General features: G+C 44.7%; 6 protein-coding genes across 8 annotated transcripts; 3 read left to right on the top strand and 3 right to left on the bottom strand.

Moving 5' to 3' along the window:
- Window positions 1–38,450: 38,450 nt before the first annotated feature.
- On the top strand, window positions 38,451–79,851 carry PLEKHH1 (pleckstrin homology, MyTH4 and FERM domain containing H1; the record flags this gene model as incomplete). The annotated part of the gene is made up of 28 exons (XM_082840421.1): window positions 38,451–38,576; window positions 50,348–50,410; window positions 51,349–51,498; window positions 55,437–55,520; window positions 57,955–58,036; window positions 58,177–58,898; window positions 60,983–61,061; window positions 61,719–61,810; window positions 64,183–64,333; window positions 64,486–64,628; window positions 65,589–65,699; window positions 66,614–66,700; window positions 67,054–67,215; window positions 68,180–68,260; window positions 68,599–68,781; window positions 69,157–69,265; window positions 70,075–70,187; window positions 70,816–70,992; window positions 71,357–71,454; window positions 71,950–72,127; window positions 72,670–72,825; window positions 73,887–73,987; window positions 74,985–75,126; window positions 76,271–76,413; window positions 76,531–76,660; window positions 78,219–78,305; window positions 78,605–78,751; window positions 79,690–79,851. 28 exons carry the CDS (start codon window positions 38,451–38,453, stop codon window positions 79,849–79,851), a joined length of 4,059 nt encoding a protein of 1,352 aa, XP_082696547.1.
- A 2,412-nt stretch (window positions 79,852–82,263) lies between these two features.
- On the bottom strand, window positions 82,264–89,734 carry PIGH (phosphatidylinositol glycan anchor biosynthesis class H). Its single transcript, XM_082855284.1, has 4 exons — window positions 89,533–89,734; window positions 85,307–85,516; window positions 84,771–84,854; window positions 82,264–82,585 (listed from the first exon to the last, which is right to left on the bottom strand). The coding sequence occupies exons 1-4, from the start codon at window positions 89,710–89,712 to the stop codon at window positions 82,493–82,495; spliced, it is 567 nt and encodes a 188-aa protein (XP_082711410.1). The 5' UTR covers window positions 89,713–89,734; the 3' UTR covers window positions 82,264–82,492.
- A 15,887-nt stretch (window positions 89,735–105,621) lies between these two features.
- ARG2 (arginase 2) lies at window positions 105,622–132,650 on the top strand (the record flags this gene model as incomplete). Its single annotated transcript, XM_082838684.1, has 8 exons — window positions 105,622–105,792; window positions 106,711–106,783; window positions 125,001–125,178; window positions 127,615–127,774; window positions 128,640–128,734; window positions 128,910–129,014; window positions 129,984–130,120; window positions 132,445–132,650. Exons 1-8 carry the CDS (start codon window positions 105,682–105,684, stop codon window positions 132,648–132,650), a joined length of 1,065 nt encoding a protein of 354 aa, XP_082694810.1. The 5' UTR covers window positions 105,622–105,681.
- Window positions 132,651–133,073: 423 nt separating this feature from the next.
- Window positions 133,074–157,772, bottom strand: VTI1B (vesicle transport through interaction with t-SNAREs 1B). 2 transcript variants are annotated; one of them, XM_082838697.1, is made up of 6 exons: window positions 157,539–157,772; window positions 143,203–143,261; window positions 140,855–141,046; window positions 138,485–138,658; window positions 134,788–134,849; window positions 133,074–133,207 (listed from the first exon to the last, which is right to left on the bottom strand). In XM_082838697.1, exons 1-6 carry the CDS (start codon window positions 157,651–157,653, stop codon window positions 133,111–133,113), a joined length of 699 nt encoding a protein of 232 aa, XP_082694823.1. In that variant the 5' UTR covers window positions 157,654–157,772; the 3' UTR covers window positions 133,074–133,110. The 2 variants fall into 2 exon arrangements, with proteins under 2 accessions (XP_082694823.1, XP_082694824.1); XM_082838698.1 differs by lacking the exon at window positions 157,539–157,772 and adding an exon at window positions 144,384–144,400.
- A 2,527-nt stretch (window positions 157,773–160,299) lies between these two features.
- On the bottom strand, window positions 160,300–184,242 carry RDH11 (retinol dehydrogenase 11; the record flags this gene model as incomplete). Its single annotated transcript, XM_082834007.1, has 7 exons — window positions 160,300–161,307; window positions 174,443–174,632; window positions 177,973–178,182; window positions 178,761–178,865; window positions 180,036–180,191; window positions 181,475–181,593; window positions 184,175–184,242. 7 exons carry the CDS (start codon window positions 184,240–184,242, stop codon window positions 161,205–161,207), a joined length of 951 nt encoding a protein of 316 aa, XP_082690133.1. The 3' UTR covers window positions 160,300–161,204.
- A 14,089-nt stretch (window positions 184,243–198,331) lies between these two features.
- Window positions 198,332–207,518, top strand: RDH12 (retinol dehydrogenase 12; the record flags this gene model as incomplete). Of its 2 annotated transcripts, none has more annotated exons than XM_082855596.1 (7): window positions 198,332–198,399; window positions 199,819–199,937; window positions 200,416–200,571; window positions 201,632–201,700; window positions 202,534–202,743; window positions 204,410–204,599; window positions 207,350–207,518. In XM_082855596.1, 7 exons carry the CDS (start codon window positions 198,332–198,334, stop codon window positions 207,450–207,452), a joined length of 915 nt encoding a protein of 304 aa, XP_082711722.1. In that variant the 3' UTR covers window positions 207,453–207,518. The 2 variants fall into 2 exon arrangements, with proteins under 2 accessions (XP_082711722.1, XP_082711721.1); XM_082855595.1 differs by having other exon boundaries at window positions 201,596–201,700.
- Between the last annotated feature and the right edge of the window lie 12,065 nt (window positions 207,519–219,583).

The raw sequence follows: 219,583 nt of genomic DNA, 5'->3' as shown, positions 1-219,583 counted from the left end.
AGGTGTGACTGCAGAGGGAGGTGACTGAGACAGTGTGGACAGATGACTCTTTTGAGAAATTTACTTGTGAAGGAAAGGAGAGAGAAAATCTGCTGGAGATGTAGAGATGGGGGCAGGGGGAGGCATCCCTTCTCCCTTTCTCCTTCCTTCTTTCCCAGGTAAGAGAGACCTAAGGATGTTTCAAGGCCAAGAAAAAAATAAAAGACACACACAGCGACGGAGAGCTTGTGGCTGGGACATACATTGTGGGGCACACATGGCTGCTCTGGGCTGTCCTGAGGTCATGGGGAGAGCACAGCAAGCCACGATCCCAAAGGCCAAGGACACGTGTGTCATTATAATCCCTTTACAGGGGCTTCCCTGGTGGCGCAGTGGTTGGGAGTCCGCCTGCCGATGCAGGGGACGCGGGTTCGTGCCCCGGTCCAGGGAGATCCCACGTGCCACGGAGCGGCTGGGCCCGTGAGCCATGGCCGCTGAGCCTGCGCGTCCGGAGCCTGTGCTCCTCAACGGGAGAGGCCACAACAGTGAGAGGCCCGCGTACCGCAAATAAATAAATAAATAAATAAACAAAATAATAATAATAATCCCTTTACAGAGAGGAGACCCAGGTAGCCAGAGTTAAGGTCATACAAGTACTAAGGTGCTGTGGCCCAGACCCAGAACACAGATCTCCCAGTTCCTGGTCCTGGTCCTTCTTCCAGACCAGTTGTTCTCAATGGGGCCACCCCTGGGATGGCGGGGGTAAGGGCCTTCTGTCAGCACCATGGTGGGTGGGGAGTACCACAGGTACTTATCAGTGGGGACCTGGAATGCCAGACACCCTGCAGTTCCCACAACAACCCACAAAAGAACCCCCCCACACAGATAACTTTAGAACATTCCACTAGGCATTCACAGAGGTAAAAAGCCCATTCATAATTATCGGCATCTAGAACAAAACTCCCTTTCTGAAATAAACAGAGGATTTTTGCATGGTTTTAACATATACTGACTTGTCCAGGAATGCCACCAGAGTACAAGTCGAGGGGATACTGTACTGTGTGTTTGGAACTTTACCAAGAGTGGTCCACCAGCTGGGAAAAAGCCTCAGCGTCACCTCTCCTGGTATTTGAGTCACCCACACAACACACCTGTATCTTGTGGGCATTTGTAGCTGTTACATTCTCAGTGATTCTATGTACAGGTTCAAGCATCTGACTCCTTCCTTCTGTTTTCTGTTGTCGTGCCCAAACCATTACATACTGGAATATGTGATATTGTATTATAATTAACTTTTCCTTTATTTCTCTTAATACAGTTTAGGCATATGGATTTTTTTTAATTTACATATACAGGTATGTCATATTATCTATGAATTTTATTCAGGGTAATTAGGAGGCATTACAAATAATTGTTCTAATAAAAAGGGGCACCATCCCAGATTGTGGGATGCAAGGGAAACTGCATTGCTGAGGGCAATGGAGGGGTGAGTAGAATCAGGGTGGCTTCACGCGATCAATCCCACAGAGTAAATTCAATGGTCTTTCACAGATATTGACATGAAGTTCCTGAACGATGGGTACACGACGTGGTCAACCCATGGGGCTTAACACAACTATTCAGTTGGGGACCTTTGGGAAATTTCATCTCCACGATTAATTTAAATTATACTATACCTCAGCATTTTCCAGCACGTAATGACAATAGGTAGAAGACCACACGTCATCTGCAGGGCCCAGGGAAATGACAAATGCTTGAATATCTGGAGGCAGTGATGTGTTTAGAAGAAGTCAGAGAACTAGGTGCCAGGCTTGGTCTGGGGAATATCTTCTTAATGCATGAGAAGATGAGTAAACAGTATGTAATAGGTTAAAAAGGCAGGCCAGAAATACTTAGGGCTCCGGATCTGAGAGGGGCTGGTTATTTAATGGGAGGGGAAAGGTGGCCTAAATTCCCATAGGCATGCCCGTCACTGCCAAATAGGGATGAAAGGGTAAAAAAAACGTGTCCTTCAATCAAGATGGGATAGCTAACTGATTCATGTGTCCTCCCCATCTGAGGACACCTGGGGACTGGGAAAAAAGGAACAGCACAGCCTGCTGGCTTGGATGCTAATGGGAGACCTGGAAACAGGGCTTTCTGAGCCTGGCTCTTCCACTAACCCTCACAACTCTATTACCTCTCCTCTTGGTTTCCTCATCAAAAAAAAATGAAGAAAACACAATAGAACACTTTAGATTCCACCACTGTACATTCTTCTGTTGTTCTCATGTTCTTCCAGGAACACTTGTATGTGTGTGTGTGTGTGTATCTTTTTTTTTTTCTGTTTTTAATTTTAAAATGTCAGATTGAAGCAGCCGTAGGGATTAACAAGCAGATTGACTCTCAAATGAGTTACTGCATCCCTTCCCAGAAGGAAGTAGAGGAACCTGGCTCACTTGGGCTCTGAAGAAACACCCAGATGTAGGACATGCATCTAGGAACGAGTTTACAAGTCCCTCTGCAGAGCTGACTCAGCCAGGGGGCCAACAGGGCCCTTCCCCCCACCCCCAATCCCAGGATTAAAGTGACGTACATGCACCCAGCAGTCACTCCCACCCTGAGGACACGTCAGTTCATCCCTGAGATGCCACAGCAGCAACAGGGCAGCCTTCTTGGTTTAGGAGTCAAGCAGGGCTGGGACTAGGGTGAGGGAGAAGTCACACTTGCCTCAGCACAAAACTTAAGGAGGTGCCAAGAAAGACTTACTAATCAAGATAAATGATATCATAATGCAATATTTAAAAAAAAACAGATTGGAAAACCAAGGCGTGGGCTATCATACTGGAACCAGGGCCAAGATTAGAGCAAGGCCAAGGAGGCGAGGTCATGTGAGGGTCTGTGATGTTAGCACAGTCCCGCATCCCAAGGACCTATCCACCACTTACTGCCAATAGCATCTCTGAAGAAATACCGCACAGAACCACAATCTCTGGTCCCAAACCCTTGGCATTCAGAATTGTTTAGATTTTTTTTTAAAGGTAATGTAGAGCACATTCAGTAGATTACATAATCCCCACAGCAGGGTCTGGGGGCAGCACCCCCAAACACATGCACATTTCTGCAGCCAGATCTATGAATATTCACACTCTGCCTAGTAAAGAGACTGCCGGTGGCCTCACGTTCGTCCAGGTCAGGATTTGTCATCACACGAGTTAAAGAAAAGCCTTTTGGTTTTAGAATGTTTTGAATTTTGAAACTGCAGATAAAAAAGTGTGGGCCTGAATAGCATTACATTACGTCTCTTAAAAAAAAAAGGCGGCAGATTGGACCCAAAACTTTTGTTATAAACTTGTACAGAAAAGAGAGCTGCAACGGTCCTCAGCAGTGATCACCCAGAGGAAGGCGATTTCTAAAAGTCAGTCAAGCCCAGAGCAAACTTAAAGCATTTCCCACCAGCCAACCAACCAGCTGACATTGTTAAATACTGTGTGTGTGTAAAAGCCTGTACAGAGTCCTGGGCTGTACTGAGACATGCTAGACACGGGCCCAGCCCTCAAGAGCTGAAAGGTTAGAGGAGACTGGAAGGTGACCGTAAATCATTGAATATTGGAATCTGAAAAGGGCTAATCCACACCCACCCTTTAAAAATGATGAAACCGAAGTTCAGAGAGGGTGAAGGCCTTGCACAAGTTAGAAACAGGAAGTGAGTGGCACAGAGAGATCAGACTCAGGTGTGCTAAAACTGCTCTTCACTGCTCTCTGCATAAAAGCACATAATAATTGCCAATTTAGTGAGGAAATGAAAAGAGTTGAAAAAGATCCCAGAGGAAGTGGTTTTGGTCAAACACACCTTTGCAGCAAAGATGGGTTCCGACTTCTACAAGGACTGTAATTTGGGGAGGCAGCAAAGCAGGGGAGGGACCTCCTGGCAGGGAAATAATGAGGTATGGGGCGGGGCGGGCGGCTGCATGGCGGGTGAGTTGGGCATGTGGGTTAGGCTCTGGGGAAGGGCACAGAACGAGCAATTTAAATGAGCCCGCTCTGGGGTCAGATTCTTTCCATCTGAATCCGGGCTCTGATGCCAACTGTGTGACCTTGGACAAGCTGCTTAATCTCTCTTTGCCTCAGTGTACTCATTTGTAAAATAGAAATAATACAAGTACCTCCCTTGTAAGAGTTACATGAAAGAGTGTTTACTGTCCTGAAAACAGTACCTGGCATTCATTTTAAGTATTCAATAAATGTTAGTTGTTGTTAATTTAAGTTAAATTTGTAGTTATATAGGTACTGTAGCCTTATCCTAAGCTATAATATCCATGAAATCCTGGGCTTCTTGTGACAGCTGTGGTTTTCATGATACATAACAAGAGGGTCCATCAAAAGTGTTAACTAAGGCAGTGAATACAACAGGTAGGATGCTCCCAAGCTGGTAAGAGGGCCTCCAAAAGAACCACCCAGGAAATCTGATATCTGACCTTGCAACTGAAAGGACAGGGTGGACTGGCATCTGACTATACCTTGAGACACACAGGTGTGAGACAAAAGCTGGCCATCTGCTGTGGGTGGAGCCAAGGGAGCCGGCTGAGCTGGGGGATGGGCCTGCATTCCCAGGTTCACTACGCCAGAGGATGCGTGATTGGCTCCTTGGGCTAAAGTGGGCCACAAGCAAGTGAGGGCTGGCAAGAGATCAGAGCAGGTCTTGTCCAGGAGGGCCACTCGGACAACAGAAGGACCTTAGCCGGAAGAGGCTGGAGGCGAATCGCGGATTTTAGGGGCTGAGGAGAGAACAGTGATCTAGAATAGTGAATAATTTGCTCTTTTCAAGACAACCAGGAGTAAATGGTCCCAGCAAATGTGGGGGAAGAGTGTCTGAGAAACCCATGAACGTGGCCACAAGAAGAGACTCAGCATTAAGTACCTGCCAAGCCCAGGAAGCTGGGAGCTGGCAGACAACAGTGCTGGCCAAGTAAGCCCTTTCCTGTCCCTCTCAGGCCAGTGACAAAGGACTGGATGTATTAAGTACTGAATTGAGACCGTTTGTGACTTAAAGTGACCACAGGACCTCCTACCGCCTAAGAATGACCCAGAAAGTGATGGGGCCTGATTGAGTTTTCCTCCTACGGCAGGGAAACAATTAATCCCACTAAATCAACATAAAGGTCCAGCAGGAGACACAATTAAGTCGTGTTAGTGAGTTAAGTCATCCCAATGAGTCATGTTTCTTTACATTCATTAGAAACATAGCTATTAAAATGAAATGTTTGTCCCTTTACCAACTAAAATCATCTCTCAATATTCCCAGTGGTATGGTAACCACCATTAGAAATCACTGCTATAGGGCAATAAGGAACTCAGGAATAAAGCAAGGCAGGTAGGGACAGAAAAGATTGGTTTGGTGGGTTCAATGGGAACTCATTTGCTCCCCAACCTTGAATACGATGAAATTAAAACAGAAGACGTACCAATGGAGAACAGAATCCTTGGACAAATGGCTTGCGCAAAGGGAAATCAAGGCAGCCCAATTTCACGAGTTCCTAGGCTGAGCTCATAGTATGATCTTGCTCTTTTAAGTGGAGCTAGGGCAGCAGAGGGAGATACGTTCTCATTGACTCTGAGCCATTCGGAACGCTTCAGCCAAAGCCCTCCGGTCCCGGAGCCCTGGAGGATCCTGGACTGAACCAGGCCCTGGCATCAGCCACATGTAAGTGCAGACTCTAAGACATACGCCAAGGCACAACTTCCCTGCTGCCTTCACTTGGGGAAAGCGGAAGGACGGGGGCGGGGTGAAGTTTAAGTTTTAAGACAAGATACAAGGGGTGTACCTCATCGTTTAGGAGATGGCGTGTATAAGGGTGAACAGACGCCACCTCTCGGCTGCCCCATTTAAACAAACGAGGAATGATCCGACCTAGTCCCCCTTCCCAAGAAGGGACTTGCTCCAACTGTATCTTAGTCCCCTCACTTCCAATTTGGCTTCTTTCTCCTCCAACCCCACCTCTGCTCTCCCAGCTGTGACTTCCTCCAACTCCAGACCAGCTGAGATATCGTTTGAGAAAAAACCGAATTATCCAGATTCTACTAGATGACCCAAGCATGATGGCTGGAGGAGGTGTTAGAGAATATCTCTTCCAACATTCTCATTCTACAGACAAGGAAACGAACTCATGTCACATGAGCTGAGACAAGAACCAAACAAAGTCCCCAGACCCCAGCACAACGCTCCATTATACACCGTCACGGTAACTCTCAAAGGAGGTCAGCTCCCCTCCCGCAGGCCACCACCTCAATCTTCATTCCTCTTCCACAAACACCTCAAAGCGGTAGGAAAGCCCCAGAGTTGACTTGCCTAGAACAAACAAGGATAAAAGAGTTGAGGACCATCCCGATGAACTGGCCGGTCACCTTTGAATGGAGTAATCAGCGGCCACAAGTACTTCCTCAGAAGAACAGGATGGTCCAATGCTTACCGTACTTTGCAGAGTATACCTGGGACCAGGAGTCATAATCAGGGTCTCCACAGCTGGACCATAATGACGGGCAGGGGAAGGAAGGCCCAGAAACTAGGTTGGAGGACGAGGCCTGGAGTCAAGAATCTGCTAAGAGGAACTACTATGACTAGTGGAAGGAGGGTGACAGAAGGCAAAATGCTGCCCAGACAGCCTATCAAGCAAGAGAAAAATCTGGCATCCAGATGAAATGGGGTTTATGAGATGCATCCCTATGCCAAGCAGAAATCTGGTCCTCTTAGAGCAAATCCTAGGCCATCTGGTCTGCTTCCCCAGTGCAGGGTACCGACCCCTCTCTTCCCAAACATTCGTCAGGATATTGTTTTTCAAAGGAGAATCTCAATTTTCATCTCCTTTTAAGTAGCTGTGTTTAATCCACACCAGCTCTCCTTCCTATACTTTAACTAACACCACCTCCACTTTACTTCCTCCCCAGCGTTTGTTCCACCATGCTCTGCAAGGCTATTGAACACAGTAGCATCAGACAGATCTCAGTTTAAATCCCAATTTGGACTCTTGCTAGCTGTATGACATGGGCAGTGACTTTATCCTTTATCGAGTGCTTAGCCCAATGCCTGGCATATAGTAAGTATTCAATAAACAGTGGCTGTCGTCATTATTATTGCTATGTTCACTGAAGCCAGCTGAAGCTCCCTGTGTGGAATTAAATCCCAGAGGGCTGACATGGGCTGTCCAAGGTCACACGAGTGAGTCAGGGAGGGATCCCGGATTTCCTAATTCCGGAAGCCTTCGCCAACCATCAGCTCCTGCACAAACAACAGCATTGCCCAACAGCCTAGAAATCTGGGTCTCTGATCATATCCAAGTACCACAGCTGATGATGTAATAGGTACTCGCCATGTGCTGGAAACTGGGCAGGCTATATGAAAGCTTTACGGCATCTACAGATCAGCATAGGAAGGTCATCTCCTTGTTTGTGGCAGGCAAAAACACATTTACAAAATGAAAGTCTGGAGCCGCTGCTTCTGTTTCCCACTGGTGACAATATTTCTCGTCCATATTTGCTTTCAGAAGGTAGATGAAAGTAAGACCACTGACCTGGCTGCCTTATTCCTGGCTTTAGAAAGGCTGTTTTGATCGGGAATGAGGCGGGGTGTGGGTCCTAGGGACTGAAGACTAAATGGAGTCTGGCCAAGGACAGCTATGGAAAAGAAGATGGGGGCTGGCAGTGGTCCCCACCGTTGCTCCAAAGAACTCCAGAACTCCAGAAAAGAATCCTCTCTTTGTGGCCCTTCAATCTCCTTCTTGGCTGGCATCCCTAGCTCGGGGCTGGTGTCAAGGCCTTAGGAAAACTCAGGGTAAGTGACCTTTCTGATGAAAACGGACCATTCCAGAAACTCACGTGACAGGAGTGCCTCTTAAAAACTGAAAGGAGGGCTTCCCTGGTGGCGCAGTGGCTGAGAGTCCGCCTGCCGATGCAGGGGACACGGGTTCGTGCCCTGGTCTGGGAAGATCCCACATGTCGCGGAGCGGCTGGGCCCGTGAGCCATGGCCGCTGAGCCTGCGCGTCCGGAGCCTGTGCTCCGCAACGGGAGAGGCCACAACAGTGAGAGGCCCGCGTACCGCAAAAAAAAAAAAAAAAAAAAATTGAAAGGAAACAACAAATGAATGAACCAGCTAGAAGGCCTTCGTCATTCAAGTCCAACTACGAAAGCAGTCAGAAATGGCTAATCCAGTGTGTCCTGAATGCAGGGCTTCTGACGTGGAAAGGAATGGCAGAAAGAGCCCTCTCCAATTACGCCCCCGATTTATTAGATCTCCCTATGGTAAGTTAGGATTTAACAATGCAAGTCTTACTTTGTTTTAACTGCCATGCTTCCAGAGTGAGCAGCAAAAAGGAGCGATCTGAGGACCCAAGTCCTGCCCATGTAGACTGTCTGCCCTAATTCCAAGGATGCTGTCCCTCTATAATACCAGCCACACTGAGAGCCAAGAGCCCTCAAAGGGTATCAAACTCCCTGTTGGGGAGCAAGCAGAGTAAAGAACAATGGGGAGCTGGATGCTCAGAAACAGGAGTTGGCAATGACTTTGGTTACTCCTCGAGTTGCCAGACTTGATGGTGACCGACCCCAAAGGCAGAAGCACCAACATCTGGGGAGGGTGGAAAGTTACCTTTCAGAACCATCCTCTAAGGGACCAGGGGGCCAATGGCACTCACTCTGTGACCTCGACTCCACCAAATCTATACATAAAGGAACTGATGTTAAAATGAACATTGAGGACAGCCTTAGGGCGAAGCAGAGTGGGAGTTCACACCTGCAGGATGGATGTGAGCAAAGGGAAGGGAGCAGATTCTCTTTTTCATCTGGGAATGGGACAGAAAATGGGATAGATTCCTTATTCAGCCTCAGTTCTATCTATGGCTGTGAGTTGCAGGGGTGAAAACCCCTTCCTTTTCCTTGAATCACAGCAGCATGACACATCCCACAGCTCAAAGTCTGAGGCAAATGTACATTTGAAATCAAACACATAGGTACCTAAATTCTCTCAGTGCATCTTTATCTCATGATGGAAAAGTGTAACCAGTGGATCTCCTCCGGTACTTAACGGTAAACATTCTTAAATCCCACGAAAGGAAAACTTCCCCAACACAGACATTCACATACACCACAGCCAGTGTGCTAACTCTTAGTGTGACTCAGTTTCCCTCCATGGAAGCCATGGTCAAAAGTACCACCTCCCAGCCCTTCCCCAGAAATCAGCTTAGACTTTACTTTTCAAATACGAAGCCTCTGACTTCTGAGAGGTGGTGGTGGAGGAAGCAGAACACCTGGTCAGTAAGGCTGAGTTTCTTCTTGCTCAGAGCATCAGTATCCCTTCCGACATTCCCTCCTTAGCCAGGTGTTGCCACAAAGGGAGCTGAGAGTTTGACAAGTCAGAAATCATCCACACCTTAAAAGGAATGTTCCTGGAACAAAAAGTAAAAATAAAAAAATAACCCAAACCACCTTGTCTGTAAATTGGGGGTGGGGGAGGAGTGCGGAAGAAAGTAAAGAGATACAAATTTGAAAACAGTCAGGCTGTGCCAGGGTTAGATTTCCCTTCCCTCAAGGACAGCCAGATCTGATACGGCTGCTGATAAGGTCAAGCGGCTTCACTTTACTGCCCTTACCCAGGTCTCAATTTATAACATCAGCGTCCCCAACATCATCAGAGACCCTTCTGAGAGCTTGGAGGGTGACTGTCACCGACATCCAGGCTGGACACCATCTACCAGAAAAAACCCTACTAGGAAGTAACCTGAAGGTATCCAGAGAGCAGAGGCAGACAGAAAAGCACTTGCTGCCCGCAAGCGCCTTTCTGATTAAAAACTTACACTTTTAAAACCAACACTGAGCTTTCCCTACCACAAATGCTGTAATGTAGCCCTTTCCTGCAAAATGACACCTTTCCCTTTAGAAACAGTATGTGAATCTGATACAAGTGAAATTAAACACAGTATAAGGCTCCCTAACTCATTTAACATCTTTCATTCAAGAACCCAGGGCACTTAAGACACTTTATAAATGTAAAAACTCATGCCTCATCACTTTAAAAGGGGGAGTCGGAGGGAGTATCATTTTCCCATCTATGGTCAGTACATTTGAGTAACAGTCCATGGCAAAGCCCCTCTCTCACCACTGGAGGTGGGGAGGTCGGGCCTCTATACCATTATCCTCAGCTCAGAATAGCTTGGGGATTAACCCAAAGGGGAACTGAGCCATAATCAACCCTGCCCATTTAGAGGGCAAAGGGCCCTAGAAGTGGGGCGGGTGGTGCTCTCCGGTCTAGCACCTGCATCTGACTTCAGCCACAAGGTCCAGGGCCATATAGAGCTATAGCTCAGGGGACTTCATTTTTTCCTGCTATCCTTTACTGCTCCCTCCCTCCTGTACCTTTAAGTGACCAAAGTCAACACTAAATCAGCTTGTAATTTCCCTCCAAGGATGAGATAAATAAGTTGGCCCACTCTCTACTGTCTCCCCAGTTACTCAACTCTGTCCCCAGATATAAAGCCTAGGGGAGAAAGGCCAAGCCTCATCTCAGCCCACCCCTCCATTCCTCTAGGGTGTCCTGGGAGGCCCACCTCTGGCCCAACCACTCACAGCATTAGTTCAGTCACAGGAGCAGACAGGAGAGTCACCCAGCAGTTCAACCCACCCCCCCACCCCCCCCACCCCCCGCCACAATCCAGTGCCTTCTGTCTCCACAGGCAAGCAGATGTAGCACTGCCTTGCAACCAGGGGGAAAATCCGACTCTCAAAGGGCTGTCTTTTCTAAGAGGAAGAAAGGCAATGGGCAGTCCTGCCACAGGATAGAAGCCGGTGGTCACATGCAAGCCAGATCAGAGCTGGAGGCACCTTGTTCTTGGAGACACAAGGTCGGGGACTGGGGACCTGGAAACTGGCCCATTTGTTTTCTAGAGAGAAAGACACTGTATCCCCCATCCCTGCCCCGGGAAGGCTATTCAGCCCTCCCCTTGACCCCTCTTCCTGGTTACAGCAAAGAGAAAAACCCAGGCCCCCTGATGACCCAAGTCTGAAGGCCAGAATAACAGCTCCTTTGCTACTGGGTGCTGAGAACGCAGGAGAATTGGTGAGCTGAGCCCCCAAGGTTATGCTGGCACAGCTCCCCAGGGTCCTGCTCTTTTCCTCCTGGGAGGGCTCGAAGTGGCGTCAGAACAACCTGCCACCCTAAGCTCTGTACCTGAGGCAAACAAACAAACATACCCCCCAAGGAAACTGTGGAGAAAGAGGGAGACATAGTCCAGGGCAGGAAGGGAAGGGGATCAGTTTCTGACTGGGCACAGGAAGAGGGAAAGGAAGACACCTGGGAAAGAGGCCAATATCGCCTTCCCCTTGCTGTAATGGTCCCCATCTCAGCCCCGCATCTCCCACAGAGGACCGGAGATCAGGGTGGGCAGATGGAGACCTGGCAGCCAGGGGGCTGGGAAGGGGAGGACGCCTAGGTGTGCGGTCCACCATCACCTAGTTTTTCTATGCACCCTGGAGAGAGGGTTCATCTTGGCACGGTTCCCTCCCCTTCAGAAAAGTCCTCAGCCTCAAACTCAGGAGGGTCCGTGGTTCCCACTCCCAAGCCTCTCTAGCTTCCACCCAGCCTGACGCCCCCTCCGCTCCCCTGAGGCGGCCTAGGGGATGCTCTCCGCCCGGAGGAAGAGGGGATGTCAACCTTCCGCTGCCGGAGATCCCCGGCTGACCCCTTCCCCTCGCATCTCCCCAAGCCCCCTTTGTTTCAGGCGGTGAAAGTTGCCAGCGTGCACCCCCTTCCCCAACACGCCCCCCTGTGCGCCCATCCCCCTCAGGGAATCCAAGCCTGGGCGCACCATCTAATTTGCGGCTCGCTCTCGAGCCGGGGCACCGCTTCGAAACCGAAAGCAAAGAGGAAGCGGGATCCGGCAGCGTCCCCAGCCCGGTCGCCTGGTCTTCCCCATCACCGCACCATCGCCCGCGCCCCCCCGCACTCGGCGCTGCCCGCCCCGCGCGGCCACCTCTCCCGGCGGCGGAAAGGCCTCTCTGCGGGCATCGGGGGCACCTACCGGTGCGGGGCCGGGGCCGGGGCCGCGAGCAGGGGCAGGGCAGGGCCGGCCGCCTGCCGGGCGCAGGTGCGGCCGGGAGCGCTGTCTCCCCTGCTCGCTCCCGCTCCTCCTCCCGCGCCGGTGCTCGGGGCGCTCTCCTGCGCCGCCTGCTCCCCGCCCCCAAGCCCGGCGCTCGGGCTCCCCCCGCGCCGAGTTGCCGGCCCTGCCTCCCCCACGCCGCCGGTCCTCCCGCGCGGCGCCTAGTCCCGCATTGTGTGTCGGCCGCCGCCGCGGCGGTGCGGAGGTCGGGGGGCTGTTGTCGCCGCTGCCCGGGCAGAACGGAGCCGGCGGCGGCGGCGGCGGCACTCACCCATAGTACGGATGCGGTGCAAACTGCACATGCTCGCGTCTGACAAGCGCTCTGCCTCCGGCCCCGCTTAACTCCTTGCTCGCCCGCTCCCCCGCTCCCCCGCCGGGTCCGCTGCCCGGCCGACCGCACCGCCTCGCGCCGCCGTGAGTCGGCGACGCCCCGGGCGCCTGGAAGCGCGCCCTCGGTCCGGGCCGCGGCGCAGGTGGCTGCAGTGCAGAGCTCCTCGGCCCTCCCAGCCGCTGCCACCGCGCCTGCGTTTGAGGTGTCTGCAGGAGCCCCGAGGAGAGGACCAGCCGGGACCCCTCAGCTCCCAGCTTGTAGGAGTTGTGTGGACTGCGTGTACAGTGTCCACTGTGGGTATCCTGTAGGTCCCAGCTACCTGAGGGCCACGGTCAACGTGGTATTGCAGACCCACTATATGCCAGCATAATGTTCCGTGCCGTCCATTCATTGAAACGGGCCTGCAAGATGAGTTTTATTATCCCCATTTTCAAGATGGAAGAACTGAGCCCTGTGGAAGTTACGGAATCTACCTAAGGCAGACCCTGAACGCCCAAGGCCCACAGTTTGGTTTATACCACAAAGATTAAACATAAGATTTTCCTTCTGAAGTCAATCTCGATTCTTCTATTGGAAGGTGGAAAATAATGGATGTCATCTAGAAAGCCTGGAGATTTTGGTATGTGGAACTGTGGGAAATCAGTGGCAGAGGGCCCTGCCTTGAGACAGGCCCCTCAGGCGGGTCCTGGGTCCTGCAGAAAGGCTGCGCAGGGAGTAGGAAGGCAATGCAACCCCAATCCCTACACCAAGCCTGGGTTTGGCCCTGGGCTCTGCAGCCAAGAGGGAAGGACATTTTTACAATTTCTAATGCCCACTGAAGGTATCTTTTTGTAAATAATCCGTCCAGGGGGGTGCTCTTTTCTAATTCTCACACAGACCATATGTGTGCCAAGGCCTGATCTGTGAGGTCTGATGGCTGCTTCCCTCCTAGCCCTCACCCCCTTTTTGTCACATGCCACAGTGACAGAGAGCTCTCAGAGGTCCAAGGCAGCACAGAGTCTTCTAAGAAAAGGAACCTGAGGTTCATCCAGCTGGCCTTGCCCCACTCTGGATGAGAAGCTGAGCTGCTGTCCTCCAGTCCGAACCTAATCTGATCCTAAGTCTTGGGTTTCTCAAACCCACAGAGGAAGTGCACAGCCATGCGGTGCCAGTGACAAGAGCTCTTGGCTTCTCTGAGTTAGTTTCCTCCTCTAAGATGGAGATAATATCGCCTATTTCATAAGTATATTGTGATGCCCCAATAGCAATGTATGTAGAGTCCTCAGTACAGTAGGCCTTCAATAACAGGAAAGTGTTTTCTGCTGGGGGTAAACAGGGATGGGGAGAAGCGACCAGAGCTACAGTGAAGCATGTGGGCTGTCCTAGAACACTGTCAGAGAGGCAGGAGACAGCCCCCTCCCAGAAACACCTTGGCAAGAAGAGGCTTCAGTAAGTCTGGCAGCAAAGCCCACCTGCTGCAGAGGGACCTCCCTGGCGCCCCCTTGCCTCGGAGGTCCAGTTCTGCTCTGGTTCTCAATCTGTGGCTGGCCGCTGATCCTACTCCCTTCTGGCTGGGGGAGGCAGCATTGCTCAGAGGAAAGCAGAGCGGTCTGTTAAGGCAGAAGATCTGAATTTGGGATGACTTATCCATTAGGTACTTTGCAGTGCCTAGCACCCACAATATTTTGGGGGCCAGCAAAAATGTTTGAATTTCTTTTGAAATCAGAGGCAAAAAATAAACTTTGAGGTCAAAGAAAATGTTTTCCTATATAATTTTAGTATAGAAGCCATAGTATATAGAAGCCAAGGTGCCAGTTACAGAATCTGAAGAAGGAAGAGTTCGGAACTAAGGCACAAGAGTTGGCATCAGTCACTCTCTCCTGTAACCAGCTCTCCTATGGACTTAACTCCATCATCTGGGTCTTCCTCATTCCCAAATTAGGAATCATTTCTTCCTAATAAAAATTTATATAATGCCTTACAATGGACATATCTTCTCTCTTTGGGTAAGGCAGCTGTTTTTAATCCCCATTCTATAAACGAGGAAATCAAGGCTCAGAGAGATTATATATGGTCAAGGTTATATTGCTAGTAAAGGCAGAATGCAGTTCAAACTTAGGTCTTCTGGCACCCCATCCAAGGTCCTTTCCATCTGCACCTAGAAGATTTCAAATAAGATCAGGTGTGTACAGGACAGAGCTGTCTGTTGCAGAAGCAGACCTAAAAATAGCATCTGTAGCAGCAAGTGAGTCCCCTGGCTTTTCACCCAAAGAATGCTGAGACAAGCATGTGGTGTTCTGGGAATGGGTTTGGGCGGGGTGGCCCTGGGTGAAGGTAGGCACCATGATAGTGGTTCCAGTGATTCAAGTATAGATTCAAGGTGGAGGGCCATGGGGCAAAGCAAGCCCCACCGCACTAACACACGCCAAAGGATGCCAGCCCTTTGACTTCTTGTCTTATCAGAGCAACTTGGATCTGAGTTCAGACCCCACATCCCAGCCAGATGTCTTAAGGCAATTTATTTAAGCTTTCTGAGCCTATTTCCTCATCTGCAAAATGGAAATGGCGATAAAACTCAACCCCATGGCTGTTGCAAGCACAAACGAGATGATGCGTGTTAGGACCATAGCACAGTGCCAGGAACACATACATAGTTTGAATTCCCTGCCACCACAGGCAACTAATGGTCTTTCTCTTCACATTTCTCATCTACCACTAGGCAGGGAAAAAGACAGTCTTTCAAGCGTCTTTGTGTTTCTGAAGTGCCTTGAATATGTTAGGTTCTTAACCATATTTTCTGAAAGACAGGCAGAACTTTTCTGCCCTTCTACAAAGCAAACCATCCATAAAAGCCGTAGCTCTTGTCCACCATAAGTAGTTTTCTCAATGGCTTTCAAGGGGCACCAGAAAAACACTTCTGTATGCTCATTAGAGAGGACTGGTTCTTTGGGGGTTGCCCTCTGACTACAAGTCAGGAGAGATGTTGCTCCAGAGGGTGATTTCAGTGGAGGGACTGGGCCAGCAGCCAGAGCAGGAAGGACCAGGAAGGAGGGAGCTGGAGCATGGAAGTTGGAGGCCGAGAGAGAACTATGTATAGTCTGTCCCAGATGCTGTGATAAGAAAGAGAGGAGTGAGGTAGGGGCTGAGGAAGCATTGAAGTCAAAGGCAATCTTGAGCTTGGAATTATTTGGACTGGCTTAACAGGAAAATAAGTTGGGTGAGAAAGAACTGGGGGAACCCCCAGGGAACCAGTCCTCCAGAAGAGGCATACAGAAATATTTCTGTTCCCTTTGAAACAGAAAGAAAAGAAACTTTCCCTTGAAAGTCATCATGAAAATTACTTATGATGGACAAGTGCTTCTGCTTTATAGATGGTGTGCTTAGTGGAAGGGCAGAAAAGTTCTTGTCTTCCAGAAGATATGGGCATGGTCTTGGCAGTAAGAGAGGAGGTCAAGGTAATCTGCTGGAGTTTGAAAATGGGTGGGGGGGGGGGGGAAGGAATCTCTTTGTAAAAGCCTTTTCTTGAAATAGGAAGGAAAGAGGCATAAAGAGGCTGAGGAGTATGAACCTGCACCATTTAGGATTCTTTGGCTGCAAGCAACAGAAACTGACTTTAGCTGTCTTAAGTCTAAAAGGAATTTGTTGCCAGGCTATGATCAGGTGGCTCACAGATTTGGAGGGAATGCGGGCAGAACAGACTTGAAAAGGCTAGGACCAGGACAGCTTTGGGAGTCCAGGGAATGGGAAGTAACTGAGAGCCTCCTCAGGGCCTTGCTGCCGGAACAAAGGGGCTTCAATCCTTTTATCACTTCTGCTCAAGTGTAAGAATCAAATTTGCCTAAGTTCAGTCATGCATCCACATCTTGGCCAGGGAAGGGCCAGCAGGATACCCGGATGTAAGCTCTATCAGCACCCCACATCACAACTGAGAGGTAAGACAGAGAAATCAAAGTGCTGTTACCGTTACCCAAAGGAAAGGAGAGGTTGCTAGGCATCCCCGGAAAAGGGAATGTCCATGGTATGGGGGAAGCAAGGAGCACAGGAAATGTACACCTGACTCGGGGCCCCGTAAAGTTCTCAGCTATGAGAAAAGGTGAAGGGGGAAGCACGGAAGGCTTCAGAAAGTAACAGGAAGCTCTGAAAAGTACTGGGACAGGAAGGCCTAGACTGTTGATGAAAATCACTGCTCGTGCTGGGGTGAGTATAGAGCTAGAGACAGGCCAGCGTTTTAGGGACTTTGCACAGCTGCGAGCTGTGCTCAGGGGTGGATGAACAGTGATAGGGAAGCAGGTGCAATAGGTTATTAAGGATGTCCTTGAATGTTTATTAAATGCCTCTGAGGAGTGGAAAGTGGTACCAGTGGAGGGGGAAGAGGCATCAGGCCCCAGGGAAATGGTCAGGCTGACTGCAGTTTTATCAGAAGGTTTGCTACCCAACATGTCCATGTGGGAAAGGGGTGCGTACTTTCACAGAGCTCTCAAAATAATGTCTGTTCCTACTTTAGGGATATTTAAAGGTCATGTCCTCTCTCTTTTTTTCAGTCATCAAAAAGAAAATGCAGTGGATAAGAACTATGCAGTATTCATGAACGCCTCGAGCCTGAAAATGAGGAACTCACCATTCTGTGATAATATGAATTCACCCATAAAGCATTACGACATTAACGTGTGTGCAGTAAGGTAGCCTGGAAAATGAGTGCAGGTTCATGAGACTAGCAGTAAATTAAGGGGGAGGGAGAGGCCAATGCTAAAAGAAATCAAAGTGAAAATATGAACATACATTGGAACTACACTACTTCACAGCTGTAAGTGTGAGTTTAACTGTGAAGGTTGTAAATTTGGGGAGGGCTAGAGTTGATTATGAAACTTGGGAATCATGGGGAGAGCCAGCCCCATCCGCAGCTGCTCTCATTTCCCACTCAGCAGTCAGCCCAGGTGCTGGGCAAATTTGAAAGAATTTCTGCCCTGGAGATTAGAAACCAAACTCCAAGATAGTCACCTCCCCTCCGTGCCTCCCTTTGCCAGGATACAAGGAGCTTAGTCGTCTGAGGGGGGACAAAGGAGTATTGTTAAGGCGAGCCTGGTTATGAGAAGGCTTTGCAACTAAAAGCTTTTATGCTGCTATCTAAGCCCTTCTGCCTGGGGGACACTGGGTGCCTGTCCCAACTTCACTATATCAGTTCAAAGAGAAATTTCAGCCTGACGCAGTGATTGCAGAAGGATAACTTAGGACTCAGCAACATTAATAGGTTAAGAAATTCTATCACAACATCTCATCCAAGACCCAATTCCTGGCCCCACTAGGTCCTGAGATGGGTTAGAGTGGGAGAATCTTGCTTTTTGTAGATCTGAGACAAAAGAGTTGTCCCATAGGAGCTGGCTGAGAAGCAGCCCAGCTTGGGAGGGGGGAATGGGGGTAGGTGGGGCGGTGGTATTGGGATTATATCACCGAGGGTAGGATAAAATCTGTTTCAATTCTTTTTACCCCCGTTGTCCTAGCCCTTCTAGGAGAACTCTGCCACCTTCGGGAAAGGTTGTGTAAGCCTGAGGGGTTGATGACCTCAGGGACTCCATCTTGTCTGGGGAATTAGTTCAGGTGAGGTGTCTTATTAGTCTTAGATGCTAACTGATTAAGAAGTTATATATTTAATATCTTCTCTTCTCGAGTCCTGTGCTGTTGTGAGGACTGGAATCCTGACTTCAAGGAAACTGTTATTCAATTTAACAACCTTAATGTACCATGCACTGTGCTAAGGATTAGGGTCATAGTGGTGAAAAGATTGAGACCTAAGCATATGGATATGGGAACAATACACAACAGTCTCTAACCCAACATTACCCGATGCTCCTAGTGACTTCAATTTTGTACCTCCCGTGGAAGGGCATGTGATTATTTGTGTTCTCAGATGGAGCTGTTTCCATGCCAAGCTTTATCTCTACCACACTTGATTTGTAAAGTAAACTCTCAGGCACTGGCTCAAAATTGACTAGTATTTATACACTTCTTTCTGTCAAGAGACTCTTTACCCTTCTTTCTTGTCCACGGCTTAGGTCAAGGGTTTGCTTTCTCTTGTGCCCTTCAGCAAGTACAGACTTGGGAAGGGGTATTGCCATATCTGTGAGCAGTAATGTCAGGTATAGAGCTGTGATCTCCCCCGGGAATACAGCAGAGGGGTACAGGGACAGAGAAGGAACAATAGCGGGATTCCCAACGGAAAAAGGAAGACCACAGAGGGGATAAGTGCTTTGTTCTGGACCTGCCTGTCTGTTCAGAGTGCACAGGCTAAGAAGGGAGCTGGTTGCTCGAGGCCTCATCTTGACCTGGTAAGTGCCCTTGTGGGCAGTTGTATGATGGGAGATTAACACGACACCATATCCTGGAGCTTTTACTATTTAAGTCCAAATTCATGTTGTAGGAAAACATTGGACCCGGTGGGTCCCACCCCCGTCCTAACTGAATGGAGCTGGATGATGGCCTGAAACTCTAAGAATGTCAAAGGAAGGTTCACTAGGGTCTCTGGTGCTGCAGTCCAGGATAAACGTGGGTGAGTGTGGAGGAGTGAGAAGGGGTACAGGGAAGGAACAGGGGCTCCAGACTTTCTCCCTGAAATCATCCGCCATGCTTCTCCCGCCCAGAACCTCACAAAGTCAAGCCTCTGGACTACACCCAACTAGCTTCACATTCCTTCTTTCCTCAAGTGGAGACCACGGCTGAATACGACATTTCCCTTGCAAGATGTAAAAGGGGCTTGGATTAGAACTAGGCCTAACTTAACTCTGTCCCCAGACTTGTGTCTGTTCCTTCAAGACCTGGACAACTTCCAGACCACAAGAACATGGTGTATAATAGGAATCCAGTTGCTGTCGTGGTCATAGCTTAATTGCTCTGAAGAGGTAACAGGACCCAGGCAATATCAAAAGCATGTGAGTCCCCTCTGATCTCGGCATTGGTCCTCAGCTCGCCCCCTTGCCAAATCCCTGCCCAGGATCTTCACCAGCTGGAAACCGTGAGTTGGCATTAAACTTGAAAGATGGGAAGTTATGAGGGCAAATTCTGGTTCTCCGACTGGCAGATTGAGGCTTTATTGAGTTAGTTGTCAACTTCTCTGAATCTCAGTTTTCTACTTTACTGATGAGATCAATATTTTTAAAACATTTTAATAGCTTTATTAGAAAAATGATTCATATTCCTTATAAAACATTCACATAATATAAAAAGAACAAAGCAAAAACTAAAAACGTTACACCAAATTTCTACACCCAAAGATAATCATTGTTAATATTTGGCAGAAAAAGTCTTCTACCCATATTTACATACATATAGTTTTATACATATAGTTTTACATAAAGTCAATTATATTATACTTTTCTAGAAATTGTTTCACTTGACATTAAGTAATGAATATTTTTCCATGTCAATAAAAATAATTCTTCAACGTAAATTTTAATGGCTGCATAGTATTTTATTTTCTAGATGAATTTTAATAACTTATTTACTAGGTTCCAACTGATGGACATTTAGGTTATATCTTTTTGTCTTTACTTTGTTATTATTGCTGCTATAAATATTTGGGGCAACACGGTCTTTTCAAGCATCCTTCTCCTAACAAGAAAAATATTGAATGATGTAGCTCAAGGAACGACACAAGAATCATAAAACTCTGTCAGTGAGAACAGGAATTTGGAGTGGAGGAAAAGGTCCTAGAAAATTTTTAGTGATCTTTACCTCCATAAATGGTTTCCAATCTTATGTACATTACTACATATGTACATTACTATTCCACTGGCTTGAGTGGCAAGTATATTTAGGGAAATTTCTCATTCCGGATATTCCAATGGATTTATTTCTTTTTCTAAAATTTAATTAATTAATTTGGTTGCACCGGGTCTTAGTTGCGGCAGACGGGCTCCTTAGTTGGGGCACGCGAGCTCTTAGTTGCGGCATGCGCATGGGATCTAGTTCCCTGACCAGGGATTGAACCTGGGCCCCCTGCGCTGGGAGCACAGAGTCTCAACAACTGCACCACCAGGGAAGTCCCCACCAATGAATTTATTTCAACACTAAGATTTTGCTTCCCAAAAGAATCATGTTCTTCCCAAGAGTGTCTTTGTTCCAGAGATCCTGGGTCCACGTAGGCACAACCCCCTGTGCCCTGCAGGGAAATTCCTGCTTGCAGGTTCAGGCAATTCCAGATGCCATCTGAATGTTTATCCAGTGGCCAATGGGACAATGCATAGTGCTTGGAAGGAGCAGCAGTCACGTCTCACTCCCAGAGCAATGCCTGTTGGTTTCCCATCCTAGGAATCGGCATGTTCTGCTCCATCGCTTACCTCCCTTTTTTGTTTTGTTTTGTTTTGCGGTACGCGGGCCTCTCACTGTTGTGGCCTCTTCCGTTGCGGAGCACAGGCTCCGGATGCGCAGGCTCAGCGGCCATGCCTCACGGGCCCAGCCGCTCCGCGGCATGTGGGATCTTCCCGGACCGGGGCACGAACCCGTGTCCCCTGCATCGGCAGGCAGACGCTCAACCACTGCGCCACCAGGGAAGCCCACCTCCCTTCTTATGTACAAGACCTGTCTGTAGGCTCTACCTGATTCCTTTGGGTGGACCCAACTCTGTAAGAAGAAAAGGACTAGTGTTCCCTCTTCTGGACCTGAACCAGGAAATTGAGAACCTAGAAATGTGGATATTCCTTTTTGGAAAGGTGCACTGTCCACAGGACCTCTCTGAAAACTCCAAAGCTCACTTTTACATGAGGAAAGCTCCCAATAGGTGGATTCCCTCAGTGCTCTGAGTCAAGCAGTCTGGTTCCAGCTCCGTGTCCCATCACTTTGTTTGTGGCGGAGTAAAGATGATTTTAAACGCTCAGCTTGGACTTTGTGCAGAAGAGACTATTCCTGTGCCCTCCTCTTATGGCACAGTTGGGTGAGAGAGACCTGGAAAAAGTGCCAAGCTGATGATCTGTGCATGCTGGATCCAGGCAGCTGGGAAAAAGGAGAATGTTCTTTCTATCTATCCCTACTTCACCTTAGTCTTTTAATACCACTAAATTCTCCTATCCCCTTCCCTGAAACTATGTAAAATTGAACAAGGACAAAGGATACAGAGTTTAAAGTCTCCACTTTAGGCAGAGCTTAAAGCTTCGTTAATCACCACTTTTCAAAGTGACCAAAGCCTGCAGCGGTCCGAGGAGAAGGGAGCAGATCTAGCCCTAGGTGTGGCTGGGAGCAAGAATGCTGGGGCTCAGGGTCCTTTAGGAAAATAAGCCATGCCGACCACTAGATGGCGCTGAGCAATAGCCTCCGACGTCCTGGCGGGTCCTGGGTCACACCCAGGACTCTGAGACGGAAGACACGTTTGTCATCTGGACTAAACCCCCTTCACAAAAAGGAGTTGGCAACAACAGCTTCCAGTAGGATATGAGCCCTGACGCTTCTGGTAAAAACCCCGAGCCTGAGCACAACGATCAGAAGCACAGGAAGCAAAGGTCTGATTGATCAAAGGAGACCTACTGTTTTCATCCCAAACCACCCAGGTGTGGGGCAAGGGCTGCAACGGCTATGCCTTCTCATTCATTCAGGTATTTCACACCTTCCCTTCTCTGTGAATGCTGGGGTGTTTGCTGGCCCAGTATTACAGCCACCCTGGAAGGCGCCCTGCAGGGGAGCGCGGTATCCCTGAAGCAGAGGGAACTCCAAGCCCTGCCCCACCCGGTTCATAGGCCTCTTCCAGTCAGGAGAAGCAGCTGCTTAGAGGGGAAGCCAAGGGGCTCCCCAGGCTGCTATAGCACCTGCCACCTACTTGGAGCTGGTCTCTGCCCAGCCCGTCCTGCCCCCTGATGTGAGCTGCCATTGTTGTCATCTGTGATGAAAGCTAATGGAGAAATAAGACAGCTGGTTTCAAACCATGATGTTGCAAGTTCTAAAATGATCTAGGATCCCAGTTAGATGACTGGATTTACCAGGTTCTCATTCCCTGAGCTCCATCAGCTCCCAACTCAGCTTCCCTTTCTCCCTCCCTGCCATCTCCTTTCCCCCCTCTCGGCCCCTATCCTACCCAGCCCCCGTCCGCCTGGCTCTCTCTTGCTTGGGGAGCCCACAGCTGCACTGGACAGATCATTTTGCACTGATATATGTTGTCATTACGTCAGCTCTACCCTGTGTTCCCCTCTGGGGCTGTTGCTGCTCTCTGAGAAGATCACTGGAGTGTTGGAATATGATGTATGACAAACCAGTCAATACCAGGCACCCTACGGGTCCTAAGGAGCCGGGAAATACAGAGCCCTGAGCCTGAATGCATGTTTTTTTTTGTTTTGTTTTGTTTTGTTTTGCGGTACACGGGCCTCTCACTGCTGTGGCCTCTTCTGTTGTGGAGCACAGGCTCCAGACACGCAGGCTCAGCGGCCATGGCTCACGGGCCCAGCCACTTCACAGCATGTGGGATCTTCCTGGACCGGGGCATGAACCCGCGTCCCCTGCATCGGCAGGAGGACTCAACCGCTGCGCCACCAGGGAAGCCCTGAATGCATGTTTTTAATAAGTGTCCCCAGGATTTCGTGATGGGGAATCACTGCCTACCTTCTCACTGGAATCCTTCTCCTTCAGGCCCTCCTTCCACCTAATCCTCTTAGTAGTTAGTTTCCAGGTCCCTAGTCTTTGCACATCTTCCTAGTCTTTTACCCCTTTATACCTTCACATTCCCTCCTCATTTAACAACACTTACTAGGTGCCTATCATATGCCATGCACAGGGGCAGACCTTTATCTCCACCCCTCAGGGCAGATAAGAATCCTGCTCTCTGTTTTCCAAACGCAGAACCCCTCCACCCGCTTCCTCCGCCTGGCTCTCTTTGGCTCCAGAGCCCACAGCTGCACTGGACGGATCATTTGTGGGGATACAGGTGGTAATTGCATCGGTTCTTCCCTGTGTTCCCCACTGGGAAGAGCCTGGATTCAATGGCAGGTATGTCTGCTTCTGAAGCCTGTGCCCTGCGTTCATCCGTCACACTTGCCACAGTCTGTTTCCTCGCACAGTGCCTGGAAGATAGGAAGTGCTCCGTAAATACTTGTTAGTGAGTAGCTGGATGAATAAATGAAAGAGGGATCCACACTCAACGTTAGGATACACCCACCCAATACACACACACACACAGAATTCTGCCTCTGGGCCTTCTCGTTTCCTTCCTACCCTGCACCTCTCTGAAGTCCCATCACTGTCCTCCCAGCCTCACTTGGATGATAACTGAGCCTCTGTGACCCAGCCCATGGTTGCTCTGGCTGGCCCCAGAGATTCAGCAGTAGAAATAGCCTCCCGAAAGCTACCAAGCTCTGCCCCTGCTCCTGAGGCATAAGGCTGGACCCGGACTGGCTCTAGGGCTCCTGAGACTCTGAGGCCCCTCCCCCCTCTCCTCTTTGCTCTCCTTCTTTCCCTTTGCTCTCCTTCCAACAGCAACTGAGAACCAGGCCCTGAAGGCAGAAGAAGGGTTGCTTTGATTTGGGAGGGTTTCCATGAGGCAGGATGGATCTCTGGAGCCCAGAGCCCTGCTCAGAGAAAACAAGTGGGGTTAGGAAGTGAGGTCTCTAGAAGGCCCAGGACATGGGGAGGATGAACCGTCAAACATTTCACCAGCTCTCCTAGAGTTATTGCTGTCTCTCAAGCTATCTTGCTTAACTATTGCAATCCTGCAACAAGGAGAATTCTCTGGGAGCAGATACCACCTCTGGACCTAGTAGAGGAGATACCGAGAGAGGGACGTAGGAGAGTATCTGGTAAACATTAGACCTCCAGCAAATATCTGTTCAAAGAATGCATAAGAAAAGCTACCATTTATACAGCACTTGCTAAGTGTCAGACACGTACTATCTCACTGAACCCTCTCAACAAGGCTAAGATGAGAGAATTATTATCACCATTTTACAAACAAAAATTAACTCAGAAAGCTTAAGCAACCATCCCAAGGTTACATCAGCACATATGTGGGAAAGCTGGGACTTGAACTGCGGCCTGGCCGGTTCCAAGGTCCCCATTCCTTCCCACAGTGCTGTCCGGGGAACCAGGCACAGACTAGGATGCTGCGATATTGACTCTGGAGGAATTTCTTTTTTAACTATTTCAGTCTAAACGGTATGGTGTATGGATATAAATGGACTCTCCTCTCACTCCTAGAGTGGTTAGTTAGCTCCTGAAGTGCTCTAATCAGGAATCTGCACTCTAGAGGGTGGTTACATAAACACTTCAAACGCCATCAAAATGTACACTAGCGGGCTGGATGTGCTTGAAGGATGCTAGAAATAATCTTTCACTGGTGAAATGAGTGGCTTTCAAAATATGGAAGTAGCCAGAAAGATGATGATGAATGATGTGTGAGAACCAGACCAGGCCAACTCCCCAACTCCCTGGAAGCGGGTTGTGGGGCTTTTGGTGCCGGCTTGCTGATAAATGTTTGTACATTTGGCAGACTTTGGCCTTGGCCATGTTTAATGCCCCACCTGTAGGAGGTAATGGAAAGGGGACAAGAGGCCTCCACTCACCTCTCATTGCTAGTGGCTGGAAATATAAGAACCGACAATTGCCAAAGGGCCAAAGGAGTTCAGATCTGTTCACAACAGGTGCCTATCCAGGCCTGATGCTCTTCTCGGAAGAGTAAGAGGAGGCCTTCAGCTTCCGTGGCCCAACTGAGCCTTCGACTCCAGGCCCATGATGACTTTCTCCCCTTCTCGGTGCTGTCAGGCCACTTGTAATAATAAGCTAACATCAAATAGAAACGAGCTTCAGGTGTTGTGGGTACCATCTCTCCGTGAATCCTTAGAGGGGTCTGGAGGCTCAGAGCCTTTCTCTCAGCTCCCACCCAGCCCTGCCTGCTCCCCTCCCTCTCCCACGACAGCACCCATCCAACATGGCTTTTTTTTTCTTTACCTCAGTTTTGCAAAGTTCCCCCTTTGCTGTGGTGACTCCCTCATAATCCTGCCTTTTCCTCCAACTCTCAGATATTATGACCTGAAGGGTAGCTGTGCCAAGGAAATAATTTCCCCACTTTACAACAGGACAAACTGAGGCAGGAAGCAAGGAGATGGTTTATCCAAGCTTATAGTTGGGCAGCTAATAGAATCCCTGGAACAACTTGAAAGTCAGCTACCATGAATGAATGAATGAATGAATGAAATGGTGGGAGGGAGGGAAGAAGAGAGGGACATTGGTGTCAGCAGATACTATCATCTGATTCGGCAGCGGCCATGGTTTGACTCTGTCTCAGTCCATGGAGGGCTGCATAGAAAGTGCTTTAAGGACTTCCCTGGTGGCGCAGTGGTTAAGAATCTGCCTGCCAATGCAGGGGACACGGGTTCGAGCCCTGGTGCAGGAAGATCCCACATGCCGTGGAGTAACTAAGCCCGTGCGCCACAACAATTGAGCCTGCGCTCTAGAGCCCGCGAGCCACAGCTACTGAAGCCCATGTGCCTAGAGCCCGTGCTCCGCAACAAGAGAAGCCACCGCACTGCAACAAAGAGTAGCCCCCACTCGCCACAACTAGAGAAAGCCCGCGTGCAGCAACGAAGACCCAGCGCAGCCAAAAATAAAAATAAATAAAATTTTAAAAACAAAGAAAGTGCTTTAAGACAAAAAGATTGTGGGGAAAAGACAGTGTCTCAGACATTCCAACCCTTGATCCCAGAGTTAAGTTAGGGGTAGGTCACCCTGAAGTTCCAAAAGAATTCATCCTGGGGGAGGCGTGGCATGGGAGCTGTGGTTGAGGGCACTGCTGGGGAGCCAGGCCTCACTGGAGCCTGAACAGCTGCCCCTGATGATTGGGGACCAATGAGAGGGCAGGTGGAGGAGACAGCAGAAACCCAGCCAGAGCTCGGGGGAGGCAGGCAGGACCTTTCTGGGCTGCTAGCATTGGGTGGCTGGGGTCAGGTAGAGGAGGCAACTGTAGCAAAGAAGGCTGGTGGGACAATCCCTACCATTCGATGGGAAACTGCTCTGCCTGTGCGCATCCTTGCCAGCCTGCTTATTGATTACCTGCAGCCCCCAGAGAATGCCAGGGTCTAGGGCTGTGGGAGTCACTTTCTCCCTGGAGTGGAGGAGGGGGCAGGCCCATCCTCCTCCAGGCATCCATTCTCCCTGGGGAGTACTAGGTAGGGACTTATAACAGTAAATAGGAGAGCTATAAAACTGAGCTCTAAAGGGCATTATTGGGACAACTGGGGAAATTTAACTATCGCCTGTACAGTCAGTGATAGTATTGTGTTGATGATAAATTTTGTAAGTGTGATGATATTAGGAAAACATGCTTGTTCTTAGGAGGAACATGCTGAAGTATCCATGGGCAAAAGGTCATGATGTGTACAACCAAGTCACAAATGGAAAAAATATATATATATATTCACACACACACACACACACACACACACACATATATACATGGAGAGAAAAAAAGAATCAGGGAGAGAAAGTAAACGTAACAATGTGTTAACAATTGGTAAATCTAGGTGAAGAGTATATGGGTGTTTAATGCACAGTTTTTTGCAACTTCTATAGGTTTGAAAATTTCAAAATAAAAAGTTGGGGGGAGATTTGAGGGAAGAAGAATAGCTATCACTTATTGAACAATGATCAGGTCCCAATATTTATGTAACTCTATTATCTGATTTAATCCTCAAACCAGCTCCAGAGGGAGATATTGTGATTCTCCCATTAAAGATATGGAAACCGAGTCCCAGAGATGCTAACGAACTCGCCCAAGTTTACAGAGCAGGGATTGAAACAGAGCCCAAAGCAAGGGGAGGGTCATGCAGAGGAGTGTCGGCTAACACTTTATTGAGACTTTCTGTGTGCCGGCAGTATTTTAAAATCGTCCGTGTGTTTAACTCATTTCATCCTCCCTCTCTAAAAGCTTTGTGCTTTGTGATAAATCACTTCATCGTCGCCGCTGGGAGGGAACAAAGGGGCACTCAAACACATGGACAGAAGTGTAGGTTGGTGCAGTCTCCTTTGAGGGCAGTTGGGCAGCATCTAATGAAATTTAAAATTCACATTGTGTTTACACCCAACAATTCCACTTCTAAGTGTTAAACCATAAAGATAGTCATATATGTGGACCAAGAAGTATGTAAAGAGATACTCATTGCAGCAAGGTATACAATAGCCAAGGACTGGAAGCATCTTAAATATCCATCATTAGGAATGCTAGGTAACCATTTAAAAAAGTAAGGCAAATGAACAAACATAACAAAACAGAAACAGAGTTATAGGTACAGAGAACAAACAGGTGGTTGCCAGAGGGGAGGAGGGTGGGGGAAGGAAAGAAATAGGTGAGGGAGATTAAGAGGTACGAATTTCCAGTTGCAAGATAAATGACTCACGAGTATGAAATACACAGTGTGGGGAATATAGTCAATAACTATGGAATATCTTTTTATGGTGATTTATCATAACTAGACTTATTATAGCGATCATTTTGAAATATATAGAAATATCGAATCACTATGTTGTATAACAGGAACTCACACAGTGTTGGAGGTCAATTATACCTCAAACACAAAGTAATTCACAAACAAACTCCTAGAAAAAGAGGTCAGATTTGTGGTTATCAGAGGCAGGGTGGGGCGGGGGGGGGATTGGATGAAGTTGGTCAAAAGGTACAAACTCCCAGGTATAAGATAAATAAGTACTAGGGGTGTAATGGACAACATGATAAATACAATGAACACTGCTGTGTGTTACTCATGAAAGTTGTTAAGAGAGTAACCTCTAAGAGTTCTCATCACAAGGAAAAAAATTTTATTTCTATTTCTTTAATTTTGTATCTGTATGAGATGAGGGATGTTCACTAAACTATTTGAGATGAAGGATGTTCACTAAACTTATTTCATGATGTACGTAAGTCAAGTAATGCTGCACACCTTAAACTTATACAGTGCCATATATCAATTGTATCTCAATAAAACTGGGGGAAAAAAGTAAGGCATCTCTAAGTGTGCTGACGTGTCACACTTAGAGTCCAGGAATGGTAAAGACAAGAGAAAAAAGCCTTCCTCAGTATTGAAAGGGATATATAAAAATATATATATGAATACACATGCATTTATGAAGACATGAATACTTATGTATGTTTTATATCTTGAAGGAATACACACAAAAATTTACAACAGTAGCTGCTTTTGAGGGGGAGTGATCTAGGGGACAAGAGACAGGGCAGGAAGAAGGCTTACTATTCATTGTTAGCCCTTCTTTATTATTTGAAATTTATACTATGTGCATGATTACCTGTTCAAAATCAGTGAGTGCATGCATGCATGCATGCATGCATGAATGAATGAATGAACAAACGAGTCTCCCTTACAAACTCCACAGGACTTGCTTTTGGGCTTCCTTAGGCAACCACTTCCAGTGTTGAAGGGGACAGCAGAGGCTAGTGTCCCACAGTCTGGGGCTGTTCTATTCCAATCCTCAGGAGCTATGAATCCATTTGCAAGCTCAGCCCCTGAAGTCCCACTGACCCAGTCGAATTTTCACCCTTGGCCTCCTGAACTACTGGGGTCAGCATTCCATAGAGTCTGGGCTCTCAAAATTGTGCATGAGAATTACCTGGAGAGTTTATTAGCTGGGCAAATTCCCAGCCTCATCTCCAGAGGCTCAGATTCAAACCTGGGGTGCAGCCAGGGACTGCCTGTACCACTGCCAGGAGTGAGACTTCTAACGCCCCTTTGGAGAAACGGACCCTGGTGATGTCCGCCCCTGTTCAGGCTTATAATGAGAGCCCGCAGGATTGGGGAAGAAAGCTCTGTTTTGAAATGCGGATTCTTCCCTGCAATATTCTCCATATTCATCTTCTTTACCCCATATCCACCTAAACAAAAATTGAGTGTTCCACTCTCCTTTGGGTGTAGGATTATACCGGTGAGCTGAGGGACTGCAAGGGTGCACAGCGAGCTGCCCGCAGGCGGTGGCCTGTTGGCCTTTCTGGCTCCTAGGCCGGCTCCTTTAAAATAAATGAGTGCATGCATATATACAGTCGGACAGACGCAAGCAAATTACCCTTTAGGCTGTGGCGAGTTTTGTTTTGTTTCAAATTACAAATCAGAAATTTGGTCTGCCAGTGGGACAGACTTCTGCTCCAAATATCCGGGCGTGACGGTTCCTGCAAGTCGCCCGACAAATGCTGGAACCTCCTTTTGGGGGGAGGGTCTGGTCTTGTGCCGCGTCCCGCGAGGGTCCCAGTTTGGTTGGGAGCTGAGCAGATGCCGGGGCTACCCGGCCGCCCGGGGCGGCAGCAGATTCGACCTCCACAGAGAGCTCGGGGCCGCAGTCCGGGAGACACGCCCCTCCTCCCCGTGGCCCACGGGACCCCGCCGCCGTCCCCGCCGCTCCAGGGACGAGCCCAGCGGTGCAGAGAGGTGGGAGGCTGGAGCCTGCTGAGGTCATTTCCTGTGCCTCTCCGCGAGCCGCCCCGGGAGCCGAGCCCGGCGCTCTGCCTTTAAGGAGCGGGCGGGGAGCGGACGAGGAGGGGGCGCGGCGGAGCGTTGAATGGGGCGCTGCGAGGTCGCCTCGGCTTTGTGCGGCCAGCCGGCGGGCACCCCTCCCGGGCCAGCCCGGCCCGCCCCTCCCACCCCGACCCCTGCTGCCGGGGAGCGGAGACCCGGCGGCCGCTGCGGACTCGGACGAGATCGACGCAAGGTCAGCGGCGGACGCGCGCGGGGGAGGACCGGGTGCCTGGTGCGCGGCAGGGACGCCAGCGAGCGGGCTGGAGGTGAGCGGCCCCGCGGGCAGAGGTGGGGTTGGTGCAGGGGGGTGGGTGGAGGGTTGGTTCGCGGGCCCGGGAGGGTGTTTGGTTGGGCGGAGAGGATCGGCTCCCTCTGGCCGGAGGGCGATTCCGGAGCAGGTGCCTCCCTACCTGGAAACGAGCTCCCAGCAGCCAGGAGCGCTGGGAGCGGCGGGTTAGGCTCTGGGAGCCCGCACTGAGAGGCGAGGATTAGCCTTCCTGGAGAGGATCCGGAATTTGGGACCGGCTCGATCCAGTTGCTCCGGGAAGGGCCCTCGGAGCGAACTTGCAGGCTTTCCACAGCGTTGCCTGAGCTCTCGCTAGCTCTCACTCCTCCCGCTTTCCTTGAAGTCTCATCTCGGGTTGTCTCTTCTGTGATTTCTACGTGGTTCTCTTAGGGGTCCTAGGCTAGACTCCTAGAGGCAGGTCAGCCAAACAGAAAAGAAAACCAGTTGGGTGCCGAATGACACCAGGAGCTCTGCGTCCTAGGAGTTTTAGAGAGGAATCGATTACCGGGGCGCAGGGGGACCTTAATCGAGGTAGCAGACGCCATGAAGACCCTCATCTGGGAGTAGATCCGCTCTCTGTTGGATCTGGCCCTGCCAGGGGACGTCTTCTCCATAAGCTTTTACTATGAGTACACCTCATAAAACTCTTCCGGACAGAGCCTTAGTTCCAGCTGAAACTTCTGCTTGAAAGATCATTTTAATAGCAATTTCAATGGAAAAGACATTCGTTCCTTCATTAAACTTTTTGGACCGTCTTCTATGCCGCAGACACTGTGTATGGTAACATCACTTAACACTTTATAGAACATGGGGCTTCCCTGGTGGCGCAGTGGTTGAGAGTCCGCCTGCCGATGCAGGGGACACAGGTTCGTGCCCCAGTCCGGGAGGATCCCAGATGCCGCGGAGCGGCTAGGCCCGTGAGCCATGGCCGCTGAGCCTGCGCGTCCAGAGCCTGTGCTCTGCAACGGGAGAGGCCGCAACAGTGAGAGGCCCGCGTACCGCAAAAACAAAAAACAAAAAACACTTTATAGAACATAACTTCTAGTCTTTCTGCTTGTTATCCCCATTTGATAAAGGAGGAAACTAGGACTCAGAAAAATTATGGTTTGCCCAAGGTCATATAGCAGAAAAGTGGAAGAGGCAAGACTCAAACGGATGCCTCCTAAAGTCCAAATGTGGGGTTTGCTTCACTGTCCACCCCCCTCCCTCTCCCATAGGCCTCTGAGGGGGTCTGCTCAGAGCTGGGTTATGGTGGGGTACACCCGGTGGTCCCAAACTCATTGAAACTAACAAGTGAGCTGAGAAAATGTGACTCCCCTTCACCAGTTACAGGGAAGGGGTGTTGTTCTTCCCACTGTGCTCCTGGGGGAGTGCTCTTTACTGTTCCCTCCTTCTCTCTGGGAGGCTGTGTAACTGTGTGGATCTCTGTGCTCCCTATGGGTTGAAGAGTGCTTTCTACATGCTGACGCTGAGGTGTCAGGATTCCCTCACTCCCGGTCCAAGTGACTTCATGGCAGGCTGGCCGCTGAGCCACCATCCTGCATTCTCTGGCCAGCCCACCTGAACCGTCTCTCCCTTCTGTCAAAAACGAACTCAAAACTGATCAGCTCTGTGGGGAAACTGGCCCTTGTTGCTGGCTGGAGTATGAATTAGAATAACCTCAGGGGAGGGCAATTTGGACTATTTGGCCATTTAAAAATGTATATTACTTCATCCTACAATTCCATTTCTGGAACTTTATCCTTCAGATAAACTCTTATGTGTATGAAATGATGTCTATTCATTGAACATTCATTGCAGCATTGTTTATTTTAGCAAAAGGTTTCAAACAACCCAAATGCCTGTCAATTAGGGACTCAAATGAGATCATGTAATAGCCATACAGTAGAATACAATAAAGCTGTTAAAAAGCATGAAGGGAGGCTTCCCTGGTGGCGCAGTGGTTAAGAATTCACCTGCCAGTGCAGGGGACACGGGTTCGAGCCCTGGTCGGGGAAGATCCCACATGCCGCGGAGCAACTAAGGCTGTGCGCCACAACTACTGAGCCTGCTCTCCAGAGCCAGTGAGCCACAACTGCTGAGCCCGCGTGCCACAACTACTGAAGCCCACGCACCTAGAGCCCGTGCTCCACAACAAGAGAAGCCACAGCAATAAGCCCACGCACCGCAACAAAGTGTAGCCCCCGCTCGCTGCAACTAGAGAAAGTCCGTGCACAGCAATGAAGACCCAACGCAGCCAAAAATAAAATAAATAATTTAAAAAAAAGCATGAAGGGAGAATGGGATAGATAGATAGATAGATGTAGGAAACTCTTAGTTATATCCACCATTTGTGTGTGTATATGTGTGTGCATCGTATATAAGAACACTCGTATATGCACTGAACAGCTTGTATTTGCACTGAAAGACACAAATCCGCATAACAGTAGTTGCCTCTGGGGAGAACTATGGCTGGAGTACAGGGGTGGGAAGAAGGCTTACTTTGCACCATATACTCTTTTGCTTAATATTCAAAAATAAAGAGATAAAATAATTTTTAAAAATCCCCTGACCTCCTCTCTGATGTGGTGGTGAGCACATCTGTGGGCTGCATCTCCTATTGTGCCCAGGGCACTGTGGGTTGGCCTTTTGTTTGGTGATAGTAACTGTCATTTATTGAATGCTTCCTGCGTGCCAGGCTTTTGTAATACCTCCTTCAATTCTCAAAAAAATCCGACACAGTGTGGTCTATGAAATTGCCATTTTCGAAGGTCAAAAAATGGTTAAATGTTGACAGTTTCATATGATTCCACCTAATATTATGGCTCTCCTTTACAAATATTATTGCCCTCAATTTCAAATAGGCTCAGAGAAGTTAAGCAAATGGTCGAAGGTCACAGGATTAATTCGTGCTTGAGTCAGTATTCAAACCCAGGTCTTTTTGCTGCCAGAACTCGGGATCTTACGTACTACACTCTGCCGTTTCTCTTTACTGGTTTTGTCTTCGCGGTTCTCTTAGCCCCTTTTCGTATTCAGATCCCAGAAGGCTTGAACATGCTCACCTTTTCCTGTCTCTCCCAACATTGTGAAATGCGATGCTTAGTACCCAAAAGAGGTTAAATGCATGTTGTTGGCTTGATCACCTGACAGTGAGAGATGGAGGGAGTTGTGCCCCTGTGTCCACTCACCCTCCCCCCCGGCTCCAACCCCAGAAAGGGGGCGCAGAGCTCTTACTTGCCCACCGTTGGGCACGTGGTTAGCCTCATCTGCGGAGCCCTTTCCAAGTGGGAATGACAAAAGGTGCTCGCGCTCAGAGAGTGAGCCACAGTGAGGTGACAGAGGAGAGCCTAGTGGAAACTGTACCCAGAACAGAGTCCCTGTTACCTTCTGATGCCTCCTGCAGCGACCTCTGACCTCTTTCTTTTAGGCACTTGTGCTGATTGGCCCTCTTTGCAGGAAAGTCCCAGGATATTCAGACGGGAGACCTGAGCCCACAAGCCACAGGATCTTTGCTCATCTTTATGTGCCCAACCTCACACATAGGAACCACTTAACAAAAGGCGGTTAAATTAAATTAAATTTTAGCATTTTGTGGATTTCTGGTCAAATCCCTAAACTTGCCAGAGCTATCCCAGTTCGAGTTTGTGTTTTCTCTGAGACAGGCTAGAGTCTGAAGTTACCTAACAACGTCCTGTGCCCTCTCTTCCACAGTCCTACATGCAGCCCCTGCCTCTTGAGGCATATCTCTGCTGACTTCTGTGGTGTGTCAGTCCAGGGCGCTGGAGGGCTTAGGGAGTTCCGAAGTAGGTGCCAAGGCCATTGCAACCGTTTGACTCTTGCCTGCCAAGCAGTTTAGCACGCTGGGCACTAGTGGGGATCAAGAGAACTGGCTTTCACGAGAGTGGCTGTGAGCTGGCGATCATTAGCTGGCTGGAGGGCACAGGGGGATTTATTGTACTGTTCTCCCTACGTATGTATGTTTGAAGTTTTCCAGAATAAAACGTGAAACAAACCACTGAGCTGGGGTTTGTCCCCGGTTCACATCCCGTATATCATTTCCTCATCTAACACAACACATTAATGCTATATGTGCGTTAGGCTAGCCTGGTAGCATAAGACTGTACCACCACTACGGAAGCATCTTCATGGAAGGGGGACCGTTTTAGATGTTGGGAGTTCAGGATTCTTGGCCCAGCTCTGATACTACTTGGCTGTGTGTCTCTAAGCAAGCCACAGATGTGATGAGTTTTCTCATCTGTTTAGTGCGAATTATATCACTTGTCCTCCATCTCAGGGATATCCAGAGGTTAAGGAGAGAAATAACACCTGATAAAGCAATGCTTTGAAGAGTCAAGGACCATTCTGCAAGTTCTTCCTGCTTATCCTTGCGCATCTTTATGGGAGGTACAAGTACAAGGTGACTTAGCAGTTGAGGTTCATCTTACTGGTACCTTCCCTTAACATCCTGTGTTATGTAGCCGCAGCTCTGGCCACCTGCTTCTGTCGGAAAAGCCTCTGGGCCTTGGCTTGGCAGCAGGCACCTTGCTCCAGATCCATTTAGAAACCTTTTAGCTCCCTTCACATGCCGAGACAAGCCTAACAAGAGTGCCGTCTCCCTTGCCAGCATCCGCAAGGCAGGGAGAGGATTAAGCAGAGCACTTGATGGGTTCAAAACCTTGATGTCATGAGGATGCTGGATTGGGGAAAGTGCTCCCTACAGACTAGGTAGAATCTCAGGTGTCACACCGAGGCAGAGACCAATGACATATCTTATTTCCAAAGTCCCTGGAGATTTTGATAATTTGGGTTTCCGCTCTCCCAGTGGAATCTGAGCTGCAGTTTTAACAATCAATAAGAGGGAATTAACATTCACCAAACTTTTTTTTTAACAACACAAAAGGATTGAGTTTCCCCTGCCCTTCGGGTTTTACTTGGGTGCTTTTTCTGCTAATTCTTAGCCCAGGGCTAGTGCAAGACTCCAAGGTCCTACCTTCGGATCTGCCACTTTTTTTTTTTTTTAATTATGCAGGGAAAGTAAAATCCCCTTAAAGGACAAAGAAAACCAAACACGAAGCCTCCGGGCCTTCTGTGGAGGCCCCACAAGGTTCTGTTGTGATTTTCAGCTGTGATCTTAGCTCAGAGAAGGTCATGTTTTGTTTTCATCTTTTGTCTTCCTGCCCGTTCCAGTTGGTCCCAGTCTTTTGAGGTGGGGATTGCTGGGAGGTCACAATGTCGGATTGTTTGGGATGACAGTTCCGGGAGAGCAGGGCTGACTGAGGTCATATGTCCAGTGTTCTGAGCAGCCCAGAACCGAAAGACTCCATCACCTGACCCGTCAGTGGTTTAATTGTTGGGCCTTCTCTACGGGTCTACTGACCCTGTTTTCTAAACAAAAAGTCAGGACACATGATAAATGTCTGTGCTTATGGAGGTTAAAGCGTCAGAATATTTGAGACCAGGGTACCCTGGGAAATCTGGGGTGTAGGTTCGCCTTAGTGCCAGGGATCCTGAGAGACCCTATAAAATATTTCATTCTTAACAGTCCACCCGACTCATTGTGAAATCAACATTGTTTGCAGTTTCTGGGTGGGTAAGGAGCACAGTAGCTAAAAACAGGCATTTTGGAATGAGAATCCCAGCCCTACTACTTACCAGCTACAGAACTCTCTGTCCCTCTGTGTCCTCACCTGAGAGTATGGACTAGTGCCCACTCCTTGTCTTGTGGGTTCTCTTGAAAATTAAAGAGGCCACACGTGCCTGGCATGTAGTAAGGACTCAATAAATAATAGCTGTTTGTTGCGTATAATGGGAGAATGATATTGTAAAAGTCAGATGTGGGATGAGAAGCAATATTGGTGGTTAACCTATCAAGGACAGGCTCACTGATGCTCCAGGGTAATTTCAGTGACGTACAGGAGGTGGCTGGGTTTTCTGAAGCCATGTGGCTCCTGAAGAAGGGAAAGGAGATTTTTTTTAAATGACAATTGTTTTAACCTTTTTTTTTATTTAAGTATAGTTGATTTACAGTGTTGTGCTGATTTCTTCTGTACAGCAAAGTGATTTAGTTATACATACATATACATTCTTTTTTTTTTTACATTCTTTTCCATTATGGTTTATCCCAGGATATTGGATATAGTTCCCTGTGCTATACAGGAGGACCTTGTTGTTTATCCATTGTAAATGTAATAGTTTGCCTCTACTAACCCTAAACTCCCAGTCCATCCCTCCCTCCCTCCCTCCCCACTGGCAACCACAAGTATGTTCTCTAATGACAAATTTTTATTATGGGAAATTCTAGGCATATACTCAAGTAGAGAGACCAGTACACACGTCACTCAGCTTCAAAAATTATCAACATTTTCACAAATCTTACTGCATGTATCTCCCTCCACTCCAGCTCCTCGCCTCCTGTGGTGAAGTGTGTTAAAGCAAACCAGAGGCATTATATCATTTCACCTGTAAGCCATATGTATCTCTAACAGATGACATTAAAAAATACTATCAAGACTCTCTGCTTCCACTGCAGAGGGCACGGGTTTGATCCCTGGTCGGGAAACTAAGATCCCACATGCTGCATGGAGCAGCCAAAGAAATAAAAACTAAAAAAATTAAAAATAATAGGACTTCCCTGGTGGTGCAGTGGTTGAGAATCTGCCTGCCAATGCCGGGGACACGGGTTCGAGCCCCGGTCCGGGAAGATCCCACATGCTGCGGAGCAACTAGGCCCGTGCGTCACAACTACTGAGCCTGCGCATCTGGGGCCTGTGCTCCGCAACAAGAGAGGCCGCAACAGTGAAAGGCCCGCGCACCACGATGAAGAGTGGACCCTGCTCGCCGCAACTAGAGAAAGCCCTCGCACAGAAACGACGACCCAACACAGCCAAAAATAAATACATAAATTAATTTCTTAAAATACATAAATAAATACATAAATAAATAATAGGGACTTCCCTGGCAGTCCAGTGGTTAAGACTCTATGCTCCCAATGCAGGGAGGTTCCTTGGTCGGGGAACTAAGATTCTGTATGCCCCATGGCGTGGGCAAAAAAAATTTTTTAAATAAATTATAAATAAATAATATATTATCAATCTAGAAAATTAACAATTATTCTTTAAAATCACCTGATAGTAGGGAGACCATATGTCATGGTTTGGGACAGACCAAATTTATGCTTGTTGCCAAACATAATTATTAATAGCACCCTGGCAGGGGGATTTAAAAAGTCCTGGTGGTGGATGTGTCTTCCGGCCCTTCTCTGCTTTGTGCCCCCTCTGCACCTTTGTCTCTCTTCTCATACACACTCATACATCCTTCTTCATTTTCTCATCCCCGACCCAGGTTTTTTTCTCTAAAATATGTTCAGGAGACATCTGGGTAAATTCCCCTGCCTGGAAATATTATAGGTGTCTCCTTGGCTTGTTCTGAATTTGTCTAAAGTGTTTTCTAAAGACTTGTGGTTTTCTCCAGAGGCTACAGCAAAATATCTACCAATTTTCTGATTTGCATTTTATAACTTAAAGGAAAGAGTGAGAATCCGTTCCAAAACAGGATGATTTGATGACAATATATGAAATCCCAACTAAATAGAAAGTTGTCAAGGAAATTTGAAGCATTACATTTTCGTTCCATTTTTTCCCATCTAAAATCTGTATAGTTGTAAAGAATCAGTACTCACCTGGGAACCAGGGTTCCGCCTCCAGTTAGCCACGTGATCATGGATGAATCTGTTACCCACTTTAAGCCTTCCCTAAACACCCTCCCCCCAGCATAGTCTACTCCATATCTCTGCTTCCATTTATCTGCATATTGATTAGCAATTGCGACTACATTGTAATTTTGCAATTAGACTTTACTAAGAGTTCTTCAAAAAGACAAGGGGACCTCTCTCATTTCCCTTTGCATCTCCAGTGCCTAGAACAGTGTCTGGCACATAGATGTTTGTTGAATGAATAAATTTTTGTTAAATGGATAGTTGAATGAAAAACAAATGAGCCTTACTTTTCACTTCTGTAACAATGAGACTAGGTTCTCCTTGCGGTTTCTTGGGTTTTGTGATTTCCTGAGGTTGCGCAGCTACCTTCTGATGGAACGGGACATGCTGAGCTCAGAGAGCTGGCCATGGGACAGAGGGAGAGCCAGGCTCACTTACCTTCCCCCGCCCTGTTTCCTCTGTCCTCCTTTGGTCTCCTCCTCCTTTCCGCAGAGAACTCTTCCTCACACACTTACTTATCTTTTCCCCTTTCTGTGTGCTGGCCCTCAGGGCTCCCTGGAATCTCCAGAAGTTGCTTCCATCATGGCAGAACTCAAGGTGGAGACCAGGACCAGTGTGGACTGGCAGAAGCGCTGCCTGGCCCTGGAAAGCCAGCTATTCCGGTTCCGCCTGCAGGCCAGCAAGATAAGGGAGCTGTTGGCCGACAAGGTGAGTCCTGGAGAGCAGGCAGCCTCTAATGTCTCTGCAGAGGTCACTGTCAGAGAGGGAGAGTTGGGGAAAGCCGACTTTCTTTTTCTTCTGAGCGGTTTGATTGATTGGTTGATAGATTGAAATATATTTGACATATAACATTGTGTAATTCAAGGCGAACATGTTAATTTGACCCATTTATATATTTTAATATGATTGCCATTGTAGCAGTAATTAGAACGTCTATCGTATTCCATAATAATCATTTCTTTTTAGTGGTTGGAATAATTAAGTTCCAGTCTCTTAGCAAGTTTGATGATTGTAGTACAATATTGTTGTCTGTATTCACTCTACTGTGCATTAGATCTCCAGGGCTTATTTATTCTCTGTTGCAGGAAGGTGAACTTTTAATAAGGTGCTTTCCATTCTTGTAAAATGAAACCCAAGGTAGTTTGTTTTTTCAAAGACCAAATTCTAAGCAGTTGACTAATCTGTCATCTTGCATCCTTTCCTGCTCTGCTTCTCCATATGACACACCAAAGAAATGATACAGGTCTTCACAGTCGTGCATTGCATCATCTCTTGAGTCACGTGTGTCTACAGTGGAGGTTCTATTATTCCCCTAACATTTCTTTCTAAATGTGGGGAAGGACGATATTTTAGGAGAGAAGAATGGATATCCCCACCCTGCTGCTCACCCTCTATTAAGATTATGAGCTGTGGAAGGCAGGCTGGTTTCTGGTGACAATGATACAGACTTTGGAGCCAGACCTGCCTGGCTCTGCCACTTCCTAGCTACGTGACAGTGGGCAAGTCCCTTCACTTCTCAGGCAGGGACACACATGTCTGCCTTTCGGAATTATTTTGAGAATTGTATCAGATGACATATATAAAGGTTCTGGCATAGAATCGATTTTAAATGGGAACAGTTATTATCTTTACAGGTTTGGGTGGGCTGGGCTGGGAAACTGACCATTATTCATAATGTTTCCATGGGAAGATACATTCTAAACAGCTGTTTTCAGAGGCATTTTGGAGCATAACCCATCTAGAAAGTGGCAACCTACACTAAAATGTATATATCTTAATTGAATCAACCATTCTGTCTATAGTTTTGTTTACAGTAGCCATCTGCTAGTAAACCCTTCTTTCCTAGTACAAAAGTAAAATTCAGTCCACCTCTAAGTAATGCCAAAGTCTTGATGAATAAAGCCTGCATAAATGACCTGTTTTCTTGACAACCCCACAACCTGGAGTCCAAGAAGACCGGTCATTGACATCACCTCTGCCCTTCCACTGCTGAGGGGAGTGGCCCTAGACTAGCTTGGACTAGAATTCATGAACCTTGGGTGTGCTGGCATTGCTGTCTCCTAGTTCAGGCTTTGCAGACTGGAGACCGGCAGGGTTCCTTTGGGTGTGGTTCAGGTACTGCTAGTAGAATTCAGCCACCTCGGGGAAAGGGAAATAAACCTTAGACACTGGTGTGGTCCTGGGTCCCCCTATGCCAGAAAGCTAGAGTGCTGGTTAACCATGTATGTTCCTGGGCCCCACCCCAGTCCTCCTGATGCAAGTCTCGAGCTGCTAATTATCTGTATGTTTCAGAAGCACCCAGAAGTTGGTCTTGTACGCTATCAAATTTGAGAACTTTGTCTTGTGTATGGAATTGGAGGTGTGCGAGGGAAGGAAGGGATAAGAAGGGATTGATTCAGCCAGCTGGTCTAAAGCACATCTCAGAGCCAGGAGACTTCTGTTTCTAGTAATAACCTAAAAATGACCACCATGAGACACCTACTCATACTAGATTAAATATTTAAAATATCCTTCTAAGTGCAGAGCTGTGTACTAAAAAAATAAGAAGAATCCTCAGGGGGCAAAATGAAGAGGAAAAACCAGAGTGGAACTCAACACTGGCAGCTGAGTTGGGACGGGTGAGTGTGACCTCCCTTTAGTAACGCAACTGTCAAGGTTGAGTTTTAACATCTGTGGAGACAGAGATGAGGTCTGGCCAGTTGGAGGCTGGAGCTGAAACTGAAACTTCCCAGGTAAAGTCAGGACTATCAAAGGAGTTTACACGAAATAAAAAGGTGCACAAGGAGAAGAAAATCACCCACCAGCACAGGGAGACGACAGAACAGCTTCTCATACTTAGCCAAGGCTCTGGGCAGAAAAAAGAAAAATAAAGAAAATGAAAATTGTTCCCCGAGAGCCTGATGACGTTAGTGGTTTAACATGAGAATTTATACTATCTGTGTGGATTAGGAACATGAAGTTCTGGGCCAGTGATAACCCCAGAGACCTTGTAGAAGCAGACACAGAACCTCTTCTGGAGGAACAAGACCTCAGCCCTGATTACACAGGATCCCCACAGAGAAAAATAACGTCCTTAGTGAAGATGAATATATGATCCACGATGACTAAATACTTGGGAGAATAACCCACAGTGAGTGAGAGTCCACGTATGCAACAAACAACTGGACTCGATCACCACAAGAATTTCTAATAATAGAACCGTTGGCAACACACTAAATCAATGCGTTCAGAACTATTGAAAGGAATTCCCTGGCGATCCAGCGTTTAGGACTCTGTGCTTTCACTGCCGAAGGCCTGGGTTCAATCCCTGTCGGGGAACTAAGATCCTGCAAGCTGCGTGGTATGCCCCACCCCACCAAAAAAAACTATTGAAGACATAATAAAGTAATTGAAAATATAAGACAAGAACAAGACACCATCCAAAAAGGTGAGAAAAAGAACCAAATAGAACTGCCAGAAATGAAAAATGTTTGCAATGAAATTAAGTGTTCAGTGGATAGATTAATGTCAGGTTAGGCACCACGTGAGACAGACTTCACGAACAGAAAGATAGACCTGAGGACAGCATAGAGAGATGAAGACACAGGCTGAGATGTGGTTGCCAGAATGGCAGGATCCTTATAGAGATTCCAGAAGTGGAGAAGAAAGTGAAAGAGAGGCATGATTCAAGGAGATAATGGCTTTAAAGTTTCCAAACTTGGTGAAAGACTTAAAGCCTCAGACTTAGGAAGCAGGATAAGACCAAGCAGTATATATGTTTAAAAAATCCATTCCTTTTCATGTAACATTCCAGACATAAGCAGTCTAGCTCTGGGGGGAGGTCTGCGACATGTTTGAAGGTGGTTCACCCTCATGTCCACATTCCAACTCCTTCCCTTTGATAGCACGGGCCAAAGGTTGCCTTCATTCCTTCTACTCACATCCCATTGGCCACTTATTCATGTGGTTATACCAGGCTGCAGGAAAGATTGGAAAGTGTAGTCTTTATTCCGGATAATGATATGCTCTGTTAAAAGTCAGAGTTCGTATGAAACAGCAGTGGAGAACAGAACGTGGGGAACAAATAGCAGTCTTTAAGTCTAGATTTTAAGTCTAGAATAATAGAGATAACAAATAGAAATAGAGCATGTAACTTTCAAATCAGGAGAGCAGCTACTGGAAATGGAATAAAGTCTATTAAATCCAGGTGAGGAAGAGAGAAAGGAGTATAGGAAAAAAGTAGGAAATACAAAGCACAAAATGCAATGGTAGCAATAAATCCAAACACAACATTTTAAACCAACTATACTTCAATTTAAAAAAACAAAGAATCCAAACATATTGGTCATAAATAGACCTATACAAGAATGTCCTTTGCAGCAATGATGCATGAAAAATTGGAAATACTCTAAATGTCTATCAACGGGGGATGGATAACCATGTTGAGTGTATTTGTACGATGGAATAGTACAAATATTTAACTATTAACAAATAGTTAAAAATGTGTCAAGTAAAGCTACATGTATAAGGTCAATAAATCTCAAAAACCAACATTGAACAAAAGAGATCAGAAGGATATATATATAGAACAATACAGTTTATATAAAGTTTTAAAACCTGCACAAAACAGTACTCTCTGTTGTTTAGGGGTGTATACAAATGAGGCAAAAATGTAAACACAGCCAAGCATAGGGTAAGTACACTTGGAAGGAGAGGGGTAACATTGGAGAGAGGTACACTGGAGGCTTCACATGTCTGTTGTGGTCCATTTCTTAGGAACAGCAGAAGCAGAGATGACAAAAATTAAGATTTGACCAAGATGAATGGTGGATACATGTTTTAAAAAAATATTCTCTGCATGTTTCTGTTGGCCTGAAATATTTCATGATAGAAAAATATTTTTAAATGCCTTCCTCCTCTATTCCCCAGGGGCCTCAAACACATTATAAACAAACACCCTCTTCTTCCACAGTCCCTTGGGTCTGGGTAGGTTGAACTTCCATAATATCGGCCCCTTCTTCTCTTCCAGACTGTATTTGCTCACCATCAAAGTAACCAGAATGCCCTCCCATAACAATGTTGGGGGCTCAGAGCGTGACTTGGGTAAAGAAAGGAGAAGTGTATAGACACAGGGCAGAAGAGCCTGGCGGTGTGGGAGGGGAGAGAAAGAAATCTTGACTAGGAATCATGGGCTGGGAGACTTAAGTAGGGAAGAGGGCTGGGACATTAGCCCGACACTGGACCTCTTGGCAGGAAACCTTAAGGCCGTAAACACCATGTTGCTCAATGTGAGGGCTGTGCCTATCACCTGCTGTCATCCCCAAACCAGTAGGCCAGGTTCAACAATTCATTAGAGGTTTTCCCCAATATGTCAAGGTAACTTTCAGGTCAGAGGAAGAGATGACCCAGGTTTCTCAGGAGAGCTCCTGCCGGGCCTGGGCCCTGGTCCCCGTCTCTGTTGCTGCTCCCAGAACTTACTAGTTAGTCATCGTCAGCACCCACCTGCACCCAGGTGAGCCAGGTCAGCTGGGTCCCTCTGGCCAGCCCCCGCCCTCGCCTGTCCCCTCCACCTCTGCCGTTCCGCACAGCCCGCCCGGCCGCCCGTGGAGATTGCATTGCCTGGATGACGGATGGCCACTCACTCGCTGCAGGCGGTCGTATAGGGCAGGCCAAGCCTGTGTGTTTCCCAGGGGCCCGGCCCTGCCTGGGATCAGATACTGCGCACTGGCCACTAAGGCTTGGAAGCAAGCCCTCCTCCTTCCCCACCGCACAGTCTGCTCGTACCTGACTCCCTCTTGCAGAATTGCCATTCGAGACAGGATAATCCCTCACCTAAGGGTGAGAGAGGGCAGGAAGGATGAGGAGAGGAGGCAGCCCTAGACCTTGCTTCCGCTGGGACACCTGTCACGGTCTGATGTGCCCTTGCCCGGGCCGCCCATTCCGAAACCAGGTGAGCTGTGGATCACTTTCCATCCAGCACAGAAGTTGAGGGAGTGGCTCATGTCTTAGAGCTCACATCTTGTCTGCTCTTGGGAACCGTTTCCCCAGCGCTCTTCTTGGTTGAAGAAGTCACAGAGGTAGTCAGATCAATCTAAAAACTGATGCTCTTCTACGAGCTGGATATTAAAAGTCCCGTGGACTTTGTTCATTCTTGCTAAACTTGTGCCTCAGTTTTCTCATCAGAAAAGTGGGAGTATACTGTCTATACTCAAAAGAGCTTTGTATCATGATGAATACATGGCATCAATATTAGGACTAAAACAAGTTTAAAATTTTTGATTTATTTACTCCCTCTCTGCTTCCAAAAGGGACTTGAGTGCATCTATTAAAGAGAAGACATTGCGTAATAAAACATCCGTCATTTTTGAGCTTGAATAGTTTTCACTGAGGCACCTCTTCCCGAAGCCTGTTCCGGTGGGACTGTGTACACTTCCTCTTTTTCTAGAATCCCTTACTAGTTTCTCCAACCAATGTTTTGAAATACAGTAACTCAGTTTTGTATTTATATACCAAAAATTTGTGCTTCAGGACTTTTTCTTGAGTGTATAAATGGTTCAGTTCAGTCCCTTAAACAAAGGAACAATGACTATTGCTTCTCCCCGCTCTGACCACAGATTATACAGAGGCGGTGATTCAGTTTAGACACCAGCTTCACAACGTGCTGATAGAACACAAGGCCCAGAAAAACATATCCTTAAATACCTCAGAATTTGTGAAAAGGCCAGGTACTATAAAAGGAGAATACTAGGGCTGTCATGACTAGTTGGAAATAAAATCTGCATAAAGTCATCACAGAATCAGCCTTAGAAGATCTCCTTGCTGATGGATCCGATATGCTTTGGGAGTAGATGCCTTCTAGAACTTTTATTCACTGTGTATGAGTGCATACGTGTGTGCGTGTAGAGAAATTTTTTTATTCTCCTAACCCCCATTTTTAATAAGGCCCACTATAGTATTTCTCAGGAACCATAGTCTTGCTAGAGCTTTGTCCTCCTATAAAGCCATTCGAGAAGGATCCTGTGCCAATAGGGGCTCTGCCCTGGGGTGCTTGCTTTGTGTTCAGCGGCCAATCTAGTGTTTTTCAGAGTGTGGTCTGTAGACCACCTGCATCAGGGTCACCTGGGATATTCTTTTCAAGCACATTCCTGGGTCCATGCCTCAGACCTGCTAAATAAAAACCTCTATAGTCAAGGCCCAGGAATCTGTAACAAGCTCCATGTGAATCCTTATGCCCCTGAGGGTGTGAAATCTACTGCCACGAACTCTTGCCCTGGCCATGTCCCTGGGCCCATTCACCTGTCCTTCTAGTGGACGCCTTGAGCCCTTTGAGCCTCAGTGGGGGTTCTGGTTGGGGGGTGGGGAGCAGTGGACCCACAGACAAGACTTGGAGTCCTTTCTTTCCTGCCTCTTCTGCACTCAGACAGCAGGGCGGCCCCCCAGTTTTATCTTGGGAATGAGCATATGATTTCAATTGGACAAAAGATTTGATACTAAAAAAACAAAAAGTTGAGAATCATTGTCTTTGATTACAACAGAGTTAGAACGATTTAACGGCTAAAACTGTGGGTTGCAGTCTCAAAGGCCTGCAGGTAACTAAACTTACATGAGTGAGGATTCGGGGCAGTGTGCTACAGCTTGAGGAGGAAGCCAGGTATTGCCATGAGAAAAGGTAATCCTAGTGTGTCCAGATCTCCTGAGTTTTCAGGAGAAGCTGGAAATCGGGGATTGCATGTGGAATCTGGGTTTTTACGGGGTGTGAGATTTCGATGTGAGGGGCACGGTGGCAAAGAGTATAATAGACTCCGGAGCCAGTCCTCCTGAGTTAGAATCCCGGCTCCGCCTCCTAGCTGTGTGACGTTAGGCAAGTTACCTAACCCCTCTGCGTCAGTTTCCTTATCTGTACAACAGGGATAATAATAGGACCTGCCTTCTAGGATTGGGTTGAAGATTAAATGAGTTGATACACCTAAAGTGCTTTAACCAGTGCTGGACACATAGCAAGTGGCCTTGTTTAGTTATATCTGTGTCGCCACAATGCCCGCAGCACTGTAGGTCTTACGTGATGCTCTGTAGGCTAATAGTTGGCAACCTCTGACTTAAAGCCATTCTTTCTGTAGATGGATCATAAGTAGGATGGCCGGGTAATTTATCATCTAAACCGGGACGCTTTGGAGAGAGAAAAGAAGGCTCTATGACTAATTATTCTGGATGACAGGTGACCACTGGACTGTCCCGGCAAGCTGACCCTGATCCTAAGTGCCACCTTTGTATATGAAAATCCAGCAAGTGGCTTATAGCTGCGAACTGCTCAGTAAGTGCCAGGTTGTGCACGTGAGCTTGACATGAGGCATCTCCTGTGATCTTCATAGCAGTCCTAGGAGGTGGATACTAGGAGGTGGTGAGGAAACTGAGGCAAAGAGAGGTTAAGACTTTATCTAAAGCCACACTGTGGTGGAGCCAGGCGGGCTCCAGAGCCTTAGGCTTACCTGTACCATTCTCTCCAGCCGGTGCAAAGCAGCGGTAAGAATGTTGAACCCTTTGCAGAGGGGTAGCTGAGACCCAGCCTGGCGTGGCTCTGGGCTCAGCACGCAGGTCCGTGCTGGGTGCACAAGAGGGTGCCTGCTGCCTTTGGGGCCAGTATTTCACAGCGTCACCGCGTGTAACAAGGAGCTGTGGACATGGGGATTAAATACCAGGTCGGTGCCCAGTGCATTTCATCAGGTCGCTGCAGCCTGTTCTAGGGTGGCTTACGAGTCTCAGGTTAAGTTGCAGCTGGTGAAAGTCGATCCTGCCTAAAAGTCAGCTGCCCAAACCTGACACCGCCTTGGCTGGTGTGTCAGCCAGACCCACAAGCTAAAAGGATAGCTGAGGACACGGTCCCAGGGAACCCTCTGAAAGGAGAAACAGAACCCAAATAAGGGGGGCCTGCGAGTAGCTCAGCTTTTCAGAGGTCCGGGTGTGGCCCTCTAAGTGAGCGTAAGGAATGATCTGCCATCATGAGAAGTGTTGATGCTGGGGCGAAAAGAAGAGTTTGAAAACCCCAAACACGATATTCCGGCATAGACACCCCTGGGAGTGTTCCAGTGGCAATGAAGAAAACGTGTTTTCATAAAAACAGAGGGAAACATGATGTTAAAGAGATTCTCTTCAAACAAGGGTGGCAGGATGTTGGTAATTGTTGGAGCACAGTGATGGATACGTAGATGGTCACTGTACTCTTCTGTTTTAAAAAACTTCCAGATGTTCCAAATAGTTTTAATGTTCAGAGATTCGCTTTAGAGAAAAGAGAATACTCTAGCATAAAGGTGAATACAGAACGCTTTGAGTCTCGAGTGTCCTTGCCCGGAAGATAAGAATGGCTGGAGGGTCGGCAGCAAGGAGGACCAGGTGTCTGTTGGGCCAAGACTGGGAGGAGACCCTAGGCTCCAAGGGGCGCCTTCCTTTCCATCTGCTTCGCTGATAGCATACCTTAAAATATGTCTAATATTAAGATCTTGGGGGCATAAAATACTCACCATGTTGTCAGTGACAGAGTGATTTCTGCCTCTGACCAGTGTTATTGACCACTCTTGACACAAATGGAACTGCCCAAGTGGGAGGTAGGACTCAAATACATTCTATTCATCCCTCTACCTTGGTTTCTCCATCTGTAAAGTCACAAATATGAATGATCGTTTCCTATGGAAATCATATGTGTTCTGAGCTACAGAGCAGATGTCAGATCTAAATGAAGGTTAATCTCTAACAAGGACCTACCGTAGAGCACAGGGAACTCTGCACAATGTTATGTGGCAGCCTGGATGGGAGGGGAGTTTGGGGGAGAATGGATACCTGTGTATGTACGGCTGAGTTGCTTTGCTGTGCACCTGAAACTATCACAACATTGTTAATCGGCTATACCCCAATATAAAATAAAAAGTTAAAAATAAGTAAATTAATGAAGGTTAATCTAGGAAACTTGTCAAGAATCCAAAGCCTTCCCATTCAGTATTCCATTGTATTCTTAAAAATTAAATGCTCCCAGTAATTGTATTAGTTAGGGGTGTTTCTGATGAGGGCAGAGACACCAGCTCTGGCCAGCTTAAGCAAACAGGGAATTTATTAGGAGGAGCCTGGGACATCTCAGAGAACTGAAGAACCTATCTAATAATCAGGACTTGGTAAAGTTTGTGCACGTTCTCTGGTGCAGCCCCCTGGCTCTCATCTCTGGCCTCTTTTTTTTTTTTTTTTTTTTTGCGGTACACGGGCCTCTCACTGTTGTGGCCTCTCCCGTTGTGGAGCACAGGCTCCGGACGCGCAGGCTCAGCGGCCATGGCTCACGGGCCCAGCCGTTCCGCGGCATGTGGGATCTTCCCGGACCAGGGCACGAACCCGTGTCCCCTGCATCGGCAGGCAGACTCTCAACCACTGCACCACCAGGGAAGCCCTATCTCTGGCCTCTTAATCCCACATTGCAGATTCCTGAGGAGAGAGAACCTGATTCGCTCCTGGGGGGAGAGAGTTGAGTCTGGTGCCCAAGGGGGAAGGGTTATATAGTACTAACCTGGTCATGGGTTATGTGTCAACCACTCCCCCCAACCCCGCCACCAAGTAGAATTTTTTTGTGTGCTAGGAAGCCACCCCTATAACCATAATATTGGTTTATTCTATGCTATTACCTCCCCCATAGCTACAAAGGGCCAAGGACTGTGTGATCTTGGAAAGGCCGTCTGGCTGTAATTGACGCCTGGGTCTGGCCAGAACCAACCCACTCTCTCAGGCTTGAGTCAAGAGGTTCCATCATGGGGCTTCCCTGGTGGCTCAGTAGTTGAGAGTCCGCCTGCCGATGCAGGAGACACGGGTTCGTGCCCCAGTCCGGGAAGATCCCACATGCCGCGGAGCGGCTGGGCCCGTGAGCCATGGCCACTGAGCCTGCGCGTCCGGAGCCTGTGCTCCGCAATGGGAGAGGCCACAACAGTGAGAGGCCTGCATACCGCAAAAATGCCTGAGTACAGGAATGCCTGTCAAAGATGGTCCTGTCTATTGGGAGCCCAGGGGGCATTTTTGTCGCATGGGTTGTAAATCTTGAGTTTTATTTGGGATCCTCAGTCCTTTCAGAGGGACTGTGTACTGAAAACATCTGTCTCTCCCCAACCCCAAGGAGGAGAAAAACGGATGAGGGAAGGCAGCCCTGAGAACAGAGTTTCCCCAGGTTCTCAAACATGAACTGCTCCCAGGTAACCCTCCTTTCACTGTCCAGCACCAGGCTGGAGGGCTCCTTCTCTTTCATCTTTTAATCAAGGAGGGAAAGCAACATTTCAGCTGAGCAGATGAGAGGTTGGGAAAGAGAAAAAATTAATTGCTCAGTTCACTGGTAAATATCAAGCCAGGGTCCAGGCCAAAGGGAGAGGTTGAGTAGCCAGAGAAAAGGCCAAATCTGCAGAGATAAGGTGGGCGAGGGCTGGACTGGAGCTTGGGAAGCAAGGCCTGTACAGCCTCACGGAGGACAAGGCTGGGAGGTTATGCCTCTAGTGTATTTTTTCTGCATACCTGTTGCCCTGGGGCAAGGCAGGGCGGGGAAGGAAGCAGTTGCCTGACTAGGCTGTGGCCCATGGCGTTTGGTAGGAGAGTGGAATGTATGACTCTGCTCTGCTTCCGCAGGACTTTTGTGTGATGGTGTAAGGTTTTGGCAGTGCACTCTGAGCCCTGACCAGGGGGAGGGTAGGAGCTGAAATCCAGCTCACACTTCACTCAACGGGCTGTGAGCTCACGAAGCTGCAGAGATGCCGTGTGGGCCGTGGGCTGGTGAGCTGCTCCTTAGGCTTCACCTTAGATCTGGTCCCTGATGAGGCTCTGTGTATGAGAACATTGGTCCCTTTTCTTGGGCCAGTTGGCATGGCCAGTTGGCATGCGATTCCAGGCTGGTAGCTAGATAGAATTTTTTTTTAATGTGCTTAAGATTAAAGAAGTCAAATAAGGTGATACCTGTGAATGCCATTTGCAGTCAGAGGCATCCTTGAAAGAAGGGGAGGAAGTATTTGTCCCCAGCCAGGGAGCCATTCTGGAGGAGGAAGGAATATCCGACATGATGGGGGCTCACATGGGAGCACGTTCCATGCCAGGCATGTGGCAGGGCACTGCCTGCAGCCCAGTGCTGAGAGGAGAGGGAGGTCTGGGAGAGGAGCCTGAAAACAACAGTGAGGGTGAGGATGCCTCAGGAAGAATGATGGTGGTACTGCCCCCGCTCCCCGGGTGCCCTACACAGGGAGAAAGACCTAGGCTTTTCCTCACTCAGCAGAGAGGACAGCAGCTCTAGGCTCTTCACCTGCCCAAGAAATTCAGGATAAGGGAGCCGAGGGCTGCCATGGCAATCTTTACCCTGACATCCTTGAGCCCCTCGAGATGGGCAGTTTGAGCCTGGCCTGCGTGTAGCATCTGCACAATTCACATGCATTGCCTTGATGCCACGTTCACAGTAGGGACACTGCACCTAGATCTCCCCTTCCTCTCTGGTTGAGCAGATGCAGGAGCTGGAGCAGAGGCTGCTGGAGGCAGAGCAGAGAGCAGAGGACGCGGAGACCCAGGTAACCGGGGAGGGGATGGCAGGAGTGTGCAGCGGAAATGACCATTGGCCTTTCCTGACCCTTTCCGTGGACACACATGGACACGTCACACCGATAAGCCTCTTACAGGGATGAGGAAAACCAGCAGTCATGCGTTAGACCTTCTGAACAAATGAAGGTGCCTGGGGCTTTCTGTGGGCATGAAGGAATCTTTGGGTAAGGGTCAGTGCAGTGAGCAGGTGAGTGGCTTAGTCCAAATAGGCTAGGTTATGCTGAGTAACCAATGAAGTCTGACGTGTCTGCAGTTGATCACATTTAGTTCTCACTCATGGTACCTCTCCATTGAGGGTTAGCCAGGGATTCTGCTTCGCACGGTGATTCAGGGGTCCAAGGTAATGGAGCTGCCCATCTTCCAGCGGAACCAGCTAGAACATGCAGCCTCCTTGGTTGCCATGGCAGGGAAAGAGAGCTGGGTCCTTGTGCGCCAGCTCTTAAATACTTCAGCCCAGAAATGACTGCGTCATTCCACTCAGGCCCATTGGCTGCAGTGAATTCCATGGCCATCTAACTCCAAGAGGGCTGGAAAGTATCGGGAAGTTCACGGACATTCAGTGGGCAGCCTATGTCTCTGCCACAGTGAAGCTGGAGCATTTCCTCTCCAGGGCTGTTTGACCTGCCCAGCTTGTCCCTACTGGGGCCCCCAGAGTTAGATGGCCCTACACCCTGCTATTCCTTCCTTGTCAATTCCTTCTTTTGCCCAGATGAGGCTTAATAAGTGGTCATTGAATTAATTGGCCCCAACTGCCCTGGGTATGGGCTCTGCCTGAGAGTCACAGATTGGGGCATCAGGAAGCATCCCATCCCATCCCATCCCATCCCATCCCATCCCATCCCATCCCATGCTGGAGGCCATTTCGCACACCATACCCCAACCCTATGAGACGATTGGTACTTTTCAGGTGGGTGTGATGGAAGAGAAGGTGAAATTGTCCAATCTGAAGAATGTGGACTCAGCAGGCAGCCTGCACCGGAAGTACCAAGAACTGCTGAACGCCATGCAGGGCAAAGACGAACTCATCGGCCGGCTGGAGGCACAGTTGGAGAAGCAGGTAAGTGCCAGTGCCCCCCTGCAGCGCCTGCACCAGCTGCCCACGGCTGCTTGAGCAGAGCCCCTCTGCTTGGGCCACCGGTGGTGGGGACTCTCTCCCTCACGAGACTGTTCTTTCTCGTGGAGATGTATTGGAAGGTGCGTGAAGAGCCAGGCATGGGGATATGGTGGGAAAGGGACCTTGGAGGCTGACTCATCTGGGTTGAACCCCCCTTTAGCACCAGTGAGCAAATTACTTAAGTCGCTGATTCTTGTTTTACGCATCTGTAAAATGGGGGTTGTAGTACGTCATAGGGCTGTCGGCAGAATGAACTCAGGGAACCTGGGTACAGCATCAGACCTGAGGTCGGTGTTTGGTAAGGAGAGCTTTTCCTTTTCCACCCTGGTCTTGTGCCCTGCCAACCTGTGGGACACGTAGTAGCAGAGCAGCACAGAGCTGGACCATCAGCCTTGGCCAACTGCTCAGCCAAAGTTTCTCAATGAACCTGAGCAGACAGAGACCAAAGTTGCCACCTCCTCTGAAAAGCGCATAGGAGCCCAGGAGAGGCCACTGCCCAGTATTCCAGCCACAGTCAGCATCTTTGTTCTGGAGAGGACATCTGGAACACCCCCCTGCCAGTCCCCTAGGCCCAGCTTCCCCTTCACAATCCCATTAACTTCATCCTAATTCTGTCCCTTCCCTCTGCCATTGGTCTTACCTACCCAGCTTTTCCCTGGTGCCAGAGCTCCATTGTTTCCAACAGAAAACCTCACAACATGGCCAACTTGCAATTTTCCACATGTGTACTCTCCATGGAGGTCCCAGCTAATCCTGCTGGTGCCTTCCCACTATCATAGGCACATTCGTAATCATTCATCAACAGTCACCGAACATTTCCTTTGTGGGACGTACCTCCCACAATGTGTGGGGCACCATGTGTTCCTGAAAAATCATGGGAAAATATCAATAGAATGTTGACACATGGAATCTCTCATCAATTTCCTATTGATTTTATTTTATTTTTAATTAATTTATTTTTATTTTTGGCTGCATTGGGTCTTCGTTGCTGCACGTGGGCTTCCTCTAGTTACAGCGAGTGGGGGCTACCCTTCGTTGTGGTGCATGGGCTTCTCATTGCGGTGGCTTCTCTTGTTGCAGAGCAGGGGCTCTAGGCGTGCAGGCTCAGTAGTTGTGGCTCGCAGGCTCTAGAGCACAGCCTCAGCCGTTGTGGTGCAGGGGCTTAGTTGCTCCATGGCACGTGGGATCTTCCTGGACCAGGGCTCAAACCCGTGTCGCCTGCATTGGCAGGCGGATTCTTAACCACTGCGCCGCCAGGGAAGCCCTCCCATTGATATTAGATACCTATCTTCTCTGTTGAGTGGTTCATAGTTAGAAGTGGCAGCACCTGGGAATTGGTGGGCAAAATGATTCCTGCTAAAGCTAACTTAGGTCAGGAAAAAAAATCATTTTACAACAATAATAGGTCCAGATCAGAAGAGAGAGAATGCTGTTTTGCAAGTCAGTAGACCTGGTTTTAGCCCCAGCCGTGGCACAAACTGACAGAGGCAAGTCATTTCACCCTCTGGGCTTCAGTTTCCACAGCCACATAAATATCAGGGTATCAAACTAGGTCAGGGGTCAGCAGACTGTTTTTGCGAAGGTCCAGGTAGTAAATATTTTTGGCTTTGCAGGCCACGTGGTCTCTGTTGCAGCTAGCCAACTCTGCTGCTGTAGCCTGGAAGTGGCCTTAGACAATACAGAAATGAATGGGCAGGGCTGTTCAGGGAGGGACCAGGTGGAAGGCGGGATTTGGCCTGTGGCCCGTCTGCAAACCCCTAGATAACCTTACCGGTTCGCCAGCTCTCAAATACTGAGTCAGACATTTCCATATGCCCATCTCATTTCCACAGACTCCCTTGTTTGGAGCTTATGTCCATCATCTTACAACTTCGAGGCAGTTTTGCCCTAGAAGTGTAACCAAAGTCGTTACTGCTGGTCTCTAAACAACTGAGAGTACACCAGTTGTCTCCATGCTTTTTACTAATTTATTTTTAAACAAATTTATTTATTTATTTATGGCTGCCTTGGGTCTTTGTTGCTGCGGGCGGGCTTTCTCTAGTTGCAGCGAGCGGGGGCTACTCTTTGTTGCGGTGCACAGGCTTCTCATTGTGGTGGCCTCTCCTGTTGCGGAGCACGGGCTCTAGGCGCACAGGCTTCAGTAGTTGTGGCATGTGGCCTCAATAGTTGTGGCTTGCAGGCTCTAGAGCACAGGCTCAGTAGTTGCGGTGCACGGGCGTAGTTGCTCCATGGCATGTGGGAATCTTCCTGGACCAGGGCTGGAACCCATGTCCCCTGCATTGGCAGGCGGATTCTTAACCACTCTGCCACCAGCAAAGTCCCTCCATGCCTTTTAGAGCAGGGAACTAGTACTCGTTCTAGAACTTGTTGATTACCTGTGCCTCAGGCACTGTGCGGTGCACTTTCTGTCCCTTCATCCTCAAGATGGTCCAGAGGGGAGATGTATCTTCGCCCATTTTAGAGATGCCATCACCAGAGGCTGATGTGGCCTTCCCAGTGCCCCACAGCAAATAAGCCTCAGAGGCAGAGCCAAGTCCCCAAAGCCTGTATTTTGTTTTCTCCTAGGCTGCTATTCTTTAGATACAAACCTCGCTTTTGAGTCATTTTACAGCGGTCGCTCGGTATCCACAGGGGATTGGTTCCAGGACACCCCACAGATACCAAGATCCGTGGATGCTCAGGTCCATTATATACAAGGGCATAGGACAGTCAGCCCTCCACATCCGCAGAATTAGGTCCGCGGTTGGTGGAATCTGCAGATGCCGAACCCACCAATAGGGAGGGCCGACCGTGCTTCACCCTGTTATATCAATATAATGAACTTGAGCATCTGCAGATCTTGGTATCTGCTGGGAGTCCTGAAACCAATACCCTGTAGATACCGAGGGATCACTGTATACTGTTGCTTGTTTTGAGGGAGTTGTACTCATGTGCTAATTTACCTTTATTTTTTATTTTTTAACTGTAAAGGTAATACATGCTTATAGTAAAAAATACAAAAAGACCAAAAGGGTATAAAATGACATTTTTCCTCCGTCCCCATCCTTCATTTTCATTCCTCACCACTAACCACTGTTCATTGTGACCATTTCCTGTATATCAGAGGAGTGTTCCATTTTCATTTTGTTTATTTAGCCAAGCCCTTATTTGTGGACTCTTAGGTTATTTCCAGTTTTGAGTTTTTTTGTTTTTGTTGCTTTATCAAATAATAATGCAATTAATGATTCCTAAGCAGTGGGTTTGTTAGATCAGTGGTATGGACATTTAAAATGTTGACAAATATTATCAAGTTTTTCCCCAAAAAGGCTTTGCCAATTTGTATGAGGTGGGCTGTTTTCCAACACCCTTGACAATTTAGGGTTATATCAAACTTTTAAATTGTGTTAGTCTGGTAGAGGAAAATGATGTGTCACTTTTATTTGCATTTTAAAAATAATAATAAAGATTGCACAGCTTTTCATGGGTTTCTTTCCCTTTATTTGCTGTTGATTTCCTATTTATATCTTTTGCATATATTTATTGGTTTGTTCACGTCAAATTATCCCTTTTGTATGTAAGTCATTTGTGTTGCAAATCATCTCCCAATTGGTCTTTTCATTTTGTTTAAGGGCATCTTTTTTTTTTTTGGTCATATAGTAATTTATAGAGATGATATAGATTTATTAGTCTTTTCTTTCATGGCTATTTGGGATTTGTATTATGCTTAGGAAGGCCTTTCCCACTTTAAGAATATTTTCTAAGAATTCATAAATGAATGTATTTTTTCCTATCGGCCAACCTCCATCCAGTCCCTTAATATTTCTTCTCAGGGCCTCCCACCTCCAATTATTCACTAAAACGGTGACCACCGTGACGAACTAAAGGCCCTCTCTATCTTGCAGAAGAAGATGAGAGCTGAGGAAGCAAAAATCGTTCAAGAGAAAGCTGCAAAGATCAAGGAATGGGTGACCCTGAAGTTAGCAGAGGTGAGTGAGAGCTTATCTTGGGAAGCCTGCGAGGGACCTGCGTGGGGTTGCGCCTGTCCCTCTGCGTTTTTCTGCCTCTATCTGTTTCTGAGGCCTTGCCTGCTTTTCATTTTGTTAACCGCTTGTCTCTCATTCAGCTTAAACACTGAGACACTTCACTTCACTTTTCCCTTCCTGTTGTCAGAGTTGGGTTTCCCTAGAGCTCCTGGTTTGCTTTGTGTCTGGGGAGAAGGAATGAGTCTCACTTCTGAGGAGTCCCATCAGTTTCCTTCTGAAGAAGCACACACAGTCCTTACCATCCACCCTCTGTCCTCTCCATTCTTTTTAACTTTTTTTTTTTTTGGTGCTCAAATATACATAAAATATACCATTTGAGCTGTTTTTGAAGTGTACAATGCAGTGGCATTAAGTACATTCACAGTGTTGTGTACCCATCACCACTACCTCCAAAACTTTTCCTACCCCAAACTCCATCCCCATTAAACACTAACTCCTCATTGTCTCTCCCCCCAGCCCCTGGTAACCTCTATTCTACTTTCCACCTCTGTCCATCCGTTTTCATAGCTCATCACTTGCTGCAGCTATATTTAGGAAACTCAGGACTAGAAGCTACAGCGCTGCTAGCAAAAAGCCAAAAAACAACCTCTTTCTAAACAGAAGGAAGGGGAATTGAAGTTTGGAGAAGGGTGAACACTCACTCCTGACACAAGTGGCTCACACCTGCAGGGGGTAGCGGCTCATTTTGTCTCCTGTCCTTTCTGTGGACACACATCATCTCAGGTCACCTGCTAGACTACAAGCCCTTGGGGACAGAGCTGATGCCTATAACCTGCATCTTCCACAGCCCTGATCTCTTGCTAAAAGCTCAATGAAAGTGTGTTGGCTTTCCAATGAGAATGGGTACTAGACAGCCTATTAACAGGACCTGGCATATCGGCTGGAGACAATGGAAGAACAGTTTTTTTCTGTTTTTTGTTTTTGTTTGTTTGTTTGTTTTGCGGTACACGGGCCTCTCACTGTTGTGGCCTCTCCTGTTGCGGAGCACAAGCTCCGGACGCGCAGGCTCAGCGGCCACGGCTCACAGACCCAGCCGCTCCACGGCATGTGGGATCTTCCTGGACCGGGGCACGAACCCATGTCCCCTGCATCGGCAGGCAGACTCAACCACTGCGCCACCAGGGAAGCCCTTTTTTTATTTTATTTAATTTATTTTTTATTTTTTTTAAGAACAGTTATTTTTTGCTCCTAGGTGAATAAGAGGTCAAAGTTACTTTTATCAAAGGTTGAAACAAGAAAAAAAGTATGTTTTGTCAGGGAAGATAACGAGGAATTAAGGGCCTGTGGATTATGACATAGTGAAACGATATGGTGAGAATAAAACATCAAACAATGAAAAATCTGGGTCCTAGAGCTCAGGATAAAAATCATTAGAGTAATTGGAAAAGAAGAATGTAATTAACCAATATTTGTTAAACGCTTGCAATGCATCAAGTTCTAAGGCAGGCATTTTAAACATAGATACTGATTTACTCTCAATGACAACTTTGTGGAATGATTACTGCCATCTTCAATTTATCAATTAGTAAACTGAGACAAAAAAAAATACAAGCAAGTTGCTACTGTGATAAAAGTAATTTTTATAGGTTGTATATTGTTCCCGACTCCTTTCCAGTAGAAGGGTAATATATCCCTGCCCCTTGCCATAAGATATGCTATGCCTCCCTGAGGAAGGAATATGCTTCTGCAGATCATGGACATCATGCTTGTTTATATGACTTGCTCTAGACATATATGTAAGCTATATTCAATTAGAAACTTCAAGAACAATCACACAGGGACTTCCCTGGTGGCACCGTAGTTAAGAATCCACCTGCCAATGCAGGGGACACGGGTTTGAGCCCTAGTCCGGGAAGATCCCACATGCCACGGAGCAACTAAGCCCGTGTGCCACAACTACTGAGCCTGCACTCTAGAGCCCGCGAGCCACAACTACTGAGCCCACATGCCACAACTACTGAAGCCTGCGTGTCTAGAGCCCATGCTCCACAACAAGAGAAGCCACTGCAATGAGAAGCCCATGCACTGCAACAAAGAGTAGCCCCTGCTCGCCACAACTAGAGAAAGCCCGTGCGCAGCAACGAAGACCCAATGCAGCCAAAGATAAATAAATAAAATTTATTTAAAAAACACCCAAAAACCTAGAAAAGAAAGCACAGGGGCCGCCAAATGGAATTCTTTCCCATCTACAACCAGGTAGCGCAGAGAGAAGGAGGAGATCAGGGCTCCCAGGAGAGTCGGCAGTGGACTGGGGGGCACCACGGGTTCTTTTGTGTAGGTTTGATCTTTAAGAAGGATTTTGATCTTATTTTGAATTATATGTCTGAATGTGTAGGCTGAGTATTTATTCTCAATCTTCATTTTTCTTTTTGTCTAGCTTGAGATGGAGAATCAGCACCTGAAAAGCTGTAATCAGCACCTGGTGGAGCAGGTGGGAGCCCTTCAACGTGCACTAGAAGGTAAGCGGGCCAGCATGTGCAGGAGTCGGGGGAGTGTGTGTGTGTGTGTGTGTGTGTGTGTGTGTGTGTGTGTGCGCGCGCGCGTGCATGGGGCTGAATTGAGGGAGCTCTTAACATGCCTATTTTGGTCCCAACCACAGCTCTTCAGATGGCACCTTCGGGGAAGCTGCTGGTGGCCCCCCAGGGAACCACAGAGCAGGATTCTGTCCCTGCAGGACCAGGAGCCCAGCCAGTGGGGCAGGACGGTGGTGCTCAGGCCCAGGGTGCCCTGAAGGCAGCTATGCCCGTACCTTCTCCAGGTGCTCTGCAGAGCAAGGACTCTGTTCCTAAAGCAGGAAGCCCCTTGGAGGGTTCTAGTCCCAGTATGGTCCACCCTGGAGAAATATCAGAGGCCGAGACCCTTCCACTTCATCTGGGAGGACAGGGCTCTCCTGGCCAGCTGTGCCTGAAGCCTTGCCCCACCAGGCATGGTTTGGCTTCCTGGGGTGAAGGCCTGGTCACTGCTCAGGGAGGGACGCTCCCCAGGACGAAGACCTCTGCCAGGGAAGGCGGCCCCGGCTGCAGCCTGACTCTGCCGAAGGTGCGGGCTCCCAGCACCCACCGGGACAGCATCCAGCTGGCCAAGCGGCACCACAGCCAGCCCCAGGCGGGCCCTGCGCACTTCGACCACGTGGTGAGCATTGAGATTGGGACACTCTCAGCCCTCCACTCCTCCAGCCTTCCCAAGGTGGGGGTTGGCCCTGAGCTCCGGGAGGAACCGGAGAAGATGGAGATGGACGAGCAATCCCCAGCGGGGAAGATGGAGGAAGTGGATTTGGGGAACAAACCACCTACACCCCCCCTGCACCGGTTTCCATCCTGGGTAAGAGGCCCCCTGGGGACAGGACAGAGGGGCCAGGCTGATGGTGCGAACGCTGTGGGGCACAGTCATGTGCTGAGCGTGGGACGAGGCTGTCACCCTCACCCCCTCTGGGCGGTGGGTACCCCGGGGCCTGTCCAGACTACTCCGCCCATAAGGGGTGGAGCCAGGATTTCCGATTGGACGGCGGCCGGCTGTTTCCTGAGCAGGCGCTCACCGCGGGCCACAGCCAAGCTGGGTGCTCGGTGCCCATTTTCTCGTGTAGTCTTCCTGACTCTCCGTGGAGGTGCAGTGTGGTGGCTAAGAGCACGGGTCCCAGGGTCAAACCAGGAGGTCCCAGGATCAAACTATGTGAGCCAGGGCAAGCTGCTAAACCTCTGTGCCTCAATTCCCCTCTCTGTAAAATGGGGATAATAGTACCTGCTTTAGAGGGTTGCCCTGAGGATTAAGTGTGTTAATACGTATTTGGTGAGTAGTTGCAGCAGTGGTTCACAATACGTGGAGAGGCTGTTGGAAACGACAAGGGCCAGGCCAGGGTGGAACACTTTCAGAATCGTCTCTCCTCTTGTTCCTTGTTGTCTTGTAAATCCAGGTGCGCTGAAATCCTAAAGCAGAGGCAGGCAGTGAGGGAGCATTCCGCAAGGGATGTGGCAAGAGGGCTCAGGTCCTTCCAGTCCCCGAGACAGGATCGCTCTTGTTACCTTAGGGAACCACAGTGGCCCGAGAACCCAACCTCTCTTCTTAGGTGGGACCAGCTGGGCAGTAGCTATGTGGGGAAGATCAAGACTGAGAATTGGGAGAAGGACATTTCTCAGTCTGAGGGAGTCAGATGGACTTACTTGCTGAGTTAGAGTTCCTTTGTTGATCCTCCAAACAACCGTGTGAGTTAGGCATTAGATAACCTTTTGTAAAACACTCCTACATTTGTTGAACCTAAACCCCTCAAGCTTCGCACTTTTCATTCTCTCTGTGAAGTTAGAGGCCTGTCCGTGGTTGAATTCCACTACCACTACTGGCAGGAATAATCGATTTTATGGCTAATTTTACCACATGGACCCAATTTATCTGCCCTACATAAGCACGGAATTCCCTGCCCCAGCCCAGTGCCTGCCCCTCCCCCAAAATTCCTCCTTGCTGCCTCCCATCTCTTCCCTTCCCTTGCCTCCAGTCACCTCCGGCTCTCATCCCAGCCCTCGCCAGCCCCTCCCTCTCTCCCCCAGGTGCCCCAGCACTGCTGCTCCCCTCTGGGGTGACCCAGATAGCATCCACCTTCCTTCCTGCCCCAGCCTAGCCCAGCTACCTCCTCGAGCTGGGCAGGCCTTCCCCGGTCCTTGTGACTCACCTCTCACCTGAAGAGGCCTTTGTTTTCCCTTTACCTTGAGTGAAAAAGAGATATGGAGGAGGATAGGTGGGGCCTCTGGGTTGTTTGGGAGTGATCCCAACCTAAGAAAAGCTGCCCAGGCCTGTGGGCCTGCTTCAGACCCAGGGGACCCCGAGGGGCGAGGGAAGAGTTGAGGGTGGGAGTTCGCATTGATGTGTCTTCTGCGGCGGGCTTCAGGGGTCTGGGTGAGCCAGGACTTTGAGCCTGAAGCCGAACCATTATGTGACATTGTTACTGTAGGAAAAAAATGTGTCCCAGTTTCCAAACAACTGGCTTCCAAACAAAAGGGCACGCACATCCTTGCCATGGGGCTCGGACGTCCTCGTTACCAACCCCCCAACTTCAAGGGCTGTAAGATGGGGAAGATTCAGAGAAAACAGGTCCCAGTTCCCTCTCCTCCTGAACTTCCTTGCCCCAAGGGAGGGGTGGCAGCAAGAGAGGGAATAAATATCGCCTGCGGGGCACTGACCATGCTCTCAGTGTTAGATGTTTATGTTAATAATTTCATTTGATTGTCACAACAGCCTGAAAGGTGAGTATTATTACCCCCATCTTAGGTCCAGAAATGATGTTAACTTGTCCCAGATCCCCCCACCGGTCACTGGCTAAGCGTGGATGTGGACCCAGGTCTGCCTGCCTCCAAAGCCAGAGGCTGGTGTGGACACGGGGGTGGTGAACCCTGACCCCTTGTGACCTCCCGTTCCAGGAGAGCCGGATCTACGCTGTGGCCACGTCAGGCATGCGGCTATCCGAAGTGTCTGCTAGAAGTAATGCCACCTGCTGCGGTGAGTCCCAAGTGAGCTGCCCGTGGTGGGCAGGGTGGGCGTGCGGGGAGGAGAAGACTCGGAGAAACACCCAGGGCCAGGTCACCTGCAGCCCATTCCCTCCCACAGCAGGTGAGGTTCAGGTGAAAGCACGTGGCCCCGGCTCCCTTGGCGAGAGAGGGAAGCTGCACAGGTTCAGCTCATCACCTGCCTGTGGGTGGGAGTGGGCGGGAACAGAGCTGTAGCCAATTACAGAGCTGGAAGGGACTTTGGAGGCAGGGCGCTCCAGCCTGGCTGCCCACCTGCACCAGCTTCCCTTCTGCAGTGCAAGGGCTATGGCCGAGGAGCCCCCGGTGCCTTGATTTAGATAACCCCCTGAAGGAGCCGCATCCCCACCTGAGTGCGGCTCCTGAGTCGCCGGCCACCCAGTCCCCACAGTGACGCGAGTGCCCCATAGTCACACGGCTTGTAACTCACCTTGGCAAGAGTGGGGCTGCAGAAGACCTTGGCCCTCGTCCTGAGATCTGTCCCCCGGTCTGTCTCCGGAGTGCTGCTTCAGGGAATGCTGTCTGCACGGATCTCTCTCCTCCTCGCTCTGCTCAGGTCTCTGCCTCCCCCACCCCGCTTCCTGGGTTTTGCCACCTGAGTGAGTCTCATCCCTCTTTCCCACCCCTCCAGCCTCAAGCCCTCCAGCCCTTGCATCCCCTGGGCCTTTCTCTGGCCTGGTCTGCAAGAACGTCACCGTGCCGGTCTACACAGCCTTGAAGGGGGTAAGAAGCTGCTGTCCGAGGACGGGGTGTCCCCGCCCAGCACCCACTGCCCCACCACCGTGTCGGCAGGCAGTGGCTGGCGTGGGTCTCCAGGGGCAGGTGTCTGCGCACACGTAACTCTGGGCAGGGTGCTCAGTCCCCCCATATATCTATTTATTTTGTTCATCTTTATTAGGTTTTTTAAAAAACTATTTTTTTCTTCCCATTTTATTGAGATATAATTCACATACAGCACTGCATAAGTTTAAGGTGTGCAGTATAATGATTTGACTTACATACATCATGAAACGATTACCACAATAAGTTTAGTGAACATCTAGCATCTCATATAGATAGAAAATTCAAGAAATAGAAAAATACCTTTTCCTTGGGTTGAGAACTCTTAGGATTTACTCGTAACAACTTTCATCTATTAACGTGCAGCAGTGTTAGTTAGATTTATCATATTCTGCATCACATACCTAGGACTTATTGATCTTATAACTAGAAGCTTGTACCTTTTGACCACCTTTATCCAATTCCCCCTCCTCCCCCACCTCAGTAACCACAGATCTGATCTCTTTTTCTCTGAGTCTGTTTCTTTGTTTTTGAAGTATAATTGACCTACAACACTATGTTAGTTCCTGGTGCACAACACAGTGATTCAATATCTTTATTAGGTTTTCATTAGAAAAATTCTACATTTACAAAAATGTGAATCAGTATGATTATGGGCAAAGTAAAAAGTTAAAGGTTAAACCAATGCCTGCTCTGCGTCTCCTCCTCATCTTGTCACATGTCTATCCCGGAGGCCAGTGGGGCTCCTTCCAGAACTTTTCATGTATTATGTCATATATTCCCATATGTATTCCCATAACATCTCTACATATTTTTTAACAAAAATCAGATATAGCTGCAACATGATGTTTTCGTATACTTTTTGGTCTGCTTTTTTTTTTTTTTTTCCTACTGAAACCTTTTATTCTGAATTTGTTGGTGCTTAAGGAAAACAGCTTTGCCCATAATTCACTGTGTCCTGGACTTTTGACACCAACTTGTATTTAGCCAATTAGGAACGAGACCAAACTGCATTCTTCTTAGGTCTGTTCAGTTGATAAATGACACTTAACTGATTTCTTTCATATAATCTTTAACAAGAACTCATAAGTCGCATTAATTACGCCCCAAGAGATGAGGGACCGATGGTAACTCAGATGGGCACCTCTGAAAAGATTTGTCAGTTTCCTGTCCTGTTCTAGCCAGATTTTTTGGAAAACTTTAGGGAAAGACTGAAATTCCCCACCAATCTGAGATTGCCTGCGAGTTCTTACAACATTAACTGGGAAAAAAAAGATTCCCAGCATGTTTTTTGAGATCGTAACAGTAATATTTTGTAAAACTTTTTGTAGAAGGTTAAAAAGCCAAAAGTGAGATTTCCTCTTACATTGCTTTTCCCTAATTCCTAACCCCAGAGGCAGCTCTCACTAATGGTTTGGTGTTTATTCTGTAATGCCCTCTGATGCATTTACAAATGCATTTACAAATTTACTCTCTCTTACACACACGCACACGCAAAGAGGATGATGTCATACATGTCAGTCTACGCCTTGCTTGTCCACCCAGCCATGTGTCAGGTCTTCCTGCCCCATCTCCACGCACAGCACAGCTCTGCCTCCCCTTTTAGGACTTCCCAGTACCCCTTGGTATAGATGCCCCATAACTACCTTAACTTGTCCTCCCCTGATTCACAATGTAGGTCATGTCTCTATTTTTCTGTAAAATCAGTGTTGCAATGAACATCACCATGCAAATACATCTCTGTGCACTTATATATGCATATTTCTGTAGGACAGAGTTCTAGAGGTGGAATTTAGGGGCAGATAATATGCATGTTTTAAATTTTGACAGGTAGTGCCAAATTACCTTCTAAAAAGATTTTATATAAATCTTTTATATAAAATAGAGTACCCTTTTCCACACAGTTTCCCCAATATTGAAGTGATCGGTCTTTTTAAATTTTTGCCATGATCTCTCGATTTGTCATCCCCACCCACTTTTAAAGCTCCTGTCTCACACTGGGCCCCGTGGCATGGTTTTCTGGCCCCGTGGTGGCAGGGAGCAAGGTGTTCAGCCCTGGTGGGGCTTCACTGGGGACCACAGAGGATGATGGTGTGTGAGGGAGAGAGGAGCATGGAGGTGAGGACACAGGGATAAGGTCATCAAGTCGGGAAGGGACAGTTGTCTTTTGGGTGCCCCAGCTGGGTGATGGCTTCCCGTGCTCTAGACAGGCTGTGATGGCCACGCCCCAGGCACTTGGAGCGGGAGTGAAAGTGCAGATGGGATGGGGCTTGTCTTGCACCCTTAGCTGCAGTGGGGCGGGGCCTGTCTTGCAGAAAGCCATGCAGATCAGCACGGTGCCCTTTGTGGATGAGTCCTCTGGGTCCGATGATGACTGCAGCTCCCAGGCGAGCTTCCGAACTTCAGTGCCCTGCTCTGAGTCCAGGAAGACCAGTGGACTGGGCAGCCCCCGGGCCATCAAGAGAGGTATGGAGAAGGGTGGTGGGAGGGGTGCATGAGGGGCCCTTCATCTCCTCCCATGGGCAGTCCCACGTGGGTGTGGAAGACCCTGCAGCTCCCAGGCTGTGTGAGCCAGGAGGCTGTGGACCTGGGCCTTGATTCCTCCTCCCTTTGGACAGGCGTCTCCATGTCCTCGCTGAGCTCTGAGGGCGACTACGCCATCCCCCCGGACGCCTGCTCCCTGGACAGCGACTACTCAGAGCCTGAGCACAAACTACAGCGCACCTCATCCTACTCCACCGACGGGCTGGGCCCAGCGGGGGTGAGCTGAGAGCTTGGCCTCCGCCCCGATGGGGCCAAGGCAGGGCCGGGTAGGAGCGGACCTCCAGCACAAGACCCAGGCAGCAGCTGCATGAGGGTCCCTGGGATTGGCGAAGGGAGGGCGGGAGTCTGGGGGCTGCCACTGATGATGTGAGGCCAAGGGGAGTGGGCTGGGGGTGTGCGGTTGGGGGCCAGGCACACACAGACCCCATCACTATGGCCCACGGGGCCCAGGAGGAGTTTACACATGTTACCTCGTTTTAGCTCCACACTGACCCTGGGATGCCGAGAGCTAACAATACGTTTATTGAGTTTTTTGTGTGCCGGGCACCGTGCTCATGGCTTTGTATGCACTGTGTCATTTGTCCTCACAAATGAGGCTTATTACCCCATCTCGTGGATGAGAAGCCTGAGGCTCAGAGGCACGCTGTTATGCGCCAGAGCCAGTGGTAAATGCAGATGGCTCGTTCCCCAGCCCTCGCTCCATAGCACTGTGCTGCCCCGTCTTCATCTCCGCCTCCACGAACCCTCCACCCCAGTTTGCCTGATGTTCCCCAAACCTCTCTTGCCCTTTCCTGCTGCCTGGAATGGCCTTCTTCCTCCTCTGGGCTCGTCTTCAAGGGAAAGGCTGATTTCCTTCCAAGGTCAGTTCAGGTCTGGCTCTTGCCAGAAGCCTTCCCTGGCCAGCCTCTCGCTTGTGCAGCCCCTGATCTACCACCTCCTCAGGGTCAGGTGTTCTCTCCCCATGCCAGCAGGACCACACATGCTTTATAAGTCCTCTCTGCACCCTTAGCAGGGCAGTGCCCTGAAAACACACATAGTAAATACTCAGTAATTTTTTTTAATTGATGACAAAGCAGTGACTCAGCTGGGCCATTTTGGCCTGTGTGATGTCCAGGAACCCCAGTGATTTCCCTCTTCTGTCCATCCCTCATCCCCCTACACCCTTCCACTCTTGCAGGAGTCGCTGGAGAAGTCAGGCTACCTGCTGAAAATGGGGAGCCGGGTGAAGACGTGGAAGAGGCGCTGGTTTGTCCTGAGACAGGGACAGATCATGTACTACAAGTCTCCGGTGAGACCCTCCTTCCCCAGGACAGTAGGCAAAAGGACCCCACCCCAGCCCCAGAACCGCATGAGAGGGGCTGGAAGCAGGGCAGAGGGTGAAGGTCTGGCAGGCAGGGAGAGGCAGCCTGGGCAGGCACCTGAGGCTTTGAGCCCCACACGGGACTATGAGGCTGGTCACTGGTTCTCACAGTGAAATCAGGCACTGAGCAGTCAGGGGCACTTCTAGATGAATTGGCTTAGTGATTCCTTCTTCCTTCAGAAGCCGAGCCCTGTAAATGAACCATTCCTAGGCTGCCCTCACATCATCAGGACTGTTCTGATAGGCGAGCTTGTCACCTCCTCCATCTCCTTCCTACACTGTTTGGAATTAGGGAGCCTTAGGATGTTGGGACCTAGTTTGACAGGCCCTCCCTAGAGAACCAATGTTAACGTTTTAAAGAAGGCAAAAAGGCCTGACTCTTGTGCAACTCCAGTTGATTGTTAGTGGCTACCTTGAGCATCATGTGAAGGATTCAGGTCCCGTATCACTCAATGAGTAGGCATGCTCTGATTGATTAGTTATGTCTGTAGTGGCACTGGATAAGGTAATGGTGATATATATAGGCCACCTGTTTGCAACACTATAAAATATGTAGTAGAAAGAATTTAAGGGCTTTGTAGCTCAGGAATAACCTGGTGGTTTCTCATCCAGTTTTTAAAGGCTCAATCTATACTTTTTGAGGCCTGGATCAGGGGGACCCATGTCTCTAATCATTGCTCCATTTAGTTAGAACCAGGATCCAGAACAAGTTATCCATCATACCACAGCCCAGGAAAGCTTAGGAATCACTTTCCCCATTGTGACCTAGAGTAAGGTCTGAGGGGAAATGATGTGCTCTGGGAAGGCTCCAACCTCTTTCCTCTCCATCCCTTTCTTTACAGAGTGACGTCATCCGGAAACCTCAAGGTCAAGTGGAACTGAACTCCCGTTGCCAAATTGTTCGAGGGGAGGGTGCACAGACATTCCAGGTGAGCATGCGTCTAGCGGCTAGTGCTTTAGATAGAAGAGGTGCTGGGTTTGGATATGGCTCGGATGGAAACAAAGATGGGGCAGAATGAGCATGTGTGAAAGCCATTACCTCGACGTTTGCATTGATCCTCATTTGTGGGTTTGAGGAAGGAAGAGGAGGCAGAATGTGAGAGACGGAGTGAAGGTAGGAGAGACACGGAGGCAAAGATGACGAGGAGGAGAAGGGAGGGAGGGAGTACCAGGGCAGGAGGAAGGAAGAGCCGGTGGCTCGGAGATCTGCGCCACCGCAGAGCCAGGCCCCTGTTCTTCCATCGTCCTGTCTCCCCATCCCCAACCCCTCACTTCTCCACAGCTCATCTCTGAGAAGAAGACCTATTACCTGACAGCGGACTCGCCCAGCCTGCTGGAGGAGTGGATCCGTGTCCTACAGAGCCTGCTGAAGGTCCAGGCCATTGGGCCTCCGGCCCTGACTCAGGGCAGCGCCAAGCCCGCTGTGAAGGGCTGGCTGACTAAGGTACGGGTGGGGTTGGTGGGGGAGGAGCGTGGTGGGCTCCTCATGAGAGTCAGGGGAGCCAGGAGTGAGTGCTGGGCTGATGGGTCACCTCCTGACACACAGCTCCTTTCTCCAGGAGGCCCCTCACACTGACTACCTGTGGGCTGAACCACACAAGGTGACGGTGAATGAGTGTCTGGAAAAATAGGGGTCAGTGTTGTTACAACAGCAGCTCTTCTCGAGACAGGGGGAAAAGGAATGTATTGGACCCATTTTGAGGTCATTAGGAGTTGCCCTCACCCCTGCCTGTACCCACCACAGCTCAGTGTGAATAGTGGGAAGCTGCGACCTCGGCCAAAGACTTATAATATCTCAGGCTGCCCTAAAGACGTTTTAATTAGGGCTCTTCTGGTTGCAGGGAGCTGAGAAGCACTTGTTAATCCCAAGAAAGGGGAAGTTAACAAGGAAGCGCGTTGACTAGGCCAGGATGCCGTCAGGAATGATGGTGTGCGCAAGTTCAGTGCTTGGGGCTCTGCCTGTGCCGCTGCTTCCCCGTTCAGTCTGTGTTCACAGCCATCTCCTCTGCCCACATGCAGTGTTTTTTACACTTCACAATTACACTTGCCCAAGGGCTTCAGCCCACCGTGGCCCTTCCCTTCCGACTCTAGCCTCTGCAGATTAGCAAGTTCTTCTCGTGATCATATTCCTGGGACAGGATATCTGGTTGGCCTGGTCGATCTTTTAATGGCAGGTCATACGAGGACGGATGGGGTGTCGCGTGGTACCATGGACGCTCGCTGTGAAAGGGCTGGTTCCGTTAGTAGAGAATCTGGGTGGCATCTGAGTTTGACCTGGGATTGACCAAAGGATCTGAGTTGGACCAGGGGTTTTGAGATCTGTCTCCCTTTGGCTTCTCTTTGCCAGTCCCGGATCTTCTTCTGGGGTCGTCTGGTTCTAATAATGCTGGTTCATTTCTGGCCTACAGGTCAAGCATGGCCATTCCAAACTGGTCTGGTGTGCTCTTGTTGGGAGAACCTTCTACTACTATCGAAGCCACGAGGACAAGGTACTTCCTGGCCTCCCGACAGCTTCCCTCAAACCACATTCCTGTGGCTCTGTGTCCTTCTGGAAGGCCCAGCTTTACCCTCTACCCCACCCAACCCCACAACAAGTACAGAGCTGGCTGGCCAGATCCCTCTAGAGTGTGTGACCAATGTGCATGGTCCGCAGATCCTGCCTGTGTGGTCTGTCTGTGCTTCTCCAAGCCCGCCTCAGCCAGGGAGCTGTAGTCTCCCCCTCGTCCTTGATTCCCAGCCCTACAAGGCCTGAGCCTGAGGGTTCAGAGAGAGGAGACTCCTCTGTTCCCCGCTGGCCCTCCCGTTCACGGAAGGCTCGTGTCCACAGCGCCCCCTGGGCCGTCTGCCTGTGCGGGACGCACGCATAGAGGAAGTAGATCGATCCTGTGACTCAGACGAGGACTATGAGGCTGGAGGGACCCGGCGGTTGCTTTCCTCCCACTGCACCCTTGTGATCCACCCCCCAGAGCACAGCCCCACCTACCTCCTCATTGGCACCAAGCATGAAAAGGTAAGGGAGGGGGCTGGGCCTCCATGGCAAAGCTTGCACCTTTGATTCTCACCTTCCTTCTCTCTTCTGAGCTTCCCCAGATTCGAATCTATTTCCCTCCTGGACATTTTGGCAACTAGTATTTCCTGAATGTTCCTTGTATTGAATCCATTCCCAGTGACCAACATCTCTTCACTGGGGCCATGAGATGGAGGGAACCACAAGCTTCGGAACTTGGGTTCACATTCAGCCGATCCCAAGTCTTTCCTCTTAGGGACCTTGACTTGTGCCAACCAGACAGGCTGACCCTCAGCCTGGGCTTGGCCGCTTCAGGGAGGCTCCCTTGGAGCTCTTGCCCAGCCCGGCCCCATCAGGTGGCTTTCCATCCTTTTCCAGGATACATGGCTTTATCACCTCACAGTGGCTGCAGGTGGCAGCAGTGCCAAGGTGGGCACTGCCTATGAGCAGCTCATTGGAAAGCTGATGGATGGTGAGGGAGACCCAGGTAAGGCGAGGGTGGCCATCACTGCTGGGCTGGAGGGTGGTGGCTGGGTAACTGTGGGTCAGGAGCCCAAAGAAAGCACTACTGTACCCTGAAGCTGTTTGGAGACCTTCTGAGCCACAGAAGGGCATTCCCGTCCCAAGCTCCGGGACCCCTGTCTCTGGTGAGGATACTGAGGAGACCACTCAGTATCTGGGGCAGTTGTCTGGGGAGCAGACTTTCCGGTCACCTGGTCAATGTTTTACTTTGTTCACTGCAACTTTGCTGGCTGGGCAGAGGGTTGAGGAAAGAAGGTGGCTGGTTAATCTATAGTTAGAGTTTGTTAATGAATGAAGCCTAAGTTAGGATCAGGCTAACTAAGCCTGGAGCCTCTTGGGGTCTTTATTTTGCCACTGATTCTCAGGACCCTGAGGACCCAGGGGCACCCAGAACACACACTGCTTTACTGCTGCTCCGAGGCTTGTTTGTTCCAGGCTGATATACGCTCCTCTATCCAGACCTAGCGCTGCAGGGAGAGGCCCTCCCCTGCACACGCACGCTTGCACTCCAATGTCCATGCCTTGCATTGGACGTTCACCCCCATGGCAGCCCCACGAGCAAAGCAGTAGCCGCCTTCCTGTAAGCCATGCTCGTGAGTGTGCTGAATAAATGCAGTGCACAGCCCACACTCTGTGGATATAAATCCAGCACAGCCCACGTGTCCCGACTGTGAAAGCACCGTCTTCCCCAGAGATCAGGGTCGGGGTGCGGGGGAGGCGAGTTCCCTCCTCAGTGGTAACGGCTGCTGCTCTCTGGTGCTGTGCTCCGGGCAGATTCCCCCCTCTGGAGGCACCCCATGCTGTGCTACAGCAAAGACGGGCTATACACCTCCCTCACCACCCTGCCCTCCGAGGCCCTGCAGACGGAGGCCGTCAAGCTCTTCAAGGTAAAGTGGGAGCTGAGCCCAGGCCCACGGACTTGTGGCGGCGCCCTTGCCCTGTGCCCAGGCTCTGCCCAGAGCAGTTCTTCCCACCACGGTGATGCCGGGGTGGAGAAGACCTGTGCAGTTTAGGGGGGGAGCTCCCGGAGGGATCTGAAGAGGAAGGGAAAGAAAGTCCCTCAGGGCTCCCATCATGTCCTTTAGGGCAGGGAGGCTGGAAGCTCTGGGACTTCATTCATGGGCCCTTGGGGAGCACTAGCGAAACGAAGAGCTGCCCTCCTGTAGTGAACAGCGGGAGAGGGCAGGTTTACGTTGCTTCTGGACCTGAGAGAGTCTGGCCTATTTTAGAATATTCTTTGTTCCCCGCTGAATATTCTGTCTTTTAAAAAAATGAATATGTCTTGCTTATGTAATGGAAACATGTAAAGGAAAGATCCTATCCCAAAGTAGCCTTCTTGGTAAGCGTAGACGTTCTCGAGCAGTCACGATGCTCCCTCCTAGAAAGGGCTGTCTGCCGTGAACCGGAGCCTTCCTTGAGCCCTGGGCGGGGGGACGGCCCAGGCTGTCCCCTGTCACAGAGGACGATAATCAGGGGGCTCTCAGTCTACCTGTGCCCACTGTCATTTCCCTGCAGTCGTGCCAACTCTTCATCAACGTGCCCGTGGAAGCGGCCTCGGTGGACTACCACGTGTCCCTGGCCCAGACCGCGCTGCAGGTCTGCCTCGTTCACCCCGAGCTGCAGAGCGAGCTGTACTGCCAACTCATGAAGCAGACCAGCTGCCGCCCGCCGCAGAAGTGCTCCCTCATGCAGGTGGGCGTCCCTGGGGCGGAACGGCCGACGGGAGCCGTCGGCCAGGGCTGCCCAGGACGTGGGAAAGGTGGAAGGAGGTGACCGGGCAGGTATCCTCCGAGCCTGGCAGCCAGCAGGCGGCTTCCGTACTCAAGGCTGCCCGGGTCCCGCTGCCCTCTCTGTGCCCCTTCTGGACGTCTGCACACAGTCAGGTTGTGTGATTGCGGCTCTGCACAAAGCCCGACCAGGCTGGCCATCCTGGTGCCCGCAGAAGGCTGGGGGCTGCGGTTCAGAGAGGGTGGTGAAGGCTCTGTAGCTCAGGACTGCGATGGTGGTGGCACGGCGGACCCAGCGCTCAGCCCACATTTCTTGTTTCCCCCGGCAGTGCTGGCAGCTCCTGGCTCTGTGTGCCCCACTTTTCCTGCCTCAGCACCACTTCCTCTGGTACGTCAAACAGCAGCTCCAGCGCCACGCAGATCCCCGGTGAGTGCACGTCGTTTCCTCTGCCACTCTGGCACTACCGACTGGCATGATCTGGAGGGACGCAGGGGAGACCAGGATGGATGAGATCGCCCCACCCTCTGGGGTTTGCACAGTGGTCATGTAGACTTTGCCCATCACCATGTACGCAGATGGGCACGTGGAGATCTGGGCACCCTCTACACACCAATCCACGTGTGTGTGGGTATTTAGTGGGGGCCCTCATGTGGAGCTACTGCGCCCCCAGATCATCCCCAGATTTGCATTCTCTGTTGCCATGTTTTCTGGCTTCTGCAGAAGATATCCGTGCCAGCAACCAGCAGCAGATAGGCCCTGAATGACAAATTAACACCCCAGACCAGTCTTTGGGGCTCGTGTCACAGCCTTCCAGCTGCAGGTTTGGTCCTATAGGTTACATGTAGGTAGGGAACCACGGTGTCAAGTGGTAGGGATGAGTGGATTCCCGGTTTTCCTTTCTTCCTTCGCCTGTCTTTTTAGAAATGAGACGGGCCAGTACGCCACGTACTGCCAGCGGGCAGTGGAGCGGACGTTGCAGACTGGGGAGCGGGAGGCCAGGCCCTCGCGCATGGAGGTGGTGTCTATCCTGCTGCGCAACCCCTTCCACCACTCCTCGCCCTTCAGCATCCCCGTGCACTTCGCCAACGGGACTTACCAGGTGACGAGCGACCTACCAGGTGACAAGGCTGCCGCGCTCCCTGTGCTGAGTCTTCTCATATTGCCATCCCAGAGGAGAACACCTTGGGGCCAGTGGGTGCTAAGCCTCCTTAGGCCCAGCAGATCTTAACAGGCAGACCAGCCAAAGGATGGGCCTGGGGTGCAGGGGCGAGTGGGGCCATTCGTGCCACTGTGGAGGGAGTACAGAGCTTGAATCACAAAAGTACTTCACTCTTTGGGGCCTGGGAAGAGGACCTTTTGAACCCAGTACGTGAACAGGGAAGCTGACACACTGACCAAGAAAGTGGCAGGGGAAGGGCCTCCCAAAGAGTGACAGCAAAGGAGGAACGGAGCTTATGTGGGACTTCAGTTTATGGTGGGCGGGCTCCTGCCTTAAGCACTCGCCCTCTGCACGTGGAAACCAGCTTTCTTTGGCCTCTGTCGTCGCCCTCTCTCCTTTCAGCCATGCCTTTCCACCTCCCGGCCTCTGACCCCTCCACTAGCCCCCGTGGGCCCCTCTCAGGAGGTCCCCTCTCCCGGCAGGTGGTGGGTTTTGACGGCTCCTCCACAGTTGACGAGTTCCTCCAGCGGCTGAACCAGGAGACGGGCATGAGGAAGTCCTCCCATTCTGGCTTTGCCCTCTTCACGGACGACCCTTCTGGCAGGGACCTGGAACACTGCCTGCAGGGGAGCGTCAAGGTGATGGTCCCCCGTAAGCCAACTGAGCCACCTTGGTCTTCAGGATTTTGTGTTCCCAGCCTGTTTGGGGCTGAGCCCGAGGCCAGCATTTCTGTGCCATCTTAAAATGTGCCCATATAGGCAGAGAAAAGTTGTTTGTGCCCTTGTCTCTGGAGAGAAGATCTCCACATCCCTCCCTCCCTCCCTCCCTCCCTTGAGAGGCTGTTCAGCTTCCAGAAGAAAAGCCGCTTCCCAGCTCAGGGTAGGAAGGACAGGGAGGCACTTCTCAGCAGCAGCCCCACCCGGGCGGAGCCCGCTGCCAGTTTCGTACACACATGCGTAGACGGACAACTGTACGCCTGGACCCAGCAGATGTTGTGTTGTACGCTGGCAGCTCACTCTTACCCAGTCTGCCAGGGCCCGTGCTGTGCTTACAGGTCCCACCAACTTTAAAGAGGTAGATCCTTGTGGTACTTCTGTGCGTAAAGGCCCTTGAGTGGGATTCGAACCCTATGTTGCATTAGGGTCTGGGGTTAGAGCCGCGGGGCATGCTGGGTGTTTGTGGGATGTGCTGGAGCACTTGATGAGGATGAGGGTTTTGGCTGCAGTCTCTGCTTTCTTTATGGTGACAGGACAAAGGCTCCTGTAGTCTTTTACCATTGCCTGGAAAAACTATGCCCGGGCCTCTGTGAATGCCCAGGCATCTGTAAGGCTCTGTTACACAGTAGGCCTCCGGTTATATTTGTTGAAGAGAATGGCGGTTGGTGGGAGGGAAGTGGAGCCGGGGATGAGGGGCCATGGTTTTGAACTGGGGCCTGCCTAGCCTCTGGGAGGCCCCTCAGATGTCCAGGCAATGGCGGCAGCATTCCATGGTTTGCTGCCCACGCCATGCTCAGAGCTACACCTCTGTCTGTGAGAAAGCCGCAGGCACCCTGGGTCCTGGGAGCATGAGGCCCCGCGGGTCAGCCTCCTGATGGACAGTCCCTCAACTCTGCCCCGCGGCTCTGCCCGAGTCCAGCCCTGACTGGACCTTGTTCCCTTCATCAGGGGCTTTTCTGACTTTCCTCTTTTGCCTCATGCAGATCTGCGATGCCATCTCCAAGTGGGAACAAGCCCTGAAGGAGCTGCACTCCGGAAAGTCTGAGGGTGGCACACGTGTCGTGAAGCTGATGTACAAGAACAGGTCCTGGGCACCGCCAAGGGGGACCAAGCATGAGGGCTGCCGCTGGGGTGCAGCTCATCACTCCCCCAGCTGGAGGCCTGTCCTGCATAGGCAGGGCCAGAGATATAACACTGCCTGCTGGTCAGTAGCTGGAGGCCCAGGCTGGCTCTGCTGGCCTCTGTGAGACCCTGGACAGCTCAGGCTCTCCGTCCCTGTACTGTGTCTGCACACTCACACATGCATGCACACACACACACACCCCTGCCCCCCAAACAGACCAACTTCCTCAGGTGGCTGCATGTGTTACATTAGGAGAGGAAGATTTTGTCTGAGCACTAGATATTTAAGACTAAAGAATAAATTGCTCCTGGGAGCTTCCCTGGTGGCGCAGTGGTTGAGAGTATGCCTGCCGATGCAGGGGACGCGGGTTTGTGCCCCGGTCTGGGAGGATCCCACATGCCGCGGAGCGGCTGGGCCCGTGAGCCATGGCCGCTGAGCCTGCGCGTCCGGAGCCTGTGCTCCGCAGCGGGAGAGGCCACAGCAGTGAGAGGCCCGCGTACCAAAAAAAAAAAAAAAAAAAGAATAAATTGCTCCTATATACCAGTTCCAGGAAATACAGAAGGAGAAATCCTGACTTATACCAATTTGACTAAGAAAATTCCATCCCAGTATGTCTCCAGGCAGATGATTTCCATTAGTCTCTTGGAATCTTAACTCATTTAGTTTCCTAATAAGCTATGATTCCAGGTACCAGATTCCCCTCACCAAATCCAGTAAGTCTTAACGGTGAATTCAGAACCGAGCACATGCTACTGTTGCTATGGGACCTGATGGCCCTCTATCTGCTCTGTGTCATGCTTGGTTAAGTTTTTCTGGAGGCAGTGGAAAATAGGCTCACAGATGGTATAAAAAGAGTAGTTTCTTTTTTTCTTTGTAAATCAAGATAAACAGATGCAGAGACAGCTTCATCCGTTTGGGATCCCAGCTGAGCCCTGGCTTCTCACTCTCTCCCCTGTAGGCTGTACTTTCGGAGTCAAGTCAAAGGGGAGACAGAGCGAGAGCGCCTGCTGCTTGCCTCCCAAACTAGCGGAGAGATAGTGGCAGGGAGGTTTCCTGTCAACAAGGAGCTGGCCCTGGAGATGGCGGCACTGATGGCCCAGGTAAGGTTCTGTCCGGGAGTCAGGAGGGTCAGGAGACGTCTTGGACTCACAGGTGGAGTGCACCACACAGGCTGAAACAGGAGATTCTGAGGGTCCTGAGGTGCCAGAGAGGGCGGCCTTGCTGACTCCTTACCCAGCAGAGTGCCTCACTGCAGATCCAGGCTACGTGCAGAACTCTGGGCGTGGAAACCAGGGGCCTGGGTTTGAATCCTAGCCACCTTCCCGCTATGAGATCTTGGCCAAGTCACTTCACTTGTCTGTGCTGTAGTTCCCTTTTTCATATCCCGAAAACAAAAATACCTCCCTACCTGCCCCGACAGGGTTGTACTAAGTGTAATTCCTAGATAATGTATGTCATGTAATGTATGTGGTTAAGTGTGTACTTACAGCTGTCAAACATTGTAATGAGAACTAGGAAAAGGAACACACATTCAGACTTTGACTCTTCTATTACCTTTAGGAGGCTGTCTTGCCAAAGGGATCTGGGATACCTTCATGGTTCCCGTAAGAAAGAGTCTGGATCTACATGCTGGAGAGGACGGGGAAATAATAACAGTGGACCTTTAATACAGTAAACACGTATTGAGTATGCTGTAGAGGGCCCTGTGCGAAACATTTTATATGTAGTACCCTACTTAGTTCTCACCCCCGCTTTATAGATGAGTAAACTGAAGCTCACAGAGTTTAACTTGATCATGGTTTCAGAGCTGGTAAATGGCAGAGCTGGGATTTGAGCCAAGCATCTGACTCTAATGGCCACATTTGGAACAGTCAGCTCTACTGAAGGATCTGTAGCATCTTCAATCCTGTATCCCATATTTTTGGATTAGGAGCCAGAATTTCTATAGTGTTTTCCCTTGTCTGCCACTAATTAACTGTGTCTTTGGATAAGGCACTTAACCTCAGCTGCAAAAGGAAAGTTGATCTAGAAAATCTCTAATATTCTAGGACCCTAAGGTTGTTTCTCTAGTGTCTGTGAAACGAGATAAAGGGTCTGTCTGTACACAAGAAGTGTTTTTTCACATCCATTCACACCTCACCAATAAAGGGATGAAATAATGGTTTATTTTACCTCTCTCAGCAGGCCCCCAACCCCATTCACGTCCAAATTCCTGATTTGTCCCTCCATGTGCTTCTACCACAGGTAGAGTATGGGGACTTGGAGAAGCCCATCCTGCCAGGACCTGGGGGCACACCCCCTGCCAAGGCTCTGCATCACCTCCAGCAGGTCCTAGACAGGTTCTACCCAAGGCGCTACAGACACGGGGCCCCCCTGGAACAGCTGAGGTAGGCTGCAAGGTCTTGCAGGGCGTCACCGTAGGGAGGCATGGGCTGCAGAGTTGGGGAAAACCTCAGAGCTGCAACAGAAACATGGCACCATCTCTCTCCATCCGTCTAAACCAGGCACCTGGCAGATCAGCTGACCACAAAGTGGGCAGCACTGCAAGGCTGCTCCTCTCCTGAGTGCATCCGCATCTACCTGACAGTGGCCCGGAAATGGCCCCTCTTTGGTGCTAAGCTCTTTGCTGCTCAGGTAAGTGTGGGTGGTTTCCAGCCGAAGGAGTGGTTACCACACCCTCAGGAACTCCCTAAGTTTCTCCTGGATTCGGTCATGTTTGAGCCAGTTCAGTCTGCAGCGCCTACCTGCAACCACTAGGGGCCACTATCTTTCCACCCATTTCTTGCCTACTCCAGCTTTCCCTGGTCCGGAGCAGTTGTGACTCATTGCTTCCGGGCCAGGGTTATTTCTGGGCCATCCTTAACTTTCCTTTATTGACTTCTTTCCCAATCCTACCTTTGAAAACAAAGATAGGGTCAACTAATCCACAACAGAGTTCAGACTTGATATGATGTTCCTCTTGAGAATGTTTTTATTTTAAAAAAAGTTTGAAAGAACAACGTGTAACCTAAACAAATACATCTCTGCTGACCTGGTGCAGCCACAGAGGGATCTGACTACTCAGGCACCAGTTAATTTCTCCTGCTGGAAGGCCAGGTGGCTAAAAGTAATTTCAGATGGAACTATTCTTCACTGGGTATCTGGTGTGCACGAAACTTTGTACGTAATCACAGTGTCCTATCCTCGAAGCTGGATCATGATCCTGTTCACTGAGGATACAGATTAGACAACGGACATTCACTCATTCATTCAACAAAGAATTGTTGAGCTCCTACTGTATCTGAGGCATTGTGCTAGCTGTCTGAGGTGACAGGAGGCGAGCAAATCAGACACGTCCTCGCCTTCATGGAGCTTCCCATCTAGTGGGGGACGTACACACTAATCAAATATTCACACATACACTCTCTCTTTCCAAATATATATATATATATATATATATATATATATATATAAAATATATAATTTTTTTAGAAGCTGTCACAAGTGCCATGAAGGAAAAGTACAGGGGTGTTATAAAGGCATATAACATGGGGACCCACTTAGTCTGGAAGGTTGGGAGAAGTTCCTGAAAAAAGGGACATGTCCATCTCTCTCCCCAGCCTCCCCAGGGTAGGAGAGACAGGAAATCTAGATTGCCCTACTGCAGCCCTGGCAGTGGAAATTAGTCATTCTAGGACTTATCCACCAAATAGTCAGTTTTCTCCCTGGCAGGGCCTAAAGCCCTTGCATTACTGTCTCCCTAATTATTTTACAGTCCCTAGGAGATTGGTTGAAGCAAGATGCAGCTTGCACTTAGGAGGGCCTGTGGGTGGAATGCTGTCAGTTTCTGAGAGCCAGGAAAAACAGCCTGTTCTCCATGCCTGTGACAGAACAGCCAGGGCTGGCCTCTGTTCTGGAACAGGAACAAAGTGTACTGTGTTCTGTACCATGGCAGGATGGGCTATAGGTACTACAAGAAAGTGATACTCGGGGTTGTTAGTAGGTGGCCAGAGCCCCAAGCCAGGTGCCTCCTGCCACGAGCAGCCTGTTTACTCCCGCATGCTATACAAATACCATCTTCTATGTTTTCCAAAAGAAAAAAGTTGGAAATCACTGCCTAGCAGATCCCTAGATGTGCCTTCTTCCTCAGAAAGCTCTAGTGGTTCAGAATCCCTAGCTGTGGATGTCTGATGGGATTTTCCTGTTCCCCCAGCCTGCACAGCCGTCTTCCAAGGAGAACACTCTGGTGTGGATTGCGGTGAATGAGGATGGTGTCAGCATCCTGGACCACAACACCATGGTACGGGAGGATGAGGGCTGGCTTCCTGACCCCTCCTTCTCCTGACAGTATCTTTTCTTCTTCTCTCTGGACTCAAAGGGCTGAGCTAAGTGACCACGGTTTTCCTTCCCCCACCCCCTGCCCAAGTACTGCTGTCCTCTAGTCTAGACACAGCTTGTAGACATTCAAAATGTAGATCTCCAAAGTGTGACCACTTCGGACTTCTCCCTTCCTGGTTTGGAAGAGACTGGGCATGCTGGCTCCTAGCTCAGGAGGCAGGTGGAAAGTTTTTCCAGAACTAACTGGATCTTTCCCCACAGCAAGTGCACGTCACTTATCCCTACTCTTCGGTGATGACCTTTGGTGGCTGCCGGGATGACTTCATGCTTGTGATTAGATCCACTTCAGACCAGAGCTCTGGAAAAGGCCACATTGAGAAGTTGATCTTCCGGATGGCTGCTCCCAAGGTGGGTCTGAAAGCTGCTGAAACATTTTACCCTGCTGTGGTCTGATGAGATGGGCTCGGAGCTTAGAAAGGAAACTGGGGTTATGACAGTACTCTAGAAAGGCCCTGCCCCAAATGAAACTTTTGGCCCTATCATCAGTACCCCAGAGGGTTCAGGTGGCGTCTCTACGGTCACTGCTGAGCTGGCAGGTGGGGGGGCTGGCGGGAGAGGGAACTCACTCTGGTCCAGCTACTCTGCACTCCTCACGTTACCTTCCTCTGTTCTGTCAGCCACAGCACTGGACAGGCTTGAATGGGGGCCCTCTTCTTGCTGTCGTCCTTGCAGCAGGCCCAAGTGTTCTCACCTTGCCTTGGGCTCTGCTGTCCCGGCACTAGTCACAAGTGGGACACTCTGAACATGCTCCCCCTTCCCTGGGGTCCTAGGAACTGTTCACTTTAAGGGCCTTGTTCCTACTCAGTACAGGAAATGTTGATGCAAAAAATAACAATTGCAGAGACTCTGAAACCAAAGTTCTGATTTATAGTTCCTGGCTCCCTTCTGAGCAACTGGAAACCCTGTTGTTTTAACCCTAAAGCTGGAGTTCGCCAAACCACCTCCTCCTTTCAATACTGTCCCTGCCAAAGGAGAGGATATACAGAGCCTTTCCTCCAGGGAGGCTGCCTTGCCTTGTCTTGGAGACAGCCAGGGCGGAATGTTGGTCCTCCTGTACTCAGGAGGTACTGGGCACCTCAGGACCTCCAGATGCCTATTTCACTAGGCCTCTGAGCCTCACAGGAACGACCCCCTTTGGACATTTCCTCCCAGGTGGGTATTTTAACTTAAGGGACAAACTGAAGCCCAGGAAGCTTATATAACCAGTGCAACAGCTAGTGAGTGAGAGAGCCAGGATTCACACCAAAGCCAGTGTTCAATTCCTTTGTTTCTCTTTCTCTCCTTAGATTGCAGAGGTGACCTTCATCATGGCCAGCTACATGAACCACTGCTCCACAACCGTGGACCCACCCCCCAACCCGCCTGCTGCCTGCCAGCCATGGGAACTGGATGGACGACAGCTCTTTGCTTCTGTTCCATGTGCTGCCAAGGGGCCAACGTTGCTGTGAATATTCCTCCTACCCCTTTCCCCAGCACCACCTGGTGCCTCTGGGATTGGAGAGATGTATCCTCGGGTGCGATACTACTGTGATGGGTCTAACAGCCCCCTGTAGCCTGCCCTAGTTGTTCTGTGAAATGTGTATTTCAGTGTCCATGAAGCCTTTACTCTCTAGGTGCCTTATAATGTTTCAGGGCCAACCTTTAAAGATCCAGACCCAGTATAAAAACCACTTTGTTTTCATAAGAATACTGAGCTCTGGATGCTGCCCAATTCTAGACACAGATAGGGATGGCCCACTGTTACTGGTTACTGAGGGCATCAGTGCTGTAAGTCCGAATTTCCTGCACTGCTACTCTCAGGGAGACTAATATGTTTATGTTGTGTATGGTCCTCATGCAGGGGTTTATACTTGAAGTTTTCCCGACATCCCTGAACAGGGAAGGACTAGAATTTCCAATTCACCTGAACTCCAACAAAAGCTTAGAACTCACTAAGACTGGACTTCCTTTCCCATATGGGAAAGGTGTTGGCAGGGCTGGAGAAAAAGGAGGAGACTCACCTTTCCCCTTCCCCTGGTGCAAACGAGGAGGCATTGGCGGTGCCCTTCTGGGGCAGCGGCACCTGTCTCTGCAGGACAAGGCGCTATTCGCCTGAGACTGAAGCTGTTCTCCCTCACACTGGACCGTCAGCCCAACTGGGTACAGGCAAGGGCAGGGGCTAGGTCCAACCTGACCTCTCCCTGTCTCATTTTAACAACTGGACAGGGCTCAGTGAAGGCTGTGCTTACTACTGTAGGAGAAGGTGGTCGTCGCTTGTCCCCCTGCTCTTTGAAAAACCAAGCAAATGCATTCTGCGTTCTGCTGCTCTGTGAGGCCACCAAAGATGAGTCAGAAACAGAAGACACCCCTGCAGGCCCATGGGCCTGGATTTGCTCCTTAAGACTTCTGGCGAACTTGCGCTGGGAATGTTTGAGGGCAGACGCACATATGCGTTATCTGTCCTAGCCTGAGAGCATCAGTTGAAAGTATCTTTCACCTTTTGTCTTCCTGACGATGCCAATATGCCCCCATCCCCGAGTGAGACCTTCTGTTGGATGCAGAGATGATCTTGTCTCCGCCCTCCCTTAACAGGAAAAAAAAAAAAAAAAAAAGACGAAAGAGTTCATTTATACTCTGATTTTCCAACATTGAGGAAACTGAGTTTTATTTCATAGCTCTAAGGCAGTCTTATCATTTTTCGATAAAGTGCCAAACAAACTATATGGGTTTAGCAATAGCATCCAAGAACCAAGCCTTTAACCCCAGCAAAGTGTGTGTGTGTTGCACACTGTGAAAACTGCAAGGCTGGAACTAGTTTATCTGAACACCTCAGCTGCTGTAAGCTTCCCCTCTCTCACCCATTAAACTGACAAGCATGATGAAAAAAGCAGCACATCAGAGTGTCTACCTTTTTTAAACGAACTTGACTTTGCCAGGCTGGCAATTTCATAGCTGCCTCCCATTTCTGTTCCTGCCTTTCCCCCAGCATTTGCGATTTAGCTGAGACATTTCTACCTCGACCAAGTCACATGTCACATGTCACATGTCCCACAGGCTCCTGAATAACCCCTCCAGGGCTGGTATAAAAGGCAGAAGTTACAGCTCTGGTTTTGTAATATCTTGAGTGTGTCTAAGGCAAATAAGGAATTATCATCTGGCCAGGAGTTCAAAAAAAAAAAAAATCCCAAAGAAAAAGTAAGCAAGAATGGAGCTGTGTTCATATTGAATTTGGGGGTCAAGCTATTTCCCCCGCCCTGTCTTCTTCCCAACCCTTCAGGAATCCTCCCTTAGTTTATTAATTTTATATAGAAGAAACTGCCTTATAAACAAAGGCTTCTACAGTATGTATGTTTATCCTTCTTTAACATGTCTGGAAACCAAAGTCAAATTTCTGTCTGGCCTTTTATCTCACCCCTCTTGGCAAAAGAAGTTTTTGAAACCATAGACAATGCTGAGTAACAAGAGAATTAATCTGCTAGACACCCGTGACTGAAATGCCATGATCGTGTTTGTCAATAAAAAGCAGCTGTCTGAACCAAGCAATTGTGTCTGTTTTGGAAGGAGATCTGTTTATTAAGAGAATCATCATAAATTAACCCTGTACAGAACACAGGAGCTAGGTGGACAGAGACTAGTCTTTTGTAGGACATTTCTTCCTACTGACCAGCCCCTGAAGGGCTTGCTTTTTCTCTTAGCTTTTATACAGGGGTACTGTGCAGTTGAAAATTATCTTTCTCAAGAGATCTGATGTCAGTTTCCCATTGTCTTGCTCTACAAATTTCAACAAAAAGTAAACTTGAACGTGCTTAGGAATATCACAAAGTGCTCTTCGTCAACATTACTCCTGACATACTGTTTCGAGGTCTCCCCTCAGGTGGTAAACAAAATCTTACAAGGGGAACACTAAAATACACGTAAGTACTTTGCTCAACATCACACAATAAGTTAGGCTTCCAGGCACCTGCTCTACGGCTCTGAGATCCACCGCATCCATACTGGTTCCTAGGACTGTGCCCACTTGATGGTTTAAAATACAGAAAATAAACCAGCCACTGTGGCTTAGGAGTCATCTCCTCTGGACAACAATACTGGCCTTCTAAACGCTGGGACTCACGGGCTCGTTGATGTGGCTTTCTGGTGTGCCAGGATGTCCTGGCAGCTTCTGTACACTTCAATCAAGCAGTCCAGCCGGGGCTTGGCACTCTGAATTCCAAAGGGGAGAAATGCAGAAATAAGATGAATGTAAAGTGCTTAGTGGTATTGTGTCCATGTGCAACCTCAATCTCTCACCCACGACCAGGGGGTCTATATGGTACAGGTGTGGGCTTCAGAGAGGCAGAAGTTCAGGCCTCACAGCATTTTCCTAGGAGGAATCCCTAACCAGGCCCACATCCCAGCCTGTGAACTGTGGAAGCAGGAGCTCGAAAGACAGTTTTTAATGTAAATTTCATGACCTCCACCTAAGACAAAGCAAGAAGAGTAACAAGGACAGACCCTCGTGGGAAGTATCACAAGCTGCAAAGCAGTTCCCAGAGACAGGAAGGGCAGTTTAATATGTAAATATTGAAAATTATTTTGTATAATGAAATATAATACAACCAAATGAAAAGAAAATCCACAGAATGGGAAAAATATATGGGGAAAGCATATTTCATAACAGTTTGCTACCCAAAATATATAAATTGTTACAATGCATAATCACTATCTAGTATCTACTTGACTAATAGAGGAGATGGATAGTTTAAAACAGAAAATACTGATAGATAGCACTTACAAGGAAATATGAAAAGTCTCTTTGTCATTTAAAGAGACACAAATTTAATAACTCTAAATTCCTTTCCCTACATACTAAACTAAAAAATAGCTAAACCCACTGTTAGCCAAGACTACAGGAAAACAAGTACAAATTCACAAAAGTATGGTAAAGTTGTCCAATCTCTGGAGCCAAATCTCAAACATGATTAAAATCTATGCAACTATTCATAAGCTTTAATAAAATAATTTTGAACTATAATGCAAAAGAATTTTAGCTTAGCTTCCTTAAATCCTTTGAAAAAGGAAGGGCAGTGAGGCAGAGTTAACTGCATACATAAATACTTTACATACCTATAAAATAATTGATTATAATCATGTTTGTATAAGTTTTGTGTTTTTTTAAAATTTTTTAACATCTTTATTGGAGTATAATTGCTGTACAATGGTGTGTTAGTTTCTGCTTTATAACAAAGTGAATCAGTTATACATGTACATATGTCCCCATATCTCTTCCCTCTTGCTTCTCCCTCCCTCCCACCCTCCCTATCCCACCCCTCTAGGTGGTCACAAAGCACCTAGCTGATCTCCCTGTGCCATGCGGCTGCTTCCCTCTAGCTCTCTATTTTACATTTGGTAGTGTATATATGTCCATGCCACTCTCTCACTTTGTCCCAGTTTACCCTTCCCCCTCCCCGTATCCTCAAGTCCATTCTCTAGTAGGTCTGCGTCTTTGTATAAGTGTTTTTTTGTAAGAAAAAACCAAAAAATAATCTGAACATGATTTCAAAAGCTAGTAAATGAGGTAGCTAAATAAACTGATATTTGACATGATATAATTATTTAAAATAATAAGTATAATGGCCTTTGTAAATGCATGAAAATATGTATATTAAAAAAGCAAGGGGGCTTCCCTGGTGGCGCAGTGGTTGAGAATCTGCCTGCCAATGCAAGGGACACGGGTTTGAGCCCTGGCCCGGGAAGATCCCACATGCCGCGGAGCAACTAAGCCCGTGTGCCACAGCTACTGAGCCTGAGCTCTAGAGCCTGCAAGCCACAACTACTGAGCCCACGTGCCACAACTACTGAAGCCTGCACGCCTAGAGCCCGTGCTCTGCAACAAGAGAAGCCACGACAATGAGAAGCCCACGCACCGCAATGAAGAGTAGCCCCCGCTCACCGCAACTAGAGAAAGCCCGCGCACAGCAACAAAGACCCAACTCAGCCATAAATAAATAAATAGATAAATAAATGTATATATATAAAAAAACAAGACACAAAATAGTGTATAAAAGTCCGTATAGATCAATAACATCTATGTAAAATCGCATATTGGCAGACTGACGGAGTCAAAGCAGATGAATGATGACCTACAGGCAGAAGTTGCTATATATATGTTTTTATCTCTAAAATTTGTATAAATTCATAATATTTCTGAAAGCCTTATTTGCCTCAGAAAGGAATTTCTGAAATAACTAAAATCCTAATTCTCAGTAAAAATACCCCTCAGGTATCCTCAAATACTCTTGACAACAGAAGTTCACATTCCTACTGAACATAAGAAGCCGTGGATATGCAGACAGGAGGAGAAAGGTAGAGGATTTCTTTGCAGAAGAAACAAGTATTCTATGCTCACCTGGAAGAGAGGTACTACTTGGGATATCCCATGTGGTTCCACTGGATCCTTCAATAAAATGCAGAGGTAGTAAATCACCTTCTGCTGTAAGAAAATAAACCAAATAGCAGAGATCTAAGTAAAATTCAGTTTTCTTTCTCAAGGGAAGGCTTAAAACTTTTTCATACACTTGAAAAAGAATGCATTTGAAGTGAGGGAGAAGTATATTCTCATTCTTTAGATTAAAAAAGACAAAACAACAAGCAGAGATGACTTTGAAGCAGGGCTAGAAAATAAAGATGAAATGCTGACTCCCTATCCATAAAAACCTATAGTATCTCTTTAAAAATAAAGGACATATGTTTTCAATACAAGTTTCACTTTTATGGCTTAAGGACATGTCAGCCAAAAAGAAAACACTACAGGTACTGGAACAGAGAGCCCTCAAGTTTAATTCTGTGACATCAGTTACTTTACGCATTAAGACTCAGTTTAGATCCAGGCATACCCCATGGGCTGCCTCATCCAGAGAGGCCTGTAATGACTTAAATACTTACCATGTAAATAGCCTCATTAATGACAACATCGTTCACCTGGCCCATCTCAATGAAGGTGGTGCTTTCTTTGCCTGAGGCATAAGATGAGGTCATCTGGATGCCAAGGGAATCAATGATTAACAGAGTCTCCTGATCAATCTTCACAAAATGGAGGTAACCAAGCAGGCCTAAGAGAGTGATGAAGATGGCAGCAGAGAGGATCATGCTGTTCTGAAGAGAGCCAGACACAGGCGGTAAGGTTACCAAGTGGTCCTCCACATATAGCTCTGCTATTTAATACGTCAACTCTAGGCAATGTGGAAAAAAGCCTTTGTTCTGTTGTGAGGTGAACAGATGGGAAGAACATGCACGGAGGAAGAGGAAACTACTTTTACTTGGGCTCTGTAATGCTACGAAAGCATATGATAAAATACATCCAGACAACAAATGGATAGGTCTCGGGAGGCGAACCTCCATCAGCAAAATACCCATCACACCGCTTTCAGAGATTTTTCTTCCAAAATTGCAACTTAAGGACTCAGATCTTTTCTTCTCATGCTCCATCAGTAAGATATGTAGGAAAATCGCAGACTGGAGAGTAATAAAATGCTTAGCACAGTGTAGCAGATAATACTCAACAGCCGCTCCTCCTTTCTAATAGAAGTTGGAGGGAATCATGATTGGTTCCCACTCCTGCCAATGATTGGTTCAGAAATGGACCTATGACACAACTCTAGCCAATGAGATGTGAGGGGAAGTCGGCTGGAGGGGTTTCTGGAAAACTAAGTCCATCTCAAAAAAGAGATCTAAGGAAGAGAAGGCCCCTTCATCCTGAGGTTTTGATACCTGAAAACCAACTACGTGGCCTCTGCCAAACCATGTGGAAAGCTAGGCTGAGGACAGGTAGAGTACATCAAGGGCGGAAGAGCAGCAAGATGAAAAAAGTAAGATCAACAGAGCCTCTTAAGCCCTCTAGAGCCCTCCTTCGTCCTGACTTCTTGTTTTGTTAAATAATAAAGATCTTACTATTTAGGGTTCTTTTAGTTGTTTTGGGTTGTGACTGACTAATGTGTTAAGGCTGACTGACTAGATGAAATGACTGATGTGTTAAGGGCCCCCAAAATGGTATTTACTTCTTTGATTCTACGACACATCTACAACCTTCTAACATTTCTGAAGTTGAAGTGTGTTTTTCTATCAAGGTATGTTGCTTTCATGTGGCACTGTTTTCCCTTTTTTTTCCAAAAAGCTATTTAGAAGGATGACACAGGAAAAAAATCATCGATGATCTAGAATCAAGAGACTAATTTACGACTGTCATTCCTTGAGCATAGGAAGTGTTTTATTAATTTTTGTTACTGACAAGATACCCTCTTTGACCTAACTCTAGTCAAGCTCTTCTAAGTGCTGGACCTTGGTGTCCATTCTTGTTGGGCCTGCATTGTCCAACAAGTTGTAGCAAGAATCTTGCTGAGTTTAAAGAAGACCCTCACCCTTGGTATCTAATCACCGTGGCCTGCCTTCAGCCAGAATCCTGTCAAATCAATTTACCCAGAATCCCCCTTTACCCCTGATGTTTCTTTTTAGTAATTTTCCATCCACTGACCCCTGACCCTGCTCCTTAGCTATACATTTCCACTGGTCCCTGCTATATTTAGAATTGAGCCCAATTCAATACTTAAGTCTCTTTTCTCCCATTGCAATAGTTTATGAATAAAATCTGTGTTTACTGCTTTAACTATTGATCAGCTCTGGTTTTCCTTGAAGGTACCTTTCGACTTCTTTCTACATAACACATAGTTAACTGTTAGATCAGGAGTCTGAAAACTATTTGGGCCTGTGATATGTGTTTGTCTGGTCCACCTTAAGCTAAGAATGTTTTTTACATTTTTTAAAGGGTTGATAAAAAGAAAGAGAGAAAAAGAAACAGAAGAATCTGAGACAGAGACCTGAAAGCCTAAAATATTTACTATTCGACCTTTTAAAAAGAAGTTTGCTGACCTCTGTGCTAGGAAATTATTTGTTGATTAACAAATGAAGGATGGAGAAATCTATGTGCTGGGTCTCTGATGACCCAGAAATATCTACTTTGAGCTAATTAAATGTCTAGTATCTAGTACAGTGTCTTGTACATAGTGTGAACTGAATAAGCATTATGGAAGAATAGAGAGATAAAATTCAGTTCTGGCCCTTACAGATTTATTAGAGGCAAGATTAACATATATAAAATCCTTTTGGAGAATACTATGATTCTGACTAGAAGTGACTAAGACAGGATTAAAAGGGAGAGAGAGAAAGCCAGAAAGAGAGACATTAAAGCACACAGGAATATCCTATGAAGACTTCCAAGGAAGCAGGATTTAACTGGTGCAAAGGAGGTGGTGGTTACTGACAAATATACTTAGCTGAGAAAAGGAAGGGGGAAGGACATTCCAGGTTGGAATAAGTCAGGTAAAAACCTAGAATTCTAATAGAACTGTGAATTCAAAAACTGGGAGGAAAGAAGGGATGAAGAACAGTATATACTTAGGGGATTTGATCCATATCAGCTTTTCTATAAAGTAATCCCTGCCCAAAACTTCATTACCCCTGCATTTTTTATACTTCATTTTTCTTTCTGAAATTCTATCTGACAGTTCAATATTCGTTTTGGGTTGAAGTTTAGCCACATGTTTTAATGAATTCCTTCATCAGATTTCTTCTCATCCTAGCTGAGATTCAGTAATTAGTAGTTTTGAATAGGAGGAAAAATAAGAAATTTTGGTACACAGAGCCCTTAAGAAGTGTTGCAGTGGAGTTTAAAGGAAGATAAGGTTACGGAGCCCTGGACATTTGTTGAGGGTAAGTGGGATATACCAGGATGAGAGGTGAGTACAAAAGGGAGCTGGCGTAAACACAAACTTCTATTTAAAAATTTTGCCTAAGCAAGCCCCCTGCAATGAGAAGACATCATGGTATAGTGGGAAAAAAATGGTTTCAGAGTCAGACAGCCCTGGGTTTGAAGCCCCCGTACGCCATTTACTAGCTTTATCACTTCGGATAAGTTATTACTCTTTCTAAGTCTTGGTTTTCTTCTAAGGTTGAGATGAGGCATTCAGTAAAGCAGTTGGCACTCAGTGGGCATTTAATAAATACCTGTTCCCTCCTCCTCACATGACTACCTGACCAGAGCTCAGGCTAGTATTGATACTCAACTATTTTATATATGAAATCTTTCTGGGGGGAGGAGGAAGGACTGTCTTGGCAACTTAACCATTTTGATTGACTTATGAACAAACTTTTAGATACAATTTGGTACAAATTAGGGCATATATTTTGCATATATCTATACTACTAAATTACCATGCTCTGAAATATGCTCTGATGGCAAAAAAAAAGCAAATGGATGCAGTATCGAAAACAATACCCAAATTATAGAAATAAATAGCCTTGCTGTATTTCAGCTCTGGTCAGACCACTCCTGAAATAATATAGTCCACACAGGACACTAAATATGAAACTAAATTCATCCTGAAAAGGGCAATTAGGATGATTCCTTTTATTTTAGGGCTGTCACAATGCTACTACATGTGACCCTCACAATGCTGTGAAGTTGGTGTGGCAGATATTAATTCCATTTTAGAGATGTGAAAACTGAGGCTCAGAAAATAGGAATGAGTCTGGAAATTGAGCACAGAAACCACTCCTCTCCGTAATTTCACAATTCTTTAGAAAATACTTGAAGTTGGGGAAGGGATTTGGGGGGGGGGGGTTAGATTGCCTTGAAAAAGAGAGATTAGGAAGAACTATCAAACAATTAACTTGCACACAATTCTTGTGATTTACGGAGGCAAAGACAGTTTCTAGAAGACTGTAAAAGGTATTGTTAGCAGTGATTCCTCTGAGGGGTGAAAGTTATGGATGAGGACCTTGGAACTGAATTACTATGAGCATGTACTACGGAGAGTACATGGAAGTTAAAGTTTTAGGCTGTCCTGCAAGGACTAGATGTATGCTGGGTGGAACCACGGAGCAGAGCAGCGACCCAGGACGGGGATAAAGTACAGGAGCACAAACTTCACTAAACGTAAGGAAGAGAGCTGTCCAGCAGCGGAACGGCGTCCCCAGAACCAGCGAGTTTCCGCCCTCCAGGCCCCACGATCGCAGGAGGGTCCGGCGAGAGGTCTGGGCTCGACCCTAAGGCCCCAATGACCCTTCCAAACCCGACACCCCGACTCAGATCGCGGGAAGAGGCCGGCAGGCCTTACCTCGCAGAGTGTGAAGAGTCCGTAGGCCGCTAGCCACACGCTGCAGGTGACAGCGGTGAGCGAACGCAGGGTGATCCGAGGGCAGCTGAGGCAGAACTCCAGGCAGGAAGGGGAGTAGAAGCGGCGCTGCAGGGCCAGGCGGCCGCCACAAATATCTGAGAAGCTCTGCTCGTCCTCCATGGCCGGCTCGCCCACACCAGGCCGGGCCGCGCCGCTCTAGCGCGCCCTCCAGCGTCCTCTCGCTGGCTCTGGACTCACTTCCCCGCATCGGCGTTGGCCACGCCCCGCCCCAGGCTGCGCGCAGCCGCAGTTTCGCGCCGACAGCCCCCAAGGCTCTCTGGGTTTTCCACGCCCGGACCTCCAGAGATTTGTGGGGGGCCAACGTCTGAGCGGACAGATTAAAACCGCTATTAACGTGCTTTCGCTCTACAAACTGAGTTTGATTTCCAAGCCAGAGTACGCCCCAAGGAGGCAGTCCGCAGGTATTCGTTCATTTCACTCATTCATTCATTCATTCTTTGATTCCCGTGTCAGCTAGTTTTAAGTGCAGGGGCTGCTTGGGGACTTTCAATGGGCAAGTAAGGAAAGTCTCTGGGGAAAGACATCAGAGCCCCAAGGATAAGGAGCCAAGACTGGTCTCGGGATGCTCTGGAGGAGGAAATTGCCGGGAAGGAGGACCAGGAAAGACAAAGCCCCCGAGGCTGGAACAAGTTTGGCTTATTGGAGGAATCAAAAGGTCAGAGAGGCCGACGCATGGGGAATGCAGTTGGAAGTTGGGGAGGTAGGTAGGGGCCAGATCCAGGAGGGTCTTGTAGGGCCCGTAGGGAGTTTGGATTTCACTGTCTAGTTTTCTCTCCCAGACCACTGTGCAGAGCATTGAGAAGGCAGACAAGTCCTGGCTGGGAGGGTTAGCAAGAGGGGAAGATGCAGAAGGTATGGATGGATAATAAAATTACTAAACTCATGACTACTAGTGACCTGTGGGTTCCCCTTTTTCTTTTTACTTGGGATGTGGCCCAAGAGTGCCTGTGTGGCCCGTTAAAAGAGTTATGGTGCTTCAGCCCTGAGGCAGCATCGTGTATTAAAGAATTTGTGTATAAAGATAAATGGCATAAAGGCCTCACCAACTTTGTGTTCCGATGAAAGTCAGGTTCAGCTTCTCCATCTTCATCCAGGATTTTGTTTTCCTTTTTTTACTTTTCCTAAAGGATTTTCTTCAAGCATTGTTTTGTTTTTCCAATTTTATTTTTATACCCTGAATCTTACCAAGCAATACACCCCTTTTTGTTTTTGTAAATATCATGCAAAAGTGATGTTTGCTTATTCTGGAAAATTTGAAAAATACAGAAAAGAAGAAAATTTTTAAACCATCTGTATTTCCACTACTCCGAGATAAACAGGATTGATGTTTTGGGGAAACCACCAGGCCTGGAGTTCTTAACTTGCACTTCACAGATAAAATCAGAGTTTCATCTTTAGTTTCATTAACTTATAATTGAAATTTAACATTTCTTTTGATTATGAATTAGGCAACAAACCAGTTAGTATTAGCAATACTTGTGATTTTTGTCACCGATAGAAACCATAGATATCTTTATCTTACAATAATTATCTCAAAATGTCATTTCCACTCATCACTACTTCAAAATTGCAGTAATTATTCGACCAACTACTAGATCTTCTAATTTAATGTGTCAATAGAGACACCTATTACCGTAAGACATTTTTTAAATATTTTGATAACAGTATTTTAATTCAGTTGGTTTTCTTTGAAATCCTATGTATTTTATTCATTTAAAAACATTATTGTGATAAGGGGTCCATTAGGTTTACCAGACTTACAGAGGATCTGTGGCACCAAAAAAAGTTAAGAACCTGTGCAGGCTCAGAAGTTTCACAACTCTAGAGTCATAGAAAGAAAAAAAGACACCTAAATATATTTAAAGTACTTAATTTTTTGATATTAAATTATTATATTAAATACCACATTCTAGGGATAGATAGTGTGGTAATATAATTCTGGAGTCTTTATAATCACTTTGTTCTGTCAGATCACAGTGTCATGGTAACTCGAGTACGCAGTTTGGCATCCCAGTAGAAATTGAAATCTATGTATTTGCTATTTACTTAGATGCCGCCTGGGATATGAAGCAACAAGTTCTCATGCCCATGACCCTGTAAACACAGCAAAGAATGATTCTTTCATCTCTCAATGCTGGACTTCAGAGTGTTCACAAGCCTCAAAAATTCGGTGGAATATAACAGCAAGGAAGGGCAGGCTGATGAAAAGAACTTAGACTTAGCAATTGGCAAGGTTCTCCGAGGAGGTTTAATATCTTTTTGCAGGGTCATTAAAGGAGTCTCACAGCTAATTCCCTCATGAATTCAGTTGTGGAGAAGCAGAGAAAGGAAGCATGAGAAACATGTACTCTGTATTTGTCAAGGCAGGCTAACTGCTACTAAAAGAATGTCAGTGGCATAACACAATAAATGTTTGTTTATTGTCTGTCTACAGTTCCACTTAGGTGCTTGTGGTCAGACGACCCATCATTTCTGCCAAGTTGTGATTCAGAGACCCAGGCTCCTTCCATTTAGTGGCTTCACAATCCCCTGGGGCCTCCTCAGGGTCCCCTCCATTGGATCCTCTACATCTGGCTAACAGATGAGGGGCAAGCATGGAGGATCATGCATGGGAGGGTTTTAAGGCCAAGTCTTCAACCCGCATTCCATTGGCCAGAACTCATAAACATGGCTGTACCTAACTTCAAAGGACGCCAGGAAACATGGTCTATCAGTATGCCCAGTGGGGAAAGAAAAATGATTGGTGAACAACTGGGCATACACTTTCCAAAGAGTGGTGACTACAGAACTAGGAAATATATTTGAATGCATTGAGCATTGTGGTGGCAGTATACAGGATTAATCTGACCTACTTTTGATAAAATGGGTACTTATTTCAACTGCTGAAGTTTTTCTTGGAAGCTGAGTGTCTATGAATAGTAAGAAAAAAAATCTAGCCAAAGAATTCAGTTAACTTTTTATTTTTATGGCCCGTGCTGGATTCTTAAAACCCTCCTATAGAGCTTTCTTTTAGTACTTACACTTACAGATTGAGTAGTTTTTCTAAAAATACTCTTATACTGTAGTTTTTATTCCATTTACTTTTTTTATGATATAGCATTACTGATTATTGCTACTGTGTTAACTGAGAGTAGGTCTTCTTTAGGACCACTTACTTGTAAAAGTAAAGGCCCATCTAAGTGAAAAGAAATTCCAAATAAATAGCCTTTTAAAAAGATAAATATTGCCAATTATACTTCAGTTTTTAAAAAGCCAACAAAAAGAACTAAAAAGCTTGTTGCAAGTTTGTAAAACTGATCAAGAAATAATTTACTTTGCATAAAAAAGGTAAATATTACACATTTCATCTTGGTTAGAGTTCCATTTTGGCTTATCTATGTAGTGTGGATATACCTCTTTATGTAGCTTTTTTAGTGGTGGCGCTAGCTATTACATTATATATATGAAACTGTTTTTAAAAAAACTCAGTCTTCTCCTGTGTTTCTCCTTTATTCTCACCCTGCTACCACACTTATAACACGTCTGACACCAAATGTTGGCGGGAGCTGGGGGGTGGTGCGGGTCACACACCAAGGACAATTATTCTCTGTGACACCAGCTTGGTATCCTACAATTTAACTCAATTCTGACACGGTCTACCTGGAGACAGTGTCAGATCCCACAAGTTAAAGGCTCAGTTCCATGAGACTGCTCCCCTCTTGGCTACAAGTCAGAGGTTCCCATGACCTTCTCTCCCTTGGATTCAATTATTTGCTAGAACAGCTCACAAAACTCAGGGAAACACGTTTACCAGTTTATTATCTAATAAAGGATATGATAAATGATACAGATGAATAGCCAGATGAAGAGATATAGAGGGCAAGGTCTGGGAGGGTCCTGAGTGCAGGAGTTTCTGTCCCCATAGAGTAGGCATGCATCAACCTCCCGATATGTGGAGGATTCACCAATCTGGACACTCTCCAAACCCCGTACTTTTGGAATTTTTATAGAGGCTTCATCATGTAGGCATGATCAATCATTATGTCCATTTCCAGCCAGTCTTCCCTCTCTGGAGAATGGGATGGGGGGATAGGAGGTGAAAATCCCAAGCTTCTAATCATGTCTTGGTCTTTCTGGTGATCAGCTGCCATCCAGGATCCCACCAAGAGTCACCTCATTAGAACAGAAGACACTGCTGTCAACCAGGAAATCCCAAAGTGTTTAGGAACTTTGTGTCAGGAGCCAAGTCAAAGACCAAATATTAGAACAAAAGATGCTCTTCGTGCTCTTATCACTTAGGAAATTACAAGGATTTTAGGAGCTCTGTGCCAGGAACCAGGGGCAGAGACCAATATATAAATATATATATATATATTTTTTTTCTATTACCTCACAACCACTATCACAGTCTACTGATATCAACATTTTACCAGTTCAAGTGAAGTGTAGAAAGCATTCCTCCCTCTACTCTTCCATATTTATAATTGTCTTAATATTTCCTCTACATTCATTGAGACCCACATCAGACAGTAGCATAATTTTCACTTCAACCATCTTAGAAAACTTAAGAGGAGAAAGAAAGTCTATGTGTTTACTCATATTTTTGCTCTTTCCATTGTTCTTCCTTCTTGATGTTCTAAGATTCCTTCTTTCAGCATTTTCTTTTTGCTCAGAGAACTTCCTTTACCCATTCTCTTAAGGTAGGTCAGCTGGTGACAGATTCTTTTAGTTTTCCTTCATCTGAAAATTTCTTGATTTCCTCTTCATTCCTGGAGAATGTTTTCACTGGATATACAATTCTGGGTTGACAGTTTTCTTTCAGCACTTGGAAAATTGTGCCACTTCCTTCCAGCCTCCATGGTTTCTGATGGGAAATCTCTGTCACGTGAGTTATTTTTCCCCTTTAAGTAAGGTATTGTTTCTCCACCACTGCTTTCAAGATTTTTTGTCTTTAGTTTTCAGAAATTTGACTATGATATATCTTGGCACGAATTTCTTTGGGTTAATCGTATTTTGCGTTTACTCACCTTCTTGCATATGTAAGTTTATGTCTTGCCAAATTTGGGAAACTTTCAGCCATTATTTCTTCACCTTTTTTTTTTTTTTTTCCAGCCTCACCTTCTTTCTCCTCTCTTTCTGATCAAATGAAACGATTATTAGATTTTTTTGTTATAGTCCCAAGGTCCCTAAAGCTCTGTTCATTTTTTTTTCCAGTCTGTTTTCTCTCTGTTGGTCATATTGAGTGACTGCTATCTTCAAGTTCACTGATTCTTTCCTGTGTCCTTCCATTTTGTTGTTGAGTCCATACATTGAGTTTTTAATTTTAGTTATTATATTTTTCAGTTCTAAAATTTCCATGTGGTGATTTTTGATATCTTCTATTCTTTACTGAGACCCAATTTTTTCAACTGTTTTAAATGTGTTTGTAATTGCTTGTTGAAGCATTTTTATTATGGCTACTTAAAATCCTGGTCAGATAATTCTAACAACTATGTCATCTTGGTATTGGCATCTGTTGATTGTCTATTGTCTTTCAAGTGGAGATTTTTCTGATGAATGACTTTAGCTAGAAACCTGAGCACTTTTAATATTATGAGATTTTGTATCTTATTTAAATCTTCTGTTATAGCAGGTCTCCACTTGAGATGGGCTGGGATCTGGGACCTGGGACCCTTTACTGGAGTGCTTGAACCTGGACAAATGTCCCCTCAAGCAACAGAATACAAAGCAACTATAAGGGACTAAAAATAACTGCATGCATGGGCAGTTGGGGCAATTATGAACAATAAGATACAGAAAAAACTCAAACAAACTGCCACTTCTAAGGTTTCAGGAGCAAAAGCTGGGTACTCTTTATGATCCCTTCACACAGCACCACCAAGAGTGTGGGCAGACCACCTAATCTTCACCTCCTGCCCAACCCACGTATGTGCCCATTCTTACCCCTTTTAAGGACCCAAGCAGCTCCTCTTGTGGAGCGAGCATGGGCACCTGACTCTTGTTTTCACTCCCTCCTGCTGCAGCATGAGCCCCAATAAAGCCTTGCCTGGAATTCTTGTCTGGTCTCTTCTCAATATCTATTGATTAAAGAGTCCAGCGGCCCAGGTTGCTAACACACTGCTGCTGCTCCAGCAGAGGTAGAAGGGCACCACCACATCACTAGGTAGGGGCAGCGTCCAGGTTCCCCACTTGGCCTCCATTGACACCTGGTGGGGAGGCGTTCCTTGTAACTTCTGGGTGGCTGTGGAAGTCCAGGCTTCCCACACGTTCTCCACTGACACCACAGGGTGGCACTAGCGGAAGCTATTACCACTCAGCCTTCTCTGATGTCGCCCCAGCAGCAGGGTGGGGCTCCTCTTTACAGCCTAGCGAAGGTGAAAGTCTAGATTACCCCCCTCGGCCTTTGTGGCAGGGATGATGATGGGGCTGCAGTTTTTTCTGTAGTGTTGCGCTGGAGTAAAGTAGTTATTGTCTAAAAGTTTTCTGTGTTGCTAGGCTGCTCTTTATTTTGTCTTTTGGCTAAAGAGAACAGGTTTCTGTAGCGCATTTCTTCAATTCCCTACAGAGGTTTCTGTAGGCCATCTTCTCCAGCATGCAGTCTGGGACATACGAGGGAAAAAGAAAACCCAGGGAACTCACCACTGTGTCCTTCTAGGGTCCCTAGTCAGCCTCCTTCTCTCCATCTTTCAGAGTCTTCTTTTGTTTGTTTCATATAAAATGTCCAAGGATTTTAGTTGTTCTTTTTTTTTTTTTTTTTTTTTTGCGGTACGCGAGCCTCTCACTGTTGTGGCCTCTCCCGTTGCGGAGCACAGGCTCCGGACGCGCAGGCTCAGCGGCCATGGCTCACGGGCCCAGCCGCTCCGCGGCATGTAGGATCTTCCCGGACCGGGGCACGAACCCGTGTCCCCTGCATCGGCAGGTGGACTCTCAACCACTGCGCCACCAAGTAAGCCCTTTAGCTGTTCTTAATGGGAAGGATAGGGAAAGGTATGTCTGCCTTGTGGACAAAGAATGTCACTTGCCATTTCAGTAAACAAAGGATGTTGAGGCCATCAAGACATCAGTCACTGGGCTTCCCTGGTGGCGCAGTGGTTAAGAATCCATCTGCCAATGCAGGGGACACAGGTTTGAGCCCTGGTCCGGGAAGATCCCACATGCCATGGAGCAACTAAGCCCGTGAGTCACAACTACTGAGCCTGCATGCCACAACTACTGAAGCCCTCGTGCCTAGAGCCCGTGCTCTGCAACAAGATAAGCCACCGCAATGAGAAGCCTACGCACCACAACGAAGAGTAGCCCCTGCTCACCACAACTAGAGGAAGCCCACGCACAGCAACGAAGTCTTAATGCAGCCAAAAATAAATAAATTAAGTAAATTAATTTTTTAAGAAAAGACATCAGTCACTGCAGCTATGCCCCTAGTGGTGCACAGAGGGGAACTCAGGATGGAGGAAAAACTAGGGTACTGGCCCTAGGTAGTTAAGGTGCATATCAAAGGAATAATTTCATTAAGCCCAGACTCTTGCATCTTCCCATACTTAGAAAAGTGCTAAATTCATTAACTTGAGATGCCTGGTTTTTCCTTAATTAGCAGTAATCTTTTTGTGTTCTGACTACTTGGGTTTTTTTGTTTTTGTTTGTTTGTTGCAAAAACTCCTATATATCCTGGCTCCTCCCTTACCTCTTTGGAGCAGTCCCTCAGAGCTTCTGAGAGGCTGTCTCCCAGGCTGAAGTCTTTAGTAAGCCAGCAAATAAAACATAATTCTCAACTTTTGGGTTGTGCATTTTTTTTCAGTAGACAACCCTATCTTTCAGAAGCAGAGTTTTCTTTATCTGTCTATATAAAACAATTTTTTATTGAGGGGTTATCATCCATGCAGTAAAATATAGTCTATGCCTTACTTTTTCATATTCTTAAATGGTGTCTTTTGATGAACAGAGGTTTTAATTGTAATGAAGTCTAAGTTAGCAATATTTTCCTTTATGGTTAGTGCTGTTGTATGTTTTGTTTAAGAAACTTTGCCTGCCTCAAGTTCATGAAAATATTTGATTCCTTTTTTTTTCTAGAAGCTTTATTGTTTTACCTTTCATATTTATGCCTATGATCCATTTTTAATACTTTGTTTAATATGAGATAAGGGTCAAGGCTCTTTTTTTTTCCCTTACAACATTTGTCTAAAAGAACATCTTTTCTCCATTGATGGCAGTGGTGCCTTTATTGTAAACTAGGTGACGACCTCTGCAGCGGTCTGTTTCCAGACTCTGTTATGTTCTGTTGCTCTCTTTTGTCTTTCCTTGTGCCAACATCAACCTGTCTTTATAGTAGGTTTTGATTTCTCATAGTGTTAAGTCTTCCAGCTTTGATATTTTACTTCAAGACTGTGTTGGCTGTTCTAGGTTCTTTGTATTTTCACCAGAAATCCTGCTTGGGTTGCATTGAGTCTGTCAATCAATTTAGGGAGAATTGACTTTTTTTTTTTAAACTGAGGTATAGTTGATTTACAATTTGTAAGTTTCAGGTGTACAACTTAGTGATTCATGGTATTTCAAGATTATACTCCATTATAGTTATTATAAAGTATTGCCTATATTCCCTGTGCTGTACAACATATCCTTGTAGCTTATTTATTTTTAACATCTTATTTATGTTGTCTTCTAGCCCATGACCTGGTATGTGTCTCCATTTATTTAGGTCTTCTCTAGTTTCTCTCAGCAATCTCCTTGTGCATCTTTCATTACACTTATTTCTAGGTATTTGGTGTTTTTTTAATACTCTTATAAATAATATATATTTTAAAAATTTTATTACTTGTCCATTTTTAATAAGGTATGTTTATTATTTTCCCAACAACATCAAACTGAAATTTTATGAAAGAAAATACACCCATAATCGTGTCACCTAAACAAATCTTCATTTCCCAAGCATTTAAGTCCTTTTGTTTTAATGTTTTTAACTGTTGAGAAGATGATGCAATACAGAAAATTTGTGGGGACTTCCCTGGTGGTCCAGTGGTTAAGAATCTTCCTTCCAATGCAGGGGACACAGGTTCGATCCCTTGTTGGGGAACTAAGATCCCACATGCAGTGGGGCAACCAAGCCCGTGTGCCACAACTACTGAGCCTGTACGCTCTGGAGCCCACGCACCACAACTAGAGAGCCTGTGCACTGCAACTACTGAGCCTGCGTGCTCTGGAGCCCATACGTCAAAACTAGAGAAGCCTGCGTGCCACAACGAAGAGCCCACGTGCTGCAACTAAGACCCAAGGCAGCCAAATAAATAAATAAATATTTTTTAAAAAAAGAAAAGAAAATGTGAATGAGAGAAAAAAATTACACAAGTCCTAAAGACCGTTCAGTTTTACATATTACTTTTCCATCATTTTCTTAGTTTCTGCACTTTTAAAAATTATTGTAGTGATAGTATATAAACCATTTTGTAATGTTAAAATATAAACTGAGGCATTTAAAAAATGTTAAGAGTTTATTTGAGAAAAAAATCAATTCAAATTGGGCAGCACCAAACCAGAAGCGGGTAAGAACTCTCATTCCACTGACAGGAGCTAGGGGAAAGACTTTTATAGAGAAAAGGTAGAAGCAAAGCAAGGCAATCATCTGAATAGCTTTAGCATAAGGTTGTAGTATTTGGAATGCCTGATTGGCCATTTGTGATTGGTTGCCCTTAAGTTTAGATTTCTTAACTTTGAGGCATTTATAGGTTTTGGTTTGCTTATGTAGGCAGCAAAGGTATTAGGATCACCTCAGTGTAATTAATTTAACAAAAATTAATGTTTTGGCAGACATTTTCCATATTTCTATAGATTTTATAAATACATTTGAAATAGCTACATAGTGTATATTTATAGCTGATTCACTTTGTTATAGAGCAGAAACTAACACACCATTGTAAAGCAATTATACTCCAATAAAGATGTTAAAAAGAGAAAGAAAAATAAAATAAAATAGCTACATAGTGTTCCAGCCTGTTAATCTACCATAATTTACTTCATATCACCCTCTTGTTTTCCCACCCAGTGAAAATGGCTAGTAACTATTTCATATAAGGAAGAATGACAGTGGAAAAAATAAACAACTAGAGAAGAAAGGAAAAATAGACATGTAGAAATAGAAGGAAACCTACAGAAACAGATACAGCACAGAACGCAGAGGGTTTTTTTCTTGGAGTCATATCCCCATCTTGTGCCATTTTAGGATAGTAAAGCTTAATGTTTTCAATTTAAATCAACGAACCACCTGGCTTTTTTGTGGGAGGTTTCTCTGCCCTTGAAATATCAAGAGACTTTATATCCTTGTACACTAAAGTTTTTCTTAATGGAATAAACCAAACGTGGGAAAGTTTAGTTAAAATGATGGATCTAGTTTGACGACATAGGCTTGAGAAACAGGTTCAGTTAGATCATTATATTCTCAGCTCAGTTTCAAGTGATGGGTAGCAACGACTTCTTTAAGTGATTTTGATGAAGCCACAACTGTGTAGCCTAGGAAGTAAGTTACCTTCATGTGAATATGATTCTGAAGATTTAAAATGAAAAGTGAAAGAAGGCTGGTTAAAGACTTACCATTCAAAGTGTGGTAGGTAGACCAGCAGCATGGGCATCACCTAGGAGCTTGTGAGAAATGCAGATTCTTGGGTCTCACAGCAGACCTACTGAGCTTAACAAGAGTCTCAGGTGATTTGCTTGCACATTAAAGTCTGAGAAGCTCTGAAAGATCTAACTCTTCATACTGCATTCTCTACCCTGACTGCATATTAGAGCCACCTGGGGAGGTTTTAAAACTCTTGCCTGGGTCCATCCCTGATAAATAATGGGTGGTAGGGGAGGGAGGATATGGACTTGAGTGTTTCTTAGAAAGGTCCGTAGGTTCTTTTTAACAGCTGCCAGGGTTGAAAACTGTTGGAAGGAAACCTTTTCCTCTGTCATTTTAGGTTCAAGTGAGTGGGGGCTTGCGAATTAACTGACAATAGATTAACAGGAGAAAAGAAAGTTGCTCAGTGATGAGTAACTCGCTGAATAGCCAAAGTAAAGCTATATACACCAGCTTAACAAAAGGAGAGGGGGTTAGGGCTTCATACTTCAAAGTATGGAAAGTTCTGTTGGGCTTTTTGACGCTAATAGGCAGCTGGTTCCCTTTTTGGTGTTAAAAGTCAGTCATTTCCCAATCAGGAAAATCCCTCAGTGGGGTGGGCTGGTGGGAGTCAATGGCAGCTGTATCTTCAGGAGGCTCTGATTAAGTTTCTTTTTTTTTTAGTGTTCTTTTTATGGCTGATAATCAGATATTATTAGTTTAAAGTAATTTTCATACTACCTTGGTGGGCTATTCATCTTTTCAGAACTATTACTCTAGTACCACCATTCTATTACTCTATATTATATGTATCAATATTACTCTAGTACCACCATGTTCCTCCTCGCCCAGGCTTAAAATTTCTCCTGTTTCCCTCCCTAATCTGTAGCTAAGTACCATCTATTCCAGTTGAGCAGTACTTTTAACATCTGTCCCTCATCTCCCTGACTGCACTAGTTAAACAAAGTTCTCCCCCATACATACTCTCTACCACATTACCTTATTTTTCACACGTATTTCATTTATCATGCATATCAGTACCTACAATTCTCTGTCTCAAGGAGAGCTTGGATTCTAACACTGTACCCCCAGATCCTAAAACACTGTCTGACAAATAGTGGGCGCCCAAATATTTATTGACTCTCTCCCTCCACTTCCATCACTCAAGTTCATGCCTCTTAGCTGAAATCACTATTCTCACCATTCCCCAGACACCCTACAGATTCCTCCTGGAAAATCCTTAAGGCTCGGCTTGAACGCCAATTGCATGAAATCTTCCCTGTCCCATATAAGAGTGGTAATTCCATCCTCAGAACTTTCAGAGCATAAAGAGACATGACTTCTTTTCAAAGACAGTTAAGATAAACAAGGTCCTCCTGGATAGCATAGGGAACTGTATTCAATATCTTGTAATAACCTATAATGGAAAAGAATACATATATATAACTGAATCACTTTGCTGTACACCAGAAACTAACACAATATTGTAAATTAATTATACTTCAATTTTAAAAGACACATGTCATTTAATATCTATTTATTCAATACAAATTTATTGAACACCCTTCATGTAGCACTGTGTTAAATGATAGTAAGACACCATTCAGGCTCTCAAACAAGCTGCTCTCCAGGAGAAAGAAATAATCCTCTAAATAGGCAATTGTAAATCAGAGGATTAAGTGAACCATGGGAGGGGTAATTAATACCCTTGATCTGACTTGGTTTTGGATTCTGCTTTTGACTCCTTACTCTGTGACCTTGAGCAAATGACTTAGCCTTACCAGGTCTTGGTTACCATATCGTAAATGGAGATAATACCAGTGCCTACCTCACTGCCTTGCGATGAGAATTTAATTAACACTTGCAAAGTGTTGAGCAGGTATCTAGTATATAGTAATCATTCAGTAATGTTAGCAAGTACTATTATGACTAACTCAGCTTTGGAAGGTCTGGAGAGGCTTCTCTGAAGAAGTGGCTTCAAAATGAAAACCTGAAGAATGAGAAGAAATTAAGGAAGGGGAGGGAGGGAGGGAGAAGACGTAAGGTTCCCAATAGAAAGAACAGTAAAGTGCAAAGGGCTCGAAGCTCGTTTTCAGTTTGGAACCTGAACAAAGGACAAAGTGTTCTGTGTCTTCGGCAGCCCCAGCCTCTGCTGGCACTAAAAGAGATTTCACACCTAAATTTCATTTGGCCCTTGATGGCAGCCATTGGTCTGCTTTCACTCCTCCATCACTGATCAGGGCCCCAGATAAAAACCCCTCTGTGTTGTGGTGGTGGTGGTGGTAGGGGGAGGAGGAGGGGGAGGGGGAGTGATGAGTATGTGAGGGGCTCAGGCACCTGCCTCCACACAGGGCTGCTGGTTGGGCAGGCAATGAAACCAGTCACTTACTCTTATGCCCCCTCCTCTAGTCCCTTCACTCCCGCCTCTCTACTGAACCCAGGAATCTCCATTGCATGGTAAACAGACTCCTAAGTTTTACCCTCCATAGAACTCATCCTTTGCTTCCTTACTTTAACCGTATTCTAGGGTTGTTATGTTAATTCTCTCAGCTCCAGGATGGAAACGTGAGAAAGAAGGAACCACATTTTCCCAACTCCCTAATGCAGACTCAGGACCATTAACCCTTTGTGTAAAAAAGTCTTCTGAAGTTTATGCTCTTCAACGCTACCCCTGAGACCTGACCCCCCACCTACCAGTCTGACCCAAGTCACCGTGCTTCCTCTGCTCTGCACGTTTGGGCTATACGGGCATTCTTGTTCTTTCTCTGACCCACAAGCAGGTTTCAACTTCGGGGTTTTTGATCTTGCTGTTCCCGTAAGCCTGGAAGGCTCTTTCCCTAGAACTTGTTATGGCAGCTCCTTCTCGTCATTCAGGTCTTTGGCTCAAATGTCAGTTTGGAGAGGCCTTTCTCGACACCCCTCTCTAAAACGTCATGTCCTGTCCCATTACCCTGCATAATTTTCTCCATAGAATTTGCTGCCATCTGAAATTATGTATCTACTTGACTGTTTTCCCCACTAGGAGGTAAGTACTGGGAGTGATGAGATATTATCTGTCTTCATCTTTATCAGCAGCACATAGAACAATGTTTTGCATGTTAAATATTGACAATAAATGAATGAATGAATATCTTAAATTAAGAGGCTCTAAATTTTAGTCAAAAGGTGTGGTCAATGAGCTCAGCCCTTTAGTATGTAAAAGCAGAAGTCCCAAAAGAAATCTTTGGGAATTTCCACTTACCATATCAGAGCCATAGACCAAGGACCATGAGTAAGGGTTTCATAAGAATCTGGAAGGTTTGTTTATTATTTACCAAGCTCCTGCTATGTGCCAAGCGCTGTACTCAGGAAAGGACCAAACGATGAACCGAAAAAGTCATGGTTCCTGCCTTTGAGAATTTGCAATTTAGTCCTTTCTGAGTTCCCTTGGATTTGCAGTGAACAGTGTTGTGCTGGAACCTGCTTTTAGCCACCTGCAAAACCCTACTGTTAAATTTTCAGGAATTTTGCAAGCCAGTTGTTAAACACTGCCATCATTAAAAGTCAAATTATATAAACTTACAAGTAAATTATGTTAAAAACAAAGATAATATACACTCAAAACTTTATGCCTAATTATTTTACTGTGTCTTACTATTTTTTATGCTCTTGAGGTTATTTATGTTGATTGTATATGTATGGTGGAAACATTATATAGTGAGCACCGTTTCCCAGCTCCATGTTCAGTGACATCACTATGGTAGCTTGAAATGGTAGCTGTGGGGGAGTATTTACCCCAGGGAACTCGCCCAACACCATAATCAGGTCTTATCTACTCACCACCCTCACCCCCAACACACACTCCCAGCAACCTATCAAGGGATAGAGTATGTGTTGGCAGCCACTGAATTAAAGAGGCAGAATCTCTAGGTCGTCCTATAAAGGAAGAAGAAAAACAGAATCAGCTGGTTTGGACCTGAGGAAGGGTCCTAGAACTATGCTATAATAAGAGTACTACAAGTTTTAAAGTAAATTTCTAAAACTTAATTCATTCTTTTATGTAATTTCAGAATATTATCTTTAATAACTTAAGAAAATAAATTTATTTATTTTAGTTTTGACTGCGTTGGGTCTTCGTTGCTGCGGGCGGGCTTTCTCTAGTTGTGGTGAGCGGGAGCTATTCTTAGCAGTGCGCGGGCTTCTCATTGCGGTGGCTTCTCTTGTTGCGGAGCACGGGCTTCAGTAGTTGCGGCACGCGGACTCAGTAGCTGTGGCTCACGGGTTCTAGAGCACAGGCTCAGTAGTTGTGGCGCACGGTCTTAGCTACTCTGCGACACGTGGGATCTTCCCGGACCAGGGCTCGAACCCGTGTCTCCTGCATTGGCAGGCAGATTCTTAACCGCTGTGCCACCAGGGAAGCACCTAAAAATTTATTTTTGGTAGGACTAACGTCCAGATTCCTGCAAGCCATTCCTGCAAGACACTAGTCATGGATAAGAACTTGGAATCTAGAGCCACATAGCTCTACCAACTTACAAGCTACCTGACTTTGGAAAAGTAAATTATCTTCTCTGATCCTGTAATCTCGTCTTTAAAATAGTCCCTACTTTATGGAATTGTTCGAGGGCTAAAAGTTCTTAGAACTTTAGCTGGTTATTGTTATTAAAATATTATTATTATTAAAACTTTAAGCAGTTACTTTCAGCTCTTTAGCCTCGCTGAAATTTAGAAGTAGTCCAGATATGTTGCTATGTTTGGTTATTAATAACCAGTGGTCCAGTTATTCAGGTAAAGAATTTAAAACTCCTGGAAGGTACTTTGTAAATCCTAACCTTCCCATCTAAAATAGGTGGGTTACTATTAACACGCCCGGCCGGGAGAGCTCTAATCTAAGTTTGATCTCCTAGCCTTCGACGCCCAAAGGTGGGATAAGTACGTTTCCTGGACCTTGAGCTCTGATACGAAACGGAGCCAAGGGGCGCCAGCTTGGTCTCCGCAAGGCACTCACGTGGAGTTGGGCCAAGCCCAGCCCAGCCAACCGTTCCGTAAAATAGGCATCTGCCCGGCGTGCCTCTGTGTGAAGACAGCCACCATCCGCGAGCCTACGTGTGCGTTCGCTTGTTCCGCTGAGTTCGCGAATTTTGCAGGAGCCGACCGCTTCCCGCCCAGGGACACACCTGTCCGTGACCGCACTCTTATTGGCCGGGCCCCGATCTTGGCCCTGTGGCGTCAGCGGCAGGGGCTTGTCCTTGGCCGGAGAGCCTGGGCCAGAGCCGAGTGACATCAGCGAGGGCGTTCGGGGCACTGAGCAGCAGTGGGCGGGGCTTGCTGGAAGGTGTGCCGGGGGCTGGTTGGGGGCGAGGCGGCGGGGCCTGGGCGGGGCGAGGCGGCGGTGACGTCATGGGGCGGCGCGGCGGGGCGCGGCTCGCGCGCCGGTAGGTAACCACAGCAGGCTGCGGTGCTCACCCCAGGCGGCGAGCCGCACGTAGCAGCCTCTCGCTCGTCTACGTCCTGCGCTGCCTATCATGTCCCTGAGGTGCAACCTCTCGCTTCTTCTCCGTACGCAAGCGCTCTCAGTCCCGAAGAAGTCCGTCCACTCCGTGGCTGTCATTGGAGCCCCATTTTCACGGGGACAGGTGAGAACTGGGACCTGGCACCTTGGTGCAGGATTCCCGCCCCCTCACCCCCCAACCCCCTCACCCAAGCCTGGAGAAATCGGGACCGGTGGGAAGAACGGGGAGGCGAGGAGAGGATGGGGAGAAACGAAGAGGGGACGAGGAGGTGGATTCCCGCGATTGGGCACCGGAAGAGCACGTGGGATTTTCCTCGGTAGAAGGAGGGAGGGGATGAGGGCACCCGGTTTGCCACGTGGGCAGGGGGCAGCGGGCTGGTGGGTTTCTTCGGCCTTACCCCCGAGGAGCGAGAAAGTGGTGGGTTCCGCTTGGGGTGGTGGAGGAGAGGAAAGGAGGGAGAGGATTTCATGGAGGGGCTGGAAGAGGAGAAACCGACCAGAATCCCCGGTGGAAAATTGAGGGAGGAGAGGTTAAAGAGAGGGACCAAGGATTTAAGGCTCCAGGGTCCATTCTCAGAAAGAGAATTAACTGGGAAGGAAATTGGTGCTTGCCTCTCTAGCGGCAGGAAGACGGAAGGGGCTGTTGTGTTCTCTCTTCAATGAAAGAAACCTGCAGTCGTGGAGAGGTCACTGGTGGAGAAGCCGGGGCTCGGCCCTGGCCTGCGACACTTACACCCAACAGCCAGATTCTGGCTTGGCTCAGCCCCTTCCTCTATCTTGCCTCCACTTGCCCTTCCCACAACGAGGGGCTTGGAAGGTTGATCTGAATCCAGTGATTGTTGTTTCTCCTCCTTCCCTGCAAGTGTTTGAAATGACCAGACCTCAGGTGAAAAGAATAAAAGGAAGGGCTGATGCTGTCACAGGTTTTCAGAGGGATCTGCTGGGAACTAAGTATAGCATTGCAGACTTCTGTATTTTTGTGAGCTAAAGTGGTCTTATTTTCTAGTCATCTTCCCTCATATCTGCGTAATTTATCTTACAGAAGAGAAAAGGAGTGGAATATGGTCCCACTGCTGTAAGAGAAGCTGGCTTGATGAAAAGGCTCTCCGATTTGGGTAAGTGGCTGGATTTTAGAAGTCTGAGGGGCTGGTTACACGCCAGTTCAGAGTCTTATTCCCTCATATCCAGGAACTGCACAGCGTCAGCTGTGTATCTGGAAAGCATTTCCCATCCTCCCTTGGATTCCACATGCAGCTTAAGATCTATGGAGGAGTCTCCAGGCAAAGTCTTCTTGCAATAAAGAGCCTGTGTGGAAGGCAAGGAGGCGGAGTGAGGCAGGGCCTGGAACAAGCTGCTAGTGACTGCGAAGTGGTGCTGAGCATGCTGGCTCTCACTCCCACTGTGCAGTCAACCTTTCCCCAAAATTCTAGCTTTCCTAACTCAGTCAGAGGTGCTTATGATTCATCCGTCTAACCAGCTTCCTCTCTTCAAGTCATTCGTTTCCTCCTTAGGTTTAAGAACTTTCTATTACTGTAAGCAGAGCCTTAGGTCCGTTTTCTCCAAACTTCCCTGATTATGAAAATCACTTGGTTTACTTGTGAGAAAGAGAGATTGCTAGGCTTCTCAGTGGATGAGTCTGGTTTATTGGCTCTGACGTAGGACCCAGACACATGCATTTTCACAGGCACCCCAGGTAATCAAAAGTAACGTTGCAGTCTTGTAATCTGGACAGTACTCTAAACGTACAGAACCAGAGGTAAATCCAACCCAGAGATAAATGCCATTTATATAGTAAAGGAAAACCTTTTTAGTAACAGGGTACCAAATTCCAACACCCTTATGGTAGGAAGGTTCTTATATATAACCCAAATGTTCCTAGCTGCTGTTCAAGGCCATTTCCTCTATTTTATTAGGGCCATTCACATATCTTTTCTGGAGCTGTAAAGTGCAAAAGGCATGGTAGTAGGGAACTATAGGTCCTGGAGATACTAATACAGAATCTAGGTGAACTATAAATCCCCTACCCGTGCTTGCTTTGAAACCTACTCTGCTGATCATTGAGCCCATTCCAGGGGTGGGTTATCTCCCTCTAAAACAGGAATAATGAAGTCACCGTGTGTCTTCCGTACACCTCTGGTTACATATGGATGTGGTGTCTTGATTTGGATACTCAAACCCTTTCTGTTAAATAATAAAGAGACCCTACTGAAGAAGGGAGTATAATTAATCACTTTAATAATTCTCCAAGTTTACCACCAAAGATGAGAGATAAGATTTACACTTAATGTGTCGCAGGTCACCTAATGGGAGGAAGTTGTCCCCCCTCCCCCCGCTTATAAATGAAGATACTGTCCCTTTAAATCAGCTGTACACATTGTTTTTAAAAGCATAATTTTACACTGAGGGAAAGCAATTTCTGCTAATCACTATTTTTTAATACCTGGTAATCCTGCAGCTCATCTGATAAACTGAGCCTGGCTTTGCTCAAATTGCCTGCTCACTGTTCTATTCTGTCTGAAGAGACTTCTGACTAGATTCAATTGTAGCCTCTTACACAGGGGACATTAATAGTATCCAGCCGAGGCTGCTGAGTGAGGGGGAAGGGAACATTTATAAGCAGCTTCTCTTACTCATGCTTTGTACACCTCCTTTCCTGCCACAGCTCCTGGTATTTTTCCACTCCAACCTGGGGAAGCCATTCTCCCTAAAATTCCACTCCCTCAAATACTTCCTGTGTAAATCTCCAACCTAAAGTGATGATGAAGCTTCAGTTTATTTGGTCTCCCCTTTAATTTTTTTCAAATAGGTTTCGTTTTACAATTTATATCCTTACCCTGTAGCCGATTGGCAGTCCGGTATCACCAGCAGTCTGAAACAGAATCTCATTGCATGTTAATAAGATTGTGGCACTCAGCAGGTTTCCAGCATCTGGTTTCGGCTAATCTCCAGAAATACGTTGGAGAAAAATACCAAGAGAAGTTGCAGTTGCTCTATTCTGAAACAGCACCAAATAAGTGGCATGGGTCAAATTTCAAGGGAGAGAAGACCCATGGAAAGGTAGCTCATAAATCCCTTTGTTCCTTGCCTTCTGCTCTGATGTCACAGGCTGCTGGTGTTGCCATGGCATCAGTTATACTTCCTGTTCTCTTGAATGAATATATTTGCCTTTGTCTGGGTTCCTCCCCCCCCCACCCGGGCTTAGTAAGGACACTCAATGGTTCCTCTCTCAGGTAACCACTTATTTTAGTATACAACGAGAGCCTGAGAAAAATGAAGAAGTAATTGCTCTGGCAAGGCTTAGGTGCAGTGCCTCTGCTCATGATTCTGGTTAGCTCTTAGAGCCACGGTAATTTGCCTTCTTTTTTTTTTTTTCCGGTACGCGAGCCTCTCACTGCTGTGGCCTCTCCCGTTGCGGAGCACAGGCTCCGGACGCACAGGCTCAGCGGCCATGGCTCACGGGCCCAGCCGCTCCGCGGCATGTGGGGTCTTCCCGGACCGGGGCATGAACCTGTATCCGCTGCATCGACAGGCGGACTCTCAACCACTGCGCCATCAGGGAAGCCCAATTTGCCCTTTTTTCTTCACAAGTAGGATGAGTGTTCTGTGGGTAACATAAACAGTTTGTCGTGTCTGTCATTGTAATTATGGTAATTTGACCCAGCTGTGGTACTGAAGCGGTGACGGCCTAAATGAACTGTATTCCCGTGACCAGCCAAGGGTCCTGGAGTTCAGGAAGACATATGGGAGCTATTCTGGCTCCCCTCAACTAGGCTAGGGACATTTATTCTTCTGCTCCATTTGGTGCTCCATGAGAGAGCAGAGCAAGCAACTCTGGTTGAGACCCAAGAATCTGAGCTGCTTCAGCAAGAACCAACAGAAAGCCTGAGATAGTTTAAACATACAGGTATGAGAGCTGTTCATTTGGAACAGATTGATATGTGAGTGCAGAGGTCTGTATGTGCTTTCAGTGTTTGGTAGAGAACAGCAGCTATCACAGATTCAGTTTTATGATAGTGATGCTTCAGCCTGGCTCCCATCCTACCATCACACTGAAACTACTCTGATCAAGCTCACTGATTGGTCAGCCTCTATTTTGCTGGACCTCTCTACTGCACAACTGACCACTTTATTCCTGAAATATTCTATTAGTCAGGACACTACTCTCTCCTGAGCCTCCTCTCCCTTGCCTGGTCCTTCCTGGACTCCTTTTGGGGATCCTTCTCTTCTTCCCAGCCCTCAAATGCTCATGTCCCCAGTGTTCCACCAGCTTTGTTCTAAGTAGCCTCATCTCACTGTCACAGATGTCTCAAACTCTACAGGTTCGAAACAAAATTCATTATCTTCTCCGTCAAATCTGCTTGTCTTGCTGTCTTCCCATTGTCTGTTTCACACTATCACTCATTATCTAGTTACCCAAGTCAAACTCCAAGACCATGAGAATTCTTTTGTCGTCCCTTTTGTTCCTTACTTCTGATCACAAAGTCTTGTTGACTTCTTTTCCTCCTTCTAAATGATTAGAGTCCTTTCCCGTAATGGCCCTGCTCTAGTTCTGTCCTTCTCACACACAGATCTAATTTTCCAATAATGACTCTTGTCCCATTTTGCCTACCTCAGTTCATTCTTTACTGCCACCAGACTGATCTTTTTAAGACTATTTTTCTCCTTTGCTTAGTCTTTCCATGGCTTTTTACATGCATCCATGCTTCTCAGTCTTGTCATTCATATACCATCTTTGCTGACTTGCCATATTATTTATTTTGGTGTTGTTCTCTAAATTGGCTTTAAAGCTTTATACTTTTAAAATGTAGCCTGCCCCTACAGTAAACAATGAAATCTCAGGCTTGTGCTAGATGCATTTTTCTAATAAATTTTCATTTTACTAGTTTTACATTTTGGTATTTGACCCTCAACCACTGGTGGTATGTGTTCCACGCTTAACAACCAGTAAGACAGATCCTCTACAATTTGACCCTCTTTTACCTCTTTAGACTTCTCTCCATCCACATTCCACCTCATTTGTGTTGTAACTGGGGTTGTGGGCTCTTGACCTAGGCTCCACCAACAGAAACACCCACCCTAAACCTGGTCTTGACATTTTGGAAGAAGGGGCAACGAAGAATTCATTCTGTGATGGGCAGTTGTGGCGGCAGTTCCAGCAGTAGCTTCTGTCCAGTGTCAGTGGGGTCAGCCATGCAAGCTGCAGTACTCCTTTTCCTAGTAGTGGAGGTGACAGCAGCAGTGGTATCTTCATTGGAGCAATCTGCAGTGTGACTTTTGGGGCCATTATTCCTGGCAATGTGACCTTTAAACCACATTTTGGTCCTCTTAAGATGATTCTGGGAGTTACCCAAAGTGAAAAAACTGCTTTTCTTTAAATTAGCTAGAAAGGGTTCTGTTGCTTGCAGCTTAAAGTTCCTGACCAATAAATCAGTTTACAAATTCCAGTGAGAAATTACCATGTGGATTGGAATATGCAAAGCCCTCTCTCCCCAGGCCCTTGATAATAAATTCTTATTCTTTTGTTGGCTTTTTTCCCCTTAGTACTGACACAATCTTCTTGTATGTTAACACAGCTCATTAGGTTATGCTTTCTTTGGTCTTTAATCTAGGAGTATGTTTTAGTCCCTTTGGATTTTAGCAACTCCTTGTTCTCTTGGTGTTCTGATTTTTGAACTATCATGTTCCTTAATACAAATTCTGAAATAACAGCCTAAAACCTTTTTTTAAAAAATTTTTTGGCCGCACCACATGGCACGTGGGATCTTTGTTCACTGACCAGGGATCAAACCCGCGCCCCCTACATTGGAAGCGCGGAGTCTTAACCACTGGATCGCCAGGGCAGTCCCAAGCCTAAAGCTTTAATTTAAAACATCTTCAACTTCTAGGCATGCCTGACTATAGTAAACAGACCTACCTTAATGTGTTACTGTGACTTAATTTCACTTTCAATGTTCTATATCTTAAGCATGGTGGAGGTTACGGACTACATATAACTGCCAAAACTCATTGCACTTAAAGTGTCAATATAAAGTATGCATTAAAGCTGTTTAAACATTTTCAGGTTTATTTTTTCTTAGCAGCTTTCAGTCACTAAAAACTATAACAAGTTCGTTGTTTGTATATATTCAAAAAATTTGAGCACTACTAAGCTTTAGGTACTAGGAATATAATAGTGAACAAAACAGAAATACCTGTTACGGAATTCTCATTCTAATGAGGGGTGGTTGGAAGCAGATATAAGTAAAACATACAGTATGTCAGATGTAATGAGCACTATAGAATAAATGAAAGCAAGGGATGGGGGGATAGGGTAAGCATTGCAGATGTAGGTAGGAGGCCTCACTGAGGAAGGGGTCATGTGAGCAGACCTTGGGAGGTAAGGAAAGGAACCATGTGCATATTTGGGAGAAAAGCATTTCAGGAAGAGGGTAAGTAAAGTGCAAAGACCCTGAGATAGAAAAGTGCCTGGAATGTTCAGGGAACAAAAAGCTGTTCCTGAGGTCTTGCCAGTGGTTGTCATGTGGGAAGGGAAGGGCCTTTCTACACTCTTATCTCCAGTTTTTCAAGAAAAGCCAGAAATCTGGGTTTTTACGGGAGATTTAAGAAAAATGTGATATTCATAAAATGGAGTATTGAGCCATAAAAAGGAATAAATTGCTAGTTCATGCTACAAAATGGATAAACTTTGAAAGCATTATACTGAGTGAAAGAACGCAGAAGACCACATATTGTATGAATTCATTTATATGAAATGTCCAGAATAGGCAAGTCCATATAGAAAGTGATCAGTGGTTCCCAGGGGCTGGGGGAGAGGGAATGGGGAGTGACCGCTAATGGGCACTGGTTTCTTTCCGGAGTGTGATAAAGCTTTTCTGGAATTAGTAATTTGCTAATGCCTTGGCAAAAGCATACATCACTGATGAACCTCAATATAGGTAAATCTATTATAGATGTTTTTGGGATTTGGCAAATTTCAATGTAACCATATCTTTCCTGCTTAGAAGAAGGCAGCAAAGAATTTAACTTACATCTTATATTTCAAAGTTGTTTGATATCTAACATTTACTATGTTCTAGGCACTATGCTAGGTTCTTGCTATTATGTGATTTTTTTTTTAAACAAAGTTTGGGATTATCCATGCATTTTATTATTTTTTTTAAAATATTTGCTTATTTATTTGGTTGCACCGGGTCTTAGTTGCAGCAGGTGGGCTCCTAAGTTGCAGCTCAAGCGCTCCTTAGTTGGGGCTCACCAGCTCCTTAGTTGTGGCATGCAAACTCTTAGTTGTGGCATGCATGCGGGACCTAGTTCCCTGACCAGGGATCGAACCCTAGCCCCCTGCATTGGGAGCGTGGAGTCTTATCCACTGCACCACCAGGGAAGTCCCTATTATGTGATTCTTAATCTTAAGAGCAAATTATGATACCCATTAGGATGGCTAGCATGAATAAAACCCCAAAATAACAAGTGTTGGTGAGGATATGGAGATATTGGAACCCTTGTGCACTGTTGGTGGGAACATAAAATCATACAGGTACTGTGGAAAACAGTGTGGAGTTTTCTCAAAGTTAAAAATAGTTACTAGATGATCTACAAATTCTACTCTGGGCATATATCCAAAAGAATTGAAAAATAGGGTTTCGAAGAGATATCTGTACACCCATATTCACAGCAGCATTATTCACAATAGCCAAAAGGTGTAAGCAACCCAAGCGTCCACTGATGGATGAATGGATAAGCAAAATGTGGTACAAACATACAATAGAATATCAGCCTTAAAAAGGAAAATGACATATGCTGTAACATTGTGACCCTTGAGAACATTATGTTAAGGGATATAAGCCAGTTGCAAAAAGACATACTGTATGATTCCACTTATGAGGTACCTAGATTAGTCAAATTCATAGGGACAAAGTAGAATGGTGGTTCAGGGACTGGGGGAAGAGGAATGGAGAGAGATGGTTTAACGGGTAAAGAATTTCAGTTTTGCAAGGAAGTGTTCTGGAGATGGACGGTGGTGATGGTTATGCAACAATGTGAATGTACTTAATACCACCTCATGGTTAAGATGGTTATTTTTATGTGTATTTTACCACAATTTAAAATTAAAAAGGAAACACTTAAAAATAAGTTAGAATAGAATATTCTAAGAACAAGGAAGGTCACTTGAGGTTGTAACTTCTTAGGGACATAATGCTGTAGGCTTGAAAATTTTTTTCAGCTTGTTATTTAGCACATTGTTGTATAAAAGCTGAGAATGGAAAAAAGTAAAGTATGGCCTGAAGTTCATACAGTCAGCAGTAGAAGTAGTTGAGAACCTCATTTCTTACCATATACAATCTAGCTCCTCAATTGGTGCAGTCAGCTGCCTTCTCAGCTCTTACCATGGTTGAAGAAACTGAGTGGCACCATCATAAAGGTACGGTCTCCAACTTCTTCCAAAAATCCTGTTTCTCATGATGGCTATTTCAAATCTGTACCCATAATCATCCTGTTTTTCCAACTCAGGTATGAACTCCCTAACTTCTAGCTCTTCTCCCCATCATCCCCCAATGAGTTGTATCGACAAATATACTATTACACTGTCCTCAGAGGATGACGTATCCAGTCCTTCCTGTATTAGGTAGGTACAATTGCACATGATAAGAGCCCCAGATAAGCGGTTTAAGAAAAATAGTTCACGCTCTAGGAAATAGTCTAGAGAGAAGTCCAGAACTGGTTTGGAGGCTCAGTTCATTGAAGTTCAGTTCCTAGATTCTTATCTTGCTGCACTACCAGCAAGGCCTCTATCTAATGGCCCCAGATGGCTGTGGCCTCATTTCTGGCAGCAGGATGGGAAAATAAACCGACAAGCGGGCTAAGGGAGAACTTGTGCTTTCCCTTAAGGAAAGTTCCCAGGACACTGCTGCAGGATACCTCTGCTTATCCTTTTGGCTTCTGTGGGTCACATGGCCACAGCTAGTTGGAAGGGAAGACGGTGAATTTAGTCTCTTCTAAGGGGTCGTGCCCCAGCTAAAATCCTCTGTGGAGGAAGGGAAGAGCAGATATCCGACAAGTGGCTGTCAGCCACACCATCTCCCTGTGCTCTAGATCCCATCCCTTCCTGGCTCCGAGGTTCTTGTTCCAGCACTGAGCCCTTCTCTCCCCTTGTTTCTCAGCGTCTCTCTACTAACCTGTCCCTTCAGTAAGTAAGTGCAAATCTTGCCCACCTCCCATCCCCCTCTGCCGTATGTAGCCTTCTAGCTCTTGTCCAGTTATTTTGTTTCTCTTCAGAAACAAAATAACTGGCTTCCCCACTGCCTTTTCACAGGTCAACTTGCTATAATCAGGGGTCCTGGGCCATCATTGCAATGAAACTGGTTTTGCTGAGGTCTCTGACCTCCTACTTTTTAATATGGTGGACCCTGCAACATTCACTTTCGACACTATTAACCATCTTATCTTATTGAAACTGCCACCACTCTCTTCTGATTTTAACTCTTCGGGTTCCTTTACTAGACCCTCTGCTGCCTACCCCTTACATTTTAGTATTCCTCAGGGTTCTGTCCTTGACCCTCTACTTTATGCTGCCTCAGTTGGCCATTTGTCCATTTCCACGGCCTTCCTGTTACCTGTGTGCTGATGCCTCCACAGCTTTATCTCCAGCACTTATTCCCCCTCCCTCCCAGCTCCAAACCTGTATACCAGCTGGCTTCCATGTATCTTCTTAACTTTTTATTACAGGAGTGTTCAAACATAAGAAAAGTAGAGATGGTAACATAATGAATTTGAGAGCTATCACCTAGCATCAATTATCTATACCTGGCAAGGTTTCTCACCCCACCTCCATACCTTTTGAAGCAAATCACAGACATCATTTTGTTTCATCTGCAGATATTTCATTATATGTCTTCAAAATACGAGAATGCTTTAAAACTTAACTACAATACCGTTATCACACCTAAAATAAATTAATATCAAATACCAGTATTGGGAAATATAATTTTAAAAAATCTCCCATCTGAGAACCTATCCACAAAGGTGGTAGAGAAGGAAAAACAGTTTATTATTGAATAAGCATTAAATCGGGTGATCTGATAAAAGACTGCAAAGACAAATCTTACTCTTTTCTATAGCCAAGCAGGTGCAACACAATCCATGTTTTCAAGATTAATAACTAGTCCTCCAGTTAGAGGACTTTGATAGTTGACCTTTTGTCACATGTAGCTCATCCTAACTTTATCATGGAAATTGGAGTGATTACCGGTTAGCTGACTGGCTTTATCTGGAGGGGAAACAAACTTCTCCTATCTTAAAGCGGGGAGGTAGTTTTTTGGCAAATTGAAGCAAGGGGCCAACCACTCATACCCATAGAAATGGGAGGTTGGGGACCTAGATGTTTGTATTTCAAAAAGTGGTTCCCAAGTCCTTGAGGAAACATTCCTGGGTTGTGAGGCCTATTTAGTCATTATAAAGATTACATACATGTGAAAAGGACAGAGAAAGAAATTCTGAAACACAAGGGAGGAGAGGTTTTTACCCTTATTTTCAACAGAGATAATTAAGTCTATTTTCAACTTGTATCTGCCCTTACACCAGTTAATGTTCACATTGCCCGACTGATTTACACTTTTTGTGTTTATTTTTTTACAGTTTGAGTTTGGATCCAAATAAGGTCTGTATTGTTATCTCGTAAGTCCTTTATAAGTCCCTCCTGTTTTCTTCCTTCTTCCTTGCAGTTGATCTGTAGCGGAAACTAGGTCATTTGTCTGTAGAATCTCTCAGCTTGTATTTTGCAGATCACATCCCTGTGGCATCCTGTGACATATTCTTTGTCCTCTGTATTTCCTTTCTACTGGTTATTGGATCTAGATCCTTGGTCAGATTCAGGTCCAGTTTTTTTTTTCTGGCAGTTCTGCTTCATAGGTGGTGGTGTACACTTCCATCAGAAGTGATGTCATCAGCCATTGAACACTGCCTAGATCTGAGCCATTAACTTGTTTCCACGTATTATCAACAGGATAGTCTCTAACGCCCCAATATCAGAGTATCCAAAACTGAACTTACCATCATCTCCACTCCCTTCTCCTGTGGTTTCTCATCTCTGATGGTAGCAGAGCCAGAAAGCTGGAGGGCAAACATTTTCTCTCTCCTCCACACCCCTCTAAGTATTGCTGGAATCTTGTCAGTTCTGTCTGTCTTGTCTTTACAGCCCCTCTGGGAGCTGCTCTTCTGCAGGCCAGGCCATTTTCCAGAGGCCACCAGATCACTAGATTAACAGTGCAGATTCTTTTTTTTTTTTCAGATTTTTTTTTTTTTGGCTGTGTTGGGTCTTCATTGCTTCGCACGGGCTTTTCTCTACTTGCGGCGAGTGGGGTCTTCTCTTCGTTGTGGTGCACAGGCTACTTATTGCAGTGGGTTCTTGTTTCGGAGCACGGGTTCTAGGTGCGCGGGCTTCAGTAGCTGCAGCACGCCGGCTCAGTAGTTGTGGCACGCAGGATAGTGCAGATTTGATTTGTCACCTCCTGACTTGAACCTTAGTAGCTCCCTGCTGCATTTAGGACCTGGGCCCTGCCCCTTCCTCCTTCCTCATCTCTCTGCAGTCCTCCCGGATGGACCCTGGGCATTGTTCTGTAGGGCTGAAGGTATTATGTGCTTCTGCTTGGCAAGCCTTTCCCCTTTCATTCCTGGCTAAAACCTTCAGGATTCAGGTACTGATGCTTCTGAGAAGTCCCCTTGGCTCATCCTGGGTCTGAGTCAGCACCTTCCCGTTCCCATCACACCCTGTGCACAGTTGCATCTTCGCAGTTTGCACCGGCCTGTGCTTTCCCTGCCTGTCTTCTGACGAGGCTGTGAGCTTCCTGAAGGCTGCAACCAGGTGCACAGTCAGCACACAGCTTTTGTTGAAGGACGAAATGGGGCAAAGCATCCAGGCTTTCTCCTGGAACTTCATTCACATCGTGATCCGTGGGATTTTCCCGGATCACTATTTCCTTACTCTCAAAATGGTTTGTTCCTCAGAAGCCCCCTGGTTTCCCAGATTTTAAAAATGTTTAAATTGAATAACTGTCATATATCAAATTTTAAACTCTTACAAGGTATTGGGCTACCAGTTGATGAATTTAGTCAAGCTAAATGTTGGTAAGTGGCAATGGCTAGTTTTTGCCTCCTTTTTTGAAACATACTTATTCCAGGACCTAAGTAGCTAATGATGACTGCTTCAAGCCTCTAGTTGCTTTAGAAAGGAGTGGCGTTACTCCTTTAATATCCAAAATAGCACATTCAGAGGCCTAGAACCTAAGGGGATTACTGTGGTTGGTTTAAATAATTTAATCCTTGAATAAACTTACTTGTCCCTATTAATGACCAAGCTCTCCCTTTTTTTTAAAATAAGTTTATTTATTTATTTATATTTTTGGCTACATTGGGTCTTCGTTGCTGTGCGTGGGCTTTCTCTAGCTGAAGCGAGCGGGGGCTACTCTTCGTTGTGGTGCGGGGGCTTCTCTTGTTGCGGAGCACAGGCTCTAGGCTCGCGGGCTTCAGTAGTTGTGGCATGTGGGCTCAGTAGTTGTGGCTCACGGGCTTTAGAGTGCAGGCTCAGTAGTTGTGGTGCACGGGCTTAGTTGCTCCGTGGCATGTGGGATCTTCCTGGACCAGGGCTCGAACCCGTGTCCCCTGCATTGGCAGGCAGGTTCTTAACCACTGCGCCACCAGGGAAGTCCCCCAAGCTCTCTTAATAATGAGGGTGTATTCCTATAATAGGTGTGGTAATGCTAGTATCTGAAGAGAAGAAAGCATCTTTTTGGCCCCCTCCTCTACCCCAAGAAGCCAGAACCACAGAATAGGAAAAGAAGTAGAAAATACCTTCCTGTGTGACCTGAGAACTGAGTCACAGCAGGGTGTGGCATTGTGGTTAGGGCTTTCAGAGAATTGGTGTTCCAGTGAAATTGGCCATGCCTTTATATTCTTTTACAGGGAAGGTAGAAAATTTGAACTGTGTGTGACAGCTGGGCTCCTTAGGAGCCCTTTCGATGAGAAATCAGTGGGCCTGTGTACGTTTGCTACTTCTCACCAAAAACTCTTGTTCTTATCCAAATGACATAGTCGTATTGTAAACAAGTTTGGGGAAGTCTTAGATTACACCATCTATTGCAAAGAAAAGGGTAGGGTGGGGAGAAAAACCACAAAGATGCCTCATCTAGTTGAACTAATAACGTAACCCCTAGCATGTGTAGGCTTTTCCTTGTTATCTCATTTCAATCCTTGTAACGACTGTGTGAGGTGGGACAAACTTCGAGACTGAACTTGGTTGGTAATCTTGACTCTTCTGGGAAGTTAGGGGCCAAAGGACAGGATTCTTTCCTTCGTGTCTGCTGTGGCCACTTGACCCACTGTGGCCACCTCATCTCCTGTGCGCTCTGCTTTCAGCCTGGAGTAGCGTGGAATGTGGTCTGTCTGGTTTGTTGAGGTCCCTTGTGAAACTCACCAGGATGCTAGCACAGGTATGGGGCAGGGAGCTACACATCTGGACTGGTTAACTGGCAGAGCTGTAGTCACTAGCCCTTTAAATCCTTTCTGGAACAAGTTGGAGCATCAAGAATTTAAAGAAGAAAGATCCCATATTCTAAAAAGCAGTACGTTAGCCCCAGGGATTGTTGCTGTCTCTTCCCGTGGTTAGATACTGGAGTAGCTTGAAGTTTTGTCAGCATGTTAACAACAGATTTTTTTTCTCAGAGAAGCTTAACAGTCTTGTTCTGCACGAGGGAAAGTGGTTCTGTCGCAGTGACCCGTGAAGCCAGAGGAACCCTCCTCTTACCTCTGCCCCTGCTTGTGCTGGAACCAGGCTGTCAGGGTGCTGTCAGCTGACAGTCTGCCCAAGAAAGCCTGAGTTGGCTCACCATGGTCTTGGAGGTGCTTGGAGGGTTGACATGAGTTGGGTTCAGAGGGGCATACATTACTAAGCCTATCCTCAGCAAGTGGTACACTGTTCTTCTTCGACAAGTTAAGATGTGGCTGGAGAACCAATTAGCAGGAAACATAACTGGTGTTGCAAGTCATCTCAGTTACATGTCTTGAGCCAAACTTTTGGGTTTGTTTTGTATTGGGATTTTTTACTCAAGGATCACATTCACGCAAAGGCATCTATTAACATCACATCTGTATCAGCTGATCTTGAGGTAAACTCCGACAGATGTTAGATGGCCATGTCTGAAGTGACTGGCCTGGATGCCCGGGGTCACCTTCCATCCTTGAGCCCCTAGTGCCACTGTCCTTGGTCTTCCTCATCCATGGTCTTCACTGCCTCTGAGAACACCTCCTGTTGAACAGGAGAACAGAGTGGGGAGGAAGCAAGTGTCGAGAGGGTTGGTTGGAGCAGTCTTATGAGTGAACTAGAACAAATAGGTATACTTGTGTGATATGATTTCTTTCCCTAAACCACCAAACTTATTTTGGAGGCTGGGTCTAAGGAAGCAAAGAGCTGATTCTTAGATACCCCAGGACACATGGTTCTTGAGGTTGTACAGCCTCTGGGAGTTAAATGCACTAAACAAAATTCAGACCCCTGCATTTTATTGGTGGTAGCCAAATGAGTTTACCTTATATAACAGTCTCTTCAAAGGTTATTACCCAAATGACATTTTAGGGATAAGAGAAATTCTGCCTACTTCAAATGACCTGAATTAACTGGCATTCCTTTCCTAGTTTACAGTAACACTGCAACTGTTTTCAGTAGGCTGGTCTTCCAGGTACAACTTTGAGGTTCTAAGAGTTAGCAGATGCCATCCTTTAAAATACTGGGAACTCCCTTTCTGTGGGATGAAATCTGCTGTGTACAATATTTGAGTCTATAACTTTAAGAGCCACCAGTGTTCTCTCAGCACCAAATGAGAACTCAGAGTCTTTGTTTTTCTGCGTGTTTCACTGACTTGTTATTCCTGATAAATCATAAACATTCATCCTATTCAAGGACAGTTCGAAAAACTGTACACTAATAGACTCTTAGATTTTCTCCAAGTCTAATATTCTGCCAGTGAGCTACCTGTGGCTTGGCAGACACGCCCGTGTGTCAGCCCACCTCAAAACCCACCTCTCTTGACTTGCTGGGAGGCTTGGGAGCAGCTGGAGCTACCTATAAGTGGAAGTCAGAGCAGCAGAGAGAATGCGCTACCCTTATGCTATCAAAATGCCTGCTCACTCATTCTTTCGTGAGTCTCTAACCAAAGGAGGATTCAGGCTTGCTCTAAACAGTTGGAGCTATTTAACTTTGCTGAATTTCTTCCTCCAAAGTATGTGGATAATCATACCAGCAGAGGAAGTAAGGATTAGTAGCTATTGTAAAGCATCTAGCTAGTACTGTGTGGTGTGTGGAGAAAGACAGTTTTGTTCCTTTTCCTTCTTTCCTGTCACTGACTTCTTTCAAGGATTCACTGGTGATGAGGGCCCTGAAATAGAAGTGCTGTCCACAGACACAGCTAACGTCAGATAGGGCTGTTTGGATTTCTTCCGGTTGCATCATTCTGTGCATGCACTTGTGTTCTTGTTCCACTCCATTGGAACCTGAGAGGTTTATCAAGGCCAAAAGTAACAACCGGGCCTAAAAGATCAGAGTAGTAGTCAGTGTATTTTTATTAACAGCAATGGGGAGAGAAGCAGTGAGGTGGTACCAGTGTATACAGAGCTTGACTTTTTCCCACTGCAATGAAAAATGAGAGCCCTTTCCAGTCGGTTCCAAATGTGTTTGATATGAGAGCTTCCTTGGAAGTTTCAGGTTTATTTCATCCTACAATGCCTTCTAAAAGAGGAAAGAGCAGCAATGAAATATTATGTCTCATCTGATTTAGACTTGCAGATGAGTTGACCTGAAGCACAAAAAGTTTGAGAAAGGGACAGCTCTCTCCAGTATGATAGATATTCCATGTTATAATATTTGCTTTTTTCACTATTATTCCAAGATTCTTTAAAATTAGTGAGACCATTTACCTTTTGAACTAGAAGAACTTGCCATTGTACTCTGCTAAGGTAATTGCTTTATCATTACTCAGTTCATCCTTCTCTTAACAAAAAATTAACCTCCCATCAGCCTCTCTACTCCTCAAACACTGGCCTACGGGTCATAATTCATGTTCCCTATAACCTCCTTTCACTCCTTTAGCACTCACTCATTGTCCCTAGTCCTTACCAGGAATTTAATGTGGAAATCAAAGAGCAGAATTGGGAGTCATATAAGGTGGGCCACTCAGGGCCTCTCAAGGTATTGATCCCTTCAGGGGGTCTGGCCCTCAGCTCTGTGGGTCCAGGAACAGAAGTCTTGAAGTGTGCGGAGTTTATCAGGCTTTCAGACCCAGAGACTCGTGCTAACCATGATGTATAAGCCCAAATGCCCGTGCGTAGTTTCAGTGAGCAAGAGACCTTCTGGCATCCACTGTCAGGAAGCCCCCTTGCTGGTATGAGGGCAACTGAGAAACTAAGTGAATAAGCAGAAGGCTGTCTGGTGAGCAAGGAGTCGGAACCCACCACCCAGGCTGTGAATTAAGCTGGTGATTCACTCCACAGAGTTACACGTTTAATGACCAAAATACCTTTATGAAATTCAGTCTCTCTTCCATGGCGAGTGTTGCTGTAAGACTATCAAATTCTCTTAAGTTCCCTTTTTAAGCTTTCTGCAGCTTTATTCTGATAAGTAAATAATAGCCCAGTTTGTACTGTTTTCTGTCATACTTATCTAAGTCTACATCCTAGATTCCATGACTGGACTTAGTGTTCCCCAAGTTCTACCACTTAACCACCAGGATGATCACTTTAATTCGCATGTATTTCTTATTGGTCATGGAAGGATTAAATGAGTTAGTCTTCAAAAATTAATATTAACATTATTATTCAATTAGATTATAAACCTTTTCTAATTATACACCTAATATAAAATGCCAGTCAAGCCATGGCATCTTGCACCTAGAGATGCTGAGATAAACATGGATATGGAAGTTAAGACATCAAGTATAGGCACTGCCATTCAAATCTGTCCAGCTCAAGACTGTGTTGCAACAATGGCAAGACCTGATATTGACTTGAAAGTTAAAGCTTCGTTTCTCTTAAATCTAAAGTGTCCTTCCATATTTCGAGATTTAGTAAAATACATTGTGATGTTACTCGTGGCTTTTTTCTTTTTAAAAGATTTTAAGAAGATTTTTATAGATGTTTTATTTATTTTTTCTCTTGGTTCTCAATGTCTTTGGCCTGTTTTCATATTCTTCTACCTTCAGCACATTTCCTTCTTATTTAGTCGTCCAGATCTTGGTGGTGATCCCTCGGTTGGGATTATCTTCCAGGCCATTGCTTCTCAAATCTCTACATTCTCTCAGAAGTTTGGCTTTGGATTGAGTTTGGGTTCAAGAGGTAAAGCTCAAACTGTACAATTTATATTCAAGATTGGTCTGTGCTAGTCTTAATACAAGTCTCTGCAAACATTCAGATGTCTATACTGTGACCACTTGCCCCTCCCCTCAACATACCTGGATTCTAGTTTGAGAAACAGGCCCATAAGAATACAATCTATGCTAACGTTCTGTTTGCGCAAATCCTTTGGTAGTGTTGGATTACTTAGTCCTCACCCTAAATCCAACCAATTTATTGATATAAGTGGTTAAGATTGAAAGACTGGTACTTACACTAAAGATTAACATGTAGTGACTAATGTCATAATTTGCTGGAATATGTGAACCCCGGGTGGGAAAATATTACAGCTTACTGTCAGAATATACCACTAGTTCATTCTGTTTGTTTGTTTCAAAGAGAAGTCTGTGCCTTTACTGGCCGAACAGGCTACTCAAGGTGGATGAAGCAGGAGGAGTGGGTGGCTCTGTGCTTCATAGGCTTGTAGGTGATAGAGAACTCGCCCAGGTAGTGGCCAATAATCTTGGGCTTAGTTTCCACCTGGGTGAAGGTCTTGCACGCCCACCATCTGGGCAGGATGATCTTCAGCACCTACAGCTTCTCTGTGGGCCGTGCCCCCAGGCTGGCCCTGCCCAGGTGCTTCTGCCACAGCCGCAGGGCACTGTGCAGCTGTGTCACTGTGTCAACAGGTCCAGTGCCTGGTCTAGGTGCTCACCAAAGTGGATGAACTTGCAGAAGGTCCACTGCTGCTTCTGCTCCACTTCTGCCACCTTGTTGGCTCCTTGGAGAGGACTCTTTTTTTTTTTAATTTTATTTATTTAGGCTGCACCAGGTCTTAGTTGCAGCACGCGGGATTATCGCTGTGGCACATGGACTCCTTATTTGCGGCATGCATGCAGAATCTAGTTCCCCCACCAGGGATCGAACCCGGGCCCTCTGCATTGGGAGTGTGGAGTCTTACCCACTGGGCCACCAGGGAAGTACCTTGGAGAGGACTCTTTAGTTCTTAAAAGTGTCAGAATCAAGAGAGAATCGTTGAGATACAAACTGCAGAGTCAAGAATACACACTTTGTGGCAGACAGCCTGAATGTGGATCCTGCTTCTGGCACCTAGCAACTGTGTGACCTTGGGACCTTGCTTCAGTTCCCTCAGCTACAGAATGGCATACTGTAGCTGCCTAATAGGATTGTTGTGAGTCTTAAGAATTTCTGTTGAGCAGTTGGAACAGTGTTTGGGATCTTGTAAGTAATAACTGTTAAAGCATCCTAAAATTAAGAAATATTTAGGTCCTCAGATTGGCCTTTTATTTTTTTTTTGTTTTTGGTTTTGTTTTGCGGTACGCGGGCCTCTCACTGCTGCGGCCTCTCCCGTCGCGGAGCACAGGCTCCGGATGCGCAGGCTCAGCGGCCATGGCTCACGGGCCCAGCCGCTCCGCGGCATGTGGGATCCTCCTGGACCGGGGCACGAACCTGTGTCCCCTGCATCGGCAGGCGGACCCTCAACCACTGCGCCACCAGGGAAGCCCTGGCCTTTTATTTAAAAAAAAAAGTTTGTAATGTGAAAATTCCTAAGTATGTTTCTTTGTCCTAAATTAACAATACTTAATTTTCTTAAAATCCTGCCAGTTCCTCTCGGTATTTTATTTTCACTCTGTAACTCAGGGATATCTGAGGTCTTACAAATCGCTGCCAGTTTTGTGATTGTTAGGTTAAGTTAGTGAACATTTCTGGGCTTTACTTTCTAAAACCCAGCTTCTTTATCTGCAAAATGGTGTTCCTAACAGGATCTACCCCACAGGATTGCTGGGAGGACTGGGAGGATCCTGCCACTGTCATGTGACGTTTTGAGTTACCATGGCAATAAGTATGATGTGTACTTTGTCACAGTTATTATTTGTGGCCCAGGCCAGTAAGAGCTGTAATAACATATATTATAATTAATCTTGTCATCCCTGTTTCTAGGCTGCCACCTTAAAGACTTCGGAGACTTGAGTTTTACCCCAGTTCCCAAAGATGATCTCTATAATAACTTGATAGTGAATCCTCGCTCAGTGGGCCTTGCCAACCAGGAACTAGCAGAGGTGGTTAGTAGAGCAGTGTCAGGTGGCTACAGCTGTGTCACCGTGGGAGGAGACCACAGGTAAGCTGGGAGCCAGGGGTGGTGGAGGGGCTGGATTGCATCAGCCCATCACTTAGCTTCTTTGTCTCACTTTCCTCATTTAGAGTAAAATACCCTTTCGAATTTTTAGGGTATAACGTGCATAGTATTTTCATGTCTAAGATCATGAACCACTGGAGAAAATATCACGTAGTATAAGTTCAGAGTTAAACTAAGCAAATTTTTAGACAGTATGTTTCATGCTTATTTCTTGGAAAGCTTTCTTAAAACTGTCTCATGACTTTCATTTTGGTTATTTAGGAGAATTGGAGGGATCTATTGATAGGCTGAATTGGGGCTTTTTTTTTTTTTAAAGCATTTCTGCTAATAGGTTTGTTAGAAATGCCCCACTTGGCATGTGAATACATTCTCTACCCTGCACAGTATTGTATTAGCCTCCCTAGGTGGCTAATACATTAGATCCTTCCTCTCAGTGAAATCAGCATGCACTTTATCTATCGAGCACTGTTCTGATGAGTTCTCAAGCAGTGCTAAGGATTATGGGAAACTTGTGATCTATTAGGATTAAATGAAATAAATACACATGGCATGAAAAAAATATTGAATCCTCCATCTCAGAAGGAAGAGATCAGTCTAGGCTAGAGTAGTCAGATTTCACAGCTAAGTGTGATTTGAGCTAAGTTATGAAGATTTTTTTGGTAGAAAGAAAAATGGCATTGAAACACTAGGAATATCAAGCACTTCATACATATTCTCAGTTAATCCTCAAAATAATGCAATGAGGCAGATACAATTTTATCTAATTCACTGCTGGGTACACTGAGGGACAGAGGTTAGATAACTTACCCAAGGTCTTAGGGCCAGGAAGTAGCAGAGCTGGGATTCAAGTCCATTGTGACCTCTATGGGCAATTAAATTTTCTTTTGAGATCTAACCTAGCAACTTCCCCTGAGGTACTCAGAGAGCTTCTCAGATCACTTAATGGAACTGAAAATGCAGGTAGATTCCTCATCAAGAATAAAATTTTAAGTAGAATAAGAAAGTCAGTCACAGGTTCTCTACTGAAACTGATTAAATAACCCAAGGGTGGATCTCTTGTCTCTTACCTCAGTGCTCAAAGTTCATTCATTGGCTCTCTTCTGGTCAGCATGCTATTTGGGGACTGCTTATTACTGTAATTATCATAATCCTTGCTTTTCCTTTTGTTTCTGTCTAGATTGCAGCTCTATCACTGCTCCCTGTTTCCTGTTCAGTGCTAAAACCTAGGCTGTCTGGAAGATTCTAGAAAGGAAGGGATGTGTGAATAACCTGAACAGCTGTTGAATATTTTAAAGGAAGAGGCATTTTTAGGTCACTCAGCTCCCTTTAATAGTACAACATTCACTACTGCTTTAATCGTCAAACCAACTCTGACTTAAACAGGCTAAAATTATTATCCCTATCTTCTAGAAAGGGAAACTGCAGTCTAGATAGATAGTCTTGCCCTATTTCACACATTTCTTCCTAGAAAGACCCCCAATATTCGAACTTAATCCAGTGCTTTTAGCACCAGACCATGCTATCTCTTGAAAAGGTCCTATGTGGGACATGGAGCTTAAAATGCTACCTCAGGCTGTACTGATCAAGAAAGATGACTGTAGTTAGTTCCTAAGATGCTTAAGCTGCATTTCTCATCTATGTCAAATTCTTTGCTTCCTAGGAAGCTTGGGCAGCTTTCCAAGCACAATTTCAAAAGCTATATTCCTACAGGTCAGACAAGGACAGTTGGCTAATGCAAGCGGAGATCAAGGACAAAGCAAAAACCAGAAACACTTAATGATATTTGCATGCCATGCTAATGTATATAAGATAACATGGAAATAAACTTCTACTTTATTCAGTCATCTAATGAGGTCTTTAATTGGGTTGCCCTGTTAACTTTGATGTCTTTAAAAACTTTGACTTCTTGTTTTAGGAAATATCACATAATCTTTCTAAACAGCTGTAATACTAATTTTTATCCTTAACAAGTTAATATAACTGATTCTTTAAAAGTAATTAGATCTCCCTGGTCTCTCAAAAGGTATTAAGTAGTATTAGTGAGTTGTTACATACAGCCCATAGCATTTAACAGGATTTCATCTGTTGAACAAATATTTTGGCTCCTTTTCTGGGCCAAGGCTAATGGATCCAATTAAAGGGATTTGGGGGCAGCAATGACACCTGTCACACTACAAGGATAACCAGTTGTCAGCTTTGAATCTTTAGAGCCTTCCATTTCTCCCTGTCTCTCTCTCTCTCTCTCAAGTCTCATCTTTGGGAACACAGTCCCAGGGACTCTATCTCATCCAAATCCAGCCTCAATCTAGGGCCTTGACTTTGCCCTGAGGACAAAGTGTGAGCTGTGCTGGCTGAAGATATTTGTTAGTGATGCTTGCCAAGCGGAAGGCCTTTAATATTACTGTTTGTTCTTTGCAGCCTGGCAATCGGTACCATTAGTGGGCACGCCCGGCACTGCCCAGACCTTTGTGTGATCTGGGTTGATGCCCATGCTGACATCAATACACCCCTCACCACTTCATCTGGAAATCTCCACGGACAGCCAGTTTCATTTCTCCTCAAAGAACTACAGGACAAGGTTAGTGGGCTGAAATGAAGAGAACGTTGAACAGCTTGCAAGGGTTATCCTGGGGCTTTGAGAGTCTAGTTCAGTAACATTTCTGTTAAGGATGGGTTTATGGTGGCTGTAGTAATGCTTACCACTCCTTCATTTGTTCATCAAACATTATTTTGGACCAGACAGTCTAGATGCTGGAGGCATAAAGATGACTAGGACATGGTCCCTGATCTTAGGGGGGATCATCATCTCATAATAAAGGAATGTGGTGAGTGGGTAGTAACTCTAGTGGTCTGATACACTTACAGCCGGAAGACTTCTTGGTAAGAACCTCCTAGGCCTCATTCTCAGACCCACTGGTCTAGAAGACAAGTAAAACCATGATTACGTCTAGGTAATCTTTTCCCAGGCTGTTCAGAAGACATGGGAGACCATGCTAGGCATAGACTAGAATCTGTGTATCCCTCCCCTCAGTGAGGGACCAAGTTAAACCAGGACAGTACAAAGGTTATTCGCTAGGCAGAATTCACGTTTTGGTTGTTGGGGACTTGAAACGTAACCCAGTTGCCATCTCAAGAACCAATCTGTAAACAATTCAGTAGTGTGCAAAGAGATGGAAAGGCCTAATCAGCGGTATTCCTGCTATTTAGGTAAGTTAATGAGAAACCAAGGCCACCTTAGGAGTAGGTATTTTATTCTTCAGCTGTGTTCTTCAGCTGCCCTTCTGAATCACTTCCACTTCTATCAGTTCCTTCCCAGAGCAAGTGTGTCTGCTGCTTTACCCATATACTGTGGTTAAGAGGAGAAAGCACACTGGGAAGCACACGGGGACTATCTTGATGAGATCAAGAATCCTTGATGAATCCTGTTCATTCCTCCTTCATAGGTCCCACAACTCCCAGGATTTTCCTGGATCAAACCTTGTATCTCTTCTCCAAGTATTGTATACATTGGACTAAGGGATGTGGATCCTCCTGAACAGTAAGTTGATACATTAGAGTTGAGCTTTGGGCCTGTCCTGGCCACTAATGTTCCACTTGATGGGTTGTTTCTTGCCTTAACCTGTTGTAGGTCACTATGAAGACAACCCCCGCCCCCCCACATTTGATTAAAAATGCTCTTTAAACTAAGGCTTCCTTCCTTTATATGTCACCAGTTTTATTTTAAAGAATTATGATATCCAGTACTTTTCCATGAGAGACATAGATCGACTTGGTATCCAGAAGGTCATGGAACAGACATTCGATCTGCTGATTGGCAAGTAAGTAACTACAATGGCTATCTACTTCTAGGTCCCAAAGGGAACAGGACAGATTCTCAGTGGGCAGTACACTTTAGCCTGTCTCTTGAGGATAATGACCTTTCTTTTAAAATAAAAGCAAAACATGTACATATAAAAAACTTCAGAAAGGGAAAATATGAAATATAGGTCATATTTTTCTTCTGGGGTTGGGAGGGAAAACAGCTCTTATGAATTTCTCTTTCCATTTTTAATGCTTACCTTTTGAGAGGAGAAGCATTCAACTGTCCTCTTCTTCCCAGCCTCACAACTGCTTCATCTGAAAGTTTTATATTAAGCAAATCTTGGTAGTGTAGAAACATGGGAGATGAATACTAATCAAATGCTAGTTAAGAACATTTTCCCAGTGCCGAGTCTTCATTTCTGGGTGATTAACTGTCACCTTGGTAGTATGCCATTTCTTAAGCTGTTAAGAAGTGCAAATAATTTACTGTATAGATGTTTGCTGTATGTTAGCTTCAGCCACTGGACACCTGGGCTAAACAAGTTAGAAGTAGGAGATGGTAAGATTGCAAACATAAACTCAGAGTTAAGTTCAGAGCTGCTGTTATTCTCTCAGAGTATAACAGCAACTGCAACTGTAACCTAGATCAATCCAGCTTAAACTACAATCTGTCAGAACCCATGTCCTATGGAAGTGAGGAATTCCCTCTATTGATAGTTCTTAATGTAAGAGCTCTGATGCCCAGGGTAAATCAGAAATACAAATTGGAGTTAGTCTGTCTGAGGCACACAGAGCAAAGGGCAAAATTATGAAATGGTGCGTAGGCATCTGACATACTCAACAGCTTCCAGAATAGGAAATCTGGAAATGTGCTATATTAACAAAGTACTAGGATTAACAGCAACAAAATCAAGGAGCTGCAACTGTAGGAAGGACGAATGTCCAAGTACAGCCCAAATGACTATTCTTATTCTACTCCTTTCAAGAAGACGAAGGCCAATCCATCTGAGTTTCGATATTGATGCATTTGACCCTACGCTGGCTCCAGCCACAGGAACCCCTGTTGTAGGGGGACTGACCTATCGAGAAGGCATGTATATTACTGAGGAAGTACACAATACAGGTAAGCAGTGATCAACCTGCTAACTACATAATATGCTGAAGCCTCTTGCCTGCCAGGGGATCTTTTCTACTATTACGTCACTGCCGACACTGTTTTTGCTTAAATGTCTATAGCTATAAGTCATGTGGTCAGGCTAATAAGGGACAGTCATTTAGAGGCATGTTTGGACCTGGCTTTATAACAAAATATGCCAAGGTAACACTGAATAAAAAATTGTCTGTCTACTTAAACGTGTAATAAATACAAGAATAAACTGCCAAACTGATGCAGTTCTTTGCATCTGAATTGTATAAAGGCAGATTAAGATTGAAAGCCAAGGCCAAATAGCTATAATTTTAAGCCTGACACTAAGAGTTTGGTTCACTGGGAGTTAAGAATGTCAAGTCAAAGCTTCTCTTGAAGATGTTTCAAAGCTGGACAATACCTTGGGTCCTTTCATGTAAATCTTATACTAGGGCTTGTTTGATAGGACCTGTAATAGGGGGATACTGGAAGATGAATGGCTGACAGGAAGATGAGTAAACTGAATGCAAGATCATCGAGAGTAGCTACAAGAGGTTACTATCCCACAACTCATACTCATTTGCAAACAGTTTCCATTTTCTGTCAGAAAGCTTTTGGTTTTAAGGCTACTTTAAATGACCTCTCATTGCAAAATTTAAGCAACTACCACATGGTACTTCAATACCACCTTGTGAAATTGGGGTCAAGATAGCATAGAGACCTCACACTGAAAGGTTCAGGACCATAGAAAACCCTTGACTAGTTGGGATAGATATGGAAATTGAGAAATGGTCTCCCTGGTTCTGGAGCCTACCAGAGCCTTAGGCACCAAAGAAAAGGGAAGAATGCTTGTCTATCAGATCTGACAGGGGCAAGATAGCCTTATTCTCAGACCCACAACTGTAGATGTTGTCAATTGTCCTTGGCCAGTGAACCTGGAAGTTCAGTTCTCCATTCTGTTTCCCAGTAACACAACTTAGAGCACAGGCTGGTAACCTCTAGCACTTAGATGGGGCAGTGGTCATGCCGTGTCCCTCCCTCCCCTGCTGCAATGTTATTCTAAAAGGCTGTCTGTCCTGACACTGTCAACTAGATAGATAAAGCAGTTTGCTTAAATTAATTTACAAGGTGGCAATAGTCTAGAAACATGGGTAATATATATTTTTAATAGCTTGTACCCTCTTGATTTACTTCTGGGCTATGAAAAGGTCCATGTTTAGTCAGTGGAAATCAGACACACAAGCCATCAGACACAGATGAACGTGCAGGCAGGGATTGGTGGAAATGCTATAGTAACATACCTGCTCATTGTAGTTTTGCACAGCGCACTGAACTCTGCATTGCTAATAAGGGACGGCACACTGAGCGGACGTAACAGCACTGAACATAACATGTATCAGTACTATAATGTAATATTGGTAAACCAATAAGTATATTCACCCCTGCTTCCAGGCTTTACGGCCGCCCTAAATATTCGGATACTTATATTCTCCAGTGCTAGTTTCTTCAGATGACTCTTGCAGGAGGTAGATTAACTTCATCCAGAATAACCAACTATATATACCTAGAAGTATATATATATGTATGTACGTACGTATGTATGTACTGGGGTGGTGGTAGAGGGCAGGTCTGGATAGATTCTTTTCTGGTCTAATCTTCCCATCTCAAACCCTTTGGCACAAGTTCCCAAACTGTCACAGAAGGTAACTGGAGTTCAAATTAAAGTATGACCAAGTCTTCCCTTGACCAAGTGCAAGATGCTGCGTTAGTCTGATGGGAGACCTAAAAACTGTGTCCGAAGTGGAACCTGCCCTCAGAGCTCAGGGGTGAGAGTGAGATATGCAGTAATAACTATACTTTAGGGCACATGGTGCCTTAAGAGATACAGATGCAGCAAAAGAGTTCAAAAGTGGGAACCGTGCTCTGGCTAGTGAGATGTGAGAGATCTGCTCCTCATGCAACTACAGGCAGGCATCTAGGAGGGCCCGGAAACACTGGAAATGACACATTTTCCCGACCCCCCACCCCGACCCAGCTCCTACCCGAACCGGAAAGCCTGTCAGCTATGCCTGTTACGTTCACTGAACAGGGATAATTGATTTTATTACCTTAAAGGTTTCTTTCAATCCTACTCTGGTATATGAGTGTTTTTAACTTAAATTCATGCCCAAGAGAATGAGGAATAAGGGGCTTCCTGACGGTGGATAATTTTATCGTAGAAAATAACTTGTTTTTTACCTTAGCTTGTTCTACCCAGGTGGGACGACTCTCACTGAAAGTAGCAGCTAGGAAGTTTTTTTGGTCATACTTTGTTCTTTCAGGGTTGCTCTCAGCACTGGATCTTGTGGAAGTCAATCCTCGGTTGGCTGCGTCGGAGGAAGAGGCCAAGGCTACAGCCAGCCTGGCAGTGGATGTGATTGCTTCAAGTTTTGGGCAGACAAGGGAGGGAGGGCACATTGTCTATGACCAACTTCCTACTCCTAGTTCACCAGATGAATCGGAAAGTGAAGAACGTGTAAGAATTTAGGAAATACTGTGTGCGACACGTGTCTGTCGCAATGGGCATTCCAGAGTTGGGAGGCATTTGTGGTGACAGATACTAAATGATCGTCTGGGTCAGTACTGCCTTAATGAGAACATTTGTGCATTCTCACAATTGTAAAGTTTCCTTCCCCTTCATTTTGGTGACCGATAATACTGCTGTAAATGTATTTGGTTTTTTGAAGCTCACAGGGTATTAATATGTTAGAGCACTATGTAAACTTAAAGAAGTCATAAACAGCATTTACTACCTTGGTATATCATACTGGTCTTATTGCTGTTCCTTCACATTTAAGTGGTTTTCCATCTTCCTCCCTCCTCCCACAGTCTGGCTACACAGTGCCTTCTTGAACCGTTAGCTCACAGCAACAGTAAGATTTTTCCACGTCTCTAACACCATTCACAGAGTCACAGTCCTGGTCCACAAACCGTTCCCTGTAGGAGGTTCAGTGCTTGCGAAAGAATCTGTAATAAACCAGGCCTCCCAGGATGGCTAGCTCCAGTAAGATGACAATGGAAAGTAGCAGCTTGTTGGTTGTCACTCTACAAGGAGAAGCAAAGTGGGATGTAGTCAGAAGTCTGGATAACCTATTTCTTTCCATTCTTAATACTTAGGGGTTTGACCTGGGGCCAAGGCCAGATACTGTGAGGCAGACTGAATTTTTGATCATGTAGCCACTTAGTATTACCAGCTAAAGAAACTTATAAATAATTACTATCTACCTCACAGAAATATTGAAAATTGGGGCAATAGATACCAAAGCATATAAATGTTTTTTCTACAATGTCTTCAAATGGTAGTTAGTACTTCACTTTAAAAATAGTTTTTCTATGAGCAGCTAGTTCGAAAAATATTAAATATGCATATGAAGAAGTACACCATTTCTGAAATCAGGTTGAATCATATTTCAAAACAGCAGAAATACAAACCCACTACCTAACCATCTAGAGCTGCACTGATTGATTACATAATACAGCTGTGAGCACACATTAGGAGAAGGGTTGGCGACAGACACTCCAGTGCTGAAGTCCAGCTCGGGTGGGGAGAGGAGTTCCTGCTTTAGGATAAGTAACTAACTAGAAGCTGAGTAGTGCCTTTCAATCTCTTATGAACTTCTTGCCCTTTTTACTTTCTTCCTCTATGGGTATCTTTATAAAGGCAGTAAATTTTTTGAAGCTCCTATACTCTTTTCTTAACACAAAAAATCTCATCACTCTAAACTGAACGTATTCCCCTATTCCACAAGGAATTTGCCACCGTTTAGGAAAATCCCACGCTCCTGCTTGTTTCATGACTCGACTGTAGTTTGTTTCATGCATACCTACACCCACTTACCCCAAATTCAGCCTCAGTGGCAATACTTCCTTTCTGCCCCTGGTTTTGTTGCTGTCAGCACTTACCTCAACGGTTTTTGTTTTTTTTTTAAGTCAACTTCTACTAACAAGACAGAACTCCCAAACAAGGGGTTGACTCCCATGAAGGGCAAGCAGAGCCAAAAGCAAGTACGAAGCAGTAGCAGTGAAAAGTTTTCTAATTAAGTTTTTACAGATTTATTTCCGGGAATATGAAGCTCTATTCCCATGTGCTGTCTTCTCTAAGGAAAGTAAGCTGGGATTACAAGTCCTTCCAGGGACCTCCCTGGTGGTGCAGTGGTTAAGAATCTGTCTTCAATGCAGAGGATGCGGGTTCGATCTCTGGTCGGGGAACTAAGATCCCACATGCTGCGGGGCAACTAAGCCTGCGCGCTGAAACTACTGAGCCTGTGCACCACAACTAGAGAGAAGCCCACGCACCACAACTACTGAGCACGTGCACGGTAATGAAAAAAACATCCCGCATACTGCAACAAAGAGCCTGCGTGCTGCAACTAAGACCCAAAGCAGCCAAATAAATAAACAAAATAAAAGTCCTTCCAATGGACAAAGTTTCCACTGCTCTAAATCAGAGCAGTATATATACTTTTAACAAAGGACTTTGTCCTGGGATATTTAACTATACGATATTTTTTATTTCTTCTGCTTTATTAGCACCTTTGCCAGTCACTGTTTAAAGCTTTGACATTCCTGGTTGAAAGATATTAGAATTAAGAGAAATTAATCTTGTGACTATTTTTAAAACTTACTTTCTGGACATTGAACGGAGAATCTTCCGACTTTTGCTCAAGTTTTCACCTGTGTTTACCAGCTGAGAAGAGAAAATAGCAATTATTTCCCCCTTCTTTCGAAAGTACACACTATAGAATTGAACATTCCTAAATTGACAGTGGGCATTAAGGGGTATATGTTGAAAAACTCCCAGAAATCAAATCAATTTAAATGATGGCCTCTGCATATACGCAGAAGAAACTGGAAAGGATAATATACTTTAGTACTTATCAAGTAGGCCTAGGAATTATTATATCCCAAGGTTGCTGTGGGGAGACTTCTGGGACTGGGCTAATCTTTCACCTTGACTACTCAAAACAAAGTCTTCAAGTGTACCTGCCAGTAACTGACGTAACTGAGCAACTTAAGATTTGAATTTCATCAGCCAAACTCCAGAAGAGCCTCTTGAGTTAATGTTTGTTTTTGCAGGCTGGTGGACTACCATTTTTGGGATCTGGTTCTTTCTTTTTTCTTTATCCCTTTAAGAGACACACTGAATTGTGAAAGGAATTAAATATTTTTTAAAGCCTTTTTTATTCCCTTTTGGTTGCCTGTTACTAATCTATATAGCTGGAGGATATTTCAACAGATGCCACCTGCCATCTGTTCCTGTTCCCCAGCGACCTTGTTAAGTTGATCTCTCAGCTCATTTCTCAGCTTTTAAGTTCAACTAATCCACCTGGTTAAGTTCAGAAGTGAAAAAAACACACAATCTGTAAAACAAATTGCCTTCTCTACAGCTTAACTTGAATTCGGTACTTTATTGTGGATTTTCACTAAGGAGGGAAGGGGGCATCATTTTGACTTAATTTTTTTTTTTTAACATCTTTATTGGAGTATAACTGCTTTACAATGGTATGTTAGTTTCAGCTTCACAACAAAATGAATCAGTTATATATATACATATATTCCCATATCTCTTCCCGCTTGCGTCTCCCTCCCTCCCACCCTCCCTATCCCACCCCTCCAGGCAGTCACAAAGCACCGAGCTGATCTCCCTGTGCTATGCGGCTGCTTCCCACTAGCTATCTACCTTACGTTTGGTAGTGTATATATGTCCATGCCTATTTATCGCTTTGTCACCGTTTACCCTTCCCCCTCCCCATAGCCTCAAGTCCATTCTCTAGTAAGTCTGTGTCTTTATTCCTGTTTCACCCCTAGGTTTTTCATGACATTTTTTTTTTAATTCCATATATATGTGTTAGCATACGGTATTTGTCTCTCTCTTTCTGACTTACTTCACTTTGTATGACAGACTCTAGGTCTATCCACCTCATTACAAATAGCTCAATTTCGTCTCTTTTTATGGCTGAGTAATATTCCATTGTATATATGTGCCACATCTTCTTTATCCATTCATCCGATGATGGACACTTAGGTTGTTTCCATCTCTGGGCTATTGTAAATAGAGCTGCAATGAACATTTTGGTACATGACTCTTTTTGAATTATGGTTTTCTCAGGGTATATGCCCAGTAGTGGGATTGCTGGGTCATATGGTAGTTCTATTTGTAGCTTTTTAAGGAACCTCCATACTGTTCTCCACAGTGGCTGTATCAATTTACATTCCCACCAACAGTGTAAGAGGGTTCCCTTTTCTCCACACCCTCTCCAGCATTTATTGTTTCTAGATTTTTTGATGATGGCCATTCTGACTGGTGTGAGATGATATCTCATTGTAGTTTTGATTTGCATTTCTCTAATGATTAGTGATGTTGAGCATTCTTTCATGTGTTTGTTGGCACTCTGTATATCTTCTTTGGAGAAATGTCTATTTAGGTCTTCTGCCCATTTTTGGATTGGGTTGTTTGTTTTTCTGTTATTAAGCTGCATGAGCTGCTTATAAATTTTGGAGATTAATCCTTTGTCAGTTGCTTCATTTGCAAATATTTTCTCCCATTCTGAGGGTTGTCTTTTGGTCTTCTTTATGGTTTCCTTTGCTGCACAAAAGCTTTTAAGTTTCATTAGGTCCCATTTGTTTACTTTTGTTTTTATTTCCATTTCTCTAGGAGGTGGGTCAAAAAGGACCTTGCTGTGATTTATGTCATAGAGTGTTCTGCCTATGTTTTCCTCTAAGAGTTTGATAGTTTCTGGCCTTACATTTAGGTCTTTAATCCATTTTGAGCTTATTTTTGTGTATGGTGTTAGGGAGTGATCTAATCTCATACTTTTACATGTAGCTGTCCAGTTTTCCCAGCACCACTTATTGAAGAGGCTGTCCTTTCTCCACTGTACATTTCTGCCTCCTTTGTCAAAGATAAGGTGACCATATGTGCGTGGGTTTATCTCTGGGCTTTCTATCCTGTTCCATTGATCTATCTTTCTGTTTTTGTGCCAGTACCATACCGTCTTGATAACTGTAGCTTTGTAGTATAGTCTGAAGTCAGGGAGCCTGATTCCTCCAGTTCCTTCTTTCGTTCTCAAGATTGCTTTGGCTATTCGGGGTCTTTTGTATTTCCATACAAATTGCAAAATTTTTTGTTCTAGTTCTGTGAAAAATGCCAGTGGTAGTTTGATAGGGATTACATTGAATCTATAGATTGCTTTGGGTAGTAGAGTCATTTTCACAATGTTGATTCTTCCAATCCAAGAACATGGTATATCTCTCCATCTATTTGTATCATCTTTAATTTCTTTCATCAGTGTCTTATAATTTTCTGCAAACAGATCTTTTGTCTCCTTAGGTAGGTTTATTCCTAGATATTTTATTCTTTTTGTTGCAATGGTAAATGGGAGTGTTTTCTTGATTTCACTTTCAGATTTTTCATCATTAGTATATAGGAATGCCAGAGATTTCTGTGCATTAATTTTGTATCCTGCCACTTTACCAAATTCATTGATTAGCTCTAGTAGTTTTCTGGTTGACTTAATTTTAAGAATGGAGAATTACAGCTACTAAGCTGGAAAAATAACTCAGTGTGGGGATTTCAGATGATTTTCTCATATATCTAAGTCTTGCCCACAGTATCTGTTTTTCAGTTTGGATCTGCCTCATGCTCTTAAGAATACAGCATTCCATTGGCAAGTTGTACTATTTTTAAAATTCCTTTGCAGATGGTACAGAAAGGAAGGAATGAATTGTTTTCCAGAGCCTCTTAGAGTGTAGTAGATTAGACACCACAGTATAGTCATCATTTGGCCTGAGTATTTGTTTTCTTCTCACAATGATCTCCCTTACCTTAGGTAACAGTAAAGAGTTAGAGCCCAGAATTGAACCTCTGTAAATTGTCAGTAGTACTATTTTATGGCATGTGGAAAATAGCCTTGGCTCTAAATGACATGAAAGCATCATCTACTTAAAGAGATCTTAGCTTTCCTAAGAATAGCAGATGTTCTACTAGACATATGAGAAATGAAAATCTGATTCATAATACAGGACCTAGTAAAAGGATGGAGTGGCTACAATCTTATTTGACAATCTTCAATAAATGCAGAAATTGGATTTCTGCAGTCCACCCCCTACCCCCCCCATGACTTCTAAATCTTAGAAGTAAAATTACTTCCAAGGGATATCTTTCAGCCAAGCAAACTACAGACAGAGAAAAGAGTAAGAACCTAAAAGGTCATACCCTGAATTTGGAACTGTGGTAGCTTCTGGCACTAGCAAGGCATCGGGGTGTAACGGGCCCACCTACTTTCCCCACTCTTGCCCCTCTCCCCATCCACTCAGACTTACTCTACTCTTGGTACGTTCCAACTGTTCACGTTGCTCCCCCAGTTCTTCTATGATTTCTGAGCCAATCTGGTCAGTCTCTGCAGCAATCCGATGAGAACGCTCAATACTCTGGGTGGCCCGGTTCAGGCTGTCAGTGCCTTGCAGAAGCAATGCCCTTTGAGGCTGTAGCCGATTCTGACAACAGTATGGAAGGGAAATGTTATACTTCTTCCATTATAAATGAAGTTATAAGAAGGAATATCGTGTGCAATAATTTTCATTACTTTTAAGGCAACCAAAGATGCTAACAAATCAAACTAAAAGAGAACCTGGGATTCAATCTAGGATAATACCTCCCAATTCACTGCTTCTTACACTTAAGTGAGGCAAGAAAAGGATTAAACACATCAGAGCATTTTCCCTGTGCTCCTGATGAATTTGAACTGGTTCATGTGCTTTCTGGACTAGCAACTTCTGAGAGGCAATGGCCCTGATGTGGGGTACAGTAGCTTCCCCAAAATGCATACAGCCTGTAATTTTGAGAGAGCAAACCAACTAAACTCTACCGCCCTAGAAATAGTTTAGTTCACTGAAAATGCCCACTGATTGGTATTGAGGATTGAGGGACCATGAATAAGCTATTTGTTTTCAGCACATATAGAACTCATTTAAAAGTGTGAGACACTACCACATTCTGGGAAAAAAGTGGCTACACTCTTGGTAAGCCTCCAAAAGAATTTCACCTTAGGCCAAACACAGAAAACAAAAACTGAAGTTGTTGCACTGGTGATTTGCTCTCAGGGAAGGTAATATCTGGAGCCAATAAAGCTGCCCTAATTTCCCAAGCACCCTATTTCTAAATCTCCACCAAAGTTTTATTCCACCTATAATCCTAAGCACAGAAGGCATAAGGACAGAAGTAGCCTTTGTCAGGCCAGAAATAACCACTGACAGAAATGGATGCAGCCCTAAGTTCTCAGCTATTCAAAGCACGCATGTGCACACACTCAAAAAGGGGCTGGCTCACAAGGCCTATTACTGAGCAGGTGACTATTAGCACTAGACCCCACCACCAAGAAGGCAAAAGATGCATCCCTAGATCAGAAGCAACAAGAAGGCTTTTCAGTTCATATATGGCATATGAACAAGTGGATGAGGAAACCACTGAATGAGGCTGAAATAAATCCCAGTTACATTGGCTTATAAAGCAGCAGGAAAAAGGGGTTTTAAAAATAAAAGATGGGGATTTTCAACTGATTAGGCTTAAGAAAGAGCAGGAAGAGACAGTAAGGTCACACAAATCAACCCCAGATTCGGAACAATAATTCTACTGCAGGTGGTTTGTATATCTAAATAGTTTCTGAAACTAATAATTTTAAAGCAAAATTATTATTTGGAATTATCTCCCCCCTTTTTGTTTTCAGGGCTTTTTGGGTCACAAATGACCAAAGTCACTATACACCTTTCATCTCACTTTAACAAGCTCTACTTGCCAGCCTTTTCTCACCCTCCTTTCACAAGTGAATTTTGAAAATTTAACATTCTCAGATACTCTAGTTTTGACATCAGGAATGTCAGGCTAGTATCATTTGAATATCTCTTAAACTATATTCAGGATGTATCATGAAATAGGATTTGTTTAAAATTGTGCCGTTAGCCTTTCTACATCCGTGCAGTCTGCACTGGTGGGCCCTGTTCACTTCTCTCCCACATTACTGGTCAGGCCATTTCTACTTTGTGGTGTGGAATATAATCCCAAATGTAACACATAAAATTTAATCTTTGTGAAGTTTTATTCCTTTAACCGTGTTCTCTAGACAGTTTGAGAATACAGGTTTTCAGCTTAGACAGTCTAATTTTATAAATGAGAATACTGGAGGCTAGAGAGTCAGTCTGGCTCACTTTCTATCACAACAAAGTAAGGTGTTAGCCCGCTTTTTAAGAAGCAGCCTGCTTTCTCTACTGTATCTGGGCTGTTGGGCCATCCTGATATAAATGTAAGGGAAAGCATGGGTTAATTTTGTAACAATACTCTGATAAATTAAAAGCCTAACTGAACTTTGGGGGCATATGTGAGAAACAAACTGGATCAATCAGTCAGACTACAGAGTCCAGATGTAACATGAATAGGTAACACTTGTGTATCACCACTACACACCAAGCACTGTTTTATACATAAAGGATACAAAGAAATCTAAACAAGCAAATTGTTTGGAATGATCTGCATTAAATTCAGTAGAGGTGGACACCCAAGGGGAGAAGGGGAATTGGATGCAAGAAAGAGGATAAGGGGGAAAAAAGTCAAGTATGCACTGATGACATGAACTGTACTCTACATATGGTTAATCATTGTACCACAGACCAGTAAGGGAAAAGACAGCTGAAGCTTACCATGTGCTCATTCTCTACAGCATATGTACCATATTTCATGTCTCCTCGACCCCCAGGAGTGGCTGTCAAAGGTGTGCTTCTCACTTCCCGATGGAGTTTGGCAAGGTCCTTCCGGTAGGTTCGAAGCTTAGACATCATAGGGTTACGAAAAGATAGGGGGGCATAACGTAGTTCCTCTTCCATCTCTGCCAGCTAGGAAGGCAGAAAGTAGTGAGTAGATGGTCTGCTTCTGTTCTCTCTCATATGGGTAATACGTCTAGTTTGGACTAATCAAACCACAGACCACCGTAAATAAATACTCAACCATGTGGTCCAGGAGGGCAGGAACCACATATGACACGTTCACTTCATTACTCTTAGTGCCTGGCACAGTGCCTAGCAGGCATAGAACAGGCCTTCAAAAAGTATGTGATGAATGAGTGAGAAAACTAACAAGTACCTTATAGCTTATTAAACATTTTTTACATGCATTCTCTCATTTATTCCTCACAACAGATCAATAAGGTAGGAAATACTACTTCTACTTCATATATAAGACTTGATGAAACCTGCTCAAGATTACATAACAAGAGAAGTCAGGATTCAAAAATCTTCAAATTCTCTTTTCAGTATACCAAGTTCTTAGCTTGTTATGGTTCAAGTGCTTTCATGAAGCACTCTGAGATCTACTGTACTAAAAATGCTAGGGGTATGGCATCAAGGTTCTTCCCTTCCTCCTCCTTCTGAAAATCAACTGTTTGTCTCCATGTCAGAATAACCAGGGGTCCAAATCATTCCCATTTTTCTGGGATAAGTAAACTGTAACACCTAGACCCAATTTACAAGAAGCCGTCTGTCTGGGATGGCCAGAGTAGGACTGGTTAATTTTTTTAAGTTCAGGGAAAGAAAGTATCTAAGCACCAAACAAATAAATTGGTATTAATTAAAAGGTTTTTGAAATGCTACCAAGATGTTAAGTGAAAAAGAAGACTGGCTCTGTAACAGGTATCATGGATATGCCCAGCTGTACACAGGTATTAGAAAAGTTTCTGGTACTCCCATTATGAAGGAGATAGTTTCCACAGTCTGGTAGGCTGATTCTTCTTAAAATAGATGCAGAATAGAGAAAAGGATGCAGATAAGCTTAACTTCTCAGAACTGCATTGAGATAAGGAAGTTGTTCTTCAACAAGCAATAAAGAAGTTCTCTGGCTTAAAAAGAATTTTTCAGTCTACTCTGGAGTAGCAAATACTAGGGGCAACTATTTCTTTGGAGTACTACCAGGGACCTGGATTTCAGCTCCAGCCTCCTAAAAGGTTTTGCTGAAGCCAGAGCACAATGATATGGAGAACAGAGGACCCTTACTTCTAAAAGGTGAGAGCAAAACTTGCTTTTTGTTTCTTTGTTTGTTTTTTGTTGTTGTTAAAGAAAAGGCACAGATTAAGAGAGAAGCAGTTCTTAAACTGCTCAGCAACCTGGACCAACATCTGACAAGCTTTGGGTCCTGACTGGGAACTCATCCTGTCCATGCATGCCTTGCCCAAGGTACCAAATCCTCCTGTCTTTTAAAACGGAAGGGAACAGGGACTTCCCTGGTGGTCCAGTGTGGTAAAGAATCCGTCTTCCAATGCAGGAGACGCAGGTTCGATCCCTGGTCAGGGAACTAAGATCCCACATGCTGCTGGGCAACTAGGCCCACGAGCTACAACTACTGAGCTCGCACGCCTCAACTAGAGAGCCCACGTGCTGCAAACTACAGAGCCCACGCGCCACAACTACAGAGCCCATTACTAGAGAGAGAAAAAAAACCCGCACGCCACAACTAGAGAGAAGCCTGCCCACCACAACAAAAGATCCTGCGTGCTGAAACTAAGACCCGGCGCAGCCCCCAAAATAAATAAATAAATAAATAATAAAATAAAAACTACACTGGCATATATGCAAAATTCAACACTCTCCAAAACAAACAAACAAACAAAAAAACCCCCCAAAACCAGAAGGGAACATGGCTAGAACCACCTCTGAGCTCCATTTTGTGTGACAGTAAGTTTAACAAAGGAGAATAACTGATCTCAATGGCCAGCTTTTAAAATGAGATTTTAAAAGACCACCCAGGCAGAAGTATGAGAATGTCCTTATTACAGCAGCAATGTACTATCAAAGACTCATTTCAGGAGGGTCTCCAAGCTTTACCCATTTGTGTTTGCCCCTCAACACCCAGCCCCATCAACTGGCCTCATTTGGTAAGAAATAATCAAAAGCAAGATCAATGGACAGGAACAGTTAATCTGTGATCAGGTCACAAGCATTACTTCTGGAAAAGACCAACAAACAGGAAGAAGATATAAGCACTTGTTCCTTGTTCTCACCGTTTCATTTGCTTCCTGTTGCTTTTCATCAAAATCTCTGATCAACTTCTTCTTCTCTTCTGGAAAAGACAGACAAGTTTTCAATGCTCAGTCCTGCTTCCAAACATTCCTAGAGGCTATACCCCCTGCTTAGAATAAATTCCACGTTCCTTTCCTGAGGGTACTACTACAGTACTTAATCACCCCTAAAAGACATTTAGAAGCATAGGGGAACTAGTTATCACAGTAACTGGGGGGAAGGGAGAGGGACGGTATTACCATTGGCATTAAGTGTCCAGGGAACAAGAATATCTATGCTATGGACAGTCCTGCATAACAATGATCTGGCCCCAAAGACCAACAGCATCCCTACTAGGAAAGACAACAGGTCTAAATCAATCATTGTCAGTCTTTTTTCACCCATCCTAACAGGAACCAGGCACACTTTCATCAATAAGAATGTTTAACAATACTAGTTCTCTGAAATCTTTGTCCCCATTTTCACTCCCACTGTAAATCACATCTCTATATTAACCCTTATCCACTGCTGTTCTGCAAAACAAATTCAAAACCCACCTACTCTGCTCGCTGGAGAGACTGCTTGGGGTATACAGCACAAGTTTCTTAGCCACACCCACGGGCAGTGGTATGGGAAATGACATAAAATACCACTGACTCACACAGGGAAAGTCACTCCTTGTTCAGTACTTTGCATCATATCATTTTAGTGCTAGTATGTCTTTAACAACTAAAAATTACTAATCTCCCCTTTTAACAAAAACAGAACAGGCTTTAGCTTCAAAGCAATAACATCTAACTAAAACAGCACTGTTTTGCCTTCACTGTATTTTTTCTGATCATTTAGATAGGTTCTATAGATTTTCCATTTAAGGTAGTGATATAAAATTTCCTTTTAAAGTAACTTTATGTATTAAATAAATGCATTTTACATGAAATACTCATATAAATAAAATGATTAGTTATAGTATAAATGGTGCTTGGACACAGCAAAAATGTTGAAGGGAATACTGGCACGCTGTCACCTGGTAAACATCTGTATGGGGGAAGTGCTGGTGAGTAAACGGGCTTAGGTTCTGGTTCTAGCTTTGGGTCTGACTCAACATGTAAGCTTGGATAATTCTCTTCATCTCTTTGGGATCTAACCTCCTTCCTTGGCTATAAAATGAGGAGGTAGATCATACCTAACAGGCATAGCTTTTTTTTTTTTTTTAAATTTTTTTTTGGCTGCATTGGGTCTTCATTGCAGCATGCGGGCTTTTCTCTAGTTGCGGCAAGCGGGGGCTACTCTTCGGTGCGCGGGCTTCTCATCACAGTGCCTTCTCTTGTTGCGGAGCATGGGCTCTAGGCACGCGGGCTCAGTAGTTGTGGCTCACAGGCTCTAGAGCACAGTCTCAGTAGTTGTGGCACACAGGCTTAGTTGCTCCATGGCATGTGGGATCTTCCCAGACCAGGGCTCAAACCCGTGTCCTCTACATTGGCAGGCGGATTCTTTACCACTGCGCCACCAGGGAAGCCCTAATAAGCATATCTAACAAGCAAAAATTAGTCCTATTTATGAGGAGTTTTTTTTTTTTAATGTATACATCCAAATGAATGTTCTCCCTGGAAATCTATACATAATCTACTTATTACCACAAAGTTGTCATTGCTTACAATATTTTTTGAACTCATCTTTTGGAATTATGTTCACAATCTGGGGATATAGTTTTCTTTAATTGTGGTAAAATATATACATAACATAAAATTTACCATTTTGACTGTTTTTAAGTATACAGTTAAAAGGGCATTAAGTACATCCACAATGTCGTGCAACCATCACCATTATCCACCTCTAGAACCTTTTCATCATCCCAAACTGAAACTCCATACCCATTAAACACTAACTCCCCATTGCCCCTCTCCCTGGACTCTGGTAACCACCATTCTACTTTCTGTGTCTATGAATCTGACTACTCTAGGCACCTCATATAAGAATAATCTTACAATTTCACTTACCATAATGTCTTCAAGGTTCATCCATACTGTAGCATGTATAAGGACACGGTCTTTTTTTTTTTTCCGGTACGCGGGCCTCTCACTGTTGTGGCCTCTCCTGTTGCGGAGCACAGGCTCCAGACGCACAGGCTCAGCGGCCATGGCTCACGGGCCCAGCCGCTCCGCGGCATGTGGGGTCTTCCCAGACTGGGGCATGAACCCGTGTCCCCTGCATCGGCAGGCAGATTCTCAACCACTGCGCCACCAGGGAAGCCCAAGACACGGTCTTTTAAAAAGCTCAATGTGATTTCTAAATACAAGCCAGCACTTCCATCAACTGAAGAAAGAGCAATCTTTTCCAATGCCAAGAAAACAGCTGAGTTGTGCTTACAAAGGGATGGCACGTGGGTACTCGCCATGCTGTCCTAAGATTTTCTTGCATAATTCTGTTTACCCTGACTTTCATCTCACACCTTGACTTTAAAGCCAAATACCATGTAAGATGTAACACCACTGTAATGCTTTATATGGATTTACATTTTGTTAATCACAACAGCATCTAGCATGTCAGCTGTCCACTGCTTTTCAAATGATCATGAATCATTTTGCTTGTGTATATTCTATATTCTCAACTTGAGATCAAGCTCCTTCTGAGTAGAGAAATTTACTTTTTCTTTCATACATCCCATAGCTTCTAGAACTCTAAACCTGGTAGGGTACTCCTTAGACACTGCTATTGCCTATAAGAGCAAACGACAATGCACCCTTTACTAAGCTGCCTTCGTTGTCATGTGACATTCCCTAAATAGGTACTCCAGGTAAACTATTTCTCACTACACACCACTCACAAAACCCAGGGTTTTTGTTTTGTTTTGTTTTGTTTTTGCGGTACGCGGGCCTCTCACTGCTGCGGCCCCTCCCCTTGCAGAGCACAGGCTTCGGATGCACAGGCTCAGCGGCCATGGCTCACGGGCCCAGCCGCTCCGCGGCACATGGGATCTTCCCGGACCGGGGCACGAACCCGTGTCCCCTGCATCGGCAGGCGGACCCTCAACCACTGCGCCACCAGGGAAGCCCAAAACCCAGGGTTTTTTGTTTAAAAAAAAAAAAAAAATAGGAGAAAGTTCAGCCCTGGCAAAGGGCCTACATCTTGACTAACCATGATGTAACTGAAATAAGTGCCAAAGCAGCTGTTATTATCCTTGAGTAGTCTGCGTTTTCAGCTATCAGCAGTGAAATAATATCTGCAGTCAAGAATGGCCACTTCCATGGAGAGCTATCATATTATTTTGTAACAAGCATTCACTAAAGTGTTGAGTGTCGTCACTCCTCTGAATAGGCACATCTCCAAACTCAAGCACACTCACTTCTGATCCAAGATGACAGTATTCTCTAAGTGCATTCCCGTCCTAGATTTTTCTACATCTCTATTAGTCCTAAATTCTCCTCCTTTATTCTTTCTTTGTTAAAAGACATGAAAATCTGCATTCCTAAGAATGACTCAAAGAAAGTAGCTACATAAATAAGAGTGGGGCGGGGAAGGAGGCAGCACACAGAATCTTGATCCTTTCACTAACTTCCCTGCATGATTCTGTTATTCTCAGTCTTTTTGGAATACTCTGCTCTCTATCTAATCTCATAAGGCATGCATTCTACTAGGAGTGCTCTACAACTTATATACTTTTAAAGGTTCAAGAGATTAAACCCCTACCCAACTGAGAGGTATTAATAGCTGTTCCTTTATGCTTTAGACTCAGAATTGTGAAATCAATGAATATAAGAGCTGAGATGGACCTCAGAGATCATCTAGTCTAACCTTCTCATTTAGCAGTTGAGGAAATTAGAGCCTGCAGAAACTGTCTTCCCCAAGGCCACAGAAGGAGTAGATGTGTAGCAACACTAGTTCCAGAATGCAAGTCTCCTGACTCCCAACCCAGTGCTTCTGTACACTATAGTGTTGAGGGGCATTTTCGTGCTCCCAGGTATACAGGTATAATATGTTCAAACCTCTTAACCTCTTAATTTTTTATGGAGTTAGAATAAACACTACAATCAACTACAAAACAACAGGACTGATACTGGGTAGAACAGACACCAGAAACAAGAGTGAGCTACTCCAAATAACACTATCCCCTACCCCACATGCCTTCCCAAACCCTTCACCTGTGACTGACTCACTCTGAAGCTGAATGTTTGGTAAACTGGGTGGATGGCCGCACAACGCCCCGGACATGGAATAAAATGGAAACACCCAGCTCTGAAAGTGCTAGAGGAAACCTACCTCATGTTCGACCAAGGTGGCAGCCTCTCTTTCTTATAGGCTATTTGAATTGCCAGCCCAAGAATGACTAACCTTGGTCCATCAGAACTGTGGAAATAACTTCAGTTTCACCAGGATCTTTAAAATCTGTGATTAATGTTTTTGGCGCCCCATTGTGGCATTTCTAGGACCTACATCCTCTTTGTAGACCACATGGTTACCTGATCCTCTCTAAGCCTGTTTCCTCAACTATAAATAAGAAATATAACGGTACTGACCTCATACAGTTGTCTGAAAGAGTTAAAAGAGACAATACACATAACAAACACATAACAAATGCCAAGCATATCAAGGGTTCAATAAATAGTAACTACCACTGTTTTTTAAAAGTAAATCCCTAGGTAGGAAAAACTAAGCAAAAACAAAATTCACCAAAGAATATGAAGAGTGTTGGAAAAATTAAAATTCTGCAGTTAGTGAGTAATTGTGTTTACCAACCTGCTACATATGGTCCTTCATAGTTATTATTTTTTCTGGTTTCTAAAATAATGGAGTCTCACGTATAGATACTGAGATTTAAGTGAATTAAAATGAAAAACTTTCAATAATTTTATAATGTTCATTAATAATGTGCCTTCAAAAAAAATAATGTGCCTTCAGGTGCTACAAAACTAAACGTCATGACTATAGGTACTTACTCTATTAATTGGATAAGAATTTATAGCAGTCTGAGGTATTTGGAGAGACATCTTCATATGCTGCAAAGCTAAGACTAGAAATTATGGTTGCAGGTGCTTAATGTAATATTAAATGGATTAATAATTATCACATATGCTAATGGATTGTCATTGTCATACAAAATTCCTAAAGTAGAAAACATTGTGTCTGTTATCCTATCCTTTTTTTAAATAGGTATATATATAGATAGATAGATTTTAAAAGTGGTGAAACTGTGGAAAACATGGCAGAATAGAAATAAAATCACACTGAGTTTTTATAACCAATCATATATTATTACTATTTTCTTCCCAACAATTCACAGTATTTATACAATCATTCAACAAATATTTATAGAGCACCTAGTATGTACTAGGCACTGCTCTAGGTGCTTAGGATACATAATTAACCAAACAGACAAAATATAGAGCTTATGATAGAAGAGGGGACACTTCCAAAATTTTTTAAGAGGCCAGCACTACACTGATACCAAAACCAGCGAAGAACACCACAAAAAAATTATAGGCCAATATCCCTGGTGAACACAGATGCAAAAATCCTCAACAAAATAATAGCAAACTGAATGGCATTTTCTATAGAAATAGAACAAACAATCCAAAAATTTTTAGGTAACCACAAAAGACCCCAATTAGCCAAAGCAATCTTGAAAAAGAACAACAAAGCTGGAGGCATCATGCTTTCTGATTTCAAACTACAGCTGACCCTTGAACAACAAGGGTTTGAACTGGGCGGGTCCACTTATACACAGATTTTTTTCAATAGTAAATACTACAGTACCACATAACCTGTGGTTGGCTGAATCTGCAGATAATGAGGAAACTTGGATAGGAGGGCCAACAAGTTACACTCAGATTTTCAGCTGCACAGAGGGTTGGCACCCAGGGTCAACTGTATATTACAAAGCTATAATAATGAAAACAGTATGGTACTGGCATAAAAACAGATTCAAAGCTCAATGGAATGGAAAAGAGAGCCCAGAAGTAAGTCCACACATATATGGTCAATTCACTTACAACAAAGGAGCCCAGAATATACAATGGGGAAATGTATTAGGAAAAACCCAGTCTTTCTCCCTCCTATCTTTCTCTCCTGTATAGGAAAAAACTTAGTCCTTCCTCCTGTTGTTTGTTTTCCGTGTGTCTCCTTTACTACTCACAAAGAACACTTCACTTTTGGTCACCGAATGTATGGGTTTTTTCCCCACAGCAGCAATTCTCTGAGACACCAGCTGGGTGTCCTGCAATTCGACTCAATTCTGACGCTATCTACCCAGAGACAGTATCAGATTCCAGAGGTTCAGGGCTCAGTCCCACAAGACTGGCCCCACCACCACCTCAGATGCCAATTGCAAGTAGTAGGTCCTCAGGTTACCCACAACTTCTGTCCAATTTGGTTACAAACTGGAGGTTCCCATGACCCCCTCCTCAGATTCAATTAATATGGTAGAGAGGCTCACAAAACTCAGAGAAACACTTACTTAGGTTTACCAGTTTATTAAAGGACATGATAAAGGATACAGATGAAAAGCCAGATGAAGAGAGACATACGGCAAGGTCTTGGAGGGTCTCTTTCCCCTCCTGTTCTGTCCCGCAGGACCTTCTGTCCCTGCAGAGTTGAGGTGCACCACCCTCCCAGTGTGGATATGTTCAACCACCTGGAAGCTCTCTGAGCCCCATACTACTGAAATTTTATGGAGGCTTCCTCACATAGACATGGTTAATTATTAATTCCATTTGAAGCCCCTTTCCCGTCTCCAGAGAAGTGTGGAGCAGGACTGAAAATCCAAGCCTCTAATCATGGGTTGGTCTTTCTGGTAACCAGCTCCCATCCAGAAGCCACCTAGGAGCCCACCCAGAGCAGCCTCACTGAATAAAAGATGCTCCCAGAAATTACAAGGGTTTTAGAAGCTCTGTGCCAGGAGAGAGAGAAATATTTGTTTCCTGTTCCCTCACAGAAAAGGACAGTCTCTTCAATAAATGGTGTTGGGAAACATTTGACAGTCACATGCAAAAGAATGAAACTGGGCCACTATCTTTACACTATATACAAAAGTTAACTCAAAAAGGATTAAAGACTTGAATGTTGACAATGATATTTTGGATTTGGCACCAAAAGTAAAAGCAACAAAAGCAAAAATAAACTAGCAGGGCTACATCAAACTAAAAGCTTCTGAGAGATCCTAGGCAAAACATGCTCTGGCATAAATTATACCAATGTTTTCTTAGGTCAGTCTCCCAAGGCAATAGAAATAAAAACAAAAATAAACAAATGGAACCTAATCAAACTTACAAACTTTTGCACAACAAAGGGAACCATAAACAAAACGAAAAGACAACCCACAGAATGGGAGAAAATATTTGCAAACGATGCAAACAACAAAGGCTTAATTTCCAAAATATGCAAACAGTTCATACAATTCAACGACAAAAAACAAACAACCCAGGGCAGGGTTTCCCTGGTGGCGCAGTGGTTGGGAGTCCGCCTGCCGATGCAGGGGACGTGGGTTCGTGTCCCGGTCCGGGAAGATCCCACATGCTGCGGAGTGGCTGGGCCCGTGTGGGATCCCACATGGCCGCTGAGCCTGCGTGTCCGGAGCCTGTGCTCTGCAACTGGAGAGGCCACAACAGTGAGAGGCCCGTGTACCGCAAAAAAAAAAAAAAAAACCGAAAAAGAAAAAAAAAACCAAAAACCCCCCAAACAACCCAATAAAAACTGGGCAGAAGACCTAAATAAACATTTCTCCAAAGAAGACATACACAGATGGCCAGTAGGCACATGAAAAGATGCTCAACATCACTAATTATTAGAGAAATGCAAATCAAAGCTACAATAAGGTAACACCTCATACCAGTCAGAATGGCCATCATTAAACAGTCTACAAATAACAAATGCTAGAGAGGGTTTAGAGAAAAGGGAACCCTCTTACACTGTTGGTGGGAATGTAAATTGGTGCAGCCACTATGGAAAACTGTATGGAAAAGAGTTGCCATATGATACAGCAATCCTACTCCTGGGCATATACCCAGACAAAACTATAATTCAAAAAGATACACGCACCCCTATGTTCACAGCAGCACTATTCACAACAGCCAAGACATGGAAACAACCTAAATGTCCATGAACACATGAATGGATAAAGAAGATGTGGGATGTGGGGTGTGTGTGTGTGTGTGTGTGTGTGTGTGTGTGTATAAATAAATATATATAAAACATTGGAATATTACTCAGCCATTAAAAAGAATGAAATGCCATTTGCAGCAACATGGATGGACCTAGAGATTATCATATTAAGTGAAGTAAGTCAGAAAGAGAAAGAGAAATACCATATGATATCACTTATATGTGGAATCTAAAATATGATACAAATCAACATATCTACAAAACAAAAACAGGGGGACTTCCCTGGGGGTGCAGTGGTTAAGAATCCTCCTGCTAATGCAGGGGACACTGGTTCGAGCCCTGGTCCAGGAAGATCCCACATGCCACAGAGCAACTAAGCTCGTGCTCCACAAAACTACTGAGCCTGTGCTCTAGAGCCTGCGAGCCACAGCTACTGAAGCCCATGTGCCTAGAGCCCGTGCTCCACAACAAGAGAAGCCACTGCAATGAGAAGCCCATGCACCGCAACGAAGAGTAGCCCTAGCTCGCTGCAACTAGAGAAAGCCTGTGCACAGCAATGAAGACCCAATGCAGCCAAAAATAAATTAACTAAAAAACAAACAAAACAAAACAGGGACTTCCCTGGTGGTCCAATGGTTAAGATTCTGTGCTTCCACTGCAGGGAGCAAGGGTTAAGATCCTATATGCCACGTGGTGCAGCCAAAAAAAACCCCAAACCCAAACCCAAACCAAACAAAAACAGACTCACAGATATCGAGAACAGACTTGTGGTTGCCAAGGGAGAGAGGGGGTAGGGGAGAGAAGGAATGGAAGTTTGGGATTAGCAGAGGCAAACCGTTATATATAGGATGGATAAACAACAAGGTCCTACTGTATAGCACAGGGAACTATATTCAATATCCTGTGACAAACCATAATGGAAAAGAATAGGAAAAAGAATATATATATGTATAGCTGAGTCACTTTGCTGTACAGAAGAAATTAACACAACATTGTAAATCAACTACATTAAAAAAAAAGGCAAAAAACACACACCAGAAAATACATTGCTTGAAAAAAAAAAGCTTCTGGATAGCAAAAGGAAACTATCAACAAAATGAAAAAAATTTATTTACTGGGAGAATATATTTGTAAATCATATATCCTATAAGGGGCTAGTATCCACAATATATAAAGAACTCATACAAATGAACAGCAAAAACCCAAACAATACAATTATAAAATGAGCAGAGGATCTGAATAAACATTTTTCCAAAGAAGACATACAATGGACAACGGGTACATGAAAAGATATTCAACTTGACTAATCATCAGGGAGATGCAAATCAAAGACACAATGAGATATCACCTCACACCTGTCAGAATGGCTATTATCAAAAAGACAAGAAATAACATGTGCTATAGAAATTCAAAGAAAGAGATATCAGTATGGTAGCAGTTTTAAATGCCTTCATGAAAAGGATCAAATTAAGCAGTTTAAACATTTAAACTTCTTCTTGTTACTTAAGTAACAAGAAATAAACAAGAATGCCAACACATGCTGGCTGTGTGATCCTTTTAATATCATATGAGAAGGCATCTATGAGTGAACTGATTATCCATTTAACTAACTTCTTCAGGGGTCATTTTTAGAATTAGATTTGCTTATGCTTCCCATTAACAAAAGAATGATTCTCATGTAAATGTTAAAATTTTAAGCAGTGTTTTATGGACTGAGGCCAACATTTTCTTCTGGAGAAAGTAGTCTCTACAATTGGAATGTAATTAATAGAAAACCATGATTTGATTTTCAAATCATTAGTTTCGTACATAAGCATTCATTCAATGAGTACCTGTTGAACATACCTACAGAAGATTAAATTGGCAGGTCAGATTTCACCCGCAGATTTGCTCTGTTTGGTCCGTAAAGCATTTGAAAATATCTGAGTTGGGGGCTTCCCTGGTGGCACAGTGGTTGAGAGTCCGCCTGCCGATGCAGGGGACACGGGTTCGTGCCCCGGTCCGGGAAGATCCCACATGCGTGGAGCGGCTGGGCCCGTGAGCCATGGCCGCTGAGCCTGTGCGTCCGGAGCCTGTGCTCCGCAACGGGAGAGGCCACAACAGTGAGAGGCCACAACAGTGAGAGGCCCACGTACCGCAAAAAAAAACCCAAAAACAAAAAAAAACGTAAACAAAACAAACAAACAAACAAAAAAAATCTGAGTTGGTGGCTCACAAATAAAAATCAAGAGGCTTCATGTATTTAAAAAAAAAGAAAGAAAGAAAAAACATGTGTTGATGAGCTTATGTGCTAGTTCAGTGGCCTTCAAACTTGACAGGCATCAGAAATCCCCCAGAGGGCTGTTAAAATAGACTGTTAAAACAGTTAATGATTCAATAAGTCCTGGGTGGGAACCAAGAATGTGCATTTCTAACAAGTTTCCAGGTGATGCTGATGCTGTTGGTTCAGGGATCATACTTTGAAAACCACTGTTCTACTGAAAGGAAGACAAATAATATACTATAAATATCATAAATATGTAAAGTGTCTGGGCTTCCCTGGTGGCGCAGTGGTTAAGAATCCGCCTGCCAGTGCAGGGGGCACGGGTTCCAGTCCTGGTCCGGGAAGATTCCACATGCTGTGGAGGAACTAAGCCCGTGCACCACAACTACTGAGCCTGTGTGTCACAACTACTGAAGCCCGCGTGCCTAGAGCCCATGCTCTGCAACAAGAGAAACCACCGCAATGAGAAGCCCGCGCACCGCAACAGAGTAGCCCCCACGCACCGCAACTAGAGAAAAGCCTGCACGCAGCAACGAAGACCCGACACAGCCATAAATTAATTAATTAATTTAAAAAACTATGTGAAGTGTCTAGTGTGTTAGAAGATACGTGCTCTAGAAAAAAAGGGAAAGTAGTGCAAGGTAAGGGTAGTTGTATACAGAGCTGGTATTCTTATGTTTTATTTAAATAAAATATCCAATTTCCCATATAATAGGAATAATGGCTAATCGCTGTTACTACTGTTAGGCAGTATTTTAAGGGCTTTACATATATTAGCTCACTTGATCCTCAAAAAATCCCTATGAAGTAAATATAATGACTGATTCCCATTTTGCAAGGGAAACTAATTATGTTAAAGTAAGTTGTTCAAGGTCACCAAGCTATTAAGAGGTGGACCTAGGATATGAACTCAGGCAGTCTGGCTCTAGAATCCTTGCTGTTAAATATTACAATACACTGCCTTTCAACTCATGTATCTTCTTCATAAATGTTATTTTTAATGGTAGGAGAAGAAATATCTGTCAGGCTAGAATGGACATACGTTCTCTATTCTATGTAATCACTCTTGATGTTCTCATCCACAACCCAAACAAGCCTGCTTCTACTCTTACATTTCTTAAAATTATCATTCACTCAACTGACCAAGTGAGAAAACGCAGACATTCTTGAATCTGTCTCCCTCACTCCTCATGTCCAATCAGTATGGTTAATTTCTGTCCAGAATCACCTCTTGGATTTGGGACTCTCTAGAGTCCCATGTTACCTAGATGACTGCCATAAAGGCTCCTAACATGGTCCCTGGTATACAGATTCTTGTGCCTCTCTTTCATCCTCTACTCAGCCACCAACATTCTCCTTCTAAAATTAAATCTAACCATATTAGTCAGCTATTTGAAGTCCTTTACTGATTCTCCATATCAAGTCTCGATGTCTTAATGTGACACTTAGGTCCCGTAACTGTCTGGCTGTGTCTTACTTTCCTCATCTATTACTATTCTCCCACACATACCTTTTTTTTTTAATGAAAGTGGCAGCCACTCTTTATTAAGAATCTTTTTTTTTACATCTTTATTGGAGTATAATTGCTTTACAATGGTGTGTTAGTTTCTGCTGTGTAACAAAGTGAATCAGCTATATGTATACATGTATCCCCATATCCCCTCCCTCTTGCATCTCCCTCGCACCCTCCCTATCCCACCCCTCTAGGTCCCACACATATCTTAAGCTCCAGTAATAGTTGTGAATATTTGATTTTTTTCTTCCTCTGTTGCCTCTTCCCATTTCCCCTCTCAGGCAGACTCCTGTTCAACCCGTGACACTCAGTTAGAAGTTCCCCTTTCTGTGAAGCTTCCCTCTTGCTCCCCCACGCCCATGTTAGGTTTTTCTGTCATGGTCTCAAAACTATCTTAGGACTCATCACACACTTTGTTGTAAATTTGCTCCCATTTAAGGCAAGAACTCTTGGAACTTCTCGGGGCTCAGGACACTAACTGATACGTAATTCTCAATAAATGTTTATTGAAAAAACTGAATTCAATTACAGAGCATAAGCTAAATGCAAGGGATGTGTTATGTACATTATTCAGTGCTTCATAATTCATGGTGGAAAATAAAGCTTCATTGGTGGAAAGCCTATGAAGTAGTCTCAGGACTAGAAAAAAGAGGAATCAGAGGTGAGGACTGGTGTGTTTGCTTAGTTAAATTCAACTTATTCGACAAATATTTATTGAGAAGTATGAATAAAGTAGTGAATAAGAAGACTAAAAGTTGTTGAAATTCTTATAACCTGCGGATATGTGTATATTCTATTTACTTACTCATTGAACAAAGCATTACCAGCAACTCGTGTTAGAGTATTTTGCACTTGGGTAGAAATTCACACCTTTTTGAGTGCCCTCTTTGCAGGAATTAGAAGTTTAGGTAGATGACAAAAGTGAATATAACTAACTCAGTTTTCTATTTTTCAAAACAGAATGTCCTTTGGCATTATTTAGCCTTACAGAAATAGACATTGCAAAATTTAACTCAACACAAGGCTGAAAAAAAGGTCTATTTTTCAACCATGTAAATCAGATCCCATCACTCTCCTGTTCTATATCCTTTAACTGCAAGCCACTACATTTAGAAAAAGATGCAAATCTTTCACCCTGGTGTACAAGGGCCCATATGCAATCTGGCCCTGCCTACCTCTTTAAAGCCTCATCTACTACCACTAACTATCTCCCCTGCTCATTCCACCCCAAACACACTGCCTTCTTGTTCTTCCTAGAACATACCAAGCTCATTACTGCTTAAGGACATTTGCAGTACTATTCTGTCCTGACACTCATTTCTCCCAGATTTTTGCGTGGCTTACTCCCTTACTTCAAGTCTCTGCTCAAATGCCACCTCCTCAAAGAGGCCTTTCACAGCCACCCAATTTAAAATTAGAGCCCCCCCCCCATTCCTTGGCCCTGCTTTATTTTCCTGTATTGCCCTTAACACCACCTCTTAATATTTATATATTATCATCGACCCATCAGAACAGAGATTTGTAAGTCTTTTCACTGTAATGTGCAATATTACCAGCATCTAGGGACAGTGCCTGGCACACAGCAGCCTCTCCCAGTAAATGTTAAACAAAGGTATGAATTTCATTCTCACCAGAGTCATTCAATTCATATGACCTTGGGTAACACACAGAGCAAACACTCAAGCTTTGACGCTTAAGTAAAAGCAATAAAATTCTCATCTGCTTTGCCATCAAGATCTATTTTTCTTAAGGCAAAAAACTATAGGAGACATTCCTTTACAGATTCAACTGGAAAACTCTTAGCTCCTCCAAGCAAAGCTTGCAGCACTCTGAATTTTGAAATCAAGGGGCAAGAGACAGTCTAAGCAGAGAGTTCATAAGGGGACCACACCTAAAGACCACAATCCTGATTTTAAAGACCAATCCCCCTCACGACTGGTTATTTACCAACCCCCAAAAGTTATGATTCCCTTGGGTTCCTAACCCTTTTTGTGCTACAGATCCTCTCCAATCTGGTGAAAACTACGGACCTCTTTTGAGAATAACACTGTTAAATGTATAAAACAAAATACACAACAGAAACTAACACAACAATGTAAAGCAATTATACTCCAATAAAGATATTTCAAAAAAAAACCAGAGAGCTACAAAAGAAAATCCAATTCTACTCAAATACCGGATCGCAGGCTTAGGTCCCCTACACTCTTCTTGCCATAGTGAAAATGAAACAAGAAAAATCTGAAGGCTACAGGAGGATCAAGAGGGAGATGACACTCCGAGGTGCATCCCTGAGCACGCTAAGTGGCGGCAGGGAGATCCTGGGCGCCGGGACCCAGCCAGCCCTAGGGGGCGTGTCTGAGAATGAGAAGCGGAGAGAAGGGAGGGAGGGTCTGGGAAGGGGGTGGGAGCTCTTCTTCCCAGAGCTGGCGGAGCTGGGTGCCCCTGGGCTCAGCCTGACCCCGCCTCACCTGTCCCAGCCGTCCCCAGGAGCCGCTCCGGCACCCCTCGTAGGTCTTCATGGAGACCGCGGAAGATCTCATGCAGTTTCTCGAAATGCTCTGAGGAGGCGGCTGAGTTGGCCATGGCGCAGGCCGCTCTCTAGCAGCGGCAGCCGAGATTCCGGGCACGGGGCCCGTTCCTACTCCGCCGTCAGCCGCCCAGCCGCACAGGCATCCCGGCGACCGCCGCCACCGCAGCTCAGGACGAGGCGCTTCCGGGGCCGCGGCGGGGTCCTCCCGAGCCGGAACGCCCACCCCCTGCATGCCGTCACTGCCGGCGCGCCGGGCGCCAAAGCCTGACGGAAAGTCGGGCGGGCTGCGCTGCCCGGGCTACTCCTGAGAGAGCGGTGGCGCTCGGGCGCGAGCGGCAGTCTCGGAACCCCGGAATTAGCCAGTCCGGGGCTGGGAAGAGCGCCACGGCGGAAGGGACTGTGGGAACCCGCGGGCCCGGCGGCGCGGCCGCCTCTCCCAGGCCCCGCCTTCTGGCGAGGGGCGGGCGCTGCAGTGCATGCCGGAGGCTGTAGTTCGGCACGGAAGACACTCAGACTCGGAAGTCAAGCATTGCTGGGGGCGGTAGTTCTGCTGTCGTCGGGGGCGTCAGCGTGACGCTGACGCGCAATGATTTGGTATCAGTAGGCGCCTAGTTGTCATCTTCTCAGTCGTCGCATTGTTTGGCCACCCTTACTTTCTCAGTTCACATTCCGACTGTTAGCTTTCAGTTCTTGGAAGATAGCTGGGCCGGGTTCCTGCCTGCACTTGAGCTTAAAGCACTTTTACTGGGGAGTCAAGTCACCAGAGTCACATTCTTTCAGAAGTGGTCCCCGGGCAGTGTGACCCCCAAAATATACGCTCAGCCTCTAGCGGCTGGGCACGCCGTGCAGTCATTCACTCAGCAGGTGTTTCAATTTAAGCGTAGCCTTTGTGCCTGGATCTGGGCATGTGTTGAATAAAAGATTCACTCTGACCTTGGGTAATTTAGGTATTATTTATATATGTAATATATGTGTGTATACATATGTATATATGTAATTTGTATGTGTATTCTTTATATGTGTGTATACATATGTATATATGTAATTTGTATGTGTATTCTTTATATGTAGTGAGCAAGGCGGACCTGGCTTCATCAGGTCTCTTTCTCAGTATGTGTATGTAATGTGTTAACAATTACGAAGTCTTTTCCTGCATTCCGTGGGTTTTCATGGTTTAGTGGACGAAAATTCCTATTTTCACTGATGGGGTGCCTATGGAGCCCGTTCTGAACTGTTTGCTTAGCAGCCCAATACTTAAGACTGCCCACACGTATTAAAAGACATATGACTGTTCAGAGGGAAATGATTTGGTGATTTATATCTCCTGGACCCTTATTAGACTGAGTTCAAAGACCATTTATTCAACAAACTTTTGTTGAGCTACTAATATTCATTGAGCATAGAGAGAGAGGGAAAAGTCAGGTGGTTAGTGGCAGTGTACTGTAGGTCCCATAGCATTGTGTTATAGAAGGGACAAGTACAAAAAGGAGAGGTAACAAATAGCCTGGGACGGAAAACATGATCTTTGAACAGTATCATAAAAGATTAGTAGAAAATGGGTGAATGAATAATCAAATTATCACACAACCCAAGTTAATGGAGTTTGAATTGAGACTGTACTGTGGCTGACTATGGGACAAATTATCCTCATGAACAAGAAATGATTGCATAACCGTAGTAATGAAAAGTGTTTTCTTCTTTTGACTCTAATTAAGGTTTCATTTAATTGTTTTCTTCTGTTGACTCAAATTAAATGTTTAATTGTTACAGTTTTTATTCTGGTAAATAAAAACATAAATAACCAAATTTTTTAATTTGTCATTGACAGTTAATATAAATTAAGTAAAATATTAACTCAGTTCTGCACTATTATCAAAAGTTTTCCAATTTTTCCATAAAATGACCATGTCTAAATATATATCCTAATGGTCAAAACAAGTTCAACAAAAGATTATTTACAAATATGAGAAGACTGTGGTCCTATAACTCTTTTCTCCACAAAAGTGAATATGTAAATTGTTAGTCCAAGAAAATCACAAACTCTATTAGAAGAATGTACTCCAAACAAGTGATGGAACAGTACCAATTTCTCAGCCTTCCTTTGGCAGCATTACTTTTGATAAACATTCTCCAAATAAACTGTAGATTTCTAGCAAATACAGTAGACATTTTAATCTTGTCAAGATAATGTAAGGAAATGCCCTGAAAGATTTTTAAATTGACTATAATTACCGATATCAGTCCTTAAGACAATTTTGCTGAATAAATAATTGGGGTTTTTTTGTTTGTTTGTTTGTTTGTTTTTGTTTGTCTGGGTTTTTTTCTACCACATAGGTTGATTGGTGCTTAACATAGTGCCTTTCCCGTCTTACTTGAACTCAGGTAGTCACCCTCAATTCTTCTATTGCTGGATATTACTAACATATTTAGCTGTTGTGTGAGTGTGTGTGTGGTTTTTTTAAAAACCCTTTTCTAGTCCCTTCATTGCCTTTGCATGCATTATCTTCCAGGATTCTTCTCTTTTTTGGACTTCCCGGCCACCCATGTGCTTCTTGGTGGGTAGTTATCAGCATATACAGAGTTCATTTTCCATTGTATCAAAGACTGAATGACACAGGTCTGCTCCGTCTCTGACTATTTACCTGCACAGGGGTCCAGTTTAATACTGTTCCTTTGTGGCTATTTTGAATACTCCCAGCTGCATAAATACACAAGAACACACACAAAGATATACTCAGGGACAATCACTAAATAGCCTTTCCCTTCTGGTTTTCTAAGAGAAACGAAGGCACAAAAAGGAGGCCTCCATGGATCTAGGGTCAGTAACTGAAGTCAGGTGGCCTATCTTCTCAAGCTGCTTCTTTCACTACCCTCTTGCTGATTTGAGAAACAGCAGGAAAATGAATGACAGTTTAAATTTGATTTTTATTTTTGCCTTTCCCCAAATTTCTGCCATCCTGTAAACTCTACCAACTTCTTAGAAAAGGAAGCTCTTCTGTGGTCTAGGCATGTGAAAGTGTTTTAGCAGCAGTGGCTTTAGGTTGTCAGAGATAAAGCCATGCCACAATCCAGATTCAGTGAAGTTTCCTGAAAGAATCCAGACGTTGATGCCATGATGGTTTTCTTAAGAGGTGAGGGACAAGCCCTGCTCTTGAGCCAAGCCACTGTGACTCCTGGAGTTTAGCTAAGGCTAAAGGATGGCCCCCTTGAAGGCTGTTTGGTTGGGAGGAACTACATTGTGGACAAAGAGGATAGAAACTAATCCAAAGTGCCAGAAATTAACCCCTGCCATAGCTTAGGTTCTCCTAGGTAGTAGGCTTCAGAAGGAAGATATGAGCTTGGAGGTCATATGAAGGTCTACTTATCCTATATTATCTCTAGTAACTCTGGCAGTAACAGGAGCAAAATAAATCTGGACAAATGCAAGGCGTTTAGATGAATCTGGCAGTGTACACTGGGCTGTTACCAGACATCAAGCAGGCGAGGCTGGAAGGTTTGCTTTCTTTGTGCTCAAGGTTTTGGCCATCCTGAAGGAGAATCATTTTGGCAGGGAGTACTTAGTAGTCTACTGCAGGCTTCTCTTGGGTCCAACTGCCATCACCTGTCAATCCACAGGGATGCCCAGCAGGTCACAGCTGACATCCCACAGCCGCCTTGCTACTGTCTCATTACGAGCCTGCGCAGAGACCCATGCCACACGGCAGTCACTGGAAAGGAAAGAGAAAGGCTGAAAGCACAGGGTTAAGAATGGAGTCTGCTCTCTGCCTGGGATAAGGAACACAACAGAAAAACAACCCAGGGATGACATGTGCTCTGGGCGCTTCACAGGACCAGTGTTTGCCCTAATTCTGCCTCCTCCAATGTTTACCTCAGAGAAAATGTAATTACCATTTTAGAGCTTACTAGACCACACCGGCTCAGAATGCTTTGTTTGATATATAATGTGTACCATTTACTCTTTATATTCCCCTGTGTGTGTGTGTGTGTGTGTGTGTGTGTGTATATATATATATATATATATATATATATATATATATATATATATGCACACATATATATATATATATATATATATTTAACTGTAATATCAGTGCCTGCCTGACTCCTGTGTATGTCCATCTTGTTCAGACATGTCTCTAAGGTTCACTCTATAGGACCTTGTACAGTGTCATGTAGCTGAGATACTGCTATTTACATTGGTCATAGATGCTTGGAGTGGTTAAAAAAAAAACCTTCTTCCTTCTGATCTACCTGCAGTTATAACTGTTTTTAAACTCAAAGAACAAGCAAAGTCAGCTTCATAACCAACAAAAGAAGTAAAAGATGATAGCAGAAAAGAAATGGTAATAACAAGGTCCCAGCTGTTTCATATACCTTCTCTTCATTGTTGTAACTACAATTGTTTTAAGTCCCCATTAAATGCCGGAGGGGTGTCCCAACTTTTCACCACCCAGAAAAGCTTCTCAAGGATAATTCTTTTACTCATGTTTGTATTCTCTGCATCTAGTACACAGCAGGGATTCAATGGAGGGTTATTTTCTTTTTAAATGATTGAGTAAAAGGCTCACGATCTTTGACGTCACGTGAGAAACAATTTTTAAAACTATACCGTTTCAAGAAAACTGCTTCCTGGACCATCTAAGCAAACTCTGAAGGTAAAAAGGAGAGTTGATAAGTCTGAAACAACCATGTGAAGCAAACCCCTAACACTATGTCCATTAAAACCGTGTTACTCAAACTCTGGGCTATGGACAAACAGCAGGATCTCTGAGAACTTGCTAGAAATGCCAATTCTCAGGCCCCACCCCAGACCTGCTGAATCAGAATCTCTAGGATTGAGGCCTAGGAATCTGTTTTCAACCAGTTCTCCAAATGGTTCTTAAATACATGAAAGGCTGAAAAAAAATACTTAAAGATAACTTTGCATTTAAAAAACAAGCCTTATAAGTGTAGTACTTCTGTTTAAGGGAACTCACCAATACCACCAGCAAAACCGGCCATTTCTGAGTGAAAAGACTATCACTGATGACCAAGAGGGTCTGGATGACTCTCTGGAAATGACTTGGCCTCTGTAGGCCTCTACAGCCTCCAATGCACTAAGCCTTAAATTCCTTCTAAGTTTATGGTGAACAGCAAATGATACAAAGGACATGAAAATCCCCTGTAAGCTAAGACATGCTGTAAAAATTATTCAAATACAAGATTCAAATATTACATACAATAAGAACTACTGAAGTATGGTTATGACATCAGCATGGTCATGATGCTGATATTTCCAGTGGGACTTTGGTAAGTATTAATCAGTATAGGTAAAAGATTGACCAATTTCAAAACTTACTATAAAGCTACTATAATCAAGATAGCATTATACTGGCATAGGGATACACATGTAAATGAATGGAATAGAATTAAAAGTGCAGAAGTAAACCCTCACATTTACAGTCAATTGATTTTTGGTAACACTACTGTTATAGACTGATTCATGTCCCCCCAAATCCATAGGTTGAAGCTCTAATCCCCATGTGACTATAATGAAGATACGGTCTTTAAGGAGGTAAATAAGGTTAAATGAGGTCATAAGGGTGAGGCCTTAATCCAATAGAACTAGCATCCTTATTAAGAAGAGAAGGAGACACCAAGAATATATGCATACAGAGGAAAGGCCATGTGAGGACATAGCAAGAAGGTAACCATCTGCAATGCAGAAGAGAGGCCTCACCAGAGACTAGCCCTGCCAGCCTCTTAATCTTGAACTTCCAGCCTCCAGAACTGTGATAAAATAAATTAATGTCATTTAAGCCATCTAGTTTGTGGTATTCTGTTATGGCAGCCCGAGATGGACTAATACAGCTATCATGACAATTCAGCAAAGAGAAAATAATCTTTTCAACAAATGGTTCTGGGACAATTGGATATCCAAATGCAAAAGAATGAAGTTGGAACCCTACCTCATACCACACACAAAAATTAACAAAAATGGATCATACGGAATTCCCTGGCAGTCCAGTGGTTAGGATTCTGCTCTCACTGCCAGGGGCCCAGGTTTGATCCCTGGTCGGGGAACTAATATCCCACATGCTGTGTGGCATGGCCAAAAAAAAAAAAAAAAAGGAGAGAGGGCAAACAGCAGAAGCAAGAAGAACTACAATTCTGCAGCCTGTGGAAGAAAAACCACATTCACAGAAAGACAGGCAGAGGACTTTGTACCAGATGAAGGAACAAGATAAAACCCGAGAAAAACAACTAAATGAAGTGGAGCTAGGCAACTTTCCAGAAAAAGAATTCAGAATAATGATAGTGAAGATGATCCAGGACTTCAGAAAAAGAATGGAGGCAGGGCTTCCCTGGTGGCACAGTGGTTAAGAATCCACCTGTCAATGCAGGGGACACAGGTTCGAGCCCTGGTCCGGGAAGATCCCACATGCTGCGGAGCAACTAAGCCCGGGCACCACAACTACTGAGCCTGCACTCTAGAGCCCACAAGCCACAACTACTGTAGCCTGCGCACCTAGAGCCTATGCTCCACAACAAAAGAAGCCACCACAATGAGAAGCTTGTACACCTCAATGAAGAGTAGCCCCACTCACTGCAACTAGAGAAAGCCCGCATGCAGCAACGAAGACCCAACAGAGACAAAAATAAAAAAATAAATTAAATTTAAAAAAAAAAGAATGGAGGCAAAGTTCAAGAAGATGCAAGAAATGTTTAACAAAGACCTAGAAGAAATAAAGAACAAACACCTAGAAGAATTAAAGAACAAACAAACAGAGATGAACAATACAATAACTGAAATGAAAAATATACTAGAAGGAGTCAATAGCAGAATAACTGAAGCAGAAGAACAGATAAGTGACCTGGAAGAGAGAATGGTGGAATTCACTGCCATGGAACAGAATAAAGAAAAAAGAATGAAAAGAAATGAAGACAGTCTAAGAGGCTTCTGGGACAACATTAAACACAACAACATTCACATTATAGGGGTCCCAGAAGGAGAAAAGAGAGAAAAGAACCGAGAAAATATTTGAAGAGATTATAGTCGAAAATTTCCCTAACATGGGAAAGGAAATAGCCACCCAAGTCCAGGAAGCGCAGAGAGCCCCAGGAAGGATAAACCCAAGGAGAAACACGCCGAGACATATAGTAATCAAATTGACAAAAATTAAAGACAAAGAAAAATTACTGAAAGCAACAAGGGAACAACAACAAATAACATACAAAGGAACTTCCATAAGGTTAACAGCTGATTTTTCAGCAGAAACTCTATAAGCCAGAAGGGAGTGGCACGATATATTTAAAGTGATGAAAGGGAAGAAACTGCAACCAAGATTACTTTACCCGGCAAGGATCTCATTCAGATTCCATGGAGAACTCAAAAGCTTTACAGACAAGCAAAAGCTAAGAGAATGCAGCACCACCAAACCAGCTCTACAACAAATGCTAAAGGGACTACTCTAAGTGGGAAACACAAGAGAAGAAAAGAACCTACAAAAACAAACCCAAAACAATTAAGAAAATGGTAATAGGAACATACATATTGATAATTACCTTAAACGTGAATGGATTAAATGCTTCACCCAAAAGACACAGGTTTGCTGAATGGATACAAAAAGAAGACCCATATATATGCTGTCTAGAAGAGACCCACTTCAGACCTAGGGCCACACACAGACTGAAAGTGAGGGGATGGAAAAAGATATTCCATGCAAATGGAAATCAAAGGAAAGATGGAGTAGCAATACTCATATCAGATAAAATAGACTTTAAAATAAAGAATGTTACAAGAGATGAGGAAGGACACTAGATAATGATCAAGGGATCCATCCAAGAAGAAGATATAACAACTATAAATATATATGCACCCAAGCTTTTGCACAGCAAAGGAAACCATAAACAAGACCAAAAGACAACCCTCAGAATGGGAGAAAATATTTGCAAATGAAGCAACTGTCAAAGGATTAATTTCCAAAATTTACAAGCAGCTCATGCAGCTCAATAACAAAAAAACAAACAACCCAATCCAAAAATGGGCAGAAGACCTAAACAGACATTTCTCCAAAGAAGATATACAGACTGCCAACAAACACATGAAAGAATGCTCAACATCATTAATTATTAGAGGAATGCAAATCAAAACTACAATGAGATATCGTCTCACACCAGTCAGAATGGACATCATCAAAAAATCTAGACACAATAAATGCTGGAGAGGGTGTGGAGAAAAGGGAACACTCTTGCACTGCTGGTGGGAATGTGAATTGGTTCAGCCACTATGGAGAACAGTATGGAGGTTCCTTAAAAAACTAAAAATAGAACTACCATATGACCCAGCAATCCCACTACTGGGCATATACCCTGAGAAAACCAAAATTCAAAAAGAGTCAGGTACCAAAATGTTCATTGCAGCTCTATTTACAATAGCCCGGAGATGGAAACAACCTAAGTGCCCATTATCAGATGAATAGATAAAGAAGATGTGGCACATATATACAATGGAATATTACTCAGCCATAAAAAGAAATGAAATTGAGCTATTTGTAATGAGGTGAATAGACCTAGAGTCTGTCATACAGAGTGAAGTAAGTCAGAAAGAGAAAGACAAATACCGTATGCTAACACATATATATGGAATTTAAGGGGAAAAAAATGTCATGAAGAACCTAGGGTAAGACAGGAATAAAGACACAGACCTACTGGAGAACGGACTTGAGGATATGGGGAGGGGGAAGGGTGAGCTATGACAGGGCGAGATAGAGGCATGGACATATATACACTAACAAACATAAGGTAGATAGCTAGTGGGAAGCAGCTGCATGGCACAGGAATATTGGCTCGGTGCTTTGTGACCACCTGGAGGGGTGGGATAGGGAGGGTGGGAGGGAGGGAGACGCAAGAGGGAAGAGATATGGGAACATATGTATATGTATAACTGATTCACTTTGTTATAAAGCAGAAACTAACACACTATTGTAAAGCAATTATACCCCAATAAAGATGTTAAAAATATATATATATATGCACCCAACATAGGATCACCTCGATACATAATGCAACTACTAACAGCTATAAAAGAGGAAATTGACAGTAACACAATAATAGTGGGGGACTTTAACATTTCACTTACACCAATGGACAGATCATCCAGACAGAAAATTAATAAAGAAACACAAGCTTTAAATGACACAATAGACCAGATAGATTTCATTGATATTTACAGGACATTCCATCCGAAAACAGCAGATTACACTTTCTTCTCAAGTGCCCACAGAACATTCTCCAGGACAGATCACATCTTGGGTCACAAATCAAGCCTCAGTAACTTTAAGAAAATTGAAATCATATCAAGCATCTTTTCTGACCACAATGCTATGAGATTAGAAATCAATTACAGGGGAAAAAAGTAAAAAACACAAACACATGGAGGCTAAACAATACGTTACTAAATAACCAAGAGATCATTGAAGAAATCAGAGGAAACCAAAAAATACCTAGAGACAAATGACAATGAAAACACGACGATCCAAAACCTATGGGATGCAGCAAAAGCAGTTCTAAGAGGGAAGTTTATAGTAATACAATCCTACCTCAAGAAACAAGAAAAATCTCAAACAATCTACCTTTACACTAAAGGAACTAGAGAAAGAAGAACAAACAAAACCCAAAGTTAGTAGAAGGAAAGAAATCATAAAGATCAGAGCAGAAATAAATGAAATAGAAACAAAGAAAACAATAGCAAAGACCAATAAAACTACAAGCTGGTTCTTTGAGAAGATAAACAAAATTGATAAACCATTAGCCAGACTCATCAAGAAAAAGAGAGACAGGACTCAAATCAATAGAAATTAGAAATGAAAACGGAGAAGTTACAACAGACACCGCAGAAATACAAAGCATCCTAAGAGACTACCACAAGCACCTCTATGCCAATAAAATGGACAACTTGGAAGAAATGGACAAATTTTTAGAAAGGTATAACCTTCCAAGACTGAACCAGGAAGAAATAGAAAATACAAACAGACCAATCACAAGTAATGAATTTGAAACTGTGATTAAAAATCTTCCAACAAACAAAAGTCCAGGACCAGATGGCTTCACAGGTGAATTCTATCAAACATTTAGAGAAGAGCTAACACCCATCCTTCTCAAACTCTTCCAAAAAATTTGCAGAGGAAGGAACACTCCCAAACTCATTCTATGAGGCCACCATCACCTCGATACCAAAACCAGACAAAGATACTACAAAAAAAGAAAATTACAGATCAATATCACTGATGAATATAGATGCAAAAATCCTCAACCAAATACTAGCAAACAGAATCCAACAACACATTAAAAGGATCATACACCATGATCAGAGGGATTTATCTCAGGGATGCAAGGATTCTTCAATATACGCAAATCAATCAATGTGATACACCATATTAACAAATTGAAGAATAAAAACCATATGATCATCTCAGTAGATGCAGAAAAATCTTTTGACAAAATTCAACACCCACTTATGATAAAAACTCTCTAGAAAGTGGCCATAGAGGGAACCTACTTCAACAGAATAAAGGCCATATACGACAAACCCACAGCAAACATCATTCTCAATGGTGAAAAACTGAAAGCATTTCCTCTATGATCAGGAACAAGACAAGGATGTCCACTCTCGCCACTCTTATTCAACATAGTATTGGAAGTCCTAGCCACAGCAATCAGAGAAGAAAAAGAAATAAAAGGAATACAAATTGGAAAAGAAGAAGTAAAACTGTCACTCTTTGCAGATGACATGATACTATACTTAGACAGTCCTAAAGATGCCACCAGAAAACTACTAGAGCTAATGAATGAATTTGGTAAAGTTGCAGGATAAAAAATTAATGCACAGAAATCTCTTGCAGTCCTATACACTAACAACGAAAGATCAGAAAGAGAAATTAAGGAAACAATCCCATTTACCATTGCAACAAAAAGAATAAAATACCTAGGAATAAACCCACCTAAGGAGGTAAAAGACCTGTACTCAGAAAACTATAAGACACTGATGAAAGAAATCAAAGATGACACAAACAGATGGAAACATATACCATGTTCTTGGATTGGAAGAATCAATATTGTGAAAATGACTATACTACCCAAAGCAATCTACAGATTCAATGCAATCCCTATCAAATTACCAGTGGCATTTTTTACAAAACAAGAACAAAAAAATCTTAAAATTCATATGGAGATACAAAAGACCCCTAATAGCAAAAGCAGTCTTGAGGGAAAAAAACGGAGCTGGAGGAATCAGACTCCCTGACTTCAGACTATACTACAAAGCTACAGCAATCAAGACAGTATGGTACTGGCACAAAAACAGAAATATAGATCAATGGTATAGTATAGAAAGCCCAGAGATAAACCCACACACCTATGGTCAACTAATCTACGACAAAGGAGGCAAGGGTATACAGTGGAGAAAAGACAGTCTCTTCAATAAGTGGTGCTGCGAAAACTGGACAGCTACATGTAAAAGAATGAAATTAGAACACTGCCTAACATCATACACAAAAATAAACTCAGAATGGATTAGAGACCTAAATGTAAGACTGGACACTCTAAAACTCTTAGAGGGAAACATATGAAGAACACTCTTTGACATAAATCACAGCAAGATCTTTTTTGATCCATGGCCTAGAGTAATGGAAATAAAAACAAAAATAAACAAATGGGACCTAATGAAACGTAAAAGCTTTTGCACAGCAAAGGAAACTACAAACAAGATGGAAAGACAACCCTCAGAATGGGAGAAAATATTTGCAAACAAATCAACAGACAGGGCTTCCCTGGTGGTGCAGTGGTTGAGAGTCTACCTGCCAATGCAGGGGACGCGGGTTCGTGCCCCGGTCCGGGAAGATCCCACATGCCGCGGAGCAGCTGAGCCTGCATGTCCGGGAGAGGCCCCAACAGTGAGAGGCCCGCATACCGCAAAAAAAAAAAAAAAAAAATCAACAGACAAAGGATTAATCTCCAAAATATATAAACAGCTCATGCAGCTTAATAGTAAAAAAACAAACCACCCAATCAGGCCAGAAGACCTAAATAGACATTTCTCCAAAGAAGACATACGGATGCCCAGAAGCACATGAAAAGCTGCTCAACAGAGACTTCCCTGGTGGCACAGAGGTTAAGAATCTGCCTGCCAATGCAGGGGACACGCATTCGAGTCCTGGTCCGGGAAGATCCCACAGGCTGTGGAGCAACGAAGCTTGTGCACCACAACTACTGAGCCTGCTCGCCTAGAGCCTGTGCTCCGCAACAAAAGAAGCCACTGCAATGAAAAGCCCACAAACCGCAACGAAGAGTAGCCCCCGCTCGCCACAAATAAAGAAAGCCCACGCGCAGCAACAAAGTCCCAACACAGCCAAAAATAAACAATAAATAAATTTAAAAAAAAAGCTGCTCAACATCACTAATTATTAGAGAAATACAAATCAAAACTACAATGAGGTATCACCCACCTCACACCAGTTAGAATGGGCATGATCTGAAAATCTACAAACAACAAATGCTAGAGGGGGTGTGGAGAAAAGGGAACTCTCTTGCCCTGTTGGTGGGAATGTAAATTGATACAGCCACTATGGAGAACAGTATGGAGGTTCCTTAAAAAACTAAAAATAGAACTACCATATGACTCAGCAATCCCACTGCTGGGCTTATACCCCGAGAAAACCATAATTCAAAAAGACACATGCACCCCAATGTTCATTGCAGCAGTATTTACAATAGCCAGGTCATGGAAGCAACCTAAATGCCCATCAACAGACGAATGGGTAAAGAAGATGTGGTACATATATACAATGGAATATTACTCAGCCATAAAAAGGAACAAAACTGGGTCATTTGTAGAGACGTGGATGAATCTAGAGACTGTCATACAGAGTGAAGTAAGTCAGAAAGAGAAAAACAAATATCATATATTATTGCATGTATGTGGAACCTAGAAAAATAGTACAGATGAACCAGTTTGCAGGGCAGAAAAAGACACAGATGTAGAGAACAAACGTATGGACACCAAGGGGGGAAAGTGGCAGGGGTGGGGGTGGGGGTGTGATGAATTGGGAGATTGGGGTTGACGTGTATACTCTGATGTGTATAAAATGGATAACTAATAAGAACCTGCTGTATAACAGGGAGATCAGCTCGGTGCTTTGTGACCACCTAGAGGGGTGGGATAGGGAGAATGGGAGGGAGGAAGACGGAAGAGGGAAGAGATATGGGGATATATGTGTATGTATAGCTGATTCACTTTGTTATAAAGCAGAAACTAACACACCATTGTAAAGCAATTATACTCCAATAAAGATGTTTAAAAAAAAAGAACCTGTTGTATAAAAAAATAAATAAAATAAAATTCAAAAAGAAAAACAAAAGGATCATAGACTTGAACTTAATGTTAAAACTATAAAACTGTTGGAAGAAAACAGTAATAAATCTTTGTGACCTGGGGCTAGGCAATAGTTTCTTAGATAAGACACCAAAAGCACAAGTGATAAAAGAAAAAATAGATAAATGAGACTTCATCAAAATTAAAAACTTCTGTTCTTCAAAGGACACCATGAAGAAACTGAAAAGACAAACCAACAGAATGGGAGAAAATATTTGCAAATCATATACCTGATAAAGGACTCATATCTAGATTATATAAAGAACTGTTACAACTAAACAACAAAAAGACAATCCAATTTAAAAATGGGCAAAGGATTTGAATAGACATTTCTCCAACAAAGATACAGAAACAGGCAATAAGCACATGAAAATTCAACATCATTAGCAGGAAAATGCAAATGAGAACCACAATGAGATACTACTCCATACATACTCAGATAGCTAATATCAAAGGACAGACAGACAATAACAAGTGTTAACAAGGATGTGGAGAAATTGGAACCCTCATATACTGCTTGTGGCAATGTAAAATGGTGCAGCCACTTTGGAAAACAGTCTGGTAGTTTCTCAACAGCTAAAGTACAGTTAAAATGTAACCCATATTCCAGTGAGATTCCATTTCTGGGTTTATACCCAAGAGAAATATCCATACAAAATATGTACATGAATGTTCATAGCAGCATTATCTTAATAACCCAGAAATGGGAAAAAATCCAAATGCCCATCAACTGATGAATGGATAAATGAAGATGGTGTATCCATAAAATAAGATATTTGGCAATAAAAAGGCATGAAGTATTGGTACACCCTCTAGCATGGATGAACCTTTAACATGTAATGCTAAGTGAAAGCCAGTCACAAAAGGCCATATATTATATAATTCCAACTGTATAGGCAAATCGATAAAGACAAAAAGTTGATTAGTAGTTTCAGGCAGAAAAGAACAACCAGTGCAAAGGTCCTAAAGCTTCAATCAAGACAGACTTCTATGTTCATGTCTTGCTAGTGGTCTACACGGCTGCTGTTGGATCTTCAAAATGCTTAAAATTAAGAATCCATTGTACTGGAAAGGCTCTTCAAAAGTCAATTCAATAATTATGGATTTGAAGCTGACTCTAAGCCATTCAGTCAAAACCAAGATAAAGGGTTATTTCATTTTAAAAAGTCTCCAGGGAAGAAGAATCCAGTCACTCTTGAAAAATCATTCCAGTGTACAAAACTAAATAATCTATCTTCTTGCACTTCAGACCTGCATTTCCAGCTATCCGCTACACAGTTCTACTCACACATCTTATGGATAACACACTCAACATGTACAGAGCCAGGTTTGTTACGTAGTGGGCAATTGTTACTCTTTGGTTGAACACCCATCCCACATTCTTTTGGCAATAGAAACTGATTTCTTTCTATGGAATTACCTCTTCTTCTTGGATATAGTTTGAAGAGCCCATTAATCAAATGCCTGCCTGTCCTCCTGTAGCCAAGTGAGTGGGGGTGAGAGGATGGAGGCGATGAGCGGGGCAGGAAGGAGACCCAATGCTTCCTCCCTGGAGAGTGGATGGTGAGCAACACAACAGACTGAAGACAGCTGGCGTTCACTCACTCCAGCAGCAGGGCCTTGGCCAGCTGACTGGCCATTCTGCCTGTTCGAAGCCTGACTCTTCAGTCTTCCCTTCGAACCTAGGAGTATCCCCATATTTTAATAAATTCTCTTCTTGCTTATGTTAGCCAGAGTCCATTTCCACTGGTTTGGAATCAAAGAACCCTAAGTTATACACATTATTTATCTACAACTTCTGTCTCAGTTAATGTCACAATTAATCTCCTAATAAGTCAGGCTTGAACCCAGGTCACCAAATCCTCCTCTACCCCCTCACTGGTTGGTCATCAAGTGGTAAAAATTCTGCCTCTTCAGGGTCTCTCACTTAAATCATTCTCCTCATTCCGGCTGTCATTACCCTACATCAGAAACTCATTCTCTCTCATTTGAGGTACTTCATTCATTCATCAAACGGAGTTACTAAGGATATTTTTCTAAACCGCAGACCAGATTGTGGCTCTCTCTGCTGAAACAACTTCTGCGGCTCCTCTCTAAGCCTGGCATTATAGACCTTTCATGATCTGACTGTCTACCTTTCATTTCAATCTGAATTTATTTACAGCCCTTTCTCTAAAATTTCAGATTATTTCCACAAAATCTTGAAGGTGGAGGTGAAACCGTGTTAAAATTTTGATCTTATGTGATATCTGGAACTTGCTTCAAAATAATATGGAATGAGAAAAATATGGGAAGGGGTAGTGGATGGAGATGAGGCAGGATTGGCCATGGGTTAATGGTTGTTGAGGTTGATTACGGGTATATGGGGATTCAACATGCTATTTTGTCTACTCCTGTGTACATTCAAAATTCCCTACAATACAAAGTTTTAGAAGGCTTCACTTATTCAAGAAGGGAGTCCATTGATACTATTTTAGTCCTGAAGGCAATGGAGAAATACAGATTCAAATTCTTTTTAATGTGAAAAAATAGAACTAGGAGTCCAAAAAGGAACAAAGAAAACTAGATTGACATAAAAAATGTAGGAAGAAAAGAAACAACCAGAAAGCATAATCATCCATATAAAAGATGGCATGAATAAAATCAAACCTAGCAGTTACCACAAAAAAATATGAATGGGTCAAATTCCCCTATTAAAAGATAAAACATCAGCTTCATTAGCAGCATCATTAACTACCCTCATCCCTAGAGTCAAGAGACAAAAGCCATATTGGACAATGTACTTTTTTAAAAAGGTAAGGTATACATATAGACAATGGAATATTACTCAGCCATAAAAAAGAAGGAAATAATGCCATCTGCAGTAACATGGATGGACCTAGAGATTATCATACTAGGTGCTAGGTGAAGTAAGTCAGACAGAGAAAGACAAATATCATATGTCATCACTCATGTGTGGAATCTAATTTTTAAAAATAACACAAATGAACTTATTTACAAAACAGAAAGAAACAGACTTACAGATATCGAAAACAAACTTATGGATACCAAAGGGGAAACATGGTGGAGAGGGATAAATCAGGAGCCTGGGATTAATATATACACACTACTATATCTAAGATAGGTAACCAACAAGGACCTACTGTATAGCACAGGGAACTCTACTCAATATTCTATGATAACCTATATGAGAAAAGAATATGAAAAAGAATGAATATATGTATATGTATAACTGAATCACTTTGCTGTACACCTGAAACTAACACGACATTGTAAATCAACTATAGTCCAATATAAAATGAAAATTTAAATAAATAAATAAACACCCGCTCCCCCCCCCAAAAAATAAAAAGGGTATGGTATACCAGACAAATCCAAATGATTTCCTGTGGGCAATGAAATTCCATCTTCAAAAACAGATACATTCATACCTGAAATGGTTTCCACTTAGAACTTCAAGACCTTCTGTTAAGGCACAGTACAGGCTGGTCTGGGCTCCCTGCTGAGGGGTCTTGATGAAGAAGGAGAAAAGCCACCAAATCCATCTCATGAGGGATGAGTGCCGAACCAATTCAGAGTCGACTGTGCCAGGGTGTACAGAGTACGTTGTAACGCCACAGCCTGATGCGGGGATGCCATATAGAGAGGGGAAGACAGGACTTGATGTTGCCAAGTGGCCAAAGAGAGCAGAAGACATGAATAAACTTTTGCCCCATGTGGACTCCCTTCCCATGATGCAATCGCAAGCACTCCTCACAGTAATTTATACCTTCATTTCACAGATTACAATTAAGGCTCAGAGAGGTTATTAACTGCTAGGAAGCAGCAGAGCCAGGACCTCTCAGAAGCACTTGACATTGTTAACCACTCTCATCCTAAAGCTGCCTTTTCACTGGCTTCCATGATCCCACACCTCTTCTGGTTTTTTTAACCTTTCTGGATGCATCCTCTTGTTTCCTGGACCGGTTCATCATCTCCTACCCAAACTTTAAATGTTACGAGTTCTCATGGCTCACTAAATTCCCTCTCTGTAACTTTACAGCACTCATTTTTATCTATGGTCCAAGTGGCTCCTTTTAACTCTTGGCTGACAATAAAAGGCAGTATAATGTGGTGGTTAAGGGTATGGACTTTGTAGTCAGAATGCCCAGTTTCAAATCCAAGCTTTACCACTCACTAGCTGTGTGACCTTCCTGATGTTGTGACTTAGTTTCCTCATGTGTAAAATAGGGATAATTATAATACCTACACCTCACAGAGCTGTTCTCAGGATTAAATGAGTTCATGTGTAAAAGAGCTTAGAATACTGTCTGGTGCGTGATAAGTGCTAAATGACACTTATGCATATGCTATTTCAGGTCCCCAATTCTTTTCTAGAAACCCTGGGGTCAGAAATGTTTCCAATTTCTTAAATTTTATTATATATATATAAAGTGTCTATTACCTACTCTCCCTAGTACAGGTGAGGTTTTGCTGCCAAATGAGTTTTGGTATCAAGCTTAGGAAAAATCTGAGTTTTCAGGCCTTTGTGGATTTCACAATTACAGAAAAAGGACTGTGGACTTGTATTATTTTCCACTTGACATCTACTCTAGATGACCCATAGTAATGCAGACTCAGAGGTCCCAAACTGACTTCATATATTTAAGGCCAAACCTGGTTCTTGCAGTGTTCCCTACACTTTCAACCAGGCAGGCACACAGGACCAGTCCTTAAGGATCCACCACCTCACCATACATCTCCAGTCAACAAGCCCTGCGATTTTCACATTCTAAATATCTCTCAGGAGTGTCTATTACCCTCCATCTCCACCACCCTACTCCAAGCTACCCTCACTTCTTACCTCAACCACAGAAGTCACCTGCTGCATCCACTCTTGCCCTCGTTTTAAAAAAGGATTCCATTTTAACGGCTTTCCATTGCTCTTAGAATAAACACTAAAATCCTTACTGTGGCCTCTCTGGATCTCACCTTCACCAACCTTACCAGTCTCAGCTCAGACCTCTTGCTTTCTACATTCTAACTATGACTGCCTTTTCTCAGTTTCTCAAGCAGAGACCAGACCTTCATGCATTCTCTTCCTTCTACCTGGAATGCTCCTCAGCCCCCTCAGCTGCCTCACCCCACCCACACTGTAACCCATTTAATTTCTTCTTTTTTTTTTTTTTTTTTTTGCGGTACGTGGGCCTCTCACTGCTGTGGCCTCTCCCGTTGTGGAGCACAGGCTCCGGATGCGCAGGCTCAGCGGCCATGGCTCACGGGCCCAGCCGCTCCGCAGCATGTGGGATCTTCCCGGACCGGGGCACGAACCCATGTCCCCTGCATCGGCAGGCGGACTCTCAACCACTGCGCCACCAGGGAAGCCCTAACCCATTTAATTTCTAATCATCCTGCAAGGGCTCAGCTTGCAACTCACTCCCTCAGAAAAGTCCTTCCTGATCCTTCAGACTGAATAAGGTTCTCCCCACCACCCCCCTGCCAATCCATTATAGGTCCTCATAATTCCCCTTTATAGCATTTATCACAATTATAATTAAATAACAACAACAAAAAGAAAACTGTCTAGATGTTGTTTAGGAAATGAATAAACTAAAGCACATCTATACTATGAAACACAATGTGGCCAACAAAAGTAATGGGGTAAATCTCTATCTAGTACATGGAAAGATCTCTAAGATGCTGTGTTGGAATTTCACTTCCTTATGTATGATATATACATATGTAAATGCACAAGAAAATAATTGGAATGGTGCACATCAAGTTGTTGACAGTGGTATCTTGAGGGTAGAAAAGCAGAAAGGGAAGAGAGGAGAATAACTCTATATACTTCCATCTTATTTGAACTTTTTACAATGAGAATTATTCATGCATTACTAGACTGATTTTACATGCGACAGTTGTATAAATACTTGCTAATTATTTCTCTCTCCCATTGGATGTGAACCACTCCACCACTCCACTAATCCAGTGTGTAAAATAGCATGGACATTGGCATACGTGGTTGTTGAATGGCTGAATGAATGACTCTTCCGTCATGCCCAGGTTTCTTTCATTGCATCATACCTATTAGGTTTTCATACCTATCAGGTTTTCTCACTCGTGTAGCCTCTGCTTTTATCTGATCCTCACAGCTGGGTCCATCTCTCCACTTCCAGGCCACCCTAGCTCCCTGACCAACCTTTGGGTAGTTTTCACCATCCAGTTACCCCGATCCATCCCAAGCTGATAAAGGATGTTATGCCCTGGGCACAGACATAACTCTCCATCTCACAGCTGTCCATGTGGTTTGAGGATCCTGTTCCAATGATGGGGCTAATATGTCTGATACCTTCAGCCTGAATTCTGCCTGCCTTAATCCTAAGCAACTCTAATTGTCCACCCTGGATTTCCCGTTCTATTTATTGGAAATCCATAGTAGACCATTCCAAGGATCTCTGTTTATTTGTGACTGGAGACTGCCCTCCTCAAGCATACATTTCCCTCTTATATGACCCTTTGTTATTAGGTCATATAAGACCTATATCATATATGACCCCCTCCATAGTCCCAGCACCTGTTTTATCCCAATGGTTGTAGCCAGTGCCAGTTCTAGTCCCTCCCTTCTATCTAGTTTCATTACGAGTCAAAAAACTTGCTTTGCTCATGAGGCCTGAATTAATCACGACAATAACCCGTGAAGCAGTCCCATTTTACATATGAGGAAATAAGTCTTGAAAAGTTAAACAACTTGCTGCAGGTCATACAGCTAATAACTGCCAAAGCCCAGCCTTCAGAATTTTCCCGTTACCTCCCAGTCACCTCTAACATTCACTTGTGGGCTGTTTACTGAAACTATACCCAGGTAGAGCCATGGAAGCAGGTCCTGTCCAGAGGATGGGCTCCAGAAAACAGTTCCTATTCCTGTGGCTTTTAGCTACTTCCCATTGACTCATGTCTCCACACTCATTTCTTCTAAGCCTACCTTTTAGCCTCCGGGCCAGTTCCTGGGTAAAGAGAATGTTGGCTAACTTGCTGTGACAGTAGGCCAGACCTGCATGGTAGAACTTCTCACCCTGCAGGTTATGGAAGTGGATCCTTCCCAGGTGATGTGCTAAGGAAGACACATTCACAACCCTTGATGGGGTTGATTCCTTCAACTTCTCTAGCAACAGGTGGGTCAGGAGGAAGTGACCTTTGAGAAAAAGTAGAATTAACAGAGTTCAGGGCCAATGGGAGGATGAAGGGAGTAGTGGTGAGCCGGGCTCAGCTATGGAAGGCAGAGCATTCAAGAATAAGGCTTTTTGCCTCATTAATTCATTATCAACTACAGAATAAGTTCAGTGATGGTTTAGGGAAATAGGAACAGCCAAAGACATGAGACATCTTTCTATGGGGTAGGTCTGGATTATGTGAATACGAATATGAAGTCATGTCTTATTCCAACTTTGAATAACATCACTGTTTAAGAGCAGGTGGCCTCTACTTGATGCTGGCCACAAGGGTCTCTACAAAGAAAGCAACACAGCCCCCAATCCAATTAGGTTGTTCAAAAATATCCTAAGGTAAATTGAATCTGAAGCACAGATTAAAAAGTGGGAGGAACCTCAAGTGAGCCTGAGCTTTCAGGCAGGACAACACTATTTATTATACACTTATAGTCTGTTATGGCCCAAAGGTCCAATCACACCACAAAGAAGGCTCCATATGACCCTGTTTTCCAAGGAGAACTTTAGTTTCCCTCTAGCTTTGTGATGAGACACAATTTCTTACCTAAGTGGTTGACTCCCATGTGCATCTCAAAGCCGTCGGCTGTCTTGGAGTAGGGACACATCATCACTCCTGCGTTGTTGATCAAAATGTGGAGATGCTTTTCCTCTGCAGGGAAGAGGGGATGGAGTGTGGAAGTGGCCAGCCACAGCTGTTACATCTTTGAAATCTGCCCCATACCCATGCTTTGAAAATGAGGACGCATGGCTTCAATCTTTCCTCTATTTTCCCCTCATACTTAGTTTGTATTGTTTTTTCATTTTAAGACTTTAAGTTGAATCATACATACTCTTAATACAGGGCAAAATTCCACCTGACACTACCAAACGGCCTTTCCAATCTTTCCAGTTCAGGAGCTACTTACTCAGTGCTTTTGGGAAGTGTTCTATCTCTCCCAACAGAAAGACTTCCCAAGCTGAATGGGAAATTCCAAAACAAGAGAAAAAGGATACTCTCTATGCCTCCCTGCCGCTCGGATTGAGGCCCACAAAGAAACACTGGTTTCACCGCTTTGTTTCATCTGCCAACTCTCTCTTACGATTTATTTCCTCAAATGAGTTGTAATTTCTTACTAAAAGTATATATCAGTGGAAGTTGCTTCCCTTGGGAGGCCTAGATCCCTGGGTTATGAGGGAATAAGCCTACAGGGTGCTCTTGGACTCAATTTTGATGTGATACTACGGGGTTTTACGTTAAGTTCTCAGCTCAAGTTTCTTGCACCGGTTGGTGGTGTGAATGAATTCCCCCCCACCGCATAAATGATGTCAGCTTGAAGTTCTAATTTCTTGCAGATGACGGTTTATCCATCCATGTTCTAAAGAGATGTTAAGCTTCTTTGTCACGTCCCTGAGCTGGTGGCCTGGGTTTTTTTTTAAGCTCCCTGTACCAAGGACCAGATGGCTTTTTGTGAATCCCAACCTTATGTGGAGCCTCAGATACAGACAGCAACCCAGCCCTCAACATCCTGAGGTCTCATCTCCTATCCCTGTACGGATATTTGGACTCCAGACCTTAAAGCCCATTTTGAGTTCTGGTACACGTATGAGATTTCTAGCTTTAGTTCTTATGCACTGCTATGAACCTTTGAATTCACTTTTTGTTTCTGCCTCTTGAGTATTTCCCTTTGTTACTAATGAGTTCAGCTATGAATCATAAGTTTTTGGCTATATTTTGTCTAGCATTTCTATGTGTCAGAGAGGGAGAGGAGTCTTTTCCTTTTAGCTAAGTCTGCCATGCTGATTGCAAGACCCACAGCATAGTCTCCAGTTCCACACTTACCTGCTAAGAAGCCCTTAGCAAAGGCTCGAATAGATTTAGTATCAGCCAAGTCCAGTTTCCGCACCAACACCTGTTGGTTCCCTGTCATGATCTGGATCTCTCTGGCCACCAACTCCCCCTTTTGCACATCCCGGCAAGCTAAATATACACGGGCTCCTGTCAACCAACATATAAAAGAGACAAACTGTCGGCTCTGTTTCTGAGTGAGCATCAAAGACCTAATACTAATGTTAAATGTTATTTTCTACTGTTTTTTTTAAAAAAGGAATTACCCCTACTTCACACAGAGGTATCTGATGAACAAATCAGGAAAGAAAAATAAATCAATAATATTCATTGTGTCCATTATATATAGAACATTGTACTAGTGTCAGACCAGCAAATCAGCGGGGCACTTGGAATGTTCTTGAATTCCAAGACTGGGAGGAAATAATGAGAACGGTCATCATTGCAAGGGATAAAAGAGCAGTAGCAAGAAGAAGACCTAAATAGACATTTCTCCAAAGAAGATCTACAGATGGCCAATAGGCACATGAAAAGATGTTTAACATCGCTAACTATTAGAGAAATGCAAATCAAAACTACAATGAGATATCATCTAACACCAATCAGAATGGCCATCATTAAAAGTCTACAAATAACAAATGCTAGAGAGGGTGTGGAGAAAATGGAACGCTCCTACACTGTTGGTGGGAATATAAGTTGGTGTAACCACTATAGAAAACAGTATGGAGTCTCCTCAGAAAACTAAAAATAGAATTACCATATAATCCAGCAATCCACTCCTGGGCATATATCTGGACAAAACTATAATTCAAAAAGATACATGCACCCCTATGTTCATAGCAGCACTATTCACAATAGCCAAGATATGAAAACAGCCTAAATGTCCATTGACAGATGAATGGATAAAGAAGATGTGGTATGTATATACAATGGAATACTACTCAGCCATAAAAAAGAATGAAATAATGCCATTTGCAGCAACATGGATGCAACTAGAGATTATCACACTAAGTGAAGTAAGTCAGAAGGAGAAAGACAAATACCATATGATATCACTTACACATGGAATCTAAAATATGACACAGATGAACCTATCTGCAAAACAGAAACAGACTCACAGACATAGAGAACAAACTTGTGGTTGCCAAGATGGGGGTTGTGGGGGATGGATGGACTGGGAGTTAGGGATTGGCAGATGCAAGCTATTACATATAGAATGGATGGACAACAAGGTCCTACTGTATAGCACAGGGAGCTATATTCAATATCCTATGATAAACCACAATGGAAAAGAATATATTAATAAAAGAATGTATGTATATGTATAACTGAATCACTTTGCTGTACAGCAGAAATAAATATTGTGAATCAACTACACTTCAATTAAAAAAAAAAAACAGTGGCAGGAGGGAATTAGAAGCAGATGAATTTGCCTCTTTGAGCTAGCTCTTTGGCTGTCTCCTTCCCGATGCCTGTGTTGGCTCCAGTGACCACAGCGACCTTCCCAGGAAGCTGGATGGTTGATGTACACACCCCGCTGGACAGCATTTTCCTGCAGACAGAGGAGAGCTCATCAGTTCTTCATTCGCTTTGTCTCAGCCAGAGATTCCTGCAACATTCTCGCGTCTACAGGTCCCAAGGCTGAGGGCTGTTTTGGTTCCTTCTACTGCTGGCTTTTTATAGATTAAAGGAAGGTTGGAGGAAAGAAAACAAAATTTTCTGCTCTTAAGATTTTCTTGCTTGGGTTTCCCTGGTGGCACGGTGGTTAAGAATCTGCCTGCCAATGCAGGGGACACGGGTTCGAGCCCTGGTCCAGGAAGATCTCATATGCCACGGAGCAACTAAGCCCATGTGCCACAACTACTGAGCCCGCGTGCCACAACTACTGAGCCCACGTGCCACAACTACTGAAGCCCACGTGGCTAGAGCCTGTGCTCCGCAACAAGAGAAGTCACCGCAATGAGAAGCCCGTGTGCAGCAACGAAGACCCAACACAGCCAAAAATAAAAATAAATAAATAAGTAAATAAATTTATTAAAAAGAAAAAGATTTTCTTGTCCAAATGTTTCTGCTCTTGCTTGAGGACAGAAGTGATTCTATTATAAGGGCAAAGCTTAGCACTGTTCCCTGCAGTTACAAGAACTGATGAATATCTGTTTAGCCAGGATCCTGGTGGAGCTCTTTCTTAGGCTTAGAAAATCACAAGACTCAGCCTAGAAAAAGAAAGAACTGGTCCACTGATGTTAATCTGTCCATAACTGTCACTTTATGGCCTTAATAAAACAGCTTACCCAACACAAAGTTAAAATTATGAAAGCTTGTCAACCTGGACAAAACTAACAGAAACACACACACACTTAAAAATAAGACAAAGAGGGACTTCCCTGGTGGCACAGTGGTTAAGAATCCGTCTGCCAATGCAGGGGACACGGGTTCGAGCCCTGGTCCGGGAAGATCCCTCAAGCCACGGAGCAACTAAGCCCGCTGTGCCACAACTACTGAAGCCTGTGTGCCTAGAGCCCGTGCTCCACGACAAGAGAAGCCACCGCAGTGAGAAGCCTGCGCTCAGCAACAAAGAGTAGCCCCTGCTCGCCGCAACTAGAGAAAGCTTGCACACAGCAACAAAGACTCAATGCAGCCAAAAATAAATAAATACATTTAGAAAAAATAAATAAATAAGACAAAGAATAATGTTAATAAGTACAAAGGGGAGCTGAGATTCAAGTCCTGGTTTCACTAATTTGAGTCCTTCTTCCTTCATCCTGCTTCTCCAGAAGAATGAATGCACAAACAGATATTAGTAGGCCTCGGATTGTTCTTTTCTCTGCAAATCTTGGGGGCTCAATTTAAAACAATTTGTTGACTGGGAGATGCATTTTTAAGAGCATTTCAACCTTTTTCATTGAACTTAGAATTGCAAAGTGCACACTTCTAGCCACTCAAGGTCCTGCTTAGAACAAACAGGCCATGAAGGAAGCAAACTAACTCAAGGTGACCACCAACGGATATCTTCCTCCCCAGAACAAGCCTCCCTGCTCTGTTTCCCACATTCCTTCAGCTTTAGCTCCAGGAGCCACAACATATCAGGGCCTCTACCCAGCTCTTCCTTCTGCTTAACCAGCAGGAAGAAAAGAGACAATCAACTATGAAAGTCCAGCTCTGCTCGAGCCCCCATGACCTAGCTAGGTGGTTTGGAACATCACCCTTGGAGTGTAACCTTCCTTAGAAAAATCTTGCTGAGGTATGAGCACTATTTTCAGTTCAGGTTCAACTCTTCAGTGAGATTCTATGGGGATAAGAGGATGTCGTGGCAGAAAGAGATAAAAAGCAGCGTTTCGCCCCAGTACCAACACCCATGCGTGCCTAGAGGTGGAAGGACTACGTGTGCAGAGGGGAGGAAAAATACAACTGGAGGAGGGGCTCGAGGGAGGTGGGGAGAAAGGGAAGGGGTGAATGTGGTAAGAAACGGCAGAGGGTGATCTAGCGCGCCTTCCAGTTCCACTCAGACAGTGACCGCGTCCCCCTTCCCCCGCCCATCCAATCCCCACCGAGGGAAGGAGTGTGTGTCTTCAGTCACTGGTCCACCGTCACTACTGGTGATTTACTCAGCACCAATCAGCAGTGTGCAACTCGCTGCTGATTCTCCGGGGCACTCAGCCAGCCATTGGCTGATGTGTCACCTGGTCAAGAGACCACGACCCTCAACCTCTCCTCCCCACCCCCAAACCCCAGAGCAGGGCTCGGACCACCTCCCACCCCCAACTCCTGCTGCGAAGGCAGGTAGTAGGCAGGAGAATGTGATGAAACCCTTTCAATTCTCTCCTTTACTACATCTGTCCAGAGAAAAAGCAAATCTAACAGCAACAAGAGAGCAAGCAATGGAGTTGCAGATGTCACGATTCGCACTGAGGAAACAAAGCAGGGTGCTCCGGACTGCAGCCCCTTCCCACGGCCTGGGGTCTCCTGGTATCGCCCTCCTCACCCAGGACCTGCACCTCCTCCGACCAACCGAACTCCCCTACTTGGAGCTCCGCGGGGAGTCTTCCTTTCCTTCTTTTGAAGAACAGAGCTTCGATGGGGATGAATATTTCCCCCAAAGACTTCTCAAGAGAAGGCAATACATTTGCACAGACCTGATTTGGGGTGCAGCGATGTACAGGAGAAAGGGGAGGAGGAGGAGCACGAGCAGGACCCCAATCATCTCGCGGGGAGGCAGGTGCGGCTGCCGGAGGTGAGCGAGATGCCCCAGCGGTGCTCGCCGGCTGTGGCCTCTCTTCCAAGACACGCCCTAGTAAAGTGCGACAGCCCGGGGAGTAAAGCTGTCTGGGAAATGTAGTCCAAAGCTTGGCATGTGAGCACGCTGTTCCCAGACGCTGAGAGAAGCTGAATCTTGCACCAGATACGCAACGGGTCCCCAGCCAGCTAGGATCTAGGGCCTTTGGGATCATCGAACCAGCTCTCCCATGGCCCTTCTGGCCACCATGAAATCTCCCCAGTCCTCTCTGTGCCGGTGCCTAAGTCCAGACCCTGGTTCAGTTTTCCCCAATTATCGTTAGGTGGCTACCGCATGTTTCTCCTGGAGGTCAAATATTGGCGTCTGGGAAATGTTCTAAGGCTGATTGCACAAAAGAGGAGCGGTTGGAGTCTGACAGTTGGGGGGGGGAGGGGGGAATCTTTCCTCCTTAGGGATTCCTTCACGCAAAGAAGCAGAAGCAATCGGTCCCTGAAGACACTAGCAGGAGAGTCATTTTATTGTGTCTTTTTGGAATTATAATGAAATATAAAGTATAATCGTAATTTTCCTGGTGTTTGAGTGTGAATTGATGATAGAATATAGTTTTCTTGATGACTTGGGTTAGTTATATTAACTTCCAGGGTAGCAATGGATTTCTCAGATTAGCACAGTTGGTTTTGCCCACTCATGAAAGTATTTAATCCTGTCTTGAATTAAAGCCATGGAAATTCTCTGGGAACAAGGAGTTTCCCTGGTCAGTCACTCCTTTCGGTCTGCCATCTGAGGACTATGTCTCATTTCCTTGGGGGTGAAGGTGGGGAATGTTTTAAGTCATTATCTGTCTGTGGTCCCTGACTGCGCACAGTAATGTATTCTGGTTCTTCTGGATAATTCATTTCCATTTGATTGAAAGACACATACGCCAAGCTCAATTTGAACCAATATATTTTATAGCAATTGGAAAGGAGAGGGTTTCCTTCACACAATACAAATTTCTACTGATTTAACATGATATTATCTAAGTCATCAGATTTTGTCACACGCTCATTATTGGGTTACCTAATATTTGAATAGACTTTTACACCTGTATTAAAAGCTTTTCCCATGTTTTGTTCTTTATTCATTCACTCATTTACTTGACAAATGTTTATGGTATTCCTACAATGTGCTAGGCACTGTGCTGAGGTCCAGCAAGGAGCCTAGTACAAGGGAGAAATGACCTCTGCAACAAGTGATCACTTGAATAAATTGTGATGAGGGTTATGAGGGAAAATAGAGAAAGCTTTGGAAGGTCATACACAGCAGGAGACCTCTCCTGGTCTGGAAATCAGGAAGGCTTCTTTGAGGAAATAACTTTTGAGCTGAGGCCTGAGGAAGGTCAGGAGTTAGTGGGCAAGCAACATATAGGCAAGAGTGCTCTGAGCAGAGGACTTGAGTGAGTGCACTTGATGGTGCAGAGTTCAAACAGGGGCCACTAGAACAATGGAAAACACTGGTCTAGTTGAGGCACAGGAGCTAGGGGCAGTGCCAGAAATGGCAATAACAGCCTGTGCTTATATAGTGCTTATTATGTGCCAGGCCCTGCCCCCAAGTGCTTTATATCTATTAACTACCTTGACTCTCATAACAACTCTGTGAGGTAGGTACTATGATTTTCCCTATTTCACAGACAAGGAAACTGAAACAACAACAAGGTTGAATACGTTAGCCCAGGACATAGTGGCAGAGCTGGGATTCAACTTAAGCAGGTTGTATCCATGGTCTGTGCCCTTAACGACTGGGCCGTGTTGCCAAAAGATTAGGCTGGAGAACTTCTTCTTATACATATGCACATTTGGGCATCTACACAAAATTTGCATGCAATTTCATCCATAGAACCCAGATTAAAAACAATTGGTTAAATCTGTCAATTTTAATAATGTAATAGGGAGTTATTTACAAGCAAAAGTGAGTTTATTCAGAAATAGCCATAGAAACCCTCAATTCAAGATATGCAAACTATGGTGGCCCATGGGCAAATCCAGAGAACAAGGAAGGGGAGCTTGCTTTTATAGCAAAAGGGGGGTGGGAGGGGCTGTGATAATCAAAGAGTCCATTGGAGAAAGCTGGGAATCCAAAGTATGGAGGCTTCTCATTGGTTGGGCTGCTAAAGTCTGATTGGCCGGACTGTAGGCAGTGGAGAGTTTTCTTCTTCCTGCTGGATAGTGATGTAGGCAACACTTTCCTGTGGGAGATGTAGGCAAACATCTCTTCCTGTTTGGAGTAATTGATGATGCATGGCTGGACATGAGAGCTCCCCATATAGGCCTGTCCCACTCCAATTGTAGTTGAGGTTTCTTTAGTCAATTCCACAAAATTGATGACTGAAGATGGGTAAGCAGAAGAGTCACTTGGAGAGGAAGTTAGAGAAAGTGCAGAGGAGGACCTTGAGGAGCACTCAAATTATGGGATAAGTAGAGAAAGGTAAGACTGAAAATGGACTGTGAAAAGGGGACAGAGAGGTTGGAGATGTATTAGCCTGGGTCTGAGCAGGTTAGAGAAACCACACAGTAAATTTGAACAGGGAAATTTTAATATGAAGAATTATTAACCATAACAGGGGATTGGAATAATGAGGAACTGGCTTGTACAGGAGTGATTAAACTTTTCTTATAAAGAAAAGTAAATATTTTAGGCTTTGGGGGCCATCTCTGTTGCAGCTACCAACTCTGCTACTGTAACATGAAAACAGCCGTAGACAGTATGTAAATGAACGAGCATGGCTGTGTTCCAATAAAACTTTATTTACACAAACAGGCAGTGGACTGAATTTGGCCTGTGGGTCACAGTTTGCCAACCAAAAGACCCCTTCTACTCCCAGACTGAAGCCCAGGGCTTGCTGGAGAGTATAGCACGCTGAATGCCAGAGAAGTCACTGTCTGCTGCACCACTGAAATTTGCTGGAAATCTACTGTACTAGGGAAAGCTGTCCACAGGGAAGTGTCTCACTGGAGGCACTCTGCTACAAAACCACCTGAGGGGAGGGTTGCTGGGGGACGCTGCCGGCCACTGAATGCTGATGGAGCCAGGCACTTGATGGTGCAGAAGCTGCCTGGACCACAGGAGCCTGGCACTGCGGGAGACAAGCCTGCTGCAGAAGCCTGCAGAGCTAGCACAACAGAACCAGAAAGCAAGCCCCTTCCTTCCTCAGTGTCTCTCCAGTGCCATCTATTGACAAAGCTTAATATCGTGCCAGATGCCAAAGAAGAGAATATAGAAAATAGAAGGGTCATTTTCCACTCTCGTAAAGCAGGCAAAAAGGATGAATTGGAGCTGAAAGGCAATAAATTGATAACTGGCACCGGAGGGAACCCAGAGAATGTGGTGTAATAGAATGCATTATAAAGGCATTAAAGAAGTGGGTACAACACCAAAAGCATGATCCATAGAAGAACAAATGAAGTTAGACTTCACCCAAATTAGTAACTTCTGTTCTTTGAAAAATAAAGACTGGGAGAAAATATTTGCAAATCACATATTTGATAAAGGACTTGTAGTCAGAATATGTATTTTAAAAACTTCCCAAACTCAAAATTAAGAAAACAACCCAATTTTTTCAATGGTCAAGTGATTTGAACAGATACTTCAACAAAGAAGATATATAGGGACTTCCCTAGTGGTCCAGTGGTTAAAAATCTGCCTTACAATGCAGGAGATGCGGGTTCCATCCCTGGTCGGGGAACTAGGATCCCACATGCTGAGGGGCAACTAAGCCCGCGGGCCACAACTAGAGAACCTGTGTGCCACAACTACTGAGCCCAAGCACTGCAACTACTGAGCCCACGTGCCGCAACTAGAGAAGCTCACGCACCACAATGAAGAGCTCGTGTGCCACAACAAAGATCCCGTGTGCCGCAACTAAGACCAGACACAGCCAAAAATGAAAGAAAGGAAGAAAGAAAGAAAGAAGGAAAGAAAGGAAGAAAGAAGGAAAGAAGGAAAGAAAGGAAGGAAGGAAGAAAAGATATATAGATGGCAAATGAGTACATTTTTAAAGCGCTCAATATCACTAGTCCTTAGGGAAATACAAATCAAAACCACAATAAAAGGCTTTCCTGGTGGTGCAGTGGTTGAGAGTCCGCCTGCCGATGCAGGGGACACGGGTTCGTGCCCCGGTGCACGTCCGGAGCCTGTGCTCCGCAACGGGAGAGGCCACAACAGTGAGAGGCCCGCGTACCGCAAAAAAAATAAATAAACAAACAAACCACAATAAAATACCACTACATACCTACTATAATGGGTAAAATAAAAAAGACTGACCATATCAAGTATTGATGAGAATGTGGAGCAACTGGAACTCTCATACACGCCTTCTGAGAATGCAAAATGATACAACTACCTTGGAAAACAGTTGGGCAATTTCTCAAATAGTTAAATGGGAGTTAAGCATACATCTATCATATGACTCTTAGGTAATTTCCCAAGAGAAATGGAAGTTTATTCATTCAAAGACTTATATGTGAATGATCATAGACTCTGTGTTATAATAAAAAAATAGGAAACAGCCCGAGTGTCCATCAACAGGTGAATGGATAAACAAATTGTAATACATCCACACAATGAATACTACTCAGCAATAAGAAGGAACAGACTTTCAATGCACTCAGCAGCCTGAAGGAATCTCAAAGTAACTATGTTGAGTAAAAGAAGTCAGACCAAAATGATTCCATTTATATAAAGTCCTAGAAAACGCTAACTGTAGGCTATAGACTGTGGTGATAGAAAGCAGACCAGTGGCTTCCCGGGGATGGGGGAAAGTGGAGAGGAATGGGAGGGTTTTACCAAGGGGAATGAGGAAGCTTTTGGGGTGATGGACATGTTCATTGTCTTGACAGTGGTGATAGACTGTGTGATGAGTGTATGGTAATGTGAAAACTCATCAAATTGTATACTTTTAACGTGTGCATATAAATTATACCTCAATAAAACTGTGAAAAATAGAAGTAGGTATTGATCAAGTGTGCCATGCTACTGAGAAGTCAGGCAACAAAGAACTGAGACGTGTCCCCTAGATTCAGCACTGTATCAGTCATTTGTGACTTTGGGGAGAACAGCTTCAGAGAAGTGGTGGGGTGGGAGCCTGATTGGAGGAGGCTGTGGGGTGAGCAGAAAGTTAGAAAATGTAGCCAACGTTTTCAGGCTGAGGAGGAGAAAAGAGTTTAGTATCAGGAAGAGGAGGTGGGAAGGTAGGAGCATTTTTATTTATTTAATTTTATTTTTTTGGCCACACCGCACAGCTTGTGGGATTAGTTCCCTGACCAGGGATTGAACCCGGGCCCTCGTTAGTGAGAGTGTGGCGTCCTAACCACTGGACCACCAGGGAATTCCCTGGTAGGAGCATTTTTAAAGAGCACAGAGGAAAAAGTTAAAGATAAAGGGGAGATAGGAAATAAATGTTAGAGTAAGGTCTCTGAGAAAGCAGGAGATGATGGGCTAGAGACAAATTCACTTCAGGAGGAAAGGAAAATATGATGAGCATGAATTCAAGTAGACTTCTAAACTTGGTAGCAGAATATTCCTTCTGGTGGTCCCTCTTTGTGTGTGTGTGTGTGTGTGTGTGTGTGTGTGTGTGTGTGTGTGTGTTAAGAGGTCAGGATACATGTTGAAATTGAGGCAAGGAGTTTAAGAGGGATAGTGAAGGTTTGAAATAATCTTTGTGGAGATTAGGTTGGTGGCAATTAGGGAAATTAAAAAAGATGGACAGTTTCATTGGAAGCCCTGGGTGACGTTGGTGGCTATGTACTTATAATGGCATCAACATGCAAGGTGATTGATTTGTCTCTAGCAGCTGTCATCAGCCAGTTGCACAAAGAGGACCAATGCATGGGTTCATCCCGAGTTGGGGTTTTCAGGCTCTCAGGGCAGAAAGACAAGGGGGTCAGGGAGCTGAGGATATTGGCAAGGGAATTATAGAAGTGATGAGTATGAAATCTCAGTTGGATAAAAAAGGAAGTGATGACAGCAGGGCCTTATAGTGGTCTGGATGTCCTCCTGGGGTTCAATAACTGTTATGTTGGGATTCGTGCCACAAGAGAGCTAGATGAATAGGAGGTGCTGTGGTGGGGTTGTCTGAATGCAGGATTTTAGAGGTGGATGGTTCCAGGTGTTGACAGGCTGAGGGGTGGAATGAGGTAGAGAAGGTTTCTGATGAGGAGGAGGTCAAGGGCCTGGAGGTCAAGGGCCTGAAGGTCCAGGGAGTTGCCGGCACATCTATGAAGATAATTAAGTCGCCTGGACGATGGCAGTGTTAGGATGAGAAGGCTGAGAACCAGGCACCAAAATCATCTGTGAAAAAAGAGACATGGGAGGGAAGTAAATCCAGGACAGGGTCAGAGAGGAGGAGCCTCATGACTTGAGGCTCAAAGGAGCAGGCGTTTCATGTCAGGATGGAGGAAGGGTCTGGAAGTGGGGGTGCCTCTGGGAAGCTGAGGCATGTGGGATATGGGAGAATAAACAGCCTCCACTTCAGAAACTGCAGGCAAAGGGGTGTCCACAGGACACAGCCAGTTCTCAGTTGAGGCCAGGAATTGGGGGTACATTAGAGATACAAAGGCTGAAGATGTGAGGGTGTTTATTATTCATGAAAATGGAATTCCTGTGAGAAGTGTGGAGGGGATTGTGGGCTTGGGTCAGGGAGAAGACCAATGGGTTCATGTTTGGGAATGTTCACTTAGCAACCCTGTGTGCAGTGTGGTATGTTTGTTCTTTCAACAACGAAGAAAACTGTCAGTGTGGATGCACTGTGATAAGGGCTGTTATGCAAATAGCACGGGGCATTTGCAAGTAGTGAAGTGGAGTACTCCTAGGCGAAGGCAAACAAAACTCCAGCTGATGAAGGAAAGGGATAGTCGAGGGGCCAGGAGGAGGGGCAGTTGAGCCAAGTGAGCCAGTAGATGGGGAGGAGGGGTGATCAAAGCATACCAGCTATGGGTTTGAAAGCATATGGCGTGATGGAGCTCACAGTGTTCTAAGAACGTGAAAGAGTCTATATCAAAGGGTGGGGATGGGTGAGGGATGGTAGATCAGGTTAGAGACAGGCAACGTTCAGATCATGAAGGGCCTGTGTGCCAAGCTAGAGTTCGAACTTTATCCTGAAATCAAGCCTGTGAAAGGTTTTAGGCAGAATGAGATAATTGGATTTATGCCCAGCTGTTGTCCTCCCAAACAAATTGTAATGCTCAATAAACCAATTTCTCCTGCCCACACTTCTCTGAGCTCCAGACCTATATTTCCAACCACCTGCCAGACCTCTGCCTTTGGCTTTCCTGGCCTCTCCCTGTGTGTGCCTTGAATCTAGTGAATGACGCCACCCTTCTTTATGCCTACATCCAATCTTGCGGGTGCTGTTAGAGAAAACCATGCTCCTGGGGAGGTCGGTGCCAGGACAAATCAATGGTTAACAGCAAAGTTGTCTAACATGCATATTCATTAATTTGCTCCATTATCATGCTCAATCAATGTTTGGAGATGACCCAGTCAACATACTGGGTTCACGATAGAACTGATCTACGGCATATCATTTTCTTTGTCTCTTCCAAGCTTTCATTTAAAAGATAAATCCATACAGAGTAAGATTTCATTAGTAAGGCTATCTATTACTTTCTATTGCTTAAGGAAATTATTTTGCAAATACAGGCTTAGCAAGAATTCTCCAGGACAGTTCTCTTAAGTCTGTTTTTTCAGTTATCTATAGTTTTGCAACACACTATATACGTAACAATCCACCCACACATAAAGATTAAATAGAATTTATTTTATAATGTTCACGATCTGTGGGTCAGAAACTCAGGCAGGGTTCAGCTAGACGTTTCTTCCCCTGCATGTGGCGTTGACTGGAATTACTCCATGGGGTAATCCAGATGATGTCTGGGTTGGTCCAAGAAGGCTTCCCCTCACATGTCTCAAATCTCGGGAGGATAGCTAGAAGCTGAATTCAGATGGACCACTCTCCCACTCCATGTAGACTCAGGGCCTCTCTGTGGTCTTTCCAGCAAGCTTGTTCAACTTCTTCCAAAATGACAGAACTCGAGGAATGATATTTAAGAGACAGAAAAAGAAAAAAAAAAAGAGATAGAAAATTTCTTAACGTCTGGGCTTGGAAACTGGCACAATGTCACTTCCGTGTAGTCTATTGGTCAGAGAAGTCACACTACAGTCTCACAGAGCTCACCAAGATTCAGAGAGAGGAAGGCCACATAGACCTACCTCTCCAATTGTCAAGAGACCAAGAGAATGTATGCCATCTTTATGTTTTTTTCTTTTCCATTATGGTTTATTACAGGATATTGAATATAGTTCCCTATGCTATACATAGGGCCTTGTTGTTTATCCATTCTATATATAATAGTTTGCATCTGCTTGTTCCACAATTCCCAATCCAACGCTCCCCACATACTGCCCCCTTCCCAGCAACCACAGTGTATGCCATCTTTAAACTGTGCTCTTGCTTGGAATCTAGAAGGATATTTTACAAGTGAAATTATTCTTTTGGTATTTCTGTAAAATTACTGAAATCATTATCATTCAAAATATGTGTGAGGGCATTGTTTAAAAATTTTTAATATCAATTAATTAATTTTTATTGAGCTGTAATTAACATATGACAATATTCATCCTTTTAAAGTATACAATTCAGTGGTTTTCATTATATTGACAAGGCTGTACAATCACTACCACTGTCTAATTTCATAACATTTTCATCATCCCCAAAAGAAACTTTATACCCTTTGCCAATCATTCCCTATTCCTTCCTCTCCTCAGCTACTGCCAGCAACTAATCTACTTTCTCTCTCTAAAGGGTCTGCCTTTAGAGATTTCATAAAAGTGGAATCATACAATATGTGGCTCTGTCTGGCTTCTTCACATAGCATAATATTTTGAAGATTCTTCCACATTGTAGTACGTATTAGTGCTTTATTCTTTTTTATGGCTGAGCAATAATTCATTGTATGGACATACCATATTTTCTTAATCCGTTCATCAGTTGATGCACAGTTTAGGTTATTTCCACTTTGGGGCCATTATGAATAAAGCTACTATAAACACTTGTGAACAAGTCTCTGTGTAGATATATATATTTATTTATTTTGTAGATGTACCTAGGAATGAAATTGCTAGATCATATATTAACACTGTGTTTAATTGTTTGAGGAACTACCAGACTGTTTGCCAAAGAAGCTATTTTACATTCGTATCAGCGGTGTATGTTGCCAGTTTCTCTACATCCTTGCCAATACTTGTTATCATCTGTGTATTGATTTTAATATCCAAGTGGGTGCGAAGTAGTATCTCTTTGTGGTTTTGATTTGCATTCCTCTGATGACTAATGATGCTGAACATCTTTCCATATACTTATTGGCCATTTTATTTTTAGGCACGTATTCTTGGAGAAATGTCCACTCTGATCCTTTGCTCATTTTCAGTTGGGTTATTTATCTTTTTATTGTTGAGGAAAGTCAGGATTTTGACCCAGGAAATCTGGCCCCGCAACCTGTGGGTCTAACTCTCATGCTCTCCTCCCTCTTGCTATGCATCATGGTTACAAAGTGGTACAAATTTTGTTTTATTAGTATTTACTCTAGGTAAGAAGTAGGATGAAAAGACATTTAAAAACTGGAAAATATAGCTTCTCTTGGAGGTGATAACTCTCTTGGTTTGGGAAAAAAACATTTATAACACCTTTAGGAAGGCAACAGGTACCCAATGGAGACAGTTTAATAAAGAAATAGCTAAACTGCCTCGCATGAGAAGATAAAGGAATTTGGGGGTTTGGGTGAATAGTCAAAAAGGAACAAAGATAAGACTCCCTAAAGAAGAGAGTTAACAAATCGTCACATTGCATACTTTAAATATCTTACAATTTTCACACTACTATATATAAAATAGATAACCAACAAGGACCTACTGTATACACAGGGAACTATACTCAGTATTTTGTAATAACCTGTAAGGGAAAAGAATCTGAAAAAAATATATATATACATATATATATACACAACACACATATGTGTGTGGGTTTGTATAACAATATCTGTGCTGTATACTTGAAACTAACACACTTTAAATCAGCTGTATTTCAATAAAATAAAATTTTAAAAATCTTACAATTTTATTTGTCAGTTGTGCCTCAAGAAAACAAGGAGGAGGAGGAGGGGGAGGGGAGGGAGGGGGGAGGGGGGAGGGGGGAGGAAAAGAAGAAGAGGGGGAGGGGAGGAAGAAAAGAAGAGTAGTATTAGTAAGAAACATGTCAGGAACTAGAGTTTATAGATAAAAGTAACCAGTGAAAATTTTTCAGTGTCAAGGTAACCAAAGGACTTTAAGAAAGGGCTGTTTAAAGGTTAGTATTAAGTCAATTATGTTGCTGAATTATAAACCCCCTCCATTTTCCCAAATCTTGGAAAAATCACACAATGTGTGAATTCACAGAAATCTTCGGGAGATTGATTGTTGGTCTTCCCAATAGATATAGGAAAGGGATCTAAACCAACTTTATGTAAAATCAAAAGATGGGATGATTTCACTAACATTTGATTACATCTTATCATTAAAATGTAACACAGCGATCAAGGATTGTTAAAATAAATTTGGCAGAGTGAATTGATGAGACCTTAAACTTATGTTTTGCTTTTCACTGCTCTGAAAAGAAATCTCCATGTTGATTGTTAGGGGTGGGTGTAGGGGAGCCAGGTGTCATATCATAGTATGAATGTGGTCCGATGGTGCCCAGCACTGTAAGTATGTGGATAGGACACCAGTAATAAGATTTGAAATGTATGGAGCTAGAAGCTAATCAGTGGAAAATTCTTCCAATCATCAGAAGTGTAAAAGGTAAGTGGAATGTGGACTGTTTTGTTCTCATCAATGCCCAGTCAAAATGGAAATTATTCAATAATGCAGCATATACAATTACAAATGTACCATTTTTTCTTGTTGTTTTGGTGTGAATACATGAAAAATAATTGATCAGAATTTCCGTTTCTAGGGCGGCAATACTACAAACCACGAGTGTATGTGACTGTGTATGAAAGCGCATAATTTATGCAACTATCAATAATTCAAAACAAATTTGAATAAAACCTCAATCTAAGCATGAGAAAACATCAGACAACCCAAATTTAGAGGCATTCTACAAAATAACTGTCCAGTACTCTTCAAACGTGCCATTGTACCTAACAACTAAATGCAGTGTGGGGTCCTGAGTTAGATCCTGTTCAAGAAATGGAACATTAGTGGGAAAACTGGTGAAAATAGAATAAGTCCTTCAGTTTACTTACTATTATTATACAAATGTTAATTTCCTAGTTTTAATCATTGTACTAAAATTATTTAAGATGTTAACATTAGGGGAAGCTGTATGAAGGGTACATGGGATCTTTCAGTACTATTTTTGCAACTTCTCTGTAACCCTTAAAAACAAAATTTTTTTTAAACAAATTTGATCATCCATGATAGAGGTAAGGCTGAACTATCTTTTAATTCTGTCTATGGAAAATGGTATTTAGAAAATCATTGTCACAGCAAGAGGCCATCAGAACTATGCAGCCAAAAAATAGAGAAAAAATATCATTAAGCATGTCAGGCAGTTAGTTAATAAAAATATAATTTTCTGGACTTTGTGATCTTTGTGGCAATTAGATTTTTAAAATTTTATTTTATTCAAGTACAGTTGATGTACAATGTTATATGTTACAGGTGTACAATATAGTGAGTCACAATTTTTAAAAGTTATACTCCCTTTATAGTTATAAAATATTGGCTATATTCACTGTGTTGTACAATATATCTTTTTTTTTATTTTAAATATCTATTTTATTTATTTATTTGGTTGTGCTGGGTGAAATACAGTGAAATGCACAAATCTTAAGTGTGCATTCACTGAGTTTAAGGATGTCTGCCCAGCAGACATCCACTAGGAGGAAGGCATTGGGGAACACCAGCAGAAAGTTCCCCTCAGGGGCTTCAGGGACTCTGCAGTATTTGCAGCTGACATTGCTGCAGTGAACTGGACCCAGAGCAGGAGAAGCGCGAAGAGATGGGAGCGGCAACCTGGGAGTCAAGAGGGATTCCCCGTGGGAATGATCTGACTACTCCTTGTTCTGTTCATCAGGTTCTTGGGATTTGCAAGGGGCAGGAATGGAACCAGGAAATGCTCAGTAAGTGTGTGTTAAATGGATGGATGAATCAATGAATGAAGGAGTGAGCACCTGCCTGCCACAGGAGTCTTCTTTCATCACTCGTGTCTTCTTGGAGCCTCCTCTAGCTTTGCAGGAAGGAGCAGATCTGGGGCATGACTCTTGGAGTCCTGTCCAGGAGAGGAATACTGAGTGAGCAAAGGCTGTGAACCCTACGTATCCTCCTCCCATCCCCTCACACACCTCCAGAGGGCACTGAGAGTTTCTGCTTGGTTTGTTTCTCGTCTTTCCCGTCATCTTTAATAGCATTCAACTGAAACATTCATTACCTCTCCCTTTTCTACACTAAACCCTTGAATAAAGCAAGTAGGACAGAAATCAATACCGCTAATCATAACAGCCAACTCTCTCTCTATAATATATATATTTTTTGGCCTTGCTGCACAGCATGCGGGATCTTAGTTCCCAGACCAGGGATCTTAGTTCCCTGACCAGGGAAACTGTTCCCCCTGCAGTGGAGGTGCGGAATCTTAACCACTGGACCACCAGGGAAGCTCAACTCTTTTTCTTTTTTTTTAAAAATTTACTTGTGTTTTGGCTTCTTTGGGTCTTCGACTGCTGCGTGCGGGCTTTAGTTGCGGCGAGTGGGGGCTACTCTTTGTTGTGGTGTGCGGGCTTCTCATTGCAGGGGCTTCTCTTGTTGCGGAGCATGGGCTCTAGGCGCCCGGGCCTCAGTAGTTGTGGTGTGTGGGCTTCAGTAGTTGTGGCTTGCGGGCTCTGGAGCGCAGGCTCAGTAGTTGTGGCACACAGGCTCAGCTGCTCCACGGCATGTGGGATCTTCCCAGACCAGGGCTTCCCAGACCAGGTGTCCCCTGCATTGGCAGGCGGATTCTTAACCACTGTGCCACCAGAGAAGTCCCTGAACAGCCAACTTTTATACGGTGTCTACAATGTGCTAGTCTCTGTCTCAAATTTCCTACCTATTTAATTAATTTAATACTTTAAAAGGTAGGTGTATATTTTATCATGCCATTATGCAAGTGAGGAAAGTGAGTTAACAGAGAGGTTTAGTAACTTGCCCAGGGCCACCCATCTGGTAAGCAGTTCAGCTGAGATTTGAACCAGGAAGTCCATGCTAAGAGCCCATGCCCTGAAACACTATACCTTTTCTTTGGCATGTACGATACATGTGTGTGTTAACTTCATTGAAACAGAACATAAAACACAGTCAAGTGCACACATCAAGTGTGTGACTCAGTGAATTTTCACAAAGTGAGCACACCTGTGTAATAGCAACCCCCCCAAAGAACAGAACACTACCAGCCCCCCCCCCAGGAGATCCCAACATACCCCACCCCAGTCTCTACCCCTTCCCCACCAAGGGAAACACTCTCCTGAATTCTCTCACCTCTCTCCTGGGGGTTTCTTCCTTGTCTGTCTATTTTAATCACACTGTATTTCAAGTATCATGGGGTCTGCTGCTAAAGTTAAAAATATTCTATTTTGCAGGAGTGGAAGTGAGGGTGGTGGAGGGAACACATTCCCTAGATAAGAGAAATGACTGAGGGTGGGAAAGTTAGGGGCAGTTCTCCATCTCCCCTCATTCTCTTTGCCCGTAAGTGTGAGGCTCTGCTCTTTTCTCCATCCTTCTCTCCCAGGACTACATCTCCCAGCAGGCTGTGCTCTGACAGCTCTCGGATTTAAATAGGATTCTGGGCTATGCTTAGAGCCAGGCTGTTGCTGAACACCCAGGAGCGAGAGGAGCTGGAGGAAAGAGAAGCAGCAAGAAGCAGCCAAGAGTTGGAGCCAGACAAGGTGGAGCCCGAGCCAGAGTTGGAGTCAAAGTTGCTCTTGGTAAAGCAGCAGCAACTAAAGAAGTTGAAAAGATGCTGGTTTTCTTGGGACTGCTCACCTCCTTCCTTTCTTTCCTGTATGTGACAGCTCCATCCATCAGGTTTGTCTTAATTCAGTAACTCATTCAATAGTTTACAAAGCCCTGAATTGGGAGCCACGGAGCTTGTAAGAAGATGAGTTCTTAGCTGCTGAAGGAAGAGAAAGGGATGGAGGCCAAGGGAGAGAAAGTCAGGCAGGAAAAGCAGGAAGGAAGGAGGTAGTTATGAATATTGTGGTGGGAAACGAGAAGGAAGCACCTGGGGCTGGGAGAGGAGGGGCGGGTTTGAATTCTGATGCTAGTGGATGACTCTGTTAAGTAGCTTGACAGACATCTTATGGGGGAGTCCTTGCTCTTTCACTCCATTCCCTTGGCTTCCTCTGAAGGTCTCCCTTTCTTCACCGTCCCTAGTCAAGGTGGCCCTGCTGCATTACGGTGGGTGGTCATTGCCGAGGGACTCAGTTGTTAAGTACCAGGCATCTGGGGAAGGGAACACACTCTCTTCCCTTTGAGACTATCCTCAACTAACGTTTTGGGTTGGCTCTTTTGCTGTGGAAGATTTCTAGAGATGTCAAAGAAATGTGTGTTATGAGTAGAGAACTTTTAAGTTCTTGATGATAAAGAAGGTTAAATGGACATATCAGAGACAGAGTGTTGCTCTAGGTCCCGTCATAGAAAGCTGGGTTTGGGTTCCAGTTTTGCCACCATTAGCAAGTGACTTGAACTTCTCTGAGCCTCAGCTTTCTCCACTGTAATGTGGGGATAATAACAGAGTGGTTGAGAGAATTAAATTCCCTTGGAAAATGCCTAGCCTAGTGCTTGGCAGTTGGATGATGCTCAGGTGATGTTAGCTTTACTTCCTCCCGTCCTATTTTTGGGAACTTATCAAGTCAACTCTATGTAAAAGGATGCTCTCTGCACAGAGGTCTGAACAAGGGAGGTTTTCTCTCTGTGCATGGATGGCGAGTATGCAATCTCTAGTGGGATGGCAGAATATTCTGGCTCTCTAAAACTGGAGAGGCAGCCCAAGAGCCGTAGGGACCCTGGAGGTGCTGTTCATCAGTTACTCACCATTGATGCTTATTGAAGGTGAGGGGTCAGGACCACTGATTCCACTGATGCCCATCCCCCTCGTGTTTTAAGGGCAGGATAGAGAAGGAAGATGACCTCTGGGAACCTCTAGAGATAGGAGCGAGGTATCTTTGTTGTTTAACAAGGAACCATTGGCCCTGGCTCAAGAGAACTTATTCTGTTTGCCCACATGATCATTTGTAGCTTCCGGGCACGTGACCTCCCTAGCTGAGCTGATAAGCAGGAGACTGCCTTGCCCACTGGGGAGACGCTGTCCCCTGAAGATTAGCTTCTTTAAGTCTCCTGACAGCAACAAAAAGAAATCCCTCTTTGAGGCTGGGTGGATTTTATGTATCTCAGTCTGGGATTGGAAAGGATGGTGCATAAATGTTTTGTTTCTCTTGCCTGTAGGAAGTTCTTTGCTGGTGGGGTCTGTGAAACAAACGTGCAGCTTCCCGGGAAGGTGGTGGTGATCACCGGTGCCAACACAGGCATCGGCAAGGAGACAGCCAGAGACCTTGCTCGCAGAGGCAAGTCCTTCCTTTCCATTTCCACAGGGCAGCACCTCCTGTCTTTCTCACTAGGAACTCTACTCATGTTCCCTTATCTTTCCTCCTGGGCTTAGAAATTCTGGTCAGGAACTCAAGGAACCTGGGATTCAAGTCCAGCTGTGACACCAACTTACTCTGTGGCTTAAACTTTCCTTCCTTCCTGCTCCTTCCCTATTTATATAAAGTAAGGAAAACAATGATGTCCGTGTATAATATTGGTCAGGTCAGTTATTCTAAAAGGAGATCCTAAGCCATGTAAAATATCAGGGTGTAAAAACCAGGGTTCCCAGCCTGGGGTTAAGCTGATAGCAAGGAGAATCTGGAAGCGGCAATTTAGCCACTCACTGCTTTAGGGATGGTGCGGGGAATGCTCTGTCCACCAGTCCCAAACTCACTCACTAGACTCTTCTTCAGCCCAGGGTCTGAACACATTGCTGCCTGTTTGTTTTGGCCCCAGGAGCCCGAGTATACATTGCCTGCCGAGATGTACTGAAGGGGGAGTCTGCTGCCAGTGAAATCCGAGCTGATACAAAGAACTCCCAGGTGCTGGTGCGGAAACTGGACCTATCTGATACCAAATCCATCCGAGCCTTTGCTGAGGGCTTCCGGGCAGGTGAGGCCCTGGGGGTTAGAAAGGCAGGAAGCTGGGTGTGGGAGTGGCTGCTCCACCCTGGACCAGCTCTGACCTTTACATCAGACCCATCATGGATTCCACCGCACAGGTTCTGCCACACAAACCAGCAGGGCAGGGAATTGGCGCGGGGATGGCGGGTGGACAGGCTGGGCAGGATCCTTGCCTCAGCAGTGGGAATGGTGGAGGTGACAGCTCCCTGCCTGGGCTTGTACCTTGCCATCGAGGTGTGGCCCTGATGCCACTCTCTTCTTTCATCCTGAGAATCAAACTTCTGTGGCCATAGGCACAAGGGGAAGTTGTGCTGCTGCCAATATTCTTCTGTATCTTGGAAAATGACCATCTTCTGTCAAGGACTATGAAATCCATGAGGGACAGGAACCATGTCTACCTTATTTTACCACTGTATGCCCGGTGCCCAGCCCAGCTCAGAGTCAGTACTAAGTACACATTTGCTGAATGAATGGATGAATGAATGAATGGTGTCCAGGAAGATAACAGCAACTAAAATTAGAAACCCAGGACTTCCCTGGTGGCGCAGTGGTTAAGAATCCGCCTGCCAATGCGGGGGACACGGGTTCGAGCCCTGGTCCAGGAAGATCCCACATGCCGTGGAGCAACTAAGCCCGTGTGCCACAACTACTGAGCCTGTGCTCTAGAGCCCGCGAGCCACAGCTACTGAGCCCGCGTGCCACAACTACTGAAGCCTATGCACCTAGAGCCTGTGCTCCGCAACAAGAGGAGCCACCACAATGAGAAGCCCGCACACCGCAATGAAGAGTAGCCCCTGCTCGCCACAACTAGAGAAAGCCCATGTGCAGCAACAAAGACCCAATGTAGCCAAAAATAAATAAATAAATTTATATATATATATAAAATTAGAAACCCAATGACAGTGGCTACTGAATATCACTGAGATAGGTCCAAACGCAAGGAACAAACACTCAGGACTGGCAGCTAGCTGACTCCTTGCTAACCACATGGTCTCCTTGGTTGTGCTCTTCAGAGGAAAAGCAGCTTCATATTCTGATCAACAATGCAGGAGTGATGATGTGCCCATATTCCAAGACAGCTGATGGCTTTGAAACCCACCTGGGAGTCAACCACCTGGGTGAGTATCTTAGAGTGAGTGAAAAGCGAGGCACATGCCATCATGTTCTCTGTAGGGAGATGACCCTGTACCAGTGCTGAGGATCTCCACTGGTCCTCATAGAGACCAAGATTCTGCTAGACTGGAGGTATTGGTTTTTCTTTCACTATCTCTCTCCTAACCAGTACAAAAAAGAGAGCTTATCCTACTCATACCGTTAAGAAACCCCAAACATAGGAGATACCAGGAAGAAGAAGGTCCTTCTTGGATGGGACTGTGGTAATGCAAGACTTGCCAAGCAGGGTCAGGAGTGGGGGTGAAGTCCGTGTTTGGCTGGAGCGGGGGTCATATCTATAACTGAGGACCAAGCAAACAAGGGTTGGTCCATCGTGGAGGCAGATCTTGAGGACTTGAGGTATGAGAGAGGCTAGTGTTCGCAGCTCGAGGCAATGGCTCTAGTGAGGGGATCACAGAAGAGGTTCTCTGATCCTCGGCAAAAGTTATTTTCCCTGACTATTCCATCCTTCCTTCTGTACATGCCCACAGTTGTGTGATCATAACCAGACGGGGGATGTCAGAAGCTAGCAGTTGCTCCTGACCGGGGCAAGGACAGAGGAACAAATAACAACAGATTACGTATATATTGCCTTACCTGGAGTCCAGCTCTGGCCCTTGCCTTGAGTACTCCACCAACTCAGACTGACTGACCATTAACACTGTTACTCATGGTATCAAAATGTTCACACCCAGAAGATAGTGAGCTAGTGATGAAGCCCTGTCATACATCAGCTCCCACACCCCGAGCCCAGGCTGCCGTTCCTCTCTTCAATCTCCTCTGCTGGCTCTCCTCACAGGCCACTTCCTTCTCACCCACTTGCTCCTGGGGCAGCTGAAGGAGTCCGCTCCTGCACGGGTGGTGAACCTGTCATCAGTGGTCCACCATGCTGGCAAGATTCGCTTCCATGACCTCCAGGGTGAGAAGTCCTACAACCGGGGTTTTGCTTATTGCCACAGCAAGCTGGCCAATGTGCTCTTTACTCGTGAGCTGGCCAAGAGGCTCCAAGGTAAGTCTAGAGAAAGGGCCAGGGTTAAGAAGCAGGGGCTTCAGTCCAGATTAGAGGTTCACAGAAACTTCTGAAGTCAGGATGTCAAACGTGCACATTTCAGTGGCAGCTCTGTGCACGAAGGAGAATGAGGTTATAAAACTGAGTAAAAACAGAGTCCTTGCCCTTGGGAAGCTTAAAACTGGACAGAGGTCAGGAACCTATAAACCTTACGTGCTTTGTCACATCTTATTTCATATTTATCATCTCATCTGATTTTTCACAACAACCTCTTGCAACAGGCAGAGTAGGTATTGTTTTCACTATTTTATGGGTCCAAACTGAAGTCCAAAGAAGCGGCCGGCCCAAGATTATATGGCAAGTGAAGGAGTGAGGACTGGAAAGTGGGGACTCTGCTTTAAGCCAGGTGCTTCCTTTGCTGTGCCAGTTGCTGAGGTTTACAGGGTGAGCTGAGCTACAGAGCTGCCACTCACTGCCTGGAGTCAGGGTTTCAGATACTTGGGTCTGAGTTCTTGCTCTACCACACAGTAGCCGCGTGTGTCTACAAACATGTCCCTTTGACCTCCCTTGACTTCTCCCCTCAACTGTAAAATGAGGTGAGGCCACTCTTGATCCTATGATTCTGTGCTGCCCTGGAGTTTTTGCTGAGCTTCTGACACTGACATCTGTGAATCTGGAGGACCATTTGCTACAGTGAGTAAGCCAGAGTTTGGGGAAAATGGTATTTACTATCAGAATGCAGAAAGCAGAATAGGGTAATCATTTAAATGAATACTAATAATGACAACAATAATTGAGAGTTTGTGTGTGCCGTATACTATCTGTGTCTCAACTCATTGAATACACTATTCCTATGAGGTAGGTGCTATTATTTTTCCCCTCCCTACAAAAGAAGAGGTAGGCGCAGATATCTTGAGAAACTTGCCCGAGCAAGATATATTAATTCCGAGGCGAGCCAGGATTCAACTCCAGGCAATCTAGCTCAGAAGTCTATGCTCTTTACTCTACATCGAGGTTCAGACCTTGGCCCTGCAACCAGCCAGGTGTGACCTTGGGAAATTTACTTAACCTGTCTGTGATGAGAACTTGGTTTCCTCAGCTGTAAATGGGCTTCTTAATATTACTTACCTCATGAACCTCTTTGAGAGTCAAATGAGATAACACTTAAAACATGTAGCACAGCCCTTGTACGTAATAAGTACTAAAAATAGTGGAGGCGGCAGGGGTGTCTTGGGGGCATGTTAACTCTCATCATTTCCATCAACACCCCTCAATCTAAACCTCATAAAATGTGCTTGCCCGGCAAATGCAATTCACGACAAGGTCCTAGCTTCCTACCTTCTAACAGGATTGCTGCCCCTAAGACCCTCCAACAGAAATTCCAAAGATACCATTTAAGCCAAAGATTAAGATGACACTAAAATAGAAGGATGTTCAACCAAGCATTCCTTTTGGAGCATAGAAGGCTGAGAAGGCTATAGATCTTTCTGGATAAGATCAATTAATTACCCATGAGATTCTACCTGGCTAGAGGTGGTGTCTTCTGAACACTGGGGTTCTGTTTCCCAAGTCCCTTCTTCTCAATCGTGCATGTTGCTGCAGGAGATGAGCTGTTTCCCCGGCCTCGGAGTGTGTCTCTGGTCTAACTGTGCCCTTTTTGCCCTAGGCACGGGGGTCACCACCTATGCAGTGCACCCAGGCATCGTCCGCTCCGAACTGGTCCGACACTCCTTCCTGCTGTGCCTGCTCTGGCAGCTCTTCTCCCCCTTCCTCAAGACGGCAAGGGAGGGGGCCCAGACCAGCCTGCACTGCGCCCTGGCTGAGGGCTTGGAGCCCCTGAGCGGCAAGTACTTCAGGTGCGCAGAGGCCGCATGCGTTCTCCCCATCACCTGTGTGTATGGTGAGGCAGGCATAGGACTCCCTGGGCTTTGCACCCGCAGTGGCCAAGTTTGTGCCTGATGGGGGAATCCAGGTTCACGTTGGGCCAGTAGACCAAATGCTGTTACTTTTCTAAGGAAACTTACATTTGAAACATGGCAAAAGTTGGTTTTATGGCTCTGTTTCAAACCTGTGTGCCACATTTCCAGGTAGGCCTTTGTAGAGCCTATTTCTCTTCCTTGAAGCTTTTGGCTGACTTCCTTCATGAATTTTTAAATGACACATAGCACGAAACTCCAGGGCAAAGTCACCTGTCCCTAGTGTGAACTCTAGGGACACTTCTCCCAAAGCTGCAAAGACTGGCACTATCTGTTGGAACATAAAAATAGACATTTTGATGTTGAGGTTTATCACAAACTCAATGGGCAATCAGAGTCTGGGAATATAGGGAAGCCCAGGATTACATTTCTTCCCATTCCATGACTTGATCCAGCCCAGTCTGCTTTTCTGTCCCACTTTGTTCAAGATGGTTCACTGGTACACCATTTATTAAGGGAAGCATTGGAAATAGCCTCAGTGTCCAACAATTGGGGAATGGATAAATGATCATAGCTAATGTTGCTTGAGCTCTTACAACATGTTTGGCACTCTTCTAAGTTTTACGTGTATTAATTCATATAATCATCACAACTCTGAAAGGTAGATCGTATTATTGTCCCCATTTTACAGATGAAGAAACTGAGGCACAGAAAAATTAGCTTGCTCAGGGTCATATAGTTTATGAGCGGTAGGCCTGGGATTTAAACCCAGGCAGACTGGCTCTAGAGCCGTGCTGTTCAGTGTGGTTGCCACTAGCCATATATGGCTACCAAGCACTTGAGATATGGCTAGTCCAATCTGGGACATACTGTGCGTGTGAAATGTACAGCAGATTTTGAAGACATAGTGTGAAAAACAGAAATGTAAAATATCTCATTAATTTTTATATTGATTTCATGCTGAAATAATTTGGCTATGTTGGGTTAAATAAAATATACTACTAAAATTAATTTCACCTATTTCTTTTCACTTTTTTAAAAAATACTTTAAAATTTCTATTGGGAAATTTAAAGTTACACATGTGGTTCACATTTGTAGTTCGCATCATATTTCTACTAGACAATGCCACCCTGGAGTCTGGGTGTTTAACACCCCTCCTTAATCATGTGATAAAATATAATACAGTCACTATATAAAAGTATTTTTGAATAATATTCAATTAATGAGAAAATGTTAGTGATATAATATTATCAGAAAAAAAATGAAATATAGAACTATATAATTATTCACTGTAAATGCATAGAAAACAGTCTGAAAGGATACACAGCAAACTACTACACAGTAGTAGTTACTTCCGGGGAGTTTGAGGAAGAGTCGGGGGGCGGGGGGCAGTGTGAAGGAGGATTTTAACCTTTTACTCTAGGTATTCCTTTATTATTTAAAAATAAATTTTAAAGATTATATATTAATTCATTACTTGTAAAATTAAAATTGTACATTTTTAACAAGAGAAAGGTATCCTCCCCAAACTAGGTACAGTATGATCCCAGTTTTTCTTTAATTAATTTTTAAATTTTTAAAATTTATTTTTGGCTGTGTTGGGTCTTCATTGCTGTGCGTGGGCTTTCTCTAGTTGCAGCGAGAGGGGGCTACTCTTCGTTGTGGCACACAGGCTTAATTGCGGTGGCTTCTCTTGTTGCAGAGCACAGGCTCTAGGTGTGTGAGCTTCAGTAGTTGTGGCTCGCAGGCTCTAGAGCACAAGCTCAGTAGTTGTGGTGCATGGGCTTAGTTGCTCCGCGGCATGTGGGATCTTCCCGGACCAGGGCTGGAACCCGTGTCCCCTGCATTGGCAGGAGGATTCTTAAGCACTGCGCCATCAGGGAAGTCCAAAACTTCTATTTAAAGAAAAACACCATGAACAGTGTGCTCTGCCCCAACCCTGCTCACCCCAAAACAAAACAGGGGTGCTTAGTCGGGTTCACGGGACACGAGGGGTCTGTGGATAGAATTTAAGGGGTCTTCAAACCTGGATGGAAAGATAATTTCATCTTTAGTTTCCCTAACCTCCATCTGAAATTTGCCATTTCCTTTGATTATGAATGTAGGAAGTGAACTGCAGTAGTAGTGATACCGGTGACTTTGTCCCCAAGAAAACTATAAATAATTTCATGTCACATTGCAATTGTTGCAGATACCTCAGGATGTCACTTCTCGCCAATACTTTGAAATCTGGTAGTGATTAGACCCAGTGCTAGCTCTTCTAATAGAACACATTACTATACCACACATTGTTTTTAAAATATTTTATACTTTATATAAGATAGATAACCCTCAAGGACTTACTGTATAGCATGGGGAACTCTACTCAGTATTCTGTGATAACCTATATGAGCAAAGAATCTAAAAAAGAATGAATATATGTATATGTATAACTAAATCACTTTGAGGTACACCTGAAACTAACACAACATTGAAAATCAACTACACTCCAATAAAATTAAAATTTTTTAAAAGTCAGTACAAAAAAGAAAAGGAAATATTTTAAAACTGCATTTCAATACAGTTAGTTTCTTTTTATCTAATGTATTTTATTACACATTTAGAAATATATTCTGAAGAAGAGGACATAAACTTTTCCAGACTGTCCATTTTCACTCCTGGATGTTCACCCCCTTTCTATGCCCTCCAGTGACTGCAAGAAGACTTGGGTGTCTCCAGGGGCCCGGAATAACAAAACGGCTGAGCGCTTGTGGAACGTCAGCTGTGAGCTGCTGGGAATCCAGTGGGAGTAAAGCTGGTGGAATAGGCACAGCTGTATGAGGCTCAGTCCACGCCATAAGGAAAGGGGACCGAGGAGAAGGCCCACCCTGCAGGATTGTCCTGGCTGGCTGCTGTTGCGAATCCTGCCCTGCCCTGATACTCTTGACCCTTCTAGAAATCTTCGCACACCCAACCCTCTCGTGAGGCTGGCTCATGGCACGAGACAGTCACACCTACAGAGTATTCTTCTCCAAGACTTGCAGAGTCGGCCACCCTCTCGGACCAGGAGGACTGGGCAGATGCCAGGCTGGGCACAGGGATGGCAGAAGAACCTGGGAAATTGGGTCAATTTCCTTACCAAGACCAGCTAGCACGCTCAGCTGAGGTGACAGGAGCATCAACATCACTTCTTTCCAGGGACTATAGACTCAAAAACTCTTGACTGATCTCTTTCCTCTTTGAAACATTAATCTGGAGTCTGGACCAACTCAGGAAAATCTTGGCTCAACCTTGGCCAGTTTTAGTTCCTTCCTCTGAGCATCCTGGAGCAACGATGTAAAGCTGGACCTTCCTGTTTTCTTTTTCCAGTACTTAAAAAAAAATTAAAAGCAGATTTTTTCAGCTTTACTGAGATATAATTAACATATTGTGTAAGTTTGGACCGTCCCATTTTCAATGTAGATGATTTCTTTTTCTAAAGAGTTCCCTTTTACCTCAATTTTTAGAGAAAATAAAGACTGCACATTCACCTTATTGCCTTATTTATTCTCTCAGGGTAGCAAGGGAGAAATGAAACCAAGTTGTTGTTTTTGTTTTGTTTTGTTTTGTTTTATTATTATTTATTTATTTGGCTGCACCGGGTCTTTGTTGCTGCGTATGGGATCTTTGTTGTGGCGTGTAGGAACTTTAGTTGCAGCATGTGGGATCAAGTTCCCTCACTGGAGATCAAACCCGGGCCCCCCGCATTGGGGGCACAGAGTCTCAACCGCTGGACCACCAGAGAAGTCCCAAAACCAAGTTTAATGAGTACTATCTCACCCTACCCAGCCACCCATAACCTTCTTATAATATCTCCTCTGGGTGCAGAATAAGATGGTTCAGTTGAGTATTTTCTCCAGTTTCTTCCAGCTCTCACATTTGATTATCTAAGAAGTGATAGGAGTGACTTAAATTATACAGATGCTGAGCTTCACTATAGATTAAGCCCAGAGGTAATAGAGGACTTCATTTAATTTGATACACAGATGCAGAAAAACCAAGCTCTGATAAACCCTCTGCCTAAAATCATAGCTCTTTTCTCTTTTGGCCTCCCTGCTCTCCTCTGCTGTGGCCTTGGGTGACCTGTTTCTTGCCTTAAGTGCTGAAGTTCTCCAAGAAGAGCAGAGAGACATGCCAAATCTTTTAGCCAATTGACCCAAGAAGTTATGTTATTGCTTCCAGTTTGAAAGCATCCAAAGGGCATGTGGTGACAAAAATTCCCTTTCCTTCCATAGCAAGTAGACTTAAAAAACAAACAAAAAACCATTTTACTATGGAAATTTTCAGATAGATGAAAGTAAAGCAAATAGTATCATGAAAAACCCCACGTACCTACCTGTCACCCAGCTTCAACGTTGTTAACATTTTGTCAATCTTGTTTCATCTATTTCCCCCATAACATTTTTTGGGGGGTTGGGTAGATATTTTATCTTTAAAATTTATTTATTTTATTTTTGGCTGCATTGGGTCTTCGTTGCTGTGCACAGGCTTTCTCTAGTTGCGGCGAGCAGGGGCTACTCTTCGCTGTGGTGCGCGGACTTCTCATTGTGCGGCTTCTCTTGTTGCCGAGCACGGGCTCTAGGTGCGCGGGCTTCAGTAGTTGTGGCACATGGGCTTAGTTGCTCCACGGCATGTGGGATTTTCCTAGACCAGGGCTGGAACCTGTGTCCCCTGCACTGGCTAGGCGGATTCTTAACCACTGTGCCACCAGGGAAGCCCAAATACAGTGATTTTAAACAAACGTTGCCAAAGGGGAAAGGGAAGGGGGAAGGACAAATTAGGAGTATGAAATTAACATATACAAACCACTATATATAAAATAGATAACAACAAGGATTTACTGAATAGCACAGGGAACTATATTCAATATCCTGTAATAACCTATACTGGAAAAGAATCTGAAGCTGTACACCTGAACCTTACACAACATTTTATTTATTTACTTTAAAATTTTTAAATAAATTTATTTATTTTATTTATTTATTTTTGGCTGCTTTGGTTCTTCGTTGCTGTGCGCGGGCTTCTCATTGCAGTGGCTTCTCTTGTTGCGGAGCATGGGCTCTAGGCGCGCAGGCTTCAGTAGTCATGACACACGGGCTCAGCAGCTGTGGCTCATGGGCTCTAGAGCGCAGGCTCAGTAGTTGTGGCGCATGGGCTTAGTTGCTCTGTGGCATGTGGGATCTTCCCGGGCCAGGGCTTGAACTTGTGTCCCTTGCATTGGCAGGTGGATTCTTAACCACTGTGCCACCAGGGAAGCCCTAACACAACATTTTAAATCAACTGTAGTTTAATAAATAAAATTAAAAAACAAAAACAAATATAGTCATTTTTATCAAATTGGAATCTTCTCTCTCTAGAACATCTTTTTCAGAGAACAGAATGCTAACAACATTCAAAAGATTGTTCTTTAAAATATATGGAATCCTTAGAGTGTGTGTGTTTGGAACCCTTTGGGCTATTACATTTTATACTTTTTTGTTTGCCAGATTACTTGCTAGTATGATTGGCTTAATGAAGTTCATCCGATTCTTGACTTGTATCAAATATCTGAAGTCTGAAATTTGAAAAACCTCTTTGTATTTTTTCTAAGAGACTCAGAGAGCTTGGGGCCAGTTGCTGGGGGCAGGGGGCTGATAACCTCAGTCTGGAGTACAGGGGCTGGGGAATGGCAACTGAGCAGGGCCTAGGACTCAGGACCAAGATAGAAGCTTGAATATAGAATCCTCAGAGTCTGTGAATGCTAGAAGGGGCCCATCTAATTTGGGGAGGCAGATGAAAGCAATCTGAGTGGGAATCTGACACCCAAGAGGGAAGGACAGCCTAAAGGCCTTAGGAACTTTGTAAGATGATGGCTGACCTTAAGGTCATGGTGTTTGGTGGAGAAATACTTCCTCTTGAGTTTTAGGGCAGGGGTTGGGGAAGATGGCGTTCCCTGCGTTATCACCCAACCCTGGTCTCTGGAAAACACAGAAATTGACCCAATTCTGCTTCCTTAGTCCTAACTTCCATACTGTAGATTCCCTCACTTCCTGAAGAATGACTCTACTTGAAACATGCCTCCTTTCCTGCCATCCTAGGCAAGTGGCATAGCTTAACCAGTTCAAGGAGGTACAGGCTGGAGGTGGTTACTCCTGACCACAATGCTATGCTGCTTCTCATTGAAAGAAGTCTGTGAAATATTATTTGGCCAGGGAAAATATTTTAAATTGGAAGTTTTCTCTCCTATCAAATTTTCGGATGCGTTTATACCTAACAGCAGTGATGCCAACTATGGGAGAGCTGAGAAGCAAAGAATGCAAAAAAACAGAAAACAAAACAAAACAAACAAAAAAGCCCAAAGAGGTGTGGGTATTGATTTCACATTTTGTTGGTATTTTCGGGCTATCAAGCAATCATTGTTTCCCTTTCTCCCTTGTTCAGATTCCGGACTCCGTCACAGCTCGTGGCCTCCGGGTGCTCCCATGAGACAGCCTCCCTCAGCACTACTCCCCTTTTGGAATCCTCTCATGCACAGGCTTCATCTTGCTTCTGTGTAGCTCCCTGCCCAGCACCAAAAATGTTGTCTCATATGTTCAGCCTGGGCAAGGAATAAGTACCAGCCTTGGCCTCTTGCTATGTTTCCTGAAGAGACTTGCCCCAAGGTCACCACCACACAAGGGAAAGGCCTTGGCTCAGCACAGACAAGGCTGGGAATCCAGTGGCTGAGTCACCCTTCCACTTTCCCATCTCTGCTCCTTAGATTCTCCCATGACCACAGAGCCATCTGCCTTCCAGTCTGTGTTTGCTATAAATATGGCTTCCAGGCTTCCTGGCTTCCTGGAAGAGTGCTCCTTACAATACCGGAGACAAAATCATGGATGAAGGCCCAGGAAGGACAGTCACCGTGGATTTCTCTGCTCCTGGGTGTCTCTCCAGCTGCCCCAGGTCACTGCCTTCACTATTCCTGGTTTCTGTTATGCTTTGAGACTCTCAGCCAGCCTAGCCCAGGTGAGGAAAATCTTTCCCTTTGGCTCCACTGAGATGGGCTTACATTTCTTAAAAGTAAAACTTGTCTGGGAAACTAAAGGGAAAGGAAATCAAAGAGACATATGAAAATTGAGAAGCAAACAGTTCCAGACCACAGATTACCTAAGCGATGACTAGCTGCCGCACATGACCTTAGCTGGCACTTGGTCCTTGTCCAGTTCAAGTCTGTGCTATGTGTCACCATGCCTTCAAGCCCTGGAGGATCTACCTTGTGTGCTTGGCCTCTTTTACAAGACAGACACCCACTTTGAGCAATCTAAGCCAAAAAAAACCATGGAATATTTTGCTCATAAATTCAAAGACAGGTTGAAACTGAGAAGTGGGAAAGGGCAGGGATAGATCTCAGAAATAACTGGAACTCAAGAATCAAGCTTCCTGTATATGTGCCTTTCTCTGGAGGTGGGCTTCATTTCAGAGTAAGTGGCAAAACACTCGGCTGTTGAAAACTCTCAAGCTTTACACCTTGCGGTTTTTACCATTGAAGAGGCACTGCAGCTATTTTCTATTTTTAGTATTTAAAGAATCTCAGGTTTGGCTTGGGTCTGATACTCACTAGGAAGCATTCAGCTATGGTGGGGGGGAAGAGTCATGTGAGAATGTGACAGCTGTAGAGGTCGCATTTCAAATCAGGGAGAAAAAAGTAGACTGTTTAATAAATGATGTTGACCAAATAGCTATCCAGGGACTTCCCTGGTGGTGCAGTGATTAAGAATCCGCCTGCCAATGCAGGGGACACGGGTTCGAGCCCCAGTCCGGGAAGATCCCACTTGCCACGGAGCAACTAAGCCCGTGCACCATAACTACTGAGCCTGCGCTCTAGAACCCGCAAGCCACAAATACTGAGCCCACGTACCACAACTGCTGAAGCCTGCGTGCCTAGAGTCCATGCTCCGCAACAAGAGAAGCCACCGCAATGAGAAGCCTGCACATCACAATGAAGAGTAGTTCCTGCTCGCCGCAACTAGAGAAAGCCCACGTGCAGCAATGAAGACCCAATGCAGCCAAAAAAAAAAAAAAAACCTAAAAGTATTAGAAGAAAATATAGGAGTATATCTTTAAGATCTTAGAAGAGGGAAGGTCTTTTTGAGATATGAAAAGCAAAAAGCATACAGGAAAAGAGGGATACAACTAAAAAACACACCAAAAATTAAGTTAAAAGTCGTGATGTTGATGGGTATTCTTGTAATTCAGGTCAGGTATCCTGGGAAATAGACTCTGAGATGGACATCTGCACACAGGGAGTTTGTGGGGAGTTCTCTTGGGATCAATACCTACGGGGGAGTGATGGAAGTAGGACTGGGCAAAGGGCAAAGTGGAACTCCGGTGCATTCTCACGAAAGCTTAGATGATCCTGATCCCACAGGGAGCTCTGGAACTGAGTTGTCCTGAATTGAGGAAAGGAGGTTGACTTTTATTCCCCACACTGACCAGTCAGCGGATGTGGGCAGCTTCCAGGAAGGGGGCATGACCTGGGTGAAGGCAAGTTCTAGAGAGAGACTCAGCTGTGAGCTGTCAGCTACCTACGTTCCCAGCATCTGGGGGAATGGGTGCATCGTTTCTGAAATGAAGAAGATGGTTGGCACCCCACAGCATCTGTTACGCTGATATATAGATCAGAAAAAAGAGTAGTAATCACATTATATAAAGAACTTTTACCTCTCAATAAGAACAAGACATAGTACCCAACAGAGCACTTTGCAGAAGATATAAACAGGAAATTTGCAGAAGAAATAAAAATGGTCAATACATCTTAGTAATGATCAGGGAACTACAAATCAAAACAAGATGTAATTTTTCAACGATCAGAATGTGAAAAATTAGAGAGCTTAACAAATTTTGGCAGAAGTCTAGGAAACAGATATTTTTATATACTGCTGGTATGAGTGGAAGAAATGGTGATGCCAATTCTACCCAGAGATCTACTTCTCAGTATCTGCAATAACATTACTACATGTGTGTAAGGAGGCATTGCTTGTACTAGAAAAAAAAATGGAAACAACCTAAAAGTCCATCAGTTGGAGAAAACTAAATAATCTTTGGTATAATCACACAATGAAGTAGTACATTTGTATTTGGGGTAATTAGTCCAAAAAGATGATTATACACACACACACACATTTATATAAATTGATGAGTTGCAGAATGATGAATTTGTGCAGGTGATAAGATTTATATTTAAAAATTACACACATCTAACATGATACCATATATTTTCTATGGGTACATATATAAGTATGTAACAGTACAGAAAAAGGTCTAAAACTATATACAATGAACACACAAGAGAGGTTGCCCTTGAGAAGAATTATGGGAAATAATATTTCAATTTAAAAAAAAGAATATTTTACTTGGAAATTAAAAATTAGTAGTTTCAGCAGATGCTGTTGGCTACCACTGTCACCATGGCCCTGAATAACCTATGGCAGTGTTCTCAACCCTAGCTGTATTTTAAAATATATAAAATGCCTCGGGACTTCCCTGGTGGCACAGTGGTTGAGAATCCGCCTGCCAATGCAGGGGACACGGGTTCCAACCCTGGTCCAGGAAGATCCCACATGCCGTGGAACAACTAAGCCCGTGCGCCACAACTACTGAAACTGAGTGCCACAACTACTGAAGCCCGCACGCCTAGAGCCCGAGCTCTGCAACAAGAGAATCCACCGCAATGAGAAGCCCACACACTGCGCTGAAGAGTAGACCCCACTTGCAGTAACTACAGAAAGCCCACGCGCAGCAATGAAGACCCAACAACGGAGACCCAATGCAGCCAAAAATAAATAAATAAATACATTTATTAAAAAAAAAAATATATATATATATATAAAATGCCAATGCCTAGGTCTTACCTCAGATTCATGTTTAATTATTCTGTTCTTGGGCAAAGTTTTGGAAAGTTCTGGATGATTTTAATGTGCAGCTGGGGCTGTGAACTGCTGATCCAAGACAATCATGGTGAGCATATTTCCCTTGCAAGTGATTGGTTATGGAAAAAGCATGTGCCTCAATCATGGGGTATGGAAGCTTCTGGAAGAGGGCTTCCTCACTGACTAAAAAGTGAGACACAGGAAGAAATTTTCTGTCTTCTTCTGTTGGACATTGTCATGGCTGAATATGACATCTGAATCTACCACAATTATCTTGAGTCATGAGTGGAGCTGAGCTGGCCCAAAGACCAAACTCACATGCTGAAGATGGTAGAGGGAAAGATAGAAATAACCTGGGTCGCTGACGATAAAGCAGTGAGTTACCGAATTAGCCAAGACTGGATTGCCCTCCCTTAAGACTTGTTACATAACACGATAAATGGTCCTTATTGTTGAAGTCTATGTCCTAACTGACACAATAGTATTATGTTGAGCCATATAAAATTGCTGATATCTTACCATTTTTTAAACCTACTTTTTTCCATCATCACTGCAGATCCAAGGCAGATGTCTTCCTGACCTACTTTCATCACCTTCAATTTCCTTATCTGTTTCATTATATTTTTCTCCACCCCAAAGATCTGTCATCTTTCATTAATTTCAGTATCCACAGTGATAACTGATCTAACATCCTAGTACAGAGTCTTAATAGCTCTGCTATTCATTCACAGGTATTCATCCAAATTTTAATCTATATGTACAATCTATTTTTTCTACATATGGATATATGATATCTCTTAGCCAAAACAATCAGCTGAGAAGATCAGAAAACATGTTGTACAACTTGTTCTGATAGAAGGTAGATTAACTGCTGTAACAAACAATGCTAAATTTTAGTGGCTTAATGCAAAAAAGTTTATTTCTTGCTCTTGTCATAGTCCAATGGAGGGAGCGGAGTGGGAAGGTAGCTCTGCTTCACATGGCTTTCAGCTCAGTAAAATCACTGATTACGTGGTTTTAATCACCCAATATTTTGTGTTGTAATGGCAGTAGTTATGTAACTAAAGGATTAAAAAAAATACAAAATGTACTTGTATTCAAAGTATATGCAATTTAAATATATTTTCATAAAAATGTAAATTAAAGAAATAAAAATTTTTTTAATGTATTTATTTTTCTTCTAAAATATTTAAATTATCTATCAAAATTAAAAGGCAAAATATAAAACATTATAGAGATGAATATCAACATTTTAAATCAAAATTATTTAAATAATTTTTTTCAGTTTTAAAAAATGTAATTATCTCTATGAATTTTTATAAAAATAAAACTATTCATGATTCTAGTGTTCAATGTCCCTTTAACCGCCAATGTAAACAATGGATATCATACTTCATGCATGTTTCCTCTACACCTACATGTTTATCAATTTAAAAGTGATATAAATTAATTATTTTGTAGCCTCCATTATACGTGTTGCAAACGCACACATATTGAAATATGGAGAGACAAGAAAATAGACACTCAGCGCTACTACGTGAAAATCATGCTCATTTTAATGCAAGTCTCCATTACGATCATGCTGAGAAAGAATTTGACAAGTTAATTAATTGTCTTTTCCCCAACTGCTTCCTCTCTTCAAATTCTGCCTGCACTCAGAAGCAGCAGCACAATCTACACACCTTGAGAGCATTTGGATGCAGTCAAGGTGTGCTCCCCTGGGGCTTAAACAACGTTAGTCATGGGAGCTGATGTCCAGGGTATCAGGTTGTATTATGTCAGAACTGAGCACCAGAGCCTAAGTAAAAGAGATCTCCACATATTCTTAAATATATTTACTATTCTCTAGCACTAGTATTTGAAAGTGTCCTGCACGTCCACTCAGACTCAGTTCCCTGATCTCCTCAACACTGACCTTTTCCTCCACCCCTCTTCATCTCCCATTCCCATGACAAGGACCACACCTGGGCACTTTGTCATCACATGAACTTGCTGCTTCTCAGATATCTTAACTTCCAACATCCCACTCCAACCACAACCTTCTGCTCCCCCAGTTTTCTCTCTTGTCAATTCCCTGTGCCATTATCATCCTGTCTAGCAAAGGCTAGAAGAATCCAACTCTCTGATTTCTACACGCCAAGAGTGCTGCTGGAGAAAATCACTCAACCTGGCAGACTGGAGCCACTATCAATCACTGGTCCTCAGTGTCAACTGGGCTTTCAGTGCTGCCTGATCACCTGTTCTTCCACAGTCAAGGATGGATCCAAGGAAGCTTATACAATTCATGGGATCATCTTTAAAAGAGTAATACATAATTACAGTTACAAAATTAGGTACAAAATTGGACTTTGATTTAGAATGAAGAAACCCATCACCCCCAACCAAAAGTAATTAGAGCCGTGGGAATTTAAGATCTTCTGAGATCTCTTTAGGTAATTTGACAGCAATGCTTGCATAAAAATGCCTTCAGAAAGCAATTTGGCTTCCCCCCCCACCCCCACCTAGAATACAACTTCCAGCAACTCCCTTAACACACAGGGGCCCAAGTAAGCTTCAAAAACTTCATAGTGAAAATGCCTCTTAGGTTACAATATGGAGAGGTTCACGTCCTCTCCATATTCTCAAGCCACGCCACCCAACAGCTCCCTTGAACTATTAACAGTTGATTTCTCCTCTGATTTCATGGAGAACTGGGAAGCCATCAGTCTTAACTCCCTCAACTTTCTGCTACAAACCCAGCAAACTTGTCCATATCCCACTCATATTTTCTTCCTTGCCTCTTTCCACAGTGGAAGAGGTGTCACTCCATCCATGAAGATTGTTTAATCTTCATGTTGAGAATTTCTCTTAACATTTGTCTCCTTCTTTCATCAAAGATGAAGTTCATGTTTCTATTTGTTGCCCTCCTTGGCTCTTTGGGGGTGGTTTACAAGTAGAGCCATATGGAACCTACAGACCCACACTTGCTCCCTTGGCTTCTGTGACCTGCATTCTTCTGGTTCTCCTCCTCCTTCTGGGACTTCTTTGCAGGTTCTTCTTCCTCTACTTGCCCCTTAAATTGTAGATACCCTCACGCCACCATTAGATCATTCATTTATTTAAAAAAAACACACACACTTTGTGCCAGGATTGTTGCAAGCATGGGCGGTAGGAAGTGAGCCAGAGAGATCCTGTTTCGGCCCTCACTACAAGGACATGTGGCAGAAATGCCCAGGCTAGTCTGGGAGGGAGGGAAGAGATCTAAGGAGACGTCCTAAACCAAGTAGCATACACTTAACAAGACTTGTTCACTAGGTGAAGAGAAGGTAAAAAGTGGTCCGGGCAGCAGGCTCAGAGGGGGCAAAGCATATATCACATCTGAGAAGCTGAAAGAAGGGAGTTGGGGGTGGAAGGTGAGAAATGAGAGGTAGGTAGGGATCCAGTAAGGAGGGGCCTTATGAGCCCTGGTGAGAATTTGGATTTTATTATTTTATTATATACATATATTTTTGGCCACACCACATGGCATGCAGGATCTTCCCTGACCAAGGATGGAAACCATGCCCCCTGTGTTGGGAGCTTGGAGTCTTAACCACTGGACTGCCAAGGAAGTCCGAATTTGGACTTTATTTTGAGGGCTACAGGAAGCCTCAACTACTACCCAAACTTGGTAACATCTCTGCTTCTACTTTTCCCCCTGACTAACCTGTGCTCCATTCTGCAGCCAAAGTGACCTTAAAATTTGTCACGTCACGTCACTCTCTTGCTTAGAACATTTTAGTGTCCTTCTATTATCCAATGGGTTAAATCCCAAACTCCTTAACAAGCTTACAAGACCCTACATAACCTGGTCACAGCACGCTGACCAGGCTCCAGCCTGATGCGATTTCTTTGATTTCTCTCAGTTAGATACTCTGTTGTCTCTGGACCCCTTTCTCCCGCTACTTGTATCCTGAGCATCATGTCTTCTGGGAAGCCTTCATTGGCCTCCCTCCAGTCTGTATTCAGTACTCCTTCCATGAGCTCTCATTTACACCCTGGACATCCTCTCAATATTTAATATATGAGACAATAGCAAGTGACTGGGCATCTTCTATGACTCTGTAAACTCCAGCATACAGCTCACAATATAACCTTAATATTTGTTGAATAAATAAGTGAACAAAAAATAAAATAGGGGATGTAGTCAATGTCTTCTACAATCACTTCTAGCTCTAAAAAGTACATAGTTCTTTATAGGTGCTGTCTGATGCAGGTGACTTAGGAACAGTTCAATAATTTACTTTTTCCACTTTTTTTTCTTGCGGTACGCGGGCCTCTCACTGTTGTGGCCTCTCCCGTTGCGGAGCACAGGCTCCGGACGCGCAGGCTCAGCGGCCATGGCTCACGGGCCCAGCCGCTCCGCGGCATGTGGGATCTTCCCGGACCGGGGCACGAACCCGTGTCCCCTGCATCGGCAGGCGGACTCTCAACCACTGCGCCACCAGGGAAGCCCAATAATTTACTTTTAAAAAGATAGTGGGAGTCAAATTTCTATTCATTGAGTTCCTATTTCCATTAAACTGGAGTAACTACTATATTGGATTTTTTCCCTCAGCTCAAAGATTCTTAAAATATCAACACAGAAATGAAAAGAATCTTCTCAGCTTTTCTTTAAATATGTTCAATCTTGCCCATTTTCCCTACAAGCAAAGAATGTTTTTCTCTCTAAGGAAATGACTTCTATACTGGTAGTTTCCTTAAATGAACTATTTCCATTAGTTCAATCCAATTAAAAATTTCAGCTAAAGTTTACTGACAGCCATCATGTGCCAGGCTCAGTCCTGGGGATATAAATAAGGCATTTGAACTTATAGTCATTTGACCAGCTTACAGTCTGGAAAAAGACTCTTGAACAGATAACTTAAAAAATGTTTCACTTTCTCAACTATTGCTGGTTCAGGACATGCTATATTCTTTACAGTTTAATTCAAACATCTTTATTTACTAGTAAATAATGTGCAAGTAATTTGTGGGTGAACTCAAAGGTGAGCAAG

This window comes from Leucopleurus acutus, assembly GCF_964270905.1.
Source record: "Leucopleurus acutus genome assembly, chromosome: 1".
In the NCBI taxonomy this organism is placed as follows: domain Eukaryota; kingdom Metazoa; phylum Chordata; class Mammalia; order Artiodactyla; family Delphinidae; genus Leucopleurus; species Leucopleurus acutus.
Note: the sequence above shows the minus strand (reverse complement) of the source record. Positions and strands in the feature narration are given on the sequence as shown.

Coding starts and splice junctions, on each gene's coding strand:
- PIGH (XM_082855284.1), bottom strand. CDS start 89,712: ATGGAGGACGAGCAGAGCTTCTCAGATATTTGTGGCGGCCGCCTGGCC. Junction 84,855..85,306: donor TTAATGAGGCTATTTACATG/GTAAGTATTTAA, acceptor ATTTTCTTACAG/CAGAAGGTGATTTACTACCT. Junction 82,586..84,770: donor AAGTAGTACCTCTCTTCCAG/GTGAGCATAGAA, acceptor TTTGGAATTCAG/AGTGCCAAGCCCCGGCTGGA.
- VTI1B (XM_082838697.1), bottom strand. CDS start 157,653: ATGGCCAACTCAGCCGCCTCCTCAGAGCATTTCGAGAAACTGCATGAG. Junction 143,262..157,538: donor CCTGGGGACGGCTGGGACAG/GTGAGGCGGGGT, acceptor TGTCTTTTCCAG/AAGAGAAGAAGAAGTTGATC. Junction 133,208..134,787: donor CTCCGTTCAATGTCCAGAAA/GTAAGTTTTAAA, acceptor TTCTCCTTGTAG/AGTGACAACCAACAAGCTGC.